General features: G+C 55.8%; 10 protein-coding genes across 49 annotated transcripts; 5 read left to right on the forward strand and 5 right to left on the reverse strand.

Moving 5' to 3' along the window:
- Nucleotides 1-10,607: 10,607 nt before the first annotated feature.
- On the forward strand, nt 10,608-11,275 carry H3-4 (H3.4 histone, cluster member). The gene has a single exon (XM_082724040.1). It carries the CDS (start codon nt 10,620-10,622, stop codon nt 11,028-11,030), a length of 411 nt encoding a protein of 136 aa, XP_082580166.1. The 5' UTR covers nt 10,608-10,619; the 3' UTR covers nt 11,031-11,275.
- An 8,163-nt stretch (nt 11,276-19,438) lies between these two features.
- Nucleotides 19,439-25,753, forward strand: TRIM17 (tripartite motif containing 17; the record flags this gene model as incomplete). 2 transcript variants are annotated; one of them, XM_082724017.1, is made up of 7 exons in its annotated part: nt 19,439-19,551; nt 21,325-21,758; nt 22,403-22,498; nt 22,873-23,103; nt 24,707-24,729; nt 24,821-24,921; nt 25,206-25,753. In XM_082724017.1, exons 2-7 carry the CDS (start codon nt 21,330-21,332, stop codon nt 25,751-25,753), a joined length of 1,428 nt encoding a protein of 475 aa, XP_082580143.1. In that variant the 5' UTR covers nt 19,439-19,551; nt 21,325-21,329. The 2 variants fall into 2 exon arrangements, with proteins under 2 accessions (XP_082580143.1, XP_082580142.1); XM_082724016.1 differs by lacking the exon at nt 22,403-22,498 and having other exon boundaries at nt 19,470-19,551.
- Nucleotides 25,754-26,062: 309 nt separating this feature from the next.
- Nucleotides 26,063-33,743, forward strand: TRIM11 (tripartite motif containing 11). Its single transcript, XM_082724015.1, has 6 exons — nt 26,063-27,365; nt 28,418-28,513; nt 28,717-28,947; nt 31,894-31,916; nt 32,005-32,105; nt 32,453-33,743. The coding sequence occupies exons 1-6, from the start codon at nt 26,958-26,960 to the stop codon at nt 32,998-33,000; spliced, it is 1,407 nt and encodes a 468-aa protein (XP_082580141.1). The 5' UTR covers nt 26,063-26,957; the 3' UTR covers nt 33,001-33,743.
- Nucleotides 33,744-47,839: 14,096 nt separating this feature from the next.
- OBSCN (obscurin, cytoskeletal calmodulin and titin-interacting RhoGEF) lies at nt 47,840-190,549 on the reverse strand. 24 transcript variants are annotated; one of them, XM_082723990.1, is made up of 109 exons: nt 190,048-190,230; nt 186,016-187,023; nt 184,867-185,136; nt 184,214-184,474; nt 183,217-183,525; nt 182,820-183,086; nt 181,943-182,221; nt 181,322-181,597; nt 180,488-180,763; nt 164,416-164,691; nt 163,317-163,592; nt 159,453-159,728; nt 153,159-153,434; nt 148,527-148,802; nt 145,857-146,132; nt 140,135-140,410; nt 135,011-135,286; nt 133,217-133,492; nt 128,097-128,372; nt 126,303-126,578; nt 125,388-125,672; nt 124,999-125,265; nt 124,598-124,867; nt 122,826-123,092; nt 122,344-122,610; nt 122,051-122,163; nt 121,781-121,934; nt 121,457-121,618; nt 121,263-121,367; nt 120,268-120,534; nt 119,898-120,167; nt 119,525-119,791; nt 119,104-119,370; nt 118,735-119,001; nt 116,983-117,255; nt 116,159-116,425; nt 115,754-116,020; nt 115,005-115,277; nt 114,423-114,689; nt 113,463-113,729; nt 113,110-113,373; nt 112,526-112,789; nt 110,165-110,428; nt 109,319-109,582; nt 108,513-108,776; nt 105,500-105,763; nt 104,694-104,957; nt 103,502-103,768; nt 102,354-102,620; nt 101,972-102,244; nt 101,129-101,401; nt 100,677-100,873; nt 100,466-100,541; nt 94,685-94,957; nt 93,936-94,211; nt 93,388-93,675; nt 92,939-93,271; nt 91,611-91,984; nt 90,251-91,124; nt 89,268-89,546; nt 84,208-84,286; nt 83,673-83,797; nt 83,382-83,579; nt 82,835-82,867; nt 82,507-82,605; nt 82,033-82,251; nt 81,696-81,768; nt 81,481-81,551; nt 80,706-80,828; nt 80,449-80,588; nt 79,811-80,011; nt 79,609-79,691; nt 79,268-79,441; nt 78,638-78,794; nt 78,184-78,300; nt 77,940-78,104; nt 77,554-77,712; nt 77,264-77,441; nt 76,739-76,852; nt 72,120-72,287; nt 71,856-71,958; nt 71,481-71,610; nt 70,016-70,124; nt 60,911-61,177; nt 60,115-60,211; nt 59,714-59,835; nt 59,062-59,174; nt 58,747-58,915; nt 58,525-58,606; nt 57,563-57,763; nt 56,985-57,045; nt 56,479-56,556; nt 56,030-56,202; nt 55,894-55,920; nt 55,165-55,317; nt 55,025-55,070; nt 54,834-54,911; nt 52,432-54,436; nt 51,874-51,951; nt 51,447-51,557; nt 51,124-51,291; nt 50,361-50,483; nt 50,071-50,241; nt 49,750-49,834; nt 49,310-49,549; nt 48,854-49,077; nt 48,638-48,713; nt 48,249-48,398; nt 47,840-48,133 (listed from the first exon to the last, which is right to left on the reverse strand). In XM_082723990.1, the coding sequence occupies exons 2-109, from the start codon at nt 186,995-186,997 to the stop codon at nt 47,956-47,958; spliced, it is 24,990 nt and encodes an 8,329-aa protein (XP_082580116.1). In that variant the 5' UTR covers nt 186,998-187,023; nt 190,048-190,230; the 3' UTR covers nt 47,840-47,955. The 24 variants fall into 24 exon arrangements, with proteins under 24 accessions (XP_082580116.1, XP_082580105.1, XP_082580108.1 ...); XM_082723979.1 differs by having other exon boundaries at nt 80,706-80,831; XM_082723982.1 differs by having other exon boundaries at nt 80,706-80,831; nt 126,303-126,327; nt 128,122-128,372; nt 190,048-190,229.
- A 9,748-nt stretch (nt 190,550-200,297) lies between these two features.
- IBA57 (iron-sulfur cluster assembly factor IBA57) lies at nt 200,298-205,457 on the reverse strand. 4 transcript variants are annotated; one of them, XM_082724005.1, is made up of 4 exons: nt 204,887-204,945; nt 202,677-202,734; nt 201,702-202,045; nt 200,298-201,456 (listed from the first exon to the last, which is right to left on the reverse strand). In XM_082724005.1, exons 3-4 carry the CDS (start codon nt 201,799-201,801, stop codon nt 201,068-201,070), a joined length of 489 nt encoding a protein of 162 aa, XP_082580131.1. In that variant the 5' UTR covers nt 201,802-202,045; nt 202,677-202,734; nt 204,887-204,945; the 3' UTR covers nt 200,298-201,067. The 4 variants fall into 4 exon arrangements, with proteins under 4 accessions (XP_082580131.1, XP_082580130.1, XP_082580129.1 ...); XM_082724004.1 differs by lacking the exon at nt 204,887-204,945 and adding an exon at nt 203,014-204,473 and having other exon boundaries at nt 202,677-202,885; XM_082724003.1 differs by lacking the exons at nt 202,677-202,734; nt 204,887-204,945 and adding an exon at nt 204,954-205,457.
- A 6,548-nt stretch (nt 205,458-212,005) lies between these two features.
- On the reverse strand, nt 212,006-219,674 carry GJC2 (gap junction protein gamma 2). The gene is made up of 2 exons (XM_082724012.1): nt 219,562-219,674; nt 212,006-214,256 (listed from the first exon to the last, which is right to left on the reverse strand). The coding sequence occupies exon 2, from the start codon at nt 214,236-214,238 to the stop codon at nt 212,940-212,942; it is 1,299 nt and encodes a 432-aa protein (XP_082580138.1). The 5' UTR covers nt 214,239-214,256; nt 219,562-219,674; the 3' UTR covers nt 212,006-212,939.
- Nucleotides 219,675-220,396: 722 nt separating this feature from the next.
- GUK1 (guanylate kinase 1) lies at nt 220,397-228,229 on the reverse strand. 4 transcript variants are annotated; one of them, XM_082724037.1, is made up of 8 exons: nt 228,087-228,229; nt 223,761-223,874; nt 222,894-222,935; nt 222,351-222,447; nt 221,098-221,236; nt 220,864-220,948; nt 220,657-220,742; nt 220,397-220,564 (listed from the first exon to the last, which is right to left on the reverse strand). In XM_082724037.1, exons 1-8 carry the CDS (start codon nt 228,145-228,147, stop codon nt 220,529-220,531), a joined length of 660 nt encoding a protein of 219 aa, XP_082580163.1. In that variant the 5' UTR covers nt 228,148-228,229; the 3' UTR covers nt 220,397-220,528. The 4 variants fall into 4 exon arrangements, with proteins under 4 accessions (XP_082580163.1, XP_082580162.1, XP_082580165.1 ...); XM_082724036.1 differs by having other exon boundaries at nt 222,351-222,477; XM_082724039.1 differs by lacking the exon at nt 228,087-228,229 and adding an exon at nt 227,223-227,332.
- On the forward strand, nt 228,230-231,703 carry MRPL55 (mitochondrial ribosomal protein L55). Of its 4 annotated transcripts, none has more exons than XM_082724041.1 (4): nt 228,230-228,430; nt 229,069-229,156; nt 230,907-231,108; nt 231,479-231,703. In XM_082724041.1, exons 2-4 carry the CDS (start codon nt 229,131-229,133, stop codon nt 231,629-231,631), a joined length of 381 nt encoding a protein of 126 aa, XP_082580167.1. In that variant the 5' UTR covers nt 228,230-228,430; nt 229,069-229,130; the 3' UTR covers nt 231,632-231,703. The 4 variants fall into 4 exon arrangements, with proteins under 4 accessions (XP_082580167.1, XP_082580168.1, XP_082580170.1 ...); XM_082724042.1 differs by having other exon boundaries at nt 228,259-228,430; nt 229,066-229,156; XM_082724044.1 differs by having other exon boundaries at nt 228,330-228,731; nt 229,066-229,156.
- Nucleotides 231,704-233,209: 1,506 nt separating this feature from the next.
- Nucleotides 233,210-235,132, forward strand: LOC309861251 (multiple myeloma tumor-associated protein 2 homolog). Of its 2 annotated transcripts, XM_082724034.1 has the most exons (8): nt 233,287-233,416; nt 233,690-233,840; nt 233,949-233,994; nt 234,074-234,156; nt 234,270-234,342; nt 234,422-234,510; nt 234,670-234,798; nt 234,881-235,132. In XM_082724034.1, exons 1-8 carry the CDS (start codon nt 233,323-233,325, stop codon nt 234,963-234,965), a joined length of 750 nt encoding a protein of 249 aa, XP_082580160.1. In that variant the 5' UTR covers nt 233,287-233,322; the 3' UTR covers nt 234,966-235,132. The 2 variants fall into 2 exon arrangements, with proteins under 2 accessions (XP_082580161.1, XP_082580160.1); XM_082724035.1 differs by lacking the exons at nt 233,949-233,994; nt 234,074-234,156 and having other exon boundaries at nt 233,210-233,416.
- A 704-nt stretch (nt 235,133-235,836) lies between these two features.
- On the reverse strand, nt 235,837-249,911 carry ARF1 (ARF GTPase 1). 6 transcript variants are annotated; one of them, XM_082724051.1, is made up of 8 exons: nt 249,777-249,825; nt 248,614-248,768; nt 248,397-248,483; nt 238,146-238,553; nt 237,597-237,781; nt 237,399-237,509; nt 237,198-237,322; nt 235,837-237,085 (listed from the first exon to the last, which is right to left on the reverse strand). In XM_082724051.1, exons 5-8 carry the CDS (start codon nt 237,742-237,744, stop codon nt 236,924-236,926), a joined length of 546 nt encoding a protein of 181 aa, XP_082580177.1. In that variant the 5' UTR covers nt 237,745-237,781; nt 238,146-238,553; nt 248,397-248,483; nt 248,614-248,768; nt 249,777-249,825; the 3' UTR covers nt 235,837-236,923. The 6 variants fall into 6 exon arrangements, with proteins under 6 accessions (XP_082580177.1, XP_082580176.1, XP_082580175.1 ...); XM_082724050.1 differs by lacking the exon at nt 238,146-238,553 and having other exon boundaries at nt 249,777-249,851; XM_082724049.1 differs by lacking the exons at nt 238,146-238,553; nt 248,614-248,768 and having other exon boundaries at nt 249,777-249,859.
- Between the last annotated feature and the right edge of the window lie 15,268 nt (nt 249,912-265,179).

Consider the following 265,179-nt stretch of genomic DNA (forward strand, 5'->3'; position numbering starts at 1 on the left):
TGATCTGGGAATTCTGGCCTCCAGTTCTGGCATGGAGTGGGGGGAGTGGGGGGTTGCTTACACCCTGTTGTAAGCCCCCCAGTTTGTGGTATTTGTTAGGGCAGCTCCAGGAAGCTAACACACCAGGAAAGACTTGGCCTATTACAACCAGGGATGAAAGACAAATGAGAGTGGTAATTCCAGGTTTTCTCAGCAGGGATTCTCCAAGAAGCTGAAGCAATAGGATAACAGAGAGAGATGTGTTTTAAGGAATGGGCTCCCGTGATTGTGGGTGAGTCTGACATCCACAGGCAGGCTGGCGACATAGAAATAGAGCCCATGCTCTAAGGTTTTACCAAATCGTTTTCACCTTGGCAAATTTTTTTTTTAAGATTTTATTTATTTATTTGACAGAGATCACAAGTAGGCAGAGAGACAGGCGGAGAGAGAGGAAGGGAAGCAGGCTCCTGGCCAAGCAGGACCATGGGATCATGACCTGAGCCGAAGGCAGTGGCTTTAACCCACTAAGCCACCCAGGCATCCCTCACCTTAGTAAATGTTAACGTATAGCTTCCCTGGTATCCTAGGAGCGGGGCCCACCCAGAGCAGAAGCTGAAATTTTTCCTTTATTAGTGCTTATAAGTTCTGTATAGTCTACTGTTGAGAAGATTTGTAACTGACAAAACACCTGGAAGACAGGATCTGCCATTTGTTGAGAAGCGTCATTAATTATGACCCTGAAATATTAAACAAACGTGTTTTAGTCAACTGCAGTGCCCTAGGAACTCAGGAAAATATGTATGCATGAATTGAGACAATATTTCAGATTTTATTTTTCCAAATAACCTGAAGCAGTGGAAGGTAAAAATATAAAAGAGCAAAAATTGGTCTTTGACTGATAATTGCGGAAATCTAGTCTATTTTACTATTTTGTCTACTTTTGCATGCATTTGATTTTTCCCAGGTTTTAAAGGAAACCCAGTTATTTAACAAATTACAGTGGACCCTTGAACAACACGGGTTTGAACAGTGCAGGTCCGTTTAGACACAGATTTTTTAATAAATATATTACAATACTGTGAATGTATTTTCTCTTCCTTATGATTTTCTCTTTTTATAATTTTTTAAAGATTTTATTTATTTGACAGAGATCACAAGTAGGCAGGGTTGGGGGTGGGGGAAGCAGGCTCCCTGCAGAGAGCCCGATGCCTGGCTCAATCCCAGGACCCTGAGATCATGACCCAGGCCGGAGGCAGAGGCTTAATCCACTGAGCCACCCAGGTGCCCCTTTTCCTTAGGATTTTCTTAATGACATTTTCTTTTCTCTAGTTTGCTATAAGAATCCTGCATATAATACATATAACATACAAAATATATGTTCACCGACCATTGATGTTATCAGTAAAGACTTCCCATCAACAATGGGCTATTAACAGTAATGTCTTAGGGGAATCCGAAGTTACACATGGATTTTCAAGGGCTCATGGAATCAGCACCCTAACCCCTGCATTGTTCCAGGGTTAACTATGTTTTTGTTCTTCTGGAGTCTGAGCCACAAAGACTTTGAGGTCGTCTTGTTTAGCATGACCCTGGTCGTATGGTCCTCACCAAAGACATGGCCATTTATGTGTGTAGAATAGATCCCAGGAGGCTGACACTTATGATTCCTCTCATTTCTTTCTACTGAGAGCAGACGAATTCTTCTGTGAACACATTTTGGATTTTTGTTGTTGTCTATTTGACACAGAGAGAGCACAAGTAGGCAGAGCAGTAGATAGAGGGAGAGGAAGAAGCAGCAGGCTCCCCTCTGAGCAGAGATCCCAATGCAGGGCTCAATCCCAGGACCTTGGGATCATGACCTGAGCCTGAGCCGAAGGCAGATACTTCACTGACTGAACGACCCAGGCGTCCCTGTGAACAAATACATTTTGTATCCATGCAACCATAACATCTGCTCACTCTAACTTCCCATGCATCCCCCATGATTGTATATTCAATCATTCAGGCAAGCAAATATTCCCGCCCTGGAGAGCCTCAGACATAACACCTCTTCTGTGTTAGGACTGTCCGACACACCCCGGTGTTACCAGGTCACTTTTTTTTTTTTTTTTAAGATTTTAGTTATTTATTTGATGGAGATCACAAATAGGCAGAGAAGCAGGCAGAGAGAGAGGAGGAAGCAGGCTCCCCGCTGAGCAGACAGCCCAATGCAGAGCTCAATCCCAGGACCCTGGGATCATGACCTGAGCGGAAGGCAGAGGCTTTAACCCACTGAGCCACCCAGGCACCCCACCAGGTCACTTTTCTAACACAAAATCAACACACATCCCAGCTTTGTTACATCCCGTTTGGTTGAGCCATCTGTGGCTATCTACGTGAGCATGTGAACCTCGCTTACATGCCCAGGTCCACAAACGGAGGAAGGAGCCTCGTGTTTACTACAGAACCTCACTGGTTTGAATAATGGACAACTCCACATGTCCTAAGGGAAAATCTGAGTGGAGACATCTCTGGTAACCAGACCCAACCCCTTCCTCTGCTCCTACCAGACCTGCAGCTGTCATGAAGGCTGCAGATCTGTAGAGAAGGACATTATCCTAGATTTCCCAAGCTGATCACAGGCAGCTTACCAGGAGGGATCTCTGTCCTCTGGGGTAAGAAAGACGCAGCACAGGACACACTGGAAGTCCGAGGGAGGATGGGACCCTCCCGGGCTGCAGGGCACCCCGGGCTAGCCAGAGAAGAAATGAGGGCCGTGGCTGGGGGAAGAGACAGCCCACGCTGGGCCAGCTAGCAGTCGAAGGGGCTGCCTGTAGCCTCCGTGAGCCTCGGGCGGCGGGGGGAGAAGGGAGGTTATCCGGAGCCCTGGGTCAGGAGAGGAACCCTGAGGATCCCTTGATTTGAGCTCCTGAGCCTCAGTGGGCCCCAGCTGAGCAAGGACCTCTGGCCTGCAGAACTGCGAAAGGAACTGGCTTTGCTTCCAGCTGCCGCCTTTCAGGTGGTTTCTTAGGGCAACCATAGAAAACCAGTATGAAGTGTGCTGTTGTTTTTTATTAACATATAATATATTATTAGCCCCAGGGGTACAGGTCTGTGAATCTCCAGGTGTACACACTTCACAGCACTCACCATAGCACATACCCTCCCCAATGTCCATAACCCCACCCCCCCTTCTCCCAACCCCCTCCCCACCCCCAACCCTCAGTTTGTTTTGTGAGATTAAGAATCTCCTGTGTAGGTTTGTCTCCCTCCTGGACCCATCCTGTTACATTATTCTTCTCCTACCCCCCCCCCCACGTTGCATCTCCACTTCCTCATATCAGGGAGATCATATGATAGTTATCTTTCTCTGATTGACTTATGAATGGGTAGGAATGGGTAGTGAAGTGTGTTTTAAACATAGCGGCAGGAGTTGGGTTAGTAGAGGGGGTCTCGGAATGTACTGCAGAAAGTGGTGAGTCTGGAGATCCGGGTATTTCTGACCCTCTGATACAGCCACCGTGAAGTCCCCCCAGGTGCAGAAGCTCCCCCACAGAGGCGATGGCGCAGGGTGAGAAAGCTGAAACAGCGACCACGGTCCTATTTATATGGCTCGCATGCAAATGAGGGTTTGGGAGCAGACAAGTGGGATTGGACCAAAGAGCTTATTCAAAACGGCGGAGGCATCTCAGCTCTCTGATTGGATACATTAGCTGGGGCACCCAGCCAATCAGAGCACAGAAGCCCTCCCAAGAGCGCTCCTGAGGGCTGGGGCCCACCGAAAGCAGCTGTAGTAAGAAGGCAGTTGTGGCCCAGGGGGCGCAGGTGCTGCTGGAGCAGGGAAATCACATTTATAGAGTAATGCGTGGCTCCTCACAGGGAGGAAGCTCTAGCGCGACTATAATGGAGATAGCATCATCCTCTGAAGGGCAAGGAAATCTCCTACTAGAGTCTTTATTCTGCAATATCACAGATTGTAGAGAAAGAGGTTTTGGGGGTGTTTTGTGGGTTTATTTGCTAGTTTTCCTACGTATCTGGTGGTTTTTAACACCTGTAAATCCTAGAGCAGTGTTTCCAGTGCGGTACTTAGTCAGCATCAAGTCACCTGGGAGCTTGTCAGGAAGGCCAAGTCCAGTCACCCCAGGCCCAGTGAGTCACGAGGGGATGAGGCCCAGCCATGCATTCCGCCAGGCTCGTCGGTGTGCAGATGCATGGTACCGTTGGAGAGCCACTGCCCTGGAGAAGCAGCACACCTGAACAGGCTCCCCTGGAAATTCAGTCACGTACTAAATTCTCTTTCCTTTTCTCCCACTGAGTCAGTACAAAATCGAATGGGGAAAACGTCACTCATGATAGTAAATAAAATAAACAAGGATGATCTTGGGAGAAGTAGGCTTATTTTCATGAAAATATAAAGCTCGCTGGGAAATTGATAGAAAAGGTTTAAAGGGCGACTTTGGCTTAGGTTATGATCTCAGTGTCCTGGGATGGAGTCCCACCTCCCGCTCTCTCTCAGTGGGGAGTCGGCCTCTCCCTCTGTGCTCCTGCACGCTTTCTCTCTCTCTAGTAAATAAATAAAACATGTTAAAAACAAAGAAAGGAATGTAAAGCCCCACAGTTTTGGAAACTAGAAGTCCAAAATCAAAGTGTTGTATTGGACGTCAGTTCTCCAACCTATGTACCTGGGGAGGGGTTCTATGCAGCCTGTCATGGGAGGAGCACCATCTGTTAGCAAAACAAATCTGTTTTCTGAGTTATCATTGTATGTTGCTGTGTTTCCTGCTGGAAACTGGATGAATGCTGGAGGGGTCCCTGGAGACAGCCGCTGGACAGGACCCTGGCTCTAACGCTCCAAAAACTCACTTGGAGCTGGTACTGGGTGACAGGCTTGGTGCCTCTGGACACAGCGCACCTGGCTAGCTCGTCTGCCCCTCGGGGGATGAAAAGGCAGAATGGCTGTTGTCATTCACTTGCCCGATGGGCACCTGCGCTCAAGGAGGTGCCATCCACAAAAGCATTCATCTCTCTACAACACTCAAAAATTCTCGGCTGCCTGTAACCTGTACAATCCAACCCAGTTTCCCTGACTTCTAACACTAACCCTGACTTCACCAACTGGCCCTGGCACCGCGGTCAAGCTCAGCCCCACCCCAACCTACTGAGAAAGCAGAAAGCACTTCATCTAGCCTGCTTTCAGTGCTGTAGCCACCATGTCTAAGACGTTTCTGTTTTGTTTATTTTCACTTTTCTCTGAAAAGCTGTGTATTAGTTTCGGTGCTCCCTACAAATACAATGAATAAGATACATAGATGTATCCTTTTAATTAATCCTCTTATTTTAAGATCTATGTATTACATACATGTAATTATATATATAATTTACTTTGGATGCTCTAGAGCATCAGCCAGACAGAAGGAGCTTCTGGGGCCTAGAGCTACCGTTGCCCCAGGCTCAGCCCAACCCCATACCCAGAACACCACAAGTCCTCCCAATGAACCCTGACTCTCTCAAGTTCTTATCACTCAGTGTGAGCATCACATCTGGCCATCAGCCAGAAACTACCAGACATGGCCAACAGTAAGGATTCCTGCATGAAGAGACACACAGCCATCGGGACCACATGCTGGTCGATGCAGGTGGTGGAATTTTCAGACTGGGGATTTAGAACAACTGCAGTAAAATGCTGAGGACTCGAGTGAATGAAGTGGACAGACGGGCTGACACAGAAAGGAAGGCTGCCTCTGACGGGCTCAGCCAGCCGGCTTTGGATGAGGGGAGAATCAGGGAGCCTGAAGACAGGCCAGTAGAAGCCTCCCAAATGGAAATGAAGAAACAAGATGGAATAATATTTTATGTAAAAAACCCAGAATATGTAAGGACTGTGTGACAATGACCAAAGGAGTAATATATGTAATTGGATGTGTCTGGGTGGCTCAGTCATTAAGAATCTGCCTTCCACTCAGGTCATGATCCCGGGGTTCTGGGATCGAGCCCTGTATCGGGGAGCCTGCTTCTCCCTCCACTGACCACTCTCCCTGCTTGTGCTCACTCTGTCAAATAAAAGAAAAAAAATCTGACAAAATAAGTAAAGAAATAAATATATAAAAGTCAAAGCGGCAGGATGCCTGGCTGGCTCAGTTGATGAAGTGTCCTCTTGGTTTCGACCCCGGTTGTGATCCCAGGGTCGTGCGAGTGAGCCCCACATCGGGGGGGCGGGTGGTGCTCAGTGTGTGGTCTGCTTGAGATTCTCCCTCTCCCTCTGCTCCTCCCTGCACTCACACGTTCTCTAAACAAATAAATACACAAAGAAAATATTTGTAAGAATAAAAAATTAAATACATACATAAAAAGCAAAGTCGACTTAGATGGGTCATAAATGTATATTTCAAGCTCTAGGCCAATTACATAAAAAGAGGTTTACGTAAAAGTCTAACCGATGTGCTAAGCAGAGGACTGCAGATGGGATCCTCGCCATACAGAGATCTCTAAATGTCCTTCCTGCCCACGGCCACTTCCAAATGGCAGTAGTCACAAGCCCTTCCCTAGCGGACCTTTGCACTCACTGCAGTAATAAACATATGTATTTATATACATGCAACTAAATATATAATATGCATAACTATGACAAATTAATTTTGTATATATTTTGACAATGTATTTCAGTATCTCTGACTTCCTTCGCAGTTTTAAAAAAATGTCATGCATTTAAAAACATTCTAAGGCATTTCATTGCATGCATTTTTAAATGTTTTAAAATATTCTGAGCTTTGCCAAATGACCAGAGAGATTCATGAGATCAAAAAAAGAACAAGAATGAAATTCTTGCCACCTATTCACCAAAACAGAAAACACCACCTTCTAAAAAGGAAAAAGTTACAAAGGACCTACAATGCCATGCTTCACATAATGCTGTATTTCCCGAGTTGCACAGGCAAACACCATAAATGGTGAGAGCAAGGGAAGAACCATCTAGATGAGGGAGGGTTCCCTCCAACGCAGGATGGATGCAATGACAGACTTGTCAGTTTGTGGAGGGAGGATAGAGAGAAGCTCAGTTTCTAAGGAAGCTCTGCAGGATGAGAATGAGGTCAACAGGCCCCCAGAGGTCTGGTCATTGTCAAGAAGAGGTTGTTTCTAGTCTGAAATCAAACGTCAACATTAAGGCACACACGAGTTCCTTGAGAGAAGTATGCCATGCTCAGCACACCTCCAGGATTTACCAGCAGGCTGCAAGCTATAAGGGGATTTCCTTGTAGTGGCCTTTCTCTGGCCTTTGTTCTCCTCATCACGGTGATTGGAACCAAATGTATGCACAGAGCACACACAGCCTGACCCATACAATGCATGTGTCCTAGACCAAGCCAAAACTTCGGGGGGAATGTTTGGGTCTGAGGCTGTCTCTGGACAAATGACGTTGGGGAGAGTTGTGTTCTTGGGGAGTGATTTTCCCCTGGGCCTTGGCATCTCTGAGGGAGTAGGAACCACAGAGAACTCAGTTCCTGAGGTCATGAAAAGTGTCAACTGAACTAATTACACAGAGATTTTACTGTGATAAAGAAACTCTCAGCTTCTCAAGAGTGTGGGTCCTACTTCTGGCTCCCAGGGGAGCTATACGTCGGCCAACGTCAAAATGACTCCAAGCATGAGCTCTCTTTCTGTGTGTCTGCATCATTAAAAATACATATAACCAAAAAGAAGCATTCCAAACACAGAGAAAAACAGAAAAGCTCCCTAGCTACCATAAGATTTAAATCGTACAGCCTTGCACAATACTAAGAAGATAGAGTCTGTGATTTTCTGGAATGTTCTCCAAGATGACTTGGAACTCTAGGTAGAAATCACATAGAAACCTCCACCCAGTGTCCCTTCCCTGGAGCCCTGTGTATCGGGCAGCTATCCGAACTTGGGAGGCAACAAAACTTTCCCCTTTCTTTCTTTTTCTAATTTAAAAAAAAAAAAAAAAAAAAAAAAAAAAGGTTGATGCACCTGGGAGCCTCTGTCAGTTAAGCATCCAACTCTTGGTTTCAGTCCAGGTCATAATCTCAGGGTCATGAGGTTGAGCCACACATTGGGCTGTGTGCTCAGTGTGGTGTCTGCTTGGGATTTGGTCTCTTCCTCTGCCCCTCTCACATTTTCTAAAATAAAATCTTTAAAAATTAAAAAAAAAGGGGGGGGGGTCTTCAATTGGCATCGCCACATACACAAAGTACAGATCACGGTTTCAAATCGGGGTTGGAGCGGGTACACAATAGGAAGCCCCCAATTCCTTGTTTTCTGTTGGTTCACTCGGACACATGGAACCAGGTGACATTCTACCTTATGTCCAGGGAGTGGACTCAAGTCCCCTGAGAATCGAGAAGCAGAAATCTGATAACAGAACAAAGCTCTTGTGGTCTGAAAAGCAAGCCCCCAGCTGTGAAGCCTAAGCTGAGCCCCACAGGACTGCTTCCAGGGCTCCGGGCCCAGAAATCCCTGATCCACCCACCATCGTCGCCTGGCGCACTTGGGACACCCAGCGATCTGGGCTCTGCCTGTGCTGAATGAGCGATCACACTGGAAAGATTCACAGGGGAGTCCTAGTCAGCCTGCATCAGACCCACACCCTATACACCAGGCAACCCGGGTCGGTCTCTCCTTTCTTCTCCCCAGCGCCAACCTGACCTGACTCAGGGACAGCAGCAGAGCTTCTGTGTGACCAATGACCAGCTAAAAAGGCCAGATGCAGGACGGAGAGACTGTTGTTGGAACGGACTATTAGAAGGGAGGGGAGAAGACTATTGCAACAGGGCAGGAGCTTTCTTTCCTCTACTCATCTTAGATCTCACTAAGGACTCTTCTCCAACAAGAGAAAAGCATTTATTTCTTTAAGATTTTATTTATTTTAGAGAGGGAGCAAGTGTGGTATCTGGGGAAGACAGAGTTAGATGGAGAATCTCAAGCAGACCCCAGGCTGAGGGCAGAGTCCCACGTGGGGCTCCAACCTGTGACCCCCGAGGCCATGACCTGAGCCAAAATCAAGAGTCTGAGGCTTAACCAACCAAGCCACCAGGGTGCCCCAAGCATTTCCGTTCTCTTGTGACAGAAGAACCTTCATAGGAAATGAAGACACACAGAAGGGGCCACAGCTGCATGCTTTCATGCTAGGTTGGACAAAGAAGGGCAATTGCAGAAAAGCAGTTAAGACGCCCTGGGATATGGAACAAGGCAAGAGTTCTACCAACAAGGTCTCGGTATGCACAGTCCTTGTGGGTCTCCACGTCCCTCCTGTGAGGATAAAACGCGTCTCTCCTCCACTGTAGACCCCTCCCCTTTTCCGTGGGACTTTTAACTCTGTTTTCAGGAAGAGAAAGAGAGCTTTGAGCTGTCCCCTTGCATCTGCCATGTTCCAAGTGCCTTCAGCTCAAAATAACCCTCTCGTGGACCTTGGCCTTTTGGGGTGGCACATGTGGTTCAGCCAAGGGCAGTAAACTTGGGGGTCTGCAAGCGCCTAAAGGGTCAGGCAACAAGGGAGCTTCTCTCACAAGGAAGAGGGAGCAGACGAGGAGAAGCCCTGAGTGCTGCAGGGGGACGAGGACCGGGGGGCGTCAGTGCCCAGGAGCAGCCAGAGCTCGGGCAGGATGCACAGCCGCTGGGCGTAGTCCGGGCAGGGGTCCAGCTATGGGGACCGGCAGCTCGCTGGTCACCCATGAGGGAAGAACGTGGAGGCGGAGGGTCTGTGCCTGGCCTCGTCCTGAGCCTTTCACCGCCTGCTGCGAAAACTCAACACTGGCACCACAGACTGGCCGAGCGCAGAATGCCGCCTTCTAGAAGGTTCTTCCCACCCTGGAGCATTGGGGAGCCAGGGGAATTGTGGAGAGCCATGTAACAGCTGCTAGAAGTCATGTAGACGGATGTGTCTGAGGAGGCAAGGCTGTGAATGATCAACCCAAGGTATTTGGGTGCGTTCATGGGTGACGTACATTCTATACTGGGAGTCTTAATAGAGGTCCATGATTAATCAGGTGTCACGGAAAAGGCACATAAACAGAGTGAACAATAAGTTTCGGGGGCTCACGTCAGTGGGCACGAGCCCCCCGCATGATATGGATTCAAGTCACCTGTATCGTTTCTGATTGGACCTTATTTACCCTTACTGATTGGATGTTATAGTGTGCGGTATGGTGATTGGTTGTTTTTCTATCCACTGTTTCCTATAACTTGGGGTTATGATCGGTGTTCAGAGTTCCCGGATCAAGATTGACAATAAAGAAGTTTGCCACTCAACCTCGTCTGCGGGTCGTTCTTGCGGGTCGAGAGCGACAGGGAATGCTGAGGGGGAAAGGAGGGAGCTGTGTGGGGAGACGCACCGCGCCCCACAAGATGACCCAACCCTGACCCGCTGGACCCTGACCCCCAGCCGGCCAGCACCGGAACCAGCGCATTCCAATGCCTGTGTGCTCCACCCAACTGACTGGCTGTCATGCCCGCACCTGCGCATTTAAGGGGCGAGGGGCTGAGTGGCGCGTGCTGCGGGCCAATCAGAGCGCAGCCTGCCATCGCGCCACCCGGCCGCCAGCCAATGGGAAGGCCTCAGCCTCTATAAAAGTGGGCGCTGCTCCACGTCTCTGCTGTAAGCAAGCAGCAGTGGAAGTGGCGGCAGTTCCTTCAGTGGCACGGGACCCATGGCCCGCACGAAGCAGACGGCGCGCAAGTCCACAGGCGGCAAGGCTCCACGCAAGCAGCTGGCCACGAAAGTGGCCCGGAAGAGCGCGCCGGCAACAGGCGGCGTTAAGAAGCCACACCGCTACCGGCCTGGCACGGTGGCTCTGCGTGAGATCCGGCGGTACCAGAAGTCCACCGAGCTGCTGATCCGCAAGCTGCCGTTCCAGCGGCTGGTGCGTGAAATCGCGCAGGACTTCAAGACCGACCTGCGCTTCCAGAGGTCGGCCGTCACGGCACTGCAGGAGGCGTGTGAGGCCTATCTGGTTGGGCTGTTCGAGGACACCAACCTGTGCGCCATCCACGCCAAGCGGGTTACCATCATGCCCAAGGACATCCAGCTGGCGCGCCGCATTCGCGGGGAGCGCGCCTAAGGCCCCCGCGCAGGCCGCTCCACCAGAGCACTAGTGCTCACCCCAAAGGCTCTTTTCAGAGCCACCACCTGGCCACAAAGGGTGCTGTGCCAACCCGGGGTGACTCCCAACTACTTCATGTTGTCTCCGCATCCACTTAGTGGGTTGCAGTAACTAGGATTCCCTGGGGAGAATGCATGGAAGCCCCCACCCTTGGGAGGGTCTGTGGCTGCCAACATGTGAACCAACTTCCCAACCCTGCAAGGTGAGCAGCAGGATCTCCACTTGGAGGAAACAGTACAAGTGTGTGGGTGGGGGGGGTGGTAATCCTTAGGGCTATAATGGGGGGGGGCCGACGACCGGGATACTGGGAAGCCTTTCAATGGGGGGGGGGCGATCCCTGCAATGGGGAGTAGGGAAAACCTGTAGCTGGGGTGGTGAGGAGGAACCCTATAACTGGGATGGTGGGGAGAAAGCTAGGGCTTCCAGGAAACCCTGGAACTAGGGTGATGGGGAAGGCCTACAACCGGGGTGGTTGGGAAATCCTACAACTGGGATGGTGGGGGAAACCCCACAACCGGGGTGGTGGGCTGGACATGACCACAGGGTGGGAGTGGGACTGACCACCTCAGCGTGGCTGGGAGGTTACGGACGGAGGACTTTTGCAGGCATGGTCTCCAAGCATTAAGATGGTAAGACCCAACTGGTGGGTACGGTGACCTGAAGTCCATGGGTCTGTCCTTGCAAGGTACTCCCAGTGAAGTGAGGGCCTGAATGGACATGTGTCCCACCATGAGCCATGTTTCAGGGACAGCCCATGCTCTGGCCTGAAGATCAGTGCTACCCCTCAGCACTGGGCTCCGGTTCAGTCAGCCCATGTCTGGCTGTTGTACCTTTTCCACCCCTCCTGAAGTCCTCAGGAAAGCTTTGCCCAGTGCAGAGAGCGAGATTTCTGTGTCCTTCCCCACTTCCTGCTCAATGGCCTTGGAGGTGAAAGAAGTTGGCTAACTGGCTGCATTTGGGGAAACCGTGCAGATGGCTATGCCTGGCAGGATGGGCTCGGCGGTGGTGAAACTTCCCTTAGCAGACCATGCCAGGGAGGGGCAGATCCAGGTCCTCTGTTCTTTGTGTCCATTTCATGACCCGTCCAAGGGCCCGAGACAGGAGGCAGGAGAAGCAAAGAACTGAGGACCAAGGAAGAAAGTAATCAAAGTCGCTCAGGGTCACGGAAACGGATGGTCATGGAAGCCTTTCCAACAGGTGTCGAAACAGATGGCTGTGTCCCCGCTGGGGCCTCATGAGAATCCTCTGCTCACAGACGCCCTCCAGAGATCTGGGCAGAACCCCTGCCAGGGGGGACACATCAGCCCAGCATCCTCGAAAGGGGGGGACTGAGGGGGCTCAGCCTTGCTCTCTAGAGAACCTTCCAGCACCCTCCCAACTTGGCGGTGCACGGCGAAACCACAGGAACAGCGCTGAAAGGTGGCAGCCCCATGGCCGGAAATGCTGGGAGTGCCCTCCAGTGTGGTGTAGCCAGGATCCCGCAGCGAACACCGCAGGACAGAAAAGGGAGTGCTGCCATCGGAAGTACAGCGCGGGGTCATAGATGTCCTTTTTTTAAGTCCCAGCTTTCAGGTGTCTGTCGTAAGCACCAACCTCGAGGCCCCAGGGAAGATTTGATTAGCTTTGTAAACATGTAAAACCATGACAGCTATGATCTGTGCCTCTGTCTGCCCGTCCCAAGCATGTGGGCATACTAAACATGCAGTCTGTACCTGTTCGCCCCAAGTCCACGCCTTCAGGCCTCATGTGCATGTGCACGTGGGGACAGCCGAGTGCGGAATGTCTAGGAGAGGACTGAAGGCAGGCAAGCCAGCACCTGATCGCCGGCTGGGGCTCAGAGCAGCTGCTCAGACAGACGCCCATGACAGGTGAACGCATACATGGCCGAATGCACGGGCCAAGCCAGGCTCCAGTCCAGGGAGCGGGTGACAATCACGAGGGTGCAGGAAGGGGTGCGCGGTGGTTCAGAAGAATCTCGCGGACCAGGGATGCCCCTTCTTAGTCCCCAGCCTTCTGCACACTAGATCCCGATGTGTGCAGTTACTGTTCAACAAAGCAAATCCTCTGTCTGTGTTTCTAATTACACTCATGGGCTGGAAGATGCAGTCTGCGGGGAGCAGGGCTGCAGGAGGGATCCTCCGTGCCTGAAATGTCATCGGCATTCCAAAAAACGTAGCATGCCGAAAGGACATGAATGGGCCAAGGGGACTCCAGCAATCCCCGGGGGGGGATGAGTCCTGGCTCAGAGCCCCCCAACAGGCTGTCATGGAGGGGAGGGTGCAGCAGGTGCATTCGAGGAGGTCCTTTGGAGGATGTGGGATATAAGGAACTGGGGCTGCACTGTGATGGGCTTCCCAACTGGGGAGTCAGGAGTCAGGGGACCCTCCTCCTAGCCTTCTTCCTTCTCAAGGGACAGTGTTGGGGAATGACATCAAGAAGACGTGACCACTGGGGTGCCTGGGTGGCCCAGTAGGTTAAGCCTCTGCTTTCGGCTCCGGTCATGATCTCAGGGTCCTGGGATTGAGCCACGCATCAGGCTCTGCTTAGCAGGGAACCTGCTTCCCTTCCTCTCTCTCTGCCTGCCTCTCTGACTACTTGTGATCTCTCGCTCTGTCAAATAAATACATCTATGGAAAAAAAAAAAAAAGATGTGACCACCCACTGACCTGAGAGCTGGACCCTGCACTCAAAGGCTTCTCACCCCCACCCTGGGTTCCGTGGGTCCCATCTGCTTTTCCTGCACCCGGGGCTCCTCCAAGGACAGATCCTGGAGATGGTGAGGAGCTGTTGAGAACACCTGCGTGGGGTACATGACCGAGCCCAGTTACGGCCTCGTTACAAGCTTGCAGGTTGGGCGGACAGGGGTGGGGATCTAGGGCTCTGGTTGCCTCAAACCTGGTTGTCCGTTCCCTTGGCTTACCACCACGCCATCTGCCAAGCCATCACCGGGGTCTCTCCCTGCCCTCTGAATCCAGGTGCCAGTTCCAGATTGCACCTGAGTGTTCCCAGGGCTGGAGGTTTCAACCAACAGACGAGGCCTGGTAACTGCCTATCATCTCCAGACATCCCACAGAGCCCATCCCGCAGTCTTCACAGGAGATGCTGGCTTCTTCCCCTAGTCTGGGGCCCAGGTTTATGTACCTGGCCTGAGTTGCACCATGAGAGCCCCTAGACATCAGAATGTCAGCACCTGGCCCAGGGGATTTTCCAAAAGTCACATCAGACAGCCCAATGAAGGGGACGGATGCTCAGTGTGTCCACCCTCTGAGGTGGGCCAAATGGTGTCTGCCCCAAAACCGACAACAGTCTGGTGCTGCACCCCAACTCCCAGGATCTCAGAATGAGACCGTATTTGGAGACAGGGCCTTTGTAGTGGTCGCAGGAGGAAATGAGGCCACGACAGTAATTCCTAATTCCATAGGACCGACGTCCTTGTAAGAAAAGGAGGTTAGGACGCAGACATGCACAGAGAGACGGTCATGTGAGGATGTGGGGAGAAGACAAGTGTAATATGGTGGCTGGTCATAAGAAATAAACATTGGGTCTCAAACCTTTGGAAGTTTCTAGGTGATGAGGCTGATAAAGGTGACGTTCATTATTTACAATAAACCCTGCCCCCACCCTGGAGTGTGTGTAGGTAAGGGGAGTTTGGAAAGCCCCTGAAGATGGCAGATTGGGCTCAGCAAGAATGCATGCACACATAGGGGGAGTTCCCCTGGCTCTGTGGGGACAAAGGCCCTGCAGGCTGGACCCTCCCAGATCCCACTGTGTCTTTATCCAGCTGCTGATTCATAGCCTTTCATGTCTTTGTAGGAAGCTGGTCATCAAGCAAGTGACAGGCTTCCCTTAGCTCTGTGAGCTGCTCAGCACATGAAAGGAACCCACCCTGGGGACCTAGGGCCTGTCGTGGGGGCCAGAGCGCACTTGCAATTGGGGTCTACAGTGCGGTGGTGTATGGGCCTGAACTGTGACCCTGTGGGATCTGATGCTCTGTCCACATCGACAGGGTCAGAGCTGAGTCACACTCGGGACCCCCAGCTGCTACCACAGACTTGCCTAGGGGAAGGAAGCGCCCCTCCCCCACATGCATTTGGGGATCAGAAGTATCAGAAGCAAAGCCAAGAACTGAAAGTAAGGGAAATACACAGAAGCATATCACTCATAGCAAGCCCGTCTGCATGCTGGGCGGGGAGTGGAGCCTCAGGAGGAAAGGGCCACGGCTGGAGCTCAGTCTCCAGGCCCCCAGGAAATGCTCGGGGCTCAGCATCCAGGCCCCTAGGACCAGGAGATCCCTAGGCTCAGTGTCCAGGCCCTAGGACTGGGAGACCCTGGGGCTCAGCATCCAGGACCCCAGGACCAAGAGACCCCCATGCTCAGAGTCCAGACCTCAGGACCCGGCTGTGGTCTGTTACCTAGTCTGACCTGACTGATATGCTGTCCTTACACTTCACATCAGCATTAGAATTAGTTCTTTCTCCAACTGGCACTTGGAGGCAAGTTTCTAGATGTGAGGACTGTAGGGGCCTACTTAGCCAGAGCAACTCCATCTCGGTTAAACAGCCATTTTGTTGTTGGTGCAGTAAAACTTAAACTGACCCTGCCCACCCCCCAAGAGGAACTTACTTAAAAGCAAGTCTGCGAAACCAGTAAAATATGGTGGACCAGTTCCTGATAACAGAGCCCAGAATGCAAGGATGAGTCAGGCCAGGTGGAGACATCCAATCAGTACTATCTCCCTAAGCACCAAAGAATGTAAATCCTGGCTTTTGGATGCCAAACTTGGGACCAATTCTGACCAGAGTAATAGGCTAGTTCAAATAGCTACTATAGGGTGAATTGTAATTCAATTGGCCACCTGTGTGTGACCTAACATGACTATGCAACTTTCTCTGTGTGTTACAATCTCATTGGCCACCTGTATGTGGCCAGGCTCAACCACATGGCCTTTACTCTATAAAAGCTAGTCTGTGAGGCTGGGGGTCATTGCTCTCTCTGTAAGAGACGGCCCGGACCGGTCAATTTGATTCTCGATACTGGTGCGAAATAAAGCTTTGCTTGACCTTCACTTTGTTTCAGTCTCGCTCCTTTGATAGGGGACCCCAACAGGGACAAAGGAAACTTTGTTTCCTCAGCTGGAAGAATGAAAGGCAGGAGACTTGGGGGCTGTGGGTCATGGCATTTATTGCCGCATGAAGCTGGTCCAGGAAGCTAGGAACTCATTCCAGGCTTTTCCAGCTGACAGCCTGCCCTCCTTGTGCGATGGACTCCACTGAGAGCTCCCTCTGAGGGTTCTTGGCCCCGTCCCCAGGAAGAAATGCAGGTGGAGACTAGAACTGGGAAAGAGCCCTGACCCACACCCACTGTTCCCCTGGGGGCAAAGGGTGCAGACTGAGTGGAGGGGCAGTTCTCTGCAGTGAAGATGGTCACCCAGGGGCACCGGGGGCCTCAGCCGGTTAGGTGTCTGCTTTCAGCTCAAGTCATGAGCCCAGCGTCCTGGAATTGAGCCCCACATGGGGCTCTGCTCAGCCGGAAGCCTGCTTCTCCCTCTCCCACTCCCCCTGCTTGTGTCCCCTCTCTCGCTGTGTCTCTCTCCATCAAATAAAATCTTTGAAAAAAAAAAATTGGAGAGGGTCACCTAGAAAAGGATAACAGCAGACCCCCAAGTCAGGACAGTTCCTGTGGTCTCAGCTGCTGGACAGGGACATGGGGAGGAGCAGAGGCACTGCCGTAAAGACTGCCACCACCTCCTAAGGTAGGAACGCCCCAGACAGATGCTGTCTGCCATCCCCACAGAGCCTGTGGCTCAGTCCCAATGGCTTGGATTAGCTGAGCCCTCCTTATGCCGCAGGAGCAACCTTCCAGCAGGTTCTGGCATTACTGGCTCTGAGTGCCGGCAATGCCCATCCCGTGCCAGAGGCCGAGAACCGGTCTTCTGCATGAGGTCCCCACCAAGAGGCCGACGGGGATCGGGACGTGCGACCCCACAGTCCACCATGTGGCAGACTGAGGATTTTGAGCTGAAGGCTACTGAGAAACAGCATGCATAGGAGGACCTCTGCCCTCCCAGTTGTTCTCTCAAAAAGCAAGGTGGAAATTCCCATGTGTACAGAAAATTTCTGTTTGCAGAGTTGCCCCTCTCCTGAGCCAGAGAGAGGACAGTGACTCTTATCACCAGAGATGGGACTGAGAGGAGTTTGTGTGAACAACCCTAGTCTATCTGCAGCTCCTCCTGAATGCATCCCAGTCACCGTCCCACAACTTACCCCAGAAACACAAACCCCCTTCCCTCTGTCTAGGTATTTCTCCACAGCTTATCACCCTTTGTGAAAATGGTGCAGAGGCCAATTTGTATTTTCAGTTCTTTTTGTGAAGTCCCCATACATGTACAATTGAAAACATTAGATAAAATTTGTATGCCTTCTCACCTGTTCATCTGGCTGCTAATTCACAGACCTCAGGTGAAGAACCTAAGAGGGTAGAAGGAAAGATTTGCCCTTCTCCTGCAAGGCTCATGGTGCACATAGAAAGTGTGAGAGATGACCCTTGCTATAGCTATCTGCTGTATCTGGGGGGCCGGACTGCATGTTTTGGCCACAAAATCCTGACAGATACAGCAGGTTCTGTGGTAACTGCAGATAAAAACAATCATGTCAGCAAGAAATACAGAAACTGGGTTTGCAGGAACTGCAAGTGCAGGTGCTGGGGCTATCATCTGCTAGAGAGGGGCTAGCAGGAAAGGAATGGGGTGAACAATAAAATTAAGACCCTCAATTGGAGGGTGTGTGGAGAAGATGTGGGGGATGAGGCGTGGGAAGATGCGTGGGAAGTGAAGGGGCTATTCCCGGCCCCAGAATTCCCACCTTATTTTAAGATAAAGACACTGAAGGTTCAACGGGTGCAAAAGAAAGCCTCCTGAGAGCTTCCCTTGTTGGACCAGAAGCAGCGAGTTCTGGGACATGAGGTTGTGTAGAGCCCTCTGGGAGCGGCTTTCTACCTGAAGGAGATGGGAAAGCCGCTTACAGCCGTATAGACAAACAGGGTCACAGGCTTTCTTGCCTCCCCTTCTCCTCCACACCCATTTGCCTTTCCTAAAGGGACCTGCTTTTGGACCCATGGAGTCACTTCTCCCCTCCCTCTCCCTTACTGAGGCAGGTGTGCACCTTCTGTTCCCAGAAGCCCTCAACCATTTAACAAGCTGGAGAGTTCCTTGGCAGGCTCCCCAATACACGCAGACACATGAGGTCTTTTCTGGGTATAACAGGCAGGATCCCAATATTCCCTCCCCTGCAGAAAGCAGCAGGTGGGTATGAGGCAGCGGGGCCTGGGGTTGGCTCAAGTCACACAAACATTCTCCCCCCAAGACAAAACAGCAGGACAGATCCAGCAAACACCCTAAAAGGGTTAGTACATGGGATCTATTGCTCTCTTGTGTGTTTTCTTGAAATTATTTTAAAGTTTTAAGCGTTCTGTGACTCCGTTTCCTAAATGGAAAGGAACCCTCCGCCGAGAATCCCCTCGCTGGTGGAAAGGACAGCAGAGGGGACAGTATTCCAGAGGGGAGATTAGAATCAGCATGTGGTCCACCCTGCCTCCCCCCTGCACCGCTCAGGTGCAGACCCTGGCTGAGCTGCCAGATTGTCCTCGAGTGTGTCTACACCCGTGTGCATCTATACCAGCGTGAGTCTACACCACCCAACTGCTTTCCCGCCCTCCTGTGCAGGCCCAGGCTGTTTCCTCATCTGTCCTCTCCCCCAGGGCCCAGGACTTGGGGACAAGCAGCAACCAGCCAGGGCGAGGTCAGGGTTGGGGGCAGCAGCCCGCCAACCACCTCCCACGCTGGCAAGACCCCAACGGGTCAATCCTGCCGCAGCCCCTCCACCCCTCCTTGCCTACCTAACCCAAGATCTGGTTGCCACCCCCTCCCCTCTCCACGGCAGGACCACTAACGTGTGCACCAGAGAGGTGGGGCCGCTGTGGGCTTGGCGGAGGAGCCCCTCACCTCCCTCAACGGAGCCACCTCCCCGCATCAACTCCCCCCTACCAGAGATCCCTTCACCACCCCCAATGGTGCGATCCCCCTTCATACCCTCCAAACCCTTTCACCTGCCCCAACGGGGAGACCCCCTTCATCACCCCCAGAGAACCCTTCACCTCCCCAAATGGGGCGACCCCCTCATCTCCACCCAGAGACCTCCTTCCCCGACCCTGGCCAATTCTGAGCTCGCCCTCGCCTGTCAAGAGGCTTCCGCGCCCCTCCCCGCCAACCAGGCTGCTGACAACCCACACCCCGTAGCTAGCCTCCCCACCCCCCGCCCCGCCCCGCCCCGCCCCTGCTGACGCCACAAAGCTCCAGGCCCTGCCGGCCCCCTGCGCTCCCCCACCCCCGCCCAGAAAGTCTTCAGCGCTCAGGCTTTCCGGGGAGCTTTTGAGCCCTTGGCCGCCTACGCCCTTCGAAGTGCGGCCGGCCGCCCCCTCCCCCGTGAGTACCAGTCCCTCAAGACCCCCGGGGCCAGCGGCGGTCACATAGTGGGCGCCGTTGCCCAAGTAGCAGACCCCGCTTTGAAGATGGTTACCAACGGGAACCAGACGGTGGACGGGTTACCGCGGCATTTACGGAAGAGCATTCCCGGACGCGGGGGGGGCGGGGGGGCTGTCGGTCTTCACAGGTCTGGGGTCCTTGGGCGGCTCCCCTCCCCATCCTGAGCGGAACCCCAGCCCCCCTGACTGCCGCGCTTACCCCTGCTTCTCTTGGGGGCGGCAGTGCGCCTCCGGTGGCCGAGAGCTAAGGGGGAGACTGAGCCCTAGCCCTCTGCAGAGGTTAGCTCCAATAAAGGGAACCCCTCAGGGCCCGCAGACGATGTGAGGCTGCCAGCGTCCATCACTTCAGAGGACTGCAGAGCCAGGAGCTGGGGTAGTGCGTGCAGCCCAAGAGCAATGTGCACGTCCAGCCTCTAGCACAGTTCCAGCAGCCGCCTCTGATCTGCGTAGGGGGTTTGGGCCTCTGAGGCATGCGGTCGGGGTACTGGTACCCCAGAGTGTGTGCACAGGTATACACCTGTGTATGCCCCGTGTGTGGATACTGTGCGTGTGTGTGGATACTGTGTGTGTACATGTGTGCATACTGTGTGCGTGCATGTATATACGTGTGTGTGCATTTGTGTATCATGGATACTGTGTGCGTGCATATGTGAGTACATGAGTGCATGTGTGGATACTGTGTGTACATGTGTGGGTGCATGTTTGGGTACATGTGTGCATGTATGTGTGGAAACGTGTGTGCATATGTGGATACATGTGTGGATGATCTGTATGCATGCGTGGATACATGCATGCATGTATATGTGGACACTATATATGTGCATGTGTGTATACGGTGTGTGTGGATACTCCATATGCATGTGTGGATACGTGTGTATGCATGTGTGTATACTGTGTGCATGCATGTGCTGATACATATGTGTACACATGTGTGCGTGTGTGGTGCTGTGTGCGTGCATGTGTGGATACTGTGTGTATGCATTGTGGATACATGTGTGCGTGCATGTGTGGGTACACGTATGGTTGCTCTGTATGCATGTGCAGATACATGTATGCATGCACATATGTATACTGTGTGTGCACTGTACGTGCTCTGTGCATGTGTGTAACTGTCTTTGCATGCATGTGTGCATACCGTGTGTGCTTGCATGTGTATGCTGCATATATGCATGTGTGTATACTGTGTGCGTGCATGTGTGTATACGGTCTTTGTGTGTGCATGCATGTATACTGTGTGTGTGTCTGGACCTGTGTTAGCATCTCTGTTCTGTGCATGCACGCACACATGACTGACTTTTCTGCACCACACCTTATCAAGGAAGACCAGAGTCGGTCTGTAGTTAGAACAGTAGAAAAACCGGTGTTGTTTCTACAAACGAGGTTTTTTCACGGTTATTGCAATAGGGAGAAAGAGATCCCAGTGGAGAACAGGCTCATCTCAACATAGGATGGACAAGTGGGGATTTATGGCCACAGAGCAGGGGGTGGGGAGGTCAGTGATGGAAAGTCACTAAGAGGTGGCATGGGGAGGGGGATTCTTGCCAGATGGGCCTAACAGGATTCTTGCTCTAGACAGGTCTGTGGGGGGCTGAGGAACCTCCTATTGGGGGGGCACACTGAACCAACTTAGCATGATTTTCCCTACTGTGGGTGGGGCCGGCCAAAGGCAGGGCTCTCTGCCAGAGGGTATGAGGGATCTCCTGCTCCTTCCCAGGAGACATGGATGCCCTGGAACTTGCCAGAAAGCTGCAGGAGGAGGCCACGTGCTCCATCTGCCTCGATTACTTCACGGACCCCGTGATGACGGCCTGCGGCCACAACTTCTGCCGGGAGTGCATCCAGCTAACCTGGGAGAAGGCTAAGAGCAGGAAAGGGGGCAAGAAGCGGCGGGGCTCCTTCCCCTGCCCCGAGTGCCGCGAGCTGTCCCCTCAAAGGAACCTGCGGCCCAACCGCCTGCTGACCAAGGTGGCAGAGATGGCACGGCAGCACCCGGCTTTCCAGAGGCGGGACCTGTGCAGGGCGCACCAGGAGCTGCTGAAGCTCTTCTGTGAGGACGACCAGAGCCCCATCTGTGTCGTCTGCAGGGAGTCCCGGGTGCACCGGCCCCACAGGGTTGTCCCCATAGAGGAGGCTGTGCAGGAGTACAGGGTGCGTCCAGGCTAGGGGGAGAGGGGTGCACACGGAGGCCAAGTGCATGCGTCAGGAGGCTGGCAGGAGAACAGCTACCATAAGGGACAGCCCAAGTGTGGGACCATGTGACCAAAGTGTCCACATGCTCCTGCGACAACGCAGTGGGCTGGGTCACAGCTGTTGGGAAGTCCTGGCTGATGGAGGCCCTGCCCGGGTCCCTCCAGTCAGGGCTCCAGCAGCATTGGTTCCCAGCAAGCTGGCTCTGCCCTGTGTCCTCCCTGGGCACTGGGCAGGAGGTGTGAGGGCACGAATCCCAGTGTGGGGGGCTCCATGCTGGTGACCTCATCACCCACCATGGTCCTTCTTCCTGTTCAACCGTGAAACTTCCCAGGATAGGGGGGTTGTGGCACCTCTCACTGCTCAGCAGTCTGGATCCGGAGTCAGGAGAGGGCAGGCCTGGGAAGGTGTCTTTCTGAGGCTGATCATCCTCAGCTGGCTCCAGCCCAAACAACCCTCTTGACAAAGGGGCATGTTTTGGGAGGCATGTGTCCACCCACAGCCCCCCTCATGCTATTCCTGGGGGGTGAGCCTCTGGAGGCATCACCCAGATGCCCAGGAGTGAGAGCCTTGGAACCCAATCCTGCGGCCTGTGTGTCCCACAGTTGAAGCTGGAGGCGGACATGGGGCACCTCCGCGAGGAGTTGATGAAGACGGGGAAGCTGCAGGCCAGGGAGAAACAGGCCTTGGCTGAGTGGCAGGCAGGTGCTGGGGGCCAGGGTGGGTGCTCACAGCAGCCCTGTGGGGTGGGAGAGCCTGGCCTGCGGACCCAGAGCCCCCGCAGGGCCTGCATGAGCCCTCGATACATACCCCAAGCTCAGAGTCCCACCAGAATCAGGATGGAGAACCTGAGGTCAGCACAGGCTGGCGGTGTCACAGATACAGGAATGAGGGCACACAGGTGGTGGGGAACCCCCACGAATGCTCCCACCCCTCTCAGGAGGACTTTTCTGTGGGTCATCAGGGCCCAGGGCCAGGAGGAGGCCAGCATCCAAGCTGGTAGGTGCAGCCAGCCAGGAAGGGAGAGGACATCGCGGGCAGCAGGCCCTCAGGTCTGCCCCCCAACACCCTGCAGGTGAAGGTTAGGGAGCAGAGACAGCGCATCCTGGTGGAGTTTCAAAAGATGGGCCTCCTTCTTGTGGAGGAGGAGCAGCGTGTCCTCCAGGCCCTGAAGGAGGAGGAGGAGGAGGTGGTGGCCAAGCTGCAGGAGAGCTCAACCACCCTGGAGAGGCAGAGCCACACCCTGGAGATGCTGCTGCTGCAGCTGGAGGACAGGAACCAGCACACACCCCTGCAGATGCTGCAGGTGAGGGTCGACCGCACCCCTGCTGGCCTGGCCTGCAGGCCTGGCAGGGAAAGGGAAAGATCTCAGCACCCCTGCTCACCTGGAGGGTGAGGTGAAAGAGCTCAGCATCCCTGGTCACCTGGGCACGGGGGAGGGGCTCAGGCCCAAGGGTGCTGTCCTTGTACCTCCACCCCCACCACTGAAGGAAAGGCTCTGACAAGGTCAGCCAAGGCTGAGTGACAAAGACCGCAGGCAGACGTGTTCTCTTGGGGGCCTGGAGGCTGGGAGTCTGCATTCCTGGGGTGGGCAGCGGCCGGCTCCTCTGCAGGCTTCTCTCCTCCCCGTCACAGACAGCTGTGTTCTCTGTGGGTGAGGTGAACATTATAACCACTACACTATGGAAACTCTGTTCTCTGTGTGTTTCTGGGTCCACATCTCCTCTTCCTGCAGCGGCACCCATCCTGCGGGATCAGGGCCCACCCTAGTCACCATAACCACCTCTGTAAAGACCTCATCTCCAAGTACAGCCGCCTTCTGAGGCCCTGGGGCTGAGGCGTATGCATTAGGAAGACACTGTGCCCAGGCTCCAGGCCTGCGAGGAGGTGGCCTGGGGCAGCTGTGGTCAGTGTGGTGAGGTGGGGCATAGACACGCTGGCCCAGATAGGTGCCCATGACTTTGCAGGCAGGAGGGAATCATGCAACTGCAGGCAGGACAGGAGCAAAGGCAGGCCCAGGCGGCCCAACGAGGGCCTGACCACAAGGGGCTGTGGTGCCCCACAAGTAGGACAGGTATCAAGCACGGGGAGCGATGGAATCCCTGGCAGCAGACAGGATTCCCCACGATTGCATGCAGGCACACACATACACACATGCATGCACGGGCATGTTTAGACACCAGAGGCAGAGGCTGCCTGCCGGGTGCTGGGCATCCTGTTTGTCTGAGTCAATTCCCACGTTTGCCTGTTGTCCTGACCTCCCGTGGGCTTTGTGCCCAGGAAACCGCCTCCTGCGGATGATAGACTAGACAATTGCCCAAATGTTGGGGAGCGCTTTGTCTACTATTAAAAAGAAGCTGGGGGTGCCTGGGTAGCTCAGTGGGTTGAGCCAGTGCCTTCGGCTCAGGTCATGATCTCAGGGTCCTGGGATCGAGCCCCGCATCGGGCTCTCTGCTCAGCAGGGAGCCTCCTTCTCTCTCTCTCTCTCTCTCTCTCTCTCTCTGCCTCTCCCTTTCTGCCTACCTGTGATCTCTGTCTATCAAATAAATTTTAAAATCTTTTTTAAAAAATGCAGCTGGTCTGCAGGAGAGTACACAGACATCTGACTCACTCAAGGCCAGGATAAAGTACCAAAGGCCCCATTTGATGGCTGGGTGTCACGTCCCCCCACCGCCATCCCTCATGAGCCAACAGCTTCCAAGGGGGAAGAGCAGGAGGCCTGGTGGCCAGAGGTGGTGGCTTCCTGTGTGCAGCCACGACAGGGGGATGGCCCACAAAGGGGTACAGGGTCTTGGGAAAGCACCCTGAAATCCTTCCAGCTCTGCAGACCAGAAATGCAGACATGACGCCCCCAACCCTAACGAGGTCCTGCCCGTCTCCCTCTTCCCTACCCCCTTCCTGCTTTGTAGGACATGAAGGAGCTCCTGAGCAGGTAGGCGGCCACCTGCGGGGGAGGCAGTGATGGGCACAGGGAGGGCTCCGCATGGGGCCAGCAGGGACAGTGAGACCTGTGTCCACTGGAGGAAGAACAGCCTGAGTGTCCAGTACCCGGAGGCCATCCCGACCGTGCTGAGGACCGTCTGCAGGGTCCCTGGGCAGATAGAGGTGCTCAAGAGTTTTCAAGGTAAGCAGGGGCCCAGGGGCCCTGGACGACTCCCCACCCCACCCCTGGTCACTCCGAGGGAGCCCGCAATGGGGGCGACAGTTGTCCAACCTGCTGCTCCAGGGCGTGCTTTCTGTTGTGTCCCTGTGCTAACCCAGGTGGAGGTGCCCACACGGACCCCTGGCTGCTTCACCATAGCACCACCGATAGGGTCAGGGACCCAGTCTCCTGGGGGAGGCCTAGGGCCGGTGGGGGACAGCAGGGATGACGGGCGCCCTCTCTTCATGGCCCGGGCCTGTCTGCAGAGGATGTGGTGCCGGACCCCACCACTGCATACCCCTACCTCCTGCTGTATGAGAGCCGGCAGAGGCGCTACCTGACGCCGCCCCTGGGAGGCGTGCCCCCCAGCAAGGACCGATTCCTGGCCTACCCCTGCGCAGTGGGCCAGCAGACCTTCTCTTCCGGCAGGCACTACTGGGAGGTGGGCATGAACCTCACGGGCGATGCACTCTGGGCACTGGGCGTGTGCAGGGACAACGTGAGCCGCAAGGACAAGGTCCCCAAGTCCCCTGAGAATGGGTTCTGGGTGGTGCAGCTGTGCAAGGGGACGAAGTACCTGCCCGTTATGGCCGCCCCAACCCCGGTGACGCTGGCCGAGCCCCCCAGCCACGTGGGGGTCTTCCTGGACTTCGAGGCAGGAGAGGTGTCCTTCTACAACCTGAGGGATGGCTCCCACCTGCACACCTACGCCCAACGTGAATTCTCCGGCCCCCTGCAGCCCTTCTTCTGCCTCGGGGCCCCCAAATCAGGCCAGATGGTCATCTCTACAGTAACCCTGTGGGTGAAGGGCTAGGGGCAGAGGCTGGGGCAATGTGGGCGGCCTGTGTTTCCTGGGAAGGTGGGACCGCGCAGCTCAGCGCAGGCCACCTGCCAGGTTTCTTTCTGTCTGCTGGCACCTTGGTGAGCCCCCAGCCGTGCAAGGCACTTTCACTAAAATGAAACATAATCCGGATTAAAGCAGTTAATGATAGAGGCTATATTCGCACGCATTTCATGAAGAAAACTTGGACAGCCGCGGAGCTCCCTAGTGGACCGATTCCAAGGAAGGACATCCAGCCCCAGGCGCCTGTGATTCACTAGCTCTGGGATACGTATGCCCACCTAGGAATGGAGCCAGAGGACTGGCCCCGCTGTGCTTTGGGTTATACACAGAGAGCCAGGGCCTCCAGGGTCCACCTTTGTCTTCCAAACACTCGGTGTTTGCACCTTGCAGCAAAGGGGGGAAGGGAGGAGGCGGTGATGAGAAAACGAAACTGCAAACCGAATCCCTGAAAACCTCAGAGCTCTCCAGTCGCACAAGCTGGGGCGCAGTTGAGTAGGCGTCACGGGTGGGAGGGACCCCTTTCCACCCGCCGCTCTCCGCACTTTCAGGCGCATTCACAGCCCTGTGGTAGGCTGGCTACCCCAGAACCCCAGTCAGTGAGTGCCTTCCCCAAGAGACCAGAGCCCCTCCCTGCACGCATCCTGCTCGTGCCCGGTCCAGGGGCGCACAGGACACGGCTTGGGGCTCGCCAGCGCAGCCTCAGGGCGCCCGCGTCCTCGCAGTCGCTGTGCTGCGCGGGGAACCCAGTGAACGCGCCGGACGCCGGGTCAGCCCGGGTCTGCAGCGGGTCAGGACGCGAGGCCGACGTGACCCCAATGCCCCCACTGCACGCGGGGGCCGGGGCAGCGCCGCCGCGAGGTCAGCGGGCGAACAGCCTCCAATACTGTCCAGCCCGCGGGCCGCGTGACAGGCCGCAGCCAATCCGGGGCGGAAGCGGGTTGTTCCAAAAAAAAAAAAAAGAGAGAGAGAAAAAAAACCAGCTGCTTCCTGCTTCCGCCGCGGCTCCTCTTCCTGTCCGCGTAGGGGATCCTTGCGCCCCGCGTCCCTGCATCCCTGTGCCCCGCTCCCCCCGAGCCCGGCTCCCCCGGAGCCCCCGCGGCCCCGCGCGCTGTCCAGATCCCGGCCGCGGAGGCCCACGACCGATAGCGCCGCCTTCCTCCACCCCAGCGGCGCCATGGCCGCCCCCGACCTGTCCACCAACCTCCAGGAGGAGGCCACCTGCGCCATCTGCCTTGACTATTTCACGGACCCGGTGATGACCGACTGCGGCCACAACTTCTGCCGCGAGTGCATCCGGCGCTGCTGGGGCCAGCCCGAGGGCCCGTACGCCTGCCCCGAGTGCCGCGAGCTGTCCCCGCAGAGGAACCTGCGGCCCAACCGCCCGCTCGCCAAGATGGCCGAGATGGCGCGGCGCCTGCACCCGCCGTCGCCCGTCCCGCAGGGTGTGTGCGCCGCGCACCGCGAGCCGCTGGCCGCCTTCTGCGGCGACGAGCTGCGCCTGCTGTGTGCGGCCTGTGAGCGCTCGGGGGAGCACTGGACGCACCGCGTGCGCCCGCTGCAGGATGCGGCGGATGACCTCAAGGTGCGGGGCCGGGGGTGGGGGGCGGGGTGGATGCGGGGCCCTCGCTCCCAGCTGCGTGCAGCCAGTCCCAAAGCCGCACCCTCCTGTGGGGCACCAGCCTGGAGATCAGGGAGAGGCGTGCTCTCTGGGAGGGGCAGGTCCAGTTGTGACTTTTCTAACCTCTTACGTTCGTGTGTGAGGCGTGCAAATTAACAAAGGCAGAGTAACGAGTGAAAAAATGCATAGTTTTACTAGTCTTTTAAATCTCAGGTGGTACAAGGGGCTTCCCAGAGAGGTGAAAAATGCAGTTAGACTGAGTTTATGTTCCATTTTAACATCGAATGATAAACTGGGGAGAAGCACCTAGACAAAAATGAGATTTGGGCTTCCTTGGCCGGAGAGAAGTAGCGACTATGGGAGGGGTTGGAAACTGATGGAAAATCAGGCTTGTCTCAGTAGGAAAGTCTGTTCGGTCAGACTCATCTGTGACGAAGAGTCGTCTTGGCTGAGTGCTCTCCCCCTTCCTGGTACAGACAGGGAGAGGCAGAAAGAGGAGGGCAGAGGGCCCTTCCTGTGTCTGCAGTTCCCCACTTGCTTCAGTTCCAAATAGTCCTGGTGTGCAAGTGGCCTACTCTGGGGAGGCACATTCCGACATCCTTCACTCACTCCACTGGTGCCTAGCTGGTCTTGGTCCTTGGGATACCAAAGGGACTCTTTACCTGCCCCCCCCACCCAGGGCTGTGCCTGGCATTCGCATGCCCTGGGGTGCTGACTCCCGAAAGCACCACCTCTCAGGCCTGGGTCCAGCTAGAAGTCCAGATGGAGCTGTGCAGGCCAGGACCCTCCTGAGAGCCCAGGGCAGTCCTGGAGAAGTATGGGGGCTGGGATTAGCGGGAGGTTAGGAGACGAAATACAGGCAAGGGGCCTGGAGTTCTGGGCTGTCACCCTCGCTGGCTCCTTTGAGGTTGTCTGCATGTCGTGCCCAGGACTGTGATTCCTGCCAGCTGACCTCGGCTCGGCCACGGTTGACCGTTGACTGGCCCAGAGGTCACTCTTGTCTCACTGTCCCGCAGGGGAAGCTGGAGAAGTCCCTGGAGCACCTGCGGAAGCAAATGGAGGATGCACTGCTGTTCCAGGCCCAGGCTGAGGAGACCTGTGCCTTGTGGCAGGCAGGTGGCCCAGTGCCTGAGGTCGCGGGTGGGGAGTGGTCGGCCCCTGAGCCTCTGCGGAGGGACACAGCGGTCCTGGGCCTTATGCTGCTCCCGCAGAGGGATCAGGGTTCCACACCCTGCAGGGAACCCCTGTTGGGGGCGGGGCGGGGCATGGGGTAGGGGCAGGACAGGACCTGAGCCCTCCAGTCTCCCCCCGGCAGAAGATGGTGGACAGCCAGCGGCAGAATGTGCTGGCGGAGTTCGAGCGGCTGCGTCGGCTGCTTGCTGAGGAGGAGCAGCGCCTGCTGCAGAGGCTCGAGGAGGAGGAGCTGGAGGTGCTGCCCCCACTCCGGGACAGCGCTGCCCGCCTGGGCCAGCAGAGCGCCCGGCTGGCCGAGCTCATTGCCGAGCTGGAGGGGCGCTGCCAGCTGCCAGCGCTGGGGCTGTTGCAGGTGAGCCGCTCTGCACTCTGGGGTGGGCCTGTGAGGGCTTCGGGTGGGGCAGGATCCTGATGCAGCCCTGGCAGTCCAGGCTCTCCCACCCGGGCAGGGGAGCTAGGGCAGGGATCTCAGATGTGCCTCTGCAGGTGTGCTTGCGGGTCTCAGGGAGTTGGTACCAACCCTGAACTCTACCAGCAATGGCTGCCTGTCCTGGAGTCTGTTTGAGCTCTGACCAGGCTACATGCTTGGTGGCATCCAGGGTCCGTGGGTCACCAGGCTGGCTCCAAAGGTTCAGGTCCAGTATATGGAGAAGAAAGGCCAGCAGGTGTCCCATGGGAGTCCTGTATTGGCTCCATGTCTTCCGGAGGCTCCGCCTGGCTCCTGACTCTTGGCCCTGGGTGGGAGTGACCGCTGTGCAGCCCAGGGCACCTCCCACAAGGTGGAAGTCCCAGAGCCTAGAGGATCTTCAGGGACCAGGCAGAGGCTCCTGGCTGCTCTCCTGGGGTTAGAACTTGGTCCTTCACCCCACTGCCGAGACCTCCAGTGGCTTCCAGTCTAGGAAAGAGGAAGAACCCCAGGCGAGAGTCTGGCAGGGAGTGAGGGAGGTGGACAGAGTAGGCTGTGGTCAGTGAGGTGGGCACTAGGTGGCCAATCGAGATAGTCAGGAGAAGTGTGTGCTGCTGGAGAAGCCAAAGAACTGGAGGTTCTGGAAAGAGGAGAGGTTGGCCCCACAGGAGAGATGAGAATCCCAGGGCTGCATGAAGCGGGACTTGAGGGTCTTCCCTGAGATGTCCCAGTGCGTGGGTGGTCTCGGCTGGCCAGCTGCCCTCCTGGATTTTGTACTAACAGGTTAGACCATCTGTGCCTCCAGTGCCCCCTCACTGCTCCCATATGCTCAGAGCACCTCGCCCTGGGTCTCTGCCTGGGTGGCGAGGGAGGCCCTTCCCTCCTCCCCTCCTCCCCCAGTTCCAGGGCTCCCCTTGCCTGTGCTGGGGGTAGAGGTGAGATCTGCTGCATAGAAGGGCAGGAGAGCAGCCCTGGGTAGCCCCCTGTTTACTGGTGGGAATAAGGGAGGTTAGGTGTGCCCATAAGCATCTGGTCTGTGTTAGGTGGAGGCCTGCCCCAGGGAGTGGCCAGGCATCTGGCACCTGGGGCAAGTAGGTGAGTATGCCCTCAGACAGAGGAAGTGCAGGTTTGGGTGACTTCCAGGCGGCCACACCCCTGCATCCCAGCTTCCCTTCCAGGCTTGCCCTATAGCCACCCTGTGTAGGTGGAGAGCCTTTTCCTGAAGAAACATGTGTCTCCCAAAGGGGCTGGGTAGGGTACATGGAGGCCAAGCTCTTTCCTTAAGGTCCGGACCCCTGCATGACCTTCACATCACAGAGGATCTTGTGCAATGTATCCACACACACTGTTCCTGAGTGGGTCTGGACTGTCACTTTTCAGTGCTCCGGGGTGGGCCACCCACCCTGCATAACTACGAAGAACAGGCTGTTTCTGCTTTGCCTACTGCCCACACCAAGCTCCTTGTGCCCCGGGCCCTTTGCACGTGTCTCTTCCAGTCCTGCACTGATCCTCTCACTGTATCTTTAGAAGCCTGCAGTTTCCCTTTTCCTTTGAGGCCTGCTGTTGTCTTGTCCTACCCTCCCACCAACCAGCCCACACACAGGCCATCGGTCGTGTGTGTGCAGATCTCCCTCCTCAAGGGAAGCCCTCTGTAGGACCCCGTCTTAAGACCTCTGCATTCTCAGGTCTGGCCTGATAGTGGGCATGTGGTTGGAATCACTGTGGGTGAGCTGCCTGTGATTGACCGTGTGGACCAGCCAGGTCCCAGCCCTTCTCAGGGGTTCTGCAAAGTCCAAAGACTTCCCGTCAGCAACTAGTGTGTGTGTGTATGTTTAAGATTTTATTTATTTGACAGAGATCACAAGTAGGCAGAGAGGCAGGCAGAGAGAGAGGACGAAGCAGGCTCCCTGCTGAGCAGAGAGCCCAATGCAGGGCTCAATTCCAGGACCCTGGGATTATGACCTGAGCCAAAGGCCAAGGCCAAGGCCTGTGCCACCCAGGCACCCCAGCAGCTAGTGTTTTAAGTAATTGGATGTCCTAGTCAACTCAGGCTGCATAATAAGTAGCACAGGCTTTGGGGTTTAAACAACACACATGTGTTGTCTCCTGGTCCTAGAGTCTGGAAGTCCCAGATCAGGCCTGGGTGGAGCTAATTTTTCTGGAGAGGTCTCCCCTCCTGGTATCCTCACGCCCTTGGCTGCCTGTGTGTATGTTTGCTCCATGTCCTCTTCAGAGAAGGATTGTAGGATCCAGGCCCACCCTGGTAACCTCTTTAAACCTTAGCCACCTCTGTAAAGACCCCATCTCCAACCACAGCCCCATTCTGAGGTCCTGGGGGTTGGGTCACCAGCATTTAGATTGAAGGGACACAATCCGTGATGCTGAGGGAGATGCTTGTTTGTGTCCTATGGGAGAGCGGGGCATCCAAGTGGAGAGGCCTCACCTGGAAGGTGGATGTGAGTTGGGGGGCCTCTGGGAGGGCAGGTGCATGGGACCGGGCGAGGCCGCAGACTCCAGACAGCCAGGTACCTGTGAGCCCTGGGAGGTAGGAAGCCCCAGGCCAGCAGAGGCATGGCTCCCTGCTGGGGGCCCAGGGCCCTGCTTGCTTGTCCCACCCTGCAGAGGTGCTGGGGACTCTGGGTGGGTGAGCCTATAGTCAACGCCCTTCATCCTCCAGGTGTGTTGAGGGAATGAGGCTGGGTCTGCAGGGCTGGATGTGTCCAGAGTCTTCCCAGGGTCCCCTTGTCTGAGCTGCACTGGGGGGCAGCCCACCGGTGGATTTCTGATCACGTGTGTCGGGCAGAGCGAGGTTCTGGGGGCACTGGCGGCCAGGATGTGGGGAGGCCCAGGTTTTGGGGCCAGGCACTGACACCGTGTGTGTCTCTCCCACAGGACATCAGGGATACCCTGCGAAGGTAGGAGCTGCGGCCTCTCCCCAGGGCAAGTGGGTAGGTGGGGTGCAGGGGGGCCACCCTCAGGGTGACGCCTGCACTGCCCCTGCAGGGTCCAGGATGTGAAGCTGCAGCCACCGGAGCTGGTGCCGATGGAGATGAGGACAGTGTGCAGGGTTCCAGGGCTGGTGGACGCCCTGCGCAGATTCCGAGGTGGGTCTGCAATCAGAGCTAGCCCAGGCTCCGGCTTCAGGGAAACCCAGGGTGGGGGGCTGTTAGGCAGAAAGTGCAGAGGTGAGACACGCCCCCCCCAAGGGGGTTTCAACTAGTGCTGGGGCACCTGCGTGGACCCCAGACCTGCGCCCTGCCGCCTGCCTCCAGGTACAAGATGTGGGGAGGTAGTTGTAGGAAGCCTTTAGCTCTAAAGGAGCGAGCATCGCCAGGGGGCATGGACTGCTTTCCAGAACCTTCCAAGTGGCAGAGACATGGTGGGGACAAGCCATTAGGGGATATTTTCAGAGAGGGTTCCAGCTCACCGGGGACATCTGCTCGCCCTGCAGGGGACGTGACCCTGGACCCTGACACCGCCAACCCCGAGTTGGTCCTGTCGGAGGACAGAAGGAGTGTGCGCCGGGGGGACCTGCGGCAGGTGCTGCCCGACAGTCCCGAGCGTTTCGACCCCGGGCCCTGCGTGCTGGGCCGGGAACCCCTCACCTCCGGCCGCCACTACTGGGAGGTAGAAGTGGGGGAGCGGGCCAGCTGGGCACTAGGGGTCTGCAGGGAGAACGCCAACCGCAAAGAGAAGGGTGAGCTGTTCGCAGGCAATGGCTTTTGGATCCTGGTGTTCCTGGGCAGCTACTATAACTCGTCAGAGCGGGCCTTCGCTCCGCTGCGGGACCCACCACGGCGCGTGGGTATCTTCCTGGACTATGAGGCTGGACACCTGTCCTTCTACAGCGCCACCGATGGCTCCCTCTTGTACGCCTTCCCTGAGACCCCCTTCTCGGGGACACTGCGAGCCCTTTTCTCGCCTCTGTCCAGCAGCCCGATCCCCATGACCATCTGCAGGCCAAAAGGCGGGCCTGGGGACTCCCTGGCTCCCCAGTGAGGGGGCCTCCCTGCTCCCGCTGGGAACCTGGGTGGCTCCTGCTGTCTTCTGATGTGGGGGAGCACTCTGCGCGGACCACAGATAAGCGGATATGCTCTTGCTCCTGGAGGGGTGTCCCCGTGTGTGCGTGTAGGGGGACGCCCCCACTCCCAGCGTGAGGTCCTGAGCCTTGTGCCCCCACCCTGCTCCCACAGCCCTGGAGCTGCTCCTCCAGAAATCGGCTGCCAGAGGCAGCTCCAAGCCCGCGCACCTGTGTGCAGTTCTAGAGAAGCAGGGGCGGGGTGGGCTTGGGTGATTGGCAAACAGGCCTGAGAATGCAGAGAGCAAGACACCCGAGCACCTTCTCCTCCCAACCCATGCCCCTCGGGGCTTTGGGCCCATCACAAAGGTTCTCTAGGGCCAGTATGTGGGCCCCCAGGGGGAGCAGGCACTGAAGCCGCCCGTTCCTCTCTGAGCCACTCGAACCCCCAGGTTCGAGTCCCCCTCACATTCTCTACTCGCTGGCCAGGGAGCCTCCTGCCCCAGAACTCAGCACACATGGACCCTGTCCCTCTTGCTCTGCCTGGAGACAGGGGAGGCCTCAGAGAGCCCCCACCATATACACCTCATTAGAGTCTGAGATTTGTCTGCTTTGTTCACGTTTTGTCACCCTTCCTAAAAGTGTGCCTCTGCTTTTTTGTACTCCGAGATTTTATTTATTGTAGGGACTGTTCCTGCAGGAAATAAACGGAGGTTGTCTGTAATGCACTGTCTGCCATTGGAGGAGGGGAGGGAAGGCTGTGGAGATACAGAGGCAGGACCCGCAAGGGCAAGGGCAGGGGCGCTCTTCTGCATGTTCCTTTCACACATAGGCCTGGGGAATTGTTTCCTTGTTTTCTTCAGAAAGCCAGAAAATTACTCTGCATGGGCCACTGTGTTCAGTACCTAGCTACTTTCCCGAGTAATTGGTTCCGTGATCATTGTCCCATTCCGGGGTTTTTGCAGTTATGTATGTACACACCCTGTGCTGCCTTCAGCAGTTCCTTCCAGTTACAGACAAAGCCCAGTGCTTCCCCCCAATGTAGCTTGGTTCTGGCGGAGCTGCCCACCCCCCCCCCCCCGAGCGCCTTCCCTCTGCCTCACTTCCAGATCTGGGCAATACTGTCTGTTTTCCCCAGGAGCAGGATGGGGCTTGCACAATGGCCACCGGAAACCCAGTTGGTGGCACACCTCCATGGGTAGGAGTGCACACAAGCACACAGGCATGTGCAGGACACCAGGACAGACCCTCTGGCCACAGCTTCAGGACACACTGGGCACCAGTGCAAGGGCTCTTCCCATGTGTTCTACCTGCTCGACTCCAGGACCCAGGGGTGCCCTCCACTGTTGTTGATGGTGAACAGACCCCAGGAGCATGCACGCTCCTGACTGGGGAGCTGACGACCCCCCTCCATGAGGGGTGGGTGATGACTCCTCAGAGATGTCCACCCTGGCAGGTGTGGGTCCTGTGGGTGGATAAAGCAGGGACCTAAGTGCGGAGCCAGGATCTGTGGGGTGTGCCCAGCAATCTAGAGGCTTTCAAACATAACCCTACATACAGCTTACCACTTCCTGAAGTGCCCCAAAGCCTTGCTTCTCGCTACCCACTTCCCGAGGGCTCTGTCATCAAATGGGGAGATGGGAGCAGGGCAATAAGAGAAGTAGGCCTTCTACGTCCTGATTAAGTGGAAAGAAGACAATACTCAGGACCAGGCGCCTACTCTCGCCTACTCTAATCTTAGGGCATCAGGAAGTAGCGGCAAAATCAAAACGTACAGCCAGACCCGCTGTACTGGGTCTGGCTGTACCCTCTGGGGCTGGCCGCAAGTCCGTCTCTGCAGCCCTTCCCCACCTGGTCAGTAGAGCAACCACAAGGGGGTCTTTACAGACAAAAGTCCTGTTCCCTCACCAGGAGTCCCCTTACTGCGTCTAATCCGACGGCGGAGCAGCGAAGAGAAAGATGTCCAGCTTCACCCCAGGCCAGGCCTCGGGAAAGCAGGGCGGAGTCCCCGCAAGCACCGCCTGAGGTCGGGTCGCACCTGACCAGCTGCGTGCGTACACTGGGTGACTCCGCACACGTTGGTGGAATCACTCCCGGCGTGGAGCCCGCCGGCACCCGGGCCTCAGCCGCCCTTGCAGCGCCCGCATTAACGCACCCCCTTCCCTCAAAGTCCGCAGGACCAGGTCTGGGGAAGGATAGCCCGCTAGCACCTGCGCCGCGAGCCCCCGCCCCGCCCACTACCCCTACATTCGGCGTTCATGCCCCACGCTGCTCAGGCTCCACCACCCCCATCACCTCCCCCTGCACCGCCCGCATCCTCGGTAGCTCTGGACGCCGCCTAGGTCCCTCTGAGATGCTCCTGTCCCCGCGTCCCTCCAGTCCCTGCCTCGGAACCGCGCCTCTCCCACATCCCTCCGTGCTCCCCACGCCCTGATCCCCCACGTCCCCTTGGCTAGGGATCCCTCCATGCTCCCCACGCCCTGACCCCTGACGTCCCCTTGGCTAGTGCGCCCGCCTGAGTCCGCTCCTTACACCTCCGCACTGACCCTACCCTGCGTAGCCACACCCCTCTCCCGACGTCCCTGCTACCGCAGCCTAACTTTCACGCCCTAGCATCCAGATATTTCAGGTGCACATTCCAGGCCGGGTCAATCACACTGGGTGGTCTTCGTGGGGTTGGACTCCGTGTTGGAGCGTCGTGCATGCGGGCTGGGTGACGTGGGTCTGCAGCTGGCCCGGCGCTCGGTTCCCAGCCCTCCTGGTTTCTGAGCCCTCGCTCAGGACGGCTCTTTCCCTGCCGAGCTTCCGTGGGGTTTTCCAGCCAGGCCTTCCGATGGCAGGCTCTTACTGCTGCCGCTCTTTCTCTGTGGCTGCTGGTTGGGGTCTGTTCAGATTCGCCACTCCCCGAGGGACGTTTCTCCTCTTCCGTTTTTCATTTTCGTGATTTCCTTTTATTTTTTTTTTTTCTTGGTCGGTAAAATTAACATTTTGTCAAAATGATCTTGATGTTTTCAAAGAAAAATTTTCTGTTTCATTTTGTATTCTCCAGTTTTCTTTTTATTTTTCTTCTTCTTCTCCTTCTTCTTCCTCTTCTTCTTCTTCCTCTTCTCCTTCTTCTCCTTCTTCTCCTCCTTCTCCTCCTTCTCCTCCTTCTCCTCCTTCTCCTTCTCCTTCTCCTCCTTCTCCTTCTCCTTCTCCTCCTTCTCCTCCTCCTCCTCCTCCTCCTCCTCCTCCTCTCCTCCTCCTCCTCCTCCTCCTCCTCCTCCTCCTCCTCCTCCTCTCCTCCTCTCCTCCTCTCCTCCTCTCCTCCTCCTCCTCCTCCTCCACCTTCTCCTTCTTCTTCTTCTTCTTCTTCTCAATGATTTCCACCCTTATCATGATTCTCTGTTTTGATCACTTTGAGTTTGGTTCGGATGTCTTTATCTCTGTTTCTTAAAGTTGATTTCAGGTTTTTCCTGTGTCTTTATCTCTGTTTCTTAAAGTTGATTTCAGGTTTTTCCTGTGTTCCAACGCAGACATTTGAGCCTATATATTTCCCTTTATGCTGATTTGCCCGTATCCCATTACTACTGATACTCGGTTTTCATCTTCATCCAGCCCAAAGCACTTTCTAATTATCTTCATGATAGATGCCTATCCTGGTTCCAGGGGCACCTGTCCTAGAGGGCATCTGTCCCCTGTCCCATCACCCAGGACATGGTCTCCCCTAAAGAAGATTCGAGGCGCATCTGAGCTGGAGGGCCTCTGTCCCCTGTCCTGTCACCCGGGGCATGGTCTCCCATGGAGAAGCTTCCAGGGGCACCTGAGGGGCAGTGCATACGCTGCTACCATTCAGTGGTCTGTTCTATTATACCAGTGTTTGTACCCTCAGGATTTTAATTTATGAGTGAGACTCAGTGGTGACAACATAGAAAGAACTTATTACTGAAATTTCTCAGGAGAAAGGGGCCTACCACACCAAACAAAACCACACAGGGACACAGCAGTTTGGGTAGGAGGCAGAAAGGAATGAAGGGAGGGAGCCAGAGTGTTTGCCTTAGTTTCCACCAGAAGGACAAGGCAGGACAGGGCAAATAACTTTGATTAGCTGGTTTTAGGAATTCTGGTGGGCTCTGGGCCCTAGAGCCTGGTTGTCTGGTACCTGGCCCTGTGTAGATTCAGGGCAGGGAGCATAGTGGCTTGGTGTGTGAGAGTTGATGACTGGTCGTAGACTCTGCATTAGAAAATTTGCTTATGAAAGAAGAACCCTTTGCTGTCTCTAAGACTTTGCTAACCTGGATAGGGATTGTCCTTCCCCCATTCAGAGAGGACATAAATGCCAGAGCATGAAAAATGCACGAGATAAGAAAATAGAGTTAATACAACAGGCACTGTGCTGAGTGCATACCAGATAGACCAATCTAGAATCTGAGACAACACAGTAAGCACACCTCCGGGGGTCAGATTTGTCAGGTTGCTTGACTATGTGTGCTGATTCTATATTCTTGCTGATGGTTTTCTAGTTTTTCTGTCCATTATAGAGAGAAGGCCACTGATATCTCCTGCCAGTATTGTTCAAGTGTCTCCGTTCATTCTGGCAGTTTTTGCCTTGTGAGTTTTGAGGCTCTATTATCAGATGCATATATGTTTATCATTGTCATATCTCTGCAATAAATTCAATTTTTATTATTATAAAGTGTTCCTCTTTTTATAGTAGCACTTTGTTTTATACTTTATTTTCTATTTTTTGATTATAAGTGCTTCAGCTCTCATTAACCATAAGAGACTTCACAGGTGTATCATTTCTCAGGCTTTTGATTTTAATCTATTTTGTCTTTTTTTACATGTTAATCTATTGTGTCTTAATTTAAACTAGTCTCTTGTAAATGCAACTTTTATTTGTTTATTTTGCTTTTTTGTTTGGTGACAATCTCTGCATTTAATGGGAGTATTTGATGAACTCTCATTTAGTATTATTTTAAATTGCTTTATACAGGTCTGTCATTTTGCTATTTATTTTCTATGTCCTGCCTTTTGTGTTACTCTGTGCTCCTTTACCAGTTTCTTTTATATTAAATAAATATTTTCTAGTGGTCTGTTTTAATCATTTTTTTCTATTGGTTCTTACTGGTTGCTTATGGGATTACAATATGCATCTTAATTTATCACAATTCCAGAAAAATGTGCAAGTTTTTATTCATTGTAAGTCCATTCACTCTCCCTTCTTGTGTGTGTAGATAGAAAGATGATGAAAAGAGAGAGAGAGAGATGATGGATAGATTGATAAATGATAGATAGATGTGCCTATATGTTTAGGCCTAATGATGTAATGTTATCATTATTTCTTTATATAATCTTAGGTATTTTAAAGAAGGTGAGAGAAAAAAAGGGAAACATTTTCAAAGAGACTTTTACATTAACCCACATATTTATCATTTTGAGTACTTTTTATTTCTTCCTCTTGATTAACAACACTGTCTGGTGTCAATTTCTCCCTCCAATATAGCTCCATTCCCCCCTCCCCATTCTGTGGGCTTTTATTGTTATATATGCTAAATATTTGTTATCATCCAAGCACTAAGATTTTTTTTTAAGAATTTATTTATTTATTTATTTGAGAGAGAGAGAGTGAAGAAGCAAGAAAGGACACAAGCCGAGGGAGAGGGAGAAGCAGACTCCTTGCTGAGCAGGGACCCTGATGCGGGGCTTGATCTCAGGCCCCCAAGATCATGACCTGAGCTGAAGACAGATGCTTAACTGAGCAACCCAGGTGCCCTGGTCTCCAGCAGTAGGATTTTTAATTACAGTTTTATGTGGTTGTTTCCTAAATCAGTTAAGAGCAGATTTTATTGATGTTGTTTTTTATATCTACCTATATAATTATTTTCACTGTGCCTTTCATTTCTTCATATAGATTTGAGTTTCTTCGGGGTAAATTTCCTTCAGCTTGAACAATGTCCTTTAGGATTCCCTGTAAGACAAGTCAGCTCAAAACAAATTCTCTCAGTGTTTGTATATCCAGGAATATCATTATTTCATCTTCATTTTGGAAGGATGGTATCTGTTTCCTGTTTTAATTTCTACCTTCTTACTAATGGTCTCTATTTTGATCGTTTTCATCTATATGGGTCTATATGGATCATTGTTACCATACTTTTAAATCGTTGCTTTTGTATTGAGATGCCTACTGATCTTTTGGGGTGGTATTTAAATTCCACTTAGATAACATACAGTGTACTATTAGTTTCAGGTGCACAATATATAGTGACTCAATATTGTACTTCTGTGCAATGTCCAGTGCTCTTCACAAGAGCACTCCCTATACCCCATCACCTATTACACATATGCCCCATCCCCTCCCCACTGGTAACCATCAGTGTGTTCCCTATAGCTAAGAGTCTGCTTCTTGGTTTGCCCCTTTCTCTCTCTTTTGTTTTCCCATTTGCTCTTTGGTTTTGCTTCTTTAATTCTACATATAACTGAAATCACACCTACCAATGTTTTTTTAATAGGACTAAAACTATATAACAAAAATTACCATCTTAACCTTTATCAGTGGACAGTGTGGTAGTATTAATTATGTACACAAGAGACATTTTTTTTTCTGGTGAGATTGAAATTCTATACCCATTGAACAACAACTTTCCGTTCCCCGTCCCTTGTGCTGCTGGTAGCTACCATTTGGTTTTTTGTTTCTAAGAGTTTGACTACTTTAGGTAGCTCACAGAGGTAGATTCGTGCAGTATTTATCTCTTTGTATCTGACTTATTTCGCCTAGGATAATGTCCTCAAGGCTCATCCATGTAGTAGCAGGTGTCAAGATTTCCTTCTCTTCTGTGGCTGAATAGTATTCCATCCCTATGTACAGACCACATTTGCTTTATCCATTCACGTTCCCATTGCCATCCAGGTTTTCTCTACCTCTTGGCTATTGTAAGTAATGCTACAGTGAACATACTCAGACACCAGGTCACAGATGGCTGTGGGTAGAGGGATCCCAACCAGAGGTCAGCTGGGTTCTCCCAGGTGTGGGCTGGGAGCATCCAGACCCTTGGGCAGTGTCAGAAGGCCAGTGTACTAAAAAGTGCCATCTAGCACTCACGTAAGACTCAAGCATGGGTGGTAATGCACCCAGCCAAGCAGTGGTGCAAGCAGCAGCCAGGGGCTCAGGGACCAGAAACTGGAAGCTCTGCCACACTCTCTCTGGCATGGCTGGTCACTGGCGGTGACCATCCTGGGTCCATGGGCTTAGGCCTGTGCCCATGACCACCCATTTCCACCAGTTGCCCCTTAAGCTCTTTTGTTCTTTTTGAGTGCTTTTAACCAGATTCCAAGTTAATGCTGGTCCTCAAGCACTTTCGTATTGGGGTATTACTTTCAAATGGGTCACTTCTGATGGCTCCCTCCCCCTTCTGATATCCCCTCTGATATCACTCTGAGTGCTCTCGCTCCACTGTACCTCTCCACTGAGGATCTCCTGCCCCTGTAGAGATCCAGAAGTATATAATCTTACATCTCAGGCTGATTTCATGGGTGTTCAGAGTGTTCTGGTAGATATTTAGCTCCATTCAGGGGCCTAGTTGGAACAGGGTCTCCTACTTCTCTGCCATCTTGCCTCTCCTCCTTAAATATTCTTTAAATGTTTGATGAAATCCTACACTGAAGCCATTTGGTCCTAGTTTTTCTTTGTTGGGAAAGTTCCTGGCTAAATATCTTTATGAGTTAGAGATGTGCTCAGAATTTTTATTTCTAAATGATTCAGTCTTGCTAGGTTTTATAGTTGTAAGAATTTACACATTTCTTCTGGATTATCCAGTTTATTGGCATCCATTGTTCACAATAGGCTCTTCTGATCCTTATTATTCTTGTGGTATCAATTGTAATGTTTTTCTTTTCTCATTTCTGTTATTTGAGTCTTCTCCCTTTTTTTCAGTTATTCTAGATTATCTAGTTTGTCAATTTTGTTGACCTTTTTTTAAAAAAAAAACTCTTAGTTTCAATGATTTTTCTATAGTCTTCTATTGTTCAATTAATTTTTCCTCAAATGTTATCTTTCTTCTGTTAACTTTGAGCTAATTCATTCTTTTCTAGTTCCTTAAGGCATAGAGTTGGATTATTTATCTGATTTTTTACTCTTGGTATTTACCACTGTAAACCTCCCTCTTAGCACTGCTTTTGCTGAATCCCATATGTTCTGGAATATCGTGTTTTCATTTGTCTCAATGTAGTTTCTAATTTTGGGCTACATCTTCTTTAACCTTTCGTCAGTAGTTGAATACCTGGCTTGCTTCCATAGCTTGGCTCTTGTAAATAATCTGCAATAAACAAAGGGTATGCATAACTTTTGGGATCAGTATTTTTGTTTTCTTTGGGTAAATACCCAGTAATGGGTGTATGGATTATACAGTAATTCTACTCTTAACTTTTTGAGGAAATTCTATACTGTTTTCCACAGTGGCTGCACCAGTTTACCTTCCCACCAACAGTGTGAGAGAATTCCTTTCCCCCATATCCTCAACAAGACTTCTTATTTCTTGTCTTATTTATTTATTTATTTATCTATCTATTTATTTATTTATTTATTTGACTGGGAGAGCAATAGCAGGGGGAAAGGCAGAGGGAGCAAGAGAAGCAAGCTCCTCATTGAGCAGGGTGTCCAACATGGGGCTTGATCCCAGGACCCTGAGATCATGACCTGAGCCGGGGGCACGTGTTTAATCAAATGATCCACCCCAATTCCACCCATTCTGACAGGTGCGAGGTGGTAGTACATTATAGTTTTGATTTGCATTTCCCTGATGATGAGTGATGTTGAGATCTTTTCATGTGTCTTTTGGCCACATGGATGTCTTCTTTGGAGAAATGTCTATTCAGGTCCTCTGACCATTTTTGAATGGACTATTTGCTTTTCAGTGTTGACTTTTATAACTTCTTTTTATATTTTAGATATTAATTCCTTCTTGGATATGTCATTTGCAGATATCTTTACTAGGTAACATTTTCATTGTGTTGACCATCTCCTGCATTGTGCAATAGCTATCTACTTTGACATGTCCTAATAGTTTATTTTTATTTTGTTTCCATTGCCTTACAAGACATATCTAGAGAAATGTTTCCATGGCTTCTGTCAAAGAAATTACTGCTTGTGTTTTCTTCCAGGATTTTTATGGTTTTACATCTCACATTTAGGTCTTTGATCCATTTGGAGTTTATTTTTGTGCATGGTATGAGAAAGAAGTCCAGTTTCTCTCTTTGGCATGTTGCTTTCCAGTTTTCCCAACACAATCCATTGAAGAAACTGTCTTTCCCATCATTTAGTCTGCACTCCTATTTGCCTGGTCTTGGTTCTTGGCTGCCCAGTACTATGCAAATAGGGTAAAACGGAGTGTCTCCATTTCAGTGGGAGGTCCCTGTCTGCTCACCTACCTGCCTGCCCTGAACCATGACCATGATTAAAATAGGTGTCCAGGTGCCACGTTCAGCCTTGGTGCCCTCTGGTTTTGATTTTGCCCTGGGATCCCCTGACTTCCTTAGGAATTCTGCTGTGAAAAAGCATGCCTGCTGTAACTTGCTTCAGGGTCTCAGTTTTCTGAATCAGGAGTTTGCAGATCATTTACTGACAGATCAATTGATCAATCTAACCTATTGATTGATCTAATCTATCTTGTTTACTGATTAATTGGTCTAATCTATCTATCTGTAATCTACCTATACTCTCCAATACTACCTGTCATTTATCTATCTATCTAATCCATCTATCCATCTATCTATCTAACTATCACCTATCATATGTACCTATCTATCTGCCTATTTATTGATCTATCTAATCTATATGTATTTACCAATCTAGCTATCTGGTCTATCAGTTGATCTCTATTATCTATCTATCATCTAGCTAGTGAGCTGTTGTAACTATCAGTCAAGTCCAAGGGGCCAGGAGCCCCAAGTACACATGAGCATCGGGGGACTTGTGCAAAAGGCATGCAAACCCCAGATGCAGAACACACAGTCTTGGGAGAAACCCCATGGTTCTGTATTCTGGACACTGATTGTTTCCAAGCTGCCATGAGATAACAATAGTTTGTATACTGTGGGCAAAAGAGCACCTAAAGCTGTATTTGGCATTCTACATTCTACAGGAGTTCCATGCCCGTTTTAGCAAAGAATATAACCAGAATGAATAATTTTCTGCAGTGTTCACCTGACAGCTCATAGGGTCAGGGAAGAAAAGAACATCCTTGGCTGCCAGCCTCCATGCCTCCTCATCAAGATGCCTCTGTATTTTTATTTATTTCTTTATTTGACACCAGAGAGAGCACATGCAGGGGGAGCTACAGAGGGAGAGAGAGAAACAGGCTCCTGCTGAGCAGGGAGCCCAATGTGAGGCTTGATCCCAGGACCCCGGGATCATGACCTGAGCCAAAAGCAGATGCTTAAGCAACTGAGCCACCTGATCACCCAAGATGCCTCTTTAAAATTAACTATCATTTTGGTGTTCCTATTTAATGCAGAAATTATTGAGGATATATTCTAAAACTTCCCAGTTGCTAGCTGTTTCTAAACACAGAGTATTAAAATCTCCTACTTGGATTTCCAACACATCCATTTTGCCTTTTGTTTGTTTGTTTGTTTTTTATTGTTTTTGTTTTGTTTTGTTTTTCCATTTTGCCTTTGGTTTCCATCATTTTCTGCCTCCTCTGTGTGAAGTTATAACGTATCACATTTGCATGAGTAATTTGTTCACCGTGACACCGAATTTGTACAAGGCTGTGATTTGCTATCATTTACCATCATTTCCGTGCATCGGTGCCCAGCTGGATTGCACTGGCTCTTGCCAGTGTGTGTCCGCACACAGGAATTCAGATCAGGCCCATCCTCTCTGCATCCAAGGCCACAGTCTTGGAGAACCCTCAGGTTCAGACCCTGGGGAGGCTCACTGTTCCCTCGGTGAGTCTGCTCCCTCAGGCCATCATCCCACCACTTGGCACTTGAGTGGAGTGACCACCAATACCCAGGGCATTACTTCAGCAATTGAGTAACTCACAGGTCATGTGATTTCTTTGTCTACAGTTCCTCCCTTCCCAGGATGTCTGGGCTCAAAGGTCAAGGTTTCAACCCTCTCCTCAACATGCCTGATCTTTTTAAAGAAACAGTCCCCATCCTGAGCCCTGTAGGGCCAGCAGGGTCACCTAATTAGCAACTTACAGAGGCTCTTATCACTTGGGGAACTTCAAGGGCTTTGAAACTGTGCCAGGACCTGGGGACAGAGATCAGCTATGTCCACCATGTGTGCCCTGGGGTGACTTTCCACGTGGCACTGAGCCCTCTCCACTGGGCCCAAACTCAGCTTTCTCACCCAGCTTCTCCCTTCAATGTCAGGGGGATGGCTGAGTCACAGCCGGGCACACTTGCCCCCTACCCATGAGAGGTGCCCAGCACTCCCATTCATGCCCAGGATACACAAGAACATCCTCTCAAACCCACCTCTGCAGTCTGGCCAGGTCTCAGCCTACTCCTGTCCAAGCCTGGAACCTTCCAGGGACGGAGATCAAACCCATCATGCTGAAAGACAGAAGCACAATCACTCTGAGGTTGGTTTGGGGTAGGTTTTCTCACAGCTGTGTCTCCATTGCCTGGAATGGCTCTCAGCATTGGAGGCCAGATATATATTATACATACATATTTTGTCTGCATGATCTTGATGAGGTGATCCAGGGCAGCCCCTAGGTGGGGCTGGCTGCCACAAGGACCAGGCTTGTGTTTATATACATATTGCTACAGAATTAAGATCAACATGTATGTGGGTAGATACATATAGACACAGACGGACACAGTAGAAATACTGTGGATAGATAAATTGATACAGATATAGGCATAAATTGACACAGATTGCAATTGAATATCTATTCATCAATATATTTTGTAATCCAATCAACACATGTATATACAAATATATGGTTGTTTATTGAACTGTTGATTGATAAAGAGGCAAATAAAAAAGTTTTGGAATGTGTTTGGGCAAAAATTGATTCAGGCAGCACCCAATCTAGCAGATTAAAAGTCATGCCAAGGTGCTATACCAAATAAAAGACTTCTGTGAGTAGAAGGGAGTCGCGCAGAGAAAAGCGGCTAGTTATTATAAGGTCACTTTCCTGCAGGGAGAGGACAGCAGGGGTCTGCCGGGCCAATTTGCTCACCAGGGCTGAGCAGCTAATTCCTGACCCATTAGTGTAAGATTCCATTTCTGGAAGAGCTGAAACTGTCATGAACATGTCTGGTTTTGGGGAGCTGGGGCTTAACATAGGCACTGCTTTCGGGGCCTCTTATTTTTAGCAAAATAAAAATGAGTATCTGGAGGTCTACCCACCTAGAATTCAGGCACAGGTGAAGTTCAGGGCACAAAAACCATGCATCTTGGCTCATGTATGGCATGAAAAGGTTAAGTATATAAGTAAGAGGGGAAGATAATGATTTAGGTATAAGAAGAAAGAATTTTGGGATGCCTGGGTGGCTCAGTTGGTTGAGCAGCTGCCTTCGGCTCAGGTCATGATCCCAGCGTCCTGGGATCAAGTCCCACATCGGGCTCCTTGCTCCGCAGGGAGCCTGCTTCTCCCTCTGACTCTGCCTTCCACTCTGTCTGCCTGTGCTCACTTTCGCTCGCGCTCTCTCTCTGACAAATAAATAAAATCTTAAAAAAAAAAAAAACTTTAAAAAAAAATTAAAAAAAAAAAGAAGAAAGAATTTTTTCTCTGTGGAGGAGCACCTGGGGGGGTCTCCATCAGTTAAGCCTTCAGCTCAGGTCACGATCCTGGGGTCGAGCCCTGCATTGGGCTCCCTGCTCCATGGGGAGCCTGCTTCTCCCTCTCTCCCACTCATGCTCTCTCACTTTCTCTCTTTCTCTCTCAAATAAATACAATCTTAATTTTTTTTTCCTCTGTGGAAAGAACCACAGGAAAAACAAAAAAGAAGAACCAGCAAGACTGTGGCTTTGGGACAGCTTTTACCGGGCCCAGGTGTGTGCTTCCCAGCACTCCCTACAGCAAGGTGGACATGCAGAGGGATTTCCAAGACACACACCGAAATCCACAGGGGTAACGTGATCAATTCTGCTGTTCTGGACTGAACGTTTGCCTTCCACCCTTCAGATGCATAAAAGGAAACCCTGAGCCCACGGTGATGGTGTTAGGAGGGGGCCTGTAGGAGGTGATTGGGCTGACGTGAGATCATGGGCCATCCCGTGGGATTAATGTCCATATAGGAGGAGGAAGAGACCAGAGCTCCAGCTCTGTCTCAACCATGCATGGGTCAACAGGAAGGCAGCCGTCTGTGAGCCAAGAAGTCAGAACTCGCCAGAACCCGGCCATGCTGACATACAGCCTCCAGAATGGTGGGAAACAGATCTCATGGTTTGAGCCACCCATCTGTGATATTTTGCTGTGGGAGCCCGAGTAACTAAGACACCTACCCAGGAAATAGAAAATTGGGAGAAGTCACAAAATGCTTTTAGATGAAAAGGGTCATATTTTTTTTTCCTGAAATAAACAATATAATAGCAAACATGTCAGTTAGGGAACATGAAACAAAACATAGATGAGAACCAAGAACTAGAGGAAAGGAGGATTACAGGAGGAATACTGGAACATATCTACCTTTCTGTACATGGTTATTAAAATGCAAAATTCAATTAATAAGGTAGGAGTGGCTAGCTGGTCCAGTCAGTAAGACACAAGACTCAAAAAAAAAAAAATTTTTTTTTTTGAGAGGGTAGGAAGGGGCAGAAGGAGAGAGAGAAAACCTTAAACAGGCTCCATGCCCAGCACAGAAAACTTGACTATCCCAGACGCTGGCCCTCGCCAGGTGGAAATGCGCTATCCCAAACCCATACCTGCTGGGAGGGTGTCACAGAAGACCAGTAGGCAGCTAGCCTTTCCGCCCTGCTGTGCAATACCTGAGTGTCCAAGGAGGCCAGAGGACAGCTGGAATGCTCTCCTCTTCTCAGTGGGGGTGTCTGTCCCTCACCCCCGCACCGGGCTGTCTGCTCAGCAGGGGTCTGCTTCTCCCTCTTTCTCCCCTCTCATGCTCTCTCTCACTCTCACACACTCTCTCAAAATATTGAAAAGAAAAAAAAAAATGCGGCCTCAGAGGCCAGGTTGCGCGGTCTCACCTGGGTCCCCATGGCCAGAGCCAGGCTCCATGGGCACCTGGCCAGCTGGGGCTGGTGAACACATGATGGAGAGGAAGCAGCAGTCTCTGATGCAAACCATGAGGGCTAAGACCAGAGCTTTGTTCACCCTGCGTCCCAACAAGCATCATCAGAGCCTCAGAACTGTGGAGGGACTCTCCCAGAGGCCTCAGAAATGGTCCCTGGGCACAGTGCTCGTGTCCCAGAAGGGTCTACTGGCAGGAGGCCATTTCTAACGGAAACTAGACTTAATAGAACCGGTAGAGATGAAACAAGACAGCGAGTGTTCATGCAATGTCAGAAGGACAAATTCTTTCCAAATGAGATTTCCCTTGTGAGAGTAGTCAGATCATTAGCAGAAGCTGGAGGGAGGCGGGGCCAGAGGGGCGGGGGTTCAGGATCCTTCCTCAGCTTCTATGGCCTTTTGGTACAGGAGTCCACCCCTGCCTCCCTCCAGATGGCCTTGCTGGTCACTCACCATGCTCTTTTCTGCTTCAGACAGAGAAAGGGCTGCCATGGCCTTTCTTGGAGGCCACACCAGGCCAGGGAGGTGACCATGGGGCCCAGGCCGAGGCACCTCCGAGCATCCAGGAGCCCCAGGAGAGGTGGCAGGACCCTCACCTCCTTCCCCGAACAAAACAAGCAAGCAGATAACGCGATCCAGTTCTGCTTTTTATTGGTGTGTCGGTGTGTATACAGCAAGTCCTAGAGGGAACACTAGGGGGTGAAGCCCACCCTCCCCCCACACACACATCCTCTCTGCCAGGCCACGTACTCAGTGAACCTGGGCCAGGTTGTGTTTCTTGTACAACAGTGCCCGCCTCTTTTCTCGCTCGCGCACGAAGGCGCGCAGGCGCGCAGTTGGGAAGGTCACGGCCGCGGGCTGGAAGCCAGCAGGGCCCTCCTCGGTTAGCCACGGGCACTGCAAGCAGCTAGACGCGCAAGGCCGGCCCCTGGAGGGAGGGCAAAGGTGTCGGCTGCTCTCTCGGAGCTGGGGCCGGTTGGGGAAGGGAGGCAGCAAGTGGGACAGGCAGGCCGGGACAGGTGGAGGGGGTTGGACTGCCTTACCACGGGTGAACGCACAAAGCGCTCCGGAGAAAACCCACGGCGCCGCCGGACAGCCCCGCATAACAGCGACTCAGACGGACTAGCCCCTTGCGAAGGCTTTTCTGCATGTCACGTATCCCTTCACTGCTCACGGGGTACTCCGCGCTCAACCTACGCGCGCGGGGGTCAGGGGACTCAGGTCACCCTCGGGTGAGCGTGCGGGGGCACCGGGGACTCTGGGGTCACTCTCAATGGATGGGGCGGCACGGGGATCTGGGATCATCCTCACATGTGTGGGAAGACACGAGATCTGAGGTCGCCCTCGGACGGAAGCCCCACAGGGGCTCCGGGGGCACCGGGGCACCCTGGATGGATCCTCAGTCTCCCGACCCTGCGCTTAGGGGACTCACATGATGAAGGCTGTCACGCCTATGGCCCAGATGTCTGTCTGCGGGACGGCACTCTGACCCTCCAGGAGCTCAGGAGCTGGGGGCCGACAGAAGAGAGCGCACAGAGGAGAGGTTGGGTGTGTGCGGTGCAATGGGGAGGCAGCCAGGACCGGGTAGGGGCTTCCTCCGGGCCCACCCTTCCCCGCCAGGTTAGGTTGGCGCCTGCTCCCTGCGCACCCATGGTCTCCACGTAGTCTTTGAACCTCTCGGGGGGCTGGACCCTCTCCTGGGCGAGGTTTTGGGCGTTGCCCAGGTCGACGACCTTGAGTAAGTTGTACTCGGTGACGATCATATTCTCGGACCTGAGGTCCAAATGCAGAATGCGCTGGGCGTGCAGGTACTGGGCCGCGCTCAGCATCTGCCACAGGTAGTCCTTCACCTCCGATTCCGAGTAGCAGGCCCTGCGGGCGCACGGGGAGGGGGCTCGGCTCTGTTCACGGCAGAGGGAGCGCGGGAATACTGGGCCTTTTTGTGGGCTGGGGAGGGTCTGCTTAGCTCCCAGACCCGGGCTGACCGGTGGGGGCGGGGCTGGGAGGTGGGCGGGGAGGTGTGAGTCGGTCCGCATCCTGAGCCCCTCCTCGCCCAGGCGCCCGTACCGCCCCGCCAGGGCTCCGCCTTCAGGCCGGGCCTCACCTTTCCGCCAGGCAGGGCAGCAGCTCGGGTCCCGAGCACAGCTCCAAGATTAGAACCAGGTGCCGGGGGCTGAGGTAGGCGGCGTGTAGCTGGGCCAGGTGCGGGTGACGCAGGCTCTTGAGGGCTTCGTATTCGCGCAGCACGGCAGTCCTGTCCTCGGGGCGGTAGGGCACTATCTTCGCGGCCAGCGCGCGTCCGCTGGCCTTCTCCCTGCACTGCCGCACCACGCTGAAGCGGCCCCTGGGAGAGGAAGCCCCGGCCGGGCTTGTGAAGACTCCCTACGCGCCCTTCTTCCCGGGGTCAGAAGAGCCAAGCCAGCGAGCCTTGGGGAGGAGGGTGCAGATGTTCCGCTCCAAGCTTGTGTGGATGTGAGGAGTGGGGAGGGAGGCTGGGGTGGGGGCGGGGAGCCGGCAAAGCCAGTGGGCGGCGGGCGGTGGCACCTTCGAATCTGCGTCTGGAAGGCGAAGGTCTGCTTGCTGGGGAGGGGCTGCGCCGGGGGCAGGACACGGCTCTCTTCCTCCGAGGCTGTGGGGGACGAGCCAGTGATCGGGAGGCACCCCTACAGCTCCAGGTCCCCCCAGCATGGTCTCCCATACCCCTCCCCAGGCCTCCCAACCCCCACACTTTGATCTCACTTCCCTTGGGCCATTTGGGGGCAAGGGCCTACCAGTTAGGACAAGCCATCCCAGTCGGTGCTTGTGACCAATGAGGTTGCAGGGCACCCCACTACCGCCGCCCCCAGGCCTTGCAGAGCGGCTCACCCAAGTGGCTGGGCCCTCCCAGGAGGACCTCCTCTGAGGGGCTGCTGTAAGGTCCCATGCCCGCCTTGCTGACACAGGCCGTCCGGAAAGTGTACACGCCACCCCTGGAAAGCTTGGTGGCGAGGTGGCAGCAGTCAAAGACGTCAGAAGCCAGTGTGCTCCAGCTGCCGCCTGAGCCACAAAGGGGTGGGTGAGGGACAGCCAGATTCTGGGGGCGAGAGACCCTTCCCCAAGGGAGCACAGAAGGGCACCCCCTGCCGACCCCAGGGCTGCCTAGGGAGGGCTCCTACCTTCCAGGCTACACTGCACAATGTATGTTACAGGCCCGTAGGACTCCACAGGTTTCCAGACCAGCAGCACGCCGTCGGCATACACCTCCCCAATGTCCGGGCGTGGAGAAGACGAGGGGCGCTCTGCGGGCCCATGGTCCGCAGTCTGAAGGGGGCTCCCCATGACTCCCCACCGCAGTTTGGAGCCCAGCCAGCCCTGCCTCACCCTCCTGCACCTGCTGCCAGGTCCCTGAGCCCACCATCCCCTGGCTCCATTCATGCAGGTCCCCTTCCAGCGCCCACTGCTAGAGGGGCCCAGTGCCGCCTCTGGTGGAGGCCTCGGTCAGTGTCTGCCCCACCAGGCTCCCCTTCCCACCAGGGTAGCTCAGCAGCCCCGCAGAGTGGCCCTGACTGATGGCCCTCTGCCAGCTGCAGAATCCCATCAGAGGGGCCTGTCCCAGACACTCAGCTTCATCCAGCAGCCTTGAAGGACACTAGGTGGTAGGCCACTGTGGGAATCAAGCTAGTCCCACAGCCCCTGCTCTGCCTCCTCTGCTCCCCCTCCTGGGGGTCCCAGTCTGCAGGGAGGACCCAGGGCTTCTGCAACCCTGAAGGGGATGACGGGGGGAGGGGTAGGCATCCCATTCTGTGGGCCTCCTCAGTGAAGGGGACCTGCAGGAACCAACTCACCAAGTGACAGGTGGTCTCCAGGTTCCCCAGAAGCCCCCCATCGGTGTCAGTCCCTGCCCCATCCCCGCAGAGGGGTCTGGTGCAGTCCACTCACCTGCCTTCCGGAGGACAGCCGTTGTGGCCACTGTCCCCAGCGTGTTGCTCACACTGCACGTGTACACCCCCAGGTCCTCGGCCTTTACCACCAGGATGGTCAGAAGCTGGAAGTTCTTGAGTGTGGAGGAGATGAGGATGCGGCTGGTGCTCTCCAGGGTTGCCCCGTCTGCAGGACAGAGCGGGCCTGGGGAGCGGCTCAAAGAGGCACCCTGCCTTGAGACCCTTGCCCTCGTGGGGCCCGTCTCTCTCCATATGATGAGAGCAATGCCCCCAAGGAACACCCCTGCCTTCCTGCCCCCCAGCTGCAGAACACCTCCTTACCTTTGGTCCAGGTGGCCTGTACAGCTGGGTGGGCCGACACTTGGCAGGCCAGAGTCACGGACTGGCCCAGGACCACTGTTTCATCTGCAAGCTCCCTTAGAAATGATGGCGCTAGGGCATGGGAAAGGAGGCAGGCCGGCTTTCAAAAGTGATCCCCAACCTGAGAAAACGCCCTGGACCCCTGAGAGGGGGGATGCTGGGGAAGTCCATGCCTGCTCAGCTCATCTTCAACTAGCACCTCTCCTTCAGGAAGTCCTCCAGGACTCCCCCAGTGCTGGAACTGCTAGTGCCACAGTAATCTAGTTTCCAGCCCCTGTGGGTATCAGCTTGCCCCCTCTACTGGTCTGGGCCCAGGAAGGGGTTGCCTTCCCCCACAATCAGGTCCTCTAGGCTACAGTATGGCTCAGCCCCTGGGAAGGGCACCCACCTCGGTCCCTATTCTTCAGGCCCAACCGGAAGGAAGCCAGGCCTGCCTTCTTCCTGGGGGGACTCTCTTTTTCCAGACCTGCAGGGAAGAAGAGGCCTCTGAAAGTCACACCTGAGGAGCCCAGCTCCCCTGGGAGCACAGGAGGAAGCCCTCAGAGCCATGCACTGTGGGATTCCCATGTGGCAGAAGATCCCAGAGGCTTTTGTGGCAAAGGAGCTCATCTGTGGCAGAGACCAACCCCTCTTGACCCATCAGGATCACTTATAGTTATCTTGCAAGGGCCCCAGGGGCAGCGATGGGGCAGACAGGGCTGTCGTGCTTGGATCCTCTCTGTAGGGGGATCTCCAAGCCTCCTGAGATCCCGGCACTGGGCTCAGATGCACTTGGGGAGAGGGTGAGGCCATGTGGGTGACCTCTGGAACAGCAGCCCCTGTGTGTGGCAAGGGGAGGCAGGGCCCTGGAGCAGAGGGGCCCCTGGTTCACCTCAGCCCCTCTGAGCAAGGGAGGTGAGGTGCCCCTGCCAGGGCAGAGGGCAGTGGGTGAGGGTGCGGGAGTCACCTTCAGGCCTGCCCTTTAGCAGGCGGGAGATGTGGGCCACGGAGGCCCTCACCCTCCGGCGCAGACCCAGCTCCACAGGTTCCTCCAGCAGCGTGTGCCTCCCTGGGAAGTGGAAGAGGCCACCCGAGGGGGGTGACCACTTGCGCTTCCTACTGCCCACAGTCTCTCTGAGCAGGGTCTCCATGTCCTCTGGCTCCTCTGTGATCTGCAAGCTGGCCGATGGGCCCAGTGCACCCGGCCAAGGCCACCCAGCCTCCGGGAACTCCGCCAGCTCCTCCCCAGCCTCAGACTCAGGGGATGGTGGGGGCTCTGGCTGCACAGGCTTGGGAACTTTCCTGAAGATCATGAACTCGAAGGGCAAATACTTGATGTCGTAGAGGTCAGACAGGTTGAGGTAGGCAGGCTCCACCTCTGAGATGTCCAGGGACACCGTGTCAGCCCCTTCTGAGTCCCCAGACAGGTCTCGGATCTGTACCAGGGACACCTGGGAGCCTCCACCGAAGTCCTCCCATGAGCTCAACTCCGGGGAGGCCCTTAGAGCTGCCCCACTGACCTCAGGAGGGGGTGCTGCGCTGGCCTGGGGGGCCGGGCTCTGGGCCCTAGCATCGTCGTGCTCCTCAGAGGACTGAGAGGTGGCCCAGGCCATCCTGGCCCACAGGGGGCCCTGCCCCAGCATGCCCCCCGCGTCCCCGCCAAAGGCAAAGGTGCCATAGCCTGCCACTCCTGCATAGCCCCCATGGCGCGCCCCCACGGAGAACTTCCGTGTGGTAGCCTGCTCCTGAGGCCGCTGTGGGCTGGGCTCGACCTCTGATGTGTCCTCCAGCTCCACGGCCAGGGCCTCCGCATCCTGTAAGGGGCCGGGCTCAGTGCCCACTGGCAAGGCCAGCCCTGGGGCGCTAGGAAGATTTGGCCTCCCAGGGAGAGGAGTGTGCTCTGTTCCCTTCTTAGAGCCTGGCTGGGGGCTTTCTTGGGCTGGGGAGACCAGAGCTGTTGGCTCCCCAGAGAGGAAGGAGCTTAAGTGTGCCAAGTCACCTGTGCACTGCTTTGAAGGGAAGGAGCCAGAAGGTTGTGGTGTAACAGTCTTATGGGGGCCACAGCCTTCCAAGGGATGAATGGAAGGGGCGGGCTGCCCCCCACAGCTGTTCTGACAGGACCCCTCCTGCCTAGTGGACCCCAGGTCGACACCGAGGGACTTTAACAGTCGCGGCCCCTGCTGGGATCCCTCCAGATGCTCCATCTCCCTGGCGCAGGTGACCCCTCCTGGCCAGCCCTCCCCTGAGCCCGCCTGGAGGCCCGAGAGGGCCGGGCCAGGGCACTGCCCTCCGCCACAGGCCTCCGTGGAGGAGCTTGAGGCGTGTGGCTGGTCGAGCTCCAGGGAGCGGCTGCGGCCGGGGGCTCCGCGGGCGCTGGAGCCCGGCAGCCGCAGGGCGGTCTCGAAGGAGGGCGCTTTGGCCACCAGGGAGGCCTGCTCTTCCCGGGCGGCCTCCTCCTCCAGCGCGCGGTGTTCCAGCAGCGGCTCGCGCAGGCCGGGCAGGGCGCCGGCGAAGTAGCCGCCCTGGAGCAAGTGCCGCCGCCGGGCCGGATGCCGCCGGCCGCCCGCGGCGGGACCTCCGCGCTCCGGGCCCTCGCCCGCCTGCTCGTAGAAGAGGCTGCAGACCACGCTGTGCCGGGGCACGCAGCCCGGGGCGCCCATGGGCGGCGTGCGCGGAGGCGCGGCCGCGGCGGCCGCGCAAGCCTCGGTCTCCTCGGGCAGGCTGGCGGACGGGCGCAGGAAGCCGCGCGGGTGCAGCAGCGGCGAGTGCGTCACCGGAGATGGCGGCAGCGACCTGGCCCGGGCGAAGGGGGCCAGCTCGTTGTCAGACGAAGAGGACGAGGTGCTGGACGAGGCGCTGGCGTCGCCGCGCAGGTGCCGGGCCACCCCGAGGGACGGGCTGTCGGGCGGGCCCTGAAGCAGCTCCGGAATGGAGCGCATCACCAGGATGGACTTGTAGCTCATCAGGGAGCGCTGGGGGAGGGTACGGGAGACAGGGCGGCGTCAGCCGCGTACTCGCGCCTTCCCGCTCCTGGTGTGCCCAGAAGGGCACCCAGGGGCTGGGAGGCGCGCCAAGCTCCAGCTTCAGGCCGTACTGCTGTGTCGTTCCGCCCCCGCCCAGACCCGGCGGCCCAGAGAGCGCACATGCCAGCAAAGGGTGAACAAGGCTTCCGGTTTCCCAGGCCCGCCGGGACAAACGTCCATCCCACGGGGCCAGGATTCTCTGGCGGGCCTCCAGGCCCCTCCTTACCTCTAACCCCGCCTAGCGGTTCCCGCCCCCTTCCCCCCAACCCCAGCTCTCCCCTCCCCGCCTTCCGCACCTACCTGCACCCGGCCCCCGCCCCACCACTCCCGGAGGCTGGCCGCTCACCTGCCAGCGGCTGCGGGCCAGCAGGAACTTGAGCTGCTTGGTGTTGATGAAGTGGGCCTCCTCCGCGGGCATGGACCTCTGAAGGGGCCCAGGTGAGAGGGACCGTGAGGGGAGACCCTGGTGCACCCGCTGGTCCACGCAGGCCTCCGTTTCTCTCCCTGGGCAGGCCTGCTGGGGCTCAGCCTACTCACCTTGAACCAGGGGTGGGCGAGGCACTTGGCTGCACTGGGCCGAGCCCTAGGAGGACAGGAAAGCCAGGAGTCAGGCCAGAGGGTCAGCTGCAGGCTCAGGCGTTGGGGAACCCCGAGTGGGGGAAGGGCTGTGCACTCACTCAGGGGCCCTCTGCAGGGCAGCTTTGATGAAGTTCCGGGCATCATCACTGAGGTGGGCAGCTGCCGGGCTGCTCCAGGACACCCGCCCCTCCAGAATGTTCAGGAGGGTGGCTCGGTCACTCTCACCAGCGAATGGGGAGGAGCAGGTCAGGCTAAAAGCACAGACACGCCTTGCCTTCAGGTGTGACCTGGTCTTCTGGATCCATAGGGGGCAGGTGGCCAGGACGAGGGAGCCCCTAGCCCTGCCTGGGGACGGCCACAGTGCCACTGCCATCCAGCCCTGAGAATCCCCACAATGGTCTGAGATTCTCCCAGAGATCCAGGTTCAGCCTGGGACAGGGATGAAGGGTCAGCCTGGAGTACATACCCAGCCTTAGCTTGGGGTCCAGGTGCCATCTACACTGGCAGCATCCCCAGGGCAATAGTAACTGTTATGAGGGGACTTCCACAAACTACCCAGACCCTTTAGGGACACAGTGCACTGCTTTGCCCACTGATTACGCAGAGCTCCTCTGGGACAGGGTGTGTACGAGGAGAGCTCAGCAGGAACCACTTATCAGTTGGCTGACCACTGGTTCCCATAATAGCTGCCCTTTGGGTCCTGGGTCTTTGTCTGGGGAGGAGCCAGTAGTGCTCACGGCCTCCCATGGGCCTGATGCGGGGGCTGGGAGAGCGCTGGACCTGGCTTCGGAGGAGGAGGTGGTGGACAGAGGCGGGGGGCTGCTCACCTGAGGTAGGAGATGACCCCCATGGCCCTGCAGGAACAAAACCACAGTCAAAGGATGTGCTCAGGGTTGAGAAGTGCAGGGGCAGGAGGAGAGGGCAGGGAGTGTGTGTGGGGAACCTGCTGGCCTAAGAGCTCACCAGATGTCGGAGGCTTCACTCACAGGCGTCTGCTCAATGATCTCTGGGGACACAAATTCTGGGGAGCCGTACTTGCTGTACTGTGGCTCTCCTGGGGTGATTTTTTGGGCAAAGCCAAAGTCGCAGATTTTAATGTCTTCCCGAGCAGGGTGCACCATCAGGATGTTGGGGGGCTGTTAGGGAGTCAGGGAGGGGTGAGCCCACGGCAGGGAGGTGACAGGGAGCACTCAGGGCTGTGATGGGACCCCACAGTATGGAACTGTGGGCTGTCCTGGGGGGATTTCAGCTCCATTTGGGGACATCCATTTCAGCTCCAGAAAGAGCTCCCCATCCCCAGAGGCAACAGGTGCTGGGTACCTTCCCCCATCCCCCGCCACCCCCACAGCCAGCAGGCTCCAGGCTCCCACCTGTCCTCCCAGGTCCCTGGGGACCCCAAGGGGGCCACATACCTTTATGTCCAGGTGGAGAACACTTTGGCTATGCAGGTATTGCAGCCCCTCAACCAGCTGCTGGACGTAGACCTTGACCTACATCCAAGGCCAGGGCTCAGGTGGGAGCCATCCCCCATGTCCTCCTCCACTTCCTTACCTCTCCCACTCCCACCTGCAAAGCCTTCTCTTCCCTCCAGCTCTGAGCTTGGGATGGTCCCATGGGGCAGCTATGTGCACAGCCTCCCAGACCCCCCGGGCCCCCAAGGCCAGAGGATTCCTCCAGCCCAGCCATGGATCAGCCTGGCCACAGCAGGAAGCACTGTGTCTCAAGCCCAGGATAGGACAGCCCCAGGCGAGGTAGGGTCTGGGAGGGCCCATCAGGGAGGGGGAGGATATGGGAGGGCTTGGGGAGAGCTCCTGTGGAGTTGCCACACCCCAGGAGCCCTGGGGAACCTCAGAAGCTCTCTGAGCTGGGGAGTGCTGGGGGCCTGTGCTGGCATGGGGAGCAGGAGGCAGCTGGTCACCTCAGCCTCTGTCACCACATTCTTCTTGAACAGACGGTCCAGTAGCTCCTCTGACGAGCATCTGGGGCTCGGATCAAGGAAAGCTCTGGCGTCTGGAACCCACCCAGCCTCACACACCTATGGCAAGTCTTTTCTTGGGGTGGGGGTAGGGATGGGGGCCGTGCTGGGAAGGCAGGGGCTCTAGTTGAGGAGGGCAGGAGGGACAGGGATCCTGAGAAGAGGGGCTGACATCCCTGGGCGGCAGCAGCAAAGTAGGAGGGGAGTGCATAGCGCATGTGGCCCTCCCTGGAGCCTGGATGGGCAGGCAGCCCAAGGACCCTTTAAGGCATTAGGGTTAAGGGCAACCACTCAAGTGGGACTTCCCTGCTGGAAAGGCCACGTGGAGCATGAAAGGAGCCCACCGAAAGCATGTGATGGACCCTGTGGACACAGCCCTGCCCACATTCCGGGTCCACGGAACCATATCTGCCAGGAAGGTGCCGGGTGCAGACACCAGAACAGGCCGGGGGGAGCCCTCAAACCCCTGGCTGCCCAGGGCGTGTCCCTCTCCGCACTCTCTCCGGCTGAGGGCGGGATACAGCTCCAGCACAAGGATCAGGGTCTTCCGGGTCTCAAACTGGTCCAGCAGCGCAGTGACCAGAGGGTGGCTCAGCGTGGCCAGGATGTCCCGTTCGCGATACGCCTGGGTGCGCGTCCTGCTCCGCAGGGGGATGAACTTGGCTGCGCAGAACATCTGGTTTCCCTTGTGTTGCACCCTCTTCACGAAGCCGAACACGCCCCTGGGAGGAGGGGAGCCACGCTGGGCACCGGCGCCAGGCTCCCGGGATTCAGGGCTGGAGGAGTCCTCCAGGGAAGGACATCGCTTCTCGGGGCGATGCTTCTGGGAAGCCTGGGCTCCCGGGGCGGGGACTTGGGGTAGGAACTCCGGGAGGTGGGACTGGGGGCGGGGACTCGGTGGTAGGGACTCTGGGAGGCGGGGCTGGGGATGGGACTCGGGGGAAGGGACTCGGGGAGGCAGGGTTGAGGGGCGGAGACTCCGGGCAGGGACTCCGAGAGGCGGGGCTGAGAGTCGGGGACTTGAGGGGTGGGGACTCCGGGAGGCGTGTCTGGGGGGGGGTGCTAAGACTTGGGGGTAGGGTCTCTAGGAGGCGAGGCTGGGGGCACGGACTCAGGGTAGTGATTCCGGGAGGCGGGGTTGGGGCGGGGACTCGGGGTAGAGACTCCGGGAGGCGGGTCTGGGGGGCTAAGACTTGGAGAGAGGGACTCCGGGAGGCGAGGCTGGGGCCGGGGATTCGGGGGTAGGGATTCCGGGAGGCGAGGCTGGGCGGACAGACTCAGAGTAGGAACTCTGGGAGGCGGGGCCGGGGCGGGGACTCGGGGTAGTGATTCTGGGAGGCGGGGCTGGGGCGGGGTCTGAGGGAGGGACTCTGGGAGGCGGGGATGGGGGCGGGGACTCGGGGTAGGGACTCCGAGAGGCGGGCATGGGGCGGGGCTTCCAGGGGGAGGCAGGAGCGCCTGGGGCTGGCTTTCTGGATCATACCTTCCAATTTCCTCCTTGACCTCGTAGAAAGAGTGCAGTTTCCTTCGATAACTTTGTTTCTCTGACTCCAGCTCGCCGTCTCCTGCAGTCAAGGAGCGGGAAGCCTTTGGTTTTGGTAAAGATGGCCATCTCCCCTTGTGCTGGAGCCTGTGAGAGGCCACCCACCCACCCTGTGCCCACAAGTAGCAGACACTGGTGTTCTGGAAGGGACGCCCAACTCACCCCCATGGACTACCAGCTCTGCTTTACATAGCACCTGGCCGCCAGCGTTGCGGGCCAGGCATGTGTAGACACCGGCATCGTGCTGGGTCACGTCCCTCAGCACCAGGGAGTAGGTGGCCCCGTCCTGCTGCTGGCTCAGCCGGGCGCCGTCCACCAGCTGGGCATTGTCCTGGAGGCATAGAAGGGTGGGGCGGCCATCAGCCCACCCTGGGGCCCCTGCAAGTCAGCCTGTCCCGCCCTCATGAGTGTCTTGCCATCAGATGCGAATGCCACACAGTCCCCAAGCCCAGCACCCCACACAGCACCTGTCCCTACCCGGTACCAGGTCACCATAGGCTGTGGGTTGCCCTCAATAACCGCATGGAACTGGGCTGTGCTGCCCCTCTGTGCCTGCACATCTTCGATGGTGACCTGCATGGACGGGGGCCCTGGAATGCAGGAGGAAGCCTGTGAGGGAGGGGGGCCCCAAGCTGTGCCTCCTGCCCTGCCCACGATGGCCCCTCCAGCATGGAGTCATCAAGATGGCGCTTGCAGTCACAGACCCCTCATGGACCAGCATTGATCCTGGGCTTGTCCTGACACCCCAGGTGGGCAGCCAGGCCCTGAGATAGTCTCTCCGGGAACAGAGCTCACCTACACCCCAAATGAGAAGAACCCCCCCCCCGACTTTGCCCAGGCCCCAATGGCCAGGAAGTGCTTCCTTCCGTCTAACCTCTGTCTGTCCTGCTTAGACCTTCGCTCTCCACCCCTGCTGGTGAGAGCAGCACTCAACATCTGCTTCCCTACTATCAGCACCCCAGGGGGAGAGACTTCACCCCTCCCAAGGATCTACCTCCCAGCAAATACAGGGAAAGGGGCAGTGAGGCCTCTGGCCACAGCAAGGCTGGGACAGGCCAGGTGGCGTCACAGGTTCCTCTGCATACGTGTCCCCCCAGTCCAGGGCATGGGGAGCACAGGTGTAACCTACTTGTGGCAGCCGCATCGCTGGCCTGGTACACGTATGTCCTGTGGGTGGTCTCCATGAACACTTGGCTGTGGATGTCCCATAGCGGCACCGCACCTGCCCCCGGCCAGGCTGTGCCCTCCATCCTGTGGTCATGGAGCCAGATGACACTCTGCCCTTCTCTTATCCTTCTGGAGTGCAGGCGGCCAAGCCTCACCTTATGGGTGAGGGGGCATTGTCCTGCCTCCCCCTCCCTGGACTGAAGCAGACATTTTGGGAGGGAATGTGCACAGAGGGGACCGAGCCCTGGGCGATGAGAGGGTTCCACCAATACCCCTCACTCTGAGGGTGACCTCTCCTCCCTGCTGTGCCCCTGGGATGTCCCCCCCACAATCTGCCCTAACCCAGCATGCCAGGGAGGTTACCTGATGGGCACGACACGTCCCTGGTCCTCAGTGTGGGCTCCGGAGTCCTGCTCCTGGCCCTGCTCGGGGAGAGGCTGTGGCACCTTCTGGGGCTCAACTGGTAGGAGACAAGGGGTGTAGTGAGTGCCTGGGATGCAGCTGGGACTGTCCCCCACAATGGGCCCCATGTCATCCTCCAGGCCCAGAGGGTGGGAGCACAAGGCAGAGCAGGGACTTCAGGGATGCAAGGCCCTCTGGATATGAACCACCAGGGAACACCCACTCTGAAGCCTGGGGCTCCCTGCAGAGCCCAGACCCCAAGGCACTCTTCTGCCCTAGCTCCTAGCCTGGGCCACCAGCCCTAAGGCTCCCCTCACCAGCCACTCTGCAGGGCTCTGGACACCCAGGTGCAGCAGCTTCTGGGGGGAAGGGACTCAAGGCAATATCCCTGGGGGACTCATCAGTCTGGGGTGGTGGTGGGGGTCTGTCCTGTCCTCCTCCTCCCCCCTCACTTCTTCCCCCCTCCTCCTCTGTCTCTTCCCCCCTCGTCCTCTCTCTCGTCCCCCTCCTCCTGCCTCCCCCCCTTCTCTCTCTCTCTTCTCCCCTGCTCCTGCCTCCTCTTCCTGGCCTACCCAGAAGCACAGGGTACACAGCTGTCTGCCCAGGGCTGACGAGGACAGATATACTCAGGAAGATCCTCCCAGCACCCACTTCCCTGCCTAGTCTCACCAACGGGGAGACTGAGGCTAAGTGCATGGAGCCATTGGGATGTCAGGGTCCGCAGAGCTCTGCCCACTTGCCCACACAGGATGGATACCTGGGGTGGCTGAGGCTGGGGCCAGCACAGGCGGAACTCTGAGAGCAGGTGGCACTTGCCAATCAGCCTGAGGCCACTGGGCCTCATCAGATGCAGCTGCAGCATCTGTGCCTGGGGGTTGGGGGCCAGCCTTCTGGAGTTTGAGTGGCCCCCCATGGCCAGGGCTGGGGCCAGCATGGTCCCTTGTGGAGGGTCCTGGAGATTCAGGGCACACTGTGACTTCCGGGTCTGCTGGTTCCAGGGCAACTGGGGGAGGGACTGCAGCATCTGTGGCAGAGGCAGGTCAGCATGTCAGGGTGAGAGATGGCCTGGAACCCGGGAAAAGGCTCCAGAAGCTTGTCCCAGTCTTCAGAGGCTCTCCTTCCCACCTGCCTGCACCACCCACCCACTCCAGGCAGTGGACTCAGGACCTGCAGGAGCATACAGGCTCCTCTGGGGACAGGTGGGCCTGGACACCTGCCCTCTGTCCTGGCTTGCCCCTGACCTGCCCTCTGTCTCAGTTCGACCCTTCCCTTCCCCCTGGGATGGGCTACCCCCTACCCCATGGCCCACTCCAGATCCCAGAGAACTGGGCCACCCAAGCTGGGGAGGACCCAGCCCCATGCTCTAGGGTAACCTGGGGACAGCCTGATGCTGTCAGGGACCAGGGACTCCTTCCTGCCCTCCCAGGCCAGCCCCCACTCCCTGCCTTGCACTTGCAGCATGGCCACATTCAGGCCACCACACGCCAAGGGCTCCTACCCCAGCTCCTCATACAGACCCCAAAGGAATGCTCAGACTGTCCCACATGTGGGCTCCCTGCCCCCAGATCCTGGAACGTTTTCTTCTTCTACCCGGAGGCCAGTTTGCAGAGCCACACCACAGCCTCACACATGCCTGGGATGCCCACCACTCCATTCCCAGCAGGTCCCCTGCCTGGAGCTCTCCCCTGCCCCAGACCTCCTCTTTTGCTGGTCTTCTGTACCCTCAGACCCTCTAGGACAGAGAGATACCTGGGCAGGCTGCTGTCTGTCTGCCCTCCATGGCACTGGGGCACCCATCCTGCCCTTACCCCATCCCAGAACATGAGCATACCCCTGACACCGCACACCCTCCCTGTCAATCTCACCAATGGCCCCCATTGCACAGGGGGCAGGAAGTTCTGCTCAGCCCCCAACAGGCTGGGAAAGACCACTATGGGCGTCCTGATCCCAGTATATGCACCTGTGACCAGCCACACAGCCCACGTGAACAAGGCAGGCTGGCGAACCATCACGCCTCCACCCAGGGACCCTAAGAATGGGCCAGAACCCACAGGCAGATGCTGGGTGCCAACCCAAGGCCCTCCCTAACAAGACGCCGGAGCCACCAGAGAGACAAGCAAGAGAGCAGAGCAGGGGAACTGCAGGGAACCCGTTTATTATGACTGGGGGTCACACACAGACCCTGGTCCACCCTGCAGAGAGGCCCAGGAGTTCCAGCAGGGCTGAGCCCTACACAGGCCTCCCAGGGCCAGAGAGAAATGTTCATAGTGAAGATGTAGCTGGGGAGCCCCCCGGTGAGTGGAAGACTGGGACCTCGGCCTGGAGCAGACGTGGCAGCCTAGAGCACCTGGCAGCCTGGCCTCGTGAACAGGGCAGGACAGATGCAGAGTCCTTGACCCAGAGCTGCAGTCTGCGAGTCCCTCCAGCCTTCTGGACTTTCTGAGATGTCAGATCTGTGCACGGTGTCTTCGCTGGACCAGGCCCCCTGAGGTAGCAAGTGCCTGGAGTGAGAGGGGTGGGCAGACTCCAGCCCTGAGTTCTTGGAGACTTAGAGAGAGGCCCAGAGCATATGTGTCCATGGAGTGCTGGTTTCCACCATGCACCCCCAGGGCCCAGCGGCCAGGCACCTGCTGGTCACGACCTCAGCCCTGGGAGGGGCCGGGGGTCTTGTCCCCATCCGGGCGGATGTGCAGGGTGATGGTCTCGCCCACCGTCCCAAAGCTGACTGTGTGGGTGCTAACCTCCGTTTTGAAGCTGCTCTGGCCGTTGTCTGCAGACCTCTGGACCTGGATGCAGAAGGACGGCTTCCAGGATGCAGTGCTCCCAGCCTGGGCCTCCTGCATACAGAAGGAGACACCCGCGGGGCCGAGGACCTGAGGCCCCAAGGGAGATACCTCCCAGTGACTGAAAAAGCTAGGCGGGCTTTGAGAACCCGGGGGACGCCCTACGTTGAGCAGGACGGGTTGCCCCACGGCAGGCTCGGTAGGCTTGCTGATCTCTCTTTGGAGCACAGAGACCTCACAGGGCGGGTCATCAGAAGGGCTGGGCACAGGGTCATGGCAGCCAAAGGTCTCCCCTTCCCGGGGCACGTAATCCTCCAGGTCAGCCAGCGTCAGCACTCGGCCATCGTGAATGAGGACCTTGGGGTCACGGTCCCAAAGGCCGTTGGTGCCCAGGTTCTCCTCCATCAGGATGCCGCCTCCACCCTCCACATCCTCCATGGGGATTTCCTCTTCAGCCGCCTGGGGAAGGAACGGCTCAGGGGTCTCCTCTGGCCCCGTGTCCATGCAGAAGATGAGAGGCTCTCTAGTGCTGACCATGGCCCTGCCCTGGGCCTGGGGCTCCTGAGCCAGTAGGTTGTTGTTGGAGTTGTTTGCATTGGGGTCTCCTATGGGGGTCCCACCAGGCAGCGTGAAGAGAAGCCCTGCCGAGCTGTCAGGTGCCTCTCTGGTGGGGGATGCACCCCTGGAACCCGTCTTCTTCACCCTGACTTCGATGGTCTCCTCGACCTCTACCCACTTGGGCTGCGGCCTTGTGCCCTGGGGCAGGGCCGGCACGTGAGACTCAGGCTCCGTCACATACAGTGTGGGCACAGTAGGCCTCCAGCCTGGATCCACCTCAGGCCTGCGGGGCTGTCCGGCCCCCAGTGAGTACAGCAGCTGGGGGGCCAATGGGCCCTGCCTGGGCGGGCTGGCAGTGCGGCGGGAAGGCGAGCGGGAGGGGGACTTGTTGGGGGACCGGCGCCGGCCACGGGGACTCTTCACCACGGTGGTGATGGTCTCCTCTCTGCAGGGAGAGGGCCAAGAGAAGATGTGCACAGAGACCTATAGCCTCGCCCGGTGCCCGCGCCATCAGCACATGCAGGGGCCATGTGAGTGATCAGATCAGTGTAGCGAGCAAGTCACACTGCGCAAACCCATTCCTCCATGTGTACTTGAGCCCACCCTCGGGAGTCCGTATCCAGAGATAGGGGCTGTTTGTTCCTATGAAACAAAGCACAAAGCCTCATCTGACCAACCTCAGACTCTAGTGTGCAGATCTCAAAACAAGAGTCGAGGCTACGGAGGAGGACCATGCTACATCACAGGGCACCTCCAACCCACACCAGGTTTGGTTCACAGTGTTTCCACGTGTGTCTCCTCTGTTTATGGCCGTCTTCATTTGGAGATGCCAGTGCTCCTTGCAGAGCTGATGGACAGGGAAGCAGGCACACAACCATGTGCCCTTCCTCGTCTAGTCCATGAGTGCTTTGTGCTTCGTATCATGGGGAGCAGGAGCCTCAATGGTCCTCAGCTGGAGATAGGTTGGCAACTGATTCTAGGTCCAGGAGGGTTGTCAGAGCCCTGATCTGCTGCATGTGCCCTGATGTTCGTCCGGGGTTGGGAAGCCCAGAAAACACCTGGCTCTGGGCGTGGCTTGGCCATCACGGGCTGTGTGATGTCAGACAAGCACTTCCTCTTGCTGGCCCCTCCCACCTAAATGGGAGTGGGCAGGAAGCAGGAGAGGAGGCAGAATGCAAGACCAGTTGCATGTGGGTAAACATCAGGCCCTGGCTAGGGACTTTGCAGCAGCCTTGGGGGATGGGTTTGACCTCCTTTTGCAAGTGTGGACCACGAGGCTGAGAAGGCTGGACTCCTGCCCAGGGCCAAGATTCAGAAGCCCACCAGTCATCCCCGGTACCCCTCTGCCACCCAGGACCCCTGACCCTCCTGGGTGCTGTGGGTAAAATGAGTATCGGGCAGTATCAGGGAACAGGGATGTGCTGAGTAACACACCAACCCTGGGGAATTCACAACTCTCCTGGGCCCTTGGACCTGCATTTTCTCCTCGGCTCGGGCACACATGTGCTGACAGCTCAATACGGTTGCCACCTGCCTTCTATGACTAAGGCAGGCTCATGCTCGCTCTCCGTCTCATTCAGCTTTTGTCCAACTCAGGGCTCCACCCAGGAGAAGATTCTCCCGGGGATGGGCCCAGAGATGTGTGCTACCTCTTGAAGTGCATAGCAGTTATAGGTCCTGCCTGCTCAGCCCTCAGCTGATAAGAAGGAAATGCTACACCCCCACTTAATTGATGGAGAAACTGAGGCTTGGAAGTGTGGCCTCTTCCAAAGTCACAGGACTACCTTCCTGCCTCATGCCCAGGCTCAGGAGCACTAGGTTTGTCCCTGGGTCGGAGCTTGCCCAAACATCAGGGGAACCTGGGCCAGGCCCATCTGTTGGCCTCATTCCTCTTCAGTTCACCAAGGCAGGACAGTCAGTCACATGGGTAGTGGTGTCATGCCTCCTAAATGCCTCCCTGTGTTGGGCTCATTACTGCATCCATGAAGGCATGTAGACATCCTGCACTGAGGCTCCCAAGACAGCAGGTGGGACTGCCAGGTGACAGGGGTCTCTCTCCAAGCCCTGAATCCTCCCCGTGTCAAGTCCCCACTCTGTGGTGTGCCCTTGGGGGAGATGCCTGGCACAATTCCTCCAGCTGAGTTCCTCCAGCAACACCGGGTATGTGTTGCTACCTGCCTAAGCCTGGAATAGACTAGGCTGCAGGATGCCTCTTGAGTCATCTAGTCCAGCTGCCCCAGGTTCTAGTCCTCTCTGAAGTCCTACTGATGGGGCAGCCTGGCCCTGTCTCTGTTTCTCCATTTTGTTATCTGTAAGATGTAAATAATAGAAATTCTCCCTTCACAGGTGAAAGGGAGCATTAGTCTATGTATAGCTCTGGCACCACCGCATACCTCCAGGGATGCTTACTACTGCCACATGTACTGTGGGCAGCAATGTGCCTTGGTGGAAGGAGGAAGTTGAGGAAGGGTTAAGCCAGGATCTGACCAAATGTCTGGTGATAGGATTCTCCAAAACTTGGCTAAATGCAGGCCCCTTTAGGAGTTCATAGGCCCACAAGGAACCAACTGGAGCTTCCCTGTCAACTAGTCTTAGACCAGTCTTTTTGCCTCCTGGGTTTTCCAAGCTTTTACACCATCTCCACCCGTGCACACCTCCTACTGGAACATCCAGGTCAAAACCAACTCTGTCTTTTGTGGGCTTATTCAGTTCCAGACCTCTTTTATTTAAGTAGCAGCAACCCCAGACTTGAGGGCACCCCAAAAAATAGATGGGGTGGTGGGCGTGGCACCAGGGAAACGGTTTATCTCCTGGTTTTCTGTCATGAACCAACCTGAGCAAGCCTCTTCCATGAACCTGAATTTCCCCATCTCCCTAATGCTAGGGTTGGGCTCGGAGATCTTTGAGGGACCTAGAGCTGTGCTTCCCACCAGGATTACACTATTTTAATTAAATACAAGTTAATGAGAGTACAATCTAGAATTGAATTCTTCAGTTGCATTTGACACATTTTAAATACTCAGTAGCCACATGTGGCTGGTGGCTGTTCTTGTAGTGCACATCATAAATAGAATATTTCCAACAGGACAGAAATCTCTATTAGACAAAAATGCCCTAGATCCTAGGGTCTGAGGGGTAAAAATCCTCCCTCTAACCCACCATGGGAAGCAGTTCTTGGTCCCAGCTCCAAATTAACTGATGTGATTCTGGGTCCAAGCCCTAGGTGAGCCACTGTGAAGTATATAGTAAGTCTACCCTGTGGAAGCATTGGAACCATAGAGGCCCTGGAAGAGAGAGCTATGAACTGTGAAGATAGCCAAGGCCCCACAGGAAGGTGCATCCCCTCAGGGGCATCTGCAAATTACTGGCAGCCTGCATGGTGAGCAAAGGCCATGTGGGCAGGCAGTTAGAAAAGCAGGTGGCCAGGCCACACGGACAAGGTCCAGGTGGGTTAGTGGGCATGCAGGGGCACTGCAGTCAGAAGGAAGGTTAGGAACACGCCTGCACTTACATGATGACGGTTTTCTTGGGGACTTTAGTCTCCTGCTCAGTGACTACAAAGAAAACAGTCGGAATAGCGAGGGTTACAGATCAGCCAGTGCTTGGATGCTGAACCATTTGAGTGGCATGGCAGTGTAGTAACCTGCTTGGCTTCAGAGCACTGTATCCAAGCCCTGCCTGATCTGCCTGTGTTAGGTTGGAGCCTCAGTTCTGTCCTCTTTAACATGGAGATGACAGTGGCTGCTCTGAGTGGCTGGGGGACAAGTGTGTGTGACCTCAGAGTGTTCCACATCAGGAAATGAGGGTCTTGCAGGGACTGCAGGAAGAGCAGGGGCCCCATCTGGGCTGCCCAGGCAGAAATCCCAGCTCCTTCTTCAGCACATGTGCCCAGGGAGCCCTGTGAACTTGTCAAACTGGAGGTTCCACTTCTCAGAAAGAAACTGAAGGCTGGGGTAGGGGAAGGAGACCCATGGGAGCTAAACTAAGACTGGGATGGCTGGTGCCTAATTTATAAGAAATCCTAATGACCAAAAGCATCTCTCCAGGGGAAGGGAACACTGGAGTCCTAAAGATGGCACATCTGAGCTCTGTATCATGAGGCCATGGAAATCCCATCAGGAGAAACCAGAGACACCTGGACAGAGTCCTGAGCTCTGAGTGAGCAGGGAAGCCTAGATCTCTCCATAAAAGCTTCCCATAAACTTAACTGCCTTGATTGTCCTATCTTTCCATCTTCCTGGAAACAGCAGATGGAGGGCCTAAGTCCAGAGACAGGATAGGACTCATCTGGGATAAGGCAGAACCTATTCTCACCCATTCTGAGGCCTCTTCCTCTGCAGCTTCTAGGCAGGGTCCAGCCTGCTATGGAGATAACCCTCCCTCCCAGCCACACCCTCCTGGACAGCAGGCAGTCCAGCAGATATCAGTACCCTCAGATCTCAACAGTCCCTCTTACCATCCTGGGGACATCCACCATTCTGAGTGGAATGCTCAGAAAAATCAAGTGGCATGGCCTGTAGCACACAGTGCTCTGGCTTCTGGTGTGTGGGATTTTAGGCTTTGCTAAAGTCACATAAAGAAAGGGTTTCCCTTAAGTGACCAAGAGTATTTTAAACTTGTCTCCAATTGTGTTCGTGTGAATTAAAGATACCAGCTCTGTCTGTAAGGCCCTTGGAAGCCTCATTTACTTGTGTATGTATGTGCACGTGTGTTTGTGCCAGCTGCCTCCTGGAGAGGGAAGCCCCCTGGGAGAGAGAATGAGATCCAGACAAAATGCCTTGTGTGTCTGGATTAAATTGGACCCAGAGAGATCCACGTTGCCACTTGTAAGCCTGACCCTGTGTGCAGAGCAGTGGGAAAAGCCAGAACTCCTTCCCTCACCCTCCTTTGATTGAAGTCCCATCCTGCTGCTCTGGGGAGTGGTGGTCAGGGAATGTCTTGGCTGCTACATTCCTGGTGCCGTTGTTCCTGATCTGACCTGACACCTGATGGGCTCTAAGCCCTGGTGGATACTGGCAGCAATCAGAGGGGGTGCAGCTGTGCGAAGCGGGGCTCCTGGCCCAGTGCAGCTCCAAAAGCGAGGGGGCGGCACCCACCCCACAAGGTCAACTGGGGCTATTCTGGCTGTGGAGCCACCAGGTTAAAGATGAAGCGGCAGGATAGGGTTAGGAAGCAGCAGGTAGCGGGCTCCAACTCCTGGGTCTGTGAGGACTGGATGCCTTGGATGTGAGGTACCATGTTTCTGGTATTGGAGGGCTGCCCCTCTTCCAGACGTCACAGCCATGAGACGTTGACAGAAAGGGACCCATCATGACAGTGAAGTGAATGTCTCTGTAGGACGCGCTTGTTGCCAGCCGGAGAGGGAGTGCTGAAATCCTTGCTCAGCTCCTCCCCAACATAAGACACCATACGGCAGGAAGTGGAGGTGCCTGGAGACACCACAAGGCCCTCTGCAAGGCAGGAACATGGACCCTTGCCCACTCTGTGATGGCTGTGAGGTCGAGCTCCAGATGCCAGGTAGGCTGACTCCAGGAGGGTCCAGATAGGATCCCCGGGACATTGGGCCCCAGGATGGACTAGATCCATTATCCCCCAGCATCACAGAAGCCAACACTCCGGACTTGGAAGGACATGTATTCCAGCCTGTCCTACTGTGAAAGCTGCGGCTCCACCAGGTGTCAGTCCAGCCTCTGCCGGCATGCCTCTGGTGACAGGAGGCTCACCAACTGACAAGGTAGCCCCTTCTAGGTGGGGTAACCCAGAATGGAAGAAGCTGTCCCTGGGCTGCAGCCTGCCCTGTGAGCACCATAGGACTGCTCTCTGACTGAGCAAGCCTGGGGCAGATGCCAGCTGCCCCATTTCCCATCCTGGCCATCGTTAGTCCGGGCACAGCTAGAACCCTGGACTCAGGTGTGAGTGGAGGCCTGAGGTGTCCTGCAGCTAGCTCTCCACCCCCCACCCAGGAATACATCTCCCCTCAGTGACACCCATCCCAGGACCCCAGACACCACCCCAGGCCAGGCTAGGGAGGCACAGCCATGGCACTCTGCTTTTTTCCATGAACAACCCAACCCAGTGGGAGGTACCAGGCCCCTGACATCACTCCCTCTCCTGGGAACCAAACTGAGACCCAGCAGCTGGTGCTCTGCTCTCAGCACGCCTCCCACAGAGCCATCATCCTCAACGTTCCTGCTGCCTATTACGACGCCTGGCTGGCCACTGCCCCACAGCCCACTGGGCAAGGCCTGGCCTTTCTACATACTCACTACAGCCCAGGAATGGTAAGGCAGACGCAGGCCTCCCCCACCCCCAGGGCTGCCCTCCAGCCTTGCTAAAGATCTGGCCTCAAGGCTCACCTCATGCTGTCCCAATAGAGAGCTGGGAACCAGCCCTTGAGCCAGGGTCTCTGCATCCCCATCTCTCCCACCCAGACTCCTCCTCGGCCCTTACCACTCTTTCTCCAGGAAACACACTCTGATTGGAAAGGCTGGCAACCAACCTGGCACCACAGTAGCACTTACCTTCCACAGTGGCAAGCTGCTCCCTGCGAAGCTGCTCCCGGGCCCGCACAGCAGGGCTCTGCATGCACAGCTCTACCCCGCCCCTCGCAGAGCCCAGCTGGTTCACCAACTGCAGAACGGATGGCAGGAGCCTGCTCAGAGCCAGTGACACCCTTGTGACCGTTGGGGCCATCTCTAACATAGGGGAAGCCCTCCCTGGCTGTGACCCAGAGCCACAGAGCCTGCCACAGAGAAAGGGTCCCCACACAGACCTAGCATTGCCCAGGGGTTTCCTAGGTGATGGGGACACTATCTGTATAGCTCGGTGTGGTGGCCCTGTGGGCCCTGCGCACTGGAAATGGAACCAAGTCTTTACCTAGAGCTAATGTACTCAAACTGCACGTGTGGCTAGCAGTTGCCGGATTAAACCATGTGAATCCAGAGCTAACTCCGGTCTGTGTGCCTCCCCAGGAACTGTGGTGAGGGACAGCCCCCACCTGGTCCCACCAAGGCTACCAGCAGCAGCCACACAGAGGAGGTTGACAGCCAGCAAGAGCCACAGCCTGCACACATCTTACACAGAATACCACTGGCCCGGCAGGTGGACAGGTGGTTTTGGGAGAGAAGATGTCACCCAGAGCTCCCAACCAGGTCCCTGTCCTTGCCATGGACACTGGGTGATGGGCTGGGGGGTCCCAACCTCATTAGGGGATATTCGGTGATGGTGGGTCTGCAATTCTCTCCCTCATCAGGGATACTGAGTGATCACAGATCTGGGGTCCTCGCTCTCATTGGGGACACTATATGATGGTAGGTCTGGGGTCTCTTCCTTCATTGGAGACACTGAGTGATGGTAGTTCTAGGGTCCCTTCCTTATCGGGGACACCGGGTGATGGTGGGTCTGGGGTCCTCTCACTCATCGGGGACACTGGGTGATGTAGGTTTGAAGACCCTCCCTCATTGGGAAGACTGAGTGATAGTAGGTCTGGGGTCCCTCCTTTATCAGGGAGTTTGGGTGATGGTAGGTCTGGGGTCCCTCCTTTATCAGGGAGTCTGGGTGATGGTAGGTCTGGAGTCCCTTCCTTATCATGTACACCAAGTGATGGTGGGTCTGGGGTCCCCTCCCTCATTAGGGTTACTGGGTAGTGGTAGGTCTGGTGTCCATCCTTCATTGGGGACACCAGGTGATGATGGGTCTGGGGCCCCTTCCTCATCAGGGATACCAGATGATGGTAGGTCTTGGGTCCCTCCCTCACTGGGGACACTGGGTGATGGTGGGCCTGGGGCCCCCCATTGGGGACGTGGAGTGTTGGAGGGTTTGAGGTCCCTCCTTCATTGGGGAAACTGGGTGATCACAGGTCTGGGGTCCCTCCCTCATCAGGGACACTGGGTGACAGTGGGCCAGGAGTCGCCTCCCTCATCATGGTGCAGGGACCCTGGGTGATGGTGGGCCCTGAGGTAGGTCCCCTGTGTCTGCCCACCTCACCTCGCACTCGTAATGGCCCAGGTCATCCTTGCTAGCTGCCAGGATCTCCAGCACTAGCAGACCACTTCGGGGCTCACTCAGGGTTCGGTACTTGCTGCTGGGAGTCAGCAGGGCCCCGTCCTTGAACCACCTGAAGCCAATCCCAGGGAGTGAGAAGAGCCTCCCTACCTTCTTCCATTCAAGACCCTCCACTCGCCCACCCTGAAGCACCAGGCTTCCATCCAGAACCCACACGCTCCTGACACCACCCCCCAACCTTCAGAGGGGGCTGCCCTCCCTGGGGCAGGAGCCATGTTCAGAATCTGCCCAAGCCCACACAGTGAGCATGCTGCCTACCTCCCCTCTTGTACCCTGGGTGCAAGCCGCCCAGCCCACCTGATCTGAGGGTGTGGGGCGCCTTCCACGGTGCAGGTGACCTGCACGTCCTCTCCCTCCACAAAAGGAATGGCCTGGACCTTCTTCACAAACCTTGGGGGTACTGTGGTGCCACAGAGCAAGCCAAGGGAAAGAGATACAGAGAGACCACATGACAGAGCAGGACCCTACCCCCACCCGCAGACCTGCACCCCCCATGGGCCACTGAGATGGAGTGGAGTCCGGATGCTGCCTCCTCCAGCCTCCCTCTTGGGGTGGGCTCACCTTGCACCAGGATTTTGCCCAGTGTGCTAGCATTGCCAGCAGCGCTGGCTGCAAAGCACATGTACTGGCCCGAATCCATGCCGGTCAGGTTGTCCAGGATAAGGGCACAGGAGCCGTCAGGGTCTTCGATGAGGATGTGGTGTGGATCCACCTCCACTGGCTTCCCATCTGCAAAGGAAGGCAGCACTGCCATAGAAGGGACCCTGCTGGGGACAGAAGGCTGGCCTGCCTGGGGGTCACAGTCATGGCGCAGTGCTGGGGGGCCACCCCTGGACCTCAGACCCCTGGTGGGGAGTCCTGCTGGCCACACTGACCCAGAGCCCCATCCCCTTCCCCAGACCTCTGCCCACCGTGTGGCCACAGAAAGTAGGCTCACAGCTGGAGGTGGGGTCCAGGCAAAGGGACCAAACACCACAGAGGACACACAGAACCTCGGCCACCTGGCCACTGCAGACACACTCAGATACTGCTCATGTCCCTCACCACCATCCAATCAAACCTCTCCAGCCATATAATGGTGCTCTCCTGGGTGGTGGGCCGGCAGATGAGCGTCTTCCCTGGGAAGAACCCTGTCCTCCACAGATACCTAGACTTTACAGGTAGACACCTTCCCACAGTCCTGTCTGTGCCAAACGCAGCTGCTCCATTACAATGGTCCCCAAGCCATGTCCCGACTCACAGAACCCTTGGCGTGCACTTTCTTTCAAGGGACCCCGTTTCAGGAGAGTGTGAGCAGGCATGCTGGCAGCCTCATGGAAACCCAGCATCTCCTGAAACCCGTGGTTCCTCTCCTTTGGGGCAACCCACCGTCTGCAGGGGACACCTCACTCCGAACATGTGGACAGGGGCGTGCTGCTTTCTCTGTGACCAACCCTGCAACCCCAAGGTCTTGTGTTCTGTCTGCCTCAGACTGGCTCATGGGTTTGTAAGCAGGGAAACACTTCAGCGACGAGGAAGGGACACCATCAAGGACATGATATTCCAGGGAAAAAAGGAGATAAATAAGCAGAAGGTCCCGTGGGCCAGGTAACAGGACCTTCACGAGTCCCTGGGACTCAGTGACAGACTCACTGACCACACTGCAGGGTTCGCTGGGCAGTAAACCCCACTTCCCGTTGCTGCCTGTGGATGGAGGGAGTGTGGCAGGTGGCTTCAGTCTGGGCACCAAGAAGTGGGCTCAAGGACAGATTTGTGGACGGTGCTCTGGTGGACACGCTCTCTCCTCGGAGAACACCCAAGGTTGGCTGGCTTCCTGACAAATCCCAGAGCCCATTCTGGGTGAAAACATAGCTGTCCCCAACCCCGCTGGGCAGTGGACAGGATGGCCAGCACCTGAGTGAAAGGCCAGGCACCAAAAACAAGGGAAGGATTCCTTCAGATGACTGGAAATCCCTGGGAGAGGCTCTGGGCCAGCAGACATCCATCCAATGGGTCATCATCTTGCATAGAAACCCCACAGAGAGGCTCCGGACCAGCAGATGCCCCATCCAACAGGTCACCACCTTGCATGAGAACCCCAGGGAGAGGGTCTGGGCCAGAAGACACCCCATCTATCAGGTCACCACCTTGCATGGGAATCCACAGCCAACCAAGGGGCACAGAGTCTTGGACAGTGATGTGATGTTGCTGCCAAGTCCACATCCCTGAAGGGGTCATCGTATCCCAGAGACATTCCTGCTGCCTGGAGTGGGGCTCTGTCGAGCCCTGAACACGGACCGTTACTGAACTGCAGAAGTGTCTTCCTTCTTCCCTCCCACTCCTCCACCATCCTGACCTCTGCTACCGAAGAGATAAGTGACTACAGGTGGGCCTCAGGCAGGGGAGCTCAGATTTTCTCAGCTCTGCAGGAGGCTGACACCTGCAATCTACACATGGGATACAAGCAAGGTTCCAGGGAGCAGAGAAGAGTGTGTCACCTTGGGGCCACATCCGGGGACCATGGCTGTGGCTTCCACTCTGCAGTCTGAGGTCTGCTGTTTGGGGTTCCATGGCTGGAACGTGGGAGGGGACATTCCAGGTGGGGACACACCAGATGCAGAGGTGGCATGACCACCAGAGAGAGCAGGTGACAAACATCACTGCTCCCGTGGCTCCCACCGGTGTAGACAGGCTGGCTGTCATGGGATCCACTAAGCAGAGCCATGCCTCCACCAGGGGCCCAGGGATGCTGCTTTTTCAACCCTCGGTCATGCAGACACCATGACCTCTCCGCATCCTCTCCATGCCAGACGGTCAGTCCTCTCGGGAGGGTCAGGACGTGACCCTCTGCTGCCACCATTCAAACCTTCCACCCAGGTGATGACGGTCTGCTGGCCAGCAAGTCAGACGCCCATTCCCCATGCTGGGTCCCTCAGTTACAATAACCAACCTCTGCCTCTTGGGCCTGACACCCAAAGTGCACACACACCTCCAGACTTTATGTACTGGGACACATCCCCCCTTTGAGTCCGGGTCATTTCACGCTGCTGAGACCCAAGGTGCACACTGACCAGAGCAGCATCGGGGACACACAGACGGGAGCTGGGTCCCGGCCCTGCGGGCAGATCAGGGCCACCAGCATGGCCCTGTGGGCTCTGTGCTTCCCGGTGAGGGTCACCCTGGGCCCACCAGCCTCGCTCGGACTGCTGAAGCTGGCCACTCGATTTGTTATCCCACAGACTGTGGACAGGCGGACTGAAGGTCCACGGCAGCAAAGTGAGGTCGCTGCTGGCTCCCTCCTGGGCCAGCAGGGCTCCTGCATGGCATGGCGCCCAAGGCCATAGGGACACCCTAAGTCCAGGGTGGAGCCCCAGCACATGGAGCGTGCCCTCATCCTGGCAGATCCAAGGTTCTGGGGGCTCCCTGTAGGGTCTCCTGCCATGACGCTGCTTCAGGCCATGGCAGCCTGTAGCTGTGGGAGCTGCTTCCTCGTGACAGTGTGTGCCAGCGTCTGCTGACCCTTGCCTCTCCTGCCCACCCCTCAGGAGAGCAGCTTGGTCACCAGACACCCAGCTGTCCCCGGAACAAGTCCTCCCCTCCGGGGTGTTCATGGCATTAAAGGAGCAGAGGACCACCCAACTCTCACCCTGCTGGCCACTTCAGGGTAAGGTGTGTCCTCCTTTCCCCTCGGACACAGACATGGCCTGGCCAGCACACATTCCTGGGGGCAGCCTGGTCAGAAGCAGGGAGTCCCAGGGGCCCATTCTGCTTCCGGGAAACTTTCTGAACTACCTTGTCCCTCTGAACTGGCCATCCCAGGCACAGGTCTGGCCATGGGGGGATCGCAGGATGGGAAGTTGCACTTCCAGGTTCTGTGCGGGGGAGGAGACCCCAGAACATGGGAGCAGTAGGGCTCCCTCTAAAAGACGACTCCAGGGCAGAGAAGGGGTATGTGGCTCTGACCCTAGGACCCAGGGAAAGCCCAGCAACACCCCAGGTGTTCTCAACAGCCCCGCCCTTGACCAGAAAGGACAGACAAAGGCCCACAGGACCTGACCATCCTGGGATGGCTCCTTTAAGACCAGGACTTGATTTGGGTCTTCGGGTTGCAGTGGACACTAGGAGGTCTACCTGCCAGTCCAGCCCAGGCCAGGTGACTCCCAGTAAGAGTGTCCTGGTTTACCTGGGGACTTGGACCCCATCAGCTGTGAGGCAGGGCTGGGGCTTAGGACCCTGTGGCAGGAGTCTGAGCCCTACAGGGGCTCTGAGAGTCGACAGCTGTGCCTGCGTGAGTGACCCCCCAGCAGACACCCTGGACACAAGGCTCGGACGCGTGTACCCCGGGGGACTGGACTGCACTGCCTGCATCCATGCGGGAGAGAGATGTGGTCTGCATGACTCCACCAGAAGGTGGGAGGCCCCAGGAGCGCCGTTGGACACCCCGCTGGACTCCTCCCCAGGAGCCTCTTCCCAGCCCTGCAATAAGCCAGACCCTGAGTAGACACTCTGCTGAATTTTGTGAGTCCTTCAGTGATTCATGGACCCCAAAGCCAGTCATGGGACCCCCAAACCAGGTGTCAGAACTAGGGGTGGTCCCAGGGACCCCGGATGGTGGCTGGTGTCAGAACTGGGACCCCCAAACATTGTGGCTCCTGTCATGCCCAGAGCCACACCTGAGATCCCACCCCAGGGCCAGCCTCGGAGTCTACCCTGCCCTCTCCTGGCCGCCTGCCTGCCACCTAGGGCTCTCGCGTGTTGGCCAGAGAGCAGCTGCCCTTGCATCTGCCTCATTTCTCTGGCAGGCCACAGCACCTCCCTACTTGCTGCCACACATCTGTCTACCAGTTGACCACTGGTCCTCCCACTATGTGGACAGCACCCTTGGGCAGGGCCTAGTTGCCTCTGCATCCCTGGTACCTAGAGCAGGGTGCTAGCCCTCTCTGCAAACATGTCAAATGAGACAGCTAAGGAGAGATCCGGGGTGAGCAGAGTCACAATTTCTGAATCACGGGGGCATAGCCTCTGCTCTGTCCCACCTCGTGCACCTGTGCTCCCAGCCAGGCTGGCTGAGCCCACGGTGAGCCCCTGTAACAGGACGCCTGTCCCTCACACCTGCCCCCGCCCAACCCCTGACCAGGCCCACCCCTCTGGCCAACTTTTAGTGGTGCAACGTCCACATCCCTTAGGCTGGAGGGTCCTACCTTTGTACCAGCTGACGATAGGCTTGGGGGTGCCTGTCACACGGCAGGCCAGCTTCACTGTCTCACCAAGCTCTGCTGTGCAGTCCGCCAGCTCCTCCTCGAAATCTGGGGGGTCTGGACACACACACACACACACACACACACACACACACTGACTCTGAGTTCTTGGTGCATGGGTCGGCAGCAGCCCTAGGTCCTTGGTCCGTCCCTGGACTCATGAGAAGCCCCAGGGTCCAAAGCTGTGGTTGCTACGGACACCACCCCTTGTGACCACCCATCTGGGTGGCCCTCCTGACTTTAACAGTCTGGGCAACTGTCCTGTGCTGGGGGGCCCTGTGTGAACCTTGAGGCTGCCTTGCACTGAAGTCGGGTTCAGCCCAGCACCCCAACTCAGGCTGCTGAGAGGCTGAGCAAACCACACTCCAGACAGAGCCTCTCCCTCCTGCCTTGTGGGACCGGGCAGGGTGCTGAGGCTCAGGGGCGGAAGACTGGGGCCTCCAGGCCTTCCCAGCGTGGGGCACTCACGCCACACGGGCAGGGCCAGGCGCTGCTGGATGCCACAGATCTCCTTCACCCACGAGTTCTTGGTGATGACCGTGCGCGCCTGCAGCAGGTACTTGCGCACCGAGTCCTCCCGCTCATGCCAGATCTCGAAGGCACGGTCGTCACCCTCCACCTGGTCATTCAGGTCGATGCTGCTCAGCTGCGGGTCGGAGGATGCAGGCTGAGTGTCTGGAGGAACACAGGCCTCTGCGCCTGCCCCAGCCCCACACTGGGCACCCCCCCAGTCCTCCCTACCCTACCCCCCAGCCCACCTTCATCATGTTCCGGAAGACGTAGCTGAAAGTGTCGGTGCGGGAATCCCTTCTGGGCTTGCAGACCACCAGGTGGTGGCGGAACAGGAAGACGTGGCGGTGATGGCCCTTCCAGGGCATCCGCGCGCCCGGTGCCCCCTCCCATACAATGAAGTGGCCCTGCAGGAGCCCGACATCAGCCCCCAGCCCACACAGCCAGCCCAGAACCCGCCCCTAAGTTCAGCCTGGAGCCTCTGCATTCAGCCCTGAGACAACCCCCCACAGTCAGCCCAGTACATGCTCCCACAGTCAGCCCGGAGCCCCCGCACTCGGCCCCTGCTTGCGGCCCTGCCCAAACCCTCACCCGCTCCCCCGCACCCTGCATCCCGCATCTCAGCATCCCAGACCTGGCGAATGGGCTCGCCCAGTGCCTCCAGGGTGCCTGGGTAGTTCTCCATGAGCGACACGTGCAGCTGGTTCTCCGCACGCTGCGGCAGGGCGGACACCACCGCGTAGGCCTGCTCCAGAAGCGCACAGTTCTGCCCGTTCCTCGCCTTGTTGCGGATCAGCTCCTGGGGGACACAGCGTCAGGCCTCAGCCCAGTAGCCCTGCAACCAGGCCTGGGAGGGGGCTGGGCAGCACAACCCCTACCTTGAGCAGGGCCTGGTACTGCTGGACCCGCTCCACGGGCTGCTCCAGGAAGTGCTGCAGGGGCGGCGGGGGCGGCTGCGATGGGTCTGCAGCCGACAGCACCTCCTCTGTGTACTTCTGTGGGTGCCGCGGGGCGCAGTGGGGGACAGGGCAGTGTCAGCAGAGCCAGAGATGTGGGGGGCTGGGGCAGCAGGGTGCACATGGGTGCCTGCCTCCTCCCCTACTGGCCACACTCCTGCCCCACTGCACATGTACACGCACGCACCGTCCCTTCTCCCTGGCCAGCTGCACCACTGCACAACTGCACATGCACACACATGCACACGCACACGCACTGCCCCTCCTCCCCAGCCAGCCGCACCCCTGCCCCACTATGTCACCAACGGAAGGTGAGCATGGGGCTCCAGGAGCTATACTTTGCTCAGTAAGCTGTGGGGCCAGGGCTGGGGGGCACCTTGTAGAACTCCTGCACAGCTGTGCCCACCACTGCTGACTCAGCCTGCACACGGCCCACCAGGAACTCCAGGTACTTCTCAAAGGCTGCCTGGTTCTTGATGAAGCACATGGCCACGTCGTCATCTGTGTCACAGCTCTGCAGCTCCCGCTGGAAGCTACGGCAGAGAGCACAATAGTCGGGGGAGAGCGAGGTCTCAGGTCTGGGAGGAAACAGGCTCCCACCCAGGGCTGGGCTGTGTGGTTGCTTGGGACTGAATGCACTGCACTATGGGGGCCATGGGTGTGGTGGTGGGGGCGTCTGTGTGCGTGAGCATCTGTGTGAATGCATGCAGTAAAGGGTGTGTTCATGCAACCTTGCCTATGTGCTGCACGTATCATGTACATATGTGCCTATACGTGGCCACACATGGAGGTATGTGCCTGTGATGCAGGCGTGCATGTGTCCAAGTGTGCATGTCTGTCTGCACGTCTATGTGCATGCATATCTGTGTGCAGACATGTACACACATGCCCACACGTGCAGGTGTGTGCAGGTGTGTGCATGGGGATTCAGACGTGCGTATGAACAGGTGTGCATGTGTGGCTGGCATGCATGTGTTCACATCTGAGGGCCCACCTGCCCACTCACCTGCTGTGGAAGTGGCTGATGTCCTGCACGTTGCGGAAGATGACTGCTTTCTGGCTGGCCACGGCCGTGGGCACGTGCGGGCAGCGGTCCAGGTGCTGGATGTGGTGCTTCTGCAGGAACTGCAGCTTGCCCACAAAGGCCTGCTCAGAGCTCAGCAGCTCCTGGATTATAGAGCTGGGCGGGGAAAAGGGAAGAGAGAGGCAAGGGCTTGTCCCAGAGTCTGCGCAGCCCACCACCCATGGTCCGAGCAAGCCTGGCACAGTGGTGGAGGGAGGCAGCCCCACGTCTGTCCCGCCACTGCCACCACAAAGCTGCTCATGCCCCACCTGCCAGCCCCTCACCTCAGCCTCATCTTGTATTCATCTTCAGACACGGCCTCCCCTGGGAACTCAGGGGCCTCAGTGGGCCCCCACTCGGGCGACAGCTGCTGAGGAAATGGGGGACAGTGGCAGATGGCCTCAGCTCTGGCCCTGCCCTATGGGAGTTAGGCTCCTGGCCTCACAAGGATGACACTCCCAGGGTCCCCACCCAGCCATCCAGTACCTTGAGCCGCTTGTCTAGGTAGGCAGGGGACACCCAGCCTTGCCGTGAGGGGCTGGACTTGGTGGGCTTGGTGCGCACAAGCCAGCGCAGGGGGTGGGCCGAGTCCAGCACCTCCACGTACTGGCCCTCCCGCAGGGAGATGGCATCCGGCTCGGCCCCCAAGGGCAGGTAGTCAGCCGTGACCACATAGATATCGAAGATCTGGGGGCATAATGCTGAGTCAGATCTGGGTGGGAGCCACCCTGATATCCCGAGACCCCAGCAGCCCCCAAAGACCCTAGGAGAGGTGGGGGACCCGGGCAGGAGCTAGACTGGCCCCCCAAGGACTGAGCAGCCCCCAAAGACCCCAGATGGGGGAAGCCGGGCAGGAGCCAGCCTGTATTCCTGAGGTCCCAGTAGCCCCCAAAGACCCCAGAGGGGTGGGGGACCTGGGTGGGAGCCAGCCAGGCCTCCTGAGGCTACAGGGTGCCCAACATGAATTTGGGTGAGAAGCCATCCTGAGACTTCATACGGTTTCAGTACAGGCTCAGCAATCTCTGCTGATGGAAATCCCGTCGCGGGGTGGGAGAGGGGATGGCCACCGACATGTGTGGCCCCCATCCCACCAGTGCCCCACCCACCCCTGCCAGTCAGAGCACCTCGCCTCGGGAGTCCCCGTCCTCCGACTCTGAGGACGACTCCTGGACACTGGAGGAGGGGCGGGAACGGCCGTGCCGGGGGGATGCGGATGGTGTCTTGGATTCCTCATCACTGTCCCCTCCAGGCACCTGCAGCTTGGCTGGGGGACACAGGGTACATGATCTCCAAGAAGGGCCTGCACCCCTGTCCCCTCCCCACTGGTGCCCAGGGCACATGAACAAGGCATAGCCCAATCCCGGAGCATGGCCAGCAGTACCCTCACCCTGCGTGATCTTGGCCGACACGATCTCAGTGATCTGGGACGTGAGCTTCTGCAGGAACTCTTCTGTGCCCACCTCAGCCAGGGACAGGTGGCCATGGGCTTCCACCACCGTGGGCTCTGCTAGGAGCCAGAACCCAGCTCAGCCAGTCATGTGCCTCGCAGACATGCCCAGGCACCCCCTCCAGGCCCTGTCCCAGGCTCTGGCATCCCCAGTGCCAAGGATGGCACAGACTTGAGACCATTACTGCCGGAAGCTTGGGAGGGTTGGGTTAAGGGCTCATGAGGGCTGCCTGGGTGAGTGGGGGTCAGCCAAAAAGTGACCCCAAAGGTGGGCAACCAGCACGCAGAGTCATGACCCTCCCTTCCCGCCCATGGTGCAGACTCATGACTTCCACTGAAGTCACAAATCCCCCAGGGTGGGGGAGGCCCTGTGGGGTGGTGGGAGGGGAATAGAAGGACCCTCCTGGGGGGTGGGGGAGAATCCAGGACTGAAGAGGTCTCCATGGTGGCAGCCCAGCACCTGCCCGCCCCTTCCCTTGCCCGGCCCTCACCCAGCCCTCAGTGGCCACCACCTGCGCCCAGGCCCAGTGGCCACAGCTCTGAGCTCTAAGCCCAGGGCCGTCAGGGTCCCCAGATCCACAAGGCTCAGAATCAGGCCCCATGGAGGGCAAGCAGTCATTTCTGGGCCTCTAGAGCTGGGACTGCACCCTCCATGCCTCCATGCACTAGGGGCATGTCAGCCCCCACCCTGCTCCCAACCATCCTGTACCTGTCCTCTGCCCGACGATATCAGCAGCAAACCCCGCGGTCTCGGTCATCTGTGCAGACACGGCTTGGGCCCTAAAGGAAGCAGTGTCCTGAGAGATTGCCTTCACCGGAGCCCTCCTCTTACAGGGGGACACTGAGGCTCAGAGAGGGCTGCAGTCCAGACAGGATGCCCTGTCCAGGGCCAGTGCTGCTGCTGGCCTGCTCCCCCACACTCACCCCTGCAGGAAGGTGGAGATGAGGGCCTCCTTCACTCCAGCGTGCTCCTCCGCGGCACCCGCCTCCTTGGGCACTATCAGGAGAACAGAGTGAGCCCCCAGGATGACGGCCCACAGCCCTGAGCCAGTGCTGGTTGGGACCCATCCAGCACGTCCCAGCCCAAGGGAGCCCCCAGATGGACATGCTCAGGGTGGCCGGGGGCCTTGGGAGGGCTTCAGCCCGCTGAGCAGAGCCTGCAGGACACTGCTTGGCAGCTGGCCCAGAGGCTGTGTTTGGGGTCTCCCCAGCTCCGGGTTGGGGGGGGTGGTTGCTGGGCCAGTGACCCCCATCGACTCACAGCCGGAGATGTGCAGACTGGCGGAGCAGAGGGCCTGGCCCGCGGCATTGGTGGCAATGCAGGTGTAGGTGCCCTGGTGCTGTCTGCCCACGTCCAGCAGGACCAGACTGTGCTGCTGGGCCGAGCTGGCCACCGTGTAGCCCGGTGAGTCCCTGCCGATCCACAGCACGCCCCGCTCTGCCTCTTCCCGCAGCCAATGCACCGTGGGGGCAGGAGAGCCTGGGGGACAGGCAAGAGCCCATGGGGAAGGGGTTCCCGGAGCTGGGGGGGCACCTCAGATCTGCCTGGGGGACTTTGAGTAGAGGCAGGAGGGGCCTGCTCTGGTCTTCCCAGGTGGGGGTCCTGGGTGGGAGCAGGGAGGGGCCTGCTCTGAGCCTTCCTGGGTGGGGGTCCTCCATGGAGGCATGGTGGGGTCTGCTCTGAGCTCCCTGGGTGGGGGTCCTGGGTGGGGGTAGGGAGCTAGGAGAGCGTTACCTTCCACCTTCACTGAGAAGGTGATGCTGGAACCTTTCTTTACTTTCTTGGAGGTGAATCTTTCCAGGAACCGGGGTGGCACCAGCTGTTGGCCCACATCTGGAGATTTGGCAAACACCGGTGATGACCACATGTCGAGCCCCATCCCTGCTGGGGAGCATGGCCTCTAGGGGCCCCTGCTCCAGCCCCAGCCCCAGGTCCCAGCCTCATCCTGCCTGGATCCTGGGTCTCTGCAGCCTGCCCCCAACCCTGCTCCATCTGCAAGGTGGTATCCCTCATGCCCTTGGGCCAACCCACCTACCCACCCTCTGCCCACCCATGGGCTCACCCAATGCAGGCTTCTCTTCGGGATCTTTGGGGCCTGAAAGAGGCGAGAAACAGAGATCAGGCCTATAGCCCAGGGGGCCTATGTCCCCAGGGGGCCTGTCTCTTCAGGGCCCATCCATGCACCTGTGGGGATCGGGGTCCCCATTCCTAGCCACACCTTCCCTGAGACTCAGGCCATGCAGGGAGCACACCCTGAGGCTCTAGTGGTCCAGTGTGTGGCCTCCCACCCCACGGCCCCAGGAGTGTGGGGGTCGCTATGCAGTGGACACAAGGTCGCACTGAAGGTCAGAGGGGAGTCTGGGCAGAGCTGGGTCCCACAGACACTGCTGGCTCAGGTGTGACGTGGAGGCACCTGGAGGTGCTCAGGGCTTTGGAAACAAGGACGTGCAGACTTCTCCTCCCACGGGAACTGCTGGCCTCTTCCTCTGCACTGTCCATGGTATCCCCACACTTGCCTGGGTCTGTGTCATGGACCCCGTGCCCCCCACCATGCTGGCGCCCATGGACCGAGGAGGCCTAAGTGTGGACACCCCGTCCCAGGGACCCACCTCGGACCAGCAGCCGTGCAGATGAGTAGGCCGCGCCCACATTGTTGCTGATGTAGGCTGAGTACTGGCCAGCATCCTCACGGGTGACCGACACGACCTCCAGGGTGTGAAGCATCTTCCTGTCCGCCATGTGGATGTGCTCAGAAGCCGTCAGGAGCTGCCCGTCTTTGAACCAGTACAGTCGGGGTGCTGGGTAGCCTGTAGCCACGGGGGAGTGGTCAACATCGGTCTCAACCCCAGGGGCACCTGTAATGGCCCAGCCTGCACCTGCCAGCGGTCTGTCTACCTCACCTTTCACCTTGAGCTGAAACTTGGCCAGGCGTGTGCCGGGGGCCACCTGGAGGTCTTTCAGCTCCTCCACCACCTGGGGCAGCTGGCCCTCCTCTGAGGTTGATTCCATGCCCTCTTGCTCCCGGCTGACAGGGAGAACAGAGAAGGTGGGGTGAGGTGGATCGGGGAGGGTTCCAGCATCTGGGGTGGTATCAGGGGCAGTGAAGTGGACCAAGGAGGGGTCCAGAGCCTGGGGGTGTGTCAGGGGCAGTGAGGTGGACCGGGGAGGGGCCCAGCATCTGGAGGGGGGTATGTCAGGGGCATGAGGTGGACTGGGGAAGGGTCCAGCATCTGGGGGGGATATCAGGGGAAGTGAGGTGGATGAGGGAAGGGTCCAGCATCTGGGGTGTCAGGGGCAGTGGGCGACTTCAGAGTGTCCCTTGTGTGCTGGACAGACACTGCCGGGGCCTGGTGGAAAGCTCTAGTATTCAGACTCTGTCGGTCCCAGACCGCATTGCCACACACTGGGTCTGCCCGCCTGTGCACGGCCCTCTACCTGGACAGGTAGCCCTGGGCGCTGAAGTAGGAGGAGGTCTCCGTGGCATCAGCAGCAGTTTCATAGTCTGTGCTGGTCACTAGGAAAGGAAGAGTGGCTGCCGTGAGGCTTGTGCCCCACTCGCATGGGCACAGCTACACCCTGGGGGCCAGCTACCCAGATCCTTCCCCCAGACCCATCTGTGGAAATCCCAACCCCAACATATGGCTGTCAGGAGTGGAGCCTTTGGGAGGTAATCAGGGTTAAAGGGGCTCCTGCGGGGAAGCTCCCAGGACCAGAAGTGTGCCCTGAGGAGGGGCGTCCCCAGGTGAGGACCCTGTGGGAAGACCACATCTGTCACCAGAAGATGGTCTCCCTGGCACCCTGAGCCCAGACGCAGGCCTCCAGTGCGGCCTCCAGTGCCCTGAGTAGATGATGTTCCAGCCACCTGCTCCGTGGTCCTGTTAAAGCTCCCTGGACCCTAATACCCTCCCCCATCCATGTCCTGCCCCTGCATACAGTACAACGTTTGTGACAGTGAAATTTTTAGCAAGAAGCGTGGCCCAGGTTCCCAGCACAGAGCCCCTAAAACCTTTGGAGTTCCCAGTGCTGAGAGCCACAAAGGCATCTTTTGGAAGTGACTTTGGAAAGTCCCTCAGGGTGGAGGATGGTAGCCAGGGGACACAACCTGGACCCGAGGGTAGGAAGAGTCATTCCACCCCCTTACCTAGGGGGCGGGGAGAGAGATGGAGGCGGGATCCATCACCCCCCACTAACGGCCCAGGACTGAATCCATCGGGCCCATGGAACAAAGCCCCCACAAACCCCACAAGGCAGGGCTTGGGGAGCTTCTGGAGACCACATCAGATGTAGGGAGAGGGACACACTGGAGGGACACACAAGCCCCACACCCCTGCCCCAAGCATGTCCTCCATCGGCTACTTCTGAGTCATGTCTTGTCACAATAAAGGGGTTAATGGAGGAAGGAGAGTGTTTCCCTGAGCTCTGTGAGCCGCTCCGCACGTGCGTGGAACCTGTCGAGGGACCGTGGGGACCTCGGGTCTGTCACGGGGGTTGGTGGGCCCCGGACTTGCAGTGTGGTGGTGTGTGGGCCTGAAGCGTGACTGTGTAGGGGATGAGGCGGTCTCCCTCTGCGTGGGTATATTGCTGATTGCGGGGGAATGATGATTCTGCAGGAGGGCTTGACGGGGACTCTGACTGGGTGTGATGCTGACTCCAGCAGGGTGGTTTGTGACGGGGACTCTGTGGGGGGTGGTGGTGACGCTGACTCCAAGGGGAGTGTGATGCTGACTCCATGGGGGCATGACCCTGACTCCCTGGGGGTGTGACACTGACTCCATGGGGTGTGGGGTATGATGCTGGCTCCGTGTGGGTCTGATGCTGACTCCCCATAGATGGGGTCAGAGCTGAGTTCATTGAAGGACCCCCGCTGGCCTCAGAGAATTTCTTGTTGATTCCTTACAGATTGGAAACAATGATGAGCCCTGTGATTGCCCCAGCTTCCCGCCTTAAGTTTCCAAGTCCAGGAGGGGAAACTGAGGCAGAGCCAGGCATGCTGTCCTGGATGGTGAATGCTGCTGGGGTCCACAGGACAGAAGCCAGAGAAGAGAGCAGGCAGAGCACTGACTAGCACGTGCACGTGGAGGGACAAGCCATCTGAAGGGGCCATCGAAACAGTGCGGGGATTCTGCGTTTCCAGTCAGACTGCGGACTTCTACCATCTGTGGCATCAGGTCCTCAGGAAGGCCCTCCCCTCAGCAGAGGGAGGGGGTCAGCCCTAGATGGAGCCCCGCCTGCTCTCCATCCAAGAGGAAGACCTCAAGAAGATCGGAAATACAAAGTATCCAGCCCTGCCCCAACGTGGCCCATCAGAGACACAGGGAGGCAGGAAAACATCCCCCAGTGGGTCACAACCAAGACTGGAAGATGCACATGGAACTGGCAGAGGAGGACATCAAAGCGGGGAAGAGAACTGCATGAACAGAGACCCCCCAGCATGCGAAAGAAGACTTCAGGAGCCCTCGTAGGACAAACGATCCACTGACGGGACTGACGGCAGGTTAGCAATGCCCGGAGGACAGCAGAGTTGAGGGGACGATGGTACAAACAGCGTGAAATGGAATGCAGACACAAGGGCGGCCGGTGAGAAGGGCTGGCCCATGGTCACGCCACTGCACACCACCTCACGTGCCTGCAACTGGAGTCCCCCGATGGCGGTGGGGGGAGGGAAGACGCTTGAGGAAGTGACGGCCAAAACCACAGGCACACCTGACGACAACCAGAAACCCCAAATCCCGAGAAGCTCCATGAATGGCAAGCACAGGGAAACACACAGAAGAGTGCACCCAAGAACGGCACCATCCGATGACTCAAAACCAACGAGAAGAAGGAAATGCTAAAAAAAAAAAAAAAATACCCAGAGATCATCTTTGAGAAAACAGACACACTAATCCTCGAAGTCTTATAAAGACACATGGGACCCAGACGCTCCGACCAGTCGAAACAGGGGTGAAGCTAAAGGACTCACATGTCTAGATTTCCAAAGGGACTACGAAGCTGCAGCAGTCAACACAGCGTGGTGTTGCCAGGACAAGAGATGCACGGATACACAGGACGGAGTTAGGACCCCAGTCATAAACCCATACATGTCAAGGGAGTCAGCTTTTGACAGGAGTTACACAAAAATTTCATAGAGGAAAATAGTCCCTTCTGTGACCGATGCTGGAACAATGGCATTTCCCTGAGACAAGAATGAACCGGGCCTTTACCTTGCACCATACACCCAAACTAAACCTACATATAAGAGTCAAAACTATCAAACTCTTAGGGAAAAAGGGTTGTAGATCTTTATACCGTTGGATTAAGCGACAGTCTTATAGACGTGACAATAAAAGTACAAACAGCTGAAGGAGAAGTACTGGGCTTCATCATGATTAGTAAGTCCTTGTGCATCCAAAAACACCATCAAAAAAGTGGAAGGAAAATCCTCAGAATGGAAAAAAATATTCGAAAGCCACATATCTGATAAGGGCATAGTGCCCAGGATATATGAAGAACTCTGACTACTCAAAATCAAAGCCCAACTTGAAAATGGGCACGAGATCTGAGGAGACATGTCTCCAAAGAACAGACAAAAATGCCCAATAAGCACATGAGAAGACAGGCAGCACTGTCCGTGAGGAGGGACAGGCTCAGTGCTTGGGGCAGCCACTGCTGGAGAGATGAATAACAACAGGTGCTGCTGGGGCGGGGCGGGGGGAGGGGGAGGAGCCCCCACTACTGGGGGCATGCTCAGTGAAGCTTGCCAGTTCCTGCAAAGGTAGCCTCAGTGTGATCATATGGCCAAGCAATTCCACTCCTACCTGTGTGCCCACAAGCTGGACACAGGTCCCCAAATACTAAGGCTTGTACACAGATAGACAAGGCAGCATTACGGAGAAGAGCCATGCTGACCAGCGTGTTGCATCGGAATCGTGTGGATAAGCAGTCCATGTGCACAGAGTGATTTTCCACCCCAGAAACAGGTGAAGCTTACCGTGTGGATGCTCCCGAACACACTCGGTGACGGAAACCGGACACAAGAGACCACGTAGCATAGGATTCCATTCATGTGAAATGTCTGGAATGGGCAAAGCCCCAAGGATGGTAGGCAGTTCAGGGGTCTCTGGGGCCGGGGAAGGCGGCATGGGGTGACAGCTAACTGACACAGGGTTTCTCCCTGGGATCCCGGGAATGTTCTGGCACCAGATGGCAGCGAAGCTTGCACTACAGAACGAACATACTAACATCCCCTGAATGGTACTTTCTTAGCACATTTTATGGGAAGCAAGTATCTGAAATGTTTAAATACCAAGAGAAAAGGCAAGTTTTGCACAGAGAAAGATACGAATGACTTCCTATTTCTCAGTGGAAACCGTCTAAGCAAGTAGACGGCAAGCAGCACATTTAAGGTATGAGAAGAAAAAAAAAAATCATCCTAGCGAAAATAGCTTTCCAAACCACAGGAGAAATACAGACATTGTTTCAGACATACAAAAGCTGGAAGAATTCTAGCATTCCCAGATTATGTTAAAAAAGTTGGAAGACATCCTTCAGGCATAAGGACAGCAATGCTGGAACCCTAGATCGCCACTGCAGGATGAAATGCTCCTACTTTGGTAAACATAAAAAGTTTCCTCTCGTTCCCAGCGGCTGGCTTCTGTGGGGCTCTGCTGCTGATGCCTGGCCACGTCTGTGGCCCTGTGTCCTGCTCGCGTCCGCCTTTTTTTTTTTTTTTAACACTGTTCACCATTGAGCAATGTTGTTGTTTTCAGATCAAGTTCTTTCCTAGATAATGTGACTGGCAGATGCCTTCTCCCAGCCCGCAGTCCCCCAACGTGGGGTCTTTCTCAGAGCAGAACTTTGTAACTTTGACCGATTTTCCCTTTTGTGGGCGTTGCTTCAGTTGTCAGATGTAAGTAGTCTTTTCCTGGCCACAGCTCCTAAAGATCTCCTCCGATCTCTTTCCTGAAAGTCCCATAGTTTTGTATTTTCTATTTACATCTGTAATCCCTGTGAAGCTCATCTTTCTATGAGGCCGAGGTCTAATTTTTTGGCGGATAAACCCCCGAATGAATCCCTCCAGCGCTACTTGAGATTCTATCCCCGAATCTGACATCCTACCCTTCCTCCACTGAAATGCTCTTGCGCTTTTCTCAAAAACAAGGTGGGCACACTCATCCTGAGCCTACCAGGAGTCACCGGGTTAGAATAAAACACACCTCCTGTCCCATGGTCCCTCGGGGGAACTTGGGGGACTTGGGAACCATGTGCTTGGCACCAAGGATGACCAAATCCATATTGCTTATTGTACCACAGCAAACACGTGCTGGGGGCCCCTGTGACCTGTCCAGACACCCCCCAAGGAGGGAAGACCCCGACCCCCAGCCTGGCCCCAGGACATGGAGCTTCCCAGTCCCCTCTGACCTGAAACCAGTGTTCTCCGGGTCCTCCTGCGGCCCAGCACCGCCCCCTCCCCCCGCTCCCACAGTGGCCGGGTCAACCCCGCCTCCCGCACTCACGGTCCACGCGGAGCTCGGCCTTGGTGGAAGACACACCCACGCTGTTCTCAGCCATGCAGCGGTATACGCCCATGTCTGCAGGCACTACAGCTGTGATGATGAGCTGGTGGCCGCCCTGCCGGTCTTCGCTGATCATATAGTGGTCGTCCTCCTCCAGCGTCCGGCCGTCCTTGAACCAGCACACAGTGGGCACGGGCTGGCCGGTCACGACGCAGTCGAAGCTCACGGGGTACCCGTCCAGCACCTCCTGGTTCTGCAGTTCCGTCAGGAACACCGGGGCTGCGAGGGGCAGGTAGAGCTGGCAGTGAGTGGGCCCCTGCTTCTCCTCCAGCCACCCCAGCAGCCGGTGGCCCAGCGTGCATCTCTTGCAGGCCCTGCCAGCTTCACCCCATTCTCTGGGAGGGTCCTTGACCTCCCAGCCTGGGTCTCAAGCCATCGAGAGGCAGGGGATAAGAGACGGGAAACGGAGAGTCAGGGGAGGGGATGGAGACAAATGCTGCGTGGGATGAGGGTCCAGGGCTGCAAGCATGAGACGGTTTCCAGACCTGACGCCAGGGGCTATGAGTCACACCTCACTGTTGTTCCTAAGGACATGCAAGCCAACAGTGGAACAGCTTTAAAATTAACTTCAGTTGCCAGAGCAGGCGAAGGGGGCCGTGGAACTCCACCTTTTATAGCCATCTATCCCAAACCCTCGTGGAGCAAGAAACGCAAACCCTAGAAGCCTAGAAGCCTTGTGAAGCCTAGATCCGCTTCACAAAAGGGGACACTGAGGCCCGGAGGAGCTAGCTGGGATGGACAGTGAACTGTGCTACCCCTGAATTCAGGCTCTTTCAGCCCTGTGGGCTGCATCTGCAGCGAGCGGCCAGAGACGGGAGCGCAGCCAGCTCCCCAAGTCTGCAGCCGCTGGGATCCTTCTCCTCCACCGCCCCACCCAGGCAGCAGGCAGCGGGCAGCAGGCAGTGGGCAGCAGGCAGACTCACCGGCCTCCTCCGCAGTCAGTGGGCAAGGCGCCATCGCCTGCGTTGCAGCCGGGGGTGGAGCCAGCCTGCTGATGCGCATCTCTACGCCCCTGGGCCCCTGCTCCGACAGGCAGATGTCCACTGAGATGCCCATGGTGCCGAACATCTCCCGGAAGCAGGTAGCCGCACGGTGGGCCTCGTCCAGCGACTCGAAGCGGATGTGGACAAAGTGCTGGTCTTCGCGGTACATCTGCCGGTCTGCAGGCTCCTCGGGCTCTGCGGATCCCTCATCCGCACTGAGGAAGATCTCTTCATCTGAGACCTCAGCCGGGCTCTTGGTGCGGAAGAGCCGGTGCAGCCGTCGGGCTGCCCGGCGGAAGGCGTCGTCCAGCTCACCCCCCGAGGAGCTCTCTGCCTCGCTCTCAGTCCCGCTGACCACCACACAAGCGCTGTGGGCCACGCGGCCAAACTTGCTGCTCACCTGACAGGTGTAGCAGCCGGCGTCTGCCAGGCCCAGGCCCGTGACCAGCAGGGAGCAGGTGCCATCACTAAGCTGGTCGATGTGGTGGTGCCGACCGTCCGCTAGCTCCATGCCATCCTTCAGCCAGCGGGCACGCACATCCGCCTTGCTGGACACCACACACTCCAGACGCAGGACATCCCCCACCTGTGCCTCAGTGTCCCTGAACGTGCGGGAGAACACAGGTCCCTCCTGCTGCTTCATCTCCTTGCGGACCTTGTAGCCCTTGAAGGCAGCCTGGATCTTCACGGCTGCTTTGTCCATGGATGGGTCACTCAGGTCCTCAGCACTCAGGTCTCCCGGTGGTGGGTGAGTGGCTGTTGGCTGGTCCTGATGCTTCTGTGGCTTCCCAGGTAGGACTGTGGGGACCCCAGCCTGTGCACACAGGGAAGGTGGGGAAACTGAGGCCCGTGACAGGGAAAGGATGGCACAGGGACAGCTGGGGCAGGACTGGAAGCAAAGTCCAGGGCTCCCGTCCCTGCTCCATGTATGTGTACATCACGCCACTCCGCTTCCTGCCCTCCTGCAGCTGCTTAACCTACGGGTGCCTAGTGACTCCTATGGCCTTCGAGATGGAGGCCCGCCCCCTGAAACCACTTTAAGTGGTCACCCGAACAGAGACTGACAGGTTGTGAGACAGAAAGACTAGTTTCAGCTCTAAACAGCCAGGTGGATGGTGGATGGGTGGACGGGTGGACAGGTGGAAGGGTGTGTAGATGGGAAGGTGGGGGATGGATGCGTGAGCGGTTCTGATGGATGGGTGGGGGATGGGTGAGTGGGGGATGGGTGGGTTGACGGTAGATAATTGGTGAAGACCTGAGCCATCCAGGCCTCTCCTTGCAGGTCACACTGGACACTCACCTTGCTGACCAGTGGTGAGGTGCTGGGCCTCCCAGCCTTCTTGAGATAGGTAACCAGGGAAGGAGTGCCTGCCCGGGACTCATCATCAGAGCTGGTATGTGAGAGGTCAGCCTCGCCAGTTCGTGCCAGCTCGTCTGCTGTGGAGTAGTCCTCTGAGAGGTCAGGGGCTGCTTCCTCTGCCTCCTGTCGCAGATGCTGCAGGCGACCATCCTCCTCAGGCAGTTCACTGATGGAGTCTAGCGTGGGCTCACGGCTCATGCGGCGCTTCCGGGCCAGGGCCTCCCACAGCAGGTGCAGGTCGCCCTCCTGGGCTGCCTCAGGGGGGAGGCTGGGCTGTGCAGGGGTCTCATCCCCAGATCCGGGGGTCAGCACCACTGAGAAGGACAGGAGACTGGTCAGCAGGTGGGGGGATGACAACCCTTTACCCCAGGCTGGCCTAGGCTGTGACTGTGGTTCTCCTCAGTAGACCAGAGAGTTCTGAAGGCCCAATCTTTACAAGGTTTTGAGGTTCTGAACTGCCCTGTTGGTCTCAGCGTCCTTATGAGGCCAGACCTCAACCTGCATCAGGGCCCTACAGAAGAGGAGTGAGCCCAAGGACAGGACCAGAGTCAGGAAAAGTGCAGATGCCTCAGAGTGTGAGGGGTTCAGAGCCCTGGGGGAGGGGGGAAACGGGGCTGGAGGGGGGAAGTGATGGGGAAGGAGTCAGAGCACAGGGAGGGAGTCAGAGTGGGGGGGTTAGTGCACAGGGGGAGGGGGCCAGAGTTGGTGTGGGGTGCTCAGAGTGCACAGAGAAGGGGGTCCATGGGGAACCTGGTGGTGGTAGGGGTCTTGCAGTGGCTCAGAGCACAGGGCATCGGGGGTCAAGCACAGAGGAAGGGGATCAGAATGGGGATGCTCATAGTGAGGTCTCAGAGCACAGGCGGTAGGAGAACTTTTAGTGTGGGGGCATGGGTTCAGGGGGGAGTGATTCAGTGGGGGATTCAGCATGGCAGTGCTTAGAGCACAGAATGGGGGACTCAGAAGGAAGGGGGAAGGGAGGTTCAGAGGACAGAGGCAGAAGAGCTCAAGAGACCAGCAGCGGGTAGGAAGGCATGTGTTGGCCAGTGTCCTGCTCAGGTATCAGTGTGACCTGAGCTGCCATCTTGTGAAGAAGCTGAGCGACGAGACTATGCATTTCCCCACCTGTCCTCGGTATTCTTTGGTGTGAGGCAGGCTCGTCAAGAGGAACCCCTGCCCTTCCACCCCCAACCAGAGCTGACGAAGAAGAGGGGCTGGCTCACTCCCACACCCCAGGGCTCTCACGCCTTGACTGGGTCCCGAGGACGCACCCTGGAAAGTGGCAGCTGCAGGGGAGGTGGGGTCCTGGGTGCGGCAGCAGCGGTACTCGCCCTGGTCCTCCGCCGAGAATCCCCGGATGACCAGCGTCTGCTGCTGACCGCGGCAGAGAACTTGGAAGCGCCCGCTGGGCTGGATGAGCTCCGTCCCCTTCAGCCAGACGACCTCACCCGCCTCAGTGACCTCGCACTCCAAACACACGTCCTTGCCGGCAACCACCTGCCGGCTCTCAGGAGAGGGGTGCGTGGGAGCTGGGGGCGCAGGAGCGGGGCACGTGGGAGCCCTCAGCACGGGAGCTGGCGGCGCAGGTTCAGGCTCCTGGGGCTCTGCGGGAAACAATGCCACTTCAACAAAGGCTTGCCCCGGGCCCTGCAGCTTGGGGAGACCTCGACCACTCCAGCGGACCTGACCCTCCCCAACCGTGGGGAGTGCAGCGACTCACCCAGTCTCACTGTCTGCGGCAGGTGCACGGGCTCCCCAGCCCCTGCTGGGCCCACAGCAGCCACTCGGAAGCGGTAGGTCTCCCCAGGAGCCAGGTCATCCACCACGCACTCAGGCCCAGGCACCAGTTCATGGCACAGGCGCCACTCGCCCGTGGCGGCCGCCTTCATCTCCACACGATAGCCACAGAGACCGCCGCCACCGTCGCTTGCGGGTGCCACCCATGACAGCGTCACAGAGCGGCTGCTCCTAGCCACCACCTCGGCGTCCTCTGGGGGATCCGGGATGCCTGCAGGGAGTGAGGGCTGGTCCATGGAGGCTCCTGGTTGGCTCCCGCGCATGCCCAACAGGCCTGATTTGGGTCTGATCCTGGCATGTGCAGCGGGCGCGCCTCTGTGCTCAAAGGCCAAGACTGTCTGCGGGAGCCAAGGGACACTGCGTGCCCTGAGCCAACCAGGATGGGGGCCATGGAGAGGCCCCCGGCAGCTTCCAGGACTGGAGCAGTAGAGCCCTCCCCATGACCTGAACCAGGCGACCTGAGCCACCCACCCAGCACCGTGAGCCGTGCAGAGGCCACGGCATCGCGGGCAGCAAAGGTGACTTCGCCAGCATGGTGCATCTGGGCACTGCGCAGCAACAAGGCATGGTGGCTGCCATCCGCGGTGACCATCCAGTCAGGGTCGTCGGGCTGCACAGCAGTCCCATTGATGTACCAGGTCGCCTCGCCCACCGGCACCGCCTCGCTGAGCATGCAGCTGAAGCGGGCTTGCACCCCGGCTCGCACCGTGGCATCTTGCGGCGGCTCCAGTACGTCCAGGCGCCAGCCTGTGGGTGGGGGCGGTGTGGGTAAGCCAAGGGTGCAGGGGTGGCCTGGGGGAACCCTTGGTAAACCTGCATGCTACCGGGTTCCTACAGCTCCGCCGCCTCCCCCTGGCCGAGAAGAAGACCCAGCCTAGGCAGGAGGAGCCTCAGAGACCAGACTCCAGCCCTGCAGGTCCGTGGCACGGGGGTCCCATGGGGGGGCTGGTCTCAGAGACCTGGTCCCAGCCCTGCATGTCAGCGGCTCCAGTCCTGTGGGAGGGGGTCTCAGAGACCAGACCCCAGCCCTGCACATCCATGGCTCAGGGTCCTGGGCATGGGAGGGGGGTCTCAGAAACCTGGTCCCAGCCCCATACACTCCTGGCATGGGGTCCTGTTGGGGGGCGGGTCTTGGAATCCTGGCCTCATCCCGTGGCCCCATCCCACCCCCCATCAGGCCCGAGGCTTTGCCCCTGCCTCTGCCCTTCCGCACCCCTGACCTCTGACCGTGAGGAACGCAGACGTCACCACATCCCCCGCCAGAAAGGTGACCCGGCAGCTATCCTGCGGACGCAGGTTCTTGAGCAGCAGCAGGTGACGCAGTCCATTGTCAAAGTAGACCACCTCTGCGTTCTCCGACGTGTGCACGGGCTCATCGTCCAGCAGCCAGCTGTGGGCAGCCACCTCGGGGCGCGACAGCTGGCACTCGAACAGCGCCTCGCCACCTTCCAGCGCGTCCACGTTCTCCAGGCCACGCAGCACTGTGTTCTTGGCTGCGGGGAAGGGGGCAGCTCAGGGCTCCCAGAGCGATCCTAAGGGAGGGTCTGCCCCCATTACAAAGGGCCCCAGGACTGAATAGGAAACAGCGAGTGGAGGGCAGCATATGGTGTCCAGGTGGTGCCCCGCCCACTCCCACACCCTAAGGGCTCTGCTGGCCCCGCCCACTCCCACACCTTAGGGGCTCTGGTGGCCAGGGGGAGGGGGTCTCCACACCAGACTGGTGAGATGGCTCAGAGGTGTTTCCAAGGCACAGCCAGGCTCAAACCCCCGCCCCACCCACACCCCACTGCAGAAGGGGGGCTCTGAAAATGCTCCCCTTTCTCCCTGTCCCCAGCCATGCTGAGCTGCTCCCCTCACACACACACACCCGAGACGCACCTCTGCCCTAATCCCCTACCCCTCTCTAGTCCTCTTGTGCACAAAGGACACCAGTCTTGATAACTGGACACGTGGTTTTTGTGTAAGCTGTAAGCTCAGGCTGGGCATGCCTGGCCCCAACTCCAGCTCAGGGCCTGGCTGCCCTCTGCCCTGGCTTGCCACCTGCCACGGCCCATTCCCACAACATACCACCTGCTGGGCAGTGATGCCAGTAGGAACAGTCTTAGTGGGCTTCCAGGAGGAGGAGGAACCTCAGATTGGGCATGCCTGAGCCAGGCAAGAGGACTGACAAGAGGGATGGGAAGGAAGAAGGGACTCATGAGGGGCAGCAGGGACCTGGATGCCAGGTGCCAGGTGGGGTCCTGGGAGTGGGGTGCATGTCAGGCCAGACAGGAGTGCCAGGCGACCCAGAGCTGGCCTGGATGCCGGGAAGGCTGTGACCGTGACCCACAGGACCTCAAATGCTGACCTAAGGGAAGGGGGCAGGGCAGCCAGGCGCACGGCCCCAGCGGCTCTCTCGAATGAAACCTGTTCCCAGCCCTTGTGCTCAATCCCAACTTGTCCACTGAGTCCACCCTGCAGGCAAGGGTGCCTGCTCTGGACAAGGAGCCCCAGGGAGAGAAAGGGGCAGAACAGAGCACCAGAGAACCAGTCTATGTCCCTCTTATGGCCACCTTCCTGGCCCTGGGCTGCTGGCACCACAGACCTGACATCCCCACATCCTGGCCCCTTCCCTCCCTGCATCAGCATCAGTGGCACCAACAGGGGTTATGTCTATGTCTGTACTGGGCTCAGATGGCCAGGCGGGGGCTGCTCTTAACCATTGCAGGGGAGCAGGGCCACACCTGCCATCACTGCTGGCCCTCAGCATCCGTAGTTCCCATCCCAGATGTACCTGCTGCTTTCCCTTGATAAAATAACAGACTTCAAAGCAACAGTGAGCCCCTGTGCCCTCGCCTGCCCTCTCCTGCTTCTTGGGGCTCTCTTGTCCGCACCCCCTGCCCAGATGCCCTCATGCCTCAGGTCCATCCCCGCCTCCCTCAGGCCTGGGCTCCCCTGGGGCCCCTCCCCATAGCTGCTGGCGGCCATCTCCCTTTCCTACAGCCCCCACAGGGATGGCCCCCTGAACAGGGGGATTGCTGTCTATTCTGAGCCTTGCTCCCAGCAACCAAAAACAAAGCATTTTAAAAACTAGGTTCTGTCGAGAGTGAAGGGGGGGGGGTGCCCCATCCGGCAGGTGGTCCCTGACCACTGCCTCCAGCCTGCAGCTCACTCATCCCCAGGAGGGGTTCAGATTTTCCCAAAGGGGAAGTGTCAGCAACCAAGAGATGTCCCCCTGACAGGGGCTGCCATCCGCACCCCACTCCTTGCTCCCAGAGTGTGTTCATGCTGCACTGCAGTGGGGACACAGGCTGGGGCACCCTTGGGGGGCCAGCCTGGATGGGAGAACAACTAAGACCCCAGGCTCAAGGAGCGCAGCCCAGCACCACATCCTGTCCCAACAGGCCGCTCTGGGAAAGGTGGGCCCCTGCCTGCTGGACCCTGTCTTTCCGGCACAGTCACACGGCCTCGGCTGTCACCGCCTGCCTGGGCTGTCAACACTGGCCTTGGCAGCACTTGGGATGGTCCCAGCCATGCCAGAGCCGTGCAAGGCCTCACCTTGCACGTGGAGCAGGGCTGCCACGCGGGTGCCCGCAGCCTCACAAGAATAGATGCCACTGTCGCAAGGCAAGGCTGGCCTGAAGGACAGCCTGGCCACGGTCCAGTCCTGCTCTATGAAGACACGGCGCCCGTCAGCGCACACCTCCTGTTCGTCCATCTTCCACGTGGCCTGCACGGGCCGCGAGTACTGGCAGAGGAGCTCTGCCGAGCCGCCCTCCTCCACCACCAGGTCCTGCATGGCACTGACCACCTCCACCGTGGGATCTGTCGGCCGACACCCCGGGCACGCGTCAGCCAGAGCGGCCCGGCCGCACCCTACCCGCCCTGTGCTCTCAGCAGCTCAAGCAAGCATGAAGCTGTGGCAGGAGGGGCCCCGTCCCGGCAGCCTGAGCCTCACCCCTGCCCACCACCATCCCCTGGCGGCTCCCCTAGGCCCCTCCTCATCCCTCTCATCCCCAAAGCACTACCTCCCTCCCCACCCCCGGCCCAGGCCATACTCTCCTCAGCAGGGACACGACACCTGTTCTCAAAGCCCCCAGGCTCTGCTCGGGGTCTGTGAACTCTGCTGGTCACACACAACACCCCCAGCCCACCTCGTCCCTGCTCCAGGGGCCTCGCTAACCTCCTTGGGGTCCCCATCCTCTCTTAGCCTGCTGAAATCCTACTCAACAAATGGGTCACCCCAGGGCGAGGGTGCATGTCCATGTGCAGTCTGCCTTGGTCCTGGGGTAAGAGTGCCAGGCAAAGGCTTGCTGAGTGGTTAGATGCATGGGACCAGCTGGGAAGGACAGCACGGGAGAACCTCTCAGCTGTCCCAGGAGTTCCTGACACCCCCACAGCTGTCCCTCCCAGAGAGCCCACAGCAAGGGAGGCAGCAGCTAGCAGGGAAGGTGCGGCTCTGCCCAGGACTGGGAAGGGGGCTCTCCCCTCCCGACTGCCCTCGTGGGCTCCTCCTCTTCCCAGGCAGGAAGAAGTGTCTGGGCCCCACGGGTGGCTGAGGAGGGGCATGCCTTACAGCTTCACCACTCCCCAGCCCCACCTTCTCTCCTACAAGTCAAGAAAGCAGACCTCCCGCTGCGCCTGCCCTGTCCACGTCCTGGGGCCAGCCCCAGACCTGCCGCCCAGGGAGCCCGCAGCAAGCATGCCAGGTCAGCGGGTGCAGAAGCGCCAGCTCAGGGCAAGGTCCCATCGGCCAATACCTTTGACCAACAGCTTGGCCGTGGAGACCAGGGGCCCTGCACGGTAGGTGATGGTGCCTGAGTCGGCAACCCCCAGGCCCGAGAGCGTGAGGGAGTGGAAGGTCCCATCACGCACGGAGATGGCGCTCTGGGGGCTGTCCTGCAGTAGGGTGCCATCCAGCCACCAGCGGGCCTCCGGCCCACCGGCGCTGGACACCTCACAGGAGAACGTGGCCACCTCCCCCGCAAAGACGTCCACATTCTGCAAGCCACGTACCAGGCATGGGGCCGCCTCTGCGCGAGAGGGCAAAAGGAGGAAGGCTGGGCATTCTGGGTCTGTGGCACCAGCCTGGGGTCTGAGTCTACAGATCCACCCCGGCCAGCTGGCCCGCCTTGCTTGCAGAATGAGACCCAGAGACCATGCACGGCAAGCCCATGGAGGACAGGTTCAGCCCCCCCTTGCAACTGACACCCCCACTGGCACACAGCCACTTTCACCAAAGGAGGCTGTTGACCTGCCTCCATGCCCTTTTCAGAAGGCACAGCGCACATACCCTAAGCCCCCAAACTGGGGTCTTTGTGGGGTGGAGTGTGGAATGAGGAGAAGCTGTGGGGCCTACTGCTCTGGTGTGGTGTGGGATCTCCCTTGGGACATAAGCTTTCCATCCCTGGAGAGACGGAAGCAGGTATCTCTCCTATTCCCACAGTTCCATCTATGCAGATGTGCCCTAAGGTCCCTCTAGCCCTCAGATTCCCAGGCCCTAATGCTGCATGGCAACTGTTCCCCTGCCCTGTCACACAGTGGGGCCTGAAACCAGGGCCTTCCCAGATGCAGATGATGCCTGCTCTGTACCCCTGTACCCACCATGGCTGACCCCTCCCGCAAAAGGCCCTCCATACCCTTCCTGAGGCTGCGCCATTGATGCCCTAGCCCCCACCTGCCCTTCCCCTCTCTCCCAAAAGTGCACACCTGACTCCATCCCCACGCTACCCCATCAGTTCCCCATTCCCGTCTCCAGCAGAGTTCCCAAGTTCATCCACATGCCACCTGTCGGGACACTCATTCACACATCCCCATGCTTATGGCCCTCCCCACAAGGCCAGGATACTCCAGCTGGGGTCACCAGCCAAGACTGGCCAAGGCACAGCCCTCAGTAAAGTCTGCAAGGCCCAACCCAGTCCCATGCTGCCCCCTCACAGATGCCCAACCTGATGAACATATGACAGCCTTCCTGGACCCACTCTGCACAAGACAACCAGGATACTACCCCTCTCCCATCACTCAGCTTGAGGGCACTGCTCTCTGGAGCCTTTCCCAGCCCCATAGTTCACAGAGCTGTCTGTCCGCCCTCTGAAGATCTGGTGGAGAGATCAGGGGACCTCAGATTCAGGACTCATTCTGTCTCTGTGTCCAACTCCCACAGCAGACTGAGGACTCACTGGGACAGAGCTGCATCCTTCCCCTCTCTAAGTGATGGTGAGGTAGATGGTGGATAGATGTACAGACGCACAGATGGATGGTGGGTGAACAGATGGACGGATGGTGGATAGATGAGCAGATGGATGGTCAGATGGTGGATGGATGGATGAACAGGTAGATAAGTGGACAGACAGAAAAACGGGGTAAATGGACAAGTGGATGGATCTGTAGATGAATGATGGATAGTGGGTGCGTGGTTAGATGCATGGGACCAGCTTGAAAACCGGGAGTAGGACAGCACAGGAAAAACCACTCAGAGTCAGACACTCAGAGATGACCAGCCCTGGGGACAAAGTATAACCCAAGGTAAAGTCTTCATATACTGTCTACAGGTCTGGAACCTTATATACTCTTGTCTACACCTACATGCATCATAGCTGCCCTGTTGCATCAGCACTTGGAAATCTGTTGGATGCACAGCTGTGTATCAGTGTAGAAATGAGCACATGGACTGGTATCACAACAGTCATTGTATGGAGGGTGGAAATCCCAAAGGCCCTGCCTCCACCGCAGGGCCCAGGCCCACAGCAGCCAGCCTCCCCACCTTCCTCCTGTGGACAGCACTCATCCCATAGTGGGATCCCAAAAACACAAGAATGTCTCAAGCTGACATGCACTGGTCCATCTCGTTGGGCTTCTGGTCTGTGGCTTTAACCACGAAGGGGTGGAAAATGGGTTACCCCAAGGCAAGTTCACCTCTGGAAGGCTTGGGTTTCTGGTCACACCACCTCCAAACAGCTCCCTGAGTAGGGAAATACAGACACCCACAGGCAAGGGGCTGCTTAGTGGAGGGGGCTGCCCACCTGTGACCTTTAACTGGGCCTCCGAGCTACATGAGCCCACTTGGAAGCTGATGGTTCCAGCATCCTCTAGGGTCACCTGAAGGAGAGAGGGGGTCTCAGCCTGGCAGCCCTGCTCCCACCATCTCCACAGGCCCCCAACCCTGTGTTGGGACCTTCCCTCACCCACACCCCTGGGAGCACCATGGCTGGGGACAGGTCCCAGAAAACCCACCTTGTGCAGGGTGAGGCGATGGAGCGTGCCATCTTCTACAGTGATGTCATTCATCTCATTGGCCTGCAGCGGTACCCCTCCCAGGGCCCAGCGGGCCTCCTGGCCAGAGGCTCTGGACAGCTGGCACCTGAAATGGGCGTCCTGGCCCTCGCTGAGCTGCAGGTCCTGCAGGGGCTCCAGAATGGTCACCTCAGGGACTGCACAGTGGGAGACAGTGTCGGCCTCCCAGTCAGCAGTGCCTCTCAGTCCCCAGGGTCTGCCGCAGCACCCCACCCCAACTCCTGAAGACAGGCACGTGAGGCACCACTCCATCCCAGAATCACCCAGCACAAGGCCAGCTCCCCACCGGTTCCCCACCCACAAAGGCAGGGATCCAGGGACCTGTGTCTGGGCCACAGAGGGCCCGAAACCCCCAGCCCAGAGTGTGCAGCAAGCCTGCCGGGCCCCACTACCTCGAACAGTGAGCTGGGCAGAGGACGTGTGGACGCCCACGTGGAAAGAGATGGTGCCTGCATCCTCGGGGGTCACGCCCGTCAGCCGGAGAGTGTGGGTGCGGCCTCCCCGCACAGACACTTCCGTCACCTCATTGTTCTGCAGCGGCAGGCCCTGGAGACGCCACTCCACATTGGTGACTCCATCCCGTGACACCTCACAAGTGAACTCCACGTCCCCATCCACCTGCACCTCGGCATCCTCCAGCCCCCGCACAATGGTCACCTCCGGCTCTGGGGGGTAGGTCACAGGTCCCTTTACCAGCCAGGCCAGAACACCTGAGCCAACCTCCCAGTCCTCCTCCTCCAGGGAAACCTTCCTGAACACCCTCACGCTCTTCTCGTCCCAGACCCTTTGTGCCCCACACACTTGTTACCATGACACTCGACTCCTAGACGGGGCTGGGGGTGCCTGTTTGGAAGGAACATGGGCACTTGTGGTGTGCTGGGCTCCACCCACCCTGTGGCCAGCCCTGCCTCGGCCAGGACAGCAGGAAGGCAAGCCCTTTTAAAACAGGTGGGGCTCCATGAGGATGACCAGGCCAGGCTGCCCGCCTGTGGGCTTGGAATGCAAGGCAGTTTCTGGGGCAGGGGGGCAGGGGGGCATGCGGTAGTGATTCCCACTATGAATACTCCTCTCTAGGAGCACCTAAACCAGAGGGAAGTGGAAAGGAGGAGAGCCATTAACCCCAGGGCCCTTAGAACAATACCCAGACAAGGGCCTGGCCTTAATGGGAGCTGGACCAGGCCAAGTGCACCCCCAGAGCAGCCACAGGAGGAGAGGGGGTGGCAGGGAGGGCTCACCTCTGACCCTGACAGAGGCCACAGTTTTCTGGCCGCCAGCCACACAGACATACTCGCCCGTGTCCTTGGCCTCCAGCCCGTGGATCAGCAGCTCACATGTGGTCCCCAGGCGCCTTATCTCATATTTGGGGCCCCCGTGCAGCTCCACACCCTCCTTGAGCCACTGCACAGGGACACCGGTCTCTGTCCCACTCAGCTCACAGCGCAGCCAGGCCACACTGCCGGCCTCCTGCTCCGTGCTCTGCAGCTCCTCCTGGAATATAGGCCTAGGGGCTGGGGGGCCAGGGAGGGGCGCTTAGGGCTGCCCAGCAAGGCACCCCCCCCGGCACCCTTTCGGGGACTGAGGGCCCCGAAGAGGGCAAGGAGCTGCTGGGCAGCTCACCTCGGATGGAGAGGCTAGCAGTGCTCTGCGAGTCGCCCGCGTTGCAGGTGTAGTGGCCGGAGTCCTCAGGCTCCGCGCCCCGCACCAGCAGCTCAGCAGTCCTGCCCTCCTGCACCATCTGGTATTTGGCGCACGGGAAGAGCTGCAGGGACCCTTTGCGCCACTCCACGCTGGCGCCCTCTCGGCTCAGCTCGCAGTGCAGGCGCGCTGTGGCGCCCTCGTCCACCTCCTGGGCCTGCAACTCCCGCAGGAACCGCACAGGTGCAGCTGTGGGAACTCAGAGAGCGTGAGGGCAGGCGCCGGGCCAGGAGCTCAGGGGGCTACCGCGGGAGCGCAGGGGGTGTTGCTGTGGGGAGGGGAGAGAGTGGGGGCGGGGCCCAGGGTGCCTGCGGGGCTGCAGGTAAGAACAGCCAGGGAGCAGGAATAAATAGAGAAGGCACCACAGGCACTCCGCTGAGGTTTCTGGGGAGATGAGACTAACCGCTGGGGCACCATGGCAGAGCGGGAGGGGCCAGCTACTAAGGGTCTGGGTGTCGGAACCATGGGAGCGTGGCTATGGGGGTGTAGGGGCGTGGCTACCAGGTGCAGTGGGGGAACCTCAGGGGCGTGGCTATGGGGTGCAGGGGCATGACTACAAGGTGCAATGTGGACCTCGGGGGTGTGGCTACAGGGTGCAGGGTCGTGGCTGCAAGGTGCGGAGGGGACCAAAGAGCCCTGGCTATGGGTGCAGAGGGTTACCAAAGGGGCGTGTCTATGGGTACTGCACAGAGAACTGCAGGGGGGTTTCAAGTGGGACCTTCAGGGGCGTGGTTACAGGACTGGGGTGGGTCCCGCAGGAGTATGACTATGGGTGCAGAGGGGAACCGCAGGAACAAAGGTACAGAGTGCAAGAGGGGAACTGTAGGTGTGGCAATACGGTGCAGAGGTGAACCACAGGGCCCTGATGGTGGAGGGAATCACAGGGGTGCAGCTGTGACGCCACGGGTAACCTCAGGATCTCAGCTACTATGGTGAGGACAGTGAGGGCTGAGCTTGCTGCCAGGCCTGACATGTCCCCCATGGGATGCCCAGGGTGGTGCTGCAGCCCTGAGGCACACCCCAAAGCACAGGGGTCCTGCATGTTGCACGGGTCTCGCCTTGGGGCCCACCTGTAACAATGAGGGTGGCACTGGTGGCCTGGGGTCCACAGGCACATGCGTATTCGCCCGCATCCTCCCGGCGCAGGTCCCTCAGTACAAGCTCCACCGTGGGGCCCCGCTGCCGAGGCTCCCTGCGCCCGTCAGCCTGCACCTCCAGGCCGCCCTTGCTCCAGACCACGGTGGCGTTGGGCTGGGACAGCTCACACCGTAGGGTGACCGAGGCCCCCTCCTCAGCCTGCAGGCTCTGTAGGGGCTCCCTGAATACCACCTGTGAGGCTGAAGGGTAGGCGGGGGGCCGAGAGACACAGAATCAGCCCCACCATGGGCATCCCAACATACAACGGGACACACTGAAGGCGGACAAGTTGGGCAGATTGGGGTGAGGTGAGAGAGAGACACAAGGGGAGAATTCTGTCCCCACCACCTGGAGAGACCCCATGAGGATATGAGGATGGAGGCCAGTAACCAAAGGACACAGAACAGTAGAACAGACAGAGGACAGAGGAGGGGAGTGCCTCTGACAGCCATAGAAGATGCAGAGACACAGAGACAAGGACAGGCACCCATACACTCCATGTGGTTACACATGGTCTTTACACATGACAGTAAGCTTTGCCAACGTTCTCTCCTGCCCACACATGCATGAGTACTTTGCAGCATCTGTCACGGCCAGGCCACAGATCTCCAGCACACACATGGTCCCTTCCTGCCTCAGGCTGACTCTGTCCCCAGATCTGAGGGTCTCGGACCCCTTCCTCCACTCCACAGGGGCTGCCTTGCCCAGCTCACAGTGCAGCATAGCTGTGGCACCTTCTGTGGCCTCCTCATCCCTTAGACTTTTTGTGAACTTGGCAGGCAGGGCTGGGGAGGGTCAAGGTGACACAGAGAACATCGGACTATCTTGGAGACACTTTGTCCATGATGGAACACCCACAAGAATCACAAACAGTAAAGGGTCACGGCGTGAATGACTTAATAAACACACAGATACTGAGAAAGACAAGTAGTCCAGGGCAGACAGACACAAACCTGGACATGACATCAGGATATACACAGAATGAGGACATGGAGGGTAGGAGAAACCAGTTAAGCCCACCAGCGAGACACAGACAACCACAATCCTACTAGAGAGAATGTGGTGACAGGGTGACACTATGCAGGGACTAAGCCACAGGTCCACATAGTCACATGTGGTCTTTACCCCTGATAGTCAGAGTGGCTGATGTCTTCTCCTGCCCGCACACACACGAGTACTCCCCAGCATCTGCCATGGCCAGGCCACAGATCTCCAGCTCACATGTGGTCCCATCCTGCCTCAGGCTGACTCTGTCCCCAGCTCTGAGAGTCTCAGATCCCTTCTTCCACTCCACGGGGGCCTCCTTGCTCAGCTCACAGCGCAGCGTGGCCGTGGCCCCTTCCGTGGCTTCTTCCTTCCTCAGGCCCTTGGTGAACTTGGCAGGCAGGGCTGGAGAGTGTCAGAAAGACACAGACACAATCATGGTCTCTGACCACATGGATGAGATGGGACACAAACATCACAGAGGAGACACAGACCCAACTGGACGTGGACTACGTGCTTGGTGTGTTGAGCATATGCTGTGAGCTATGGCTTCCCTCAGCCTGGCCTGTGCTCAGTGTGGCCATGGCCTCTTCAGTGGCTCCTCAGGACTCACACTTGGTATGACTCTGGCCACCACAACTGGGGAGAGTCAGACACAGGAGCAGAGATGTTGGGGGCAGAACACACTGGGACAGAGGACAAGACAGGCTCCCATAGGACAACAGGACTAGCAGTGACCAAGGGCTGGGAAGTGGCTGGGATGCTGGCTTCTCGTGGTTCACACAACAGCCCAGGAGAGAAGGCAGATTCCATGGAGTAATGGATGGGGGGTAACACCAAGAGAATGTGGGAGAGAAGAAACATGAACACGGACTGAGAGCAGGTGGATATCACAAAGTCAACTGGACACCAGAACACAGCTCTGTTTGACCACACATGGTCTTTACCCCTGACGGTCAGCGTGGCTGATGTCCTCTCCTGCCCGCACACACACGAGTACTCCCCGGCGTCTGCCACAGCCAGGCCACGGATCTCCAGCTCACACATGGTCCCATCCTGCCTCAGGCTGACTCTGTCCCCAGCTCTGAGGGTCTCGGACCCCTTTTTCCACTCCACGGGGGCCTCCTTGCTCAGCTCACAGTGCAGTGTGGCTGTGGCTCCTTCTGAGGCCTCCTTGATCTTCAGATCTTGGATGAACTGAGCAGGCAGCGCTGCAGAAGGTCAGATGTACAGAAACCATCAACCCCTCTGGAGGACTAGGGGCACAACATGAACACTCAGGATGGGAACAGCAAAGGAGTGGAGAGGAGATCACACAGGCCTGTGTGTGTGTGTGTGAGAGAGAGAAAGAGAGAGAGAGATTGTGAAGGCTTCTGGCATCCTGCCTTGAGGTGCAGTTGCCCTGGGCACTGGCTCTCTCTAGGCATCTTGTCTTCTCAATGTTCTCCTACCCTAACCTTTCATATGGTTAAGCTCTGGCCTCATCTGTTCTGAGCTCCAAGCCAAGCTCCTCTAGGTCACAACCAATGTTTGTGATGGGATGGACATTTCTCATGGAGGAATCCCCAGGAGACATTTCCTGGCCATGACATTCACTGCTCCACTCTTGTCTCCCATCCCAATCTTCCCAGCCTTGGAGGGGCATCCATCCAGTACTGGACTCACCTGGGCTCACTGATGCCATTCCCACACACTCTAGGCCCCACCTTCTCAACTTCATATGTTCCTGTCCAGACCCCACCAGACACTCACTCTCCTCAGTTACAGGTGACCAGCATCTACACTGGTCATACCACGTTGTGGAGGGACTCATCTTCCCCCAAATTCATATCAGATCCCCAACCCCACGACAATAGACTGGGGCTACCTTTGGAGAAGGGGGTCTTTCAAGAGGTGACTAAGGTAAAATGAGGTCACTAGGGTAGGGTGATCAAAAAAGGGGGATCAGGATATAGGCATGCAGAGACAGCCAAGGTGAGGGCACAGAGAGAAGGCAGTCATCTATAAGCCATGGAGAAGCCTCCAGAGAAACCAGTCCTGCACTGTCTGGATTCTAGACTACAACCTCCAGGATTGGGAGACTCCACTTTTCTGCTGTTGAGGTCACTTCTCCATTGCACAGCCATGCCAGTTTTGGTCTCAGGAGTGGGTTGTTGCTGTTACCAAGAGCTTCAGTTGTGGCAGTGGCTTTGGCACTGGGTGTTGGGCAGAGGCTGGGTTTCGGTGGGCAGCTGGATCAGTGTGGATTGCCTTGAGAAAATCATGGTGGGACGTGTCCATACGCACACCATGGCACATTTGGTGAGGCCCAAAGTGGAAATGAGGAACAGTTTATGGGACACTTGGAGGAAAGGTGGTCTTTGTAGGAAGTGGCAAGGAACCTGGCTGAGTGCTGTCCCAGAGTCTGCAGAAGGAGGGACTCGCGAGCAGTCAACTTCCATGTGTAGCTGGGAGGATCTCTAAGCAAAGAGTTGAGGGAGCAGCCTTTTTTCTCCCTGCTGCTTGTGGTGAAATGTTAGAGCAGGGAAGAAGCTGGCAACAGAAACAGGGTCTCCCCGGAAGGATGTGCAGAGGGTTGGTCTGATGAACTAGACTCCGGCAAATGGCACAGGAGACCAACCAGGCTGTTGAGGGCATCTGGCACTGTGTCTGAATCAGACGGAGATGAAAGGCCAATACGATGGAAACCATCAGCCTTGTGGGGTTCCAACAGGGTGGGCCCATGAGCTGCCCAGCTGTGCACACGTATTATCCTTCCACAGTGGAAAAGAAGGAAACTGTTGCAGGGCTGCCATGGCACCCACAGACCAGGCCACCTCCACCCACAGCTGCAGCGACAAGTTCATCACTCATGGGCCCAGAGGCTCCTTCTCCAGCCTTAGAATCCAAGAGTCTACGCTGCTTGTTCTTGCACCCCTGGGGACCAGTGACCCGCTCCTTCATTCCCATTCCTCCCCTTTGGAGCAGGAATGTGTATCTTGCGCTGGTCGCCCTGCTACATTCAGGAGGTGCAGAGCCTGACTTCACAGGTTCACAGCTGGAGAGGAATCCGCCTTGAGTCTCAACTGGACCTCATGATGTGCTGCCGTCGCACTTTGGATTCTGAGATGACCCTGGCATCAGTTAAAGCCTTGGGGTATTGGGGACGGGCTGAATATACTCCACATGGGAGAAGGACGTGGATTTCGGGATGGGGGCAAGAGGACAGAGGGTCACAGACAGGCTGTGTCCTACCCGTAAATCTGCACACTAGAGTTGTACCCCCAGGACCTCAGAATGGGAACATATTTGAAAATAAGGTCTCCCAGGAGGTAATGGGGGGAAGACAGTTCACTGGGGTGGGTCATTATCTAATCATACTGGTGTCCTGATAAGAAGAGGGGATCAGGATGCAAACACACAGAGGAACAACCAAGTGAGGACACAGCGAGGAGATGGTACATGTACACCAGGGACAGAGGCTCCCAGCTCCTTCATCACAGACTTCCAGCTGCCAGGACTGTGGCCACATGCAGTGCTCGTCACACAGTCCATGCTAAGACAGAGCACTTCAGACACTCCAGCAACCTCCACAATCAAGCAGACCCTGTCACCAACAGAGCGCCTGGGCAGTCTGGCCACCTTATCTCTGAACCCCAGCAATGACCCTTGTCCTGCACACATCGGGCTCAGGACACACATCCTCCCAACTCCACTTCTGGGCCCACGGCCTGGGCCTGTCAGTAGCCTGAACATGTGCCACCACCCTGGGAAGCTCTCCTAGTGTTCACCTGAAGTCCCTGCATCATCCACCCCTGTGGCCTACACATGAACACCAGTGTGTTCTTCATGTGAGTTTGTGGGTGCACCACATAATGGTCATCGTGGGGCCCTGGCGTGACAGCAACACTAAGAGATACAGGGAATGCACAGAGTGGGAGAGAGACGGAAATTACTCAGGTGGCCACACACGGTTGTTACCCCTGACAGTCAGCATGGCTGATGTCCTCTCCTTCCCGCACACACACGAGTACTCCCCGGCGTCTGCCATGGCCAGGCCACGGATCTCCAGCTCACATGTGGTCTCATCCTGCCTCAGGCTGACTCTGTCCCCAGCTCTGAGGGTCTCAGATCCCTTCTTCCACTCCACAGGGGCCTCCTTGCTCAGCTCACAGCGCAGCGTGGCCGTGGCCCCTTCCGTGGCTTCTTCCTTCCTCAGGCCCTTGGTGAACTTGGCGGGCAGGGCTGGGGAGAGTCAGAAAGACACAGACATAATCACGGTCTCTGACCACATGGATGAGATGGGACACAAATATCACAGAGGAGACACAGACCCAACTGGACGTGGGCTACGTGCTTGGTGTGTTGAGCATGTGCTGTGAGCTGTGGCTTCCCTCAGCCTGGCCTGTGCTCAGTGTGGCCGTGGCCTCTTCAGTGGCTCCTCAGGACTCACACTTGGTATGACTCTGGCCACCACAGCTGGGGAGAGTCAGACACAGGAGCAGAGATGTTGGGGGCAGAACACACTGGGACAGAGGACAAGACAGGCTCCCATAAGACAACAGGACCAGCAGTGACCAAGGGCTGGGAAGTGGCTGGGATGCTGGCTTCTCGTGGTTCACACAACAGCCCAGGAGAAAAGGCAGATTCCATAAAGTAATGAATGGAGGGTAACACCAAGACAATGTGGGAGAGAAGAAACACAAACATGGACTGAGCGCAGATGGACATCACAAAGTCAACTAGACGCCAGAACACAGCTCTGCTTGGCTGCATGTGGTCTTTACCCCTGACGGTCAGTGTGGCTGATGTCATCTCCTGCCCGCACACACATAAGTACTCGCCGGCATCTGCCATGGCCAGGCCACGGATCTCCAGCTCACATGTGGTCCCATCCTGCCTCAGGCTGACTCTGTCTCCAGATCTGAGGGTCTCAGACCCCTTCTTCCACTCCACGGGGGCCTCCTTGTTAAGCTCACAGCGCAGCGTGGCCATGGCCCCTTCTGTGGCCTCTTCCTTCCTCAGGCCCTTGGTGAACTTGGCAGGCAGGGCTGGGGAGAGTCAGAAAGACACAGACACAATCACAGTCTCTGACCACATGGATGATACGGGACACAAATATCACAGAGGAGACACAGACCCAACTGGACGTGGGCTACGTGCTTGGTGTGTTGAGCATGTGCTGTGAGCTGTGGCTTCCCTCAGCTTGGCCTGCGCTCAGTGTGGCCGTGACCTCTTCAGTAGCTCCTTAGTCCTCGTATTTTGTATGACTCTAGCCAACATGGCTAGGAGGAGCCAAGAAGTAGGGAGACACAGTACGCTGTCTGGGGGACTTGTGTTGAGGACAGGTACACACACAAGGATCAGACAACTACAGAGTTGCCACGGCATGAATGAGACACACAGGAAGAGATGGTGAGGGAGGCAAATGGCCTTGCAGAAACCAAGGGCACAAAGGACTGGACACAAGCAGCAGAACATGTGCTTAATGAGGACACAGGCTCCAGGATAGACACAGAAACCACAGTTGGAAAGACACAGATACCCACGAAGTCCTACAAAGAATAAGGGGTGACAGGAGATGATGCACAGACACCAAGCCAGAGACCCACGTGGCTACAAATAGTCTTTACCCCTGATGGTCAGCGTGGCTGATGTCTTCTCCTGCCCACACACACACGAGTACTCCCCAGCATCTGTCACCGCCAGGCCACGGATCTCCAGCTCACACATGGTCCCATCCTGCCTCAGGCTGACTCTGTCCCCAGCTCTGAGGGTCTCGGACCCCTTCCTCCACTCCACAGGGGCTGCCTTGCTCAGCTCACAGCGCAGCATGGCCGTGGCCCCTTCCATGGCCTCCTCAGCCTTGAGACTTTTTGTGAACTTGGCAGGAAGGGCTGGTGAAAGTCAAGGTGACACAGTGAACAACAGACTGAGTAAGATGAGGAGTCAGGATGTGGGCATTCAACAGTGAAACACATTCTGGAGCAAATAAGCAATCAAAGTGTGGACACTCAGACACATGGGAGAACCAGTGTGTATGGCTGGAGGACAGACTGACCTAAAGCCACCTGGGTACAGGCCAGCAAGGAGACAGAGAAGCTGGCATCCTCAAAGGGCCTCGGGACATGGACATACATGCAGAAATGGCCACAGTGCCCACAGCAGACATCTTCCCACATCTTCCACGGCCCATCCTGCTTCAGACTAGATTCAAGGGCCCAGGTTCCTCCTCTACTCCACACAAGTTGTCCTACTCAGATCACACCACAGTCAGTGGCTCCCTATATCATGGCAATTTGGGGATCCTGACAGATAAAGCCAAAGAAGGAGACATGAAAAAGTCCCCTTAAACTCTCTCTCCAGAGGAGCAAGAACCACCCAGCTGGGAAGGAAAAAGGAGCCGCCCTCCTCCTGTCCTGTCACCGTACAGCAGGTGTCCTTGTGACCAGCACTTCTAGAAACAGCTCTTCTGGGCCACCTGCTGCCTGTCAACCTAGGTCCTCTGCCCCTGGGCTAGAGGGCACTCAGACTGCAGGGCAGGTACCACTGCCCATGGCAAAGATGCTGTGCCTGGCCACAGGGCTCAAGTGACACAGGGGCCTGGCTTTGCTTTTGGAGCTCTTCCAGATGTGGGGTTGGCCTCATCCTGCCCCCCCATCTGCTTCCCTGCAGGAAGTAATTAGGACCCAAAAGGGCCCCTAAAAACCCAGCCCAAGGAGCCACCAGCCACACCGTGGTCAGGCCCTGTGCATCCCCAAGGGTCTTGGGCCCCTCACCACACTACACAGAGGGCCCTCCTCCCTTGGTCTGCCCAGGCCTTGGGACCTTTGTGAACTGGGGTGGTCAGGCCTGGGAGAGTCAGACAGACACAGACCATGAACTCAAGCCAGAAGAGAAGGAAAGGCCACAGACACAAAGCTAGAAACATGGCTGCCTATCGGAGGCAGGGTCTCTGGGGATGGCAGGCGGGATGCCCCATAGGAGGTGGCTCCATGCACAGGGGCTCCCCTGACATGCCTCCTCCAGCCCCATCCCCAAAGGACATGGCCCGGTCACCCCTGACCCCTGAACAGCCTTCCTGCTCCAGCTGACACAACCCTGTCCTTCTCTGTGCATCCTGCTCCACCCCAGTTGGACATACCATGCCCCACTGGACCCTCCTGTGGCTGCTGCGAGCACAGCCCAGCCACCTGCCAGTACCACACCTGGACTCCCACCCAACCGTGGACACTCACCTGTCTTCCTGGGTCAGACACTCCGGACCTTCCCCCTTTCTACACCAAAACCTTACCTCCCCCCTCACCTTGTCATGCAGCCCCAACATGAGGTCACCACCATACCCACATCAGCTCACCTCCTCACCCGCCTCGACTCACTTCACCTTCCTCACCCTCACCTTGACTCACCTTCACACCTGCCTCACCTCACCTCCACATCCACCTCATCTCACCTCACTCTCTACACCCAACTCACCTCACCTCAACCTTTGTACTTACCTCAACAAACCTGATCTCCAGATCCAACAAGCCTCTGCGTCATCTCTGTACCTAGATCTCTTCCCCATGCACCCTCCACACCCACTTCCTGCCCCGTAAAGCTCTCCCATAGCCCTGCATGTGTGTCCTGGCTCTCCTCCTTCATCAGCCTCCTGGTATCTCTGTCTTGAATTCCAAGCTTCAACTTACTTCCCAGCTCTTCCTCTGCATACTCCCTTCAGAGGCCTCAAGAAGGCTCTAAATCTCTGTTTGTATTGTGGGATGCCCCCTGTCTCTCCCCTAGATGTGGCCCCCCCAAGGGCAGGAAGATCTTTGTTCTCTGCAGTTTATCCAAAACGAGTGTCACACGAGGAGGTCTTAGAGATTCATGCTGCAGGAAGCAGGAGACACACAGAGAAGCAGGAGGACCATGCAGTGACCAGGGCAGAGCAACAGGACCTGACACAGGTTTGGGACATGAAGACACTGCTCTACATGGTCACATACGGTCCTCACCTTTGATGGTCAGCGTGGCCGATGTCCTCTCCTGTCCGCATACACACAAGTACTCCCCAGCATCTGCCACGGCCAGGTCACGGATCTCTAGCTCACACACGGTCCCATCCTGCCTCAGGCTGACTCTGTCCCCAGCTCTGAGGGTCTTGGACCCCTTCCTCCACTCCACAGGGGCTGCCTTGCTCAGCTCACAGCGCAGCATGGCCGTGGCCCCTTCCATGGCCTCCTTGCTTCTCAGTCTCCCTATGAATTCAGCAGGCAGGGCTGGGAAAATTCAAACACAGAACATCAGGTTCTCTGGAGATTGTTGGGGGCAGGACATGACAGGACAGAGAACAAGACAGGCTCCCATAGGACAACAGGACCAGCAGTGACCAAGGGCTGGGAAGTGGCTGGGATGCTGGCTTCTCGTGGTTCACACAACAGCCCAGGAGAAAAGGCAGATTCCATAAAGTAATGAATGGAGGGTAACACCAAGAAAATGTGGGAGAGAAGAAACACAAACATGGACTGAGCGCAGATGGACATCACAAAGTCAACTAGACGCCAGAACACAGCTCTGCTTGGCTGCATGCGGTCTTTACCCTTGATGGTCAGCGTGGCTGATGTTTTCTCCTGCCCACACACACACGAGTACTCCCCAGCATCTGCCACAGCCAGGCCACGGATCTCCAGCTCACATGTGGTCCCATCCTGCCTCAGACTGACTCTGTCCCCAGCTCTGAGGGTCTCGGACCCTTTCTTCCACTCCACAGGGGCCTCCTTGCTCAGCTCACAGCGCAATGTGGCTGTGGCCCCTTCTGTGGCCTCCTTGCTTCTCATTCTCCCTATGAACTCAGCAGGTGAGGCTGCAACAGGACCGACAGACAGAGAATGCCATTTTCATCCTCCCACAGGGACGAAAGGGGTTTGTGGGCAGGCAGACGGGGCTGCTTACCCTTCACAGTGAGCGTGGCCATGGTCCTTTGGTCCCCGAAGCAGCAGGAGTATGGTCCGCTGTCCTGGGGCCGCAGGTCCCGGACCACCAGCTCAAGCACTGTGCCCTCCTGATGCAAACTGTACTTAGGTCCAGGCCGCAGAACCTCCTCTCCACGGCGCCATTCCACGGGTGCGACCACAGACGACAGCTTGCAGCGCAGAGTGGCAGCCCCGCCCTCCAGCACCTCCAGGTCCTTCAGCCCCTCACGGAAACGTGCTGGCCGTGCTGTGGGCAGGCACACGCTCAGTTCACACCCACCTCCTGCACCCCAGCCAGGGCCCTACGGCTGCCGGCAGCTGGGGACACAGCAGCCAGCAGGAGATGAGAGCAGAGAAGGGCAGACTGGCGTGAACAGTGCCCCCCCAAAGTCACAGGCCGGAGCCCCACCCCCCAGAACCTCAGGGCAACTGTGACTGAACAAGGGGTCTTTACAGAGGTAATTAAGGTAAAAGGGGCCACAGGGTTGAGCTTGACCCTGCGAGTCACGTAATCCCGCAGGCAGAAATGAGGACACAGACACAGACAGATGACAGTGCAAGGACACAGGGAGAAGTTGGCACATCCATGCCACGGAGAGAGGCCCCGGGAGAAGCCAGTGGTGCCCACGCCTGGACCTGGGACTTCCCAACCCCAGGACGGGGAGACTGTCCACGTCTGTCGCTGGACCGCCCAGCCTGTGGCATGTGTTAAACAACCCATGCTAACCGAGCAGGGGGAGACCAGCCAAGTCCGAGGAGGGAGACACAGGGGTCAGGACAAGACACAGGCATGAAGCAAGAAGCAGGCAGCTGCTCAGGAGACAACAGGGGCGGGGGAGGACAACTCCAGCAGCAGCAGAGCCCTGAGACGGAAAGAAGGGGGGATGCTGGGGTCCCAGGGCCCCCCACCCTGAGATGGAGTGTGATCCCAGGAACTTACCGTGGACCCTGACAATGGAGCTGGTCCAGGATCCCCCAGACTCACACTTGTAGCGCCCACCATCCTGCAGGGTGGCTCCAGTAATGACCAGCTGTGCCCGGTGGCCCTCCTGGCTCAGCTGGCAGCGAGCCGATGGCCGCAGGGCCTTCCCGTCCTTGGTCCAGGACACGGGGCTGTCCGAGGTGGTGGTGTCACAGATCAGGGTCAGGTCCTCCCCCTCCGTGACAGTAGCGTCTGTGAGCTCACAGGAGAACACACTCAGCTTTTCTGGGGGTACAGAGAGACACACAGGATGCTTGGGGACTCCTACACACAAAGCAGCTCCCTGGCTAGGTGTGCAGCTGCCCCCTCGGGCCAGGGTCATGGGCTGCCAGGGGGATGAGGCAGGCCTGGTACAGCACAGTCCACCCTGTGAGGATGGGGGATCGCCCTCCAATAGCCCACCTCGCCAGGGTCCATAGGCTGGGCACCATCCCCATGAGCCCCAGGGTCATACTCTATGTGTGGCCAACATCTGCCCTCCCCATGGCTGCCCCTTAGTCCGTGGACTGGGCCCCCCACAGCGCGGAGCACACAGCCCACCTGTGACCTGCAGTGTGGCTGAGGCCCGCTGGTCCCCCGCCTCAAAGTGGATGGTGCCTGAGTCCTTGAGAGCCAGCTGCCGAAGGGTGAGCACATGGTACCCGCCGGGCTGAGCCTGGATCTCATTGAGCTCATTGGGGTGCAGGGGCGTCTGATCCAGGAACCACTGCACAGGCCCATAGTCGGGGGGGGAGATGCGGCAGGAGAAGGTGGCTGACGAGCCCTCGCGTACCTCCACATCCTCCAGGTCCTCTGTGATGAGCACCCTCTGGCCTACAGGGTGCAGACCGGCAATCAGGGGCCCCTGCAGCCAGCTGCCGCTGGAAATAGGCCGTCCCCACTCCCAGGTCATTCATCCCATGGGCTGTCCCCACTCCTGGACCACTCGTCCCATGGGCCATCCCCGCTCCCAGGCTGCATGTCCCGTGGGCCGTCTCTGCTGCTGGGCCACATGCCCCGTGGACCATCCCCATTGGCTCCGGCATAGGGGACCAGGCTGCACATCCCATGAGCCAACCCAGCTGGCTCCGGTGTGGGCAATCAGGCTCATGCCAGCACACAGGAAGGGCTCACAGCCATGGCTACACAAATTTGCACCAGGTACCACCAGCAGGGCCTCAGAGACGAAACCACCAAGGCCCTACTCCCAGGAACAGGGAAACTGAAGCTGGTCTCAGAGGGCCTCTGAGCCCCCTCCAGACCCAGCTCCCAGCCAGCCCCCTACAGACCAGGACCCCGCCGGGCCTCACCCTGCACCAGGAGCCGGGCCTGGGAGCAGGCCTGGCCAATGTCGCAGGTGTAGGTGTCACTGTCTGCCTTGGTCAGGGCACTGATGGTCAGCTTCAGGGTCAGGCCATCCTGGCTGGGTGTGTGCTTCCCTGAGGCAGGCAGCTCCGTAAGCCCCTTACGCCAGATCACCACAGCGGCAGGCCGCTCAGTCCTGCACACAAACACGGCCGTGCCCTTCTCCGTCCCCTGCAGATCAGCCAGCTCCTCCGTGAACCGGTTTGCCTTTTCTGGGAGGGGTGGGAAGGGGTGGGGGTGAGGGCTGTGTGGACCCTATGCCGGCCCCTTGGAAAGGGAACATCCCCCACTGTGGGCACCTCCCCTGCTGAGGCCACGGGGACCCCTCCCCGGGTCTCTTGTGGGGTCACCTTCCACACGGAGGCTCGCTGTGCTCTTGGAAGCCTCTGTCTCACACGTGTACTCGCCGGAATCCTTGGGCGAGACAGCATGGACCACCAGCATGGCCCGAGGGCCATCGGCGACGAGGTCATACTTCTGACTCTTGCGAATGGCCTTCCCGTCCCTCAGCCAGCGAACTGGGGTGCCGGCCCGGGACAGCTCACAGCTCAGCACCACATCCTCTCCCGGAGCAGCCTGCTGGTCTTCTAGGGGCTTCACAATGTCCGCGGGCCTCTCTGAAGAGGGCAGGGCAGCCACCATAAGACACAGCCGGGTCCCAGCCATGCTTAGGGTGAGGGTGGGGCAGGTAACCATGGGGACCTTGGGCCCTGGAAATCAGGAGCCAGCGTGTCATGGGGAGGAAGCTGGGGAGAGGACACAGGAGGCCAGAGACTCTCACACCTTGGCCCCCTTCAGAGCCTGGGATTGAAAGCATGGCTGCTGGCAGCAAGAGCTGAGGACTGGGTGTCACCACCTGCACCTGAATTTGATTTATGCCAGGTGCATGAATTCAGGAACAGCAGCAGCGACTCACCAGCTCAGGGAGCCATGAGCCTAGGGGCTCCCATAGCTGTCAGACCACACACCAAAGACCAGAAGCCCTGCTTCTGCCCAGAGTCTGGAAAGAGGGAGCTCCTTCAGATGACTAAGCCCCAGCCCCCAACAGTGTCTCTGGATCTCCAACCGGGGAGCTGCCCAAGGGGACAGTCCCAGGAGCACCCCATTCCTGCCTGAGGCCCCACAGTACCCCCAGCCCCATGGAGACAGGTGCCCATCCCTGCCCCGTGCCCACCTCGGACGATGAGGGAGGCCTTGGAGGTGAGGTCCAGTATGGAGAACATCACCTCCCCAGCGTCACTAGGAGCAGCATCTTGGATAGCCAGGGTGTACTTGCGGCCCTGGCGGCTGGCCCGGAAGCGGCCCGAGCCACCCACTGTCTTCCCACCTACAGTCCATGTGGCCACGTCGCTGGTGTTCTCGTGGGACAGAACACACTCGAACGTGCAGCTCTGGCCCTCCAGCACCTCCACCATCTTCAGCCTCTTGGTGATGCCCACGTGTAAGTCTGTGGGCCACAGGAGATGGCGGTCACCCCAGGCCAGGCTCTTGGACCCCAGCCCCTCCCCTACCCCGATCTGGCACCATCAAGCCCAGAGCTGCCCCAGGCAGACCCTATGAAAGCTGAACCCTCACTCTCACCCCCTGAAGCCCTAATCCTGGGGGGCCTGCTGTCACTTCCAGTCCACTACAGGACAAGCACTGTCCACAGCGGTCACAGCTTGAACATTCCAGAAGGCCAAGGACGGGAGTCCCAAATGAAGGGGCCGTCTAGCTCGAGCACAGACTCACCATGCTGCCCTGCCCCCTTCCCTTTCTGTCCTCAAACCCCAGCCAGACCAGCAGGGACCCGCCACAGGGTCCACAGGGTGACCAGGCAGCAGGCCTGCCTTGCACACGCACGTGAGGGAGAATGGGACCGAAGGAGCTGGGCCAGGAGAGCTGTGCACGCAGGTCAGGCTCGGGCTGAGAGGGACATCTGCTGTGCTGGCCGTGAGGGGGCCCACGCTGCCCTGCTGACTCCATGGGGAGGCACGTGGCCTTCAAACAACCACCTTCACCAGGCTGTGCCTGTGGCCTGGGAGTCCCTCCAGGGCATCCTACATCTGACATCTTGGCTTCTGCAGCCAGCCACCCCCAAGCTGTAGCCTTGACTGTACCCCTTTGTGACCCCCATAGCTGCCCACACACAGTCCCCGATGCCGGGGGAATGCCTCCAACCACCGGGACTCTATCAGGCACTGCCAGTCCAGTCTCCCCAGCCCTCCCCTTGCTCATCGTCCCTCGCCCGCCTGCCTGTACCTGGGTCTCCTGGGATCACATCCAGCCTACTCCTCCAGGAGCCTATCCTGACCTCCAGAGCTCTGCAGGTTAGCCTCCGGGCCTTGGAGAAGGGGTGGGTCCAGGGCAGAGGCAGCTCTCCCCACACACACACACCTGGAAGCAGCCCCGCACCCTAAAACTGGCTCCGCCCCAGACCCGGCCTCGTCACCTGGAAGCAGCTCCGCCCCCTGGAACGGACCCCGCCCCTGGACTCGCCTTGTCCCCTGGACGCGGCTCCACCCCCTGGGCCTGGGTCTACCTCCTGGACCCGCCCCGCCCCTTGGCCGCGGTTCCACCACCTGAGCCTGGACTCCTTTCCTGACCCGCCCCGCCCCCTGGAACGGACCGGATCCCTGGATCCGCCTCGTCCCCTGGGCGCGGCTCCACCCCCTGGGCCTAGACCTGTCTCCTGACCTGACCGGGCCCCTGGAACGGACCCCGCCCCTGGACCTGACCCGCCCCCTGGACGCGGTTCCATCCCCTGGGCTTGGACCTGCCTCCTGGACCCGATTCCAACCCGTTGGGCCTGAACCTGCCTCCTAGACCCGACCCGCCCCCCGGACGCGGCTCCACCCCTTGGGCTTGGACCTGCCTCCTGGACCCGCCCCACCCCCTGGCCACAGCTGCACCCCCTGGACGCGCTGTCCCGGCGCCAGCCACGCACCGTGCACACTGACTCTGGCGCGGGTCTCCTCGGAGCCCACGCTGCAAGTGTAGAGGCCGGTGTCGTCCCGACTCAGGTCATGCACCACAAGCCCACGCGTGCCCGCCGTGTGCAAGAAGTCGTACTTGTCGCTGGGGCCCAGTTCCACGCTGTCTTTCCGCCACACCACGCGGGCCTGGGGGTCCGAGACCTCGCACTGCAGGGCCAGTGTGCCCCGCTCCTCCGCGGACACATCATCGAGAACCTTCAGGAACACCACTGGCTTTGCTGGTGGGGGGGCGGATGTGGACAGGTGAGCGCCAGCTAGGGGCCTGCAGAGCCCAGCGCCCCTTCCTGGGAGGACCCTAAGGGCCCGCAGGGACGCCTCACCTTTGACCTCCAGGCGGGCAGTGGCCGACACCTTGGGGGAGGAGGCGCGCACGGTGCCCGCATCCGCCCGCCGAACCCGCTTCAGCACCAGCGTGTGGCGCTGGCCCTCGTGGGTGATCTCATGGAAGCTGTCGTTGTACAGAGGCGTGCCGTTGAGTGACCACTCCAGCTCCTCGTCCTCATGGGACAGCTCACAGAAGAAAGAGGCTCGGCTCTCCTCCGTGACTTCTATGTCCTGCAATGGCTGTGTCACGGTCACCTCGCGTGCTGCAGGGGCACGGCAGGCCGCTCAGCACCCGTTCCTGGCGTCCCCCGCCCTCAGAGACCCTCCCAGGGCCCCGTGAGCCCTCGCGTGCTTCCAGGGGCACGGTGGGCCGCTCAGCCTCCGAGATCCTTCCAGGGCCTCAGGCGCCCTCGGTACCTTCCACGGTGACCTCCGCGCTGCTCTGGGCGCTGCCGGCTTGGCACCGGTAGATGCCGGCGTCCGCGGGTGTGAGGCGGAGGATTCGCAGCTCCGCCATGTGGCCCTCCAGGCTCATCTTGAACTTCTCAGAGGGTGCCAGGGGAGTGTCTTCCTTGTACCACTGCACGGCCTTGGGGGGCGGCTTGAAGTCGCAGGACAGGACCACCGACTGCTGCTCGCGCCCCACCTTGGGCTCCAGCGGCCGCGTGAGCACCATCGGGATGTCTGCAGCAGAAGGGAAGAGGGCGGTGCTGTGGCCTCCGGGGGACCACGGGTTCTACCCCAGCCCTGATCCAGGTCCGTGTGCAGCCCACCCATGCCTTGCGCTCACCTGAGACCACCAGGCGTGCGGTGGAGCGCGACTTGCCGATGGTGAAGTGCACAGGCCCGGTCATGGTGGAGCAGGTGCGCCGCAGAGTCAGGCGATGCACGGTGCCCTCCTGCTCCATGCTCACGTTCGCCCCCGCCTGCAGCATCGTCTTTCCCAGGAGCCACTTGGGCGGCCGCACCGACGGAATGGAGGTCTCGCACTCGAACCAGGCGGGGGCAGGCTCCATCACGGTCACGTCCTGTAGACCGCGCACGATGGTGATGGATTGCTCTGTGGGTGAGAGATTGATTGGTCACTGGCGCGGTCCGGCAAGGAGGACCGCCCACTGCCCTGGGACTCCGGAGAGGCGCCCCCACAGTGCTGCCCGCACCTTCCACGAAGAACTGGGCGCTGGTCTTCACGTCTCCAGCGTTGCAGGTGTACATGTCCTCATCCTCGGGCTGCACATCCTTGATGATTAGCTTCCGGTAGAGGCCGTCACTGACCATCTCGTACTTGGGCCCAGGCTGTAGTTCCACGCTGCCCTTGAACCACTGTACCTGCGCACTGGCGCGAGACAGCTGGCACTCCAGCACGCCGCGGTGCTTCTCCATTGCTATCTTGTCCCGCAACGGCCGCAGGATGGCCACTGGCAGTTCTGTGGGTGTGGTCGGTGTGGTTGGGGGGTGCTCAGAGCTCCAAAACCCCACACCCAAACTGGTGTGGGTGCTCTTCAGCCTCCAACCAGCAGACTCCCACCACGCTCCAGCAGAACAGCCCACGCTGGCCCGGTTCACTGTCCAGTGATGGCTATGCCGAGTGTCTCCATCGGGCTTCTCTGGGACCCCACACACACAGCTGACCGGGAGGAAGCGGAGCACACCCACTTCCGTGCCCCTGGCCCTTCACAAGCTCCTTCCGTGCACCCCTGCTCTCCACACATCCCTGCTTTGCCACATTTCCTCACACCTCCCCCTGCACACCCCTGCATCAAGCAAATCCATGCCTCCTTGCCTTCCTGCCCCTCCCTTGCCATTGACTCTCTCTTCTCGGTGCCCTCACTGTCACCAAGGCCACCAGCTAAGGGCTGATGCTCGACACCTGCTGGGGTCCACCTGCCCCCCCCACCTGCCAGGGGTGCCATCTGCCCTCACCACCTCTCCAGCACTTGCTCCAGTCCCAATTTCAACAAGGAGACCCTGAGCCCTCATACAAAAGGCTGAATCTCCAAGACCTCTCCTTCTGGGTCACTGCTGTCCTCCCAAGAAAGGCCTGGGTGCTCCACGCCTGTTCTGTGGCAACGGACCTGTCAGCCCCTGGAAGGCCCAAAAGGTGTGTGTGCACCCACACACTGCCCAGCACAGACCCTCCCCTGGACTCCCTCACCTTTCACTCGGAGCTGTGCTCGTGATTCTGCATTTTCTGCGACAAATTTGATCTCCCCGGCATCTTCTGCCAGGACCTTCCGGAAGATGAGAGTGTATTTCCTTCCTGGAAACACAGGCCACTCAGTGCTAGGGGAAGGAGGGCCTGGGGACTGGAGGAGGACATGCCCTCCCGAAGCCTGCCCACCACCGCACCTTCCTGACGGGTGCGCACGTTGTCACTGGGCCGAAGCTTAGTGCCCTCCCAGAACCACTGGGCCGGCACCTCGTCGAGCGAGACCTCACAGGAAAACGTGGCACCCTCCTTCTCCATCACCTCCACGTCCTCCAGGGGCCTCACGATCTGGACCTTGCGACCTGGGGTAATGAGCAGGGCCTTGTCACCCCTGGACACGCGAAGCTGCCCCTTCCCCCCTCCCACCTGGACTGCTGGAGGGGACAGGGCAGGGTGAGCCAGGGGGCTGAGCCCCCACTGGGGAATGTGGGGGTGCCAGGAGGTTCTGACCCTCATCGGCCCACCTTGCACCTTCAGGGAGGCTGAGCTCTGAGCGTCGTGGGCATCACACACGTACACGCCCTGGTCCCCAAGCTCACACCGGTAAATGATGAGACTCCGACAGGCACCCTGGGCCACCATGCCCACTGTCTTGCCCACCCGCAGCTCCACACCGTCCTGAGGAGGGATGAGGTTGGGTCAGGTGCTGGGACTCCCCAGCAGAGCCGTCCCGTGCCTGACAGGCCACCAAGAGAGGCAGAGGGAGCCAGAGTACTCGGGTGAGAGGCAGGCACCTTCAGCCAGCGCACATCCACATTGGGGCGTGACAGCTCACACTCCAGGGTCACCTTGTCCTTCTCTGTGGCCACCATGTCCTTCAGGGGGCGGCTGAACCTCACAGGCAGCTCTAGGGTGGCAGGAGGGGAAGGGTGAGAGGCAGAGCCAAGAGGGGCCTGAGCAGGGCGGTGTCAGACAGCTGTTCTAGGAATGAGACACAGAGCCCAGAGCCCAGGATTCTGCCACCCCAGCCCACCCGCCTCCCCAGGCTACCTGGGGAACAGAACAGGGTGCACCCAGGCCCACGCACCGGTTACCATGAGCCGCGCGGATGTGTGCACCCCCTCAGCTTTGAAGGTGACGAGGCCGCCATCCTGTGGCCGCAGGTCCAACAGCGTGAGCGTGTGGATGGGGCCATGCACGGCCAGCTGGCACGTCGGCCCTGGCTGTAGCCGCAGGCCATCCCGCGTCCAGCTGCCCTCCACGTCAGCGTGGGACAGCTCCACCTCCATGCTGACTGTGCCCAGCTCGGACACCTCCACCGCCTGTAGGCCCCGCACGAGCTGGACCCGGCGCACTGAGCACACATGCAGGGGCAGGGGTAAGCCACTGCACAGACACCTTAGCCCGCGGGGCCAGCCCTCACTCACCTCCCCATGGGGCCTCAGAGCCAAAGGCCCACCCCTTCCTTCCCAGCACCCCCCAGGGCCTGTCCCTGCAGGGGGACATCCATCCCCTCCCCCTCCCACCTCTTTCCTGACTCCTGGGGCCCCGCCTGCTACGGCTGCTCACTTTCCACGGTGAGCTTGGCCTGCGTCTTGTCGTCTGGAGTCTCGCACCCATAGAAGCCACGGTCAGCGAAACCCACACAGTGCAGAACCAAGCGGTGACTGGTGCTTTCCGCGTGGATCTCCACGTTCTTGCCTGGCGCCAGGGCGGCTGCATTCCGTGTCCACTTGACATCGGGCCACGGCCGCGTCAGCTCCACCTCCATGGTCACTGAGCTCCGCTCTTCCACCGTCTGGGGTTCCAGCTTCTTTCTGAATAGCACCGGAGCCTCTGAGGTCACAAACAAGGGAAGTCACCACAGTCGCGACCACTCTTGGAAGAGCCAGAGCTTGAGGGCCCTTCCACCCCCTACCCCACCCCTCAATGGCACAACTGCTCCCCACCATGACCTCACATTCCGCCTCCAGGCTGGGCCCAGCTGAGCATCTGCATGGGCACAGTTCATGGGAGGAAGCCGGGCCCAGCTGTGCACCTATACACATACACTTACATGGGAGAAAGCCAGGCTCAGCTGTGTACCTGCACAGGCACAGTTAAGTAGGAGGAAACCAGGCCCAGCTGTGTATTTGCACAAGTACAGCTACATGGGAGGAAGCCAGGCCCAGCTGTGCCCCTGCAAGGGCACAGTTATGTGGGAGGAAGTCAGGCCCTGCTGTGCACCTGCAAGGGCACAGTGATGTGGGAGGAAGCCAGGCCCGGCTGTGCAGCTGCATAAGCACAGTTATGTGGGAGGAAGCCGGGCCCAGCTGTCCATCTGCATACATACAGCTACGTGGGAGGAAGCCGGGCTCAGCTGTGCACCTGCACAAGCAGTTTTGTCGGAGGAAGCTGGGTACAGCTGTGCACCTGCACAGGCATAGTTACGTGGTAGGAAACCAGAACCAGCTGTGCAACTGCACACATATAGCTATGCGGGAGGAAGCCAGGCCCAGCTGTGCACCTGTACACATACAATTACATGTGGGGAAGCCAAGCCCAGCTGTGCACCTGCACAGGCACAGTTACATGGGAGGAAACCAGAATCAGCTGCGCGCTTGCATACGTAGTTATGTGGAAGGAAGCCAGGCTCAGCTGTGCACCTGCATGGGCACAGTTTCATGGGAAGAAGCTGAGGCTCTGGGAGGCTGCTCCTTCCCCAACACGTGTCTCCTCTCCTGCTCCCTGGCCAACAACCAGGCCAGACACAGTGCCCAGAACTCCTAAGTGTGGCCCATGACCACCAGCAGCAGGTCACAGGGAGCCGGTGCAACAGACTGAGCCCCCGGACCTGCAGCACCAGCCACTCTGCTCTAGGGAGACCCTGGACACTCCATGTTAAGGAATGAAAAGCATGATGCAAGTGGGCCTCCCAGTCCCAGGCTCTGCCGTGATCTCCCCAGAAGGTCTATGTGTGCACATTACTCTCACTCAGAACCTGCAACAGCTCCCCAGGAGAGGTCCTGGCTCCAGCCAGTGAAGTTCATCCCCACCTCCTGCCTCTGCTTGCACTGGCTGCCAACTCCATTTCCATCCATGGGGCTCAGCTGAGGATGCCTCCTCCAGGAAGCCTCCTTGGACAGCCTCAACCTCTGCCCACTCCCCAACCAGACGCGCCTTTTGGCAGTTTACTGTGTCCCCTTCCAAGTAGGTACCCAGCCCCTGGGCACCGCCCATCCCCCCTCTCCACCTTTGTGAAATATCCAGGTCACCCAGACCAGCTGGACCCAGGCTGGCAGCGGAAGGCTGCAAGGGAATGAGCCCATGGAGAGGCCCTCCCTGAGGCCCCATCCACTCACCTCGCACCCGGAGAGCAGCTGAGGACTGGATACCCTCAGCCTCTGCAGTGATCTGACCAGCGTCCTCCAGGGTCAGGCCAGAGATGGTCAGGCTGTGGCTGGAGCTACTTTGGGAGATGAGAAACTTCTGGCTGGGCTTCAGCAAGGTGCCATCCCGGAACCACGTGACTGCCGAGTCGCCCGGGGACACCACGCACTGGAAGGTGGCCTCTCCACCTTCCTCGGCCACCACCGCCCTCAACTCTGATGTGAACTTGACCGTGCGGGGGGCTGTGGACAGGGGTTTTCCTTGAGAGGCCCCACCCTGCAGTTGTGGATAAGGGTATCTCCACCAGGCAGCTGCCCAGGCATGCCCTGCCCGACTGCCCGCCCACCCACGTATGTGGCCCTCCACTGAGTACCATTGACGGTGAGCTGCGCGCTGGTGCGGTCGTTACGAGTCTCACACGTGTACTCCCCCGCATCCTCCAGCCGCAGGCCTGACACCGTGAGGCAGCGCCGGGGCCCTGTGGCTTCAATCTGGAAGCGCTTCCCAGCCCGGAGCTGTGTGCTCCCGCAGCGCCACACAACCTCGGCCTGGGGCGGGCTCAGCTCACACACCAGCGTCACCGTGCCCCCCAGCTCCCCGCTCACAGGCTCCAGGGGCTGGCAGAACTTGGTGGCCACCTCTGCAGGACAGGAAGGGGCATCAGCTGCGGGACTTTGGCTGGCACTCACTGGGGACAGCCCGCTCCAGCCCCGCCCCCTGCACACATGGGGTTCCCAGAACACCGCCCCCAGCCCTGCTGACCTTCCACCTGCACAGGGAAGTCCTGCCCTGCCGTGCCCACACGGCAGCTGTAGACTGCACTGTCCAGGGTCTGGGCCCCGTGGATGGTCAGGGTATGGGTGTCCCCCAGGCTGGCTGTTTCGTGCCGCTTGCTTCGGCGAATCTCCACACCATCCTTGAGCCACGTCACCGCGGCCACAGAGGGTGTGGCCAGCTTGGCTGTCAGGACAATGTCCTCATGCTCCCTGACCACCAGAGGCTCCCTGTGGCCAGGTCTCTCCAGGGCGGGGGACTCGGGCTCCAGCTCTGGGGGGAGGTCAGTGAGCATAAGAGCAGGGCTCTTGTGTTCCTGGCTTGGGCCCCATCGCCCCTAGCAGCAGGCCTGGGTCCATATTACAGAAGGGCATCGGGAAGGAGGCCCAGGAGGGGAGGCAGGAAAGGACAGTCTGGCCAGGCCCAGGTCAGGATGGGCATCCAAGCAAGAGCAAGCCCACAGCTGGCCACATCACAGCTGGACACTTAGGATCCCAAGACAAGAGCCCCTTCAGTGAGGCTCCACAGCTGCCCAGCTCCACATGTGTGCTCATGTTTCCCTAGAACATGACAGCCCTAGACAGAGAATGGTGCCTGTCACAGGCCACAGGCCTTAGGGGTCTACAGGACACCAAGAAAGGCTCATGGCTGGTTATCTGCTGGTTACAGTGGGATTCTGGCAGAAGGGGAGATGCTTGGGGAAGTGGATGCCCAGAACAGCCAAAAAGAGGGACTGCAGTTCTCCAGTCCGAGCACCTGGGCAGTAGATAGAATCCTGGGCTGGGCCCATCACAGAGAACCCAACACAAGTGCAACGCACAACTGTCCCCCTATCCGGTCCAAGAGGGGCTCCTTTCCTGACTTGTCAGGACGTTATTACCTTTATGGAACCCTGGCACACACCTGTGACGTCCAGGCGGAAGGACAGCTTCTGGCCTCCCGCCTCGCAGCTGTACTCCCCAACATCTGCCTTCCCTGCCTGCTGCACCACCAGCCGTCTGCTGCAGCCCTTGGCCTCCATGTGCACGTTGGAGCTCGCACTCAGCTTCTTCCCGTCCTTGTACCACGTCACCTCTGTCTGGGCCTGGGCCACCTCACAGCACAGGGTGGCACTGGACCCCGCCTTGGCCTGCACTTCACTGCGTGCTGGCTGCTCCTTGGCAAACACCACGGAGGGTTCTGGGGACAGAGAGAGATGCACATAATGGAAGATACCATGTGCCTTAGGAAGGCAGCACTGGGGGAAGAAGGACTACACCGGGAGGGAGGAGAACTGGAAACGTTTCCAGGCTCTGCATCAGCTGTATGGTCTGGAAAAGCCCCATAGCCTTCTTGACACTAAGTAAAAAAATCTAATTACCCCATGCATCAGCACTGTGGGTAGGAGAACATACATCCTATCATGTTCCATGTGGACTATCCCAGCTGGGGACCATATATTCTCCACTGTTTCATGTGGGATGTCCCACTTGGGGAACATATTCTATCACTGCTCAACGTGGTCTGTTTCAGGTGGGACCACACATTCTATCTCTGCTCCACATGGGCTGTCCGACTTGGGGACCGCATATTCTAGCACTGCACCATGTGGGCCCTCCCAGGTGGGGAAAGCACATTCTATCACTGTTCATGGGGGCTGTCCCATGTGGGAGTGGTCCCAGGTGGGGACCATACATTCAATCACTACTCCATGTGGGCTGTCCTAGGTAGGACCACACATTCTGTCACTGCTCAATGTGGGTGGTCCCAGCTGGGGACCATATAATCTATCACTGCCCCACGTGGGCTGGTCCAGGTGGGACCACACATTCTATCTCTGCTCAACATGGACTGTCCCACTTGGGGACCACACATTCTATCTCTGTCCATATGGACTATGCCAGGTGGAGACCACACATTCTATCACTGCTCCACGTGGCTGTCCTAGGTGGGGATCACACATTCCATCACTGTTCTATGTGGCTGTCCCAGGTGGGGACCACACATTCTATCACTACTCCACATGGGTTGTCCCAAATGGGGACCATACATTCTATCACTGCTCCTCGAGGACTGTCCTAGGTGTAACAACACATCCTGTCACTGCTCTACTTGGCTGTCCCAGGTGGGATCATGCATTCTATCACTGCTCCATGTGGGCTGTCCCAGTTGGGGACCACACATTCTCTCACTGGTTCACATGGCTGTCCCAGGTGGGGACTACACATTCTATCGCTGCTTTACATGGGCTCTCCCAGGTAGGGACCGTACATTGCCCACTGCCTCACGTGGGCTCTCCCAGCTGGGGACCATATATTCTATCACTGCTCCAAGTGGGCTGTCCCAGATGGGGACCACACAATCTCTCACTGCTCCACGTGGCTATCCCAGGTGAGGACATTATATTCAATCTCTGCACCACGTGGACTGTCCCAGGTAGGAACCACACATTCTATCACTGCTCCACTTGGGCTGTCCCGGGAGTAAACCACACATTCTCTCACTGCTCCATGTGGACCGTCCCAGGTGGGACCGTACATTCTCCCACTGTTCCACGTGGCTGTCCCAGGTGGGGACAGTACATCCTATCACTGCTCCACGTGACTGTCCCAGGTGGGGTCCACACATTCTATCACTGCCCCATGTGGACTGCCCCAGGTAGGGACCATACATTCTATCACCCTTGATCAAGGCTAGAGTTTTAACCCAAACGCTGACCTGTGACATCCAGGCGGAAGGACACCTTCTGGCCCCCGGCCTCGCAGCTGTACTCCCCGGCGTCCGCCTTCCCCGCCTGCTGCACCACCAGCCGCCTGCTGCAGCCCTTGGCCTCCACGTGCACGTTGGAGCTCGCACTCAGCTTCTTCCCATCCTTGTACCACGTCACCTCCGTCTGGGCCTGGGCCACCTCACAGCTCAGGGTGGCGCTGGACCCCGCCTTGCAGAGCACCTCACTGCATGCTGGCTGCTCCTTGGCAAATACCACAGAGGGTTCTGGGGACAGAGAGAGATGCACATGATTGAAGATACCATGTGCCTTAAGAAGGCAGCACTAGGGGAAGAAGGACTACACCAGGAGGCAGAGGAACTGGAAACGTCTCTAGGCTCTGCATCCACTGTGAGGTCCAGAAAAGCCCCATAGCCTTCTTGACACTAAGCAGCACAATCTACCTACCAAATCCCATCAGCCCTGTGGGTGGGAGAACACACATTATATCACTGCTACACGTGGGCTGTCCCGGGTGGGGACCATACATTCTATCACTGTTTCACGTGGGCTATCCCAGGTGGGTCCACACATTCTGTCATTGATCCATGTAGGCTCTCCCAGGTGGGGACCTTGCATCCTAACACTGCTCCACAAGGGCTGTCCCAGGTAGGGACCACAAACTCTATCAGTGCTCTATGTGGGTAGTCCCAAATAGGGACCGCACATTCTTGACTGCTACATGTGGGCTGTCCCAGGTGGGGACCACACATTCTATCATTGCTCCAAGTGGGCTGTCCCATATGGTGACCATACATTCTATCACCGCTCCACAAGGACTGTCCCAAGTGGGGACCATACATTCTATCACTACTCAATGTGGGCTGTCCCATTGATGACCACATATTCTATCACTCCTCCACGGGCACTATCCCAGGTGGGACCACACATTCTAACACTGCTCCACATGGGCTGTCCCAGGTGGGACCACACATTCTATCATTGCTGCACCTGGGCTCTCTCAGGTGGGGACCACGCATCCTATCACTGCTTCATGGGGCTGTCCCAGCTGGTGACCATGCATTCTATCACTGCTCCACATGGGCTTTCCCAGTTGTGGACCAGTCATTCTATCACTGCTCCAGATGGGCTGTTCCACATGAGGACCACTCATTCTATCACTGTTCCACATGGGCTGTCCCAGATGAGGACCTCTCATTCTATCTCTGCTCCATGTGAGCTGTACCAGGTGAGGATAATTCTACCACTTCTCCATTGGTCCCTTGTGGAGACCAGACACTATGTCACTGCCCCATGTTGGTCTTGCAGGTGTGAATGTTGAAAGAGACTCCTGTTCACAGGAACCTGTGGACTCCTGCTATCTGCACACCTCAACCTTCCCAGAGGATGCAAAGTCTTTCCACAAAGTTTTCAGGGAGCCCCTTCCCTTTAGTGCACAGAGTTACTCAGGCTTCAGAGTTTCAAGTTCTGTCCTGACAACTGCTGGCAGTCTCGGTGGTATGTAGTTGTGCCTGTTGTGGATTTTGGGGGGTTTTTTGGTTTTTTGTTTTGTTTTGTTTTGTTTTGTTGTGGTGTTTTTTTGCATATTCTCATGACTCACACAGTGGAGCAACTTCTCTTGTCTTTCCTGTCATTACTGCTTGCTCTTAGGTAATGTCAGTGTCATGTATTTGTCCAATGGCCAATAGCCCTGCCTGTCTTTCTCACATTTATTTTTAGGAGCTCTATTTGAATGACAGGTGTCTCTCTTCCACATGTGTGTGGCTTGTCTTTTTACTCTTTTCTGGTGTCTTCTAATGAATCAAAGATTTTCATTTCTTTGTGGGCAATCCTGTCATTCCTGTCCCAAGGTGGCTAGTGCATTTCTGTTGTGTCAGAATTCCCTTATTAGACTGTAATCTAATCCTCATCTCAGAGGATTCCTCCTCATCTCAGAGGGCCATTGTGCCACCTGTCGCCCTGGGGTCTCCAACTCATTTAGGATTGGATTTGTGTGCACTGTGAATTACCTGACAACTTTTTTTCCATATGGTTTAATGGCAAAAAATTATTTTTCATATTGCAAAGACCAGACATGCTGTCAAAAAAGAAAAAGTGCAGATGAGGCAGGAGTTCGTATATGGATGGGTCTGTTTCTTTCTTTCTTTCTTTCTTTCTTTCTTTCTTTCTTTCTTTCTTTAAGATTTTATTTATTTATTTGAGAGAAGACAGTGAGAGAGAGCATGAGAGGCGAGAAGGTCAGAGGGAGAAGCAGACTCCCCATGGAGCTGGGAGCCCGATGTGGGACTCGATCCTGGGACTCCGGGACCGTGACCTGAGTTGAAGGCAGTTGCTTAACCAACTGAGCCACTCAGGCGCCCGGATGGGTCTGTTTCTGAGCTCTTTATTCTGTTCTTTTTATCTGATAACTGTCCAATCTTTGCGATCTGGCTGTCTACGTCACTGTAGCTTTATAGTAATGCTATGGCAGGTATTTGTAGTACAAATACACTGAAACTACTTATCAATTTTCGCCACCCTCCACCATCCTCCCAAAGAAAATCTGCTTGGATTTGAATTATCAATGAACATCTCAGATTGTTCCATGGATTCCTATCCATTTACTTAGACCTTCTTTATTTTCTCTCAAAAATGTTCGATAATTTTCCCTCACAAAGTTACTAAGCACGTTTTATTAGATTTGGAATTAGAAACATGGTACTTCTGATGCCATTATAAATCTTTTAAATTTTCACTTTCACATGGTTTCTTGTCGGTATATACATACAGACGCATTTACTATGTGTTCACATTTGTACATGGTTATCTTTCTGATTACACACAAAGTCTAACAATTTTCCTTTGGAATTTTGGACTTGGTGATTATATCACCTACGAATTTTACCCTGTTTCCCAAGTTTTAAGCATTTTATTTCCTCCTTCAGTGCTGTGAGTGTTAACAGTGTACCTTCTTCTCTTAATCCCTATCTCATAGGTAAACCCCTCAGGGTTTTGCATTAAGTATGATGTTTCTGTTGTTTCCTGTAGTACTGTTTATCAAAGTATGGAAGAATTGTTTTACTGCTAGTTGGTTAAGAATTTTATAGCATGAATGGAGGCTAAAATTTATCAAACATTTGCTTGGGGTTTATGTTATACTTTATCAAACTTTCTTCTGCATTTATTGAGATAAGCTATTGTTTTTCTCCTTTGAGCAGTTAGTGCCACATTATACAGTTGATTCTTAATCGATGTTTGAACATTACAGGTCCATTTAAATGCAGATTTTTTTCAGTAAATACACTACAGAACTGCAAATGTATTTTCTCTTTCTTGTAATGTTCTTAACACCATTTTCTTCTCTCTAGCTTACTTTACTGTAAGAATACAATGTATAGTACATATAGCACACAAAATATGTGTTAATCAACTAAGTTATTGGAGTCTCAGTCAATAGCCTATTAACTGTCAAGTTTTGGGGGACTCAAAAGTTATATATGGACTTGTGGCTACATGGGAAATTTGCACCCCTAGCCCCTCATCATGCAAGGATCAACTACAGTGATTTTCTAATGTTTTGACTATCAAACCAACATTGCATTCCTAGACTAAGACTTCAAAATAGTGTATTTTCATTGACATCCTGCTCGGATGACTTTGCCAATAGTTTGTTGAAGACATGGCCTAGATATCCACAGGAGATTGGCATAAAATTTTAATCCTTCCTACTTTCCTTGTCAGATTTTGGTACTGTATTATATTAGCTCTGTGAATCAAACTGGAGGATATATATCTTTAGTTTAGAATCTCCATGAACATGGAATAATTACTTTCCAGAATATTTGGTGTAATTTATCAACAAAACCACTAGGTTTAGATCATTCTCTGTGAAAATTTTGATTACTATTTACATGCACTTAAAGTGATGGGACTACTTAAGTTATCTATTTCTTCTTGTGTCACTTTTTCATATGCTTTTCTAAGAATTTGGCCAATTTATCAAAACTCTGTGAACTGATTTCATAAAATAACATGCCATACTCTCACAAAAAATCATTTTAGAGATATGTAAGTTTTGTGGTATCTGTACACACCCCAAAATATTATATACTGATATACTATCATAACTATTGTATGTTGGCACCTGGGAGTCAATGTGGTGTTACTGCCCAGCATTCTCTGAGCTTAAGAGAAATTTACCAAAATGAATACATTTAGCCCTCAGACTTCCCCATAAAGCATCCCAGAGGCACAAATACACATGACCACAAGGAAATGCCACTATATACTCCTACACCACCCAATGACTGCCACCACAAGGACTCATCTATAGCAAAGCATGATGATATAGCCTAGACTGCTTACTTCCTCCCTTTCTAAACCTGTAAATTAAAGTCCAAGAGGAATTCTGATACAGAATGGTCTTACTGAGGACACAAGGAAATAAGATTTTCTTTAGAAAGAGAATTCCAGAACTTGCATGTGACTATCTCAGGCACATACATACCAACGCTCTGGTTCTGTTTACTTTGCACAGCCTTTGAAGGAAAACATGGGTCTAGATTTGCTACCTATATGGGTGCATATCCATGTGCAAAACAGTGAACAGTGTCCTAAAACAACTAAAACATTATATTCTAAAGTTCAGTTGAGACATTTCTAAGGATGATTATATGGTCAAAACTTCCCCATTCTGATTTAAAGAAATCAAAATGTCTCTCACTAGCAAGAATCCCATACAATCCTGAACAGGGCACCGGGGGCAACCAGAAGAAGCACAGTCACATAACCAAGGTGTGAGATGCTGAGCTACTTCAGCACCCAAGCATGAAGCACAGCCTTCGTCCTGGGCACCAGGGGACGCTGAGAGTGTTCTCTGCGGGTGCTGAGATGCATGACTAAGCATTAGGACACAAAAGCACTGCTCAGGGCACAGATGGCCCCTCTCCCTCCATATGCACCCTTCTCATTAAACCTCCACCAGTCATAGCCATGCCTATGAAAATAGAAGACAACAGGATGGCCAAGGTGAAACATGAAGACTAAGGGAAAGAGCACCAGAGTTTGTGGGGTCTGTAATGCAATGCTTTTATTACCTCCAAACAAGACAAGGTGGTAAGAAGGAACTGACCTGTGACATCCAGGTGGAAAGACACCTTCTGGCCCCCTGCCTCGCAGCTGTACTCCCCGCTGTCCGCCTTCCCCGCCTGCTGCACCACCAGCTGCCTGCTGCAGCCTTTGGCCTCCACGTGCACATTGGAGCTCGCACTCAGCTTCTTCCCGTCCTTGTACCACGTCACCTCTGTCTGGGCCTGGGCCACCTCACAGCACAGGGTGGCACTGGACCCCGCCTTGGCCTGCACTTCACTGCGTGCTGGCTGCTCCTTGGCAAACACCACAGAGGGTTCTGGGGACAGAGAGAGATGCACATAATGGAAGATACCATGTGCCTTAGGAAGGCAGCACTGGGGGAAGAAGGACTACACCGGGAGGGAGGAGAACTGGAAACGTTTCCAGGCTCTGCATCAGCTGTATGGTCTGGAAAAGCCCCATAGCCTTCTTGACACTAAGTAAAAAAATCTAATTACCCCATGCATCAGCACTGTGGGTAGGAGAACATACATCCTATCATGTTCCATGTGGACTATCCCAGCTGGGGACCATATATTCTCCACTGTTTCATGTGGGATGTCCCACTTGGGGAACATATTCTATCACTGCTCAACGTGGTCTGTTTCAGGTGGGACCACACATTCTATCTCTGCTCCACATGGGCTGTCCGACTTGGGGACCGCATATTCTAGCACTGCACCATGTGGGCCCTCCCAGGTGGGGAAAGCACATTCTATCACTGTTCATGGGGGCTGTCCCATGTGGGAGTGGTCCCAGGTGGGGACCATACATTCAATCACTACTCCATGTGGGCTGTCCTAGGTAGGACCACACATTCTGTCACTGCTCAATGTGGGTGGTCCCAGCTGGGGACCATATAATCTATCACTGCCCCACGTGGGCTGGTCCAGGTGGGACCACACATTCTATCTCTGCTCAACATGGACTGTCCCACTTGGGGACCACACATTCTATCTCTGTCCATATGGACTATGCCAGGTGGAGACCACACATTCTATCACTGCTCCACGTGGCTGTCCTAGGTGGGGATCACACATTCCATCACTGTTCTATGTGGCTGTCCCAGGTGGGGACCACACATTCTATCACTACTCCACATGGGTTGTCCCAAATGGGGACCATACATTCTATCACTGCTCCTCGAGGACTGTCCTAGGTGTAACAACACATCCTGTCACTGCTCTACTTGGCTGTCCCAGGTGGGATCATGCATTCTATCACTGCTCCATGTGGGCTGTCCCAGTTGGGGACCACACATTCTCTCACTGGTTCACATGGCTGTCCCAGGTGGGGACTACACATTCTATCGCTGCTTTACATGGGCTCTCCCAGGTAGGGACCGTACATTGCCCACTGCCTCACGTGGGCTCTCCCAGCTGGGGACCATATATTCTATCACTGCTCCAAGTGGGCTGTCCCAGATGGGGACCACACAATCTCTCACTGCTCCACGTGGCTATCCCAGGTGAGGACATTATATTCAATCTCTGCACCACGTGGACTGTCCCAGGTAGGAACCACACATTCTATCACTGCTCCACTTGGGCTGTCCCGGGAGTAAACCACACATTCTCTCACTGCTCCATGTGGACCGTCCCAGGTGGGACCGTACATTCTCCCACTGTTCCACGTGGCTGTCCCAGGTGGGGACAGTACATCCTATCACTGCTCCACGTGACTGTCCCAGGTGGGGTCCACACATTCTATCACTGCCCCATGTGGACTGCCCCAGGTAGGGACCATACATTCTATCACCCTTGATCAAGGCTAGAGTTTTAACCCAAACGCTGACCTGTGACATCCAGGCGGAAGGACACCTTCTGGCCCCCGGCCTCGCAGCTGTACTCCCCGGCGTCCGCCTTCCCCGCCTGCTGCACCACCAGCCGCCTGCTGCAGCCCTTGGCCTCCACGTGCACGTTGGAGCTCGCACTCAGCTTCTTCCCATCCTTGTACCACGTCACCTCCGTCTGGGCCTGGGCCACCTCACAGCTCAGGGTGGCGCTGGACCCCGCCTTGCAGAGCACCTCACTGCATGCTGGCTGCTCCTTGGCAAATACCACAGAGGGTTCTGGGGACAGAGAGAGATGCACATGATTGAAGATACCATGTGCCTTAAGAAGGCAGCACTAGGGGAAGAAGGACTACACCAGGAGGCAGAGGAACTGGAAACGTCTCTAGGCTCTGCATCCACTGTGAGGTCCAGAAAAGCCCCATAGCCTTCTTGACACTAAGCAGCACAATCTACCTACCAAATCCCATCAGCCCTGTGGGTGGGAGAACACACATTATATCACTGCTACACGTGGGCTGTCCTGGGTGGGGACCATACATTCTATCACTGTTTCACGTGGGCTATCCCAGGTGGGTCCACACATTCTGTCATTGATCCATGTAGGCTCTCCCAGGTGGGGACCTTGCATCCTAACACTGCTCCACAAGGGCTGTCCCAGGTAGGGACCACAAACTCTATCAGTGCTCTATGTGGGTAGTCCCAAATAGGGACCGCACATTCTTGACTGCTACATGTGGGCTGTCCCAGGTGGGGACCACACATTCTATCATTGCTCCAAGTGGGCTGTCCCATATGGTGACCATACATTCTATCACCGCTCCACAAGGACTGTCCCAAGTGGGGACCATACATTCTATCACTACTCAATGTGGGCTGTCCCATTGATGACCACATATTCTATCACTCCTCCACGGGCACTATCCCAGGTGGGACCACACATTCTAACACTGCTCCACATGGGCTGTCCCAGGTGGGACCACACATTCTATCATTGCTGCACCTGGGCTCTCTCAGGTGGGGACCACGCATCCTATCACTGCTTCATGGGGCTGTCCCAGCTGGTGACCATGCATTCTATCACTGCTCCACATGGGCTTTCCCAGTTGTGGACCAGTCATTCTATCACTGCTCCAGATGGGCTGTTCCACATGAGGACCACTCATTCTATCACTGTTCCACATGGGCTGTCCCAGATGAGGACCTCTCATTCTATCTCTGCTCCATGTGAGCTGTACCAGGTGAGGATAATTCTACCACTTCTCCATTGGTCCCTTGTGGAGACCAGACACTATGTCACTGCCCCATGTTGGTCTTGCAGGTGTGAATGTTGAAAGAGACTCCTGTTCACAGGAACCTGTGGACTCCTGCTATCTGCACACCTCAACCTTCCCAGAGGATGCAAAGTCTTTCCACAAAGTTTTCAGGGAGCCCCTTCCCTTTAGTGCACAGAGTTACTCAGGCTTCAGAGTTTCAAGTTCTGTCCTGACAACTGCTGGCAGTCTCGGTGGTATGTAGTTGTGCCTGTTGTGGATTTTGGGGGGTTTTTTGGTTTTTTGTTTTGTTTTGTTTTGTTTTGTTGTGGTGTTTTTTTGCATATTCTCATGACTCACACAGTGGAGCAACTTCTCTTGTCTTTCCTGTCATTACTGCTTGCTCTTAGGTAATGTCAGTGTCATGTATTTGTCCAATGGCCAATAGCCCTGCCTGTCTTTCTCACATTTATTTTTAGGAGCTCTATTTGAATGACAGGTGTCTCTCTTCCACATGTGTGTGGCTTGTCTTTTTACTCTTTTCTGGTGTCTTCTAATGAATCAAAGATTTTCATTTCTTTGTGGGCAATCCTGTCATTCCTGTCCCAAGGTGGCTAGTGCATTTCTGTTGTGTCAGAATTCCCTTATTAGACTGTAATCTAATCCTCATCTCAGAGGATTCCTCCTCATCTCAGAGGGCCATTGTGCCACCTGTCGCCCTGGGGTCTCCAACTCATTTAGGATTGGATTTGTGTGCACTGTGAATTACCTGACAACTTTTTTTCCATATGGTTTAATGGCAAAAAATTATTTTTCATATTGCAAAGACCAGACATGCTGTCAAAAAAGAAAAAGTGCAGATGAGGCAGGAGTTCGTATATGGATGGGTCTGTTTCTTTCTTTCTTTCTTTCTTTCTTTCTTTCTTTCTTTCTTTCTTTCTTTAAGATTTTATTTATTTATTTGAGAGAAGACAGTGAGAGAGAGCATGAGAGGCGAGAAGGTCAGAGGGAGAAGCAGACTCCCCATGGAGCTGGGAGCCCGATGTGGGACTCGATCCTGGGACTCCGGGACCGTGACCTGAGTTGAAGGCAGTTGCTTAACCAACTGAGCCACTCAGGCGCCCGGATGGGTCTGTTTCTGAGCTCTTTATTCTGTTCTTTTTATCTGATAACTGTCCAATCTTTGCGATCTGGCTGTCTACGTCACTGTAGCTTTATAGTAATGCTATGGCAGGTATTTGTAGTACAAATACACTGAAACTACTTATCAATTTTCGCCACCCTCCACCATCCTCCCAAAGAAAATCTGCTTGGATTTGAATTATCAATGAACATCTCAGATTGTTCCATGGATTCCTATCCATTTACTTAGACCTTCTTTATTTTCTCTCAAAAATGTTCGATAATTTTCCCTCACAAAGTTACTAAGCACGTTTTATTAGATTTGGAATTAGAAACATGGTACTTCTGATGCCATTATAAATCTTTTAAATTTTCACTTTCACATGGTTTCTTGTCGGTATATACATACAGACGCATTTACTATGTGTTCACATTTGTACATGGTTATCTTTCTGATTACACACAAAGTCTAACAATTTTCCTTTGGAATTTTGGACTTGGTGATTATATCACCTACGAATTTTACCCTGTTTCCCAAGTTTTAAGCATTTTATTTCCTCCTTCAGTGCTGTGAGTGTTAACAGTGTACCTTCTTCTCTTAATCCCTATCTCATAGGTAAACCCCTCAGGGTTTTGCATTAAGTATGATGTTTCTGTTGTTTCCTGTAGTACTGTTTATCAAAGTATGGAAGAATTGTTTTACTGCTAGTTGGTTAAGAATTTTATAGCATGAATGGAGGCTAAAATTTATCAAACATTTGCTTGGGGTTTATGTTATACTTTATCAAACTTTCTTCTGCATTTATTGAGATAAGCTATTGTTTTTCTCCTTTGAGCAGTTAGTGCCACATTATACAGTTGATTCTTAATCGATGTTTGAACATTACAGGTCCATTTAAATGCAGATTTTTTTCAGTAAATACACTACAGAACTGCAAATGTATTTTCTCTTTCTTGTAATGTTCTTAACACCATTTTCTTCTCTCTAGCTTACTTTACTGTAAGAATACAATGTATAGTACATATAGCACACAAAATATGTGTTAATCAACTAAGTTATTGGAGTCTCAGTCAATAGCCTATTAACTGTCAAGTTTTGGGGGACTCAAAAGTTATATATGGACTTGTGGCTACATGGGAAATTTGCACCCCTAGCCCCTCATCATGCAAGGATCAACTACAGTGATTTTCTAATGTTTTGACTATCAAACCAACATTGCATTCCTAGACTAAGACTTCAAAATAGTGTATTTTCATTGACATCCTGCTCGGATGACTTTGCCAATAGTTTGTTGAAGACATGGCCTAGATATCCACAGGAGATTGGCATAAAATTTTAATCCTTCCTACTTTCCTTGTCAGATTTTGGTACTGTATTATATTAGCTCTGTGAATCAAACTGGAGGATATATATCTTTAGTTTAGAATCTCCATGAACATGGAATAATTACTTTCCAGAATATTTGGTGTAATTTATCAACAAAACCACTAGGTTTAGATCATTCTCTGTGAAAATTTTGATTACTATTTACATGCACTTAAAGTGATGGGACTACTTAAGTTATCTATTTCTTCTTGTGTCACTTTTTCATATGCTTTTCTAAGAATTTGGCCAATTTATCAAAACTCTGTGAACTGATTTCATAAAATAACATGCCATACTCTCACAAAAAATCATTTTAGAGATATGTAAGTTTTGTGGTATCTGTACACACCCCAAAATATTATATACTGATATACTATCATAACTATTGTATGTTGGCACCTGGGAGTCAATGTGGTGTTACTGCCCAGCATTCTCTGAGCTTAAGAGAAATTTACCAAAATGAATACATTTAGCCCTCAGACTTCCCCATAAAGCATCCCAGAGGCACAAATACACATGACCACAAGGAAATGCCACTATATACTCCTACACCACCCAATGACTGCCACCACAAGGACTCATCTATAGCAAAGCATGATGATATAGCCTAGACTGCTTACTTCCTCCCTTTCTAAACCTGTAAATTAAAGTCCAAGAGGAATTCTGATACAGAATGGTCTTACTGAGGACACAAGGAAATAAGATTTTCTTTAGAAAGAGAATTCCAGAACTTGCATGTGACTATCTCAGGCACATACATACCAACGCTCTGGTTCTGTTTACTTTGCACAGCCTTTGAAGGAAAACATGGGTCTAGATTTGCTACCTATATGGGTGCATATCCATGTGCAAAACAGTGAACAGTGTCCTAAAACAACTAAAACATTATATTCTAAAGTTCAGTTGAGACATTTCTAAGGATGATTATATGGTCAAAACTTCCCCATTCTGATTTAAAGAAATCAAAATGTCTCTCACTAGCAAGAATCCCATACAATCCTGAACAGGGCACCGGGGGCAACCAGAAGAAGCACAGTCACATAACCAAGGTGTGAGATGCTGAGCTACTTCAGCACCCAAGCATGAAGCACAGCCTTCGTCCTGGGCACCAGGGGACGCTGAGAGTGTTCTCTGCGGGTGCTGAGATGCATGACTAAGCATTAGGACACAAAAGCACTGCTCAGGGCACAGATGGCCCCTCTCCCTCCATATGCACCCTTCTCATTAAACCTCCACCAGTCATAGCCATGCCTATGAAAATAGAAGACAACAGGATGGCCAAGGTGAAACATGAAGACTAAGGGAAAGAGCACCAGAGTTTGTGGGGTCTGTAATGCAATGCTTTTATTACCTCCAAACAAGACAAGGTGGTAAGAAGGAACTGACCTGTGACATCCAGGTGGAAAGACACCTTCTGGCCCCCTGCCTCGCAGCTGTACTCCCCGCTGTCCGCCTTCCCCGCCTGCTGCACCACCAGCTGCCTGCTGCAGCCTTTGGCCTCCACGTGCACATTGGAGCTCGCACTCAGCTTCTTCCCGTCCTTGTACCACGTCACCTCTGTCTGGGCCTGGGCCACCTCACAGCTCAGGGTGGCAGTGGACCCTGCCTTGGCCTGCACTTCACTGCGTGCTGGCTGCTCCTTGGCAAACACCACAGAGGGTTCTGGGGACAGAGAGAGATGCACATGATGGAAGATACCATGTGCCTTAGGAAGGCAGCATTGAGACAAGAACGACTAAAGAGGGAGGCAGGGAACCTGGAAACGTCTCCAGGCTCTGCATCCACTGTGTGATCTGGAAAACTCCATAGTCTTCTTGACACTGTGTAACACAATCTTGTACCCATTTTCTCCCTGCTCTGTGTAGGAGACCATACAATGTTCCAGATGGAGACCATATATTCTACCATTGCTCCACCTGGTTGCTGTCCCAAGTGGGGACCCACATTCTATCACTGCTCCATCTAGGCTGTTTAGGTGGGAATTCTGAGCACATGGAAACCGTGGGTCATGATGGCTACATGCCCAATGCCTCTAAGTGCCAAGAGGATTCCCCCACGTGATTTGCAAGGAGCATCATCTAGAATACAGGACAATTCCTGCTGTTCCACATTCTTGCCTTCTCTGTGTTGTCAACTTTTTGCAACCTCCAGGACTGAGACTGTACATTCTATAGCTGTCTCTTGCATGTCTTGATGACTCAGGAGTGGATTACCTATCCTGAAGTCTTTGGTCATTAATGTTTGCTTTTCCATGGTGTCACTTCTCAAATGTTCTGCCCCATTTTCAACAGCATTGTCTTCATTCAGATTTATTTAAGAGCTCTTTAAATAATTATATGTTAGAGTTTTTATGTGTTCTCCCCATCTTTGTGACTTGCCTTTCTGTTCCTTTATGATGTTTCTGGTTAAAAAAAAAAAAGCTAAGAGTTCTATTACAGGCAAATATATTAATTTGACCTTTTTGTATTGTGCATTTTGTTCGGTTTAAGGAAGTTTTCAAAACCTTGAGGTCATGAATGACCTACATTGTCTCAATAGAACTTGTTTTACATTGAGGTCTCTAACCCACCTGGAGTTGACTATTTGGCAAGGCAAGAAATAGACATCCAACTTAATTTCAGTTTTCTTTTTTTTTTTTTTTTTTAAAGATTTTATTTATTTATTTGACAGAGAGAGATCACAAGTAGGCAGAGAGGCAGGCAGAGAGAGAGGAGGAAGCAGGCTCCCTGCTGAGCAGAGAGCCCGATGCGGGACTCGATCCCAGGACCCTGAGATCATGACCTGAGCCGAAGGCAGCGGCTTAACCCACTGAGCCACCCAGGCGCCCCTAATTTCAGTTTTCCACATGGTTAAATATCTTATCACTATTTGTGAAAAGACTGTCCCTTTACCACCTTCACACTTAGCACCAGGATAAAAACAAAAACAAAAAAGAGAAGGCATGAGGTTCTATACAGAACTATTTCTTGGTTCACTGTTCTGTTCCTCTGGGCTGTTTCTCAAACCCTGCTCAGAGAACCACATGTCTGACTTGCTGTAGCTTTACAAAAAGCCTTAATAGCAGTCACAGCAAATGTCCCGACACTCTCTATTCAGGAGTGACTTGGTACACTTTGGCTTTTGCAATCAACTTGTCAATAGTCTTGCACACAAAGAGCTATTATTTGGGTTATGATGAGGATTGAACACATTTAGGTCTTCCATCACTTTCTAACCATGATTTAGATTTTTTCTCTGTTTCTTAATGATGTTTGAATTATTTTTCCCAAAAACCTTTTAAATATCCTTTATTAGACAGGAATTGGTAATAGGGTCCTTCTAATGCTACTGTAACACCTTAAAAATTCCCTTAAAAGTCATCTCCCAAGAACACTCATGAAAGAAATTGAAGAAGACACAAAAAGATGGAAGACCATTCCATGCTCTTGGATCGGAAGAATAAACATTGTGAAAATGCCTATACTGCCTAGAGCAATCTATAATTTCAATGCCATTCTGGTCAAAATTCCACCGGCATTTTTCAAAGAGCTGGAGCAAACAATCCTAAAATTTGTATGGAATCAGAAGAGACCCTGATTTGCTAAGGAAATGTTGAAAAACAAAAATAAAACTGGGGGCATTGGTTACCTGATGTCAAGCTTTACTACAAAGCTGTGATCACCAAGACAGCATGGTACTGGCATAAAAACAGACACATAGACCAGTGGAACAGAATAGAGAGCCCAGATATGGACCCTCAACTCTATGGTCAAATAATCTTCGACAAAACAGGAAAAAATACACAGTGGAAAAAAGACAGTCTCTAACATAAACGGTGCTGGGGAAATTGGACAGCTACGTATAGAAGAATGAAACTTGACCATTCTCTTAAACCGCAAACAAAGATAAACTCGAAATGGATAAAAGACCTCAACGTGAGACAGGAATCCATCAGAATCCTAGAGGAGAACATAGGCAGTAATCTCTTTGATATAAGCCACAGCAACTTCTTTCAAGATATTGCTCCAAATGCAAAGGAAACAAAAACAAAAATAAACTTTTGGGACTTCATCAAAATCAAAAGCTTCTGCACAGCAAAGGAAACAGTCAAAAAAACAAAGAGGCAACCCACGGAATGGGAAAAGATATTTGCAAATGACAGTACAGACTAAAGGTTGATATCCAGGATCTATAAAGAACTTCTCAAACTCAACACACACAAAACAGATAATCGTATCAAAAAATGGGCAGAAGATATGAACAGACACTTTTCCCATGAAGACATACAAATGGCTATCAGACACATGAAAAAATATTCATCATCCCTAGCCATCAGGGAGATTCAAATCAAAACCACATTGAGATATCACCTTACACCAGTTAGAATGGCCAAAATTAGCAGGTCAGGAAACAACATGTGTTGGAGAGGTTGTGGAGAAAGGGGAACCCTCTTCCACTGTTGGTGGGAATGCAAGTTGGTGCAGCCACTTTGGAGAACAGTGTGGAGATTCCTCAAGAAATTAAAAATAGAGCTTCCCTATGACCCTTCCATTGCACTCCTGGGTATTTACCCCAAAGATACAGATGTCGTGGAAAGAAGGGCCATCTGTACCCCAATGTTTAGAGCAGCAATGGCCATGGTCACCAAACTGTGGAAAGAACCAAGATGCCCTTCAACAGACGAATGGATAAGGAAGATGTGGTCCATATACACTATGGAGTGTTATGCCTCCATCAGAAAGAATGAATACCCAAGTTTTGTATCAACACAGATGGGACTCGAAGAGATTATGCTGAGCGCAATAAGTGAAGCAGAGACAGTCAATTATCATACGGTTTCACTTATTTGTGGAGCATAACAAATAACACAGAGGACATAGGGAGATGGAGAGGAGCAGGGAGTTGGGGTAAATTGGAAGGGGAGGAGGTGAATCACAAGAGACTATGGATTCTGAAAAACCATCTGAGGGGTTTGAAGTGGCGGGAGGGTGGGAGGTTGGGGTACCAGGTGGTGGGTATTATAGAGGGCACGGATTGCATGGAGCACTGGGTGTGGTGAAAAAAATAATGAATACTGTTTTTCTGAAATAAATAAATTGAAAATTTTTTTTTAAAAAAAGATACAGATGTAGTGAAAAGAAGGGCCATCTGTACCCCAATGTTTATAGCAGCAATGGCCATGGTCACCAAACTATGGAAAGAACCAAGATGCTCTTCAACAGACGAATGGATAAGGAAGATGTGGTCCATATACACGATGGAGTATTATGCCTCCATCAGAAAGGATGAATACCCAACTTTTGTAGCAACATGGACAGGACTGGAAGAGATTATGCTGAGTGCAATAAGTCAAGCAGAGACAGTCAATTATCATACGGTTTCACTTATTTGTGGAGCATAACAAATAACATGGAGGACAAGGGGAGATGGAGAGAAGCATGGAGTTGGGGGAAATTGGAAGGGGAGGTGAACCATGAGAGAATATGGACTCTGGAAAAACAACCTGAGGGTTTTGAAGGGGCAGGGGTAGGAGGTTGGGGGTACCAGGTGGTGGGTATTAGGAGAGCACAGATTGCATGGAGCACTGGGTGTGGTGCAAAAGCAATGAATTGTTACAGTGAAAAGAAATTTTTTAAAAAGTCATCCTCCAGATATTTGGTGTCTAGATATAAAAATGTTTCCTGTATATAGATTTTTGTGTGTTGCAGTCTTTCCCCACTCCATTTTCCATCAAACAATTAACTGTTTGGGATTTTCTATATTGATAACTATTTCATTTCTTAGCTCTGTTTTTGTTATTTTTTCCAGCTTTTATACCTGCATTTTATTTTCTTCCTTGGTGTGCTGTAAATGTTACATAAAAGTGGTGACACCTGGCTTCCCTGTCTTGGTCCCATCTCAGAGGCAAAACTTTCAAGATTTCACATGAAGTGTCAGCTAGTTTTTTCAATACCACCAATTAGTACACTTAAGGACAAGACCTCCTATTTGTACTTTGTGAACAATTTTGTGTCAGCAATTGATGCTAAGTATTATAAAATATTTTTCCTGGATTCATAATACTATATCTTATCTAGTGCTTTTTTTTTTTAATTCTCCAATTACTGGGGAAACAACATGGATTTTTTTCTTTCATTTTGTTCACATCAAGCTCTGTATTCATTTTCTAGAGTTTCTTATGTGAAAGGAGCCTTACATTCCAGGAATCAGACTATGGTGGACTATATGAATTCTTCATATTTACCTTGTCAGATTTTGGGATTGATATATTACCTACAAAATATGAGTTGAAGACTATCTTTTTTCTATGTTCTATAAGAATTCTATGAATGTGGAATACTATCTTTCCAGAATATTTGGTACAATTTAACAGTAGAGCTAATGGGCTTGAATAGCATTCTCTGAGAAGATTATTTGTTGTCATTCCACTTATTCTGAGTTTTAGGACTGCACAGCTTGTCTTGTTTTTCTTGTAGAAGTTTCAATACAGTTCCCTAGAACTGATTGATTTGTAATTTTCTGCTCTCTGGAGGGTAATCTACTCAGATGCTGCCATAATATACGGACCTAGATGTGGCTACATATGGGTGCAGAGAGAACTTCTAGAACCCTGTGAAAATGCAGAAGTGTCCCAAAACACCTAAAACTGTGAAAACTCAGAGCACAGTCCTGAGAAAACTCCAAGTGTGATCGTGTGGCCCAGATTTCCTATCTTCCTGGTTCAGTGAAGTCAAACATCTCTTGCTAGCAGGAACTCTCAAGTATGCTTAAGGAAGACACAGACGACCTTCCCCAACCACTCCAGGGGAGGGACGTCTGGTCTACCTCAGCCCAAGCATCAGGGATATCCTTACCCCCAGACACCAAGGTTCACCAGTGGGTTCTGAGCAGGAGCTGGGAAAATGTGACCAGCTCTGCTACATGGACACACAATTTGTGGTATAACACAACCACTTTCCTCCTCTAATCATGTTTCTTTGGTCCCACATGGGCATTAAAACCATATGTGAATGGATAGAAGACATGAAGAGAGTAGTCTAATGGAAAGAACAAAAGGGTGTGTTTAGGCTATCGGCCAGTCCCAATTCATCTCCCAGTGAGGCTCATTTCATACCCTCAAAGAACTGACCTGTGACATCCAGGCGGAAGGATACCTTCTGGCCCCCGGCCTCGCAGCTGTACTCCCCAGCATCTGCCTTCCCCACCTGCTGCACCACCAGCCGCCTGCTGCAGCCCTTGGCCTCCACGTGCACATTGGAGCTCGCACTCAGCTTCTTCCCATCCTTGTACCACGTCACCTCTGTCTGGGCCTGGGCCACCTCACAGCTCAGGGTGGCACTGGCCCCTGCCTTGGCCTGTACCTCACTGTTCATTGGCTGATCCTTGACAAACACAGCAGCCGGCTCTGAGGACAGGGAAGGATGCATGAAGTCAAACATACCATGTAGGTCAAAAATACAGCCCTGGGGGGCGCCTGGGTGGCTCAGTGGGTTAAGCCGCTGCCTTCGGCTCAGGTCATGATCTCAGGGTCATGGAATCGAGTCCCATATCGGGCTCTCTGCTCAGCAGGGAGCCTGCTTCCCTCTCTCTCTCTCTCTCTCTCTCTCTCTGCCTGCCTCTCCATCTGCTTGTGATATCTGTCAAATAAATAAATAAAATCTTTAAAAAAAATTCCATGGACACATCTGTGGTTTAAAAAAAAAAAAATACAGCCCTGGGATCAACAGATGAATTGATAAAGACATGGTGTATACACACAGAAAGGAATATTACTCAGCCATCTAAAAAAAAAATTGAAATCTTGCTTTTGCAACAAGGTGGATGGAACTACAGGGTATTAATAAGTGAAATAAGTCAATCAGAGAAATACAATTATCCTATGATTTCACTCATATGTGTAATTTTTTTTTCATATGTGGAATTTAAGAAATGAAACAGAGGATCATAGGGGAAGGGAGGGAAAAATAAAACAAGACAGTATCAGAGAGGGAGACAGGCCCTAAGATATTCTTAACTCTAGGAAGAGAACTGTCAGTTGCTGGAGGGGAGGTGAGTGGTGGACTGGGGTAACAGGGTGATGGGCATTAAGGAGGCAGGTGATGTAATGAGCACTGGGAGTTATATACAACTGACAAATCACTGAATTCTACCTCTGCAACAAACAATACACCACATGTTAATTAGTTGATTTTAAATTTAAAAGAAGAATACAGCCTTGGGAAAATAGGCCAAAACAGGGAGGAGGGGGACTAGAACTCTTTCCAGGCTTTGCACCAGCTGTGTGGTGTGGAGTTCTACCACTTTCTCAGCAACAGCTAACATAATTTATCTACACTCCACCCCTGCTCCCCGTGGGCTGTCCCAGGTGGGGACCCTACACTCAGTCCCCATGGACTGATCCAGGTAGGGAGTCTGAGAAACGTTCCCTGTGCATGGCTCTGTGGGGTCATGACACATGTGTTCCTCTACATTTCTTCAGATCTTTTCTGTATGGTTTGAAGGTAATTTTTCCACCTCTAGTCTACAAAGCTCCTGAGACTCCAAGCTGTTTCCTGTGTTAGTATTATCAGCTGATGGCCATCTGGCGGGAGTCACTGTCCTTCCTTTTGATTGTCTCTGTCTGCTGACTCAGGAGGCTGGGCACCTTCTCCAACATTACTGGGCTGGCCATAACGCTTTGCTCTTCTGTGGTGACACTGTTCGTGGGTTTGCTCATACACCAACAGTACTGTCTTTATTCATTTTAAGACAATCTTTACATATTTACATGTTAAGAAATGACAACTATGTGGCTTAAAGTTCTTTTCCCAACTCTGGGATTTGCCTTTTCACTCTCTCATGGCCTCTTCTGATGAACGAGATTTTGGGTTTTAATGTAGTCACATATGTCTATCTTGCCCTGTTGCTTGTAAGGCACTTGTACACTATTAAAGAGATCCTCCCTTATCCAGGTCTTTAAAAAACTGTGTTGTCACTGCAGGGTTTTAGGAATTTAGCTTTTATACTGAGGTCTCTAACCTACCAGGAGTTTTTTGGATGTTGTGTGGATTCCCAGTAAAATTTAATTTTTTCCATATGGTTAAATGATCCAAGCACTATTTATGAAAACAACAACCCTTCTCTACTTCTTGCATAGACACTGCAGTAAAACAACAACAACAACAAAACAAGCAAACAAACCAAAAAACACTGTGGTTTGGCAGGAGTCCACTTATGCAAGAATCTGTTTCTGTCTTATTTTGTCCCCTTGATCTGGTAACTGTCCCTGCCTTGAGGTGCACAGATAGCATATATCCATGTGTAAAACGGTGTCCTAAAACATCACAATCCAAAGTTCAGTTGAGATATTTGTAAGGGTGATTATATGGTCAAAACTTCCCCATCCTGATTTAAAGAAATCAAAATGTCTCTCACTAGCAAGAATCCCACGTGATCCTGAACAGGGCACCTGGGGCACCCAGAACCAAGGTGTGAGATGCTGAGCTACTTCAGCACCCAAGCATGAAGCACAGCCTTTGTCCTGGGCACCAAGGGATGCTGGGAGAGTTCTCTGCAGGTGCTGAGATGCATGACTAAGCATTAGGACATGAAAGCACTGCTCAGGGCTCCCTCTCCCTCCATATGCACCCTTCTCATTAAACCTCCACCAGTCATAGCCATGCCTATGAAAATAGAAGACAACAGGATGGCCAAGGTGAAACATGAAGACTAAGGGAAAGAGCATCAGAGCCTGTGGGTTCTGCAATGCAATGCTTTCATTACCTCCAAACAAGACAAGATGGTACCAGAAAGAACTGACCTGTGACGTCCAGGCGGAAGGACACCTTCTGGCCCCTGGCCTCGCAGCTGTACTCCCCGGTGTCCGCCTTCCCCGCCTGCTTCACCACCAGCCGCCTGCTGCAGCCCTTGGCCTCCACGTGCACGTTGGAGCTCGCACTCAGCTTCTTCCCATCCTTGTACCACGTCACCTCCGTCTGGGCCTGGGCCACCTCACAGCTCAGGGTGGCACTGGCCCCTGCCTTGGCCTGCACCTCCTTGTGTGCTGGCTGGTCCTTGGCAAACACCAGTATAGGTTCTGGGGAACAGGGATGGACACACACCATCAGAGTCACCTTGTAAGTCAGGAATGCAGCACTGGTGAAAGGAACCTGAATGGAGAGGCAGGGGGACAGAAATGTCCCCAGGTTCTGCACCAGCTGTGTGGCCCGGAGAAACTCCCTCAGCAGTGGGTACCCATAGTCTATTGGTACCACCTACCACAGTTCCGTGTTGTTCTGCGGATGTGGATGCTGTAAGCCCTCCCCACACATACTCCTTTAGGAGAGGATCTGTGGGGTCAGGAAACACCTCTTCCCAGGTGAGGCAGAGTCTTTCCTCAGCCATGTGCAAGAGCTTCTCCACTCCACCCTCATGCCTGTCCTGCACTATCAGCTGTTGGTAGCCTTGTGGGATGGAAGCTGTACCTGCCCATGGCCATCCTTGCAAGCTTCTGACCACTGATAAAGTGAGGGGAATTTTCTGGTGTCTTTGGCCATTAGCATCGGAAGAGAATTCTACACTATATGTTAACTAACTGGAATGTAAACAAAATACTGAAAGAAAAAGATAAACTAAACTCCACTTCTTTCCTTTATTTTATACCTTTCTCTGATTTTCCTCCTTATCGTGCTGCCAGTCGTTGGACAGAAAGCCTCCCTACCTCATTTCCAATCACAAAGTCAGGTCTTACACTTTTTTACATTAGTTTCAGGGGTAGAATTTAGTGATGCATCAGTTGCATGTAACACCCAGTGTTCTTTCTGTCACATGCCTCCTTCATGCCCATCCCCCAGCTACCCCATCCCCCCAACCACTCCCCTCCAGCAGCCCTCAGCTGCTGTTCCTTACAGTTAAGAGTCTCTTATGGTTTCTCTCCTTCTGTTTTCATTTTATTTTATTTTCCCTTCCCTTCCCCCATTGTCATCAGTTTTCTTTCTTAAATTCCACATGTGACGGGCGCCTGACTGGCTCAGTGGGTTAAAGCCTCTGCCTTTGGCTCAGGTCATGATCCCAGGGTCCTGGGATCGACTCCTGCATTGGGCTCTCTGCTCAGCAGGGAGCCTGTTTCCTCCTCTCTCTCTCTCTGCCTGCCTCTCTGCCTATTTGTGATCTCTGTCTGTCAAATAAATAAATAAAATCTTTAAATAAAATAAAATCTTGAAAAAAAAATTCTACATGTGAGTGAAATCATAAGATATTTGTTTTTCTCTGACTGACTTATTTCGCTTAGCATAATACCCTCTGGTTCCATCCACATCATGGCAAATGTTAAGATTTCACTCTCTCTGATGGCTGAGTTATATTCCATTGTATATACATACCACCACTTCTTTAGCCATGCCTCTGCTGATGGGTAGCTGAGCTCTTTCCATGTTTTGGCTACTTGTTTTTATTTATTTATTTATTTATTTTATTTTTTTCTGTGTTCCAAGATTTATTGTTTATGTACCACACCCCATGCTCCATGCAATACATGCCCTCCACAATACTCACCAGACTCACCCAACCCCTTCCCCCCTCCCTTCCAAAACCCTCAATTTGTTTCTCAGAGTCCACAGTCTCTCATGGTTCATCTCCCCCTCCAATTTCCCCCAACTCACTTTTCCTCTCCATCTCCCATGTCCTCTGTGTTATTCCTTATGCTCTGCAAATAAGTGAAACCATATGATAATTGACTCTCTCTGCTTGACTTATTTCACTCAGCATAATCTCTTCCAGTCCCATCCATGTTGATACAAAACTTGGGTATTCATCCTTTCTGATGGAGGCATAATACTCCATGGTATAAATGGACCATATCTTCTTTATCCATTCTTCCGTTGAAGGGCATCTTGGTTCCTTTCACAGTTTGGCAACTGTGGCCATTGCTGCTATGAACACTGGGGTAGAGATGGCCCTTCTTTTCACTACATCTGTATCTTTGTGGTAAATACCCAGGAGTGCAATTGCAGGGTCATAGGGAAGTTCTATTTTTAATTTTTTGAGGAATCTCCACACTGTTTTCCAAAGTGGCTGCACCAACTTGCATTCCCACCAACAGTGTAACAGGGTTCCCCTTTCTCCACATCCTCTCCAACACATGTTGTTTACTGTCTTGTTAATTTTAGCCATTCAAACTGGTGTAAGGTGGTATCTCAATGTGGTTTTGATTTGAATTTCCCTGATGGTTAGATATGGTGAACATTTTTTCATGTGTCTGTTAGCCATTTGTATGTCTTCTTTGGAGAAGTGTCTTCTCCAAATCTCTTCTGCCCATTTCTTGATGTGATTAACTGTTTTTTGAGTGTTGAGTTTGAGGAGGTCTTTATAGATCCTGGATATCAACCCTTTGTCTGTAGTGTCACTGGCGATTATCTTCTGTGGGTTGCCTCTTTGTCTTGTTGACTGTTTCCTTTGCTGTGCAGAAGCTTTTGATCTTGATGAAGTTCCAAAAGTTCATTTTCATTCTTTCCATGTTTTGGCTAATTGTTAAGTGTGATGCTAACTAACCCCTTTTTTATAGTTAGTTAATAATTTTGTATTACAGGATAATGTTAATTAAATTTCACCAAATAGTTTTATTCAGCATTTATTAAGATAACCAACTTTTTCTCTTTTAGGATGTTAATATCATGCATTCTTCTGCTTTTTTAAGTTTCTAATGTTAAAGCAACCAGACACTCTTGTACTACAACTTCCATCATACTATATTGTTCCCTTCATATGTTGTCCAACTTGGTTGGCTGATATCTTGTTTAAGAGTTTAGCCTTGATATTCATAAGGTATTGGTCTATAATTTTCCATATATTTCCTTCATAAGATTTCAACATTAATATTATGCTATCTACATCTACATAAAATGAGTTGGAGACTATACATCTTTTTTTTATTCTCTAGAAGAACCTTCATGAAAATGGAATAATGCCTTTTCAGGAATATTTGGTAAAACTAACCAGCAGATCCACTTGGCTCAGACTGTTCTCTATGAAAACATTTATTTTATTTTTTTAGAGAGGGAGAGAGAAGGGAGCACCAAAGTTAGAAGAACAGGGAGAATCTTGAGCAAGCTCCACAGAGCCCAATACAGGGCTTGATCTCACAACCCTGACATCATGACCTGAGCCAAAATCAAGAGTCAGATTCTTCACCAACTGGCCTACAGGTGCCCTGAAAATATTTTTTTATTACTTGTTCCATTTCTTTAAAATTTATAGGACTATTTGAGTTTTCTATGCCTCCTTATGTCAGCTTTGATATGTTAGCTTCCTATTAAATTTTAAAACTTCCAAATTCTTACCATGAAACAATCTTTGAAGTTCTCTTCATATAATGTTTCACAAAGATAACTAGCATGATTTTTGCTATCTATACACACCTGCAAACCACTAAGTACAGATAGGATACCACACTGTTCTGTGGTGGCACCTCCAGGTCAAATGTGGGACCCTTATTGAATGCTAAGACTCTCTTAATAAAAGAAAATGAATATATTTCTCAACCTTCTCTATCAGCCAGCCAAGGAGGCACAAATAGACACCACCCATTAGGTAATGCTACCAAATAAATACTGGTCCACCAGTCAGGCTGCCATAATAGTAATTCATCTTTAGCAATAGTGTGCTGATATGGCTTAAGTTTTTGTTCCTCTCTATTTCTAAATTTATATATCAGACTCCAAAGGAATTCTGACAAAGAATTGTTTAACTGAATACAAAAGATATGCTTTAAAAGGAATATCCTGCCTAGAGGTACGTGTCACAGGTGTGTATCTACCCATCTCTACTTTTGTATACTTTGTACGGACATCACAGTGTGGAATGGATCTAGATGTCTCAGAAAAAGCAGAAAGAGCTTCTCTATCCATGCACAAGGAAGGAAGAGATTCACAGAACATCTAAAACGTGGATAATCCAAAGTCAGTCTGAGATATTTACAAGTACAGATGGGTAGTTGAAATTTCCCATTTATCCTTGATCAATGGGATCCAAACATCTGGCTGGTGATAACCTGCCTGTGGTTCTGAGGGAGCGAACCTGGTATCTGCCAGAGGATCCAATAGAAGGAAATTTACATATTCCCAGGTGAGAAGCACCTGTACTCCTTCAGACCTAAATGCCAAGCAGAGTTCCAGGCCACGAAGAAACTGGGCAGGTTTGAGGAACATAGAACATAGAAGTTATCAATGTGCTAAACACCACTGAAGGTGGACACAAGTGGTCCCCCTCCTTCTTACACACCCATCCAGTCAAGCCACTCTTGACCCTGTCATGGGAATGAAAATAGGAAGGTGGGAGAATGTGACATGGGAGGTGATGGTGATGGTGATACTATCCTTAATACTAAGGATAATCTGGGTTCAAAAATCAGTCCCATGTTCCCAAACAAGGCTAATTCACTACCCAAAGAACTGACCTGTGACGTCCAAGCGGAAGGACACCTTCTGGCTCCCGGCCTCGCAGCTGTACTCCCCAGCGTCCATCTTCCCTGCCTGCTGCACCACCAGCCGTCTGTTGCGACCCTTGGCCTCCACGTGCACGTTGGAGCTCGCACTCAGCTTCTTCCCGTCCTTGTACCACGTCACCTCTGTCTGGGCCTGGGCCACCTCACAGCTCAGGGTGGCACTGGACCCTGCCTTGGCCTGCACTTCACTGCGTGCTGGCTGCTCCTTGGCAAACACAGCTGGAGGCTCTGGGGACAGGGAGAGACACACAGGGTCAAACACACTATCTAATTCAACATGCAGCACTAGAGAAAGGACTAAACATGTGGTAGGGCAGTCATCTCCAGGCTCTGCACCAGCTGTGTGACCAAAAGATTTACCACCTTCCTAGAAAAGATGAACACAATTTATCTATACATTTTACCACTGCTCCACCTGGGCTGTTCCAGGTGGGGATACCAAAAGGTCTCCCTGTGCACACACTCCCCTAGGAGAGTTGCTGTGGGGTCACAATGCAGGCACACCTCAACCTTCTCAGATGATTCAGCCTTGCACATGAATATGTAGAGAGCATCTTGTCCACAGTGCAGGACAGTCCCTGTTGTGTGTTGTCAACTGTTGGCCACCTTGGGGGAGTGGAGTTGTACCTCCACAGTCACCTGCTGTGTCTTGTCAACTGTTGGCCACCTTGGGGGAGTAGAGCTGTACCTCCCAGGGCCATCCCCTGCCTGGTCCTAAGGATTCACAGAGTGAATGATCTTTTCCAATGTTTTTGGTCATTAATGTTTGCTCTTTGGCTCAAGACTTTTGCCCAGTTTTCAACAGTATTACTTGTCTTTTCCATGCTTGTTTTTAGGAGATATATTATATATATGATATGTATATATTATATATATAGTTAAATTTTATCACTTTATTCTGCATTTATGGAGGTAATCACTTCATTTCTTTAAATCAGTCTCTTAATGTCATGCATTATATTAATTTGATAATCTTTCCTATGTTTAAATAGTCTTGCATTCCTGGACTATGGCCTTCAATATGGTGTATTATCTTTTAAATATATTGCTGACTTATTTTCATAATGTTTTGTTTAAGATTTTTACTTCAAAAATCCATAAGAGACTGACCTGTGATTTGAATTTTTTATACTTTCCTTGTCAGATTTTGGTTATCAGCATTACATTGTCTCTCTAAAGTAAATCAGAAACATCTCTCTTTTCTATTCTCCAGGAAATTCTCCAGGAATAGGGGCACCTGGGTGGCTCAGTCAGTTTGCATCTGACTCTTGTTTTGGCTCAAGTCATGATCTCAGGGTTCTGGGATTGAGCCCCATATCAGGCTCCCCACTACATAGGTAGTCTGTTTATCTTTCTATCCTTCTATTCCCCCCCCTCCATGCACCTCTCTCTCTCTCTCTCATAATTAAATACATCTTTTTTAAAAGGGGGGAAAAGAAAAATGTCCATGATTATGCAATAATTTCCTTTAAGAACATTTCACATAATTTACCAGTTAGAAAGTACATGTGGTGCAAGATTATTCATTATATCTCTGTTTGTTTAAAAAGCTCTAGGGCAATTTACACATTTAATGCAATTCTTATCAAAATAACATCCATATTATTCAAAGAAATAGAACAAATAATCTTAAAATTTATATGGAACCAGAAAAGACCTCAAATAGCCAAAGGAATATTGAAAAAGAAAGCCAAAGTTGGTGGCATCACAATTCCAGACTTCAAGCTCTATTACAAAGCTGTCATCATCAAGACAGTATGGTACTGGCAAAAAAATGGACACATAGATCAATGGAACAGAATAGAGAGTCCAGAAATAGACCCTCAACTCTATGGTCAACTAGTCTTCAACAAAGCAGGAAAGAATGTCCAATGGAAAAAAGACAGTCTCTTCAACAAATCGTGCTGGGAAAATTGGACAGCCACATGCAGAAAAATGAAATTGGACCATTTCCTTACACCACACATGAAAATAGACTCAAAATGGATGAAGGACCTCAATGTGAGAAAGGAATCCATCAAAAGACTCAATCTCAAAAAAAAGACTGAGGGTTGCTGGGAGGAGTGGGGATGGGAGAGGGTGGTGGGGATATGGACATTGGGGAGGGTATGTGCTATGATGAGTGCTGTGAAATGTGTAAACCTGGCGAGTCACAGACCTGTACCCCGGGGATAAAAACACATTATATGTTTATCAAAAATTTAAAAAAATAAAAAAATAAAAGGCTCTAGGGCAGGATTTCTGGTTGGCTCAGTAAGTTAAACATCTGCCTTTGGCTCAGGTCATGATCCCAGGGTGCTGGGATCAAGTCCGGCATCAGGCTCCTTGCTCATTAGGGAGCCTGCTTCTCCCTCTTCCTGCCACTCCCCTTTGTGCTTGTATGCTCTCTCTCTCTCTCTCTCTCTCTCTCTGTCTGGCAAATAAACAAAATCTCTAAATAAATAAATAAAAGGCTTTAGGATTATTTGAGGTCCTGAAATCTTCTTGTGTCAACCATTCTCTTTCACCATGCACAAAGATAAACTCTAATGGATGAAAACCTCAATGTGAGAAAGGAATCCATCAAAATCCTAGAGGACAGCATAGGCAGTAACCTCTTTGACATCAGCCACAGCAACTTCTTTCAAGATATGTATTCAAAGGCAAAGGAAACAAAAGCAAAAATGAACTTTTGTGACTTCATCAAGATCAAAAACTTCTACACAGCAAAGGAAACTGTTAACAAAACAAAGAGACAACCCACGAAATGGGAGAAGATACTTGCAAATGACACTACAGACAAAGGGCTGATATCCAGAAGTCTATAAAGACCTCTTCAAACTCAACACTCAAAAAACAGATAATCACATAAAAAAATGAGCAGAAGACATGAACAGACACTTTCCCAATGAAGACAAACAAATGGGAAGCAGACACTTGAAAAAATGTTTATCATCATTAGCCATCAGGGAAATTCAAATCAAAACCACACTGAGATTCCAACTTACACCAGTTAGAATGGCCAAAGTTAACAAGGCAGGAAACAACAAATGTTGGAAAGGATGTGGAGAAAGGGGAACCCACCTGCACTGTCAGTGGGAATGCAAGTTGGTGCAGCCACTTTGGAAAACAGTGTGGAGATTCTCAAAAAATTAAAAATAGAGTTACCCTGTGACCCAGCAATTGCACTATTGGATATTTACCCCAAAGATACAGCTGTAGTGAAAAGAAGGGTCACCTGTACCTCAATGTTCATTAAAGCAATTCATTCACAGTGGCCAAACTGTGGAAAGAACCAAGATGCCCTTCAATGGAAGAATGGATAAAGAAGATATGGTCCATATATACTATGGAGTATTATGCCTCCCTCAGAAAGGATCAATACCCAACTTTTGTTTCAACATGGATGGGATTGGAGGAGATTATGCTGAGTGAAATAAGTCAAGCAGAGAGAGTCATATGGTTTTATCATATGGTTTCACTTACTTGTAGAACATAGGAATAGCATGGAGGACATTAGGAGAAGGAAAGGAAAAGTGAAGGGGGGACGGAATCAGAGAGGGAGATGAACTGTGAGAAACTGTGGACTCTGAGAAACAAACTGAGGGTTTTGGAGGGGAGGGGCGTGTGGGGATGGCTGAGCCTGGTGGTGGGTATTGTGGAGAGCACATATTGCATGGAGCACTGGGTGTGGTGCATGAACAATGAATCTTGGAAGACTGCACCAAAAACTAATGACTATACAGTGACTAACATAAATATATATATATATATATATATATATATATATATATATATATAATAAAAGTTTCTAGGACTATTTGAAGTGTTGAAATCTTCTTGTGTCACTTTTTACACAGTTTTCCAAGTATTTGGTTGATTTGCCAAATATTTTCACGTTTATTACCATAAAATAATTTGTCATATTCTCTTGAAAATAACATTTTTAAAAAATACACAGTCAGTGTTTTGGTATCTGCACACACCCACATATGACAGAAAGAATATCAAATGGTTTGACCATTCTCTTACACCATACACAAAGATAAACTCAAAATGGATAAAAGACCTCAATGTGAGACAGGAATCCATCAGAATCCTAGAGGAGAACATAAGCAGTAACCTCTTCGATATCAGCTACAGCAACTTCTTTCAAGATACGTCTCCAAAAACAAAGTAAACAAAAGTGAAAATAAACTTTTGGGACTTCATCAAAATCAAAAGCTTATGCCCAGCAAAGGAAACAGTCAAAAAAAAAAAAAAAAAAAAAAAAACAAAGAGGCAACCCACGGAATGGGAGAAAATATTTGCAAATGATAGTACAGACAAAAGGTTGATATCCAGGATCTATAATGAACTCCTCAAACTCAACACACACAAAACAGGCAATCATATCAAAAAATGGGCAGAAGATATGAACAGACACTTCTCCAATGAAGACATACAAATGGCTATCAGACACATGAAAAAATGTTCATCATCACTAGCCATCAGGGAGATTAAAATTAAAACCACATTGAGATATCACCTTACACCAGTTAGAATGGCCAAAATTAACAAGACAGGAAACAACATGTGTTGGAGGGGATGTGGAGAAAGGGGAACCCTCTTCCACTGGTGGGAATGCAAGTTGGTACAGCCTCTTTGGAGAACAGTGTGGAGATTCCTCAAGAAATTAAAAAGAGAACTTCCATATGACCCTGCAATTACACTCCTGGGTATTTAACCCAAAGATACAGATGTCATGAAAAGAAGGGCCATCTGTACCCCAATGTTTATAGCAGCAATGGCCACGGTCATCAAACTATGGAAAGAACCAAGATGCCCTTCAACAGATGAATGGATAAGGGAAATGTGGTCCATATACACTATGGAGTATTATGCCTCCATCAGAAGGATGAATACCCAACTTTTGTAGCAACATGGATGGGACTGGAAGAGATTATGCTGAGTGAAATAAGTCAAGCAGAGAGAGTCAATTATCATATGGTTTCACTTATTTGTGGAGCATAACAAATATCATGGAGGACAAGGGGTGTTAGAGAGGAGAAGGGAGTTGGGGTAAATTGGAAGGGGAGGTGAATCATGAGAGACTATGGACTCTGAAAAACAATCTGAGGGGTTTGAAGTGGCGGGGGGTGTGGGAGGTTGGGGTACCAGGTGGTGGGTATTATAGAGGGCACGGATTGCATGGAGCACTGGGTGTGGCAAAAAAATAATGAATACTGTTATGCTGAAAATAAATAAATTAATTTTTTAAAAAAGGAATAGCAAATGGTCGGGTGTTGGCCCCTAGAAGCCAGTGTGGGGCTGCAGGCCATCTTGATTGGCCATTAAGACTCAGCACAACAAGAAAATAGATCTCAGCCTTCACTATGAACCAGCCAGAATGGGACAGACACACAAGTCTCCAGACAATGGTGTGAAATACTGCCTTATCATACAGAGGCTGCTACAGAGGACCTCATCTTTAACAAAGCAAGTGGGTGCAGAATAATCTATTCATTCCTCTCCATTTTTAAACCTGCGACAGACTCCAGGGGGAATTCTGAACCAAATTTTCTTAGAGGGGAGAAGCAAGATTTGCTTCAGAAAGAGAATCCTGACCTCACATGCGCCTACCAGGTATCTCCCAGCCCTCTGCTCTTGCCATACTTTGTGCACAGATTGCAACAGACCAGAGCTCTGGATTCTGCTACACACAAGGGCACAGGGAACCTTCATTCCCATGTGCAAGGAGGAAAATGTGTTCTAGTACACCGAAAACCCATAGTCCATAGTTCTGTCTTGACATAAATCCAAGTAGGATCAGCTGGCAGAAACTCTCCCATCTCCTGATTTAGTGAAACGCAAGCATCTCTCCCTCGTGTGGCCCAGCATGTAGCTAGGTGAGGGCGTCTTGGAGTGGCCAGGATCTTCAGCAGTGGCAAATTCACATATAATGGGTGGGTGAGAAATGCCTAGTCTCAGACTCCAAGTGCAAGGTACAGCAGAGTCCCAGGCACCAAAGAACACCCTGGAGGTTCTCAGCAAACAACTTACGATTGCCATTACTATGTGGGAACACCACTTGGATTTCTGGGAGCATACTCTCCCTTCTGCCCGCACCCCTCCAGTACAGCACCACCTTGGCCCAGCCATGAGTAAGGGAATTGAGAGTATGGGCTGTGACATGAGATCCAGTGGGACGAGCACCAGGGTTGGCTGGGGCAGTTAGCCAATCCCATCACCTCTACACAAGGCTATGATAGTCCCAGAAGAACTGACCTGCAACATCCAGGTGGAAGGACACCTTCTGGCCCCCAGCCTCACAGATGTACTCCCCAGCATCTGCTTTCCCCGCCTGTTGCACCACCAGCTGCCTCTTGCAACCCTTAGCCTCCATGCATATTTTGGAGCTCGCATTCAGCTTCTTTCCGTCCTTGTACCATGTCACCTCCGTCTTGTCCCAGGCCACCTCACAGCTCAGTGTGGCACTGGCCCCCGCCTTGGTCTGCACCTCACTGCGTGCTGGCTGCTCCTTGGCAAACGCCACAGAGGGCTCTGGGGACAGACAGATATATATGTTAAGAGACACAGAGCTGGTACCACTTAGGTCACAGGGAGGAAAGCTTCAGAGTTCAGTTAATTTCCTACTTGGAGCAAATGCCATCATGTGTCCAGCAGGCTGTTGGAGAGTGTCTGCAAACATATGCCTCCTGACCTGGGGCTGGAGTGTACATTTAGATGTATCCATCCCAGGTGACAGCCAGCCCTTGTGGGGAGGTGGGCCTATTCACTCCTATACCCCCAGCACACGGTATGCCCACCACACACCACATCCTATCGGTGTAGCTTATGGTGTAAGATACACTGGCTTTAAAAGATATTTCCAAAGTGAGTTCAGAAATGGTTGTGCCAATTTACACTTCTATCAGCAGTGTGTGAGAGTTCTAATTCCTCACATCCTTGCCAACACCTGAGATTGCCTCTTTTCTAAAACTGCATGACTCCCAGTAAACTCAAGTGCATACACACAGAATCTCAGAGAGTCCATGCTGTGAAAGCAACCAGCCATGCACACAATCACTGGCACAACCCAAATGAACACTGGCCCACAGCATGCAGGCACCAGGCACCATGGTAGTGGCTAGAAACATGACAGTCTGTACCCAATCTACTGAGGGAGACAGACAAGCACATCAGTCATGACGGCAGTGATGCCATGCTTGGGTGTAGTTAAACAATGCCACACATATGAGAGAAGGGATGGATGGGTCCCTTAAGCTCTGGGGCCAGGGCAGACCTCTCCGAGGAATGATGAATGACACAAGACAGATAGCTTTGATTCAAGCATAGGGCAGACATTCTAATAGAGGGGAGCCCAGGGCCAGGCTCTTCTGTAGGGATGCTGTGGAGTCATTGAGGATGGTCTAAGGGAGCCACTCAAGGATGTGGGGTCTCACTGGCCCTTGTTTGTCCCCTAGGGACACTGCTGTGTCTGGGCAGGACATGATAATGACAATGCAGGCACAGCACAGCTCCCCAAAAAACAGGGAGACCACCAGTACGTGCACAGACCACCAGTACGTGCAGTTAGAGGAGGATCCAGGTCTCCTGGGAAGAGGGACCATGTAGAATTGAGATGCCACTCAGCCATGTTCCCCTCAAGGGTCTCATGAGTTCTGAAGCTGCTGGACACAGGAGACTATGAAGCCCCACAGAAAACCTCTGAGCTCCAGAGCAGACAGCACACTCTGGCACCTTGCATTCCAGGGAAGATTAGCACTGAGCATCTGCTGGGAAAGGGGCCTCACCCACACCTAAGCATCTGCAGGAATTTAGGGAAGACCATGCCCAGAATTGGGGCCCACCAGAGACAGAAGGCCCTGATCAAAACTGCAAGGGGGCCCCGAGCCAGCATGGTCCTGGAATGAGCTGAAGTTTGGCTGCCTTCTCTCCACTATCATAGGAAGGAACAACCCTCTTTCTGGAATAAGATAGCATGATCTATACCCAACAAGTTTTCTCAAGCAATGTCTGACAGTCAGTGGAAATGTTGCTTGTGTGTCAAGGAAAGGAGTAAATAGAAAACCAAAAAAAGGACAATATCAGGTGATGGGTTATTATGCTTTTTCAGACTGGGATATATCCATTATTAATACTGTTTTAAAATGAAACTTTAAAAATAGATCAAACAGGGGCACCTGGGTGGCTCAGTGGGTTGAAGCCTCTGCCTTCAGCTCAGGTCATGATCCCAGGGTCCTGGGATCAAGCCCCGCATTGGGCTCTCTGCTCAGCAGGGAGCCTGCTTCCCCCTCTCTCTCTGCCTGCCTCTCTGTCTACTTGTAATCTCTCTCTGTAAAATAAATAAATAAAATCTTTCTTAAAAATACATCAAACATAAGAAATTTACTACAGAGTCTGGAATCTATAAGAAATCAATGAGATGGAAATTATAGCACTTGAAAATAGTCAACACAGTATATAAGTGAGTCAGACATACTCTAAGTAGAACAGAATATTAGGGAATTTTAAGGCAGGTGAAAAAAAAACACAGAATAAAGGAGAGAGAGAAAAATAATTAAGAGGCAGAAAGAAAGATGCATATGAGACATGTGGGGAAACGCAAAATGGTTAAATAAAATGTAACAGAACTTGGGACAGACGAGAGAGATGGGACAGAACAGATATAGGCCAAGGGTAGCCTATGGTTGAGGAGAACATAAACCCACACACCCAAGATGACCTGTAGCTCCAACCAGGATGAATAAAAAGGAAACCACACCTAGATTCATCAAAGTAAAACCGCTGAAAACTAAAACCAAACATAGTATCTTAAAAGCAACAGGAGGAAGGAAGGAAGGAAGGAAGGAAGGAAGGAAGGAAGGAAGGAAGGAAGGGAGGGAGGGAGGGAGGGAGGGAGGGAGGGAGGGAGGGAGGGGAAGAAAAGAAAAAGGAAAAGAAAAAAAAGTCTTTGAAGCAACATAACAGAACTGACAGTTGATGTTTTAGAAGAAAATATGGGACTCAGAAGACAATGGAATGATATCTTCAAAATGTTAAAATACATGCCATTGACTCTTAACAACATAGGGGTTGGGGTGATGAAGTATCATGCAATCAAAAACCTGTGTATAATTTGACTCCCCCAGAATGTAACTACTGATAGCTTACTGTTGACTAGAAGCCTTGCTGATGATACAAACTTGACCAATACACAATTTGCTATATGTGTTATGTATTACAGACAGAATTCTTCAGTGAAGTCGGTTACAGGCAAGAGAATGTTACTAAGAAAATTGTAAGAAAGAGAAAGCACATTTACCATACTGTAGTGTATTTATTTTAAAAATCCACATACAAGTGGACCTGTGGAGTTCAAACTGATGTTGTTCAAAAGTCAATTGTATTTACAAATTACAAAATTGTATTTACAAATTACAAAAAAAGCTCTATTAAAATGTAATGTGATTCCCAGAGAAAATACCCTCAGAATTAAAAAATAAAATACATATGTTTCAATATAAGAAAAAAAAATAGAGCCTGAGAAGACCAGCTAAAATAACTACTGATGACAGAGTTCTTCAGGCAGAACAGGTAAACAAATAATCTCAGAATATGGGGTCCAAACCCTGGCTCTGTGGTTTTCTGGCTGTGTGAATTTTGGCAACTTATAGATTTTTCTTAGCCTCATATTAAAATGCAAATAATTGGGGTGCCTGGGTGGCTCAGTGGGTTAAGTATCTGCCTTTGGCTCAGGTCATGATCCTGGAGTCTTATGATCGAGCCCTGCATCAGGATCTCTGCTCAGCAGGGATACTGCCAATCTCTCTCTCTCTCTCTCTCTGCCTGCCTCTCTGCCTACTTGTGGTCTCTCTCTGTTAAATTAATAAATAAAATCTTAAAAAAATAAAATAAAATAAAATGGGAATAATCAGAACTCCTCCTCTGAGGTTGTTGCAATGTTTGCCCAAGTGAAAAGACAAGAAACACTGATAAAATACACTCATTGTCATGTAATTCATACCTGCTGGCTGCTGCTTGGGAAGCTTTGTGACCAAACAGGACAGGAGACATCATATGCATGCACCCCCACTCTGGATAACTACTGTGCTCTAAGGAGCATAAGAAAGACCTCAAGGAACCCACCTGTGACGTCCAGGCAGAAGGACACCTTCTGGCCCCTGGCCTCGCAGCTGTACTCCCCAGCATCTGCCTTCCCCACCTGCTGCACCACCAGCCGCCTGCTGCAGCCCTTGGCCTCCACGTGCACGTTGGAGCTCGCACTCAGCTTCTTCCCGTCCTTGTACCACGTCACCTCTGTCTGGGCCTGGGCCACCTCACAGCTCAGGGTGGCACTGGCCCCTGCCTTGGCCTGCACTTCACTGCGTGCTGGTTGCTCCTTGGCAAACACCACGGAGGGCTCTGGGGACACAGAGGGACGCACATGATTGAAGATATCATGTCTGTTAGGAAGGCAGCACTGGGTTAAGAAGTACTGAACCAGGAAGCAGAGGGAATGGAAACTTCTCCTGTGTCAGCTCTATGTCAGTTGTGTCATCTGGAGAAGCCCTATAGCCTTCTCAGCAATAAGTAACACAATTTATGTACCCATTCTGTAACTACTGTGTGAGGGCTTGTTCAGGTGGGGACCATACATTCTACCACTGGTCCTCATGAACTGTCCCAGCTCTATGTTGCGTGAAGGAGTGAAGAGCCTAAATTCTCCCTTTCCTCAATGTGGACTGTTCCAGAGGGTCCCTAACTCTACCACATCTCCTATGGGCTGTTCCAAGTGGGAACCATATATGACCACTGCTCCATGTGGCTGTTCCAGGTGAGTACTAAACATTTATCATTGTTCAGCCCAGTTTCTCCAGGTGGGGACCAAACATTCTATCACTGCTCCACGTTGGCTGTCCCAGGTGGGGACCACACATTCTATTACTACTCTATGTGGGCTGTCCCAGGTGGGGGCCATACATTCTACTGCTGCTCCATGTTGGCTGTCCCAGGTGGGTATCATCCCTGGAACACCAGTCATGGTTCACAGGAATTAGCAAACCTTTCCATGTACACTTTCCTATCCAATTTCTATTGGCTCAGCCACATGTATGAGAATCGGAGGCCAAAGGAGGGACGTGTGAAAAGTTAAGTTTAATGGAAAGAGCTCCAGAGTCTTTCTGGACTCTATGCTTATCCCACCACCACCCTCAATCAAGACTAGAGTTTAACCAAAAGAACTGACCTGTGACATCCAGGTGGAAGGACACCTTCTGGCCCCCTGCCTCGCAGCTGTACTCCCCGGCATCCACCTTCCCTGCCTGCTGCACCACCAGCCGCCTGCTGCAGCCCTTGGCCTCCACGTGCATGTTGGAGCTTGCACTCAGCTTCTTCCCATCCTTGTACCACATCACCTCTGTCTTGTCCTGGGCCACCTCACAGCTCAGGGTGGCACTGGACCCTGCTTTGGCCTGCACTTCCCTGAATGCTGGCTGGTCCTTGGCAAACACTAATGCAGGTTCTGGAGACAGAGAGGGACAATCAAATATCTAGAGCTGAATGAAGGCCCACCCTCTGGATCTCAAAACCAGGATGGCTTGGCCACAAGCCTGCCCTGCTCCTGGCTCCCTCTACACAGAAAACCCCACACTCAGAAAACACATAAAGCAAGAACAGGTTAGTTTTCATAATCTGAAGACTCCAGGTCAAATAATTTCCAGGTAGGTATGTGTTATGATTCAGTATTTGGCATTTAACATCTGTGATCCCATAATTATCCTAACAAAGGGAGGCATACCTGCACATCAAACCACAGATATTTTCAGGGAGAATTTATTGTTCACTGTCACCAGTGGGTGATGTCCAAGTGGGTGATGTCCAAGTCACAAGAACACAGACACAATGACTCCTGATTCAGTCTGTCATTTCTAGTAATCCAGCCACCATCCATATAATGAAACCCCTGGCTTGGGGATTGGACAAGGTTTTTATTAGCTTACTTCTCTGGATCATATTACATTCTTCCTTTTGACATATAACCATCAACAATTTTTTTCCAGCAGGGTTTTGTTAATGGTAAGTTCTCTCCATTTACCTCCTGAAAACATCTTTATTTCACTCAAACTTTTGAATGATAGTTTAGCTGGATACAGAATTCTGGTTGACAGTCATATTCACCCAGTACATTGGAGATGATGCCTTCTTTGTGCTCTTCATTGCTGTGGACAAATCTGTGGAAGGATTACTGTCTTCCCATTCATCTTTACTCTTCTGTGGTTCACTGTGATGTGTCTAGCTGTGGATTTATTTTTCCTACATTTCCCATGATCACTTAGGAGTCCTGAAGCTTAGGATTCACATCTTCAACCCCTGCTAAAATTTCTCTGTGTGATTTCCATCATATTTTTTTCTTCTCATTCTCTCCAGCCTCTCTAAAAATCCTTTGGACACACCTGTGGCCTACAGTTTCTCTTCTCTACCTCTGCCCTTCTCTTATTTTTTTAAATCTCTGTGCTTCCCTCTGAATAACTTCCTCAAATCTATCTTTCAGTTCAGTGATTTTGTCTTCAGCTATGTCTAATTTGCTATTTACCACTCCACTAAATTGTTCATTATAAATGTGTTTCCATTCATGAAGCTTCATTTGTTTCTTCTTTGAACCTGCCTGTTCTTCTGCTTCCTACTTAACTTTTTTCTTACTTTATCAAATCTCTCATATTACTTATTTTAAGTATGCTGTTACATCATCTGAGGTCCCTGGGTGGTCTAGCCCTCATCTTTTCTGTGACTTCCAACTCCCTTCGATATAGGATTATTCCTCCAGTGTTTGGATGTATTTTATTGTGAATATGACATGGTTTCCTCAGCCAGTAGTATTATTAAGTGTGACTTTGGCAGTGGGGTAATCCTCCTGATGGTCACTGTTGCCAGGCATCCCAGGAGTGCCACTGGCCTGGAGCCCCACTGGTAAACCTTCTATACTAGAAGTTAACCACTTCTCAGTCTGGGTTTCTTAGCATTATAATTTGAAATCTCATTCCCAAGTGAAAAATAGGCTTCCATTTCTTAGGGGAGCTTTTCCCATCTAAGCCAAAGCAGAAATACAAGTGCCCTGTGACCTCCCTGAGACACAGGAGATTGATTTTCTGGTCCATCTTTTCCTTAATGATGTGGTTCTAGAAGGTTTCCATCACTGTATGCTGATCTCTGCTTAACTTCCTATTTGTTCTCATGCATATTGGCAAGCTGGTGGTGTTAAGTCTGACCCAGGTCCCTGGGACCCAAAGGCCCCCACAGTAGCAACAGTGCACCAAGTCATCATCCACTGCTTTCATTTCTCAGTGCCTCCTCTTTTCTAGCACCTGGAAATGTCCCTCTTTCTCCTTTCCAGTCCAGATATTAACTTAACCTGACTTTGTTACATTCGGCCTCACAGTTTCAGAGGTCCACAGTGGGAGAGTTTTCACACTAGAGAAGTCCAGATGGGGTGCTTTGTTTTATAGTTATTTTTTTTTTAATTTTCAGCATAACAGTATTCATTGTTTTTGCACCACACCCAGTGCTCCATGCAATCTGTGCCCTCTATAATACCCACCACCTGGTTCCCCCAACCTCCCCACCCCCACCACTTCAAACCCCTCAGATTGTTTTTCAGAGTCCATAGTCTCTCATGGTTCACCTCCACTTCCAATTTCCCCCAACTCCCTTCTCCTCTCTAACTCCCCTTGTCCTCCATGCTATTTGTTATGCTCTACAAATAAGTGAAACCATATGATAATTGACTCTCTCTGCTTGACTTACTGCACTCAGCATAATCTCTTCGAGTCCCATCCATGTTGATACAAAAGTTGGGTATTCATCCTTTCTGATGGAGGCATAATACTCCATAGTGTATATGGACCACATCTTCCTTATCCATTCGTCTGTTGAAGGGCATCTTGGTTCTTTCCACAGTTTGGTGACCATGGCCATTGCTGCTCTAAACATTGGGGTACAGATGGCCCTTCTTTTCATGACATCTGTATCTTTGGGTTAAATACCCAGGAGTGTAATTGCAGGGTCATATGGACTTTTTTCCACTGTATATTTTTTCCTGTTTTGTCAAAGATTATTTGACCATAGAGTTGAGGGTCCATATCTGGGCTCTCTACTCTGTTCCACTTGTCTATGTGTCTGTTTTTATGCCAGTATCATGCTGTCTTGGTGATCCCAGCTTTGTAGTAAAGCTTGAAATCAGGTAACATGATTCCCCCAGTTTTATTTTTGTTTTTCAACATTTCCTTAGCGATTCGGGGTCTCTTTTGATTCCATACAAATTTTGGGGTTATTTGCTCCAGCTCTTTGAAAAATACTGGTGGAATTTTGATCGGAATGGCATTAAAAGTATAGATTGCTCTAGGCAGTATAGACTTTTTAACAATGTTTATTCTTCCAATCCAAGAGCATGGAATGGTCTTCCATCTTTTTGTGTCTTCTTCAATTTCTCTCATGAGTGTTCTGTAGTTCCTCGAGTACAGATCCTTTACCTCTTTGTTTAGGTTTATTCAGATGGGGTGCTTTTAATGCTAACTTTCCAATCTCATCTACTAGGGACTTTTTGCTTCAGGAACTCCTCTCTAACCTTCTAATAGTCAATGGAAATCTTGGCTTTTGGCCATCAGAGCATAGGTATTTTCAGGGAGAATTCATATATATACATATTCTAAATAAGATAGAATAAATAAAATCTAAATAAAACAAAATCTAAATAAAATCTAAACCATATGGTTTAGATTTTATTTTTTGCCTTCATCTTTTAAATTTAAATTTAATTAACATATAACATTATTAATTTCTGAGGTAGAGGTCAGTTATTCATTAGTCTTATATAATACCCAGTGTTCATTATGTCATGTGCCCTCCTTAATGTCCATTATCTAGTTACCCTACTTTCCCACCCACCTCCCCTTCAGCAACCCTCAGTGTGCTTCCTATGATTAAAAGTCTCCCTCTTATGGTTTGTCTCCCTTTCTGATTTAATCTTCTTTTATATTTTCCTCTATTCCCCTATGATCCTCTGTTTTGTTCCTTAAATTCCTCATATAAGTAAGATCATATGATAGCTTCTTTCCCTGATTGACTTATTTTGCTTAGCATAATACCCTCTAGTTCCATCCATGTCATTGCAAATGGCAAGATTTCATTTTCTGATGCCTACATAATATTCCATATATACCACATCTTCTTTATCCATTCATCTATTGATGGACATCTAGGCTCTTTCCATAGTTTGGATAGTGTGAACATTGCTGCTGTAAACATTCGGGTGCACATGCCCCTTCGTATCACTACATTTGTATCTTTGGGGTAAATACGCAGTAGTGCCATTTCTGGGTTTGTAGGGTAGCTCTATTTTCAACTTTTTGAGGAACCTCCATGCTGTTTTCCAGAGTGGCTGTACCAGCTTGCATTTCAAAGATAATTCTTTATGAGATATCACCAAGAATGGGCAGTATCCTTGAGTTACAAGATTTTTAATTGGATTTTTAATATTTTTAAAAGGCACAAACCCAATGTATAGATGGTTCTATTTTTATGTCTTAAATGTATTTTTCATGGAGAAAAAAGATAAAACACCCATCTGGCTGGCTTTCCCCTGGAGCAGGTGGCTGGATGGAAGACAGTGGTCTTCAACAATCGGTGCAGTGGCTGGCCAGGACTGCAGTCAGCCTCCATGTCACTGGATTCTCCCCCCACCCCTCTGGGTCTCTCCTTATATGGTCCCAGCTCTCCCAGGATCCCAGGGGTAGGTCCCATTATCATCCACTCCTTCCACGGCACTTCTTTTCCCAGCCCCTCCCACCACCAATATGCCAACAAACACTGAGTCTCCCTTCCCAGACCAGCATCAACTGAGTACCATGCCCAGACAGCCAACCACCTCCTGGACATCCCAGGCTAGCTCATCACCTACTCCTCCCAGCAAATCTGCTCCTGTCCTCCTGCCATGTCTCAGATGGTGGCCCCTTAGTCTATGTGTTCACCCAAGCTTGTAAGACTCACCAATATCACTGTTTCTCAGCCCACACCCACATAAGTACCACTTCATACACTCATACACCCTCTCCATCCCTTCAGCCACCACCTCTGCTTGACCCAGACACCCCCAGAAGCAAAATCTCTGCAGGAAAATGTCTCCAGGGGCCAGAGGGGTTCAGTGGAATCCACATGCTTCCTGTGCATGTGATGCCCATCTGAGCTCCTGCCACATCTGCCCTCCCAGCCAACAACAGCCTTATTTCTGGAATCATTTTTACATCCACTGAGGCTACTACCAGAATTCTGAGAACGGATGAGTCCTCACAAATGCTACCATGTGAAGGCAGAGAGCATCTAACCACACAGCTGACCATCACTCTCAGCCATGGCCAGTGGGTACACACCTTTCAGACTGTAGAGTGAGGCACCTGTCACTCATTTTGTGGCCCCAGACTCAGCTGCATCCTCAAGTTAGGGTCACACCAGGTCTCTGTTATTTCTGAGGCTCACTCCATAGGAATCCTCCCAGACTAACTGTGAAGGAAATTGTGTCTTCGATAAGCATGGCACAAAATCATTCCTGATCACACTGTGTGTGTATGCATCTATGTGTGTACGTCTATGTGTATATATGTGGGGATTATTATGTATGTTTGTGTGTGCACGTGTATGTGCATGTTAATGCATGTGTTGTTGAGAGTATATGTTTTTAAGTGTGCATGCACATATGTTTGTGTGTACGTGTGTCTGTGAGTGTGTATGTGTTTTGAAATGTGTGCAAGGGTGTGTATATGTCTATGAATGTGTATAGGTCTGGGTGTGAGCATATATGTTTAAGTGTGAATCCATGTAAAAGTGTGTGTGCATGCATGTACACCTGTCTGTGTGTGTTTGAGATGATCTGCCACTGGCTGTGCCAGGAAGAAGCCTGTGGAGCCCTTCATGGTCACTCTGATCCCACAACTGAGCCAACACCATGAGGACCCCAGCTATACAGTAGTTTGCCTTCAAAATTGACCTGAGTGAGTTACAAATATCACCACAAGGATGTTTAGGATTTGTCCCACACTAGAAACACCAAACTTTGGGTCCATCTACATAAGTACAAAAAATTAAAACCCATATTTTTACAAAAACACCTGTGGTTGGTCCACCCTGTCTTAGTCACCAAATGCAGCCACAGGGCCATGGAGTTCATCTGAAGGTTCTCAAAGTAAGCAGCAGCAGGCGGACTGGGGAGGACAAAAACCAGAATTCAAAGTCCACCAAACCAAAAGTGAGTCCACCTTCTCCCACTTGCCTGCACAAAGGGCAGCCCAATATCCAGAATTAGGTCCCTCCCCCTCCCCTAGAGCATAGGGAAGAAAACCCCAAATGCTCAGAGTAACTGAAGACACCCCATGTTTTCTCCATGCTCTTACACCCTCGCCCATCAAGATCAGAAACATTCAGAACACTGAGGATAGAGAACATTGTTCTTCAACTGAAGGAGGACCCACTGATTTTTCTTTTTCTATCTTCCTGCTGGTGCGGGGGGACCATGGTAAGCAGGTCCCAAAGCAGCATGCCTACCTTTCCAACCAAAAAGCTAAAGACAATGACAGAAAACACAGAACATGAGGTTGTCAAGGAACACCAGGGCTCACCCCTGAGCCACTTGTGAGTGGATCTGACCCCAATCAACAGGCCAAAGACCTCGAGCTCTGAACTGGGGTACAGGCCACTGGGTAAAGCCACAATAAATACTAGGTGGGCACATTCAGGACAGATTGAAATGGTACTGCAAAGACTCTGGAAACAAAACAATCTCTGGAAGGCTGGCAGGAACCCATCACTGGAACTCAGCAAAGTTTATTTCCAGCTTTAAAAAAATCAATGTTCCTCATTAGATATAAGGGAGACCCACAGTTTCAAAACATAGTATTCATTACATCCAGGATGCTATCCAAAACAGTCCCATGAAACTCTCAGGAAACTCTCAGTTCACATGTCTGCAAGAAAAATACTCACAGACACCAATGTCAAAATGACACAGCAGCTGGAAATATCTGACAAAGAATTTAAGCAGCTATTATAAAAATGATTCAAAAAGCTAATGTTCTTGGAAGGGATGGAAAGACAGAAACTCTCAACAAAGAAAGGAAAGATATAAAGAACTGATACCCTTTTATAAGTAGAAAAATATAATAACTGGAATAATTCACTCAATAGCTCAGTGGCAAAATCCAATTTTAGTATATGTGCTGCCAAAGCGAGCACTCAGTGGCAAAATCCAGACAACAGAAGAGTGACTGGACTTGAAGATAAATTAATAAATAATTTAATAAATTAATAAATAAATTAATAGAAATTAACCAATCTAAGCAAGAGCAAGAAAGGGACCTGTTAGACAGAGACTCAGGAACCTACGGGATTAAACTACAAGGACAAAATTCATGTCACTAGTCCTAGAAAGACAGAGGAGTGTAGTTTAAAAATATTTTCAAGAAATGATGCTTGAGGGATGCCTGGGTGGCTCAGTCGGTTAAATGTCTGCCTTCTCTGCTCAGGTCATGATCTCAGGGTCCTGGAATCAAGTCTTGCATTGGGCTCCTGGCTCAGCAGGGAGCCCGCTTCTCCCTCTGTCTGTCCCTCCCCCTGCTTGTTCTCTCTCTATCTGACAAACAACTAAATAAAACAAAAAAATAAAATAAATAAAATAAAATAAAAAGTTTCTACAAAAAAAAAAGAAAGAAAAAGAAAGGATGGTTGAAACTTTTTCAAATTTGGTGAAAGACATCAACCAGATTATAAGAGCCCAGCAAATCTTGGACACAAAGAAATCCATGACCAAATACACCATTTCAGAGCCATTGAAAATAAACAACAAACACTCTTGAAAACAGCCAAAGAATACAAACACATGACTTGTGGGGGGACAATTTGAATTACTGTGATTTTTCTCATTGAAAATTAGTCACTACAAGAAAGGATCAATGGTCCAGAATTCTGTATCCAGCAAAATTATCCTTCAGAAATGAAGATGAAATAAAGACCTTCTGCATGAAGGGAAGCTAGGAAAGTTCACTGCCAGCAGATCTGCTCCACAAGAATTTCTATGGGAAATTACATTTAAGGAAGATTCAGAGCATCAGGAATGAAGGAAGACCAACATAAATGGTAGATGTTTCGATGACAATGAATTGTCTGCCCAAACCCCACCCCCCATGATCTGTGTGTTGAAGTCCTAACTCCCAATTTTGGATATAGAGCATTTAGGGAGTTAATTATGGTTAAAAGAGGTCCTAAGGGTGGGACCCTAATCCAATAGGAATTTATAAGAGAGAGACACTAGAGAATTCTCTTGATCTCCAATGGGCCCACAGAGGAAATGATGTGTGAGGATACAGCCATCTGCAAGCCAGACAGGAAGGTCTCACCAGCACATGCCAAAGCTGGTACCTTGATCTTGGGCTTCTAGCCTCCAGCACTGTGAGAAAATAAATTTCTCTTGTATGGCAGCCTGAGCTAATATTTTGCATAAACAAAACAGACTATTCTCCTGCACAATTCTTCAGACTATATTTGGCAATTGAAAGCAAGAATTATTGCGTTGTTTGGTGAGGCTGTCAACGTTAGACATAATACATAAAACAACTAATAACATAATGGCATAATGGTGGGAGGGTAAAAGGACCTATATATTGATAAAAGTTCTACATCCCAACTGAAGTAGTAAAATAATGATTCTAAGTAAGCCATGAGAATTGATTATGTTTAACACAATCCCTATGGTGGGCACACAAAACTAGACACAGAACCACAATGGATAAATTAAAATGGAGTACTAAAAACTTCCTAAGTAACCCAAAAAAGGCAGAAAAGATGAAAAAGGAGAAAGAAAAAATGAGAAAAAAGTAGAAATAATAAAATAGTAAACCTAAATCCAAATGTACCAATTATTGCATTAAATGAAAATAGTGTAAACACACTGATTCTGACAGGGATTTTTAAAAATCTTTTTTAAAATTCTCATTGAAATTTTTAAAAATTTCAATTTTTTATTTTAAAAAATTACTCAACTTTGCGTAATCTACAAGAAACTCACTTCATATATGTATAGGTAAAAATAAAAGAAGAAAAAAATACAGGTAATGCAAACACTGATCAAAACAAAGCTGGAATATTTATATTAGTATTTTATTAAAATTACATTAATATTATTAAAATAAGTAAATTTAATTTAATCTTAAAATAATTAATAAAATAAATAATATTATTTTAAATATTAAAATAAAGTAAATCTTTGAGCCAAGAAAATTACCAGAAATATTATAAAGACAAATGAGTTAATTTATAAAGAACATGTAATAATCCCAAATGAGTAAGCCCTTAACAGCAGAGTCAAAATATGCAAAGCAAAAACTGACAGAACTGCAAGTAAAAACAGAAAGTCCACATTTATAGCTAAAGACTTCATTCTTCACACAACAACTGGTAGAACTAGTAGACAGAAGATCATCAGGGGTATAGAAGAACCAACCCATTAACCAGCATAACCTAACTGACATTTGCAATGCATTCCACCCAACAACAGCAGAATATACCTTCTCTTCAAGTATACATGGAACATTTACCATGTTGTAATGGTAACTTAACTACAGACCATACTGAAGTTAAGAAAAGAAATTTCTTAATTATTAAATTGAAGTAATACAAAGTATGTTCTCTGACCAGAATGGAAGTGGACTAGAAGTCAATAACAGAGAGATAAGAGTAAAAAAAAGAATACTTGGAAATTAAACAGCACACTTCTGAAAACTACAGAAATCAAAGAAGTCTCAAGGGAAGTCAGTAAATATTTTAAACTGAACAACAATTAAAATAAAAACATATCAAAATTTGCAGGATAAAGTTAAAGCAATAGTTAGGGGGAAATTTACACTACTAAATATTTGTATTAAAAAGAATAACTTTTTGGGGCACCTGGGTGGCTCAGTGGGTTAAAGCCTCTGCCTTCAGCTCAGGTCATGATCCCAGGGTCCTGGGATCGAGCCCCACATCAGGCTCTCTGCTCAGCAGGGAGCCTGCTTCCTCCTCTCTCTGCCTGCCTCTCTGCCTACTTGTGATCTCTGTCTGTCAAATAAATAAATAAAATCTTTAAAAAAAAAAAAAGAAAAGAAAAGAATAACTTTTTAAAAAATAAATAAATAAAATAAAAATTTAAAAATGAATAAATTGGCAGCATTGGAGGATAAAAAGAAAAGAAAAACTTTCAATAAGTAATCCTTTTTTTTCACCTCAAGAAATTAGGAGCAAAATAAACCCAGAGCAATCAGATGGAAAATTAATAAAGAACAGAAATCAATTAAATTGAAAAAATAGAGAAAATCAATGAAAACTATATACGGTTCATTGAAAAGATCAATAAAATTGATAAATCTCTAGTAAGACTAATAAAAAAGAGAGAAAATCTAAGCTAACAATATCAAGAATGGAAAGGAACATCACCACAGACCCTGCTGACATTAAAAGTATAATAAAGGAACACTACAAACAATTCTATGCACATAAATTAGACAAATCTGAAGAGATAGAACAATTCCTCAAAAATTACAAACTACTAAAATTTGCCCAAGAAAAAATAGGTAACTTGCATAATTTCACCTCTATAAATAAAATGTTTTCAAAATTTAAACCTTCTAAAGGAAGAAATATTTAGCCCAGGATGACTTCACTGGTTTAATCAGGGAAATAACTTTAAGAGAAGAAATTAAAGAAGGAAGAGAAATCACATCAATTTGACACAATCTCGCATAGAAAACAGATGAGAAGGGAACCCTTTCCATTACCCTGAGGACAAAGTCACACAAATACATATATGAATACTACTAACCACACTTCCTCAAGAATATAAATATAAACATACTCAATCAAACAGTAACCCATTGAATCAGAAATGTGTAAAAAGAATAACACACTGGGTGTTATACACAAACAATGAATCATGGAACACTACATAAAAAACTAATGATATACTGTATAGTGACTAACATAACATTAAAAAAACACACACAATGAGATACCCTCTTACAACAGTTAAAATGGCAAATATTAAAGAGTCAGAAAACAACAGGGTTGCCTCGGTGGCTCAGTGGATTGGGTCTCTGCCTTTGGCTCAGTTCATGGTCTCTGTGTTGGGCTCTCTGCTTGGCAGGGAGCCTGCTTCCCCCTCTCTCTCTATGCCTGCCTCTCTGCCTACTTGTGATCTCTGTCTGTCAAATAAATAAATAAAATATTTAAAAAAGAAAAAAGAATACAAAAAATGTTGGTGAGGATGTGAAGTGGGGGAATGGTTTCCCATTGTTGGTGGGAATGCAAGCTGGTACAGCCACTCTGGAAAACAGTATGAAGGTTCCTCAAGATGTTAAAAATAGAGTTACCCTATGACCCAGGAATTACACTACTGGGTATTTACCACAAAGATACAGATGTAGTGAAAAGAAGGAGCACCTACACCCCAAGTTCATAGCAGCAATGTCCACAACAGCCAAACTGTGGAAGGAGTCGAGATGCCCTTCAATAGATGAGTGGATAAAGAAGATATGGACCACATATACAATGGAATATTATCAACCATCAGAAAGGATGAATACCCAGGTTTTGCATCAACATGGATGGGACTGTAGGAAATTATGCTGAGCGAAATAAGTCAAGCAGAGAAAGTTAATTATCATATGGTTTCTCTCATGTGTGGAACACAAGGAATAGTGAGGAGGACCATACAGGAAGTGAGGGAAACTTGAATGAAAAGAATTAGAGAAGAAGATGAACCATAGGGGTCTATGGACTCCATAAAACAAACTGAGGGTTACAGAAGGGAGTGGGGTTGGGGGATGGATTAGCCCAGTGATGGGTATTAAGGAGGGTACAAGTGGTACCACTTGTACCCTCCTTAATAAAAAAGGGTATAAGTGGTGATGAGCATTGGGTGTTATATGCAAATACTACATGAAACATTGAACACTACATGAAAAACTAACGATGTACTGTGTGGTAGCTAACTGAACAAAAATAAGACTGACTTCCTTCCCTCCTTTCTTCTTTCCCTCCATCCTTATTCTTCAAGCCTGAACAGGAGCTCACTCAATGCAAATAGCCTTTTCCCCATCAGTATTTGTTGAAAACAATCACAGGCAATTACTGAACATCGTGGCTGCCCAAGGTGGTAGGTATCAGTTGAGTAAACAACAGACTAACAAATCAGCTTAAAAGGAAAAGCTGCAAGAATGTCTATGTCCATAGAGGGCTTTGGAAAGCTCTGGCACATTCCTGGGCATCTCGAGGGCCACAAATATATGTATACTCAAGAATCATTTGAGGACGCCCTAAACTCACACTATGGGCTAAACTTGAGGACATTAAAACATGATTGTAAACTGCCTGACTAAGTTGTATATGCATGTACCAACAAGAACTGGGAGGCTTACTGGTTAAAAGCATCTAAAGAAACCACTGTAAAACCATTAGCTAACCAACCAGAGACTTCAGAGGTTCAACACAGTATAAAATGCAGACTTCACAGAAGTAGTTCAGAAAAGTCACTGAACACACAAATAGAAACAAAAACAAACACCAACAACTACAAAGTGGGAAGGGAGTTGGACAATTTGAACTAAATTCCCACATGCTATTACTTAATATTCCAATATCAACAAAGAATTATGTGACATGCAAAGAATCATGGTCCATTACAGGAAAGGAAGCTGTCCAACAGAATCTGTCCCTGAAAATGTCCAGATATTGTTTCACTAAACAAAGTCTTTAGGTCAGCTATTTTAAATATGCTCAGAAAATTAAAGGAAACTATTTCTCATCAAGTAAAGAAATGTTTGAGAACAATGTCTTACCAAATAGAGAGAATATCAATAAGAAGATATATTTCTAAGACTACATAGAAATTCTACATTTGAAAAGTGTAACTGGAATGAAAATTCACTGGAGGGGTTCAACTTCTGATTTGAGCAGACAGAAGAAAAAAAAAAACTCAGCAAACTTGAATACAAGTCTCATGAAATTACCCAGTCTGAGGAGCAGAAAGAAAAAAGAATGAAGAAAATGAACAGAGCCTTAAATCCCTGTGGGGCAACACACACACAGGGAGATTTAAAGGGAAAGGGGCAAAGAGAATATTCATATGAGTGCTCCTACCAAGAGTGACAGCTGATGTCCCTTCAGAACTATAGGAGCCAGAAGTTAGTAGGTAATGTTTTAAAGTGCTTAGGGGAAAAGAAAACAAAAACAAGAACAAAAACTATCAACCAATAAATTACAGGCCTATGTCAAAAAACCAAGAACAAAAACTATCTGGCAAAAGCATCCCTAAAAATGAAGGAAAAATTAATACATTCCCCTTCAAATAAATACTGATGATTTTGTTGCTATTACAACTGTCCTGAAAGAAATGCTAAATAGGCATTTCAGACATGGATGAAAAACACTGACAATAACTTGAAATTGTATGAAAAAATAAAGAACAGTAGTAAGTATAGTTACGCAGGTAAATGTAAATGCCAGTATTGCAGCATTTTTTTAGTTTTTAACTCTTTGGGTTTTTTCCCCATATGATCTTAAAACACAAATGCATGAACAATAATTACAAAACTACAAAGTTAATGGACTGAAGTTAGTGTATAAAGACAAATTTTGACAATACCAACATAAAGCTGCACTTTGTGTGGGAACACAGAGCTGTAAAGAAACAGTTCTTTTATTTAAACTAAAACGGTATAATTTTAAACTTGAATATTACAAAGTTAAGATATTAATTGTGATAACCACTAAGGGTATCCACTAAGAAAAAACCAGATAGATGATAGATAAATAGAAAGAAAGAGCCAATGTTATATGTATATATAATACATACAAAGTTATAGTAAATATATATACTTAATGCATGAAACACCAGAAAAAAATCAATTAAACAGAAAAAAGATAGAAATGGAGAGAATAAGGAACAAAGAAGATACAACATATTAAAAAAAAGACCAAAATAGCAGAAGTAAGTCCTTTCTTGTAAGTATTACTACATGAAGTGAAAACTAACAGATCAAAGAGAGAAAAAGATGTACAATAGTAGTTGGAGAGTTCAGTGCCCTGCTTTCCATAATGAACAGAAAGACAGACAGGAGGTCAGTAAGGAAACAGCAATATATGCCAGGTAGACCCAGCTGACTCAACAGAACTCTCCACCCACCGCTTCAGAGACACACAAACAGAATGTTCTCTGACACAGACCATGGGTTCGGCCAGGAAATGAATCTCAGTAAATGTAAAGAGATGGAAATCATACAGGGTATCTTTTCCAACCACAGATAAGTGACACTAGAAATCACTAATAGAAGGAAAACTAGAAAATCCACAAATCTGCCAAAAGGAAACAATGCACTCTTGAAGAAGAATTGTAAGGAAAATTAGAAAATATTTTGAAATAGTTGGAAACGAAACCACAACACACCAAGGCTAATAAGATGCAGTGAAACCACTGCTCAGAGGAAAATTCATAGTTATAAATTATAGGCCTATGTCAAAAAAGATGAGCACAAATCAATAATCTAACTTCACACCTTAAGAAACTAGAAAAGGAAGAGTAAGTGGAACCCAAATTTGGAAGAAGGAAATAAAGTCTATAGATGAGATGAATGAAACAGAATAAAAAGGCAAAAGAAAGAATGAAGAACATTTGAAAAGATCAACAAAATTGACAAACCACTAGCTAGACAACTAAGAAATTTAGAGGACTCAAATTATTACAACAAAAACAAATGTGGGGACACCAGTACAGACCTTACAGAAATACAAACCATGGTCAGATAACACCATCAACAAGTGAATGCCAACAAATTCTAGATGAAATACCTGAACTCATAGGAACACACAGACTACCAAAACAGACCCCAGGAGAAATAGAAAACCTGAACAGACCTACAACAAGTAAAGATAATAAATCAGTAATCAAAACAAAATAAGAGGCATCCAGACTGCAAATAATGAAGTAAAACTATCTGTGCAATATAGGGGACACTTTTTTGTATAAAAAAAAAAATCCTTAAGAATCCACAGATAATTAATAGCTGAATACACCAGCTCAGCAGGGTTGTAGGACACAACAGCAATATTCAAAATTAATTCTATTTCTGTATATTAGTGATGAACCTTCAAAAACTAACATTTAAAAAATAATTCCACTTAAGGAAACATCAAAAAGAATAACATACTTACCAAAAAATTCAACAAGTCTTCTACACTAAAAACTATACACTGCCTGCCTTGAAGGGGACATGTCCAGACTCAGGGTGCAGCCACCTCATGTGGGCACAGGGCAGTCCCAGGACACACACAGGCCCCTCAGCAGACCTACACTGCCCACTGGACCACAGGCCCACTGTGTCCACCCTCGATGTCCCACAGCCCAGACAGTCAAGTCAGGGGCTCATTTTTCCAGGCTATCTGCAGTGGGGTGTGGCCATCAGAGATGTTTTAGGCCACTGAGTTTGTGATAATTTGTTGCACAGCAATAGAAAATGACCCAAAAAATACTCCCTGTAAGTTCTTCCCACCTGAAATGTAATGGCTGGAGCTGTGGAAGCCATCTCATAACCAGGAGGCAATAAGCATAATGAAGGTCCTTATTTTGTGCTCAGGGTGGCAGAGAACTAGAAGCAGACAGAGCCTATGTCCCTGTGGTGTCCCTGTGGGAGGTTGTTAGAAACGGTCCCTGATGAGTAAAGCCTCCCTATGTCCACACCCTCAGCAGTGGGGTCTACTTCCTCCTGACCTGGAAACCAGGGTGTGTGAAGCAGAACGTGGTGGTGGTCATGCTCTGAGCACAGACCCCAACAAGCCCGGTAGCACCTGCTGTTCCCTGAGGGAAACAGAGCCACCATGAAGACACCATGGAGACACACCTGGGGCAGAGACACCAGGAGCAGAGAAAGGGGTCCCAGACATAGGAGTAAGCCCAGCCAACATCATACAGAGACAGAGGTTTGCCATCCGGCTAGACCCACGCACTGAAGCCCTGTTGGGACATCAGACACATGGACGAGGCCAGGCTGGGTACTCCTGCCCCAGCCCACATTTCATGGAGCAAAAAGGAGTGGTCTCACTGAGCCCTGCCTGAACCCCTGACCACACAGCCAACTGTCTCGACAGTTTCGGGGTGTTTGTCAGCTGGCGCTAGATAACTGCCTTTTGTGGGCCTGACAAACACCTTCCTCCCAAACACCTCCTCCAGGCCTGTTCCTGGGATGTCAACTGACCTGTGACGTCCAGGCGAAAGGACACCTTCTGGCCCCCGGCCTCGCAGCTGTACTCCCCGGCGTCCGCCTTCCCCGCCTGCTGCACCACCAGCCGCCTGCTGCAGCCCTTGGCCTCCACGTGCACGTTGGAGCTCGCACTCAGCTTCTTCCCATCCTTGTACCACGTCACCTCCGTCTGGGCCTGGGCCACCTCACAGCTCAGGGTGGCACTGGCCCCTGCCTTGCAGAGCACCTCACTGCATGCTGGCTGCTCCTTGGCAAACACTGCAGAGGGCTCTGAAGACAGAAAGGGATGCATGGTCAGAAGCCCCACTGAGGGAAGGTTCCCAAGTCCTGGAGCCAGGCGAACTTGGGAATCCTTCACAGTCAGATGCTGCTGGTAGAGCCCTCCTCAGGCACAAGGGGACCTGATGCCCTGACCCCTCTAGGGCATGGGGGGGAGCAGCCTCTGAGAACCAGGATGGACAGCCAGGCCACTGCCTAGCGACAGATAGAGGGAGGCCTGGGAGAGTGACCGAGACTCAGCATCTGCCAAGTGGCCCCAGAAGCTTCTAGCAGGAGCCAGACCCATAGGCATCCAGACCCCGAGTCTTGTCTGCCTCACTTCCTCATCTTCAAAAGGACAAAAAGGCTACAAGTTTCCTTCTTATTTTTTATTTTCCATGCGCAAATCTTTTTTCCATCTAAATGTTAGTTCTTTGGGAGGTTCCTCTTTCCAACCCTAAGAGCAACGGCACCTCCCAGGCATTCTTGGAAGAAAGGAAGGGCTGGACACAGTGCTTGATGAAGCCAGACCTGCTCCCCACCCACCATGCCTCAGAGGCTGCGGCTCACCGGAGACACGCAACTGGAAGTCCACGGAGTCCTCGCCCACACGGCACGAGTAGGTACCCTCATCCTGCCTGGTGACCGAGGTTGCCACCAGCCGGTGCCGTGAACCCATGTCCTCCTGCAAGAAGCGCTGGCTGGAGCGCTTGAGCTCCACTCCATCCTTGTACCAGTGCACACTCACATGGGCCTCCGAGGTCTCGCATTCGAAGTGGGCTGGGCCTCCAGCCACAGCATCCACACAGCCACCAGCAGTGTCCTTGTGCAGAAAGGGAGTGAGCCCTGGAAGGGCGGCCAGGCAGGTCAGTGGGGCCAGCAGAGCCCTGGCCACACAGACACCTATGCTAGATAGCAGACAGAGACGCCGGGGGACTGCAGGCCTCCCCCAGACCAGGGTCCCCTTCGTAGTGCCACCTGCCCTTAGGAAGCCCCGCCCCCTGCTGACCAGAGCCTCCCCTCTCCCATCCTTCCCAAGGTCAGCTGAGCATGCCCCACTCCCCACTGCCCTACAGAGATGGAAAATGGTGACTCCCACCACCCATACCCCCTAGAGTCTGCCCAGAGCAGGGGAACCTAACGTGGGGACATGGCCATGGTGGAAATGGACCACCACACAGCAGGCGTCACCTTGCACCAGGAGCTGGTAGGCGATGCGGCCCCCACGGCTGACACACTCGTAGAGGCCAGCATCATCTCGCACCACATCCCGCACCAGCAGTGCCCGCTGTCCGGCCATGGCCTGCACCTCATACTTGGGGCCTGGTGGCAACACGTGGCCATCCTTCAGCCATGTCACCGCTGCAGCCTGGTCTGACAGCTCAGCCAGCAGCTGTGCCTCCTCATGCAGCTGGGCCAGCACTTCCCTCACAGTTGTGACTGGACGCCTAGTGGTCATCCCTGGGGCCGCTTGGGGCCACAAACAGGTGGACAGAAGGCGCATGGACAGAGTAGTGGAGAGAACAGGGGAGGGGACAGAAGGAAGAATGACAGGGAAATGGATGGACAGAGGGGGAATGGACAGAGGAGGAGGGGATGCAGGAGGGACATTGGGGTGTGGGCAGAGGAGACGGATGGTAGAGGGAACAGAGAGAGAATGAAGGGGAAGGAAGAGAGAAGAGTGAACAGACGTGGACAAAGGGAATGGACAGGAAGGGACGGGGGGGGAAGGATGGGGAGGGGACAGAGCAGGGAGAGACAGGTATGAGGGAACAGGGAGAAGCAGAGTGACAGAATCAGCAGAGGGGAAGGGGAGGGAGGGAGGGAAGCAGGCAGATAGAAGAGTGAGGCTCTGAGCCCAGTCCTCCATGCACAACCCACACAACCCATGGGAGAGGCCACTGCCAGCCCTGGGCAAGCTGCCTCCCACCACCCTCTCCTGCCCAACCCTGCCGCATCCAGGAGATCACCCAGGAGCTCACCTGCCCCAGGACAAGCAGCAGCTCCAGGAACCCCCACCCCACTGCTAGGGCAGAGGCCTGGGGGTCCCAGCTGGGGGTTCTCCTACCTCGGACCTCCATGCGGATGCTGCTTTCAATGCCATTGGCCACGAACTTGAGCTCAGCACCGTGCATGCTGGCGGACACTGAGTGGATGGTGAGGGCATGCCGTGTGCCATCCTGACGGATCATGTACATGCTGCTGGCCTTCAGGGCCTGCCCGTCCAGGAACCACTCTCCCGCCAAGGCCAAAGTGAGGTCCACGGAGAAGGTCACCTCACCACCCTCCACAGCCTCCACTGCCTTCAGGGGCGTCCTCACAGCAAGCTGGGGGGCTGCAGGGTGAGGGCTTCAGTAAGTGGTCAGCCTCTGCCCTCTCCGCCCCTCCTCTGCCTGAGCCCAGCCCAAGTGCTGCCTCCCCCAGCAAGCCCATGGGGCAGGCAACTGGAGCGCATCCACACTTACTCAAGTGCACAGTCCCTGGGAACTCGAGGTAGGGGCTGTGGCCAAAGCTGTTCAGAGCGGACACCCGGAACTGGAAGTCCCCCTCTTCAGACACGCTGGCCACAGTCAGCTCCTGCGCACCCACCCACTCAGCCTCGTGGCACCGGCTCCAGGTGTGGGCACCAAGCCGCTTCTTCTCCACCAGATAACCATCGATGGGGACAGGGCGGTCCCCGTGGGGTGGTGGGGACCAGCCAAGGGTCACGGAGCACTCTGTCCTGGATTTCACCATGGGGGCCTCAGGCGCATGCAGCGGAGGCTTCCTAGGGGCTGGGCAGAAAACCACCCAAGGCGTCACTCACTGGGAGTTCCCTCCCCAAGCCCTCAATCCAAGATGAGCCCTGCCCTCCAGGGAGCATGCCTTCACTGTCTGGACTGCCCAAGGCCCTAGGGGACTGCAGGGACAAGGATGCTGTGGACCCATGACCAGGGGGTCTAGGGATAAACCCCATCTGTGATTCCAGGTCTCGGGCTTGACAGTGACCAAAGCAGGGCACAGTAACCATTCTGAGGGCGCTGAGACCCGTGTGCAGGGGCGCATTCCTACCCCAACAAAAGGCTGACCCAGTGGAGACGGGTGGGAGGAGGGACCTACTCCCCAATCTACAAATTTGATGGCAAAGGCCACAGGAAGAAGACATGCTCGCTCACGATGTCCCACAGCTGTTCTCGCCCATTTGTGTGCTTCTAGAACAATCTGCACCTTCTACTTTGGTTTGCAGAGTGGCGGTCACCAGAACTCCCACTCTGCAGTCACCTGGGGTGACCACAGTGAAGGAGGGCAGCAAACAAACCAGGTCCAAGGAAAGGGTCCAAGGAAACTAGAGCTATGACCCGTTGGTCCAGCCCCCAAAACCCCTCCTACCCCCCACAGCAGACCAGAGTGTACAGCGTGGCCCAGTGGACAAAAGAAGGGGGAAAGGGCCTGTCCATTCAAGGGGCACGCCCTGGCCCTTACCGGACACAAAGAACTGTGTCGTTGTCCGGCAATCCCCAGCCATGAAGGTCACCTCGCCCATGTCCTCCAGGCTGCACTTGGAGATGGTCAGCGTGTGGCACGTGCCTTCTGTGGTGATGGCCACGCGACCCCCGGCCACCACCTCCTCCTGGTTCCTCAACCAGTGGATGGAGTCCTCGGGCTGGGCCAGCTCCACACAGAACATGGCCGTGTCCCCCACTCGCACCGCGGTCTTCCTCGGGAGCTTCCGGATGAGGTTGCCTGTGGTGGACAGGGCCCGGGGACTGGTCGGTGTTTGGATGGGGGGGCGTCCTCTGCCCACCACTCCTCCTCCAAGCCCACCTTCCGCCCCGCCCGCCCCTTCTCGCCCGCCCCTTCACCTCCGAGCCCCGCTTCCGACTGTGTACTGCCCCCTGTCCCGCCTCTGCTCGCCCCGCCACTCCGCCCCCAGCCGCCCCCAGCCTGCCCGCTGCCCCGCCCCCTGCCCGCCCCTCCTCCGAGCCTAGGGTCGGTCCCTGCACTGCCCCAGCACGACCCCAGCAGCGCACCTGCCCCGCACCTCCTCCCGGCTCCTAACCGGCCCGCTGCCCCACTCCTCCTCCCCGCCCCGTCCCTTCCCACCTTCCCCCTCCATTCCCCGTGACCCCCGCCACCTTGCACCGCGAGCTCCGCCACCGTGCGGCTGCCCTCCGCCGTCTCGCAGATGTAGACGGCGTCGTCGTCGGCCGAGACGTTGCGCACCGTCAGCCGGCGCTCAGTGCCCTCCTCCTCGATGCCGTACTTGGCGCTGGCCCACAGCCGCGTCTCCTCCTTGTACCACGCGGCCTCCGTGGCCGGCAGCTCCACCTCGCACTGGAACGTGGCCGACTCTTTCTCCCGCACCTCCAGGTCCTGCAGCCGCTTTCTGAAGGGCACCGCGGGCTCTGCGGGGACAGGGCCCGTGAGCGGGGCAGGGGCGGCGGGTCTGGGCCGGAGAGAGTAGCGGGGAGAAGGTGGAGGAGGAGGGGTTGGGGGGCGGAGAGTGCGGTCAGGGCAGGGAGAGAGGCTGTGGTGCGAGAAGGAAGCAGGGTAGGTCAAGGGCTCCGTTAGTCGGGTATGGGGCTGGCATGGGGGCAGAGGACCAGGACAGGAGTTGGGTGGGAAGGCAGGGGAGCAGCAGGGATGAGTCCAGGAAGGTAGGGAGATGTAAGGGGGCAGGGGTAAAGAGCCCCCTCCCCTTAGACAGAAGATGTTTGTAAACGAGGCACCTAAAGCCACAAAAAGTATCCCAGAGATGCTGCTCCCAGGCCTCAAAATCCGGTGGGATCCCGCTCCCACGAGCAGCGAGGCGGTAGGACCAGGGCCGGCTGCCGCTCAACCCCCTGAGCGCCGGCCGTGGGCCAAGCCCTGCTGCCCTGAGCACTTTCCCCTGTGCAGCTTCTGCAGGGACCTCCGAGGAACCGTGTCATTTCCTTTCTCCCCCAGTCTGCCTGGGAGACCCCCTAAGCATCCTGTGAGGGAGTGGAATGCCCGCCTCCCACCCCCACCCCACCTCACCTCCCACCATCTCCCAGGAGGAGGGGGCGCTGAGGACAAAGCGCTTTGTTCCTCACTCATGTGACTTTCACAGACACAGTAGGACAGGCGGAGGGTCATCTGCTTCCCCCTCTTTCTGTGGCTCTGGGAACGCGGGGGCTGCCCAGGACTCTACCTCTGGATTCCACGACTGATTCCAGTGCAGGTGTAAAGGACAGGGGGAGGGAAGGTCGCTTCTTGGGCAGCGACCACATGCTGGGGCCGTGCGCCCAGCACCCTGAGCTCACCTCGGACGACGACCAGCACGGAGCTGTAAGTCTGGCCCACCAGGTTGGAGGCCGTGCAGGTGTAGAGGCCCCGGTCCGACTGTTTACAGAAGAGGATCTTGAGCACGAAGTTCTCCTGGGCGTCCTCGTACACCACGTGTCGCCGGCCCTCGACCACCAGCTGCCCATCCTTCTTCCACACGGTCTCTGGCTTTGGCTCCCCCGTCACGTAGCAGCTGAGGCGCGCGTGCTTGCCTTCAGTCACGGTGCATGTGCGCGTGCCGGAACCCGGTGGCGAGGCCGGGGCGCTGTCCGCGCGTATCGCCTCGCGCCGCCGCTTCAGGTGCGCCAGAAGCGCAGCAGTGGAGGCCCCGGGAGGGCCCGCCGCGTCCGCATCCGCCTCCACGGTGAGCGCCGCGTCGGCACTGGCAGCGCCCAGCGGGTTCTCGGCGCGCACCGTGTAGGTGCCGCCGTCCCGGGCCCGCGTTGCCTGGATGCACAGCGCGCTCGCCTCGCCGCTGGCCTCCACGCGCACTCTGGGGGCGTCAGGCGAGCCCAAGCGCCGCCCGTCTTTGGCCCAGCTCACGGCCATAGGCGGCGAGCCGCGCACGCGACAGCGGAACGTGGCCTCGGCGCCCTCGCGCACGCGGATGGACGTGGGCCGCAGGAGAAAGTGGGGCACCTGCTCTGCGCAGGCGGCCTCAGCGTCCACCTGCAGGCCCACAGCCGCGAAGGCCTCACCGATGGCGTTGCGTGCGCGGCACACGTACTGCCCGCTGTCGCCCAGTGCCAGGTCTAAGATAGTGAGACGGTACAGGTCGCCATCCTGGGCCAGGCGGAAACGAGCACCCGCCTCTACGGGCTGCTGGTCCTTCTCCCAGCTCACCTGCGGCGTGGGGTTGCCCACGATCTGGCAGCTCAGCGTGGCGTCCTTGCCCACCGACACCATGAAGGCCTTGGGCCGGGTCAGGAATCGGGGTGCCCCACTGAATGAGTGATCCATGGTGGGGTGGGGGCGGCAGGAGGGACCTAGGAGCGGGTTGGGGGAAGGTCATAGTGGGGATAAGACCCTGTACTGATCGAGTCCCGGACCTGCACCACACCACTCCCCCACCCACGCGCCTCCGCCTCATCTCCCCTGCCCCCACAGCTAGGACTGTCCGAGGCACGGTGATACAGAAATTCAGATTTGCGGCTCCTTTCTCGGCATTTGAAGTCTGGTGCCACACCTCCCTCACAACAGGCTTTTCTATCTCTTCCTGTCCCCCCAGCTCTAACCCCATCCCCAACTCCAGGTCCAGTTGAGTACCTGTCCCAAACACACCAACACCCTGGCTCGCCTTCCTCTCTGTTCACCAGCATCTCCCTACCTGGGGCCATGCTGTCCTCTCCACACAGACCTGCCTGTGTGTGTGTGTGTGTGTGTGTGTGTGTGTGTGTGTGTTCCCTACCCCCCAACTCCAGCTGCCTTCAAGGGACCAGTCCCCGTCTCCCACACACTGTTGCCTCTTGGATTCCGAGACTCCAATCTTCCTAAATGTCTTACCCACTGAGGAGGCGGCTCTCTGAACCTGGACGGGGCCTGGGCAGGGAGGCCTTCCCTGGGTGCCTGCTGCTGGCCTGTGCCTCTGACTGTGGTGCCCTGGAGGTCACAGATCCTCCATCCCAGGAGACTGCCCTCTGAGCCCTCTGCCCCATGTGCCCCTTTTTGTCCCCTGCCCCTTCCTCCTCCGCAAGATTCATCCTCCCAAGACACACTTGTGGTTCTGGGTGCCGCAGCCGGGCTTGCCCCAGGCAGCACCCATGATGAAAGTCCAGTGTACTGGGCCGTCAGCACCCCTCCAGGGGTTCCCAGGTCCCCTCAACCCTGATGAGCAGGGAGATCGGAAATCTGGCTGCCAGTTGGACCCCTTACAAGCTGCCCCCCACCCCGAGCCACCCACACCCCCTTGCTGTGTGCACCTGCTCCTCCCCCAGGGACAGCACATGGTCAGCTGTGAGGCCAGGGAGGACAGGCAGAGTCCCCTGTGAGGAACCACAGACGTCCAGGCTGAGATTAGCCAGGTTGACTGGCAGGGCCTGGTCACTCTACAGACTTTGTGTCCCTACTGGCTGGGGATCTTTGGGGACAGGGTTGGCACCCCCATAACAAAGGCTACCAGGGACTGGCTGGCCATCGGCACAGGTGGGTAAGGTGAAGCTGGGCCTAGCCTACCCTGCCCCACTTCTGTAAGAACAGCAGGCCCTCTGGCTCAGGGCTGGGCCCAAGCACCTCAACTCCCTCCCCACCCCAGGGCTGGGCTTCCAGCATGGGCTGCTCCTGGGGGACAAGTGGGGTGATGTTCTGGACCCTTGGGCTCCTGTCCTGTGATTCAGGGCCTAATCCCCCTTAATCCCCCTTGAGGAGGTGAGCCTGCACTAGTCTGCTGACTCACTGTGCAGTCAGCACCTCTGTCCCTTGCCCTCCCCCCGCCCCGCTACCCCGCTGGCCAAGCTCTGGGACTGGGAGGACATGGGCCAGCGGCCACCCGAGCCCCGCCTCCATGGACGCCCTCCTGGGCCTTAATGTCTCTCTGGGGAAGGGTTACTCTGACACCGGGTATCCAGAGGCCCTGAGCTCTGAGCTCCCTAGGCTCCCCTCCTGATTCCTGGTTGGCCTGCAGTTCCCTCCAAGACAGGACACTCACTGCACCCTAACCCCCACCACTCCAGGTGCAGCTCTGGGAGCTAGGTGCTCTGAGCTCATGAACCGGCAGGGGCTGAGGGCCACCTCCACAGCTGGTGGCCTCTGGGGGACCAGGAGAACAGGGAAGGGACAAGGACTTCCCTTCACTACACGTGCTTGGGGAAAGCAGCCCAGGCCTTTGGCAGCTGACAGGCTGACCTCTGGCCTGGGAAGGATGGGCAGAGACCCCAAGATCTTCTCAGGCCCCAGGAATGGTGCTGATGTCTGGTCAAAGGCCTGTGTTCCCCACCTCAGTGCAGCAGACCCATGAGACCCTGGGGGCTCCCACAGGCTCAACCACTCCCAGACAGGCATCCCCACTGCTCCATAGGGCCGCAGTGCCCAAAATGCTGGCTCACGGACTCCAGAGCCACACTCCTTCAGGCCGAGTTGAGGGACTCCTGCTGGGTTGGGACATGCAGAGGGGAGTGGGAGGCTTAGGAAGGGACACCTGGCTAGGACTTCAGCCTCAGCTCCCCAGGGAAGCCCCTTCCTCCCTCAGAGTGGACTCCTTGCTCCTTGGAGGCCCAACTTGTCACTGGCAGCAGCCTCCCTCCACATGGACACTATGACCTCCCCACCCCCACCATGACCACGAGAGGGTCATGCCTCTGGACCCTCGGAGTCCTGAGGGCTGACGTGAGCCCTGCCTACAGCCTCCATCCTTGGTTTTCAAGAACTTGGCCAGTCTTGGGTCCTCCTCATGGGCCCAAGTGGGAATTGGCTGGCAGCCTGACTACAGAACCTTGGTCCCCTGGAGCCCCTGCTGCCCCTCTCCCCCACCTCATCCCCCCACCCCCCGGAACCCCTGCCACCCCCCCTCCCCCACCCCCACCCTTCCAGTAAAGACTTCCAGCGACAGCTCCTGGAGTCTGGACCCCTGGGCTGGCAGCCTCCCGAACTCCAGGGGAAATTCTTTCCTGGAGTCAGGTGTCAGTGCCCCTCTGGCTGTCCCCTCTGCTGAGCCAACAGGCCCAAAATAGCCCCAGCTGTCAGCAACCATCCATCTCCGCAGAGCTGGGGGAAGGGCTGGCCAGACCCCTAGGCCTCCTTTGGAGCAGGGGGCCACAAAGGAGGAGGTGGATGCACGCCACAGCCCCCTGGTCTCCCACCCCCAGTGCTCTCTCCCCGCAAGAGGGGCTCAGCTCAGGCCACCGCGGGGTCAGGGCCCATATTCCAAAGTCCCAACCCTTGGAGTTACACAACCTGGCTAGACACCCCTCCCCAGGCCCCTCTCAACCCCAGTGCCCTGACCTTCAACTGAATAGCCCTGGGGGAGAGGGGCTAGGCCTGGAATGGCTCCCACCCTGCCTGATCAGCCTCCTCACCTGTCTCTACGGGAGGCTGGGAGCAGCACCCAGGCGTAGGGCACAGAAGATGGAACAGGGGCTGCTGGGTCTCACCTCCCTCCACGGGCCCAGGACTGACACGGCTCCCACCCAGCAGCCCACTCTCTGGCCGGTCCTCAGACTGGACGGGGACGAAAGGACAGGCAGACGCTGTCAGCTGGAGAAGGCTGGGCCCGCCCCCACCACCAGCCAGCCCAGCCCAGCTCCAAAATAGCCCGGGTGTCACTGCCTGCGATCTGGTTTCACCCCCACCCCCAGCCCCGGGAGGCAAAGGGCAGAGGCTCTGGGTGGCCAGGTGTGGGGGTGCAGGGGCAGCGATGACGTGGGTGGGGCAGGGACCCCACCTGGTGGTGACCCCTCCTCAGACTAGTATCCTGGAAGGATACTAGGCAGGAAGGAGCCCAGGAGACCCAGGACCACCCAGGGGGCACCCAAGACCACCTCAAAGGGACCTGGGGCCACCCAGAAAGGGACCTAGAATCAGCCAGAGGGACAGGGGGACCCAAAACTACCCAGCGGAGACCCAGACTGTCCAGAAGGGAGAGGGGGACTGGGGGCCAACTAGAAAGTGACACAGAACCAGCCAGAGGGGAGAGGGGGACCGAGGAACAATGGTCATCTGGAAGTCCTGAGCCTCTGGAAGGGGGTAAAGGCAGGCAGCCAGAAGCCAGCACAGGCCCCAGCACCAGCCCCAATCTGTCCCCACCACACACATGCCAAAGGCAGATTCTTTATCCCTGGTCCTTCGAGCAGCACCTGGCCTGGTGTCCATGGCACCTTTAAATGGGAGTGGGGATCCCTGAGAAACCAGGCAGGGACCTTCCTGGCCATGGACCAGGGGTGGGCAGGCAAGACAGTGGCCAGTGCTAAACGTGCCCCCAGGAAGGCTGTCCCCAACTCCATCCCCATGGCCCTGCTGCAGGGACAAGCATGGACAAAATGCCAGGCCCATCTGGAGGACAAGTGGCCTCTGTCTGGTGGGGCCTAACCAGGACCCAGAGAGTTTCCTGGGAAGGAGCTGACCCCCACCCCCAGTGGCCCAGGTCTGAGACCCACCCTCACGGACCCCATCTGAGGGTGGGTACCAGGACAAGACACCAAGCCAGGCCCCTGCACCCACTTGATGCAAGGACCTCTCTAGCTGGTGTGTCTACCTGCTGACCCCCACCACAGCATGTGTGAAAGCCAGGAGTCCAGAGCTCCCAGGGAGGGGGAATGAGGGCAGGGAGAACGAGGACCCACCAGCCAGCAACGAGGGACTGCTTGGCATGCTCAGCCTCACCCCTGCCCCTGAGCCGGCACCCCTGTATGCGGTGGGGACTACGGCTCTAAGCACAGACCAGATGCCCTGAGGTACCCAAGTCTCGGCTCAGACACCATAACAAAACCACAGACCAGGAGGCTCAAATAGACATTTATTTCTCAGGGTTCCAGAAGGTGCATTAAGGAAAGAAGATGCTTGTAGGCCCCAGGACACTGGGATGTCCCTTCCCAGTGCAGACACAGCCCCACACTCAATATGGACCCATGGGCCAGAGGGCCAGCCCTATGGGTCCCTCCGTCCGCCTCTATGGACACTGATGGGTCCATGGTAACCGGGGGTTAATCGCAAGTACAGTGATCCCTTAACCGGCATTCATGTGACTCACTGGCCTCCAACTGGCCTCCTGCCCCCGGTCCTGTAACCCCCCCAAGCTCACCCTCCTCCTCTGTCCTCCCTCTGTCCTGTGACCCTCCATAGCTCACCTTCCTCCTCCTCTGTCCTCCTCCCTGTCCTTTGACTCTCCATAGCTCACCCTCCTCCTCTGTCCTCCCCCACCCTCGCAGGGTCTTGTGACCCTCCATAGGTCACCCTCCTCTGCCCCGCAGCCCACAAGATGCTGTCAGCCCCTCTCTCCCTGGGCACGGAGTGGTCTGTCTGGGAGCCCCAAACTCAGAGGACACCCCCCCCCCACTTGAGCCACTCTCCTCTAGCTGTGACACCCCACCCCCGCCCCCAGGAACAGGGCAGAGGCTGCAAACTCTGAGGCCTGGGAACCTTTCCTGCAGAGGGGAGTGCTTGTGACCTCTAGTGCTCTAGTGTCGGAGGGGAGTGCTTCTTAAGTGGAGGTGGGGGGAACCAGTGCCCCTGCTCTCTGACTGTCCCAGAGGGAAGCCACAGGCACGCTCCTGGGGGAAGGCCAGCATGCTCAGTCTCCCTTCCAGGTCTTCCCTCCAAAGACCTCGTGGATGGCCCCCAGGGACAGTGTCTGCAGTTGGCAGTAGAGGGACCGTGGCTCAGGGTGGCCATGGTTTGCTTGTTTCCACAACTGATGGTGTCTCACCTTTCTCCTGAATGCAAGACCAATGGCTGTGAGACCACAGCCTGCACAGATCCGGGAACAAAACGGGAATGTTAGTGGGGAGAAAGGTGAATTCCACATAAGGTCTGGAGTTTGGGTTTGAAAGAACATAGGAGGGGTTAAAACTACTTGTTGTGGTGGTGGTGGGGGTGCTCAGGAAGGGGGTGGGGGTGGACACAAAGGGGAAAGGTTGGAAGAAGCTGGCCCAGTGGGAGGCCTGCAAGTTGTGGGAGCAGGAGGGTTCACACTCATGCCCTTGCCATTGATGAGAAGCATTAGAAAGAACCTCTGTGCCCATCGATGCCACACAGGCAGAGAAATGATGGCATCCTGGGGCAGATCAGGCTATACAGCCTCATTCTTAAAATGAGGGGGAATTGTATCCACAAACAACTCTTAAAAAGACGATGTCAGTCAGTGAAGTAAGGGATCAAGTGGAAACCACACTGTGAAGCAGGGCTCCCGCTCCCTGCACCTCTGCTGGCTCCTGGTGCCCCCACCACTTGCTCGTGGCCAAGCCTGCAAGCCAGGAGCTGAGAGCAAGGCCCAAAGGTCAGGCAGGGGAAAGGGACCCACAGCCAGGAGGTGAGGGGCCCCCGTGGGACAGAGGGAGCAGAGGGAGATCCCGGGGCAGCAATTGGCCCCATGACTGCACACAGGGACCAGTGAGACACGGGAACACAGACCAGACGGGGGTCTATCCACGCTGACAGCACGGATGGCCATGGCTCCCCCACAGGTCATAGAGACCCCACGGACATGGTCCATGCACACATACTACCACAGAACCACCAGGAACACAGACCCCCACAGGCCGACTCCAGAGCTGCTACAATGTAACATCTGGAATGTCCAATTTCCAACTGCAAGCCCAAGACATGCCAAGACCAGGGAAGCTACTGCAGCTGTGTCCACTGCTCTGAGAACCGCAGATGTGTGTCGTCGCACAGAGAACAGCAATAAAAAGAAGGATCAGAAAATCCAACAGGCAGCAGGAGGGCTCAGGGGCGGCCGTCTGGGCTTAGAGGGAACCCATGAGCTAGAAGACAGGGGCACAAAGTACGCACTGCAAACACCCAAGCAAGTCCAGGATGAGGGCCACATGGGATGGCACGGAGCCACCAGACACATGTGAGGATAACGGCTGCTCGAGGGCACAGGTGGATTCATTGGGGGCTCACTGTGCCCCAGAGACAGGCCACTCTGGGGCACAAAGGGCACGTTCTTGGCGTCAACCATCCCTTCTCTCACCACAACAGCGTTTTGGCCAAATGGTATCTTAAAAAGTGCTTAATCAGGGGTGCCTCGGTGACTTAGGGCATTACGTGTGTCCCTTCCACTCAGATCCGTGATCTTGGGGTCCCCAGAGTCAAGCCCGGCATCCGCCTCCTGCTCAGCAGGAAGTCTGCTTCTCCTTCTGCCCCTCCCGCTGCTCATGTTTGTTCCATGTCAAATAAATACAATCTTTTTAAAAATCATGGTTGCAGAACACCAGACTAAATGCAACATGCTTGAGATTCATCATTACTCAGCATAGTAACTACTTTCAAAACAGGATTCCTCTTCCAGCCTCCACCCCAGCCATTCCAGACCACCTGCTGGAGATGACTGCAGTGCAGTGGGAGCTCTCATCAACCCAGAAGGTTTTCTCATGGCATCCCACAGGAATCCAGCTGCGGTGACCCCCTCGAGTGGAAACTCAAGAGTGATCCCACAATCTGACACAGTGTTCCAGGGAGCGACTCTGGTTCAGCATCTTAACAAAAGAAATGCAAGGATTATGGCGATCTAGGCTGCATCCACTCAGACAAATGCTGGAGAATGCAGGTGAAGGTCTTTTTGGCCCAGAGTCTTGGCCAAATCTTTGGAAAACCTTGTTGACGTGTCTGAGGAAAACGAGCCCCCAGGCACCCTGGTTCCAGGGCCAGCAGCACCTTGTGTGAACCCCCCGACCGCCCCACCGGTTCCATGCTCACGGTTTAAAATTAGAGTGCACAGGGTCTGGGAGTCACCATGGAGCAGGGAGCCACCTCCCCCCCAACAGCTGCCTTCCCTCCCTGAAGGGCTAAGATTAGGGCTGCACAGATTCCTAGAGTAGAAATGAAGGGCCACAATTAACCGGGTGACTTAATTCGGCAATCTGGCCCTTCTATGGTGGTCAAAAAGGGGCCTTCTCATGGCCAGGGCTTTGCTAGTGACCCGGTCACTCAGATCAGTCACTGCCTTGTGGGCCTTTCCAAAAACTTCAAGACCCATACTCACTGTCTCCTGGGCATCATGTTCTGAGAGTCAGTCCATGCAAAATCCCATCATGGTGTTTTGTCCCAGGGCTGAAGGAAGTTATTTGCAGGGCACAGCACACAGCAGGGGGCCTCCACAGGGCTGTTCCTGGGCCTTCAATGGCAAGAGCCAGTGGAGTCAGGAGGCCAGAGAACACTGTCCAAGCCAGAAACGGGCCCTGCTTCCTAACCACTGCCTCTGAGATGTGCCAGCAGCTTATCAGGAAGCGATGGTGATGAAGACAGTGGCTCAGGGGTGGGGCAGGACAGGCCAGGGAGGGGAGGGGAGAACAGAGGAGCATAGAACAGAACAGAAAGCCAGGAAACCAGAACCACCAGCTCTCCTCTGAAACACACTCTGCACCTGTCATGGGATGAATGGTGCCCCCAGAAAAAGAGGCGTCAAAGTCCTCACCCCCAGAATCACAGGACCTTAGAGAGAGGCAGGGTCTTTGCAGATGCAACTGAGTTTAGAGGAGGTCAGCAGGATGGGCCCAGACGCAAGAACTGGCAACCCCATATAGAGGGAAGGGGACCTCAAGACACTCTGGCAGAGGCAGTCCTGGGAAGACAGAGCCACAGACCAACTGCCTGCGCACCAGGCTCTGCAGGAAGTAGGAAGCTTCTGCCCCGAGCCTCGGAAGGGAGCATGTGCCCCCCACACACCTGGACGGTGGGGGACCACCTCCTGGTGCCTTAGGCCACTGACTGGTACCAGTTTATTCCATGGCCTGAGGACACTACTACAAGGCTGATCACACACGGAATTACGACGGACCACCTCAGCTCTGGAGATGTGCCCAACAGAATCGAGCTGTCCCACAAGGAACCCGTGGCCAAGTGCTCATGGCAGCATGGTCCCCACATGTCCTTGGGCTGAGGAACGGCCCAAGGATGTGGTCCCTCCTCAGAGCTGAGCCCACATGCCCTTCAGCTGAGGAACGGCACAAGGACATAGCCCCAAGGACCACAGGTCTAGACCCAGAAAACCAGACCCTTGGTGGCAGCACGCGGACACAAGTTCAGGCCGCATCCTGTGTGATTTCATCCCTGCCAGGGTCCAAACCTGGGGAAGCCCGAGACAGAATGGAGGACCGGGGCGGGGGGGGGGGGGGGTGCCACAGGCAGTGGGGGGGCATAGGTGGGCACCAGTGGGCATGGGCTTCCTGCTGGCGGGGGGGCTGCCGGGGGATGCCGGCCCAACAATGGAAATGTACTAAATGCCATGAAACCGTACACTTTATAGTGGCTGATTCTCCATTCCCAACATGTGCACGTGATATGAATGTAATACTGCACGTCCGTTATATCTCAATATAAAGTTAAAAGTAGAAAACTACAATGGGTATTGTTATGTGAACCTTACTTCAGCGAAATAATCAAGCTGAGATGAATTTAAAAACCGAACTTAAAAAATGAAAACAGGGGCACCTGGGTGGCTTAGTGGGTTAAGCCTCTGCCTTCTGCTCAGGTCATGATCTCAGGGTCCTAGGATCGAGCCCCACATCGGGTTCCCTGCTCAGCAGAAAGCCTGCCTCCCCCCTCTCTTCCTGCCTCTCTGCCTGCTTGTAATCTCTCTGTCTCTGTCAAATAAATAAATAAAATCTAAAAAAAAAAAAAAAATGAAAACAGGAGCATCTGGGTGGTTAAGCATCCCACTCTCGATTTAGGCTCAGGTCATGATCTCAGGGTTGTGAGATAGATCCCCGCCTTGGGCTACAGACTCAGCAGGGAGCTGGCTTCAGATTCCCACTCCCTCTGCCTCTCCCACTGCATTCTCTCTCTGTCTAAAACAAATACAGTAATCTTTAAAAAATCAAAACAAAAACTTTCAGAAGAAAAATCAAGACCATATGGACACAGACATCTTACGTAAAACCCAGAACAGCAATCCTGAAAGAGAAAGAAACTAACCTCACCACACTGAAATTTGTAGTGGCTACCCAAGAAAAGATACCAAAAGAGCACTGTGGAAATGATGCTCACCCCATTCTTGCTGTTCAGGAAGTCTTACACGTGTACTCGTCAACACAAGGACATTCGAGGTACCACGCGGTAGCAAAAAATGGTCAACATGCTCAGCAGCCAGGGAAGAATCAAATACATCAGGACATGGTCGCAGGAACAATGGGCAGGTCCTGTCCTCAGCCCTTCCCATGGGAAGACAGCGGTACTAGGGTTCTCTACAGAGAAGGAACCACCACGATGCCCATACACATACACCTAGTTCAGCAAGTCCAAGGACAGGAGAAAACTGATGTCCCAGGTCAGGCAGTCGGACAGTACAAGATCCCTCTTCCTCCACCTGTCTATGCAGGCATTCACCTGATTCAGTGAGGCCCAGCCACATCAGGAGGGCCATTTGCTTCATGCAGCCCCCCAGTCCATCGTTAACCTGATCCAGAAATGCCCTCGGAGACACCCCCAGTGTTGCACCAAATGTCTGGACTCCCCATGGTCCAGGTAAACTGACATATAAAAGCAGCCATCACAACACCTGTGTCCAGGGTGGAAATGTGAGTCACAGAATACAGAAGGCAGTCTCCTGTCAGACTGGAAAAGAGCAGCACAACACGAGATGTGTGGGTACAGATGTAGGAACATAGTATCTACACCCATAAAGGCACATTGGCCGAACCAGGGGACTTCCAGGAGGCAGGAAAGGACATGGGCTTTACACTGTGTTTCTGTGCTGTTAAATTGAATTTAATAGGCACTCATCCCAAATGCTCAAAAAAAAAAAAAAAAAAAAAAAAAACAGTGATACAACTTGGGGAGGAAAGACAAGCCAGTGTGCTTGGCCTTGATGCAGGACCCCATGAGGGGACCTCCCTGGCAAGGCAGCTCCCAGCATGGGTCATTGGGTGTAACAAGTAAAGGACCTGAATGGGCAGGTATGCAGGCAGAAATCTGAGGAACTCAGCCGAGTTGCTATGCCAGGAAGGCCAAAGCCAGGAGGAGACAGGGGCACCCAAACTGGTGTTTCATGTTCCAACTCTGAGGAGCAGGGAGCTTGGCTCATAGGGCAAAGGAAACCAGTGACAACAGAAAAGCTCCCCCCACTGCCCCCTGCACACTGCAGGAGGCTGGAGCTGGGCAGCATCAGGGGGAGGGCCATAGTGAGAGTAATGGTGAGGATGAAGGGGAGAACCAGGGGGTGGGCCGAGGGGAGAAACATGGTGGAAGCCACAGAGAGAGTCAAGGTGAGGACGACAGTGAAGGCCATGAGGCAGGGCAAGCTGGGCAAGGGCAGGAGTGGCCTCACAGCAGCTGTGCAGCCAGGCCTGTGGTCAGGCATCCCCTTCACCACCTACTCTCCCACCTGCCTCCAGAGCTGTTTCTTCCCGAGAAATCCCAATTAGAGCTCAGGCATAAGAAGCTGGTCAGAGGGCGCCTGGGTGGCTCAGTGGTTAAGCCGCTGCCTTCGGCTCAGGTCATGATCTCGGGGTCCTGGGATCGAGTCCCGCATCGGGCTCTCTGCTCAGCAGGGAGCCTGCTTCCTCCTCTCTCTCTCTCTGTGCCTGCCTCTCTGCCTACTTGTGATTTCTCTCTGTCAAATAAATAAATAAAATCTTTAAAAAAAAAAAAAAAAGAAGCTGGTCAGAGCAGGTGTTTCAGCACCGTGGCTCTCACCATGGGGCCACCGTACTCCATGGGCCCCGAAGGCCCTTTGAGAGACCCAGCAATCAGAGCCCATCTGCATGTTACACATGCCTCACTTCTGTTGCTTCGTGCTGAGAACAGCTGTGTTGTGGGATGCTGGGGGTTACAGAGGTTTGCACCCTGGACCAAATGCCACTCCCTTCCGTGTATCATGTGCGTTGTTGGTTTTGGAGAACACAGGTTTCCGGGAAAAACACATGAGCAACAGCCCTGAAGACTCGCAGTTCACCAGCCAGCAGCCAGTGGTACGTGTGGAAGAAATATCCCCAGAGTCACCCACGTACATGGGTGTTTTTTTTATTTTATTTTATGATTTTACTTAATGGTAAGTAAGTGCACACAAGCAGGGAGAGTGGCAAGGAGGAAGGGGAAGCAGGTCCCCTCTAAGGAGGAGCCCAATGTGGGACTCGATCCCAGGACCCCAAGATCATGCCCTAAACCAAAGTCAGACTCTTAACTGATAGAGCCACCCAGGCACCTCCACATATGTGTGCTTTCCAATGCACCCACATACACACATAGGCTGGCTAAAACACTCAATCCTGATCTCACCCCAGAGACATGATCCCACCAACCAGCTCAGAGCAGAGAAGCAGAAAGGACCAGATCTCTCCCCAGAGACAGGATCCCACCCAACATCTCAGAGCGCAGAGCAGAAAGGACAAAATCTCTCCCCAGAGATAGGATCCCACCCAGCAGTCCAGAGCAGAGGAGCAGAAAGTACCAGATCTCTCCTCAGAGACAGGATTCCACCTACCAGCTCAGAGCAAAAAAGTGTGGAGAGCTCCATAAGGTTCTCATGTCAAGCAGAAGTCTGGATCCAGTAATGACACAGCAGTTGAGGGGACTGCAGCTTCCATATCTCTCTGGGACCAGAGTCATCTGTGCCCCCAACCCAAATGATAAAGAGTAGAGCCAGAGGAGGGCTGCGGGGGCCCAGGACTAAGCAACTCCTTTTAAAGGGGAGGGTTTTGGCAGAGAACCGTTGGACTCTTCAGACTCATGACCCCTCTATGTCTGACCACATAGAAAGCAGCTGCCCCCAAGGGCTCTGCACCTTCAATCCCCCAGTAGAACCCACATCCTTCCCTGCTTGAACAGCTGCAGCAGGAAGTGCCAAGAGCTGACCCGGACAAGAGGCCTTGTCTTCACTGCGCCCAGACTGACTTCACGTTTGCTTTGCAACCATCCTGTCCCCTCTGTTATCTTGTTCGTCGTGTGGTCTGTCTTCTGTCCCGCTCTACGTGCCAAGTCACCCATTGAACGGTCAGTGAGCCTGCTTTGTAACTGTTATTAACTCTCCTTTATGATCAAATACAACTGTCATCGTGGAAAGACTCAGCTAGTGTGAGCACCTTCCCAGCATCCTCATGACAGGCAGAAAGCCTCCATCTCTCCTGAGAATGCTCAGTGGGTTGGGGACAGTGTCCTCAAGAAACCGTGCTGGATATCCACACGTGCAGAGTGGACTGGAAGCTTTCTTACACCGTCCACAAAGATTAACCCAAAAGAGATCAAAGGAGCAAGTGTAAGGTCCCCAGAAGAAAACACAGGGAACATTTCCCCAGGCAGTGGTTCCGGCCACAACTGGACATGACACCCAAGCACAAAGGACAAATCCTGTCAGGAGGGGGTCTCCATGGAATGACAAACTTCTGACTAAGAAGCGAAACCACTGATAAGGTGAAAAGACAGCCCAGAATGAAAAAAAAATATTTGCAAACCACAAAGCTGATACAAAGGGGCAGCAGAGTCGAGGGGCCCAGGGCAGCCAGGCCTCCCCCAAACTGCCCCTTGCCATCTGCCCCAGACCCAGTGCCTCCCAGCCATCCCAGCCTCTGAGTCTCTTCCTCGAACTCTGCTGTTGCCTTCCATCTGCCACGCTCCACCCAGAACCATGTCCCATGACCTTCCGCCCAAAATGAAGCCAGAGTTGCACATGGGCTGCTTCTGGGTCACACTTTAATAGCCACACCAGGGTGTTAAGAGGGACACCCCGTGACCGTGAGATTCACATTGCACGGGACCATGGAAGTCAGTGGTTTAAAAAGGGAAGAAAGTTAGCTCATCTTGTGCAGACACGGCCACATCCCAAAACAGCAGCACATAAATTATGCAGGCAGAAGCTCCTTTCCGCACCCTGAGCAGCTCAGGGTAAGAGAGGTATGCTGCTGAGACCATGGTGCACAGGTGGAGCGCCCCACAGCCTGCACACAGCACGGCACATCCCACAGCCCACCTGTCCTTTCAACCAACACCTGATGGAGGGGTGCAGGCAGCCCAGGGGCAAGGCTCTGGACCATCCTTGTCCCAGGCTGATGGCGAATGCCCCCCAAACCCACAGAGCCGGGGTCTTGTCCACCCTCGTCTGGCAGAAGCTGCAACTCAGCTCAGCCTGGAAGCAGGTACAGGCCTGCTCTCCTCAGCCTCAGGCCATGGGATAGCTCCTGCCCTCCCCTCTCAATGCCTCCCCCCCACCCCCAGCCACAGAGCCACCAGAGAGGACAGCCCAAGCTGGGCATCAGACCCTCTGGGAAGCACAGAGGGCAAGGAGCACTACCCCGATGCCCACAGCCATGGGGGCCCACTACTCTGGGGCCTCCAGAGGGGGGTGCATTAACGGGACCACCATGGGCAGTGGGGGCCAACCAAAGGTGGGGCCCTCCATGACCCCTGGCAGCTCCGGAACCCACAGAAGCCAGGGGACTTCCAGTGCTACTTGGCTGTGGGCCACCAGTCTGGCACGGATGCAGTTAAGGCCACCCGGCCACTCTCAGAGGTCCTGATGTGGAGAGGGCCCTTGATTTTCTCCGACCGCAGCAGGGCCAGGCCCACGTCTCCCTGGCCGGCCCTGTACTTGCCGGCTGCCTGCCCCGACTCAGTGAGCACCAAGGACCCAGGGGTGATGCCACCTGCTGGGAGAGGGCCCAACAGCCGCACCGGGAAGAGCCGCTTGCGGATGACACCCATGTGGTGGGTGCGCGCTGTCAGCTCCTGGCCAATGTAGCAGCCCTTGCTAAAGCTGACACCGTTCATGAAAGCCAGGTTGGACTCCAGGGGCAGGGCCACTCCTGGAGGCAGGTCATGGATACCTTCGGGAACGCCTGTGGAGTGGGAGGGAAGCAGCTCCCTGAGAACTGGGGGCTGGGGGTGGCCCTCCTGAGCCCCGCTGCCCACAGGGCCCACTCTCTGTACCCTATCGTCTGGCACGGGTCGGGGGCTTGGGAGGAGTGACCAGCTAGCGCTGGAGGAGAGGAGCCCTCACCACGGACCTCCCAGGGCAGGAGCCCACCACACCATGAGCCCCGCCGCTCCCTGCGCCCACCGCGTCCCAGTCCCACGCTCATACCGTGCTGGTACCGGTGCCGGTGATAGTCCCGGAGGTCTCCCAGCTGGCCGCCGGACACCAGGGCCAGGCCCTTATCCTGGGTGAGAAGACGCCAGCCCATGCAGCAGGTCCGGGGGTCGCGAGCGAGGATGGTGGTCCTCTCGGCTGGCTCCCGCAGTAGCACAGCCCCGTAGGACTCCACTGGGGTGCAGGGCAGCACCGACCACACGCATAGCTCCGGGCATGGCTCCACAATGACCTTCCGCCGGATCTTGTACAGCCCCAGATGCGTCTGCAGGGCACCCAGCACCGCGCGGTCGCACTCCAGGAGGAACGTGGGCACCTCGCTACAATCACATTCTGGTCTGCTGGCAGAGACAGGGGCTCCTGAAGGCGGGCCGGGTACATGGCCACAGACCTCCGCTGACCGCCCGGGACGGCTGCGCTGTCCTTCCCAACCCAGGGTACTGGCAGAGCTCGTGCGTGCCCAAGGGGCAGATGACGTAAGGGGTGAGACGACATGGGTCGGCCAGGGGTGGGGTGGTGAGCAAGTCCCGGGAATGGGGGGCATGGTACTGTGCGCCCTCACAGTGAGATGGAAAGCCACCAGCAGCCTGACACCCAGGACCTGCCTTCTCTAGCTCCACAGAGGCCACAGGTCTCAGGTGCTGGCACTCAGACTTCAAGAGGGTCAGAAGCTTTGAGGAGCTGGGAGGACAGCACACACATCAGGGACAAGGGGGTGTGTGGTTAAGGCCACTCTCTCCCTGTGCTCACCCCCTGCCACCCCCTCCACCCCCACTTCCCCCAGGTGAACTCTGGAGGGCCCAGGAATACCCTAACCCCCACTCTGGGCAGCCATGCCCCCCGAAGGGACCCTGGAACCCCATGACCAGTGTGGGAACCAGGTGGGATAGTTGGGGTGCTTATGGGCAGATGAGCCCAGAGGAGAGCCTACCGCAGGGGACCTTAGGGCAGATGACTCGACCCAAGTACCTAGTTGGGATCCTGGTTGTAGAGAATGATGAAACAAGGACATACAGCCCCGTGGAAACTAAGACAGGGAGTGGGTAAGACCATCCAGGAGTGTGTGTGAGAGAGGCCATCGACTAGTACAGACCCCACTAGCTGATGTCCTGGCCCCTCCCCGAGACCCCACCAGCTGATGTCCCAGACCCCTCTCCCAGACCCCACCAGCTGATGTCCTGGCCCCTCCCCGAGACCCCACCAGCTAATGTTCCAGACCCCTCCCCTAGACCCCACCAGCTGATGTCCCAGACCCCTCTCCCAGACCCCACCAGCTGATGTCCTAGATCCCTCCCCCAGACCTCACCAGCTGATGTCCTGGCCCCTCCCCGACCCCACCAGCTGATGTCCTGGCCCCTCCCCGAGACCCCACCAGCTAATGTTCCAGACCCCTCCCCTAGACCCCACCAGCTGATGTCCCAGACCCCCCAAACCCCACCAGCTGATGTCCCAGACCCCTCTCCCAGACCCCACCAGCTGATGTCCTAGATCCCTCCCCCAGACCTCACCAGCTGGACAGGTCCCCCCCAGACCCCAGACAGGACAGTGTTAAGTGCTGCCCTGGAGAAACCAGTCACCCTCAGAGGAAGGAGCTGCAGGGGCTGGCTTGCTGCCCCACCTCTAGGGACTCAGCCTACAATGTACACCTTGTCTAACCTCATCCCCATAAGCAGGAGCCACGGGTCCACAGTGATACGGGTGGACTGAGCCAAAGGGAATCAAGGTGTGCGAGCCCAATTCCACACCACTTCCTTTGTTTGACTCTGCTGAGATGACCACACCTCAGAGAGGTGGGGAGGAGCGGCTGGCCAAGTTCCTGGGGCTGAGAAGGGCAGGTGTGCTGCACAGGGGGAGGAGGGGACCCCGTGGTGACAGAAGATAACACGGGCCCACACGTATTACCAAGTCACAGACACTGCACACACGCAGACGCACACGCAAGCACATGGAGCCTGGACGAACCTGCATGCACTCTGCAGTGACCCATGTCCCACCCAATCGTCACCCCAGATCACAGGAGGCAACACAATGCGTGTGGAACTGGGGGAAGGGTACTGGGGTCATGGGCACACGTCCTTCCACACTTGTCCATGCCCACAGCACGGCACACCATGGAGAGTGAACCCCCGCGGAAAGGAGGTCTCCAGCTGATGGAGCGTCAATGCGGGTCCATCAGCTGGGGGGGCAACGCGGACCCAAGGATGGCTACATGCCTACAGGAGGCCCCCCCCTCCCCTCCAACCTAGGGGAGCCAAAAACTGCTCCAAAAAGTAAAGTCCACTTCAAATGGAAAACACCAGAGCCACCCCTGAGACAAGGTGCTGTCTCCAGGAAGCCAGAACAAGGAGCCCTGCGGAAGGAACAAGGCCACTGACATCAAAAATTCCAGAGAGCACCAAGCAGAGGGGCGCTGGGCTCCCAGGGAAGTGGCCCTCTCCCCGGGACAGACCCCTGAGAGAGACGCAGGTAGGTAGCAGGGGACCGAACAAGAGGGCTAGCTGGGACAAATGCACCTGGCTCCTCACCTCCTCCCTTGGAAAAAGGCCACCAACTCTGGGGCCATCCCCCGGCAGCACTGCAAACCTCCCACCACTGCTTTCCCAAGCAGGGCTAAGCCCAAGTAGTCACTCTGAAGGTGCGCTCCTGGAGACCCAAGTGCGAGCAGCCGGCCCGCCCCTGGGTGCCAGTTCTGACAGCCTCCCACCGATGCCCCTCCAGCCCTCAGTTAGGCCTCCCCCGCGGGAGGAGGGCCTCCCGCCCCAGGTGTGCTTCCCCCGGGTGCCCCCTCCCACCCTCAGGTGCCCTCCCGCCTTCAGGTGCGCTCCCCACCCCGCGGGAGCCTCTCCCACCCTCAAGTGCCTCTCTCACCCTCAGGAGTCCTCCCCCCGGACGCCGCCCCACTCTCAGGTGGCCTCCCCCCAAGGGACCCCTCCCACCCGCAGGTGTGCTCCCCCGGGGACCCTTCCCACCCTCAGGGGTACTCACCCCCCCCCGGACTACCCTCCCACCCGCAGGTGTACTCCCCCAACGCCCCTCAGGTAGCCTCCCCTCCGGCATCCCTCCCACCGCAGGTGTCTGCCCCTGGATGCCCTCCACGCCCCCCGTGCCCCGCTCCGGGCGGCTTTCCCCGGCCTCCGGGAGCCCCCGCCTAGATGCCCGGCTTAGGGACACTCCTAGACCTGCACCCTCCCGGAGCAGCCGGTCCCTCTGTGGGACGACCCCCGCCGGCGCCGCTGCTGCGCTCACCGGTACACGAGGACGTCGTAGAGCGTGCGGCCCTGGACGTTGAGGAAGTGGGCGTAGCCCGCCCGCGCTGGGGGAGGGGTCGCGCCGTCCGCAGGACCCGGAAGCGGCAGTTCATTGGTCAGCAGCCCCAGGAGGAAAGGCGCGGAGTCGGGCCCGCGCACGCGCAGCAAGGAGCGCTCGCCTAGCGGGAAGCAGGCCCAAGCAGCGCCGTCCGTGGGGTCGTCGCCGTGACGGCCCAAGCCGTGGACCAGGCGACGCCTCGGGGTCGCGCGCAGCCGCCATTGCCAGGCCGGGCCGCTGCGTCCCGGAACCGCGCCCCGAAGCAGGGCCGCAGCCGCCATCTTGGGAAGGAGTGAGGCGGCGTGACGGGGCGGCCGGGGCGGCCGGGTGGGTGGGCGCCACAGCGGCCCCTGGCGGCGGGCGGGTGGACGCGGGGAAAGGGGCTGAGCGGGGCGAGGCTTGTGCCGGGGAGAAGCGGAGACAAAGCGTGTGGAGCGAGACTTGCGTCTGAGGGCGGGGCGGAGCGTGCGGGGCGGGACCTGTGCCTGGGGCGGGACGTGCGGGGCGGGACTTCTGTGTGGGGAGGGACCTGTGTGGGGCGTGGTGGGGCGTGTGGGGCGGTATATGTGTCTGGGGCGGGGCGCGTGGGGCCGGACCTGTGTCTGGGGTGGGGCGTGCATGTGTGGGTCTGTGCCGGAGAGGAGCACGGACGGGGCGGGGCTTGTGTCTGGTTGCGGGGCCTGGATGGGGCGTGGGGGCGGTACTTGGGTCTGGGGGCAGGGCGGAGCGTGCGCCGTGGGACTCGTGTCTGCGGGCAGGGTTTCTGCCAGGTAGGGGCGGGAACGGAGCGCGTGAGGCGGGACTTGTTGCGGGGGGCGGGGCTTGCGTCTGGCCGCGGGGACGGAGCGGGTGGGGCAGGGCCTGGAGCTGTCCGTCAGCGTTCCGCCCCACCCCCTGGCTGCTCCGGGTCGGGGCACCTGCGCTGATTCCCGCACTACCCCTGCTGTGGGAGCAGAGTCCCCGCTGGCGTTACCGTGGGGAGCCATCCCCATCCTTTCATACAGACACCGTCAGCCCCGTGGAGCGCATTCACGTGGTGGGCAGCCAAAACTGGTGACCTTCCTGCCCGCGGCCAGCCCTGGAAACCCCCACTCCCTCCCCGGTCGGGGAACCAGACTCGCGGACAGAATCATGCCGTGTGCGTGCTTCTGTGACTGGCTGGCGCCGTGAGCGTGTCAGGTGCTCCTCCTAAAGGGTGGGTAGGGTTCTGTTGTGTGGACATAGCGCCGTTTTTGCAGCCGTTTCCTCATGGTGGACATTTTGTCGCTCCACTCCTTGGCTGTGGTGAATGTTGCTCCCACGTGTGTGCGCATCTCTTGGAGACCCTGGTCGCAGCCCCTGGGGTGTGGTGTGCAGGAACCACGCTGCTGGGGTCCTCTGGTCTTGCTCTGTCCTTCCCCTCTGACTTTTAGGGTCAATGTGTGCTTGGGGGGAGGGCGCCACACACCAGCTGGGGGGCCCTCAGCTCTGACCCGGTCCACACGCAGTCAGGGTCGGACCCATGTGGGTCTGCGTCATGACCCCGCGGAGTCAGCATCACGACCCCCACGGAGTCCTCGTCACGCCCCACCTCGTGGAGTCAGCATCACACCCACGCGGAGTCAGCATCCCGCCCCCCGTGGAGTCCACCCCCCCCCCAGCGGGGTCCCCGTCACCCCCCACCCGACGCGGAGTCTCCGTCACGCCCACGTAGAGGGAGACCGCTTCATCCCGCACGCGGTCACACTTCAGGCCCACACACCACCGCACCGCAGACCCCAATCACAAGTCTTGGGCCCCCACGCACTCTGACCCTCGCGACAGAACCGAGGTCCCCACGGTCCCTCGGCGGGTTCCATGCACGTGCGGAGCGGCTCACGGGGTTCAGGGAAACATTCTTCTTCCTGCATTAACCCGTTTATTGTGGTAAGACTCGACTCACAAGTAGCCAATGGAGGACAGACTGGGGGCAAGGCCCTGGGGCAGGGGCCTGGGGCTTCCCGGTCCTTTGGTCCTTACCGGTGTCCCTCTCCCTACATCTGACCTGGTCTCCAGAAGTTCTCAAGCCTGGCCTTGTGGGGTTTATGGGGGCTTTGTCCATGGGCCCAATGGATTCAGTTCTAGGCTGTTGGTGGGGGGTGATGGATCCCACCTCTGGCTCTCTCCCCCCTCCCTAGGTTAGGGGGTGGGACTGACACTTCACACCTTGGGGTCAAGGTTTGGTCCCCTGGCCACCAGCCCCCACCCTGAGGGGCTTCCCAAAATCACCTCATTATGCAACAGAAGCTGCCTTCATGGTTCTCAGCACTGAGAACTCCAAGGATTTTAGGGCCTCTGTGCCGGGAACCTGGGCCATGCTTCTTGTTAGTAATCCCACTGTCACTGGTGTATAGAGCCCAAGTGGCATTGCCAGGTTGTATGGTGATTCCGTGTCTAACTTTTCAAGGACTCACCACACCATTCCCTCCATGTGTCAGTTATCAGTTACCTGTGTAACAGGTGCCGCAGACTGGGGCCTAACAACTCCCGTCTCCAGACGCAGACTTCCGGGTCTCCAGCGTCCCAGAACAGGGTACGTTTCTGGTGAGGTCCCTCTCCGTGGCACGCAGGCAGTGCATTCTTGTCTTTGGTGTCCCTTCTCCTGTGTTCCACTTCCCCGACCTCCACCACCTCTCTGACCTCATGGAACCCTGACTCCCTCCCCGGGGCCCATCTCCGGACAGTCCCATGGGGAGGTTAGAGATTCTGCACGAGGATGCTGGCAGCGCATATCTGTACCCAGGCAGAGCTTTGGAACTCCATTTCCCCCATCAGCCGCTGTCTCTGGACCATGCTCCCCTTTGTGGTGTGCTCTGAGACACAGCCCTGTCTCTGAGTCCCACCTGCACTCCCCAGAACCACAGCCAGGGTAGCCACAAATTCCCACAGGCCCTCCCTACCCTTCAGGCAGCCTGTGCTCGCTGCCCCCTGCCCCTCCACTCCTGGTCCACCTGAGTGAGCCCCTGTAACAGCGCTGTGGGCATGTACGGCCTGGCCCTTCTGTGTGGTGCCATCTGACCTCACCTGACCTGCCATACCACCCATGGGTCACTGCAAACCCATGTGTGCGCTCCAGACCCACATCCTGCCAAACACCTCCCCCCCAGCTCCCCAGGGCCCCGCGTTCCATGTTATCACATGGCCTCCCCTCCCCACACCTGCATCCAGCAGGTGGAGCTGCCATGTGTCACCAGGCCCCCCTGCAGCGTGTCCCCTGGGGTTAGCCGGAAGGTGTCCTCAGGACTGAATGCTGAGGGCACCCCTTGGGGAAAACTCTGGCTGGTGCAGCCACGTGCACCCTGATCTCCCCCCCCATGAAGGGGCTGTGGCCTTCTACCTGTGGTCTAAACACTGGCCACAGACGCCAGGCTGACCCCCGCCCCAGCCTGCTTCTGAGGCGCTGGAGAACCCGCTGATTGGTCTGGTTTCCTATGTCAGGACACTCATCCCCAGGGCCCAGACAACACAGGTGCCTCACACCAGCCGCCACCCAGGCCATCTCCACAGGAAGGGCTTGTTGGCACACAGTCCCCACACCTCAGGACAGCCTTACCCGGGGCCCTGCACCCGCCCATCCCTCGGCATATCCAGCTACCCCGGCACTCCCCAACCCTCCTCGAGGCCATGCTGCCCCAAACCTGAGAGGTGCCTGGTCCTTCTGGGCTGGTGGGCATGCTAGGGGCACAGAGAAGCCCCCTCAGGGCCTCCCAGGCTCTTGGTGTCCCTCCTGGCTGGCATTCTGGCTGTGATCTGCCAGTCCTGGTATGCGACTCCCCTGGCTGCTTGCCCTTGGTGGAGAAGGTCTTCCTCTGCCGGCCTGGCATTCCACAGGTGACCCGGCACCCCCCTACCAGCCCAGGAGGACCAGGGAGGAAGCAGCCAGGACGACACAGACTGGGGGTCACGTTCCTCCAGCCTCACCTCAGCCTGGCCCGCAGCCAGCGGAGGAATGTGCTTCCCACCAGCCCTGCTACAGGGCTGGCCAGTAGCCGCCCAGGCACCACCCGGAACCGTCCCTGACCTTCCCACTGGGCAGTAAGCCGATCCTGCTTGGCACTGTTCAGCACAGCAGCTGCCTCCAGCAGGACTGGGGACATGCACGTTGCTCAGATGAAGTCTGATGAAACCTTCGGGTCTCCCCCAAGCCACTGAAGGGCCTGGAGCTACACATGGCCAGTGGCTGCCTCCGCCTGCCAGCTAATCCAGGTCTCCCACTCCAGAAAGTCCTCTCTGGTCCTCAGGCCACCCCACCAGCAGGGCTCCCCGCACATGGGTTGCCCCCCCGGCCTCATTGGAGGTGGAAGGGCAGGGGCTGGGGCCCGTTGGGCCATGGAGGCTCCCAGGGAACCCCACTCATCAGCCTGGGTCCAGCAGCTGGATCCGTGGGCCATCGCCCCCCTCTGAGGCCATGAGCCCGGGAGGGGTCAGGAGCCGGGAAACGGGCAGGCATGGGGGTTTTGGACCCTACGTCCCAGCCACTACTGGACCAGGGGTGGTTTCCTGTTATTCTCTCCTCATGTTCTCCTCCCTTCCCAAAGGCGGGGAGGAAGCAGCCCCCATTCTGGGAGCGTCCAAGCAGCCCCTCCCCACCTCCCTCCACAGTCTCCCCAAGCAGCTGGTGAGTTGGCTCTGGCCATGGAAATAGATAACAGTCAGACAAGAAGGCCATCCCGTCCGATCCTGCCCTGGCCACGCCCTTCCCCACCAGCCTGGCCTGGGGACCCACTCTCCCATCTGGCCATGAGGAGGGCCAGAAGGCCTGGGCTCTTCCTCCAGCCTGCGGCATGCTCCAGAAGATGGAGGGTCCATAAGGGGCTGCTCTGCACCCCAGTTCCAGTCCTCCATCCTCGTGGCCATCCCAGGTGCATGAGGAAACCAAGGCACTCACACGGAGGTGTTTTTTCAAGTGCCAGGCAGGCTGCTGAGGTCGGTTTTCACCTCTGGGAATTCACATCCTGGAGAGCCTCGGTGCCTCGTCCCGTAGGGCAGTGGTTCAAGTGTCAGATCGGGGCTGTGTCCACCTCATGAGGGACCCTGCAGGCCCAGGGCAGCCTGTGACGTCCATGGGGAGTGTGTGTGGAAACAGAACCAAGGTCATCATTGTGCTGAGGTCGCAAAACTGATGGGTCCCTAGGATGGGATAGGATGGGATGGGATGTGTAGTAGCTGGGACTGTCCAGAGAAACAGAACCAGTAGGATATGTATATATAGAGAGAGGCTTAGCTTAAGAAATTGGCTCGTGTGATTATGGGGCTAAGGAGTCTGAAATCTTCAGGGCAGGCAGGATCCCAGGAGAGATGGGGTGTAGTTCCATTCTGATTCTGTATCTGAAGATGGGAGACTGATGTCCCAGCTCAAACACTCTAGCAAAGTGAGTTCCCTCTGACTCCCCGTTTTGGGTCTACTCTGCCTTCACCTGATTGGGTCAGGCCCACCCAGACTGGGGAGAGCATCTACTCTACTCAGTCTGCAAGTTAGTGTGAATTTCATGCCACATCACCTCAAAGACACTCCCAGAACCATGCTCATTCTAGCCACCAGCCGGTAAGGCTGACACAAATATAACTCTCAGACTGACCAGGAACCTTGGCCTTGCTCACCAGACCATCACCTGATTGGATGAGGCTCACCCACATTGGGAACAGCAGTCTGCTTTACCAAAGGGTGCTGACCGTCAGTGTTAATCTCATCTACAAACACACCCTCACTGTGGCAGTTAGGCCAGTGTTGGTACAAATCACTGGGTATTGACACTCAGCCTCCCCCCATATCTGACTTCTGTATTCAGGCACACACAGCAAACCTGTTTCCCCAGCAGCCCCTTGGCAGGTCCTCTTCCTGTTACACAAACTGCCTCAAAGTGCATCTAGAACAATTAAGAATGGGGTTGGGGGAGGGCGATAGAGATACAGTCACAGGACAGGACACACCCTAGAGGTGATTTACAGAGAGATGTCACAGAGGGTTTAGGAAAGGCCCTCAAGCAACCACCAAGTCCCCAAGAGCAGTCCCCATCCTGGGCAAGGCTGATGACCCAGGCTTGCAGGAACCATGTGGCTGATGGCATTCTCCAATGGCCACAATCCAATTTCCCATCCCATGTGTGCTTGTTAACAGGTTGACCCAACCAGAAGGGTCCTGTTTGCTCCTGGATCTCGCAAGCCTGTAGGTGCAGTGGAAATGGTGTCAGTCCTGGGCTGGTGACAAGAGTCATTGGCCTTTGCCAGGTCCTCTGGAGACCCCGTGCTGGGAGGAGGCCTAGGCCACACAGCAGCCCCACTGCAGAGACCAGCTTTCCCCAGGCTCGACCATGCCAGCAGCACACCAGATCAGGGGCATTCGGCCCCCATGAGACCTCCTCTTCCACAGAGGGGACATGTGTCTTTGCTCTGATTCTGAACTGGCTGGGCTCTCTAGGACTTCCTGAGGTGGGGCTCCCCTGGGGGACTCAGCATGTCCCGAGCATCAGAAGCAGGCTGACCCGGGTCTAGGTGTTGCCTGGGGACACTAAAGAGGGTTTGCAGCCCAGGAGGGCTTGTCACAGCCTGCTCTTGGCCCGAGGGGGGCTGGGGTCACTGAAGTCAAGTCAGAGGGGCTCTTTGCTGGCGGCAGCTGACTCCCCCACCACCACCTGAGTGTCCCCTCTGCCACTCATGCTGCAGGCTGTGGCCAGTGTGCAGACAATGCTGTCCGCTGTCCTCTGACTGCAGGCCGACCTTGGGTTCAGAGCATGTGGGCCTGCCTGCTTTCTTTGTTCTCACCATCTGCGTGTCCAGTTGTGCCCCCAACCCTTGCCCCTGCTGCGTGGCACAAAGAGGCACCCATGTGGCCTGAGCCTTGCTTCTCCCAGCTAGCCTAGAGCTGAGAAACATGTCCCTGGAGGGCAACGGTGGACACACACATGCATGCACTCACACTCACACGTGTGCACACTCTACACGTATGTGCATGCCCCACATGCACCCACATACACAGTTGTAAACAAAAGTTAGTTTTATTTGGCTTCCTTGGTTTTGGACACTGTATGAATTAGGGAGGGGGCTGGAGGCCAGAGAAGGGGTAGGTAGGAGCCCCAGAACCCCTTCTCCCAGAATGGCCAGTGCCAAAGCTCGGAGCATGACCCGGCAGAAGGTGAACCAACATCTTTGCGGGACTTCCATGATGTCCCAGGCTCCAGAGGGTGTGGTCTGTTCACCCCAGGGCCTCTGTCCAGCTGTCTAGGTGGGGAATGGAGAGCATGGGGCCCAGTAGGGGCCAGATCCATCCAACCCCAGTTTCCCTTCTGTACAAGAAAGACCTAGGATTGCTTCCAGCTGTGCACAAAACACGAAATGCAGTTGTGTTGGGGGTGTGGGGAGTGAGCCCCATTTGCTGCCTCAGGGAGTAGGGACCCAGCACAGTGCCCCCAGTTCCTCAAGCCAGGCACCCTGGGTGACCTCTGTGAGCTGCTACAGGGGAGCAGGGGAGGAGATCTATTGTCCTGACCCAGCGAAGCCAGCCTGAGAGCCCAGAGGGTCTCCGGGGAGAGGGCCCAGCACCGCCCCCACACCCGGTGAGCTAGGCCAGGCCCTGGAGGTGGGAGTTTCTATCTACATCTTCCACTTTCAGGGATCCGAGCTAGGGGCTCTTGCAGATCCTACCCTGGACAGAGCCAGGACTCATGCAGGGAGGGGCCGGTGTCCAGCGGGCAATGCCTTCCCGGCTCCCCCCTCCCCTCCTGAGAGTGTGGGCAGCTGAGGAGGAGGAAGGGGAGAGAGGGGGAGGAGGGGGAGGAGGGGGAGGGGAGATGGGGAGAGGGAGAAGGAGGAAGAAGAGAGCCCTGAGCGCCCAGCCCTGGGCCTTCCCCCACAGCCCCCCACCCCAGCCTCGGCCTGGAGGGAGGACAGGCCACGTCAGCGGCGGGGTCGTCAGATCCACACGGTGGTCTTGCCTTCCCTGCTGCTGGCACTGCCCTTCTCTGAGCCCACCCTGGGCTTGGAGCCCGGCCTGGCCTGGCCCCCGCCTGGGCCCGTGCCCCCCGACGTGGCACTGCCTGAGCCGGAGGCGGGGGCGCCAGCCAGTGGGGGCCCCCGAGCAGCCGCAGGGAGGCCGGGGCACGGCGGGCTGTCGCGGTCACCCATCGCATGCCCCTCCCGCAGCGCTTGCAGCGCCAGGCTGGCCAGGTCCTGGTCGTGCGAGCGCGCGCGCTCAGCTGCGCGCACCACCAGGCTGTAGTCTGGGGGGCAGGCGAGGCCGGCGGGTGAGGCGGGCAGCGTGCCGGGCGGCGCACGCGGCGCTGGGCCCGGGGCGCCAGCCGGCGGCCGGCGGCCGCGCACCGCGTCCTGCGCGCTGCCCAGGCCGAGGTGCGCCATCTCGCACAGGTTGAGCAGCAGGCAGAGGCAGCTGACCACGTACATGACCAGCAGGAAGATGGTCTTTTCCGTGGGCCGGGACACGAAGCAGTCGACCACGTGCGGGCAGGGCTGGCGACTGCACGCGAAGAAGGGCCGGACCTCGAAGCCGTACAGCAGGTACTGGCCCACCAGGAAGGCCACCTCGAAGGCAGCCCGCGCCACCAGCTGGGCCACGTACACGCGCATCAGGCCCTCGCGCTGGATGCGCCGCCGCCCGTCGTGCTGCCCGGCCGGACCCGGGGCCCCCGCAGCCTTGCCGTCAGCGCCCGCGCCCTTGGCCATGCCTGCGTCCTCCGCCTGGGCCTCCTCGCCTAGGCCGTCGGCCACCCCCGCGTCCTCGTCCTCCTCGCCCAGGCCCAGCATGGGCTCCTCCTCGCCCAGGCCGGCGGTCTCGGGCCAGCCAGGGTGCGGCGGCGGGGGCAGTGGCAGAGGCGCGCGGGCTGGGCGGTGTCCAGGGCCCGGGCGGCGGCGAGGCGCGCGGCGGCGCTCGTCCTCCGAGGCGCGCGCCAGGCGGTGCACGGCGTAGCCCAGGTACATGACGGACGGCGTGGAGATGACCACGATCTGGAAGACCCAGAAGCGCACGTGCGACAGGGGCGCGAAGGCGTCGTAGCACACGTTGTCGCAGCCCGGCTGCCGCGTGTTGCACGTGAATTTGGTCTGCTCGTCTGAGTAGATGGACTCTCCGCCCACGGCCGTGAGCACGATGCGGAAGACCACCAGCACGGTGAGCCACACCTTGCCCACGAACGTGGAGTGGTTGTGGATCTCCTCCAGCAGCCGCGTCAGGAAGCTCCAGCTCATGTTGGTCATAGGGGCGGGGGACGGGACCTGCGGGGGCCGAAGCGAGGGGAGTTCAACTCGGGGCAGGGGTGGGCGAGGAGGAGAACAGGCCAGGAGGAGCGCCCCACAGAGGGAGTCTCGGGAGCACGGCGGGGTGGCAGAGGGGGAGCCAGGGACCCTGCCTAGTAAGATCTGGGGGGCTTACCACCTTCAGTGAAAGGGGCAGCACCCTCGGTCCTGACTCTGCCTTCTGGATGGATATGTGGAGAGGCAGCCCTGGCTCACCCCATGCCCCCTCCTCTGGTCCCCGCTGCCTGTGGCAGCGCCAGCCCCCCACACCCTCCCCACGCCAGGGACAGCCCAGCCCCTTGCAAGCTGCAGCCTTCCCCCAGATCCAGAGACCCCACCCGAGGCCCTGAGAGTGCATAGGGAGACCAAGGCCAGCCCCAATCAGGGTCTGGGGGCTGCGGGGCCTCAGCTCAGACCCATGGCCCTCCCGCCCCATTCAGGCAGAGTTCAGGCCACTGAAAAGGGTCTCCTGGGGTCCTGTTTGCAGCATCCCACAGAGCCCTCCAGGCCCCCAGCCCCTGGAGCCCTTTTGATTCCAGTCTCCTCCAGCAGCACAATCCACCCCACATCCCTGTCCACACCCTCCACTGAGCCTTTGCTTCCTCCCTCTCCACAGAGGACCCCCAGACTCATTCCGACACTCCTCAAGAGACCCTGCTGGCCTACAGGCCACTGGCCAGCCCTCTGGGCTGCTTCCCCATCTTGTCCAAACACCACCACCCCGTTCTCCGCAGAAATGTAGCAAGGACAGGCCCGCTGGGAAGCCAAGTGAGGCCAGGCATCTGTTCAGAATGGGGACTGGTCGAGCAAGGCACATCAGGGCATCCGTGACACCTGGAGACCGCCATGGGGCCAATCACCACATCCCAAACCAGTGCTGATCCCCCGGTGGGCCTGTGCCCAGGAGAGAATGGCGCTAATATTCATCATCCTGAGCCTCCAGGAAGGGGAGAGGGGCTGCAGCCCCCCAAGGCCCACCCTCCCTCTGTCGTGACTAAGGCCAGTACCTGCTTTGGGATGGTTTGGGGATAGGAGACCCCTGAGTGCCTCCTGCTTCTGATCCCCTCCCTCCGGGCCCAGGAGGCAGCGTGGGCAGGTGTGGGATGGAGCAGCCGAGGCTGGGAGGGTGGCTCTGGGGAAGCTCGTCTTTATGCAGCTGGGGCCTCTCCCCTTGGGTGGGGGCAGGAAGAGGGGGTTCCTGGGGAAGTGACCCTTCTTCCTCACATCTGTGTGCCTTGCCCCTCTCAGAGCCACACACACACAAGCCCTCCTCAAATGCACACCCACCCATGCACTGAGACGCACATGTGCCTGCAGCTGCACACATGAACCCACAGACCCAGATGCACACTCGTGCATGCACACACTAATAATCAAATGCACAGATGTCCACACACCAGGACACACACACTCACATATGCACACATTTATAAGCAAATGTGCTGGTGCACTCACACTTGCACGTGTGCAAACACTCAGACACATATGCACACTTATGCACTAATGCACACACCCTCCCACCTACACAGACATACGTCCAGCCCTCCCTCTCAGGCTGGGACACAGACGCCACCCGCACCCGGCGGGGCAGCCCCGAGTGGCAGAGGCCAAATGATGAGAGGTGTCGGGAGAGGGGGTAATCAGAGCTGGTTCTGCAGGACTTCAGTGGCAAGCGGGGTACAGTCTGGGCAGCAGGAGTTGGAGGCAGCAAGGCTCCTCTCCTCCTTGTCCCAGTGCAGTGGGGGAGTCCGTGAGCTTGGGTGGAGGGCAAAGACTCAGAGATGGCACCACCCTCTGGCTCTTCCAGCGAGGGCCAAAGCCTAGTGCCACATGTATGTATGTGCAGGGTCTGTGTCACACACTTGGGGACACCAGGGTCATTCTGCGGTCAGGAGGCTGCACTGACCAGCTCTGGTCTCAGTCCCTGCTGAAGGACCCTCCAAATCCAGCCCTCTGGCCCAAGATGCCTGCTGACATGGGCAGATGGCAAACTCTGGTCCTTACCCTACACGGCTCTCTGTCCTGCACCCCTGCACACCATCAGCAAACCCTGCATGCAACTCTGCCAGGCTCTGCCTTGCTCTGTGAGAGCCTAACCCACCAGTCACCTTAGGGGGCCTGTTGACCACGCCTCTGGAACTCCCTAAACTTTGCAATAACAGCCAAGCACACATGGCTGCAAGCCAGGTAACCTCCACCCCAGGCCAAGCCCACAGCTGCAGGGCCTCACCCCTGGCATACCTGCCCCTCACACACCCATGCACACTTGCACATGTCCACGCTCCCCCACACCCCTACCCACGTCCTTGCTCCGCTCACATTTTGCACACACCCTACCCTGCACACACTCATATGCCCGCACATGTCCACACCAGGACCATATCCTACGCTCCATGCCCTGACCCACCCTGCATACCCCTGGACACTATTCCATGCCCCCCCCCCCAAAGTTCACCCCCTCCACGCCCTACCCCAAAATGGCCACACATGCCAGGCCTGCCCAATACATGCCCCCACATACATCTGTGCCCGCCCACACCCCATGCCCTGCCCATCCTACAATCTGCCTCCTAGGCTGGGACTACAGTACAGTCCCCCATCAGCTTTATTTACCATTGTCTGGGGGTTCCTCACTACCTGGGGGCCATAGACCTGCCAGGGAGGGGAGGGGCTGGAATGTCGGGGGTTAGCATTGGAGAACTGGGGCTGAACAGGACATGGACAACTACCCAGGGAATGTCAGGGTCATGTGTGTGTACACAGGTTTGTGCACATGTGTATTGGAAGGGTGGAAATGTGAGAACATCCATAGCCATGAGCACATGCACCGTGGTCAAGGCCCCTTCTGTAGCCAATGAGCACACGCACTCTCAGTCAAGGCCCTTGAGCTTGTGGAGAAGCTGCTGGGGTCATGATGGGGCAGGAAATGTGTCAGAACACATGCTTGGGCTAGAGAGTGAGGAAGGATGTGCAAGCGCATGCGCACCCACTCACGAGCAGCAAGGCACCTAAGCACACACGTGCACGCTCATGCACACACACATCCTTTCATCCACATGCATGCCCACGCACTCTGATCACGTGCCCACAACACATGCACCTGCACAGGCAGGCATGTGCGCACACACACCCACATAGGCAGGAGTATGCAAACACACGCACACACCTGCTCGCACGCGTGCACACAGTGAGGGACATGGCAGCACCTTGCAGAAGCTCCCCGTGTCTGAAGCCATGCCTGCTGGAGTTACAGTAGAGCAACACAGTACTACAGACTGGGTTACAGGGTCTGACCCAAGTACGCACTGATAGGCAAGGTTATGTGAATAAAGGGGAAGGAAAGGGGATCCGAAACAGTGTGCAGCCCCCTCCACGTAGCTCCCCCTCCCTCTGCTGACTCCCCCTGAGCTGCAGGCCCCAGGGAGGACCCTGACCCCCAGGAAGGCTGAGGGGCTCACTCAAGGCTGTCCAGTGCTGCCAGTAGGTGGCCAGTGGGGCTGGGCCTCTGGCAGGGGTGAGGTGGGGGGAGGGTAGGGGTCCTGGTTTGCAGGAACCTTGGCTCCGTTCAGACAGCAGCTCACCCAGAGCTCGGTCAGAGCAAGTGTGGGTGGGATCATACTCAGTGATGGGCAAGGAGGGTCCCAGGCTGCAGGCCAGGATCTGGGAGGAGAAGCCAGGGCTTAAGGGGAGACTGCTGGACTGCCGGGAGGAGGGTGTTAGGCTCTAGCAGGCAGCAGGATGGCGGGCATCCATGAGCTCCCCTCACCCCTGGGTCTGAACAAAGGTCCTGGGAGTGGACGGGTGTGCAGGGGGAAGGGCCAGGGCCTGCCCAACCACTTCCTTCCCATCCCTGGCCCTGCTTCCTCCCAGGAACGGCTCCAGGGCAGGCCGAGCTTCCTCCCCAAGGAGGGGCTGCCAGGCAGGCCCCCCCCTCCAAACATGCTCAGCTCACCTGATCTGCAAGGGATCCCCCCCGTGAGATCCTGGGGGCCAGAACCTAGAGTGCTGACAAGCACCCCAATGTCAGCTTGGCCCTGAATTTTGGCCGGGCCACAAGCCACCCCACAGTTTCCCTTGCCCCCACCCTCCCACCCCGTGCAGCTGCTGGGCACACCTGTCAGTCTCACACTGAGGGTGGACAATGGCTGCCCGCGGGGCCCCCTTCAGGCCCCCTCTTGTTCTGCACTCAGCCTGCAGGGTCTGCCCCCAGGGAGCTCCACCCTCACAGGGTGCTCAGCCCACCAGCACCAGCATGGTCGGTGTTCAGACCCTGACCTCGCAAGCATCTGTACACTCGCCTACCTCACAAGAGCGCCCCTCAGGCCTAGGGCGGGCTGACAGAGGCAGAGGCGGGATGAACTGGGGAGGCTGGTGGGGCCAGCAAGCGCTCTCTGCAGTCCCTGCTTTCAGTGAGGGTCCTCCTCCCACAGGGGGGCCGGGTCTGCAGAGGGACTCGTGAGGGTTTCCCAGAGCAGACACAGCAGGGAGGTCTGCGGGAAGCCCTGGGTGTGGGGGGAGGGCTGGAACCTGCGAGAGCACCCCATGGGGCTCCGTGGGGGCTCTGTGATGCTGCAGGCCGGCCTGGGTCCACTATTGCTGTGCAGGGGGCCTCTACCCCTTCCCAAACTGCTACCGCCTAGCCTGGCACCCTGCCCAGGACCACCCGCCTGCACCCCACTCCTGCTTGGGCTGCCCAGACAACTCACTCACAACATCTGTGGCACACGGTGCGGGGGGGGGGGGGGGGCGCTCCTGGACAACAGGGCTCTGGTCTGCTCCCGGTGACCCCTGGGGCCGAGAGCTGAGGACCTGGGGTCTAGCAGGCCCCTGTGAGGGTTTATGGGAAGGAACCCCAGGCTGGGTCAGGAGTGGGGCACTCAGCGGCAGGTGTACCCACCCCAGTACGTCTGCCCATGTGTGCAGGGTAGGCCTCCCCAGCCTCCCACCGGGCCCAAACCGTCTGAGGCCGGCCTCTGGACACACCACAGCTGGTGGGCTGGCCACACCAGCATAGCCTTGAGGAGCCCCAGCTGCTGGGGAAGGTCCCCGGTGCACTCCCTTCCCTTCCCTTCCCACTCACCAGCTGGCCTGAGCAGCCCTGGGAGCCCCTACCTCCCCCACCATCCCGTTTGGTCCCGAGAACAGGAGAGCAGTCCTGCCAGACCCAGGACCTGGTGTTCCCTGCCTGCTTCTCTTGAGCCGGACACCCCGGGTCCACGGAGAAGGTGCATGTTGTTCATCCCCCTACGAATGCCCACACTTGGCCCCCTGGGCAGTGCCCTACCTTTTCCAGGCCAGGAAATGGGGGTCCCTGAGGTCTTCCACCTGCCAGCTGGCTGGACAGAGATCCTCCCAGGATGAGTGCCTGGCTGAGTCCTGGGCCTGACCCAGGGCCACCTCTCACCACCAAGCACAATGTTGGGGGAGGGCCTTCAAGGGCTCCATTGTTCCCCCCAAGGCCTGGGGTCTGAATTCCCGATTGTCCCCAGGGCTGGACGGGGCCCAGAGAGGGCAGGGGCCTCCCCTGATTGTGCCCCTCCCTCTGCATATCATTCTGGCCCCACCTCACCTGCCTCCCTGCCAGGCTCCCACCTGCCCTCCAATGTGCATCTGTGCTTGAGGGCGTCTGCCTGGGTCCCACCACAGCAGCATGGCCTGGGCACGGACCAGGCCAGCCCCTCTCCTACCCCCCAAGGCTGCCCTGGCTCCAGTGACCTCCCCGGAACACGGGGACCTCACACAAGGCAGAGCATGGCACCTGGCCCGCACCAAAGCCCAGTGGAGGGACCCCCACAGGAGGAGGACCCCCGGACCCCTGCCCCACCCAGAGCCTCATGGCAGCTCCACGAAGCAGTGAGAGAGGCAGCTGCCATCTACGGTCTGTCCATGCCTGCCAGGGCCCCAGTCCAGCTATGGGGACCCCATCTGCCCAGCCAGCAGCCCCTGAGCTCCCTGACATGAAGATGGGGCAAAGGAAACCCCAGAGAAGTGGGCACAGGGAGTCTGGGGGTGCCCAGACCACAAGATGCCAGGTCGCCAGGACTGGGGGTCCACCGTGCAGGCGTGCCTGATCCCTGGCCCCAAACCCTTGGCCACAGATGGGATGTCATGGGCTCATAGACACTGTTACCCAGCAGTTCTTTATTAGGACACTGGCCCAGATCCGCGGGAGAGGGGCAAGGGGAGGCCAGGGTCCTCCAGCCTCGGCCAACTGGGTGGAAGCTGAGGGGAGTCCACAACGGGCGTCCTTTTCAGGAGCAGCTGGTCCTCTGAACGTTCTTGATTTCCTGCCATGTAGAGAGAAGGAGGGTGTCCCCCAGGGTCCAGGGTGACGGGCCACGTGGCCTGACCCTGCCCACTGTCCCCCTGCAGAGCCCACCTCGGAGAGCGCCTCCTCCAAGGTCCGGTAGGCCGTGTCCAGGTTGTCGTTGATGATGACCAGGTCGAAGAGGCCCTGCTCCTTGCCTGGGGTGGGGGGACAGGGTCAGGGCAGGCCCTCGCGATCTTCCACAGGGACCCTGCTGCAGGGTGACCCATGTTGGCAAAGGAGATGGGGACACACCCAGTGGCCAGAGCCCATACTCACTGCTCTCCATGTCCACCCGAGCAGCAGCCAGACGCTTAGCCAAGCTCTCCTCTGTTTCCGTGTTGCGCTGCCGCAGCCGCTGCTCCTGAGACACGCGGAGGATGGGGGGTGGGGGGTGGGGGGTGGTCAGTGCCTCTAGGTGGCAGGGCATCTCATGCCCAACCCCCCAGGCCCCCCCAGGGCTTCAGCAAGGCTGCTGCACCCCTGCCCTCCCCAGCCTCACCCCACCCCCACCAAGACGTCCAGTGAGGGCGGCTGCACGAAGATGTAGATGGGCCGTAGGTCTGTCTTCTTGATGTTACGCACGCCCTGCAGGTCCACGTCCAGCACGCAGATACGGTTCATGGCCTGCACGGCCCGCACAGCTGCTTTGCTGGAGGACAGGAGGCAGGGACTGCTCAGTGGGGCTGCCTGGACCCAGTAACCCCCCAAGGCCTCAAACAGCCTCTACAGGACTATCATGGCCCATGCTCTGGGCTCCTGCCTTCCCCACAAGCCTCCACTAGGCGTGGGCATGGCCAGAAATGAAGGCAGGAGCCTCCCCACACCCCAGCGTCTCCTCCACCTTTCTGGAAGCATGTGTGCTGGGCTGAGGGTGGCTGTGGCTTGTGGTACGAGGGCCCTAGCTGTCACTGCCCAACAGCCCCAGTGAACGCCCCTCTGGGTCACAGCCCAGCTGTACTTAGGTCCTAGGATGGAACAAGATAGGTCTTGTGGGATCTCTGCTTCGCCCTCATCAGAGGGCTCAGGGACAGGCTGCACACAGAGGCATGGCTGGGCCCGACTGCCCAGGACACTGCTCTGGGCCTGTCAGCCCGGTAGGAGCTGGCGAAGACGCTGGACTGGACGGGATTGGGCAGGGCAGGGAGGGAAGCAGAGAGGAGGGAAGAGTAGAGGAGAGGAGGGGAAGAGAGGGGAGCAGATCAGAAGGGAAGGGGAGGGGAGAGGAGAGCAGGAGAGGGCAGTAGAGGGGAGGGGAGGAGAGGACAAGGCAGAAGAGGGGAGCAGAGAGCAGGGCCAGGAAGCAGGGAGAAGGAAGGGCAGTGGAGGAGAGGGGAGTAGAGCAGAAGGGAGCAGAGGGCAGAAGAGGGGAGGGGAGTACAGCAGAGGAGAAGAGTGGAGGGGAAGGATGGAAGAGGGAAGAGCACAGAGCAGGGCAGTGGAAGGGAGGGGAGGGGAGAGCAGAGCACTCCAATGCCAGCCACTGGCTGGTCGGAAGGCAGGCCACAGTATGGCCTGTGCAACTTGGAGACCAGGATTCCTGCCATGTACCTGTCTGAGGGGCCTATGGTTTCCCTGGTGGCCAGCCAGGTGGACACAGGGGTGCTAAGGCAGCCTGGAGAGCCCCAACTTCTGCCCCGTCTCGGACCCTGGCATGGTGGGCACCTTACTCCAATGGGCCCAGAGAACCCACCCAGGATCCCCTGCATAGGTCAAGCCACAGGGAGAGCCCCTGGGAAGGAGGGGAGGCCCCCAGAGTGGCCCACCTAGTCCCATACAGGTTCCCCGAGAACTCGGCATGCTCAATGAAGTCACCCGCGGCGATGTCCCGTTGCATCACTTCTCTGGTCACGAAGTAGTAATCTGCAAGGAGGGCCAGCTGAGGCTTGACCTCTGCAAAGCCCCAGGGTGCTCAGGGACCAAGTGAGACCAGAGTCAGCTTCCCTGCAGACCTTTGTGCTCTGCCGAGCAGGGAAAACAGGCACACATGGCACTTTCTTGCACCATCCCTGCCATGGTGATGGCAGGGCTTTCCAGGGAGAGGCTCCAGGGGGCCTGGAGATGGCCAGCCTCCGGGGCAGGGTGGGGGTGGGATGGGGAACGGATGTTTCTAGTCCTGTGGAGACTACAGGAGATGCCTGTGGCACAACTGTGACGTCAAGGTCGACTACACATGGGGGCATAGAGAGCAGCACACTTCTCAGCATGGACCACCTGTGGCAACCTCAGCCTGGCCCCACCGAGCCAGCCTACTGTAGGCCCCTGAACCTGCCCACCCTGCAGACAGGGACGCCAAGGGCCCAGCTCACCTTTGCCATTCTCTTCTCCAGGCCGCGGGTCCCGCGTGGTATCTAGAACACAAGCCCTGATCACTCTGGGACACCCGGAGCCCCCACAGCCTACCCACAGCCTCCCGCAGGGCCTGGCTCAGCCCACGTGTTGGGGGAGTTGTCAGTCAGGGTCAGCGGTGTGGGGACTGTCCCCCATGTGTGCGTGTGTGTGTGGGAGGGCTGCCGGTCAAAACCAGCGATGTGGGGACTGTCCCCCGTGTGTGTGTGTGGGGGGGCTGCCAGTCAGAGTCAATAGTGTGAGGACTGTCCCCTGTGTGTGTATGTCAGGGGCTGTCAGTCAGGGTCAGTGGTGTGGGGACCGTCCGCCGTCGGACGTGTGTGTGTATGTGTGTGTGTGTGTATGTGTGTGCGTGCGCACGTGCACAAATGTCAAGGTCAGCACTGTGGGGACTGTACTGTGTGTGTCTGTTGGGGGGCTGCCGGTCAGGGTCACCGGTGTGGGGACCGTACTCTGCGTGTCTGTGTTGGGGGTGGTGCCAGTCAGGGTCAGTGTGGGGACCATCCACTGTGTGGGTGCGGGGGCTGCCGGTCAGGGTCAGTGGTGTGGGGACCATTCCTTTGTGTGTGTGTGTATGTGTGGGTCCTCCAGGATGAGTTAGCATGTAGGATGTCCCCCTCCCTGTGTGTGGGTGCATGTGGCCCCCCAGGGTGGATCAGCAAGTAGGGTACCCCCTACCCGTGTGTGTGTGTGTGTGTGTGTACCCCCTGGGGTGGGTCAGCGTGTAGGGCACCCCCTTCCCATGTGGGTGTGCGTGTGGAACCCCTGGGGTGGGTCTGCAGGGCTGACATCCCCCTCAGCCTCTTTGCCCCAGGCCAGAGCCTCACGAGACACGCTGAACCCGAAGACACTGCCATGCTCCTGCAGGAGTCTCTTGAGCAGGGTGCTCTTCCCGGCCCCTGAGGGTCCACTCAGCACGACAGGTCGTGGTCCTGACATCCCTGCGGAGAGGGAGACAGACATCAGTGCGGCCTGAGGAACACCTCCACCTGCGTGGGGCATAGTGGATGAGGACAGAGCTTCCCCCAGGAACAGCTAGCTGTTACACATGACAGCACCAATGTGTGGGTCCTGGTGGTCCACTGCTGGAACTCAGCTCCTGGGCCTACGCACAATACAGGCTCCGTCCAAGTCAGAAGAGCCCAAGGCCTGTTCTCACAATGACCATCGGGTCATAAGGGCAGACCCCACAGGACCCCAGTGTCCTCAACCCTCTGGTCTGTGGGCTCTGGGAAGCCCCTAGGAGCAGTGGGGTCTGCAGACCAGGAGGATAGCCCGCAGTACATGACTGGGACACTGGCCCCCAGAAGCAGCAGGGTCCACAGATGACCCAGCCCCCAGCTCCACGTCCCTGACCAGGAGGACAGCCTGTAGTGCAGGGCTGGGACACTGGCCCCCAGGAGCAGCAGGGTCCACAGAGGACCTGGCCCCCAGCTCTGCGTCCCCGACCAGGAGGACAGCCTGCAGCACAGGTCTCAGGCACTGGCTCCAGGAGCACCGGGGTCTGCAGAGGACCCAGCCCCCAGCTCTGCATCCACCCACCACCCCCAGCACACCCCACTGGACCCACCTCAGACCCACTTCCCGTTGGGATGCGGCTTCTGAGCTGCTGGGCGGCTCTGAAGAGCTGGGAAGGGGTGGTAATCCCAGGCAGGCAGGCTCCGCCCTCTGAGCGCTAAATCCCTCCCTAGGCGGCCGGCCCCTTCACCCAAGACAAAGCAAAGGCTGCTACCGGCCCTGTGCCCACCAGGCCCCGTGGTGAGCCACGTGTGGAGGGGCAGGGAGCCACAGGGTGGGGGTGTGCTGTGGGGCCTTGGAGCCACTCCATCTGGCTGGGCCCTGTGGGGTTCTGCCTGAAGGAGCCCGCACCCGCCCTGGGGCTGCCCTGTGTCCCCGGCCTGGGCTGCTTGCTCTCCTAATCCTCGATGTAGGCCAACACAGTAATCTGGCTCAAGCTCGGCTATTCTGCACAGGCCCTGGAAGGACAGGAAGCAGGAGGCCTCCCCTGCTGAGGACACGTGACAGGAGCTGGTCACCACACACAGAGAGTCACCTCCACTGACCCCTCTGCCCAGTGTCCAGCTCAAGGACGGCCCTGCTGGACTCCCAGCTCCGCATGGCATCCTGGCTTTCACACCCACAGCCCTAGACCCTGGCTGGGCAGGATCACCCTGGGTCTGTGTGGCTTCGTAGGTGCTGGGACAGGGATGGGGAGAGTGGAGCAGGGGTGGAAGGAAGGGTGCAGGATGGTGGAAAGAAGGGGCTGAAGCCTGTCCACCATGCACCTGGCCCCCGGCAGGCCAAGTTCTGACCCCACATGTCTCCCCGGGCCCTGCAGGGTGTTGATGCCGTGGGAACTCGAGTTCCTTTGAGCAACGGTCCTGGAGAGGACCAGAAGGCCTGTCTAGCTGTTGTTCACAGCACCAACTCCAAATCCAGCAGATACGGCAGGAACCTCGGGACCTGGCCTGGAGCGCCTACCTCCAGGCACAGAGGAACTCAAGGGATTCCCCATCCAGGACCATGTGAAGAGGCACCTTTGGCCAAGGATGTCCCCATAGGCCCCTCCATTTGCCCAGGAGCCCAGCAGCTCCCCACTATAAAGTCCCATGCCTACAGGCAGGGCCAGATCTCCATCAGCTCCAATGTGTGCAGATGACACATCCACCAGCAAAAACACATCTCCCATGTGTCTTTGGGACGCGGCTGCAAGGCACACACATAAGTCCCAGTGCCTGCCACCCACAGGGCAGGTCCCACAGGTCTGACCCGCAACCTTCCGTCCATCCTGTTCTGGGAGTCCCAGGCCTGCCACCCACCAGGGCACTGCTGTGAGCAGCGGTGCTCATTCAGGGTCCACCGAGGGTGCTAGCTCACTCTCCGCCTGGCTCTGAGCCAACGCCTCCCCCTGCCCGCCTTCTCCCACAGGCTGTGCTCCCAGCCCCACTGGCCTCCAAGCCCAGGCTCCAGACCTGCCCAGCGCTGGGCGTCTCTCCGCCCTCCCTCAAGGTCTACCACACTGATAACAGCTGGTAAGAATGCCCCCCTCGCACTGACATCTTGCAGGGGTGGGGCTTGGCTATCTTGGGCCCCACAAGGGCACAGAGTCCTTCCTCGCCCGAGCACCAACTCAACTGGACACAAGATCACACAGACCACACCAGGCAGCCTGGTCTTGTGTCCAGTGGCCACGGTGGCACAGTCCCACCCAAACCCACTTCCAACAGGAGCACACCCAGAAAGGGCGTGCGCCCTCTCCTAAAACGTGACACCCAGCTGGACCTGGGCCAAAGAGGCTGGTGGTGTCTGGCCCCCAGATGGGTCGGGTTGCGGAGGGGGACAGGTCCTGGCTACTCGAGCTTCTGGAAGCCTGGCTGGAAGTGAGTCACAACGGTGCAGTAGCATCTTCTTACTTCCTCTCCCGGGGTTGGGGGAGGGGAGGCATCCTTCCTGGAAAGGAAGCCAGGGCCTCTGAAACTGTGAACGACTCCAGCAGGGGTGTGCAGGCCAGGGCATCAAAGGGGTGGGGCAGGAAGAAGCCCAGTGGCCAGCCTGGCTCACACAGGGGAAACTGAAGCCAGCACCAGCAGGGCCAGGGAGGTACCCGGAGCCAGAGTCTAGAGGCTTGCAGCACCTCACCCTCATGACTGCACCCTTCCTCTTGGACACGGAGGTCAACCCCTTCCACCCCCAATCACACCACAATGCCACTGGCTTCACGATCCTCTTTAAGCCATCTGCATGCTCCTCCTGGCTACACTCGATGCAGGGCAAAAACCAGAAATGGTTTACACTCCGAGACCAAAGAAGCAGGGTCTGGCTGTGGTTGGAAAGAAACCGACGGCGTCCATTCACCCTCGGAACCCCTAGAAGCCAGTGTCCAGGAACTGCCAATGCCCCTCATTCCAGCCAAAAATGGGGAGCTTGGTCCCCAGGCTCTCCCAGGATGGAAATGGAAGTGCAAGGCACCTGTGCCAGACCCGGCCACGACCTGGGTTGTGAGAGGGCCTGTCTGGCCGTGTGGGGCGGGCAGAGGAAACCACAGGCGTCCCAGAGCCCTGCGGGGTCCAAAAGGTCTCTGTGTGACAGAAGTCTCCAGGAAGTCCACGCTGGGGAGGCGTGCTGCCCAGAAGCCTTCACAGGGCACTTGCAGGATGGCCATAGAAGCCCATCACAGCCTCTCTCCTGCACCCATGGGCCCCACGCTGGCCAGGAACACCTCAGCTTCCACCCTCCCCTTCGTCCCCAACGAGAAGGACCAATGACAGCCAGCGAGGGGGCCCCAGCACCTGGATGAATGAAGGGCGCTCCCTCTCACTGTAAACAGCTTCAGTTACATCAGATGGCCAGTGTCCAGCAGCCCAGACAGACGTCTCTGGTCCTCAGAGAAGATGTCTACCTAGAACACCCAGGAGTCAGAAACAAAGGCCGCCAACACTCTACTGCTGGGTGAGATTTTGCGTCTGCACCGCCTGGCACTGCCAGACAGCTGGGTGGGCCAGGACCTCACAGCAATCGCAGGGACAGGAGGGAGCCCCTTAGTGTGGCTCGAGGTCCAGCTTGGCCTGGGCAGGACCCCACGGCCATGGGAGAGGAGGGCCACCTCAGGGCAGGGACAGCTCGGAGAACCAGCTCGGCCTGGCCAGGACCCCGCGGCCATGCCGGCGACCAGAGGGGGCCCCTCGGTGCGGGAACAGCTCCGAGGACCTCGGGGGCCTGCCCTCCCGGTGCGGACTGAAGTCCACCCTAGAGCTGCAGCAGCAGGACGGCTTCCCTACGTGAGCTCCGGGAGGTCAGCGCGTGTCCAGGGCCGTCCGCACCCGCCTGTCCCGGGGCTCCGGCGGGCGTGCGACCCACCTCGGGAGCGCTGCCCGGCTGCGGCCCGCGTCTGCCCCCCGCGCCCCGCAGACGCCGCCCCGGCTTCCAGCGCGGACCCTCTGGCCGTGTCCCCAACACCCCGAGGATAGGCACAGCGGGGCGGCTCGTAACCTGCCCCGCGAGAGGCACGAGCTCCACCGCACATCCGTATGTAAAGACGCAGGGCCCCGCGCCTGCGAGCAGCCGTCCCGCCGGGACCCCCGGACGGCGCCTCGGGAACCCCGGTCCGCGAGGGGCACGACCCCGCGCCCGCCCCGGAAGGCCCCGCCACTCACCATCCGTGGAGACCCGGCCTAAGGCGGCCGCCGCCAGCCCGGCCAGCGGGCGTCGCAGCATGAGCTCCGCCGCCGCCGCCGCCGCCGCCCGCCCGCCCGCCAGCGGGGCGACGTCACAGCGCCGCGTCCGGCCTCCGCGGAGGGGTACGTCATGGAGCCGCGCCGGCCGCCTGCGTCCGGCGTAGTAGCGCGGCGCCGACCTTGCACCGCCCTCAGGGCTGTCATCAACTGCACGCGACGCAGCGCTCGCGGATGACGTTGAGGCGGGGCCGTGCGTGGACTGGGTGGCGGGTCGGCCGGGACGCTGGGGTTCGGCGTTGCTGCGGAGCTCAGGCAAGGGGCAGGTGGGTGCGATACGGGGTTTTCCCGACGGGTGGACCGGGCCCCGCCGCCGGCGTCTCGTCTCCCAGCCTCTCCTTTCCCTCCGGGTCGCTTCCGGAGGCGGAGGGAGGGCCGCGGACGCCCTGTCTACGCGGACCGGGAGGCCTGTCTTCGTGGGCGGTCAGACGCCGGGGGTCGCGGGCCGTCGGCGTCCCGGCTCCCCCGCCATCCGGATCTCGGCGCTCCGAGTCTCCCCCGCCGTCCGGCCCCCGGTAGCCCGAGTCTCCCGCCGTGTCGACCTGGAGCTCGGCCACGATGCCCCGAGTACGTCCCGTTGTCCCGACCCCGCTGTATGCTGGGGAAGTAGGTAGTCTTGAGAAGCACCCACAGTGTGTGTTCCACTCTGTCCTTGAGCGGCCTCCCCCACTCCGTGACCCGCTGGAAAGGATCTGTAGCGGGCCACGGGGTTCCTGACGCAGAGGTTTGGGTGAACGGCACCTCTAGACTGCAGGGGCGAGTGGGACTGGCAGAGACCCGACGACGACTCCCCCGTGGGAGACGCACTTGGGTCTATGGCTCCTAACGGGCTGGGGTTCCCTGGAGGTCAGTTTGGTGGGAATCCTTGTCTTTTCAAAAGATGTCTTCTTTCCTTGCCCAGCAGGTTGCCCACCAGGCCAGTGGCTGAACCTGAGCCTCCACGTGCCACAAGGGCCCTGAGGAGGAATGGCCGCCGTGGGCAGGCTGCTTGGGTAAGCAGGGGTTTCTGGGCCCCTGGGGACTGCCGTCATGGGGCCATCTCAGGGGAGCCCTCCCAGCCAGTGTGTTAATGTGGAGCAGATGGAAGCCACAGCAGGCTTGGAGGGTGGAATGAAGCAGTTTGTGAGTCCTCGGCACCAGACACATGGTGCTGCCTGTGGGATCCTGCAGCCCAGCCTGGTTCTGGGTCCTCGCAGAGGGCCATGCCTTCCAGCTCTTCCCCCCAGAACTGCCCCCGTCCTGCCCTTCCCCTCACCCCTGGCCTCCCCAAGATGAGAAGTATGGTGTGGCCACAGCGCTGTAGAGAAGCAAGCCGGGGGATTTCTAGTGGGTCCTGTGGAATCTGGGAGATATGAAGAAAGGGGTGGGGCACATGAAGCCGTGGGTCCACGTGGAGCTAGGCAAGGGACTCTGGCTGCAGAGCCCTCGTCCCAAGACAGATCCTGTTCAAGCTGCTGGAATGGTTCCGGCCCCAGCCCCAGCCCGCCCAGCTGGGCTTCTCAGGGGTGGCCGGGTCTCGAGCTCCTGGGCACCGCCCCCCACCCAGCCTGCCTGCTGCAGGCTTCCTTGGTGCTGGAGATTACCACCAGTCTCCTGTCTGCATCTCTTCTGGGGTCTTTTGTCAGAATTGACTCAGGCACCAGTGACAGCTCCGGGACTTCCCAGCAAACAGGGTGTGTTCTTCCTGGTAGGACAGCAGAGTCTGGTATCCCACACACACCCTCACTCGGCCATAGGGGTTGCTGGGAAGTGCAGGGTGTGGAGGGAATGCCCCCAAGGTAGGTGCTGCTGGGCTGGAGCTCCACGGCCGCAGGGCACTCAGGCAGGCTTTCCTGTGAGCCAAGAGGCCCCAGAGCATGGGGATGTGAGTAGAGCCAGTGGGAATGGTTTGGGTGGGACATCTTGGCTCTTGCTATGCCTTAGCAAAAGCATGTGGTGGATGTCTGCCCCTGGAGTAGCCCACCGCCCCGGGGAGCTCTGGAATTGTGCCTTGTGACAGCCTGGGGTCTGAATCCATTTGCGGGAAAGCCAGGCTGGAAGGGACGGGATTGCTGTGGGGTCACTCTACAAGGCAGATGGCACATACAGGGCTTCTTCCCCTCCTGTCACCTCCTGGCAGGCCCCCTCCCCACAGGGCACCTGATGTGTGCAGGAAGGGCAGGTGTCTGCCATGCTGGGGGGTGGTTGGTGGGGGGGACTGCAGGTGTCTTGGTCTGCTCAGGCTGCCCTCACAGAACGCCATAGGTGGGGCAGCCCCCCTCCCCAGGTCTGGAGCCTAGAAGTCTTGAGTGCAGGATGCCAGCAGGCTGGGTTCTGCCTTCCAGGCTCAGAGTCCTCCCGGGGGAGCTCTGCTCTCTGGCTCTGGTAAGGATCCCCGTCTCAGCATGGGGGCCTTCAGGACCTCACATAATCCTGATGTCATCCCGTGGAGGTTACAGCTTCGATGTGCAAGGCTGGGGGAACGCAGAAGTCCAAGCCACAGGACAGGAAGTCGTCTCCTGCCTGATGCTTGGTCCCCTAAGCCCACTGGGGTCCTAGCTGCTGACTTCTGATCTCACTCGTCTGAAAGTCTCCTGCAGTTGCCCCAGCGGTCTCTTCCATGGGGCAGAAGCTGTTCTGACCAGGCCCCACTGCAGTATGTGTCACTGTGTGTCCCCATGAGGGCTGGGTGGCGTGGGCGCTTTGGTCCCAGCGGCAGCCCCTGACCAGTGTGTGTGTGTGTGTGTGTGTGTGTGTTTGCAGCCTGCTGCGGCAGCCCGTGTTGACAGGGTATGCTCTGGTGCATGCCCGCCTACATACATCCTCCTGGCAGGCCGACAGCAACAGGGCCTCGCTCACACGTGTGCACCGACAAGCCTATGCACGCCTCTACCCCGTGCTCCTGGTCAAGCAGGACGGCTCCACCATCCACATCCGCTACCGGGAGCCACGACGAATGCTTGAGGTGTGCCCGTCACCCCGCCCGCACTCCCCTGGGGCGCAGTCCTGGCAAGCTGGCCTGTAGCAGCCTCCCCTCCCAGGGCTTGTGGGCTCCGGAGCCACGGCAGCCATGAACTGGAACTGCTGAGTGAGGAGAGGGACAAGGAAGAGTGGGGTTCCCTGCACGGGTCAGGGCCAGACAGCAGTGGTGTGTCTGCTGGGTAGCAGTGTTGGGGAAGCAAACAGAAGTGTTTGCTGAAAGATTGAGAGCCTTGAGGGGAGACAGAACCCAGCAGAAGATAGAAACTCTCACCCACACCATGGAGAATGAGGTGCAGGAGACATGGGCAGGGCCCCAAGCCCTCTGAGTGAGCCGTGTACATGTCCCTCCTCAGATGCCTGTGGACCTGGACACCCTGTCCCCAGAGGAGAGGAGGGCACGGTTCCGGAAACGGGAGGCCCAGCTCCGAAAGAAAGAGAAGGAGGAGCCAGAGCTCAGTGATGACTTTGACATGGAGCAGTACAAGCGGTTTTGGAGAAAAAAGTGATGGGTCTGGAAGCTGCCTGCGTGGGGGATGCGATTTCGGGGATGGTGTGTCTTTACATGGTGTGTTCGCAAAGCCGTCTCCACGTTGCCTTTCCTTCTGGGCCAACCAAGCCAACCAGGTTGTCTAGAATTGGGTTGGGCTGTGGTGTTTGCACGAGGCCTGAGGGGTATGCGGGCCACCAGTGTAGGAGGAGGAAGGGGAACCAGAGCCAGCCCCCATGGGCCCTGGAGCCCCCTCACCCTATCCCCCCTTCAGCCTCAGGACACGAGGGGCTCTCCTGGCAGAGCACAGCAGCTACAGGGATGGGGTGGAGGAGCGGGGTATCTGGGAAGACAGCACGGGTGGACTCTGCCCCTCACCGGGGCTCCCAGCTGCTCCCGGCCCATAGGAGTAGGGGTGTTCACTGGCAGCAATGACAAACTAGGCTTTCTGTGGGCACTTGCCATTTATCTGCTCTGGGGTGGGTTTCCCCTAGCCAGGCTTCTGTGTGACCAAAGGAACATGTTCTAACCTTTGCAAGTGTAGCCAGCATGGCCCAGGCCCAGGGCTGACCTGTGTCCTGTTCCAGGCTGTTGATCCAGGCTGCGTCTCTGAGACCTGGGGCCTGTATTGCAGCTGGGAAGGACGTGCGGGCCTGACAGAAGAGGAAGGAAGGGAGGTGGCTGTGTCCCTGGCTCCCAGGGACAGGTGTTGAGCTGGTTCACCCAGCACGCTGCCACCGCTGGTTCTGGGAGACGCCCCTTGACCTGGTGATTGCTTGATGCGCAGAACAAATTACACACCACACTTGTGGGGAACTGGCAGCAGGGGATAGATTGGGCACAGAACGGGCACGTGGGCACTGGCAGTCACAGGCAGGGTGTTGGGGATAGGCAGTTGCTAAATGGCTCACACACAGGGATTCTGGCAGAAGCCACGCCACGGGGCTGTGGCCCAAGCAGGCCTGACAGCGCTCACAATGCCCAGCTCTGTGTAGGAACCTGTAGCCCTCCTGAGGGTGGGGGTATGAGCACGGGTTCTCGCCATACCGGGTGAGGCGGACGGGGACCCGAGGGCCTGTCTGCAGAGCTTTGGGAGTCCTTCCAAGTGTCCCGAAACTTCCTGTCCACGGACTCCAATCCCTGGCCTCCACCCATAGCGGGGACGATGGCAGGAGGGGCAGCAGGCTCCGAGCTGACCCAGCTTTGCCCAGCACAGCCGCTCCCCGTGGAGGGGCGCACCTGGGGCTCCACCTGCCCTCCTATGCTGGCGCCCCCGCGGGACGGCCCAGACACGGGGGCGAGTGGAGGCTCCAAGGCGAGTTGGTGCATGACAAGGGCGCTTCCCGTGGAGCCCGGGCGCCGCGGGCCGGGACCTCGGTGCAGCCGCGCTCTCTGCGAGGGCACGGCCCCGGCACACGGCGCACCCGCCGCACCCGCGGAACGCAATCTGTGGACCCTGCGTGGTTGCACGGGCACTGCTCGGCGACCAGGTCCGCGCCTTCTTCCGGCAGGGCGCGGGCGCGCTTAGTGGCCGCGGGGGCGGGACCGGAAGCCTTGCGCAGGCGCGCCGCGGCGGGGCGCGGAGAATGCCGGACCTGCGAGGGGTGACGTCACGGCGCGCGACGCGGGAGCGGGTGTCGGCGGCTGCGCCGCCCGGGGCGGCGAGGCCAGGACTTCGAAACGCCGGGGGCCGGCGGGCGGCTTCGCATCATGTTTGGCTCCAGCCGGGGCGGCGTGCGCGGCGGGCAGGACCAGTTCAGTTGGGAGGACGTGAAGACCGACAAACAGAGAGAGAACTACCTGGGTCAGCGCGGCGCCGGGGGCGGGGGTTGGGGGCTCGAGGTGCGCGGGAAGCCGCGAGTGTGGGGAACGAGAGGCCGCGGATGCGGGGAGCAGGTGCACGGGGAGCCGCGAGGCGGGGAGCGAGGGTCCGCGGGTGCAGGGAACGGGGCGGTAGGGGTGCCTGGTTGGGGAGAACGAGGGGCCGCGGGTGCCGGGTAGCGCAGGGTTGCACCCCCGGGGGACGCTCGAGGCGCGCCGACCCGCCGGCCGAGCCCTGGGCAATGCTTCCCCGCAGGGAACTCGCTGATGGCTCCGGTGGGCCGCTGGCAGAAGGGCCGCGACCTCACCTGGTACGCCAAGGGCCGTGCGGACGGCGCAGGACTGAGCCGGGAGGAGGAGCTGGCGGCCGTGCGGCAGGCGGAGCAGGAGGCACTCATGGCCGCGCTGTGAGTGCGCCCCGCGGGATCGGGGACGCCCTTGGGGGGCGGCGGGCATGGAGGGGCGGGGCCCGGGTGCGGCCTGCAGCCCCTGAAGTTCGCCCGCGGCCCCCGCAGAGGCTACAAGAACGTGAGGAAGCAGCCCACCGGCCTGAGCAAGGAGGTGAGGGGGACCTTGCGGGGGGCGGGGGGCGCGGGGTTCGGGGTGGAACTGCTGCGAGCGCCCGCGTGCCCCCGCACAGGACTTTGTGGAGGTGTGTAAGCGGGAAGGAGGGGACCTCGAGGAGAAGGGAGTGGACCGGCTGCTGGGCCTGGGGAGCTCCAGGTGCGTGGCGAGAGGTGGACAGGGCGTGTTGGGCTTGCGGAGGCAGCACCTGGCGGAGGCCGAGGCCGGGCTAGTCGGTCTCATCGTGGTGGTTGTCCCCCGCCTTCCCACAGCGGCTCGGCAGGCCGAGTGGCGTTGTCTCGTGAAGACAAGGAGGCCGCCAAGTTGGGGCTGTCGGTGTTCACGGTAAGTGCCCGTGTCCCGCGGGGACCCCCACTTCCCGCAGAGCACCCCGACACCCAGAGTGAGTGACCTTCCACCGCAGCACCAGCGAGTGGACAGCAGCCGGCCAGGCTCCTCACCAGCCTCAGCTAGGAAGAAGCCTCGGTCAGAGGAGGACAAGGCAGAGCCCGGGTAAGGGCTGCCTCCCCGCCTGTCCCAGGGTCTCTGGGTGCATTGGCTGCCTGTCCCAGAGGGCGGTGCTCTGATGGGCCCCGGGCAGGGGGAAGGCAGGTGTGGGCTGGCTGTGGGCACCTGCGGTCAAGACCTGGTGATGAGGCCGTGTGCTCACAGCCCAGAGAGCCACAAGAAAAGCAGGAAAGAAAAGAAGAAGAAGAAGAAGAAGAAGCACAAGAAAGAGAAAAAGAAAGACAAGACACATCGGAGCAGGGTGGCCTCACCGCTGCCCCCCACCTCTGCAGGGTAGGTGGGCCTCTGCTTTGGGGTGGCCTGGTGGGTGGGGCAGGGCATCTTCCCACATTCAGGGCATCCCTGGTCTTCCCAGATCTGGTCGCCGCAGGCATGGCTCTGACTCAGACGTGGACTCCTCGCCCTGTTCCAAGAGGCAGCGCCGGGACCACAGTGACTGAGGCCTGCCCACTCCCACCCCCCACACCCCAGCCTCAAGGCCAGCAGCTTCCAGAGCGAGTGCCACCCAAGGAGGACGCACTGGGCCTGGAAAGAGCCCATACAGCCGCTTCTATTTTTCTTTCACTCACTCTTTGTACTGAAATAAACTTATTTTAAGGAAAACATATCTCATTCTCCAGGCAAGGTGTTGGCCCCATGTTCTGGTACCACCAGCCTGAAATCGTTGGGAGGGGGACTTCCCTGTGCTGGTGTCCTGCAGTCCCACATGGGCCTGGGCCTGATGCTTAGATTGCAAGGGGTACAGACTTGTCTCTGTAGTGCCCCCCCCCCCGCCCTCCCCGCCCCGGGGACCTGCCTGCTGAGTCCTCTCTGCTTCTCCTGGTCAAGACTGGGCCTTCTGCCACCTCTGCAGGGGGGTGCACACAAAACCAAACTGGAGTGAGGACAGGTTGGGTTCGTAATTCCAAAGATAACTCTGTCCTCACAACCCTGACCCTGGTCTTCAAGCTGTTGGTAGAGGTGAATGATCCACGGTGCAGGCCAGACTGGGCCAACAGCCTTACCAGGCTGAGAAGCAAGGACTGCGGAGGGAGGACCTTCAAGGAGTAAAAAGGGCATGTGGCAGCATCAAGGGGCTCAGGAACAGGCCGACTAGGGTGTGTGCCTGTTTGCAAGCAGGTGTGCACCACGGAGGATGGGCATGGGAAAGAGAAGGCAGCCTGCACACAGAACCCCTCCAGCTGACCTCGAGCACAGCCTGGCATTGCCAGGACTCGGCCAGTGGGAACTTCCAGTCAGCTGCACGGCCCTGGTCCCTGGCTAAGGACCCGCACCATGGGCCGCTGGCACCCAAGCACTGGAAAGTCATGAAATAGTTAAGACGTTTTATTCTAGTTGCTATAATTACAGTGCTTGTTTGTCGAAATGAAAACTGAAAACAGGTATACAAAACAGTTGATTACTAATCGTGTATTGAAAGCAGTAAGAGGTTCCACGACACCAAATAAACCAGTTCTGAGGATTTCCCCAAGATAAAGATTAACAGCTCCAGCTTCTTCAGTGTTTATCAAAATACAAAAGAAAACAGTAGAGGTCGTCGTTTCGATGGCAAATCTGACCCTTGCAGGCTGAGGGAGTGAAAGCACATGTAGACGGGGGCTCCGGGGGCTGAGGCTCTAGGGTGACCCGCCCGCCCGCCTGCACTCCTGCTGGTGAGACCCCAGGCCGCCCAGAGCAAGCCAGAGTGCCACGCAGACCCAAGGGAAAGCCGGGGTCTCCCCCTGAGGGGTCTGTGAGCGCTGGCTGCAGCCGCCAGCCTGTCTCCTGGGCAGCTGGGAAGCACGAGCAAGCAGAAACGCTAGGGGATGCGGGATGACCCAAGACAGAGCGAATCACAGGGACCCTATGGTGACCATGCAGAATGGACCGTGGCTGGTTCTGCCCCGTCGCACGTTCCCAGCGGGAAACAGACCCCTGGTGGACTGGACTCCGGCCACCACTGCAGAGCCAACACTGGGCATGGTTCTCCCTTCTGTAGGTTCGAGTGTTCTCCTTATCCTGTCTTTTTAACTATTTAAAAAATGCACTGAGTTCGGGTTAAAAACCCACCACCCAAATGGATCTCAACACAGATCAAACGCCCAAGGAGGTGTGCCAGGCTGGTTGGACACAGCGACTCCTGGAGGCCCCGTGTGCCTAAAACCCCTTCTCAGTATTAACAGTGGGTTGATTCTCTGTTTACAATAAAAAAAGCTGAGTACTATTGCATAGGAGTACCAGAAACTGCCTCGTTGGGAACAACAACTATTTACATTAAATAAGAACCCGGCTGCAGGTTGCATCTGCACATTTACAGCATGGGGAAGCACACTGTGACCGACCATGGAGACAGCTTCTGGCACTCACACCACATGAGAGTAAAGCAGGGTGGAGGAGGGAGTGGGGTGGGGGGCGCGGCTCACTTCTGGTTCCGGAGCTGATTGGACAGCCAGTCCAGTCCCTCATAGAGCCCATCCCCGCTGGTGGCACAGGTGGCCTGAATGTACCAGTTCCTGTGGCGCAGGGAGTGCAGCCCCAGCTTGTCTGTGATCTCCGCTGCATTCATGGCGTTGGGGAGGTCCTGGTGGGAGAGGCCCGGGGGACATAGGTCAGCACTGGGCAAGGACCCCTGTGCGCCTGCGAGCCCCACACCCACCCGCATTTGCCTGCCGATCATGCGCATATGCACGCACCTGCTTGTTGGCGAACACTAGCAGGACAGCGTCCCTGAGCTCATCCTCTGCCAGCATCCTCATGAGCTCCTCCCGGGCCTCGTTGACGCGCTCTCTGTCATTGCTGTCCACCACAAAGATAAGACCTGCGGAGCCGTGGGCGTCAGGACAGGCAGCTAGGGCACCCCAAACCCCTCAACCGGCTGCAGCACGCCCACTCACCCTGCGTGTTCTGGAAGTAGTGGCGCCACAGCGGCCGGATCTTGTCCTGGCCGCCCACGTCCCACACGGTGAAGCTGATGTTCTTGTACTCCACGGTTTCCACGTTGAAGCCTGTGTGAGTGGGACCCAAATGAGCCTTCCCCAGGCCCCTCCACCCCGCACCAGCCCCGCCCTGGTCCCTCAGCATGCTCCCCTCACCTATGGTGGGGATGGTAGTCACGATCTCGCCCAGCTTCAGCTTGTAGAGGATGGTGGTCTTCCCTGCGGCGTCCAGCCCCACCATGAGAATGCGCATCTCTTTTTTGCCAAAAAGGCCCTTGAAGAGGTTGGCAAAGATATTTCCCATGCTGTAGACGTGCGGGAGGAACACTGGCCAGAGAAACCTGTAGAGAGAGCAGTCCCCGGATTCCTGACTTCTGTGTGCAGGAGCAGCATGGGGCCCTTCCTTCAGCTCCCGCCAATGCACAGGCCTAATCCCTCAAAGCTCACAGGGCCCAGGCAGAGGAAACCAGGATCCCAAGCAGCAGAAATGGAGTCCTTCCCCCTGGAAGGGAGAATCTGGGGATCTCAGGACAGGGTGACCAGCATTGGAGGCTGCGACGCCCATTTGGGCTCGAAGACACGGGCCACGTGGCAAGGGGATACAGAGCGCCCTGACATGAAAGCGAGATCCTCCTCAACACCCATCCCAGCAGGGACATAGGCCACGGCCAACCATCCCTGACGTGCTGAGAGCTTAGCACTCACCGCCACGCAGGACTTGAAACCAGACCCCACCTGGGCTCTCAGGCAGCACATCAGCCATGAAGTCTGAGGAGAAGCCTGTCCGGCAGGCCCTTCCACCCCAGTGAGGAGGCAGCCCCTAGGCCGCAGCAGGGTCCCCTCAATTCAGAGCAGAAACATGGGCCTGAATCAGGTCAGTGGGAAGGCACTGGCGGTCATGGCCACAGAGGGAGCGGTGCCACCCACAGCTCCCCATTCCCACCCCCAGGGCACAGGACGGTCCTTTCACTCTTCAGCAGTGTCCTTTCCACACACAGACTTGGCAGAGATGATCACTCACTCAAAGGCAGACTGCCCAGGTATCCAGGTTTTTGACACCTGGCGGAAGTCAAGTAGCAGGGTGTGGAGCAGCCTTCAGACAGAGAGGAGGGTCTGTGTAGACAGAAAACCAGCTGGTCCACAGCAGGCACTGGCCAAGTGCTCCTGAGGCCGGGAGGGAGGCCTGCCAGCCACATCTGTCCCAAGGAGCAGTCAGGAGCTCCCCAGGCCTTGGAGAACGGACAAGATGCAGGCCCAGCCCACTGCCCCTCTAGGACAGGCTCGGGGGGTGTGGTCACCAGTCAGCACAGGGTGAGCACACGTACATTCCCACTCCCACCGCGACGACAGCCAACAAACCCTGGCCACAGCCGCCCATCAGCACCGTCCCAAGAATTGACAAGGCGGGACATTCCTGTTTTACTTGGTGGCTTTGATGCCCGGCAGAGGCCTTCATAATGGCTTCTGTGCCCTTTTTTCCAGGTGTTGCTAAAGATTTTAAATCACATCTACACCCAACATGCGGCCCGAACTCACAATCCTGAGGTCAAGAGTGGCATGCTCCACTGACTGAGCCTGCTGGGCATCCCACTTCAGTGCATCTCTGACATGTTTTTATGCTTTTGAGGGTGAGCAATACTACCTATTCAAAACATTAAAATCTAAAATATTCTTTACTGTAACATTTCTTTTTTCTGCAGACAGCCCATTTTCCTCATAAATACAGAGAATGAAAAATTCTCTGAGAAACACACTTTCAATGTCAGTTCTGCCAAAATCACTAATGAAGAGATGCCCAACCCCCAAAGACAAAAAGAAAAAGGGGGTGATAAGTTCTGGAAGCCAAGGCCAAGTGTGCTCGGGCATCTAACCTTGTGTTCTTCCTCAGCTCTGCAGGGAAGGGACCTTCCTGGAGCAACGGAACGTGGGCTCTGCTGCCTGCATCCAGGTGAGCAGGTGTGAGCGTGTACCATGCTGGACAGAAGGTCAGAGCATGCTGGACAGGCAGGCACACTAACCCGTGGATGGGCACAGATACCTGCAGCCTCCAGGCCAGAACCTATGCTGCCTGTATCTGTAGTACCCACCACTGTTGTACCCTAGCTCCCTTTAAGACGCTGCCAGCAGGGTGGAAGGGGGAAAGCAAGACAGAAGACTACTTAAAAAAGGAAAAAACAAACAACCCCTGCATCCACACATGGCCCCAGGCACCGAGGTGGGGGATCTGGTGCCAGGAAACAAGGACAGGTCCATGGCCACCTGAGAGCCAGAGTAAGACAAACACACACAACAATAAATAAGGATGGGGAGCAATTTCGAAGGCCCACATCTACCTGCACATGGTGATGTCTTTTTAAATACAACACCAGAGGCGTGACCCATGAAACACATAGCTACAAACTTCGACTCTGGTCACGACACTGTCAAGACAACGAGCAGATAAACCAGACTGCAAGAAAATTAGTGCAAGATTAAAGGCTGTCATCAAAGAAATACCGAGAAGACCAATGACAACTCAGGAACAAACAAGTTTCAATTGTATTTTAGAACTGCAAAATGGCCGTGGGGGGAGCAGCCCCAGGTGGCTCCGGAGGTTAAGCCTCTGACTCTTGGTCTCAGCTCAGGTCTTGGTCTCACAGTTGTGGGATGGGGTGGGACTGAGCTGGGCATGGAGCCTGCTTAAGATTCTCTCTTCCTTCCTCCCTCTCCTCTTTAAAAAAAAAAAAAAAGGCCAAGAATAAAGAGAAAAGTACTATAAGATGAGCCAAAGACCAGACATTTCCCTGAGGAAAATCTACAGATGGCAAATGAGCACATGAAAAAATCTCCTCCAAGAAATCCAAATCAGAACAAGCTGCCCATGATGCACCTACTACCAAGGCCCAAACCCACAACACTGACACCACCAGCTGCTAGGATACCTCGCAGGTAGCTGTGTCCTACAAAACCAGACACTTTCCTCACATAACAAAGGAGCTGCGGCTGCGTCCACAACGCGTCCTGTACCTGGGCATTTATAGTAGCTTTACCCAAAATGCCCCAGTCAGAAGCTCCCAGGCTGTTCTTCAGAAGGACAACGCCTGCCTGCACAGACTGTGCTCCACTCAGACCACCCCGCTGCCAGCGCTGCAAAGAAACAAGCTCCCCACCACCAGAAGATGAGGGTGGGAGTGGAGTCGTGTGGCCCCTGGGGGAAAGAAGCCATCCAAGCACGCCACTCACCCTATGATTCCGAGTGCAGGCAGTGTTCTGGAGAAGGTGGGACTGTGGAGATGGGAGACACACCCCTTGATGGGCACCGCGGGACATGAGGGAGCCCAGGAGGGCTCAGGACTGTAAGACCATCAGTCTGGGTGACCCTGCAGGCATGGGCACACGTCCTTCCACACTTGTCCATGCCCACAACACGCACACCATGGCCAGTTAACCCCCGTGGAAAGGAGGGCCTCCAGCTGATGGAGTGTCAGGGTGGATCCATCAGCTGGGGGGCGATGGGGACCGGAGGGTGGAGCTCCCTGTTCCTTCCCCTCCATTCTAGGGCAGCCAGAAACTGCTCCAAAACCAAAGCACACAGAGAATTCTGGGGAAGAAACCCTTCAATTTTTGCAGCTCAGGAGAGCAGAAACCTCCAGACTGAAAGAGCCTGGCATACAAGCATGGAAACAGACGTACTCAGGGGACAACGACACCAAGGGTCTGAGTGCTTTATTCAAGTGACACAGCAATGCTTCCAACCAGTAGTCTACTCCCAGGCCAAACAGCAGTTCAGGGGAGGGGCAGAAGGATGGAAGGCCAGAAATGCACACCTTCCCGACAAGGTGGCCACAGGGGAGGGGAGACTGCCCCAACCCTGGAGGAGAGGAGGCACAGAGGCAGACTTCCAGAGAACGGGTACATGCCACGTGCATGGCTAGAACGGGGGGCTGGGCCATCCGAGGGCAGCTGGGAAAAACTGGTGACAGGTACCAACCAATGAAAAGAGAACACTGTCCTTTTTCCTGTGGGGAACCATCAGCCAGTCACCAGCTGGCTCAGTCCTGCTACCACTGGTATTTCAGCTAGGGAGATCTGGGCGTCAAGGGGCGACCCCTATGCCCCAGATCAGACACACTGAGGAACGGTAGCACACTCACCACAAAATACAGCCATGAGAGAGCCAGGACGGGGGCCATGTCTGGGAGGCAGGAGAGGGACTACGACTTCTACCTGCTTTAGCGCCATCGCATCCTGTTCTTACAACTCAACACAAAACCCAAAGGATTCGGGGGTGACCCTCCCCAGCCCCCATGTGGGCAGAAGGACCACCTCAGGGCAAACCTGCCCACACACAACCCCTGGCTGGCTGGGCTGTGCTGCACCTTCATTACCAAATCCGAGAGCCCCCAGGAGCTGGGGATGAGTATGAAGTCTTGGGTTGAAGATGCCACTGCACACAGCAGTTGGGTCTCCACAATGCCTCTAGACACTTCTGTACCTGCCACACACCTGGTCCAGGGACCCTGGTAGCTCCTGGCCCGTCCCCAGCACCATCTACCGTTTTGCAAAAGGTCCGCATCAATGGCCAGGATGATCCCATGATGATCCTCTCGGAACAGGGTCTACTGTGCAGGACACTCAGCCAAGGTGCCAGGCCACACCTGCTGCTTCCAGAGTCCCTTCAACTCCTGTCCAAACCTGTCTTTCTTGTTTCCTGTGACGATCCTCTGCACCCCTGTGCCATGAAAACATGGCCTTGCTCCCAAGGGCTCCCTCCTGCCCAGGAGCTGGCGCCAGTCCCACAGCTCTGTGGGAAGGACCAGAAACAAGGTAAAGCAGAAAACAGGTGACCTACGTTCTCGAATGCAAAGGTCTACTGGCCAGAGGCCCAGGCCCACAAAGGGGCCTCCCTGGTGAGGCCAGTCCAGTGAGATAAAAACGCGGTGTTCCACGACACGAATATCCCATGAACAGTGTGGCTGCAGGAGAGCTGGCACTGTGGCCTGCACCTGTACCCGCGGTGGCCCCCCACCCCGAGAAGCCTGGGAGGGGTCAGGATGAGCCAAGCCACGGGAGGTGGCTGCCTGGACAGTCTCCAGCAGGGTTGCCAACAGCACCTGCACGACTCACCATCGCTAGCATGACAACACCCCACCTGGAGTGCAGCAGAGAGGAACATGTGACCCAGGGGCAAAGGTGCGAGGGTCCAGTTCCACCCTGTGCTGTGCAGGGCGAGTTCAGAGGGACGAACCCCCACTTGAATGGCAACCTGGGGGACATGGGAACGTTTCCCCTTTCCAGCTCTGTCAGAGTCAAGTACATTGAGGTAAACGTGCAGCTCTGCCACCACACAGTCGGTTCTAGTGCCTCAGGGGAGAAACATGAACACGGCACAGACTTCCCCACAGAGCTGCTAGGCACAGGGGCTGTTTTTTACGAGGTTCATCAACAGCAACTGCGTTCCAGCAGTGAACCCTGGGCAGAGGCTGTCCGTCACTCAGAAGCCCAACACACCCCGACATGCAGAATCTCAGATGCAGAATCTGCCGCACCCAGCTGTCCACACGCCAGCAAACACAGCCTCGAGCCGTCCCCACCGGCAAGCCCAGCGCACCAGTCTATGGCTTGGGCTCCTCCTCCATGTCGTCCCTGTGCTAGGCATATGCACTGCACAGCCTGGCACAGCTGTGTCGACACACTCACGGGGAGAACATTCGGCCTGGCACACTCGACGGACTGGCCATTTCCCACCCAGCGCCATGCACCTGACGGACACGCACTAGACTTCCAAGTACTCAGCACAGGGGTCCTCGGGTCGGGGCACTGTGCAAAATGACCACCACATCCCTCACGTCCCACATCTGCAGCTGATCTTCCCCTGAGGAGGATGTGGACAGTCTCCTCTACCAGGCACCTCAAACACCCTCCAGGCCTGTCTGCCAGTCGTCACGCTGCACCCCAGGTCCCAGGACAGCCTCTAAGCACCATCACCCACTTCCCCCTCTGCCACTACACATGGTGGCCCAGACTGTCCTGCTCTGCACCCTCAGGCCAAGTTCAAGAAGAGCCTGCTGGAGGTGGCCCATCAGGCTTTCCCAGCAAGGCACAAGGGCCAACCCCAACACCGACACCGACACGAGGGTGGGGGAGGTACCCCAGGCCCAGGAGGCCAGCCCCGCACTCCGCACCCTGTCTCTTGAGAGCTGGAGGAGCAGGGCATCACCTGGCAGGTCTGACTCAAGGCACAACCAGTGAGTGTCACGCTCTGCCACAGCCACAAGTAGCTCTAACTGTCCGTGCAGCTGTCACAGGACCAAGCACACCGCAGAGTCTCTAGCCACTGCCTCACAAGGCACAGGTGGGAACAGCCCCACCACACGTAATGCTCCTCACCACCAGCCACAAAGACCAAAACAGTATCTTCAGGTTCTGCTTAACACTTTCCAACCCAACTACCCTCAAAACACCTCAGGCAACTGTGTGCCAACTGTGTGCCTGCAGCTCAATGTACACAACACACACAGGAGGCCACGGAACACAGGTCACGTGGCCTCCAACTGGAGAACGGACGCGTGAGATGCATGGTACCCAGCTGCACTGACCGCAGACCAAGCTGAAGGTCACTACGCTCACAGAAGGAGCAGGTGCACAAGAACAGGGCTGGACACAGAGTCTCCACAATGGAATGGGAGTGAGAGAGTGCCGCACATGCCCTCTGACTCCACCTCAATGGTCAGCAGACTCTCAAAGGTGTCTTTCACAGCCACGTCCCCACCAACGTCCTGAGGCTGCTGTACCTGCTCCTGCACCTTCCCAGAGCGGCCACTGAGCCCAGCACGCAGGCATGGGGTGGGCCAGAGCCCTGAGAGGTCCCTCCACAACCTCCAGAAGAGAGGGAACTGCAGCCGCAGCTCTGGGAGTGCCAGTCTCTCCTGCACATCCACCTGGAGTGGCTGGGAGACTCCCCCCGAGTTTCCCCTGCACATCCACCCAGAGTGACCAGGAGACCCCCTGAGTACTCCCCTGCAAATCCACCTGGAGTGGCCAGGAGACCCCTGAGGCTCTCTCAGCACAGGGAATGATGGCAGGGGGAGGGGTGGTCAGGCCAATCCTCAACCTTGGTGTCTGTCTTCAAGGGACTTCAAGGGACCATTACTGAAAACAGAATTCAGAACTTGCAGCCCCACCTCTTTCTATAAGCAATGGCCTTCCTGAGGATACAGAAAATCCCAGTCAGCGGAGGTTCAGCACCTCTGCTCCAACCCCCAGCAGTTTGGCCCCCTCCGTGGCCCGCTGGGCAGCCACCTCTGCCAGCCCAGCCCAGAGCACTCACAAGCACAAGGGCTCAGGACCCTTTCCACACTGGTCCTGTCCCAAAGCTCACTGTCTTTATGGGGACTTCTCATGTCTGCCCACCTATGCACCACCTCTTCCTGCCTCTGGCCACACGTGGGACCCAGGACAGCCCTGGTGCTGAGGACCCCTGCTGACATGCCTGCCCGTGCCATCCTCTGTTTGGAGGCCCTCTACAGGTCAACTGCCTGCATACTCCATACTCCCACTCTGGCACTACCCCCTCCACAAGACACCCGCCCCACAGACTCTTCTCCTACTGTCCCCACACTGAACCCCTGACCTCCTCCTACTGCCTTAGGCCTAAACCCCACAAAGACCCACCAACTCTCTGTGTCCCCACTCATCTCCTAATTCACCTGCTTCCAACTGCCTTCACCTCTCCCTCTGAAAGGCACACCTCTGCGGACACCCCTGGGCCCTGGCCCCGGGCACCTCATCATCCCTCTGGCTTCTATGCACCAGCAAGGGGCCTGTGGCCTGCTGAGCAAGGCAGATGTCAAGCTGGGGTCCTCAGAGAGGTCAGGGCCGGCACCCCGTAGCTGCAGCGCACTATGCCACCATCTCGAGATGGCAGCCGGCACAAGCTGCATATGCCTTGGATGGCAAAATCCCACCCTGCTGCTTCGTCTGTCGCGTCCTGGGGACCACGGGACAGTGAGTCATCATCACACGGGTGTAACTACACCACAGACTGCTGCAAGAGCATGCCATAGCAGGGGCACAGGAACCGAGCTAGCTGGGGCCTTGGGGATGCTCCGTCTCTCCCACGGACAGAGAACGACTCCCGCTATGGTTCTCCGAAGAATAAAACACTGCCTCCCTTGCCTACAAGGTAGCAGCGTTCCTGAGAAATATGATCTATGAAAACCACCACGGCAATAACGAGAGCTGCTTCCGTACACAGAACACAGGGACATTCAGGAAGTCGACATGTGTCCATTCCACAAGGTCCCAAGAACCTGCTCTTCCCAGTCACAGAGATTCCTGAAATACCCCTTCTGGGGCTAGGCCCACTGGCTTGCAGGCAGCCTCCCCACCACCAGATGCGCTCGTGCCGGGGACCTCTGTGCCTATGGCTACCCCACCCAGGATCAGACCCACAGGACCCTGCTCCTTTCCACCTCCGCTCAGATAGCAACTGTCTGGAAGCACTGTGCCCATGGGCATACCCCGTGGCTCATTTCCCTGGGCACCCACGAGACCACCTGTCAGGGAGCGGAGGAAAACCCAAAGAGCCCATCTACCAAGGCCCAGAGGAATTACACACACACGCTGACAAATGGGCTTTTCCTAAGCGTGTGTCGGTCAGGGACAGCCCACCAAGCTAACAAGGGCTTCCGTGCTGGGCCAGTCTAACTGGCCCGACAGTCCAAGGAGGTGGCCAGGGCTGCAGACACCCGGCCAGTGACTCCAGCAAGCTTGCAGCTCTCAGCGACATCCCTCGGTCAAGGACGTGCTCCCAGGTGCAGGCACCAGGAACGAAATACATTCTCTCCCGTCTCCCCAGAATTAGCACATCTTCTGTAGCTTTGACAGAGACAAGCTCAATGTTCTCATCATCTTCAACAAAGTCTCACCACCCAACTCACCAGAATACAGAGCATTTTAAACATAAATCGACAGATTCAGTTCATAAGCAGCCCCATGCTCACCAAACGACGACAGGAAAATTCATAGGGAACAGTTGGCGGCAATTTTTAGGATGGCCTTTGTCCTGAACCCCGCAATCTGAACACTTGCCCGGTGAGCTGTCTTCATTCACACACCTCCCAAATGAGACTGGACGCAATCTTGAAATCATTTCCTTGCTGTGTGCGCTGAGGCCGACCTGATGGCACTTACAACTGCACACGAGGAGGTGCCGGAGAGCTCTAACCGCCCGGATTCCTATCTGGCTCCCACACCGGCACCAGAGATGACTCCACATGTGAGACCAAATCCAAGACCCAATGCGTTGTCCACCCGACGTGCCTTCTGGAGCCCCTTCTAGCTTGCTCACGTACCTGAGGACCAAAACTTCCTACATTCCAACTTGACACTCATCAGTGTTTCCACTCCCAATTCCTCAAGACATGGGGGGTGGAGGGGCACCCGGGCTCCCACGAGTTCAGGCTGTACACTTGTGGTCACCGTGGGGCTTTGGGGACATACAGAAACGATGGCCTCCTACACACAATCCCCTTGCTGGTAAAGTTTCCCCGCCTTCCACGCTCTTCTGGCTTCTCCTCTCGTCAGGGCTGTTGGCTGCTGACAGGCCACCAAGCTCCCATGGCCAGGGTGGGCAGGGACCGGGACAGCAGGGCCTGGAGGCACTCGGAAGAGGGACATGCATCCCTGCATCCGCCAGCCAGCCAGCTCACTCAAGGAGGCTGGGGAGGCAGGACGGCAGGGGATGGCCTGATGGACGCCCACAGAGAAGCTTTGAAGCGTTTGTGTGACCCTTCCTCAGCCAGCAGAGGCTTCCTCGCCCACCTTAAGAACAGTCACAGGGGTGGCACGCTCTAGCAGATAGGGTCCACCTAGGCCGCACAGACTTCCCAGTGATCACAAAAGGCACCGAGGGACACTGTGCTCAGCAGAGGGCAGCACCTGTGGGGAGGGGGGAGTGGAGACCCAGTCCCCAACTCTGCACTCCCCCTGCCTGTGGCTACTCTACAGTTAACCCTCCCAATCCACCATCATCCCCACCCGGGACTCACCTCCCTCACCACATTCACTCACACCCTGGACTCACCTCCCCCATGCACACTCACACTTGGGACTTGAGCCCCCTCCACACGCACACCCACACTGAGGATTCGCTCCACCGCCCCCCATGTTCACTCACACCCTGGACTCACCTCTTCCCCACCTACACCCACCCACACTCTGGACTTGCCCTGTCCCCACAAGCACACTCATAGTCTGGACTCACAGCTCCAACACTCATATTCACACCATGGACTCAACCCCCCATGCATGCACACTCTGGACTCGCCCCCCCCTCCCTCCATGCACACTCACAATCTGGACTCACACCCCACCCCCGGCACACCCACACCATGAACTCGCCCCCTCCACACACTCTCACACCCTGGACTCTGGACTCGCCCCCCCCCAAACTCACACCCTGGACTTGCCCCCCCGCCTGCACACTCACACCCTGGACTTGTCCCCCCACCCCTGCACTAGACCCTGCCACGCACACTAATATACTCCATACGGAACCCTCTCTCACCCCCATTCCCAAAGCCATCCTCTCCCTCCCACAAGGCAGTTACAACAGATCCATGACCAGGTCCAAAGCGTTTCTCAAAGACTGAACATCCTCCACACCCAAAAGGCGCCAACGGAGCACCTCATTCTATGCAGACAAGAACAGCAGAGCAAATCCCAAAAGCAGACTGAAATTCCCCTCTTTTGGAAGAACCTGTGGAAAATGGACTCAACTTTCTCCAACATTTCCTACACTGTTCGAGACGGTGCCAGGTCCCAGATGCAGCTGCCGGGCACAGGAGAGAGTCTCGGCTGCAGAGGCCGCACCCAGTGTCCCTGAAGCCAGCAGGAGCAGACTGTGCCCTGCTGGAAGTGCAAGCCTGTCCCAGCCCGGGAGCTTCAGCTCAGCACACCGGGGGTGCTCCTCACCTTGGAGAAGAGACAGCAGGGGAACCAGCATGACCCAAGTCCCTGGACGAGGTAGGTGTGGACACCTGCCGGTGAGGACTGCCGCACCTGGAGACAGACGATCGTGTGGAATTTCCCAGGCGTCTGAAGACAGCCCAGGAGGCCCGCGGACAAGACCAAGCCTTTGCAGGAGGGCGGGGCGCGCTAACTCACGGGCCAGTCGTGTGATGACCCTCACCTGGACACCGCTCACGCGGCACGGGCTCCGCACGGGGCACAGGAGGGGACCGGTAGGGAGAACGGCGGGTCTCGCAGCCTCGGAGCGCCACACGGGCACGCTCGGCCCCAGGCTCAGACAGCGGGCACACAGAAGCTCTGAGCGCTCACTGTTGGCTGTGAAACGGGAACTACAGCCGACCGCAGGGACACCAGCAGCCGCCGGGCCGCGGTGACTTCCGGGACCGCCCGGCTCCGCACCCCTCCCGTGCAGAACCCCCTCCCCATGCGAGTCCGCGGCGGCACGGAAGGCGGCTGCCGGGCGCTGAGGAAATGGGAGGCGCTCCCAGCGCAGAGCGCGGCGTGAACTGCGCCAAGCCCGGGCACCGCCGAGCCCCGCACGACCCGGAACCCGCACGCCGCACTCGTCCAGTTCCCGTCTCACCCACCCCGCCCGCTTGCCCGCCCGACAAGTCCGCGAACCCGCGCAGACAGTCCTCCAGGAACCAGACCCCCCAACGAGGAAGGAAGGGTCCGCTCCGTGCCGACGGCGCTCAGGAAGCGAGCCGGACCTCAGCGGCTTTCCTCCGAGCCCCGCGCCGCCACGTCCCGCGCCCACGGCTGCTCCCACTCCGAACCCGGGACCCCGGCCCACGGAACGGGGATCCCACCCCGGCCATCGCGTGACCTTGGCGGCGTCCGGGCCGCGAGTGCCGGAGACCCCGAGGCGGGATCCCACGGCCCGGCCCGGACTTCCGCGCGTCCACCCCGTCGGCGCTGGGGGCGCGAGGCCGCGGGAGAGATTCAGGGGCCGGCGGCACCCCAGCCCCGGGCCCTGACTCCACGCAACCCACCACCCGGCCCCCGCCTAGCCCCAGGCCCGGCCAGTCCCCTCCCCCGCCTCGGCCGGGCCTCCCCTTGACCCCCAGCCAATCCTCGACCCCCGGCCCAGCCCTAGCGCCCTCCGCGCCTCGACCCTCCACCCCGCCCAGACCTCGTCTCGCCCGCCCCGCCTAGTTCCCCGGCCCGGCCCCGGGCCTCCTCGCCCCGGCCTCACGTCGGCCCCCGCCCGGCCCGGCCTCACCGACGCAACGCTGCCGCGGTGGGCAGAGCCTCAGCCGCCCGGACCTGTCCCTGTCCCCGCCGCCCCGACCCCGGCCCATGGCTCCCGGCCCGCCGCCTCACCCTCGGCAGCCGCGGCGAGGCTACTGCTCCGAGCCAGGCGTTGGTTTTGCTCCCACAAGATGGCGGCTCTGACGGCGGCCACGTCAGTGCCTGCTGCCGCGGGGGACGCTGGGGAACGGGGCGGGGGCGCCTGCGGCCCCGCCTACTCCCCTCCGCAGGGCGCACGCGCCGACTCCGGGCTGGGGGCGGGCACGCGGGACCAGGACTCCGCCCCGCCCCGGGCCACGCCCTCCCGCCGCTGCGCGCGTGCGCACCCGTGTGCCCCTCCCGGAACGGAGTGCGCCTGCGCCTGCGCCGCGCTTCTCCTGGTCCGCGCGGTGGTGGACCCGCCTGCACGTGTTGCAGATCTGGGTACTGAGGCGGGCGTGGGCGCGGCGGCCGGGGAGACGGTGCCTGTCCTCTCCCTGAGCAAGCGGGCCCTCTCTCTGATCAGCGGGCCGCGGTCGGTCTCCCCGGGCGTCCACCCCAGGTGTGGAAATTGTGACACCACGCCGCCCCTGGCCCGCCTGAGGAGCCTCCCCCCGCCCCCGCCCGCCCGGGGAGCACGTGGCCATCCAGTAGCACAGGCGGAGCAGGAGCTCTGCTGGGCGGGGGACGGTGCTGCCCCCGGGGTCGCCGTGAGCCCCAAATCTGGCGAACTGGAAGGAAGAGCCCCCTACTCCTGGAAGCCTCCCTGGGCTGATCGGAAGGGAGACACGGACAGTCGCGTCACCTCTCCACGGTTTCCAGGCTCAGGGCTTGGCTGAGGACCCCACGTAGGACCTTACTCTGGCCTCCTGCCAACCCGGACCCCCCTCCTTTCTGCCACCTGGTCTCCATCCCCCCACTGTCGTGCTGCTTTTAGGGGTCCCACTCGCGAGAAGTCCTCTGATTCTGCTGGAGGAGCTCTCCAAACCCGTGTGTTGTAGGGGGCACAAAGCAAGACCATGCCCTGAGCCCAGGGGCCTGCCTGGCAGTGAAGTCCTGCCCAGCCCCCTCCTGTGCCCTCTTGCTCCCCGTGGGCAGGGCCCCCTCCCTCCTGGGGCAGCTGGGATCCGAGCAGCTGCCAGTCCTAACCCTCATCTTCGGAGAGGCTGGTGGTCGCTTGACCCTGTGAGCCAAGGTCACAGCCCTGTGGACCCACCTTGCAGTCCCAGCTTCCCTCAGATCTCACCAATTAGGAACGAACCAGCTGGTGGCCTGCACCCCAGCATCTACCCCCAAGGCCTCCTCCCTCCCAGCTCCCAGCCCACCTCCGTGGGCCTGCTTGGGGTCTCTCCTGCCCTAAGTGTACAGCACATGCTCATGCAAAGTGCCCTCGGGGGTCTGTTTCTCCAGGGAGGGGCACAGAAGCTTCCAGAGGTGCTGGCTCCCCACCCGCAGAGAGTCAATGCCCAATCTGCAAGTGGTCACTGTGTCTTCAGAAGCTTTCTTTGAAATTTAAAAAAGTATGAAAATAGAGGCAGGAAGGAGTGTATGAAAAAAATAATTCCTGTGTACCTGTCCCTAGCTAAAGGAATTTACCTTCGTCTTGAACTTGTCCTTCCTGGGGGTAGGGGGCATCTCAGCCCAGGACGGACAGGTACGGGGCACATCAGGGGAAGGGTCCGTCAGAGCAAGGATGTGCCTGGTGGTTCCCTGGGGAAACTGAGGCCCAGGTGCTCACCTGGGCTCCCTCCCCCTCTTCCCTGGGGTTGGGGAAGGGGACACCCTGGGAATAGAAGATGAAGACAGCGCCTGTCCAGCTCCTGCCAGGAGAGGGCGAGGTGAGCTGTCTAGCTGCCTCCTGCCCAGACTCTCACCTCTAGCCTGACCTCTAGTAGGGGGCCTGGTGGCCTGGTTGGGGGTTTGGGGTCAAACTCCTCTCCTTCAGCAGTTCCCAGGCTGAAGGCCAGATCAGACGCAAGGATGCTGGGCAAGAAGGAACTGAAGGGCCGGCTGGAGCAAAGGGGCGCAGGCAGGAGAGGGGGTATAGGGGGTGTAGGGGTTGTGGGGGGAAGAGCTGCTCCCTCCCTGCGGGTCTCCCGCTCTGCACATAGCCCGTGGCATTGTTCATGGTGGCTAGGCATGCTCTGGGGAGGCCTGGAGGCTGGGATGGCAGCCCTTGGAACTTGGCTTCCAGCAAGCCACTTGCTGGACCTTCGCTCTTCGGCCAGCCCCACCCTGTCCCCAGGATGCTGGTACTTTGCGGCCTCCAGCTGCTGACTTGGGTTCCTCCAGGTTACCACTTAGCTAAGGCCCTCAATGGTCAGCACCTCCTGGCCAGAAGTTTCATCCCCTCTAAGCCTTCCTGGGACAGTGTGGCTCCCAGAGGGGACCCGAGACAGATTTCTATCCAGACGGGTGGGGCCCTACATCTCCCTCTGCTCAGCTCCCTTCTCTGGCATGCCCACCCCCAGAGGCCCCTGATCCTGTATGGCCCTCCAGGGACCATACCTAGGCAGTGAGAATTATGGCCAGTTTGAGGACAGGGGCCCAGCCCCCATGCTCACACCTCGTTCCCTGCCCTACCCAAGGGCTGCCCTGCCTCTTGTTCTGGGCTGGGGCCAGGAGCCAGCCAGGCCTTGACTCTGCCAGTGTCCCATGGCTGGCAGGGGAAGGGCTGGCCCATGTCCACAAGGTAGCTGAGAAGCAGAATGTGGGCCACAGCCCCGTGTCACACATGGAGAAGCCTGTGTTACCTTGGCCCTTTGAACATCCCCGTTCTCCCCATACGGGCACCTGCCTCAGTTTCACCATCTTATATCAGCTTCTCTCCCTGCACTACTACTGTGTCCTCCTCACTCCAGCCCAGCTTGTGGGGCTCCTTCTCATTGCTGATGGGCTGGAAATGTTCTCAGCCGGGTGCTTTGCTCCCTCTGTCCGGGGGCGGGGGCCCCTGCCTCCCCCATGTGGGCACTGCAGTCCTCTCTGGCAGGCCAGCTCCACAGGGCAAGAGCATTCCCCGCCTGGCTCTCACCCTTGCCTCACGCCTGAGGATGAAGCAGCCAACAGGGTGCCCCAGGGTCAGCAGGTGTGGCATGGGGCTGCCGAGAAGCGCACCTTTGCCCGACAGATATCATTTTCTGCATTCTGTGTGCACTTGGCCTCATTCCCAAAGAGTGGTGTGTGCAGGACCTATGATTCTGGGACAGCAGAAACCTCCCTTCCATGCCCCACTGTAGCTGCTGCAGCAGCTGGACAGTTTCGGTTCCAGTGGACAGTTTCTGCTCCCCGCATGGGTGCACTCGGCCTCATTCTGCTCCCCACATGGGTGCACTTGGGGAGGGCATCAGCCCACCACTGCTTCGTCCCCCTGGAGCGGACATGCCCACGGGTTCTTCTGGAAAGTGCTTCCTGTCTGTGGCACCCAGCCTTTGGGGGTGCGAGTGGAATGCAGCCAGCAGGAGGGACGCACTTGGAGATGCTCGGTCTGGGGAGTTCTGATGGCCCTGGGCACCTCTTATCATCCTGTGGAGCTATGAGACACCTGTCACCCCTGATGTCACGTGCCCAGGAAGTGTCTCAGCTTTGGAGAACTGGTTGGGTTCCTCTTGGAACCGTGCATCATTTATTGGAGGCACTAATTCAACCTCGTTGTGAGGCAGGGCCCAGTCCGCCAGTGTGTTGGGGTGGAGACCCAGACCCACGGCAGGCCCTACACCTGCTGCTCTCAGATCCCCCTCCTTCCTCGGAACCATGCCCTTAGTCTGCCTGCTCCCATGTCAGCCCTGAGGCCCGCCCCCATTCCCCAGGGTGGTCAGGATGGGGTCTCTGGGGTCTGCCTGGTCCAGGCTGGCTCCCACCCCAGTCAGCAATGGGCGTGTGTGATGGACTGAACATCTAATTCCACCCGGCTAGTGGGAAGGGGCCAAGTCTGCAGCTAGAAGGATTCAGATCCACCAGATAAATGCATGCAGGATGCCGGGAACCAGCAGGGGAGTTGTTTCCATCATCAGGCTGTGTGGACAAGGGGGCCCCACACCTAGAGTGGCTCCCTCTGCAGGTGTATTCCTCTGCATTCCCCAGAGGACAGGGAAAGGCACAGATGGGATGAGGGTGTCCCGGGCACTGACTTATACAGCTTCGGAGACCGGGAAGTCCCAGGATCTGCTGTCCACAGGCTGCAGATGCAGGAAGGCTGGGTGTCCCAGAGCACAGCAGAAGAATTCACTCTTCCTTTGCCTTTCTTGCCTGTCACATGCCCGGGGGCTATGACTCCCTTGGTCTACAGAGCCAGAAGCTCATCTCTCTGGGACAGCCTCGCAAGACACACCCAGGAAGGCCATGGCACCTCCGATGGGCGTCCGGATGACACAAAGTTACCATGGCAACAGGGCTGGGGAGACTCTGGGCAGAGCCGCATCCTTGCCTGGGTGGAGCTCCGGGGTACCCAGCCCAGAGATGGGGGAGCGGTCCTCCACCCAATTCCGGAGCATGTCCCACCCCCAGTGTCCATCCTCGCCCACGGAGAGTGGCCAGGGTGCCTGTCTGCTTGGCACCCTATACCCCAGCCCCACTGGCCACTGGGCCCAGGTCCCAGAGGAGACCAGTCCTTGCTCCTATTCTGCTGGGGACAGCCAGCCTATCCTAGGGTCCAAGAACTCACCCACCCCTCCTCCTCTACGGGAGAGGAAGCCGAGGTCCAAGGACAGGACAGGCCACCCCAGTGGCCAGTGACTTCTCTGGGACCAGCCATAGCGAGTGGACAGCACAGTCCTGACATTCTCCCGAGCTCTTATTTTATTATTATTTTAAGATTTCATGTATTTCTTTTCTCCTTCTTCTTCTTCTTCTTCTTCTTCTTCTTCTTCTTCTTCTTCTTCTTCTTCTTCTTCTTCTTCTTTTTAGGATTTTATTTACTTATTTGACAGAGAGAGAGATCACAACTAGACAGAGGGGAAGGCATACAGAGAGGGAGAAGCAGGCTCCTTGCCGAGCAGAGAGCCCAATATGGGACTCAATCCCAGGACCCTGAGATCATGACCTGAGCTGAAGGCAGAGGCTTAACCCACTGAACCACCCAGGCACCCAGATTTCATGTATTTCTTGAGAGAGAGAGAGAGAGAGAGAGAGAGAGCGAGCGCGCGCACAAGCAGGGGGGCGGCAGGCAGAGGGAGAGGAAGTGAGTTCCCTCACGAGGGACTCGATCCCAGACACTCCATCGACTGAGTCCCCCTGCCCCACACCCGGCATCCCTCTCCTGAGCTTTTTGAATTCGCAGCTCATTGATTCCGTGAGCTCTGGGACAGGGATATACACCTGTGCCTAGCCCAGGACAGCCCACCCCACTGCAGAGGTCCAAGCCTCTCCCCCGCAGCAGTCTTTGAGCTGCCCTCGCACCTGTGCTGCCCCCCCCACCCCCAGACTGAGGTTTCCGTCTGGGGAGCTGCGGGTCTTTGCCTCTGTGGCTCCACACTGACCCACCAGAGAAAGGAGGCAGCTGGGAATCAGGGACGCCCTGGGCACACCTACTGGCTTGGACAGGCAGGGCTCACCTACTGGGGACCTCAGAGTTGAGCCCTACTCCTCTGACCGGTCTTCTCTGGCCTCCTGGGCCCCACCGTCCATAGCTCAGCTCCCCTTCTCACCCCTTAATTACCTTGTCAGGGGGCAGATGATTCTGGCCCTCCCCAGGCACCTCCTGGCACCCCTGCCTTCCCACCTTCAATAAAATCCCAAGCCTGCCTCTCTTCTTGGGGGCCCGGGAGGAGAGAGGGGCCTCTCCCATTTCCAAAAGAACCCTCCCTTGTTTGCCACAGCTGGGGTGTGTTTGGGACACCAGGGAGTGGTCCCTGGGCAATCAGCAGGGCCCGTGTCAGAGCTCCGGGCTCTGGGAACCAACCTTGCCATGTCCCACTAGGGACACAGATCTGCTGCACCCTGTGGGGCGGGCACGGGAGCTCAGACTTCCAAGCTCTCCGGGGGTGCCTGGGGGCCTGGGAGTGCAGCCAGGCCGGGCAGGGGGCTAGCTCAGCATCGAGCAGCTGCATGGCTTGGGATGGCATGGGGGAGCTCCTATCCCAGAGGCATGCAGGAGGGGGCCGTGGGTTTTCAGCACACGGGAGCTGGCATCAGGTAAAGCTTGCTCCAAGTGAGCTAGAGCTAAGATTCCATTATCTTGTGTATAGAAGGAGGTCTGAGGTGGGAGAGGTGTGTGCTGTTTAGTGAAAGACCTTCCTTGGAGGAAATGGGGACAGACCCTGTTTGGTGAGGGTCTTGTCTGGACACAGTCGGCTGGGGTGAGACCTGAGGGGTGGCTGGGAAGGGCCTGGCGCTCAGTGAGGTGGTGGGGAGGGGAGGGAGGAAGGGGCCAGGACCCCACAGGTCTGGCCAGGGGACAGAGCATGGGAGGGTACAGCCCCAGACTCAACCAGGAGGAAGCTGTTCTCTTGAGGTCCACTCCCCAGGTTGGAGGGGGCTGGTGCCTGGGCCTCGTGTCTCTGGTCCTCTCCCCCATTTAAGCCCCCAAAAGAGGGTAATGGGAGGGAGGGCCCTGCCTGCTGGGAGGCCCGGAACGCACTCAGGATTCTGAAATCCCTGGCCATGGGCCCAGACCGCCTAGCCCCATCCCCCTGGAGCTGGGAGAGATAGGAGGCACCCTCCTGATGCCTTCAGGGGAACAGGGCCCTGCGACACCCTGCTGGCAGACTCCTGGTCTCCAGACCCAGGAGAGGACACAACCTGCTGTCCTGAGTCCCCACACTAGGTGGTGACTGGGCTACTGCCAGCCCCGGGACCTTGGGCAGGCTTCTTCCCTCGCTCAGCTGGGACACAGGGCTGAAACGGTGGGAGCCCTTGGGATGCCCATCTCTCTTCTCTGGGCCTGTGCACAGCAGCTGCAGGGTGGCTGACCTCTTGACATGGGTATTGCAAAACTGTGCCAGGAAAGATGGGCTCCCAGACCCCATCCCGGGGGGTGGGGCAGCAGCCTCAGGAGCACCTGTCGGGATGCATGAACTCTCTCAGGGACCCACATGTCTCTTGTGCTGCCCCTCCTGCAAAACCAGGGAGCAGAGACCACAAGTAGAATGGGGGATCACGGGGGTCAGGACCCTGTCCGAAGCCCCAGGTAAAGCTGACAGCCTCTCCCTCCCTGTGCCCATGACTCTCTGTCGCCTGACACCCCCCAGCTCATTCCAGTGTGCAGACCTCCACACTTCAGCCCCCAGAGCTCCTTGATTCTGCCCAGGCTCCTGCCCCAGGGCCTTTGCACGGGCTGCCCACCCTCAGGAGATCTTCCTCCCTCCCTCGTGGGGCTGTGCTCATACCCTCCTGCCTCTGTCTGCCCCCAGCTCTGCTCTCCTCCCTTGCACACGACACACTGGATGCATTTATTTGTTTTACTTTTTGTCCCCCACTGACAGGCAGGGCCTTTGCAGTGGACATGCTATAGATGCTTGCTGAGTGCTTGTTTGCTGCCCCAGGGCAGAGGACCCAGGAGCCGGGCGGGTTTCAGGGGCAGCCAGCAGGCTCCTAGAGGGGCCACACACAGTAGACAGGGCCTCAGGCCCTTGGGGTGGCTGGCCAGAAGGCGGGTGGGCCTCCCTGTGCGTGGCTGCAGAAGGCAGACCCCGGCCCCTCCAGCCTGATCCCGCAGCCCCATCCCGGCGGCGGGTCAGGTGGGGGCGCTCTTGCCCCAGCCACTGCCACCTGTTCTGCCTGGGAACTCTCCACACTTTAATTAAAACCCGCCCCTCTGCCTGACCCCACTCTGCCACCACATTCTCCACTTAATTGGGCCCCTTCGGAGCGGCCGAGGTTAATTAAAAAGCCCAGCTGAAGGCATCCCAGCTGAAGGCATCGTGGTGTCCTGGCATCAACTGCAGTGCGGGCCAGGGCGCACACCGACCTGGACCCCTAGAAGGCACCCCCGCCCCCTGCCCCCCCCCCCCCCCCCCCCCCCCGTCCCCAACCTCCGCCATCACATCCACCCCTCCTCCCCACCCCCATGCAGCCTGTTGCCCCACCTGGGCCCCTGGGTTTGCCTCCTTACAGCTCATCCCTCCAAGAAACCCTGAGACCCTGAGTTTCCGGCCTCAGCAAGAGGGCAGGGCTGGTGGGGACCCCAGCCGACCCCAGCCCGGGGTCAGATGCTGCTTCTGACTCCAGGACGGGTTGTTCTATCCTCTGCAGCCCCAACCCTCCCCTGCAGGCCCAGCTGTGCCCCCGAACATGGGAGGTGGGGGGAGTCTGAGGGCTCTTGCTCCCCCGGTGTGTTCAGGGGACTGGGTGTCCAATGAGGGGTGCCAGACGCAGGGAGACCGGGGGCCTCTGAGGCCTGCCAGGTGGGAAGACGGTGACATTGGCAGCTGGGAACCAAGCCTTCCAAGGCCTGGCTGCTGAGAGGGAGGCTGTACTGTGGGCTGAGGGAGGTCCAGTCCATGACAAACCTGGCCTTGTTTGGCCACTGACAGGAGGACAGAAGGTCAGAGTATCATGCTGCTGCCCGCAGGATGGCCGCCTGCCTGCACGCCCAGAGCCTGGGCCCCCAGGCGACATGCCGGGTCCAGGCCTGGAGGCCCCAGTGGTGCTGGGCTGGGTCTTGGGGGAGCCCGAGCAGGCATCTGGGCTCTGTTAGGAGGCCTGGTATTGCTTATGGCTGGAGAGAAATTGCCCCTCCTTGACTGGTGAGAAAAATCCAGAAGGAAGCACTAACCGTGGACCAGACCAGGAGACGGAGAGCACAGCTGCAGCCAGACAGCTGCCGAGGGAGCCCTGGGGAGGTCCTGCGTTTCCCGAGCCCAGGCTCGGCCCTACTCCCCATAACCTGTGGGCCTGCTCAGGGACCCCTGACCCCCATGGGAGGGGACACAGAAAGTCAGCATGTCCCATCTCCACCTCACCAGTGGGCCTGGGCCAGGCTCGGCTCACAGCTGAAGGTCAGGTCAGGGGAGTCACTTGCCCCAGACTTAGGAAACATCTCAGCTCTTTCTACCCAGCTGTGACAGGCCGTGGGAAAGGGAGAGACAGGGAGCAGGTCAGAGCCTTCTGAGCCTGTGTCCCAGCCTGAGGCCTCCCACCTGCACTCTGTGCAGCCCCACCTGTGGTGCTCTGCCTCACACTGCCCCCACCTGCCTTGTTCCTGTGAGCATGGCACCTGCGGCTCCCCACCACACCTGTTAGCCTCCCAGGTGTCTGCTGCTGGACTGCTCCCCCATGGCTCAGAGAGGACGGGAAGGCCCTGGAGGGCTGAGCTGTGTGCTAGTGAAGGCCACATGCCCCACCAGTCCAAGCTGCTTGCTGGGCCCAAGCCCCATCAGTTCCCCAACCCCCGCACCCCTCCAGGGCCAGCTGCCCAGCAAGTGCTGGCAGAACTAGGGGCTGTGGGCCCAGCAGGTGCCCAGCACTCTGCCAGGTGGGGGACTTGGAGCTGAGGGGCTCAGGTGCTGGTCAGGCACCTGTTGCAGCCCGTGCAGGGGTGTCCGGGAGCCTGGGTGGGCTTCTCTGTCCCCACACTGGAGGACGTAGTCTGACCCTTCATCCTACCTGAGACTGACCCCTGACCTTGGACCTCAGGAGCCCTGGACAAGGCCCCTCCCTGGTGGCCTCCTAGGGCAGGAGAGACCCAGTACGCAGACCTGTCCTTACTTTGCTGTTACCTCTGAGGGGCTGGGACAAGCCCTGTTTCTCTATTTGCAACACAGCTGTCCTTCTGAGACTCGGGCATCCTTCCTCAAAGCCACCTTCTAGGGAGGCTTATGGAGGAGCCACAGGGCTGTTCCCCGGTGGGTATATGCACCAGAGACCCCCAGCATCACATCAGGGCCAGCTCACGCTGAGGCCACGCTCTGCCGGTCCCCAGATAAGGGGGTGTCCCTCTGCAAGTCCCCGAGGCCAGTACTGTGGTTCATTTGGGCCCTGGCCTGCCTGGGGCTGGGGCTGGGGAGGGGGCATCTGTTGGGAGCTGGGTCTTGAGGTTAGCAGAGAACTGGGCCCTTGGAGCCAGGAAGGGTGTCTGTGGTGGAGTGGTGGAGGCAAGGCTGAAGAAAGGCTTGGCGGAGGTGCGGGGGGGACACAGCAGGAGGGACCCAAGGTCATGATTTAAGGGCTCAGCTTTCCTTAGGGCTCTGCTGAGGGCCCCTGGTGTCATGCCCTGCCTGGTGTCAGTTTCTCCACTGTGGGTCAGAGGACCCACTTCAGCTCCGGGGTGGGGCGGGGATTAGACTGCAGCAGCTGTAGGCTGAAATGCACGCTCCACCCTGTGGGCACTGGGGAGCTATAGAATGTTCTAGAGCAGAGGAGGTGCTGGCTCTGGGCTGTGTGAGCAGGAAGGCTGCCTGGCACATGTTCTTAGCTCCTGAGGTTCTGGTTCAGACCTGGGAATTTCAAGGACTCCCTGCCCAGGCAGGGGGGTTTATGGGGTTACCAATCCGGCTTCCTACCTTGCCTCACTGCAGGGCATGGGCTGGCAGGGGTGTGTCTAGCAGGAACCCCGTGGACCGTGGGCGAGGAAGGGGGCTCAGATGTGTTGGGGGTTGTGCATAGGCTTGCCTACCTCTCTGTGTCCGGCTCTCCGCCCAGGGTCAGGCAGGAGGGGAAATGCACTTGTCTCCCAAACCTCGAATCCCTCCCAAACTCACCCTCTTGCACGAAGGCTCAGGCCGTCTCACGTTCCTGTCTTCCATGGGGCAGATGGCTGCTGGGCTGAGGGGGGTGGTGTGTCTGAGTGTCCACAGTCCTGACTTTGTCTTCAGCACTTGGAGGAGGCTGAAGGGTTGGGGGAGGCCTGGCCTGGGAGAGGACAGGAACTGGGGTTGGAAGCAGGGGTGCTCTGGGAAGCTGGAGGGTCAGGGAAAGACTTCAGAGCTCCTCTTTGGAGGTACCTCTCTGTTGCAGAAGTCTCATCTCCACCTAGAAGCCCCCCAAGGTTACCTGCAATGTGCCACGTATCAACCAGCTCCAGGCAGCCAAGAATCCAGCTGGAAGGGCGCAATGCCAGTCCCCCGCTTGGATGGGCAGCCTTCTCCTTCAAAGTAGGGGGGAGGAAGTCACCCCCTGAGTGGGACCGCCCTGTCCCTGCCCTCCTAGGGCCTCCCCCCAGCCGGTGTGTTTGGGTGGACGAGTCCTGGTCCTCACACCATAAACACCAATTTGCAGGGCCCCGAGAGGCAAATGACTGTTTACTGTGTGCTCCAGAGACTCAAATAAAAAAGGGAGTGAGAGGGAGATGTGATTGAGGTGCTGGCTTAGAGCTAAACGTCAATTAGCACCTTCTGACTCGCTCCTGTCCCAGCTGCCAGGCGGGTGGTGGCGGCTCCTTGGCTGGGGCCCTCCCAGGGCTGCCCCAGGGCCCTGGGCACCCTGCCTGGTCCTGGGACTGCAGGGACAGATTCTCAGATGCGTAGGAGGCCTCAGGGGCCTGGACCAGGGTGCTGGAGCCCTAGAAACCACGGCCCAAGTTCGTCTTCTCCGGAAGGCTTCCCAGGTGACCCAGAAGGCAGTGAAGGGGCTGCCATCTTTCAGCCCTCCAGGGCCAAGGTCACCGGATGAGGTGAGGGACAGGTCAGGTGGGAGGGTTATCTGTCAGCGGCGGGGACAGGGAGGAAGGAAATGGGGTGGCCATCCCTTCATAAACTCACTCTGGGGAGGGCAGCCTCACCCAACAGGACTCAGTTTACCCGTTGGTGCCTATGAACAGAAGGGAGAGACGGGAGGGACACCATCCCGTCCTCCCCATCCGTGGACGGTGTCCTTGGAGGTCAGGTGCACACTGAGCATACTGGCTTGGGGGGCAGCACCTGCTTGGGGCCAGAGGCCAAGGGGCTTCCAAGAGGAAGGTGCTGACCACCAGGCAGAGATTCCAGAAGGCCCTGTCCTTGGGGTGGCATGAGGGTTTCAGGAAGGGAGATGGGGTTCCAACAGTGAAACAGATGGCAAGAGGGCTGAGCAGGTCAGGGAGAACCTCAGGCTTGGGGTGGGGGACAGTGGTATAGCAGAGGGCAGAGGGAGTGGGGCCACTACCAGGCCAAAAGACCAGACCCTAAAACAGACTGTTTCTCATTCAGACCCCAGGTCAGAGTCCCATCACTCAGACCAGATTCCAGGGCAGAATCATGATATCCAGATCAAACCCCAGGGCAGGGCTGTGCCCCCTAGGCCAGACCCCATAACAGAGTCATGTCTCCAGACCAGACCTCAGGCAGAGTCATATCCTCAGATCAGTTCAGATCCCAGAGCAGGGTCATGATCCCCAGACCAGGTTCAGGACAGAGTCATGATCCTCAGACCAGACCCCAGGACAGGGTCATGTCCCTATACTAGACCCCAGGGCAGAGTCATGTCCCCAGACCGGACCCCAGAACAGACTCATGATCCCCAGATCAGATCCCAGGACAGAGTCATGTCCCCAGACTGGACCCTGGGCAGAATCACAATCCTCAGACCAGACCCCAGGGCAGGGCTCTGTTTCCCAGGACAGACCCTAGGACAGAGTCATGTTCCCAGACCAGACCACATGGTAGGACTGTGGCCCCTAGACAAGGGGCAAAGACCCAGCCAGTGGGGTCTTGAAGCCCGTCCAGCCTAGGCTCTGATGAGGGGCTGGGGGTCATCATCATGCAGGGCCTGGGGACAGGGTATGTGTTTGGGGGGAAAGTGTGGGCTTAGCCCTTGACTCCAGGCTTGGGGACCCAGAGCTGGCCCTGCACCTGCTGTTCTGGGAGGTCCCTAACCCTGGGAAATTCTGGTCCTGCATAGGACAAGGAGCCAAAGGGAGGAAACTGAGGCCCCAGGGCCCAGAAAGTGGGAGTCTGGGGGAGGGAGAGCTGGTGGGGCTTCAGAGGGGGGGCTAGCCACACCCCTTCCAGGACTTCAAAGCTGCTGTTCTGGGAGTGTGAGATTTGCAGGGGACTGAGCCAAGGGGGGGCCTGGTAGGGTGAGGCCCCACGACCTCCGGGCCTTTAATATGGTTATTCCTCTCCTGTGTCAACTACCTGCGAACAGGCCCACCGGGGCCCATTTCCTCCTTCTCAGGGGCGGCAGGAGGGGCTGTAAACTCCCTGGAGAGGCGAGGGGCCTGGCCAGGCGGTCCTGCTCTGCCCTCTGAGTGGGGGGCTGGGACAGGCTGTAGAGGGGGTCTGGATGGGGTATCCCACAGCAGCAAAAGCCTGGAGCAGAGAAGCCCTAGGGAGAGCCCACTCTTGCTCCAGAGGGAAACTGAGGCCGGCTAGCAGAGTGGAGGGTTTGGGCTCCTCATTTGCTTGGGCCCTTTCCAGCCCCCCAAACCATACAGCAGGCTGGCCCATGGCCCCATCCTGGCCTCCCCTCTGGTGGCATTCTGCCCCTCTCTGTCCTGCAGCTGTGGACAGCTGAGACCATCTCCACAGTGGCCTTGCTCCCAGACCCTCAGGGGGCTCATGCCTGGCACCTGGAGGCCAGAGCCTGCCCAGGTCTGTCACATGCTGTGTGTCCTCAGACAAGCTCCTGGCCTCTCTGGGCCCCTGGGGGACAGAGCCTGGATGCCGGGGGTTTGCTGTCCTGTGACACAGAGGTATGGGGCCAGACAGGCTGAATGCACCTCTCGTCAGCCCCCCAGGGTGGCACACCTGCTATCCCTCTGTCTGTCTTCCCTTGTGGCCTCCCACCCCACCCATCTGTCTAACCCTTTCATCTGTGGCTCCCTCGGCACCTGGGTCTCAGCGGTCTAAGCAGGTGCCAATTAGGGTGGCTCCTGCCTGGGCCTTGACTCAGAGGTGCTCGAGGCCGCAATGTGTGCCATGGACGGAGCCCAAGGGTGGAGTCGGACACCTGTCCCCCCACCCCCCATCCAGGGCCTGACCCTGGGCAGTGTCCTGTCCAACTTTGCAACCCAGGCTGGCATGCAGGCTGCGCTTGAATCTCCCCCAGGGCACTTGGCCAGGAGACTGGGTGCCTGATGCTCCTGCCCCGGCCATGGCTCCTGCTCTAAGCATCTGCCCACAGCCCACCTGGTCTAGCAGTCCCCTGGGACCCCAGTGCAGAGTCCCCAGCACAGGGGGCAGCCCAGCCAGGAACGGGCTTGGTGGGAGAGCACCCAGCATGAGGCCATGGCCTTGGGGTCCAATGTGGGAGGGTCAGCCATGATTTGGGGTGTGATGGGAGGGGTACTGGAGTCCAGGGCCCAGGGTCTGTGTCCCGTTCTACTGCCCCACTGGGCCCCATCCTGCTCTGTCTTCAGTGGCTGGGAGACACCAAGGAGGAAGACCAGTGTGGGTGGGAGTGGGTGAAGGAGAAGCCTGGACTGTCCCAAGGAGCAAGGCCAAAACCATCCTCCACCCCAGACCTGCATTTGCCTTCCTGGTCCCTCAGTGCAGACCTACTCCACACCCTCTCATGGCTCTCCCAGCACAGGCCTCTTTTGGATTGCATATCCGTGTCCCCTCTAGGTCTGTGCTTCTTGTCCAGGGTCCCCTCCCTGCCCTGGGTCTGTGCCCCCTTGTCTAGGACCTCCTCCCTTCCCTGGGTCTGTGAACTCTTATCCCCTGTCCAGGACCCCCTCCATTCCCTGCATCCATGTCCCCTATCCAGGATCCCCTTCCTTCCCTGGACCTTTGTCCCCCGTCCAGGACCCCTGTCCAGCCAGCTGTGGCTGTCTGTCTGCAGAGGGTGACTCTTTCTCCCTGTGCTCTTTGAGAAGCCTTGGGGCCCTGACTCCCATTGCCAGCTGCCTGCACTGGGCTTCTCTCCCTCTGCCCTGGTGAGACCTTCTCCTGCCTGTCCCTGGCCCACTCCCTTCCAGCAAATGGCCCCTGCAGGGTGGGGGCTGGGCCTTCAGCCCTCAGCGTCCTGGTCATCTTCCTCCCCTCCCCCATGGAGCCCAGCCTGTCCCCCCCACTCCTGACTCCTCAGCCCTCTCCCTCTCTGTAGGTTGGTCTGAGTGGATATCAGGGCAGGGCACAGAGCTGGGGCACCGAAGGGCAGAGAGAAGAGCAGGGACCCTGAACCTGGCTTGGAGAGTGACGGTGCGGCCTCAGTTTCCAGAGGCTGCAGTCAACCCTGTACACTCCACATACCCCTGGATCAACATGGAGGGGCCGTGGGAGACTTTAGCCAGCAGGGCACCTTGCTTGTCCTGGGGGCTCTCCCTGCCCAGCCAAGAAAGGCAGGTAGGGGGCTCCCAAAGGCAGGGCTAGCCCATCCCCACCCTGAGGTCCTGAGCATGGTGCCCACCATACACTTAGAGGCTGCCGCGCCCTGCCAAGCCTTGCACACTAGTTATGCCCTGCCACAGAGGGAAGTCCAGGCAACCGGGCTTGGCTCTGACCCCAGGCCTGGGCTGGATGAGAACAGGGAGGAGACCCTGTGACATCCTGGCCTCTCGTGGTGGCTCTCTCCCAGTAAGGGATGTCCCTGTGGCCTTCATGCTGGATTCCACCACATGAGCTATGACTTCTGTTAGCCTTGGTCAGAGGAGGCCAGGCCCAGAAGAGCCCCCTGAGACCTAGGCTCTGTCTGCACTGGCCAG

This window comes from Mustela nivalis (genome assembly GCF_964662115.1).
Source record: "Mustela nivalis genome assembly, chromosome: 3".
Lineage (NCBI taxonomy): Eukaryota > Metazoa > Chordata > Mammalia > Carnivora > Mustelidae > Mustela > Mustela nivalis.

Bases quoted from the DNA above. Each gene is read 5' to 3' on its own strand.
- H3-4 (XM_082724040.1), top strand. From the start codon at position 10,620: ATGGCCCGCACGAAGCAGACGGCGCGCAAGTCCACAGGCGGCAAGGCT.
- TRIM11 (XM_082724015.1), top strand. From the start codon at position 26,958: ATGGCCGCCCCCGACCTGTCCACCAACCTCCAGGAGGAGGCCACCTGC. The intron at 28,514-28,716 runs GCAGGTGGCCCA...TCCCCCCGGCAG, and splicing joins AGACCTGTGCCTTGTGGCAG to AAGATGGTGGACAGCCAGCG. The intron at 32,106-32,452 runs GTGGGTCTGCAA...CTCGCCCTGCAG, and splicing joins CGCCCTGCGCAGATTCCGAG to GGGACGTGACCCTGGACCCT.
- OBSCN (XM_082723979.1), bottom strand. From the start codon at position 186,997: ATGGATCACTCATTCAGTGGGGCACCCCGATTCCTGACCCGGCCCAAG. The intron at 58,916-59,061 runs GTAGGGACAGGT...CTATGCCTCCAG, and splicing joins CTATGGTGACCTGGTACCGG to GACAATGCCCAGCTGGTGGA. The intron at 48,134-48,248 runs GTAAGGCAGTCC...CCCTCCCTCCAG, and splicing joins GCTTTGTGCGTTCACCCGTG to GGGCCGGCCTTGCGCGTCTA.
- IBA57 (XM_082724003.1), bottom strand. From the start codon at position 205,294: ATGGCGGCTGCGGCCCTGCTTCGGGGCGCGGTTCCGGGACGCAGCGGC. The intron at 202,046-204,953 runs GTGAGCGCAGCA...CTCTGCCAGCAG, and splicing joins TACGACGTCCTCGTGTACCG to ACCAGAATGTGATTGTAGCG. The intron at 201,457-201,701 runs GTATGAGCGTGG...CCCACTCCACAG, and splicing joins CCGGCACCGGTACCAGCACG to GCGTTCCCGAAGGTATCCAT.
- GJC2 (XM_082724012.1), bottom strand. From the start codon at position 214,238: ATGACCAACATGAGCTGGAGCTTCCTGACGCGGCTGCTGGAGGAGATC.
- GUK1 (XM_082724036.1), bottom strand. From the start codon at position 228,147: ATGCTGCGACGCCCGCTGGCCGGGCTGGCGGCGGCCGCCTTAGGCCGG. The intron at 220,949-221,097 runs GTGGGGGTGGGG...CGCGTGTCTCAG, and splicing joins CGCCCTCACTGGACGTCTTG to GAGCAGCGGCTGCGGCAGCG. The intron at 220,565-220,656 runs GTGGGCTCTGCA...TCTACATGGCAG, and splicing joins TGGAGGAGGCGCTCTCCGAG to GAAATCAAGAACGTTCAGAG.
- MRPL55 (XM_082724041.1), top strand. From the start codon at position 229,131: ATGGCCGCCGTGGGCAGGCTGCTTGG. The intron at 229,157-230,906 runs GTAAGCAGGGGT...GTGTGTTTGCAG, and splicing joins GCCGTGGGCAGGCTGCTTGG to CCTGCTGCGGCAGCCCGTGT. The intron at 231,109-231,478 runs GTGTGCCCGTCA...GTCCCTCCTCAG, and splicing joins AGCCACGACGAATGCTTGAG to ATGCCTGTGGACCTGGACAC.
- LOC309861251 (XM_082724034.1), top strand. From the start codon at position 233,323: ATGTTTGGCTCCAGCCGGGGCGGCGTGCGCGGCGGGCAGGACCAGTTC. The intron at 233,995-234,073 runs GTGAGGGGGACC...GCCCCCGCACAG, and splicing joins CCACCGGCCTGAGCAAGGAG to GACTTTGTGGAGGTGTGTAA. The intron at 234,343-234,421 runs GTAAGTGCCCGT...CTTCCACCGCAG, and splicing joins TGGGGCTGTCGGTGTTCACG to CACCAGCGAGTGGACAGCAG.
- ARF1 (XM_082724048.1), bottom strand. From the start codon at position 237,744: ATGGGAAATATCTTTGCCAACCTCTTCAAGGGCCTTTTTGGCAAAAAA. The intron at 237,323-237,398 runs GTGAGTGGGCGT...ACGGCTCCGCAG, and splicing joins CTACTTCCAGAACACGCAGG to GTCTTATCTTTGTGGTGGAC. The intron at 237,086-237,197 runs GTGCGTGCATAT...CTCTCCCACCAG, and splicing joins TAGTGTTCGCCAACAAGCAG to GACCTCCCCAACGCCATGAA.